This window comes from Carcharhinus amblyrhynchos, chromosome 17 (assembly GCF_965287045.1).
Source record: "Carcharhinus amblyrhynchos chromosome 17, sCarAmb.v2.hapA, whole genome shotgun sequence".
NCBI classification, from domain to species: Eukaryota; Metazoa; Chordata; class Chondrichthyes; order Carcharhiniformes; family Carcharhinidae; genus Carcharhinus; species Carcharhinus amblyrhynchos.
Genome location: NC_137340.1, coordinates 6,243,497 through 6,527,224, shown reverse-complemented (window position 1 = coordinate 6,527,224; position 283,728 = coordinate 6,243,497). Strand labels below are relative to the sequence as shown.

General features: G+C 45.3%; 2 protein-coding genes and 1 pseudogene across 5 annotated transcripts in view; all 3 read left to right on the top strand.

Moving 5' to 3' along the window:
• cabcoco1 (ciliary associated calcium binding coiled-coil 1) overlaps nt 1–63,225 on the top strand; it is a 66,223-nt gene extending 2,998 nt beyond the window's left edge. The window contains exons 2-9 of one of the 2 annotated variants that reach the window (XR_013888822.1): nt 7,890–7,996; nt 18,080–18,249; nt 20,759–20,903; nt 47,812–47,884; nt 52,894–53,013; nt 53,099–53,224; nt 61,567–61,740; nt 62,835–63,225. Coding sequence is in view for 1 of the 2 variants with exons in the window: in XM_080205244.1 (XP_080061370.1) it covers nt 7,890–7,996; nt 18,080–18,249; nt 20,759–20,903; nt 47,812–47,884; nt 52,894–53,013; nt 53,099–53,224; nt 61,567–61,638 (813 nt within the window). In the remaining variant the exon portion in view is untranslated. Of the gene's footprint in view, nt 1–7,889; nt 7,997–18,079; nt 18,250–20,758; nt 20,904–47,811; nt 47,885–52,893; nt 53,014–53,098; nt 53,225–61,566; nt 62,458–62,834 lie in introns of those variants that run through there. The other variant, XM_080205244.1, reaches the window with a different exon arrangement.
• A 45,270-nt stretch (nt 63,226–108,495) lies between these two features.
• On the top strand, nt 108,496–108,638 carry LOC145354597 (U2 spliceosomal RNA; annotated as a pseudogene).
• Nucleotides 108,639–113,329: 4,691 nt separating this feature from the next.
• Nucleotides 113,330–267,501, top strand: arid5b (AT-rich interaction domain 5B). Of its 3 annotated transcripts, XM_080205419.1 has the most exons (10): nt 113,330–113,429; nt 113,708–113,962; nt 123,427–123,661; nt 162,413–162,658; nt 213,671–213,789; nt 215,429–215,633; nt 224,930–224,982; nt 231,609–231,706; nt 248,483–248,681; nt 263,214–267,501. In XM_080205419.1, the coding sequence occupies exons 1-10, from the start codon at nt 113,409–113,411 to the stop codon at nt 265,359–265,361; spliced, it is 3,579 nt and encodes a 1,192-aa protein (XP_080061545.1). In that variant the 5' UTR covers nt 113,330–113,408; the 3' UTR covers nt 265,362–267,501. The 3 variants fall into 3 exon arrangements, with proteins under 3 accessions (XP_080061545.1, XP_080061546.1, XP_080061547.1); XM_080205420.1 differs by lacking the exons at nt 113,330–113,429; nt 113,708–113,962; nt 123,427–123,661 and adding an exon at nt 153,089–153,149; XM_080205421.1 differs by lacking the exons at nt 113,330–113,429; nt 113,708–113,962; nt 123,427–123,661; nt 162,413–162,658 and adding an exon at nt 187,249–187,318.
• Nucleotides 267,502–283,728: the final 16,227 nt, after the last annotated feature.

The window sequence follows — 283,728 nt, the reverse complement described above, 5'->3', positions numbered from 1 at the left end:
GGGTAGAGGGAGGGGGGGGGTGAGAGGGGGGTGAGGGGGGAGGGGAGAGGGAAGGGGGGGTGGGGGGGAGAGGTGGGGGGAGAGGGGAAGGGGGGGTGGGGGGAGAGGGAAGGGGACGCGGGGGGGGGAGGGGGCGGGGGCGGGGGAGGGGGCGGGGACGCGGAGGGAGGGAGGGGGGGGCAGGGATGCGGGGGACACGGGAGGGAGGGGGGCGGGGATGCGGGGCGCGGGAGGGGAGGGACGGAGGGTGCGGGGGACGGGGGAGGGGCAACGCTTAGAAGACATGGCCTTCATGCATAACCCCAGCCGGTATGGGAATTGACCCTGTGCTGTTGGCATTGCTGTGCATCAGTAACCAGCTGTCCAGCTAACAGAAACAGAAAATTTCAGCAGGTCTGATAGCATCTGTGGAGAGGGAATCGAGCCAATGTTTTAATTCTGGATGTATAAATATTACTTCAAAATAAGGAGCGATTAGAGGAATTGTATACCTCCAGGGACTTTATCCAGTTGGACTTCCTCATCAATCAGGCTGTTACTATCTATGTTGTTAAATCAACTTGGCGTGTGAACAATTGCCAACTGGTTCTTTTTCAGAAACTACAAAATAATTTAACAGCCTGACACATCCTCACACCACTCCACCCCCATATTCTTTTTATCTCGTTGCTGTATTCCTCTTGAAAGAATCTTGTACAAAATTTTCTGTCTCAGGAGTTGTGATTTTTCTAATGAGTGCAAAAGAAAACGTCAATGACCAGTTTATGTTTGCTCATTTACAGTTTTACACACAAATGCAGATCTGAATGAGTATTTTCTACGTAATACGTCAACAAGTGGGCAAAAGGGGAGGAAATTGAGGTTAGAGTATTGGGCTCTTGGAAACTGCACAAGTGACCTCTGACTACTTTTGAAATAGAATCTACAGTGAAAAAGGCCTTTTGGCTCATCCTAATCCTCCTGACATTAAGGGCGAATTTAGCATGGTAATCAACCTAACCTGCACATCTTTGGAGGAAACCAGAGCACCTGGAGGAAACCCGCACAGACACAGGGAGAGTGTGCAAGCTCCACACAGACAATGACCCGAGGCCGGAATTGAACCCGGGTCTCTGGCGTTGTGAGGCAGCAGTGCTAACCACTGTGATATTGTGCCGCTCTAATGTCTAATTATAGAAAACAGCTGATATCAGAGTCTGTTTTCTATCATTAGAAATTTAAAGTCAGTACAGGGACTACCTAAATGTTCCTTTTTAGCAAGAAATACTTTTACAAATTTGTCATTGCTATAGGAAACAACGCACCGGCAGTGCATACCAGAAATTTGGACTTGGTCACAATTTTATCAGTGAGTTTTAATTGACAGAAAATTATGGGCAATATACACCTGAATTGACAACATGAGCTGATGGGAGTGAGACACCAGAAAATTAGCTCTAAATGTAATTACTTTGAGTCATTATCTGATGCTAGTAGTTCATTCATTTCTGACATTCTTACCGCTGACGTCCAATCACAGACTTCTCATTATTGCAAATGATTGCCTCACTGTCGGGAAACTTAACAAATGGGAATTGTGATATCTGAGTGCTTTTAGTAATTGAAGACCAGAAATAGTTGTTGGCAATATCAGCAGCCAGCAGAATGAGTTCATACATTTATTTGTTTTTCTAATACCATCATTAGCAGAGCAGACCAAGAAATATTAAGCAAACATATTAATAAGTGCAATGACAAAACCTCTCCCTCGATATCAACAAAACAGAAGATTGGCATCAACTTCAGGAAGCATAGTGGAGAACATGCCCCTGTCTACATCACTGGGGATGAAGGAGAGAGGGTTGAGAGCTTCAAGTTTTTAGGTATCCAGATCACCAACAAAAAGAATGCTTTCTATGGTGCATCTGTAAAAGTTTGTGAGTGTTGTTGCGGACATGCCAAATTTCCTTAGTCTTCTGAGAAGGTAGAGGCGTTGGTGGCTTTCTTAACTATAGTGTTAGCATAGTGGAACCAGGACAGGTTGTATAGCGTATATCAGTATTATAACTTCAATGTCTGTATCTCAAGTTTTGTACTGGTGAAAAGCTTTGTGTAGCACGCAAGAAACAATATATTTCCCTGTATGCTAATACATGTGACAATAATAAATCAAATAAGTATTTATTCACTAACAGCAGTTCCTGTGCCAATACATTTTACAAACTGCATTGAAAGATTCGTCTGAGCCTGATAATGCACTTCCTTCTACCTTCTCAGACGACTAAAGGAAATAGGCACGCCAGCTACGATGCTCACAAACTTTTACAGATGTACCATAGAAAGCATTCTTTCTGGCTGTATCACTGCTTGGTATGGCTGCTGCTCTGTCCAAGACCACAAGAAACTGCAAAAGGTCATGAATGAAGCCCAGTTCATCACTCAAACCAGCATCCTATGTCTACGCTTCCTACTACTTTGGAAAAGCAACCAGTATAATCAAGGACCCCACGCGTCCTGGACATACTCTCTTCCACCATCTCCCGTCGGGAAAACAATACAAGTCTGAGGGCACTTCCAAACAACTTAAGAACAGCTTCTTCCCTGCTGCCATCGGACTTACCTTGTTTTATCATAAGAATGGACTTACCTTGCATTAAGTTGATCTTTCGCTACATCCTAGCTATGACTGTAAAACTACATTCTGCACTCTGTCCTTTCCTTCTCTGAGCGTTATGCTTTGTATAGCGCACGAGAAACGATATATTTCCCTGTATGCTAATACGTGTGACAGTAATAAATCAAATAAGTATTTATTCACTAACAGCAGTTCCTGTGCCAATACGTTTTACAAACTGCATTGAAAGATTTGTCTGAGCCTGATAATGCACTGGGCAAGTACTTTTCACCAGTACAAAACTCAAGATACAGACATTGAAGTTACAATACTGATGTGCGCTATTCTGACTGGTAAATAAAACTTTGGTTCAGTTTTTGTTTAATAAATTGAGGCAGAAATGTCTCTGGAACAAAAGTTTGTAACCGCTCTCTTCAGTAATTGGGTGTTTTAATAAGGGGACCAGCCCTTGCTGGACATATTTGGGAGATGTAATCACACAACTTTATACCTTCAGTTGCCTCTTCCTCAGACTCATGCCCAGTCACCCAACAAGTCAATCATCACAGAACCCCATCTTCTCCGAGCTTTTTGATGTGCCTCGGTTTTGATTTTGGAAAAGCTGGTCGCTGAATGGATGGAAGGCAGAAGAGATTGAAAGACAAAAGGATAGTGCCGGACAGAAACAGTCACTGATGAGACAAGTAAAGAACAAAAGATGAGCCCAGAAGAGTTGTAAATGGCAGCAGCAGAATTGTTTTGAACAGCTACTTGACAAAAACAAAAATTAAACACCACCAGATGAAAGCAAGGCAGAAGTTCTGATCTCAAATTGTTTTATACACTGTTGAGTCTGAGAAGTGCCGAATTATAAGATGCGATGCTGTTCCTCAAACTTGTGTTGAGCATTGAATAGTGTAGGTGTCTGAGGTCAGATCATAGTGGGGAGGAGGATTAAAATAATAGGCAACTGGAAGCTTAGGATCACTGTTCTAGATTGAAGAGATGTATTCTGCAAAGCTGGCACCCAATCTTCCTTGGTCTCCCCAGTGTACTGGAGAATGCATTCTAAGCAGCAAATACATTATTCTAACCTGAAGGAAATACAGGTAAATTGCTGTTTCACCTAGAAGAATTGTTTGGGGCCTTGGATAATGAAAAGTGAGAAAATAAAAGGGCAAGTAATGCATCTGCAATTGTATGAGAGAGTGCCTTGGAAAAAACAAGGAGTGTTGGATGTGCCAATTGTGGAGTGTACCAAGGTATCACAGAGAGAAGGAACAGTCCCTTCAGAATGCTGAAAAGGGAGGGAAGAGGAATATCTGTTCACTGGTGGCATCACAATGGAGTAGGGGAGATATGGTGGAGGATGGTCAAATGAATGAGTCGGCTACAGGGGTGCAAGATGAGGACAAAGAGAACCCAATTAAGGATAAGCAGAAATGTGGGAAATATAGCCATCAGTGTGAACCATGATTGGGGGGGAGAAGGGGGATCATTGGTTGAGGGAAAAAAGACGTATTGGAAGCACTGGTATGGAAATTGATATTGTCAGTGTGACAAAGCTCAAGAAACTGTGTTAATGGAATGGAGTCCTTATGAGAAGCAGGATGTGAAGAAGTTGTTGTGAATTTAATAGTGGGAATCAGTAGGCTTATAGTGATTATTAGATTGCAGCCTATCTTCAGAAATAGAGACAGAAAAGCCAAGTAAAGAAGAAAAGAGCTAGAGAAGTCCAGAGAAAGATGGAAATAGTTGATGAAATTTTCCAATTTGGGCATCAGTGTAGTCATTATTGTACTGGAAAAAGTGGTATGGAGGGGACCTGAGTAGAACTGGTAGAAGAAATGTTCTGCATATCCCACAAGAAGGCAAACGTGGGTAGGATGGTTTCCCATGGCAATATCTTTTATTTGGTAGAAGTGGAATAAAAGGAAACATTTGTTCAATGTGACAGCAAGCTCAGCAGAGGAGGGTGGTGGTGAATTGAGACTGTTTGGGCCTCTGTTTAAGGAAGAAGCGTAAACCTCTCAGACCATTCAAGCTAAAAGGAGCAGCCCAGTTTGTGGATCTTGGGAAGAAGATAGAAGTGCGCAGTCCATGGTTGAGGAATTATGAGATTGGAGTATATGGAAGATCTCCATAGGAAATGAGTCAGTGATATGCTTGGAAACAATGGCTTCATGTTTGATTGTGTTATATGCTTGGTTTTAGTTATTTATCACTGATTAGGCCCAGCTGAAGTATTGTGTGCCATTCTGGGTTTTATCCTTACCCAGACCTTGGAAAGGGTGTAGAGGAGGTTTCCTGGAATGGTAGCTAAGGAGAAACTATTTGCAGTGGTGATAGGATTGGTAATCAGAATGCACAAATTCATAGCGATTATCAACAGAACTTTTCACCAAAAGAGGAGACATTTTTATCCATTGTGCAATGATCTGGAAAGCATTGAATGAAAGGGTGGTGGATACAGGTCAAATAATAACTTCCAAAGTCAGCTGGATAAATTCATAAAGGGGACAAATTGACACGGATATGTGAAAGGAGAGGGAAGTGAGGCTAATTGGATTGCTCATTCAAAGAGCTGGCACAGGTATGACAGTCAAATGACTTCCTTCTGTGCTGTCATATACTCTGATTCATCCACTTGCAGCATTTCAGAGATGGAGCTGTAAGCTTATCAGCCAAACCTCTAGGAGTTATCCATGTAGTGACATAATAGTGCTCAAATCCAAATGCTCTGAAGTAGGCCAGAAGCCAATCAACAAACAACTGAAGGAAAAGAGTATTATAGATTAGTTTAAGTACCAGTAATTCAGGTAAAAAAAAACTCATGCTAGACTTTCCTCCCCTATCTTTTGTTCCTTTCCCTTATTCCACCTGCACATCCCCTTTCCTGCCTCCTCTTTCACACTCCTCTTCCCCCTTCCCTCCTCACAAGATCCCTGTTTCTCCCCTCTTTTTCTCCTCCCCTCCTCTTTCTTAACTTTCAGTATAACTTCCATAGAATCCCTACAATGCAAAAAGTGGCCATTTGACCCATTGAGTCTGCATTAACCAAGAAGAGCCCTTTTTTTTACATCCTTTACAAACAATCCTAATGACATTTCATCTCAATATATTTTACTTAATTTATTCCCTAAAGTGTTGTAATATTTATTGGAATAAGCAACCATTACTTTCATTTTTGTAAAGAGCCCCAGTGACTATGCAAATATGGAAATTATTCCAGTAATATTGTGAATTATTTTTATTGAGAAACTTTACTCCAACTGGCTAATTATCACGTGATTCTGTGTATGTGTCCTTGTGTCCTTGTCAGCCACTTTATTCCACCACACTGGAAAATAGTATTGAACTGAGCTGACCTTAATTTTCAATCACTGCAGTAAACTGGGTGCTCATTTTTATGTAACAGCTGTAGCATACTAGCTCAGTATACATTGAATTCAGAGCTGGAAATAATGATTTCAAAACTTATTTTTGTGACGTTAATAAAGTCAGGGCATACGCATAAAATAATTTACCATTCATTGTTACTAAATTCTTTTTTCCACTTGAATAATTCTGTTCTTCAAATATACCTTCCTAACCAGAAACTGCTTCTTCTCAGTTGTTCATGCAGCAAACAAGAATTTATCTTTGCATCTCCAATCTTGTGTACCCACTGCAGTGGAAATGTGATTGTTGCATTTTACAAATTTGCCAGTCATAACAGGAATTGTATGGACTCCACTATTTTGATAAGAACTAACAATATAATTTACATGTACTTTCACACGCAAGTGCAATAATTTATGGTTATTTTGCAGCAGTAGCAACGGGGAGACAACAGTGTAATGAATTACTTAGAAAATGACTAGAACATGGACAAGATGGGTTGAATGGCCTCCTGCTTGATAAACAGCTATGATTCGATCTAGATGTATCATCTAGGAAGTATTTGACTGAATCTTAGGCCTATGTTAGCTGGGCCGGTAGTAATGGTTCATAGAACCATAGAATCCCTACAGTGCAGGAGGAGGCCATTCAGCCCATCAAGTCTGCACTGACCACGACCTCACCTGGGCCCTATTCCTGTAACCCCCATATATTTATTCTGCTAATCCTCTGATACTAGGGTCAGTTTAGCATAGCCAATCAACCTAACCCACACATCTTTGGACTGTGGGAGGAAACCAAACACCCACAGGAAACCCATGCAGAGTAGGGGAGAATGTGCAAACATCACAGAATTGAACCCAGGTCCCTGTTAGCATTGCTGTGAGGCAGCAATGCTAACCACTGTGCCACCACGCCACCCACACAGTTGTGTTGGGATTCTATAATTAGCCTTCATAACTCTTAGCTAGGAGGGAAATCATACTGGCTGTGTTTGATTACTAGCTAGTGACCCTTGCCTGAAGGTGAAAACAGCACTAAACTCAACCACCATGGCCTAATGATCAAATAACTAGCTGTCATTCTCAGCATCAACTTACACTTAAAGAATTGCCAGTGGGATCTTGCACAGTACTGTTTTCATGCGAGGAAAGGTAAGGGAAAAGTTATAAAAATAAATAATGTGAAATAATGTATTTGACATGATTTGAGAATACTTTGTTTTTGGCACAGATAAATCATTGCCAGAATTTTATGTTGCTTGGGTGGCTGTGTGAAATTGTGGGAGAAGACTTTGGGACATCATGCAATATTTTGGTTGGCAGGCAGGTGTGAGGGTGGGAAGTATTCCTGTTAACAATCAAGCAATTTGATCCATTAAAGGGCCAATTGGATGCAATTTTACACAGCCTGTCTGTTTTTATGGTTGGTCTGCAGGCTGATTGGCCAGGCCACCTTTATGTTTTATCTGCAACCTTGATCCAGGGTGGGCTGAAATCAAATTTATGAATGTGTGTGGGCCTTGTGCATGATCGTGCTACCGAGACACTTGTTGCATAGATTTGACGTTGCTAACCGTAAAAGATTTTTTTTATGGGTCAGCAGCTACCTGAGTCAGCTCTGCAGTGGCTATCCTCCTGACAGACCACTTTAAAAACGCCAGCCCACACCCTCATTTTCTTGGCACCTGCACTCTTCCTGCCCATCCTGGTAGCGCTCAGCCTTTCACGCTGGATGGGCGTTAATTGACCAGCCCACATGAAATTGTGCTCTGGGGCCCACTGCAGCCAGGAAAGTGTTTTGCATCTGCTTCCAAACCCACTGAGTCCACGTACCTAATGGGTGAAAGATTCAGGTCCACGTTGTATTAGATGATTATGGGTGAATGCAAATTATACTGTTGTTTACTCTGCAGGTTGAAAAAGTCAATGTGAAAGAAAGAGAAAATCCACTGGCCTGGAAATTTATTTCCTTTTCTCAACTATCTGAACTCTTACAACTAACAGTGGATGAAGTTCAAAAGTAAGTACTAAATCCATTAAGGATTGACTTGGAAACTTTATCATGTTGAACTTTCATGCAAAACTACATCTAGTTGGAAAATACTATCCACAAATAAATTGCGTTTTGAGGATTTTGGATACTGTACCTTACAGAGTTACAGAATTCTTACAGTGCAGCCCATCGTGTCAGCACCAGCTCTCCAAATGAGCACAATGAATTAGTGCCATTCCCCTGCCTTTTCCCCACACCCTGCTACATTGTTTCTATACAAATAATCATCTAATGCCCTCTTGAATGTTTCGATTGAACTTGCCTCCACCACACTTCCAAGCAGTTATTCCAGACCACTCCTTGTGTGACAAGGTTTTTCTTGCATCACATTTGCTTCTTTTGCAAATTACTTTAAATCTGTGCCCTCTCATTCTTGAGCTTTTTACGAGCAGAAACTGTTGCTCCCTATCTACTTGATCCAAACCTCTCATGATTTTGAACATTTCTATTAAATGTTTTCTTCCTCTTCTCTCCAAGGAGCATAGTCCCAACCTCTCTAATCTATCCTCATAACTGAAGTTTCTCATTCCTGAAACCATTCTTGTAAACTCCTTCTGCACTCTTTTCAATGCATTCACATTCTTCCTATAGTGAAGTGCTCAAAACTGTGCACAATACTCCAGCTGAGCTCTAACTAGTGTATTGTATAAGTTTAGCAAAATCCTCTTGCTCTTGCACTCTCTGCCCCTATTTATGAAGGTCAGGATACAATATGCTTTATTAACTGCTCTCTCCACTCGTCCTGCCACCTTCAGTAATGTACTTATTTCCCCAGTATTGTCGTCCAGCTCTCCTTGGTTCCACAACCATATGATAACACAATTGAGCCTTTAGTCTGGTCCTTTTGCCTATAAGTATGGTGTTTGTAAAAATTTAACATAGTAACTTAAAGAATATCACAGCTACAGAGATTCAGAAATAGGTGCAGCCAAGTGGGCTTTCACAAAATTATAAACTCGGCTGTTTTGGTGATCAGTGTGGTAACAATCTTTCCACCAACACTTAAAGCATGAATAATATCCTAAATGTAAATGCTAGTCATATATTTATATTTATATAGTATATAGTTGTATATTTATCGCTGAATATATTTAAGTCACGGGTAGATAGGTTTCTGATAGACAAGGGAATTAAGGGTTATGGGGAGAAAGCAGGAAAGTGGAACTGATCCACTTCAGATCAGCCATGATCTTATTGAGTGGCGGGGCAGGCTCGAAGAGCTACATGGCCTACTCCTCCTTTTTCTTATGTTCTTTATGTAGTTAACTCAGACTGTGGTGCTTAAAAACTCGGATGGCGTGGGTTCAATCCCCATACCAACTAAGGTGGTTCTTAGGGTTTACCTCTTCTCCTTGCTCCATTGTGAAATCATGGCATCATTGATCCATGATCAACAACCCTCTGATCATGAGGCCACTACATGAAGAGACAGAATACCTTAAATCCTGAATTTGCAAACTGGACTTCATAAAATAATCCAAGGAGGGCTGTTATATATCAGCTGATTGCCTCTCTATCAACATATTTACATATTCATTATCTTACATTATTCCCATTGGTCTATATTATTTGGGGGGCAAAGTTTTTGCTACAAGTTTAGTACTATTTTCTATTTGGGACTAGAGATGCACTCACGGGAAATGGAAGGTTAAGGGAAGCGAGTAAGAGGTGTCAAGAATTATGAAAGGGTAATTAGTGAAAGATGTTTTCTTCTAATTAATAGATAGGAGACATCAAGTCCATAGTAAAATTGGAAGCATAAAATGAGCGGTTCAATTTTCTTTCATGCACAATATTATTAGAATATAAAATTTATGTGTTACCAGGAAGATCTTGAAGCCAATTCAGTCACAATATTTCATCAGAAATTAGATAAAGGGAAATTTGAATAAAAAATAAACAAGGTCAGGCAAACCTGGTCCATTGAGCCTAGTTTTTAAAAAATCTATTTGTTAGTGTCACAAGTAGCTTACATTAACACTGCAATGAAGTTACTGTGAGCCTATCATACTGTGACATGTGTACTATTAAATCCCATGATATTCTTTGGCACCATGTGGTTTCAAAATATCAGTTCCAGAAAGTTGTTCACTGGAGTACCAGTGAAACAGAGTTGAAAGTTTCTGAACAGTGGTTTTGTTTGCCAGCTGTTCATTTGCCAGTTTCATCTCAGATCATATTGGAATTGCTGTTCTTTTTTTCAGTTACTAAGCTAATTAAGTCCATAAAATTGCTATCTAAAATTATGATGAACGAATACATTTCAGATAGAGATAGCTTTGTAGGTAGAGAGGAGTGGGTGGGGAACCCAGAAATCCCAGGGCCCCATTGTTTCTGTGAATTTCACAGCAGAACCTTATTATCTTTATTTTATGCTGTTTACCACCCAACCACAGATCAGCGAAATGTGTTGAGGGTCATGTTTGACAATTTTAAATTTCTAATCCTTCCTCCAGTTCTCTCATCCATTATGGGGGGGGGCGGTGTGGGTTATAATTCACCTAGTCCCCTTCCTCAGCTAAATACTTACTAGTACAGAATACCCTGACAAGAGATGAGGAGCATGTGGGGGACCGATGTCTGAGGATTTCCCAAAAAGTGAAACTACCTTTTTTCATGTTTTGTTCATTTTTTTGCATTTCTTCACAACAACATATCCTAGGGTAAAGTAAAATTAAAATCACCTGCACAAAGGAAAAGCCCCTAGAATTGGAGAAACAATACGAGAGGAAACAGTACAGCGAGATTAAATTTTAACTCCATGTTGGGACCCCTCTCATTTTATATATAAGGTGTTTAGAGTGAAAAGTTTAACCATTGGCTTTAATGTGAAAAATTTAATCAAGAAATATTCTAAAATCATATTTTTTTAAAAAATTCTTTGGAATATAAATTACTTTCCAGATGATCTGTCCTTGTAGTTTCTAGAATAAGGAACTGTTCCAGGAAGCCAGCTGGAGCTTTGAATGATTTCACTTGTGGTTTTGTCATATGGCAGTGTTTATATTATTTTTTTCAATTTGAGTTGAGGTAATTATACTATTGGATACATTATAACAGCAGTTGTTCAGAATATACGCATATATCTATTCCAAAAAAGTAATTTGTACCATGCAAAAGTAAACTTCAATCATTTACTTCTTAATTATGAGCTACATTGAAATGTATTTGAGATTGTTCTTTGGTTTTTCTTTAACTTGATTTGATGTCAAAATCTCTATTGCAACTTTGTTGAAGTCTACAGAGCTATATCAAATGTCTGACCCTCAACATTTTGTGTAAAATATCGCGGTGTAAATTAAAAACTGAAATATAAAAGGGCAATAAGTATGTGCCATAAAAGTGAAATACCATGTCTGTAACATTACCATCCTGCCTCTGTCCTCTAAGTCAATCACTGTCCTGCTCACAGTTATTGTACTTCCAAGTTTTGCATCATTTGCAAATTTTGAATTTTTCTCTCCACACCAAAGTCTAATCATTAATGTATGTGAAGGAAAGCTGTGGCCATAGTACCAACCCTTGGGGAAATTCAAGTTATACTTTCCACTCATCTGCAAAGCAGCTCTTTACCAGTACACTCTGTTTTCTTACTCGGCAAAATTCATATCCATGCTGCTTTTAGTATGGGCTGTAACTTTTCTGACAAGCCTATGTGGCACTTCATCAAACAACTTTGGGAAGTCTGTATACACCAAGTCTCTTGAACGTCATCAAACAATCATGTTAGATAAATGTAATTTTCCTTTAATAAATCTGTGTTGGCTTTCCTTAATTAATCCACATTGTCCAACTGACTGTTAATTTTGTTTCTAAAAGCTTGCCCGCCAAAGTTAAACTAATTGCTGGATTTATCCTTGCACCCTTTTTTGAACAAGGAGATGACATTCACAATTCTTCAGTCCTCTGGAACCAATCATCTACCCAAGTAGAATTGGAAGATTATGGCCATTGCCACTTAAATTTTTGTCTTTGCTTCCCACAGTGCCCTGAGAGGCATCCCATCTGGTCTTGGTGATTTATCAACATAAGGTATAGACAATCTTTCTGATACTTCGTCATCATCAATTTTTAGGCACATCTAGCATCTCAGCTTTCAAAATGTCTTCCTTAGCATTCTCCTCCTTGGTAAAGACAGATGCAAAATATTCATTTAGTACCTCAATCATGCCCTCTGCTTCCGTTGTAGGTATCTTTTTTGGTCACTTAGCCCGACCCTTCCTCTTACCACCCGTTTACTACTTAAATGCCAATAGATGAATATTTTTTCCCTTTTATGTTAGCTGCATTCTGTTCTCATAATCTCTTTTTGCCCCTTTTATTTCCGTATTCATTTCCCCTCTGAATTTTCTGTATGTAGCTTAATTCTCAGTTTTATTAGCAACCATATCAACCAATCATACGCACCCTTTTTCTGTTTCATCTTACTGTCTATCTCTTATCATCCATAAGTTCTGACTTTGTGCAATGCACCTTTCCCTTTTGTACCCAAGCCACCACCTCTTTATAGCAGCCCATGATTCTATTAAAAAGATTACAAAGCACAAAGTGCTTTATCTCTTATGCTTTGTGGGTATTGGTAATGTCAATTCTTCTATATTCAAATCATTTTATATGTACTAGTGCTAGAATTTTCAATTACAATTTGACTAAATTTAGTTGTTGCTTATGGAAGTTGTTTTTATTTCTGGTTTCGTATGTCATTTTTCTTACCTCTGAATTAGAAAGTTATGAATTCAGAAACAAAAACAGAAAATGCTGGAAAATCTCAGTAAGTCTGACAACATTTGTGGGGAGAGAATAGAATCAATGTTTTCTAAGAACATAAGAAATAGGAGCAGGAGTAGGCCATCTAGTCCTTCGAGCCTGCCTTGCCATTCAATAAGATCATGGCTGATCTGAAAGTAGATCAGTTCCAGTTACCCGCCTGCTCCCCATAACCCTTAACTCCCTTATCGGTCAGAAACCTATCTACTTGTTACTTAAACATATTCAACGAGGTAGCTTCCACCGCTTCAACGGGCAGAGAATTCCAGAAATTCACTACCCTCTGAGAGAAGAAGTTCCTCCTCAACTCTGTTCTAAACTGACCACACCCCCCCCCCCCCCCCCCGCCCCCCACCACTTGTTTTGAGGCTGTGCCCTCTAGTTCTGGTTTCCTTTCTAAGTGGAAAGAATCTCTCTATCTCTACCCTGTCTAGCCCCTTCATTATCTTGTATGTCTCTATAAGATCACCCCTCAGCCTTCTGAACTCCAACGAGTACAGGCCCAATCTACTCAATCTCTCCTCATAAGCTAACCCCCTCATCGCCGGTATCAGCCTGGTGAACCTTCTCCGTACTCCTCCAAGGCCAATATATCCTTTTGCAAATAAGGGGACCAAAGTTGCACACAGTACTCTAGTTGCGGCCTCACCAGTACCCTGTACAGTTACAGCAAGATCTCCCTGCTTTTATACTCCATCCCCTTTGCGATAAAGTCCAACATTCCATTTGCCTTCTTGATCGCCTGCTGCACCTGCAGACTGAGTTCTTGCGATCCATGTACAAGGACCCCCAGGTCCCTCTGCACAGTAGCATGTTGTAATTTTTCACCGTTTAAATAATAGTCCAGTATTTTGCTTTTAGAATAGAATCATAGAAACCTTACAGTACAGAAAGAGGCCATTTGGCCCATCACGTCCACATCAACCACAATCCCACCCAGGCTCTACCCCCATATCCCTACACATTTACCTGCTAATCCCTCTAACCTACACATCTCAGAATACTAGGGGGCAATTTTAGCATGGCCAATCAACCCAATCCACACATCTTTAGACTGTGGGAGGAAACTGGAGCACCCAGAGGAAACCAACACAGACACAAGGAGAATGTGCAAACTCCACACAGACAGTGACCCAAGCCAGGAATCGAACCCAGGTCCCTGGAGCTGTGAAGCAGCAGTGCTAACCACTGTGCTACCGTGGCACCCAGTTTTATATCAGTTATGAATTCAGGCCTCAGTCTGAAGATTTAGATTCATACTGACCAAAGAGGTGGATGGGGGTAAGGCAGTGGACGTGGTGTATATGGATTTTAGTAAGGCGTTTGATAAGGTTCACCATGGTAGGCTTCTGCAGAAAATGCAGATGTATGGGATTGGGGGTGATCTAGGGAATTGGATCAGGAATTGGCTAGCAGATAGGAGACAGAGGGTGGTGGTTGATGGTAAATATTCATCATGGAGTTCGGTTTCGAGTGGTGTGCCTCAGGGATCTGTTTTGGGGCCACTGCTGTTTGTAATTTTTATTAATGATCTGGATGAGGGTATAGTTGGGTGGATTAGTAAGTTTGCTGATGACACCAAAGTCGGAGGTGTGGTAGATAGTGATGAAGGGTATCATAGTTTGCAGGAAGACTTAGACAGGTTGCAGAGCTGGGCCGAGAGGTGGTGGATGGAGTTTAATGCGGAGAAGTGTGAGGTAATTCACTTTGGTAGGAATAACAGATGTGTTGAGTATAGGGCTAACGGGAGGACTTTGAATAGTGTGGATGAGCAGAGGGATCTAGGTGTATGTGTACATAGATCCCTGAAAATTGGGAGTCAAGTAGATAAGGTTGTTAAGAAGGCATACGGTGTCTTGGCGTTTATTGGTAGGGGGATTGAATTTAGGAGTCGCAGCGTCATGTTGCAACTGTACACAACTCTGGTGCGGCCGCACTTGGAGTACTGTGTGCAGTTCTGGTCCCCACATTACAGGAAGGATGTGGAGGCTTTGGAGAGGGTGCAGAGGAGGTTTACCAGGATGTTGCCTGGTATGGAGGGGAGGTCCTATGAGGAGAGGCTGAGGGATTTGGGGTTGTTTTCGCTGGAAAGAAGGCGGCTAAGAGGGGATCTTATTGAAACATATAAGATGATTAGAGGTTTAGATAGGGTGGATAGTAATAGCCTTTTTCCTCTGATGGAGAAATCTAGCACGAGGGGCATGGCTTTAAATTAAGGGGTGGTAGTTATAGGACGGATGTCAGGGGTAGGTTCTTTACCCAGAGGGTGGTGAGGGAATGGAATGCCCTGCCTGCTGCAGTTGTAAATGCGCCTAGTTTGGGGGCGTTTAAGAGATCCGTGGATAGGTTTATGGACGAGAAGGGATTGGTTTAGGTTAGTGGGTCATTGTTTTGTAACTGGTCGGCACAACATCGTGGGCCGAAGGGCCTGTTCTGCGCTGTAATGTTCTATGTTCTATGTTCTACTCCTAAAAGAGTATCTGTTGTCCAAGGTACTGTTTTTCGGAAAAGGGGTTGGACCAACGCCTCATCTGCTCTCGAAATGTAAAGGTTCCATAACACGTTTTGAAGAAAAGCAAGGGAGTTCCCCCACAACAGGTTATAAAGGAAAACAGAAAATTCCTGGAATGCTTAGTAGGTCAGACAGCATCTGCGGAGAGAAACAGGATGTCACGATGACAATAAAGGTCACAGGGAACCATAAATAGATCTAACCATGGGCTTCATGGAGTACAAGCTGCCTTATTGAAAAACCAGAGTGAGCCAACGGGAAACAGCCTGTGGGGGTTTTTAAGCCTTTAACTTTATCCAGACCGGGTTGTAGATCCCGAGGTGAAGACTAGATGGCCTACTCCTGCTCCTATTTCTTATGTTCTTAGGCTCATCTAGACTCAAAACATTGATTCTATTCTCTCCCCACAAATGTTGTCAGACTTACTGAGATTTTCCAGCATTTTCTGTTTTTGTTTCTGAATTCATAACTTTCTAAGGTGAGCAGCCTTTTCATTTGGTGCACGATAATGGGAAACTGACATTTGGCTGAATTACTACTTCCTCTATCATTTACTCTGGACAACCTTTGAACATCAAGAATTTCTCCTGAAAGAGTGGTTGGGGTGTGGAATGGACTGCCTGTTGTGATAGCGGACTTTAGGAACTTTCAAGCAGTTATTGGATAGACACATGGAGCACACCAGAATGATAGAGAGTGGGATAGCTTGATCTTGGTTTCGGACAAAGCTCGGCATAACATCAAGGGCTGAAGGGCCTGTACTGTTCGATGTTTCTATGTTAAGAAAAAGCCATATTGCCTGTTCGGAAACGTGAGCCCTGTGACATCAGTGGGGAAGACTGGGCCCAATACACAGAATACATACTTTACTTTTTACATGCTAACAACATTGAAGGAGACAAAAAGTGAAAAGTGATATTGCTAACAAGATGCAGGGCATCAACTTTCATTGTGTTATGGTTCAGGTTAAAAATCCAAATGTTTTATGAAGCCTGTCTGAATCATAAGTTTTGCATCTTGAATTTGGCTAGAATAGGCATGAGATGTTTCACCTTGGGTATGATTCAAGTGACCCACTAGGGAGCTTTTATCAAACAAAGTTAATTTATGAATACAGCTAACATGTATAGTAAGAAAATTAGCAAGAACTTTTTATCAATTACAAAGAATCATGATAATGTATAACCCTAAACAAAGAATTCTACAATGTTCCAATCAAACCAATCGCATAGACAAAAGACCTTTTTTATAGGTTCAACACAGTATAAACTAAGGCTCACATGATACTGGGATCAAGGCTGTTAGTTGAATTCTGCATCATATGCTCTTGAGACTCAGAACAGACAAGACAATTTCCCAAAACACCAGAGGGCCTCTGATCCAGCCTCCAACAATAGCAGATTTTCACCCTTTAGGAAAACAAGATCTTGTTTTCAGCTAACTAACAGAATTTTCAAAACAACAGGGAGAGAGGGAAAACACTTCTTTTTGCTTGCTGTCCCTTCTAAAACTAAGAATTGAAACTGAAGATGAAATCCCTGTCACCTGACCTATCCACAAAGTTTTCTTTTCTTCTACCAACAATGACATCACCTGAGGCTGTGAGCATGAATTTAAAAAACTCTTAAAGGTACACTTAAAGGTACATGTGACATAATATGATGAGAAGTCTGACCGACTCTGATTCAAGTGAATTAGTAGACCTTGTAAAAAAAAACTGCTATGATCCAAAACTCTGTGATTCTATAACAAATTGCTTCAACATGACCGGAAGAACCCATGGGGAACTTGTCACTAAGTTCTTGGCTAGGTTGCAGAAATTAGCTGAATTCTGCAAATTTAGACAAGCTGCCTTACTAAGCCAGCAGAGGCTCGTCCAACGGGAAGTAACCAGCAGAGGCTTTTAAGCCTGTGACTTTACCAGGATTGGGGTTGTAAATCCCGAGGGTGAAGACTACCTGACTGTAAGCCACAGGAATGGCCTTTTCCTTTGGCTCACAATAAAGAGTGTTGGTAATGGGAAACTGACAATTACCGTGCAGGGTTAAAATTTTGGGGCAATGACCTTTCAGCAGCTCATCACCCTGAAATGTTAACTCTTTAGAGGTGCTGCTTGAACTGCTAAGTATATACTGCACTTCCTGCTTTTATTTCAGATTTACAACATCTGCAGTGATTTGCTTTAGCACAAAATAGATTACCTGCTCATTTACCTCATTGGGAGGTCCTTGCTGAACTTAAATTGGCTGCCTTGTTTTCCTACAATAGTGACTACATTTCAAAAGTACTTGACTAACTGTAAAATACTTTGGGATTATCTGAAGTTATGGAAGACACTAAATAAATGTACCTTCTTCAAAAACAGAAAATGCTGGAAAATCTCAGCAGAGTCCAACAAAGCTCTGATGAAGGGTCATCCAAACTCAAAACGTTGGCTCTATCCTCTCTCCACAGATGCTATCAGACCTGAGATTTTCTAGCATTTTCTGTTTTTTGTTTCAGATTCCAGCATCCGCTGTGTTTTTCTTTAACTTGCACCTTCTTTTTGCTTTTGTTCTTTACTTTTACCCAAATCAAAAACATAATAATGTCTTGTTTTTACCCAACAAAGGCCTTCATCTGAACAAATATATTACACCATTATTCAGTGTTATTCAATTGTGCTGAATTCCGATTAATTGTATTTTAAAATGTACGTTACTTGTGAAATTGTTTCCCGTCGAATGTTATTTCAACGTGTTGTAACTTCTCTATTTGTCTATTCGTTTAAGACCATTGGCAGAAATTCTACAGTTCAAATCCTACCAGAGTTGCCTGAAAGAAGGCATCGTCTTAGATTATTATGTTTCTGGATTTTGGTGGTCAAAAGAGCAGAATTTTACAATGCTGCAAAAATCTACCTTCATGACTCTATTAAAAATTATTTTGGAGAACATCAGTGGTAAGTGTGATTTAAATTGATGCATGATCAGTGAGGAGGGAGTAAAGCAATTCAGCAGAAACTTGTTCTCATCAAATTAGAACATGTGCCACTGTCAGCCTACCTTAGTTAATAGATACCATTATATTTCATTATGGTTAATTGTGTGTGAAATGCTTTGAATCATTTCTGAGAGATATAATAAGAAAACTGGTTAAATACAAGTCTTTCTTTCCATGAAAAAAGTAAATGTAAATCCCTGCCCTCCTGCAACAGCACTGAGTGTTGCACCTGGAACATTTATTTTTCCTTTTCTCAGCTTGATTTGCCAATAATGCCGAAATCCATGGATTTTCACAGAAAATGCATCTGGAAATAAATCTCCTCTATATTTAGTCCGATAAAATTTAAAGTTATTTAACAAAAGTTATTTTACAGAAGTGGTTCCATTTTGATTATGCTTTTTGCTGCAGTGAAGAGGAGGTTTTTTTTGTGGAATCCGTATGTTTAAGCAAAATTGCTCCATCTGTTGGTGATCAGTCAGATCTGAACATGCCCCGTCTTGAGGTTACTTCTTCACTTCCACAGTGACAGGAGGAAATAAATTGAGTTGAGGGACGAAAAACGGATTTGAGGTTGTAGCGTCGAAAGGGGTGGGCTGCTGTCTGGAAAAGAGTGGCTAAGGACAGGGCGAGGCCAGATCTGAGAGTTATTCATCTGCAGTATTTTGCTCTTGTCTCAGTTGTGTAGGTTAGGATTTGAGAATGTTGGAGACCAGGATTATTTAGTGGGATTATGGGCTGATGCTTGAAAGAACTTTTTGTGATAGCTAGGCTTTGGGTGAGGGGCTTAGATTCAGAAGTACTAGCAAAATGGAGCGAGGGAAAGAAATCTGATGCAAGCACTTGAGTTCACTAGGCTCTCTCGATCTGTCAGAGGGGCACAGAGTTACTCAGACATTCAGAACACTGAGGATAAAGCTTTGTTTGCAGTTCACTTAAATAACATTCTCGTCTCTGCGTACGTGTAATAGAAAATATTAAAATACAGTCATGCACCACCAAAAGCAATCAACCTCTCTCCTGTCTTCCATTTATCTCTCTTTCCATTTGTGGTTATCTCCGTCACCCTTCCTTCACTTCTGTGTCACTTTGCACTTCCTCTCTCTGCTCCTGATTGTCTCAATGTGTGCTCGCTCATTCTCAGCCACTTCTGTCATATTCTCACTCACCCCATCATTGTGTGTGTCATGGAATCACTTACACCTGAGAGGCAGACCTAGATTTTGTTCAACTCTGGAGTGAGACTTGAACCCACAGTCTTCTCATTCAGAGGCAAGGGAGCTACTCCTAGGCTGACACCTTCAAGGTTAGGAAGGAATTTGACAAAATTAGCTCTCATAAATTGTTTTCAATGTTGAAGGGCTCTTATACCAGGAATTAAGATAAAATAGGGAATTTAGGTGTAAGAAGCAAAATTAGGGACAGTTTCCTCCACCCAAAAGATAATGGAATTGTGGAACAAAGGTCATTGAAGTAGATGTGTAAATGGATTCAAATGGCAATTAGATGTGTTCTGGAGCTATTGAGTGTTATGCTGAGAAGATGAGTCAGTTTGGTGTTGTGGGCCACACAGTGTCTCTATTAGGAAACAACTGCAAGTGCAGTCAGGACCTTGGCATTATCTGAAAAATGCCAACTCCAACAGTGCAGTACTCCTTCAGTAGAACATTGATGTGTCAGCCTAGATATTGTTGAAGTCTTGAATGTTGTTTGAATCCATGACCTGCTGACTCCAAATGACAGCACCCGAGAATTGTTAAATAGTGACACTCGTTTCCTTTATCACCTGAATCTTCTTTCTGTTACTTTTTGCAAAGTCCTTGACTCATTGCTGGTGTAGCATTTCACAGTCATTTTGTGGCCTCTGGTACCTTACCCAAGTGGCCATTAAGAACCTCAACAATTGATGTCCAGTTGTTGGTCTGTGGACACTTTAGAGCCAAGTTCAAGTCTGACTTCATACACACACATGTGCATTCTAACAGGCTCATGGAATAGGGATTAGGAGCAGGGTCCCTGTCCAACCTCTCCCTTCTCTAAATGGTGTCGAAGCCCATTATAATACCCTTGCTAGTGACATGCCCAAGACCAATTGGGAATAAAACCTAGGAACATCTCATATGTGTGACTCAACTACTGATGTGATTCTCAACAGGGAGAGATGATGCCAATTCTTTTAAGTGGATTTCACCTTCTCAGATTTAACTGTAAGAAAATAACAATTCAAATAGAGTAGTTGGTTAAGACGAGTGGAAAGATAATGATCAAGCTAATCTTACTGTGTTATGATTCAATTAATACAAGTTTGATGCCACATTTATAAAAGGCAACATCTTTAATTTGATGGTTGATAAATCAGGCTTTTAAAAATTGTTTATTACAGTCAGCTTAATGTGTCGTCATTATGTATGAAATAGAATATCTTGTAAATCAATCGGTCGCTCACTCAATGCTGTGCTTTATTGCAGAGAAACACTTGCCGTTGCTGGATAATTTAAAAGAACTCAAGAAAATCATGGCTGATGTTGTTCAGACAAGTTTAGAAAAGAATGAAAGCGGAGAATTCTTCACTGTCGACCAAGCCAAGGCCATTATTAGTTACATGAAGATCAGGTACCAGTTCTCTATCTTCCTCAGTGTCAGTAGCGCCCTAGTTGTAACTGTTCAGCCACAGTGAGAGGCTTTTCTTCAAGATCAATGTCATTTACTCTTTCATACTCAGGGGTGTTTTGAATTTTCCTTAGTATAAATTGGAGTAAGACTGAAAAAGATGAACTCCTCCTTGACTTCCTCAACTTCCTTAGTCTTCTTGTGAACCAACTAAACTTGAAATACCTTGGCATGTCTTAAAGCAAATGTCATTTAGAGGGAATAGCTTTTGTAGTTACTATGGTCTTTTATGATGTCATCACAACAGATGTCATCACATTGTAACCTAGGTGAAATATGAAATCTTGAGAACCAGTCCAATCCTACAAGTAGGAAATAATAATGAAATATAAAATGCAGCATCATTCTTCCTCCATCCATGCTGCCAAGTCATTTGCTAGAATTTTACCACCTCGCCTGCCCGAGACTCGTAAGATCTCACCTGAGACCAATGGAGAATGCTGTTCTGCAAGCCTCACCTGCCCCGTTTCTGAGACGGATGAGGTGGTAAAATTCCAGCCGTTGTCTTCTGTTGAGTTTCTCTTGCCGTCTCTCTCTGTGGCACTCATTCTTTGTGTCACTGATTTCTTTCTCCATCCTCAATTCTCTCTTTCTTTTCCCTCCCTCATCTCTCATTCACTTAAATAATAACGATAATAGAAACATTATATATATATATAAATGCTTCGTGTACTCGCAATGATATTCAACTTAAGAAATTTACCTTTCACATTAATGCATATGAGTAATCAAAGCCACTGCAAAATTCCTTCAAATAATCAGAGACATCAACTTGTCATGAAACCTTGTTGATAACGGCGGGGCGAAAAGATCTGGTTGCCTGCAAGCTGTGCGCTGTCTCCTGCCATCACAAAACACACCATGGTGAGGGAGGGAAATCCCAAACATTGACTTTTGAGGAGATTTGAATTGAGATCTTCAAAATAATGAAGGGATTTGATTTGATCTAATAAGTATATTGTTTAAGATGGGGGGGTTGGTTAAAGATGACCAAGGGACCTGGTTTGCGTTACTTAAACACAGAACTAATTGGCGAGATCTTTTTTATCGCAGAGTTGTTGATTTTTTGGAACAAGTTGCCGGCATTAAAGTTGTTTGTTTATTAATGTCACAAGTAGGCCTACATTAACACTACAATGAAGTCATTGTGAAAATCCCCTAGGGTTAAGAAGGGTGCTGGATCTGTTCATTACCATGGCTGATGCACTTTGTGAAAATGGAGTATTGGTCAATGTGTCTCTGGGCCACTGTGACAACTTAGATCCCTCGGAGGATCAGGAAAAAATTTCATAATTTTGTTTCCCCTCCCTTAAGCTAGAATTTTTTATCAAATCTTTTCTTTTGCCTATTCACATGATTACTTGGGCTAATGGGAGTGAAATGAAGGCAGAGTGGAGGGAGAGGTGGAAGGTTATGGTGGACATGTTGTCAGGTTGCACCATGAATGTACAAGACAAGATCAATGGAAACATGGTCTCTTATCCTGTCCCTCATTTTCACATGTTCTGAGATATCTCTTGTATTCCCTTCATCATAATGTTTGACAGAAGTGCACAAGCTCTTATTTACTAACTTAGCAGGACTTATCTGGTATGTCACTGTAATATTTATTCAACGTTTAGGCAGGAAACTTGTGCTTGATATAGTACATAAAAGAATAAAGGGCTTGGAATCAGTTGGCGGAAGGTGCACTGTAAAGAGAATTTCCTTTATGGGTTCAAGAGAAGACGAGATTCATGAGCCTACACGAAAAGCTGGAGCACAGTCATTATCCAGCTATGAAATAGTTTTGCAAAACTGATTAAAATGTTGAGTGCAATAGTCTACACTTACAGAAGATATGTTTTAACAACTTTAGTGCCTAAGATGCCTGGTACTCTCAGAATGCCTGAAATAGGACAGTATTGGTAATTGACAAAAGAACCAGAGGCAAGATGAGATTTGTTTAGGCAATGAATTGTTCTGATTTGGAATGTAATATTTGAAAAGGAGGATGGAAGCAACTTCAGTCATAACTCTCAAAAGGAAATTGAGTATTGTTACAATCCTTGGCCAGACCCTGGGGGACATGGGCGAGATCCAGTTAAAGACCCATAAAGTTTCGTTTGAAGTAGATAAAGACTAGACACCTGTTTTTGGAAGTAAGTCACAGATTCTGTGAGTTCTGAATAAACAAAAATAAACTTTACTGTACAAGGTCAGAAAGATAAAACAATTTACAATATGTATCTTGCACCCTTAACATTCAGGATAAGTATGAGGCGCATGTGAGTTAACAGATGAACTGTGGTCAAATACACAGACTACAGAGTAAATGACAGATGCAACCAAGACAAAGTCCATGGATTTTTCAAGAATCTGTCTGTATGTCAATAAAAACCAAGTCAAACAATCTTGTTGAAAATCTGTCTTACAATGGATTCCTAGCTTCACCTTTGAAGATATCTCCTTGGAGCTCTGCACAAAGTTTTCTCCCACTAGAATGCCCTCAATGACTACTCACCTCCCAGGGTTTCAATCTCATCTCCCCTAGATTCCTGATTCGGCACTTCAAACCTTCTTACTGGTGTAATCCCAATTCTTTGCTATAGAACTGAGCTGGCATTGTCCCCAAGTTGCTCCAAAGTCCTGTCTCCTGGCTGTTTCCAACTATATATGACTTCCATCCTCTGAGTGAGCCTGCTCTGGTTGCCTGGGGCATGCCACGGAGCCTGCTATGGTTGTCTGGGCCGCGCCCTGCAGCCCGTCCCCTTTTGCCCGGGACACACCCCAATTTCCTGTTTTATTTTGGTTAAGCCACGTTTAGACTTTTCTGGAAGACGATGTCATACACTATCTAAATTTTCTAATCACTGTATTGGCAAATTTTGCAAATGGGGATTTGATTGGAGAAGCTTCTAACTCTGCTTCATTGTATCGAAATTCTTCTTTTCCTTTTTTCATAACCAAAAGTACAGTAGCTGGTTTGACCAGCTTCCCAGTCGTAGCAAGGCTTTAGCATATTTATATGGCATACACTTTGGCACATACTTCTAAACAGGGTACAAATCACATCATTTACTGCACTGAGTTTTCTTTTAACATAGTATCGGCCACTAAGTTTAGCCTTCAGTGGCTCACCCAACAAAGATAATACCAATACCTTATCCCAGGTGGAAAAGATCGAGCTTTTGCTCTGTTATCCACTTGGCCTTTCGTCTTTCATTGGAAAATCTTAAGATGCTATCAAGCTATAGCACATGCTTTTGACAGCTTCTCTCTAAAGTTGGACACAATCAAAAACCATGATTTGTTCTTTCCAGGCAGTGATTCTTTCTTTGATGAATTTAAGTGGGCCCCACACTTTGTGCCCAGAGACTAACTAGAAAGGACTAAATCCTGTGGATTTGTTGGATGCGCCTCTGATAGCGAGTAACAAAATGAAACTCCCTTATCCCAATCTTCAACATGTTGTATACAATAGACCCTGATCATGTTTTTAGGGTTTGATGGAATCTCTCCAAAGCCTATTGGGTCTGGGGGTTATAAGCAGGTGAATTAACCTGTTTAATTCCCAAACTATGCATTGCCTCCTTGAATATGTTCAACATAAAGTTTGATCCTTCAGATTGAATCTCTTGGGCAACCCATATCTGGTAGAGAAACAAATCAACCCGTCAATTACCAAAAAGAAATTGCTGGAAAATCTCAGCAGGTCTGGCAGCACCTGTAAGGGGAAGATGACCCTTTTTCAATGCTAAAAGGGAGATATTTATACTGCCGGGAATGAAAGATGAGCCATAGCCACAAAAACAAGGCGAAAGGCTGCTAATGGCAGTCCATAGAAAGAATAAAAGGTGTGAATGACCAAACGGCCAAGAAGCTGAAATCAGAGGGTAAGCTGTGACAGATGAAGGTGTGGGGGGGAGGTGGATGGATGGGAGAGAGGGAAAATTGAGAAAAGGGGGGAGGGGAAACAAAGGGGAATAAAATAGGGGGAAGAGAAGGGGGAAAAGAAATAAGAAAAGGCAATAAAGAAGTAAGAGGTGGAGAACGGTTACAAAATCAAATGAAATGAAAACAGAGGGGACGAGGTGGGGTAGAGTTAATCATCCGAAGCTGTTGAATTAGATGTTGAGATTGGAAGGCTGTAATGTGCTGGGAGATGAGGTGCTGTTCTTCCAGTTTGCATTGAGCTTCACTGGAACATTGCAGCAAGCCAAGGACAAACATGTGGGTGTGGGAGCAGGATCGTGTGTTAAAATGGCAAGCAACCGGAAGGTCAGGGTCCTGATTGTGCACAGACCTTCACAGTGATTTTCTTCAAGGTGATTGCCTCTGGGAATCTGGTGGATAAATCCATGATAATTGAAAGATATTGATGCCCAGTTTTAGTCTTGTGTAGAACCATACTAAATGGTTCATCAAAAGCAGATATTGGGATCAATGGCATAGGTCTAATTGGCAGCTAGGGCTTCCCAACTAGCTGACAGGTCTTACAGTATTCCACTACATCTCTATGCAGTCCTGGCCAATAAAAGTGTCTCATTATCTTAACCTGAGTTCTCTTTATTCCTGCTATTGTTGAGATTGGAAGGCTGTAATGTGCTGGGAGATGAGGTACTGTTCTTCCAATTTGCATTGAGCTTCACTGGAACATTGCAGCAAGCCAAGGACAAACATGTGGGTGTGGGAGCAGGATCGTGTGTTAAAATGGCAAGCAACCGGAAGGTCAGGGTCCTGATTGTGCACAGACCTTCACAGTGATTTTCTTCAAGGTGATTGCCTCTGGGAATCTGGTGGATAAATCCATGATAATTGAAAGATATTGATGCCCAGTTTTAGTCTTGTGTAGAACCATACTAAATGGTTCATCAAAAGCAGATATTGGGATCAATGGCATAGGTCTAATTGGCAGCTAGGGCTTCCCAACTAGCTGACAGGTCTTACAGTATTCCACTACATCTCTATGCAGTCCTGGCCAATAAAAGTGTCTCATTATCTTAACCTGAGTTCTCTTTATTCCTGCTATTGGGCAATTCTTAAAATATCTCTGTGATAATCAGGAGGCACCACAGTTTGATGGACTGCTGCCCACTCCTCATATGCAGGACTCTGAGAAAATCTCCGCTCCTTCATCAAAAGGCCATCTTTTAGCTGGTAACCCTGCTGAATTCATCCTCAGAGCAAGTTGATTGGCACAGCCCTGAAAACCAAGGTCTACTTGTTTGTGCCTTTACTGATGAATTTCAGCTAACTAATTTTGCCTCAATTTGTAAAAATTAGAATTTATGATGTATGATCAACATTTCAAAACAAATGAAATCAAGGACCTCCATATTTGGAACAAAATATTACATTGAGACATAGCCCTCCTATAGGACCTTGAAAACTTACTTTGTACATTCATTTCAACTTGTTCAACAAAGTGATGGGTGATTACCTGCATCAATCCTTTTAATTTGAAGGATTTTACGTCTCCAGCATTCGTTTCAAACCAGCAAGGTCAATCCATGACCATTTCTTTCATTTTTTGTAGAATTTGCATTATCCCACAGGCTTTGGTTATCGACATAACATTCAATTTGTGATACTATTTTCAGTACAGCCATTGTACAGAATCTCTCAGAATGTTTGATAAATAGAATCCCATGCCACTATCTCGATGAGAACCGCTGTTTCAAAAGCCAGAGTGCTTTGACAACTTTTTAAAATATTTTTAGTTCCCAAGCTAAAGGACATTCTTATTCTGAGTCATCAGAAATGTTAAAATAGCTGTACTAGTTTGAACTCTTTGTGAAGATTACCATCGATTAAAAATGACTACCTTCGTGTTCTTTGGGCCACCTAATGATGGAAACATAAGTGAACATTTCTCAAAATTTAATTATTTTAATGTATTTGCCCTTAAAGCATTCTCTATTTTAGAGTATTTCATCGCAGCAGTTAATTCCTACACATCAAAACTAGTATTTGGTTTAGTTTGACTAGCTTTACAAGCTTCACATTGTCTGTCTAACTTCCAGACCTGCTTTGCTTAGTGCCTAAACCAATATATAAGCCCATAAGCCTGACTCCCAATATTAAACTCAACTTCAATCTTATTAATAACACATTTCTCAAATCCTGCACTATCACCTCATAAAAAATCGACATGTATTATGCAGTTGCTTGCAGTTTTCCTTTATGCTGCCAGTAAAACATTGCAAGATCTATTTTTAGTTGAACCAAACCTATTTTCAATGAAACTAATCACACTTGAAAAATGCCACAACCTGGTGGTATCATTTAGGCCATAGAAGTATTTGTTTAATCTGAAAAGTTTTTCTTTGCATCTGCTGCCACTTTGACACTTACAAAAACACTTCTCTCTGAAAGTATACCCCTGTGGAAATGTAACTTTATGTTGACTTTATCTTGACTCACGATTATGTGGCTAAAAAAGCCAAAAAGATTAAGATTACTTTCCCAACTGTGAATTGCTCCACTCTAACACCTGTATCATCACTCTTCAAAACCACGAGGATCTAGCCTTGCTTCAGCCATACAAGTCCCATCTGCAAGGAATTTTTCAATACAAATCCTATGTGTGGTAGGGCTAGTTGACCCTTATACCTGATACTTCAGAATAAATTCCAAACACTTTTCAATATCTAACTCTTTGATTTACTTGTTTACATTTACTTCTATTATTCTGATTAACCTCAATAGTTTGATTGCCATGTTTGATAAATGATGTCTTACAATCAAGAACTACTATCTCACCAAGGCCTTCCATTCCCTACAGCCCTTTTTCATATTATACTAAATATTATTTAAATTCTGTCTCAGCTGGTCTTTTAGAAAACCTCACCGCTCTCCAAATTTTCTGCAAGGATCTCAGCCTAATGAAAGCCTGTCTGCTTGTTTACAAAACATTAAAACGTACAAAGAAAATTGAACCAATATTACCTTCTAGTGAAGGAGGGCTATCACAGAACGAAAGCAATGTTGAATTTTACACATGGACTAATTACTTAAGGACATAAAAAAATAGGAGCAGGAATAAATCGAAGCAAGAGTAGTCCTTCAAGCCAGCTTCGCCATTCAATACAATCAACTGACATTGGCTTCAACTCCATTTTTCCACACGCTCCCCATATCCCTCGATTCCCTGAGAAGACAAAAATATCTTAGAAAGTGGGATAACCTTTCATTCTTCTAACTGCCAGAGAATGTAACTGAGAGGATCCATTTTCTGAACCACCTGGAGTGAATTCTTTGCATGAATCACCTATAGCCTATGTTGTGAATTTGTGATTTTGGTTTATCAGCTAAAATTATGTGCAGCATTTCATTGATCATCGCACGATTCCTTTCACAGAGTCCATTGCTGAAAAATCTTTCAGCTGCGATATTCATGTTTGTGCTTTCATGTTTGTGTTCATCATTGGCAAATTCCCCTGCATTATTCATCATGAATTTAGCTGCTGTCCCAAGTCTAGTCCATATCCATTTCTCCATGATTTTCTCAGTAATAACTCTTTATCCTTTCTTTGTATTATTGAAGAGAGACTAAATCTACTCGGTAGGTTTATAAAATGTAGAATGAAAGCATCTTGGTCTTTGTCCTGCAAGATTTGATTTGTGACAACCGCCTTGGTAAATGCCCCCCCATGGCAATGGAAGTTACATAGAAATACAGAAGATAGGAGCAGGATGAGGCCATTTGGCCCTTTGAGCCTGCTCCTCCATTCATCACGATCATGGCTGATTGTCCAACTGAATAGCCTAGTCCTGCCTTTTCCCCATAATCTTTGATTCCATTCATCCCACGTGCTAGCCGCCTCTTGAACACATTCAATGTTTTGGCATCAATTACTTCCTGTGGTGATGAATTCCACAGGCTCACCACACTTTGGATGAAGAAATATCTCAGACCTAAAGATGTATCTGCCTTCAATCCCATCAATTTTCCCAGCACCATTTTTCTACTAATATTGACCTCCCTCAGTTCTTCCCCCTCACTAAATTTTGCATTCTCTAACATTTCTGGCATCTGATTTGTGTCATCTTTTGTGAAGACATAACCAAAGTATGTATTCAGTTGCTCAGCCATTTCTTTGTCTTTTATTCTACATCCCCCATTTCTGTTTGAAGGGACCGACATTTGTCTTCAGTAACCTTTTTCTCTTCATGTATCTATAGAAACTCTTAGAGTCAGTCTTTATGTTCTCTGCAAGCTTACTTTCGACTATATTTTCTCCTTCTTTATCAATCCCTTGGTCTTTCTTTGCTGAATTCTAATTGCTCCCAGTTCTCAACCTATTATTTTTCTTGGCCAATCTGTATGCTTCTTTCTTGGATCGGAAACTCTCTCTAATTTTCTTTGTAAGCCATAGATTGGCTCTCTTACTCATTTTGCTTTTGCGCCAGACAGGAGTAAACAGTTGCTGCAGTTCCCAGTGAATGTTTGCCATTGTCATCCCTTTAAATAACTCTTCTCAATTTATCAAGGCCAACGCACGCCTCATATCCTTATAGTTTCCTTTATTAAGATTCAGCACCCAAGTCTCCGAACCTTCTACCTCACTCTCCATCTTGATGAAAAAATTCTATCATGTTATGGTCGCTTATCCCCAAGGAGTCTCGTATAGCTAGATTGGCAATGGTTCCCTTCTCATTACATAGTACCCAGTCTAAGATGGCCTGCTTTCTAGTTGGATTTGCCACATATTGGTCAAGAAAACCACCCCGTATACACTCTCTGAATTTCTCCATTGTGGCTAATTTGATTTGCCCGAGCTAGTGCAGATTAAAATCACCCATGATCACCGATATTCCCTTATCACGTGCATCTCTAATTTCGTGTTTAATGTCATTCCCAACATCACTACTGCAGTTTGGGGGTCTGTATTTGACACCTACTAATGTTTTTTGCCCCTTGGTATTTCTCAACTCTACCCATACAGATTCTGCGTTGTCAGAGCTAATATCCTTTCTTACTATTGTGTTAGTTTCCTCCTTAACCAGCGGTACCATTCCACCACTTTTTCCTTTATGCATGTCCTTCCTAAATGTTGAGTACCCTGGGACATTCAGTTCCCTTCCATGGTCACCCTGCAGCCATGTCTCTGTAATCCCAATTATATCTTACCCATTTACATCTATCTGCACGATTAGTTCATTGACTTTATTGCAACAGCTTCGCGCATTAAGGCACAGACCTTTTAAGCTTGTCTTTTTAACATCGTCTGTCTCACTCACAACATTTTGCTCTATAGCCTTGTTTAAACTTTGTCCTTGGTTTCTCTGCCTATCACTTTTCTTATTCCCTTGTCTATCATTTGTTTTTGTCCTTGCTCCCTCCTTCTCTGACTCCTTACATAGGTTCCTATCCTCCTGGCATATTAATTTAAACTCTCCCATTCGCTCTAGCAAACAGTCTCCTGAGGACATCAGTCCCAGTCCTGCCTAGGTGTAACCCATCCAATGTGTACAGGTCCCACTTAGAACAGAGGCACAACAACATCCTTCAATACTTTGTAGATTTCATACATCTCATTATCCTCTTCTATTAGCTTGTGTATTCTTGACTAACTTTATCTGCGTGTTTTAGCAGGATTTTTAACCTTTGACAAATAGGGTGAGTAAATTATCCATGTAACTTTAAGACTTTGTTCTTTTTCCTTCCGAGTTTAGAAATAGAATCATTGAATAGTTATAGTACAGAAAGGGGCTGTTGAACTGTCATATCCTCGCTGATTCTCTGGAAGAAAAACTGCAAGTATTGCTTGCCTTTACCTGTAGCTGGGAATTATTTTCACCTCAATTGATCATCCAGTTCTCTTTTGAAAGACGTCAAACTCTCAGGCAATGCACTCCAGGTCCTAACCACATGCTGTGTAAAATGTTTTCTTTCATGCCACTTCATACCACTGTTGCTTTTACCAGTTACCTTTAATCAGTGTGCTCTAGTCTTCAAACTATCTCCCAGTGGGAAGTTTCTTCCTATCTATTCTGACTAGACCCCTCATGATTTTAAACACCTCTCTCATATCTCCTTTTAATCTTCTTTTCTCCAAGAAGAACAGCTCCAGTGTTGTGGGGTTTTTTCACACACTAAGTAATGCCAAAACTTCAGCTAATACAAAGATTAAAGTATCCTGATTAAAGACGTATCTTTATTTAACCAACGATTACTGGGAGAGATAGTATTGAGCAGTCCAACACTTCTCTGAGAGAAGGCCCTGAGCATCCCAATACCATTCTAAAGTTGCAATCCGTCATACAGGACAATTATACATTTTTGAGTTTGCTTTTCCCACCTTCCCGTTATTATGGACCAGTCATCATTAGTACAAATCAATTATTGTTGTCATATACCTTAACCAATTACATTCTACCCTCTGACATCATGGGATTTCATTGATCCGTAGAATCTGGATGCTTTCTCCCCTGTCGCTTAGCTATTGAGTTCTCACCAACTCTCGATTAAATCAGCAGTCAAGTCAAACATTTGGTATTCCCACACCTGACAAGCACTGTCTTATCGGTGCAAATTGAACAGCTCTATTCATACTATGGCTTTGGGAACCCATACTATTTGTAACTTATGCTGATAAGAATATACACATTCTGTGCTTTCATTGTTCCAAAGAATGTGGTTTGTATCACTTAGTTTTTATCCCATCATGCTGTTGGGCAGCCTGGTTTTGGCTAAAGTGCACAGATCACTTTTATAAATAAATCTGAAGTACATTTTAAAATCTGAAATAAATGTTTAAGTCAAAAATACAGGTTCAAATCTCTTACTCGTTTAAATCTCTTACTGTGATTATGTGTGTCTTTATGCAGGCAGTACCCCTGTTAGTCTAATTTTAAGTCATTTCACTTAGTGCTAGTTGTTTCGTTAGTGTCTTAAATCCCTGATTGTTTGAAATTTCTCTAACACCCAGATTTCCAACCTATCCCTGCAACTAATAGTCTTTCATACCTGAGTTTATTCTCATAAACTTTTTCTGCATTCTCTGTAAAGCCTTCTAATTATTTTAAAGTGCGATACCCAGAATTAGACACAATATTTCAGTTGAGGCTAAAACAGTGTTTAAAAAAGTTTATCGTAACTCCTCTGACCTTGTACCATAGCACTTGTACTGTATGCCTTTATTTATTTATAAAGGTTAAGCTGCTATTATCAACAAAACCAAGGAGATTGTCATCGACTTCAGGAAGCGTAAAGGAGAACATGCCCATGTCTACATCAACGGGGACAAAGTAGAAAGGGTCGAGCGTTTCAAGTTTTTAGGTGTCCAGATCACCAACAACCTGCCCTGTGCCGACACTATAGTTAAGAAAGCCCACCAACACCTCTACTTTCTCAGAAGACTAAGGAAATTTGGCATGTCAGCTACAATTCTCACCAACTCTTACAATGCACCTTAGAAAGCATTCTTTCTAGTTGTATCACAACTTGGTATGGGCTCCTGCTCTGCCCAAGACCACAAGGAACTACAAAAGGTCGTAAATGTAGTCCAATCCATCACGCAAACCTGCCTCCCAAACATTGACTCTGCCTACACTTCCCGCTGCCTTGGCAAAGCAGCCAGCATAATTAAGGACCCCACGCACCCCAGACATTTCTCGCCCACCTTCTTCTGACGGGAAAAAGTTACAAAAATCTGAGGTCACGGACCAACTGACTCAAGAACAGCTTTTTCCCTGCTGCTGTCACACTTTTGAATGGACTTACCTTGCATTAAATTGATCTTTCTCTACACCCTAGCTATGACTGTAACACTGCCTTCTCTATGAACGGTATGTTTTGGCTGTATAGTGCACAAGAAACAATACTTTTCACTGTATGTTAATACATGTGACAATAATGAATTAAATCAATTTACCCCTTTAACCCACTTTCTCAATCTGCCCTGACACATTCAAAAATTTGTATGCATGTACCCTCAATCTCTATGTTTCTGCAACTTATTTTAGAATTCTGTCCTTGCCTCTCCTTCTCCTTCCTACCAAAATCCATCAATTCACACTTCTTGGAGTAAATTTCATCTGCCATGTTTCTGCACATTCCACCAGCTTTTCTTAGTCCCCTTGACATCTATCACCATCTCCTTGTGGTTCACAATCTTTCAAAGTTTTGAAGTTGTGCCTTGTATATTTAACTCTAGGCTATTAATATATATCAGGTAAACCAGTGGTCCTTGTACTAATCTTGGAGCTCGCAATCTCACCATTTTGCTAATGTGCAACTTTCTTATTCTTCCTGTGAAAATGGGATGAATCACATTTGTCTACATTATACCCCACTTGCCAGATCTTTGCTCACTCACTTCACCTACCTATATCCTTTTGTACCTTCTTTATGTCATAGAATCCCCACAGTGTAGAAGGAGGCCATTCAGCCCATCAAGTCTGCACCAGCAGCAGTCTAACCCAGGTCCTATCTCCGTAATCCCACTATTTACCCGAGCTAATTCCCCTGACACTAAGGGGCAATTTAGAATGGTCGATCCACATAACCCGCACATCTTTGAACTGTGGAAGGAAACCCACACAGACACAGGGAGAACGTGCAAACTTCACACAGGCAGTAACCCGAGGCTGGAATTGAACCAGAGTCCTTAGAGCACTAACCACTGTGCTGCTGTGCTGTGTCCTCTTCACAACTTACTTTCTTATCTCTCCTTATGTCATCAACAAATTTGGCAATCAATCCCTTCATCAAAGTAATTTATATAAATTGTAAATGGTTGAGGTCACAATACTGATTCCTAAGGCAAAAGAAAAAGACCCAATTGTGCCTATTCTCTGCTTCCTGTTAGCCAGGGAATCTTCTATCCATGCCCGTATGTTACCCATGTAACATGAGCTTTTATTTTCCACAATATCCTTTGATGTAGCACTTTATCAAATGCATTGTGAAAATTTAAGTACAGTATACACCAGTTCCTTGGGTGTATATTCCAGGCAGATTAAGCATGGACTGCTGCCCCGCCTTTTCAAATGCTTGTTTGCTTTGGCTTGTTTTCCTTCTGCCTGTATGTTTTTAATTGATGAGTTGCAACCAGTGAGAAAATGATACCGTGCTATACTTAGGATTTTAAAGACTCGGAATAATTGAAGGAGCAGTTAACTGTTAATTAGGGCATTGGCAGACAGTTGCAATCCTAGGCTTAGCTATGAATTGATATTAACATATGTAACGTGTTTTATGTTAAAGAAAATGCTGGAAATACTCAGCAGGTCAGGCAGCGTCTCTGGGGAGAAAGAATTATCATTTCAGGCCAGCACAGCCTTTTATATGTTCTGATGAAAGGTCAGTGATCTGAAACTCTTTCTCTTCATCTATGTAGCCTGACCTGAGTGTTTCCAACTGTTCTTGTTTTTATTTCAGATTTCTACCATTTGCAGTATTTTGCCTTTGTAACATGTTTTTCTTTAAGCAGAGAAGATTTTGATCTCTCTTTCTCTCTCTCTCTCTTGCCCCCTCTCTGGAGAAGATTACTCGACGGCATCCTTTGTGTCATCTAGCAAGATTTTTTTCTAGCAATGAATGATGTCTTTCTAGTTCTATCCAATATGTGGAAAGTTGCCAAATGGAGAGCTTCTGCTGCCCAGTGTAGTGCCATGGTGTCATGCAGTGTATGGCACATGCTATGGCCCTATTGTGGCTGATCCCAGCCAGCCTGTTGTCCTTTCAGATTGTTTATTCTTGTCCAACCAGCCTTGTTCAGTGACAAAACATTGTGTGGACTTTGTGATAGACTGTCCCCGCTATTGTGATCCTGCCTGGTTGAGATAGTTGTGCTAACCTGGGAATCTCACTGATGTTTCATGTTGTGTTAGGTGTGTTTTGAGTTGTATCCATTCCCTTAATAGGGTAGGTCATACTGCATTCAAAGGCCAACCATGGCAGAGCAAGCTCTCAATGACATTTTTGTATTATTTATTACCTCATTTTAGAACAAAGAATTCTTTTCAGAATGTTTCTAACAGAGCACAGTGTACATTGTTGCTAGTGTAGTTGTAACTGCAAATCTTTATGAACTGAAGCAGTATTTTAAAAAATGATGCGTAATGGGTCGTCCTAATTTCCATCAATGTGCAAGTTTTTCAAAGTTGTTCCAGCCATAGATTGCTATGTTAGAAATAAGCTTAAAAGAAGTGGTGGAACTGCATGACCTACTGATGAATGACTCAGTTTACATTCTGGTTAATGAGTGGGAGGAATGTTCACTTCTGGAATAATTTCTAGAAAACCGCAATGACTGATGACATGTCTAGTCTTAGTCACCACTAGATGTGTATAGTTCTTCTTTGTTACTGACCGCTGTACAAAATATGCAGCAGTTGCCAATGATTGACTACAGACAAGCTCCTTTTTATTCATACAATAGCCAAATACTGTAAATCAGGAAATGCTGGAAGCATTGTGCAGGTGAGGCAGCATCTGTCGCAAGAGAAACAATTAATTTTTCAGGTCTGACTTTTCATCACTACTCGGTAAAGTAGAAATGTAATAAATTTTCAGCAAGTGAAAGGAGGAAAAAGAAGAGAAGTGAATTTTGTGATGGGTGGGAGGCGAGAGGTTAAATAACAAAAGGGGTCATTATCCATTAAGGCGTTAAAGAGTAAACCTTTTAGAGCTGAGGTGAGGAGAAATTTCTTCACTCAGAGGGTGGTGAATGTGTGGAATTTGTTTCCACAGCAAGTAGTTGAGGCCAAAACATTGTCTAATTTCATGAAGAAATTAGATATAACACTAAGGGCTAAAGGGATCAAGGGATATGGGGGGAAGGAGAAAACAGAATATTGAATTCGATGATCAGCCATGATCAAAATGAATAGCGGAGCAGGCTCGAAGGGCCGAATGGCCCACTCTTGCTTCTAGTTTCTATGTAATTGCATGTACAAAGCCAAAGAGAGTGGTAAGGAAATAGTAAAGGAACAAAAGATGTGTCTAGAGAAGATGTGAATAGCAGAATGATAAATGGCTGCCATCCCAAAGCAAAAACAGTGCCAGGGACCTGGATTCAATGCTGGCCTTGGGTTACTCTCTGTATGGCATTTGCACGTTCTCCTGGTGTCTATATGGTTTTCCTCCGGGTGCTCCGGTTTCCTCCCACAGTCCAAAAAATGTATGGGTTAGGTTGATTGGCTCTGTTAAATTAACCCTTAGTGTCAGGGAAATTAGCAAGGTAAATGTGTGAGATTATGAGGATAGGGCCTGGGTGGGATTGCTGTCAGTGCAGACTTGATTTGCCGAATGGCCTCTTCCTACACTTGTAGGGATTCTGCGGTTCTATGAAAAGCAAAAGAAAACCAAAAGCAAAGAAAAAAGTAACAAAATGCGGCAAAAAAAAGTCTGAAATTGTTGCAATCATATCCTTCCAGTAGTCTATAATGTGTGTAATTGAACGATTAGGTGCAGTTTCTTGAGCTTACGTTGAGCTTCATTGGAACATTGTAGAAGTCTAAGAACAAAAAGGTTATAGTATGAGAGCAAGGTGTAATATTAAAATGGCTGGTAACCAGAAGCTCGAGGTCACACCTGTGGCCTGAATGGAAGTGTTCATAAAGCTATTGTCCATTATGTATTTGATCTCCCAGTATTGAGCAGACAGCATTGTGGGCATAGTATACTGAATTAAAGAAGCAGATGTAAATTGCTGTCTCACCTAGAAGGAGCATTTGGAATCTTGGACAGAAAGGAGGCAAAAGGGCAAGTGTTACATTTCCTGTGCTTGAATGAAAAGGTGCCATGAGAAGAGGAAAGGATGTTAAGGTGATTGAGTAAATCAGAGTGTTGTGGAGAGATCCATCCTTCAGAATGCTGAAAGGGGAAGGGAGGGGAAGATGCATTTGGTGTGGTATCGTGCTGGAGACTTTGCCCAGGTTACACCTTTGGAGCAATCTGGTCAAAATTTGGCATTTTTTTAATAGAGTAGATGGAGAAAAACTATTTACACTGGCAGGTGGATCAATAACCAGAGAAGAAAGATTTTAAATCATTGGTAGAAGATCTAAATGTGAGATGAGAAGAAAGGTTTTACTCAGAGTTGTCAGAATCAGGCACACTTGACTTGGAAAAGTGGTAGATGTCGATTCGATAAATATTTTTAGGAAGGAGTTGGACCGGTGCTGGAGGATGAGAAACTTGCACAGTTATGGACAAAAAGCAGGAATATGGACTAAGAGCCAGTACGGCCATAGTGAGTTGTATAGCTTTCTTCTGTGCTGTAAGTTTCTCTGATTTTATTACAGCTTTTATCACCTTATCATTTCATTTTGTTTCATTATCATTCCTATGAAGCACCTTGGGGGTGCTTTACTATGTTAAAAGCAATATATAAATGCAAGTTGTTTATTGTTGATGATGCAAAAGATGAAGAATGTTGACAATCTGACAAATGCTATTCTCCTACTTAGTTTAACAATAATCCTGTCCATCTTGAAAAATTTATTGGGCCACAGTTTAACATCAAAATACTAGTGCAGCTCATGGCGCCTGTCAACATTTATGTTTAAATCACACAGTAACTTCAGTCAAGGACAGATATGTAGTTAAATGAGAAAATAAGAAGTTGCTACCTGAGATTGCTGTTCTACCATTGGCCTCTTGAAAATGATGTCTTGCTGCCTGACTCACGTTCAAATGCACCGACTACTTTAAGTATGGTCAATACAATTGCAAAATTTTATAAGATTATGTTTTGCAATAGTGCGATAAATTTAGTGTAAAATTAAGGCAGTCATGTGATCCATTCTGAATTCTGGCTGACAGCAGGCCTGGTGTTAGGGATTAAAGGGAGGCCCAAATTGTTTTGCTGGAAGGAAGGTATAGCTGTCACACTTTGAGACAATGGCAGCAGCAGCTGTGTTTACAGCAGTTAAACTGCTAGTTTCCAAAGTTGCAGGGAAAAGTTGAGAACGTCAGGTTGTAAACCATTATATTTTAAACTGTCCATTCACTTTCAAGATAAAGGCAGTTTGGGGTCTCAAGGATAGCGGCATTTCAACCTCGATACAAGGCCCATGTAATTTACAGTGCCATGGAGGTAGACATTAAGAACATGAGAACATAAGAAATAGGAGCAGGAGTAGGCCATCCAGCCCTTCGAGCCTGCCCCGCCATTCAATAAGATCATGGCTGATCTGTCGTGGCTCAGTTCCACTTTCCCGCCCTCTCCCCATAACCCTTAATCCCCTCTCTTATCAAAAACCCATCAATCCGCGTCTTAAAAATATTTAGCGAGGCAGCCTCCACCACTTCAACGGGCAGAGAATTCCAGAGATTCACCACCCTTTGAGTGAAGAAGTTCCTCCTCAACTCCGTTCTAAACCGCACCCCCTTTATCTTGAGGCTGTGCCCCCTAGTCCTACTGTCTTTTTTGAGCGGGAAGAGTCTCTCCACCTCTATCCTATCCATCCCATTCATCATCTTATACGTCTCAATGAGATCTCCCCTCATTCTTCTAAACTCTAACGAGTACAAGCCTAATTTATTCAGCCTCTCCTCATAGCTCAACCCCCTCAACTCCGGTATCAGCCTAGTAAACCTCCTCTGCACTCCCTCCAAGGCCAAAATATCTTTGCGCAGGTGCAGCGCCCAAAACTGCACACAGTACTCCAGCTGCGGCCTCACCAATGCCCTATACACCCGCAGCAAGACCTCCCTACTTTTATATTCAATCCCCCTCGCTATGAAGGCCAGCATCCCATTCGCCTTCCTGACCACCTGCTGCACCTGCAAGCTGGGTTTTTGCGACTCATGCACAAGGACCCCGAGGTCCCTCTGCACCGTCGCCTGCTGCAGCTTTTCACCACGTAAGTAATAGTCCTTCCTACCATTATTCCTACCAAAGTGGACCACCTCACACTTGCCAACATTAAATTCCATTTGCCATTTCCTGGCCCATTCGCCCAGCCTATCTAGATCCTTCTGCAGACTCTCCACACCCTCCGCACAATTTGCCGTACCCCAATCTTGGTGTCATCAGCAAATTTCGACACCCTACACTCGGTTCCCTCCTCCAGATCAACTATATAAATGGTAAAAAGCTGAGGCCCCAGCACCGACCCCTGGGGCACTCCACTAGTCACCATCCACCAATCCGAATAGCACCCGTTGACCCCCACTCTCTGCCTCCTATTTGACAACCAATCCTCTATCCACGCTAACACCCTACCCCCAACTCCATGTCCCTTGACCTTCTGCAATAACCTCTTGTGAGGTACTTTGTCAAACGCCTTCTGAAAATCCAGAAAGACCACATCTACCGGCTCTCCTCTATCCACTGCCCTAGACACATCCTCATAGAACTCCAGTAAATTTGTCAGACACGACTTCCCTTTAATGAAACCGTGCTGCGTCTGCTCTATCAAGCAATTCTCTTCAAGGTGCCTCGCAATTTCCTCCTTAATGACGGATTCTAACATTTTACCTACCACAGACGTTAAACTAACTGGCCTATAATTCCCCACCTTTTGCCTGGCACCCTTCTTAAACAACGGCGTAACATTAGCCGTTTTCCAATCTTCCGGCACTTCCCCGGAATCCAGCGACGTCTGGAAAATAACCACCAAGGCATCCACTATCACCTCCGCCATTTCTTTCAGAACCCTCGGATGCATTCCATCCGGTCCTGGGGACTTGTCCACAATCAGCCCCTCCAGTCTGTCGAGCACCGCCTCTCTCGTAACAGTAATGTCATTAAGACCCTCCAGTCCTACCACCTTTCCATCGCTAACACCCGGCAAATTATTCACGTCCTCCTCCGTGAAGACAGAAACAAAAAAGTTATTCAATACCTTAGCCATATCCCCATCCCCTACCACTAGGTCCCCTTTCTCATCCTCTAAAGGACCAACGTTCACCCTAGCCAGCCTCTTCCTTTTTATATATTTATAAAAACTCTTGCTATCCTTTTTTATATTAAGCGCTAGCCCAGCTTCATAGTTTCTCTTACCCTTCTTTATCAACTTCTTTGTCAATCTTTGTTGACATTTAAACCTCTCCCAATCCTCTTCTCGCTCACTACTCTTAGCTACTCTAAATTCCTCCGCTTTTAATTTAACACTTTCCTTCACCTCCTTCGTTATCCACGGCTTATTACCTCTCCTCCTACGGTCCTTTTTGACCATCGGAATAAATTTCCGCTGAGCACCAAGAAAGATCTCCTTAAAGATCCTCCACTGCTCCTCGGCAGACCCTCCCTCCAACGCGCTCCCCCAGTCAACATTCGCCAATTCTTCTCTCATCCTACCATACTCCCCTCTATTCAAACAAAGGACGTGTGTCCGGGAACCCACTTTCTCCTCCTCCATTTGCACCAGAAACTCCACCATACAGTGATCACTCTTTCCAAGAGGATCCTTCACCGCAAGGTCCCTAATTCTACCCGCCTCATTACATAGCACCAGATCCAAGATAGCTCGCTCCCTCGTCGGCTCCAACACACACTGTTCCAGGAAACTATCCCGGCAGCATTCCAAGAACTCCTCCTCGAGCCCACCGCGTCCAACATGGGTCGACCAATCAATATGCAGATTGAAATCCCCCATAACTACGGCCGTCCCATTCCTGCACACCGCACTTATTCGCGTATTAACAGCCCGCCCCACCTCCAGATCATTATTCGGGGGCCTATAGACGACACCCACCAGCGTCTTCCTCCCTTTGCTGTTCCTAATCTCCACCCACAACGATTCCATGTTCTGCTCCTTGGCTCCAATATCATCCCTTGCTACCACCTTGATGCTGTCCTTAATCAGCAGAGCTACGCCACCCCCTTTTCCCTCCTGCCTATCCTTCCTAAACACTTGATAGCCCTGTACGTTCAGCTCCCAGTCCCTGTCATTGAGAGGGGATAGATTTTAAAGATATCCTGGAAACTCTCAATCAGCCTGCCAGGATCCAGGAAATATAGAGCATCTAGAGAGAAATTTCACCACCCTTAACGCCGGTGGGATTTTCCTGTCCCGCCGCAGTGAATGGAAAATTGACTGGCCACCAAATTCTCAGTGGCAGTGTGATGGACGGGAAAAGGATTTGAAGCAAGACAGAAGGTTTGCTTTGCTTGCGCTAAAAGGAGATTCAGCAGAAAAAAATCCTTGCAGTGAAAGACCGCTCTCAGGCTCAAAGTTATCACAATGCAAAAGAAAAGGAACCAAAGTAAATCCTTGGGGACTATTAATCACTTGGATAAAACTGGGTCTGGGAAACTTGAAGAACTGTTTAACGGACTTAGTATACCTGTGAAATAACTTTTTGATTGTGTTAAAAGTAAAATGAGAATGTTTTGTTCTTAAAGTAAGTTGTGTACAACAATACTGTAATGTTTAATCAATTGTGCTTTTAGTCTGCACAGTAAAAGTTTTAGATATGAAATCATGTGTTGTCCTTTCGGCTAGCAATTGGAAGTTTGAATTTCTTTTTTTTAAGTTTGTCGGTCTCTGTGGGGATTTTAAAATATAATCTAAACTTGCCACAGAAAGTTAAGATTTGTCCATTTTAGCCTAGGTGTATTTTTAATATTATGCTAAGTGTGAATTACTGCACAACAACTTTTCTAATTCTGGAAATTAACTTTTATAAGTGTGAAGTATCATTCCTTCAGTTTTTAATTGCTGTTGGGATAGTTTTTTTTCTGTCTATAATCCCTTTTTTTTCCACTTTCTCCAATCAAATCTTCCTTGCTTCCTCAATTCTGTACCTGATTTGACATGGAATTTATTATTCTTACACTTTCTGTTTCAGACTCTGCAGCTTGTTATTAGTCCTTCATTTAAGGAGATGCACAGTTGCTTGCCCTATTCAGACAGGTCCCAGCTGGTCATGTAATGGGTGCTGTGCTCTTTTGATCCTCACAGCGTATGCAAAAACTCGTAGAACTTAAATGCCCGGAGCAAATCTTATTAATGACAGTGCTGTTCATTCCCCAGCTAAAGTCAATTCTGGATGTTGTTGGGTGACTTTCATATTTTGTTATATTCATGTTAGCCGTAAATTGTCAATTTGACCCATCTACATATTATCTGTTAAAGTGTATTGTTTGCTTGGCTTTGCCTTTAGGCCTTATTCTATTGCATATTCAAGTACCTTTTATTATGGGATCCTCAGTTCTAACGTTATCTGTTAAGTTTACTGATCCCTGGGTTTGACATTTTCTTGTTGTGGTATAAGGTATACTGCATAATGGGGTATTTGCTGTAACAAGCATCATTTAAAGAACATGATATGCCACAAGGCCACTGCAGCCCTTTGTGAGGCTATGTTCAGTCTATTTGCTTTGTTGTATTGATTTCTTTAATTTTATCATAAATATATTCCATATATATTTCACAATAACATGACATTTTGTACATTATGATCTCTTGCAAAGAATTAAAACAAAATATGTTATGCAAGTTTTACCCATTTTAATATCTTTTTGCTGATTCATGGAATTGCATAACATTTATGCATGCTGCACACAAGCCTCCTCCCGCTCCAGTAACATCATCGCAACACAAGAATCAACATATCCTTCGATATGTTAATCTCATTACTTTTGTGGCTTCCCTTTCAATGCATCTATGAGTTTGCACCAACCACTTCATTAGCACATTCCACATTTTAATCACACTCCTGAGTGCTGACGTTTCTCCTGAATTCCCTATTGATTTGATTTATTATTGTAACATGTATTAGTATAGAGTGAAAAGTATCATTTCTTGCACACGATTCAGACAAAGCACACTGTTCATAGAGAAGAAAAGAAGAGAATGGAAAATGTAGTGTTACAGTCATAGCTAGAATATAGAGAAAGATCAACTTAATGCGAGGTAGGTCCATTCAAAGGTCTGATGGCAGCAGGGAAGAAGCTGTTCTTGATGGGTTGGTACGTGTCCTCAGACCTTTGTATCTTTAATTGTAATAATCTGACATTTACAGCCCCAGGTTTTTGGAAGTAGATTTAGCTTCTCCACTTACTCAATTGAATTCCTTCAAAATTTTAAAGACCTCTGTTGGGTCAATCACTCCTCAGCCTTCTCAGAAAAGAGTTTCAGCCTGTTCAATCTTTCCTGAGGGTTCTATCCTCTCAGTTGTGATGTCACCTCGTAAATCTTCTTTGTGCTTTCTGTACTGCTTCCATGTCCTTTATATTTATCCTAATACGGTGATTATAATATCGTCCAAAATCATACTTTTTATTGAAAAATTTTGCTTTCTACATATTTGGAAACATTTTTTGGGAAAGAGCCCCAGGATTGCTGCTTTGTTTAATCACATGGAAATTACAAATTCGATACACATGCAGCTAAATCAGTCCATGTTGGTGTTTATCCTCCAAACAAACAACAATATTAATAAAGACTCAAAATTGAGGAACTGAAATGAACACTGATATGAGAAATGTTTCATACTTGAACTTTACTCCTGATGTAGATTTATTCAGAACCTACATCTGTTGTTGGCTAAATCAGTAAGAGATACTTTTATGATGTATGTGATAGAAAATGAAGCATTTGTGTCTTATTTCAATTCATTAGTCACCCCTTTAACTTAAATATTGTGCATCTTAGAAACACACTGCATTCAAAATCACATGGGGAGACAGAGAGAAGATATTTCAGTTTATAGCGTAATCCAAAATGCGAAGCGTACACAGTACACTGGGTTACATGATCCTTGCTGGTGGTGTCCTCCTCCGGAGAGGCCGTTAAGATAAGTGAGCCCTGGCAATTGTGTCCCGGCCTCACTAGTATCATTAAAATGAAGTAATGACTATTTAAGTCAGCCTTGGTGTGAGTCTGATTACCCGAGCAGAACGTGGTCAGTTAGAGACGGGAAACTGGGCGCAAAGCAAGTTTTTCGCCTCTTGCCCATCTTATTGGCCTGCCACACCAATCAGCCAACATGATAAGCCAGTATGATCTCTCACTGTAGATTTGTTGAGAGGCCACGTATAAGCAATAGAACATAGAACATTACAGCGCAGAACAGGCCCTTCGGCCCACGATGTTGCGCTGAACAGTTAAAAAACAATGACCCACTAACCTAAACCAATCCCTTTTCGTCCATAAACCTATCCACAGATCTCTTAAACGCCCCCAAACTAGGCGCATTTACAACCTCAGCAGGCAGGGCATTCCAATCCCTCACCACCCTCTGGGTAAAGAACCTACCCCTGACATCCGTCCTATAACTACCCCCCCTTAATTTAAAGCCATGCCCCCTCATGCTAGCTTTCTCCATCCGAGGAAAAAGGCTATCACTGTCCACCCTATCTAAACTCCTATCATCTTATATGTTTCAATAAGATCCCCTCTTAGCCGCCTTCTTTCCAGCGAAAACAACCCCAAATCCCTCAGTCTCTCCTCATAGGACCTCCCCTCCATACCAGGCAACATCCTGGTAAACCTCCTCTGCACCCTCTCCAAAGCCTCCACATCCTTCCTGTAATGTGGGGACCAGAACTGCACACAGTACTCCAAGTGCGGCCGCACCAGAGTTGTGTACAGTTGCAACATGACGCTGCGACTCCTAAATTCAATCCCCCTACCAATGAACGCCAAGACACCGTATGCCTTCTTAACAACCCTATCTACTTGATTCCCAACTTTCAGGGATCTATGTACACATACACCTAGATCCCTCTGTTCATCCATACTATTCAAAGTCCTCCCGTTAGCCCTATACTCAACACATCTGTTATTCCTACCAAAGTGAATTACCTCACACTTCTCCGCATTAAACTCCATCCGCCACCTCTCGGCCCAGCGCTGCAACCTGTCCAAGTCTTCCTGCAAACTATGACACCCTTCCTCACAATCTACCACACCTCCGACTTTGGTGTCATCAGCAAATTTACTAATCCACCCAACTATACCTTCATCCAGATCATTAATAAAAATTACAAACAGCAGTGGCCCCAAAACAGATCCCTGAGGCACACCACTCGTAACCGAACTCCATGACGAATATTTACCATCAACCACCACCCTCTGTCTCCTATCTGCTAGCCAATTCCTGATCCAATTTTCTAGATTACCCTCAATCCCATACATCTGCATTTTCTGCAGAAGCCTACCATGGTGAACCTTATCAAACGCCTTACTAAAATCCATATATACCACATCAACTGCCTTACCCCCATCCACCTCTTTGGTCACTTTCTCAAAAAACTCAATAAGGTTAGTAAGGCACGACCTACCCGCTACAAAACCATGCTGACTATCTCCAATCAATTCATTACTCTCCAAATAACTATAAAATATGCCTGGGGATCATGAATTATGCTTTAATTTTTAAAATTTGACAGTTACCAGTAGTTTATTTAAGTTTAGAAAGTCTCATTAAATGCTTAGATAATATTGATGCAGTCTTTTATATTGATATGTAATGAACAATAGAAAGTGTCAAAGTGCTTTGGATTTTTATTCAGTTTTTCCAGATCCTTTCCAGTTGAAGTTCTAAATGGTTTCTTGTATAGATATGAACAATTGCAGAAGCAAAGCTTCGTGATACGTGTGCAATTCATATAGTTTAGTTCTTGGCCATTAGTAGAAAACAGCTGTTAAGCTGTTAAGCTTTCAAAATTGTGCCTGGGCATGATTACCCCATGCCCATTGACTGCAACATAGGCAGCACGTTATTCATGCTGCTTGCAGTTTTAAATGATTTCAACATCCAGCCAGTGCTAACCACATTGTTGATTGGCTGCATGACCAAAGCAAAGGACCAACATTATGACTAGCTGGCATTAAAGCTTGCCCTTGCTGCTTTTAAAGGAAAGATGCAGGTGTTGGCAGTTCACTGGGAACATAATCTGACATGGGAAAGACTGAAAAATAGCTTGCCATGGGAGAGCACGAGCTTCAATATTTTTTGGCACTAGATTAAGGTGTTCGTGGTGGAGGTGAAGAGGACAAGTTATATCCAAAATCTGCAGGAGGCTCCAAACACTTACTAAGAAGGTAGCAGAAACAGATAGCCATGGAAGTCAGTGCCAGAAGCTGAGCCTTGAGTACTTGGATACAGTGCTGCAAGAAGTTCAATCACCTCCAATGAGTACTCGAGATGGATGAATAGTAATGAACCAGATAAAATGACTGTGTTGGTGATCTCCAGTCACTCACAAAAGTATTCATTCTTCATGCAGAACTTGTGACAGCAAATATTGGCAACCTGTTTAACTTCAGGGGCATTTCATTGATTCCCATCTCCTCCTCATCTAATGTCAGTGTCCACTTCTAGCAGGAATCATTGAACAGTGATCAGGAAGTGGGTCCATGCACAGCTTTGACCTCCCCAATCAAGAGAGGACCCAAATCCTAGACCTAGCTGAAGCAATTTAACTCAGGTTAGGCAATGAACCTGAAACCTTACTGGTCTTAATGTTCAGCTGCTTACTGCATTAACCATCAGATTGGTTACATGGTCAACAAATAAATTTGATTTATTATTGTCACATGTGTAAAATACAGTGAAAAGTATTGTTTCTTGAGCCTGATACAGAAAAAGCATATCGTGCATAGAGAAGGAAAGGAGAGAATCCAGAATGTAGTGTTACAGTCACAGTTAGGGTGTGTAGAGATCAACTTAATGGGAGGTGGGTCCTTTCAAAAGTTTGTTAGCAGCAGGGACGAAGCTGCTTTTGAGTGAGTTGAAATGCATCCTCAGACTTCTTATATTTTTCCGGATGGAAGAAAGTATGTCCTAAGTATGTCGGGTTTTTGATTATGCTGGCTGCTTTCCCAAGACAGCGGGAAGTGTAGACAGTGTCAGTGATGGGAGGCTGGTTTGAGTGATAGACTGGGCTTCGTTCACGACCCTTTGTAGCTTATTGCAGTCTTGGACACAGAGCAGGAGACATACCAAACTGTGATATAACTGGAAAGGATGCTTTCTATAATTCTTCTGTAGAAGTTGGCGAGAGTTGTAGTGGACATGCCAAATTTCCTTATCTCTTGAGGAAGTAGAGGCATATGTAGCCATCTATATAGCATCCGCGTGGAGGGACCAGAACAGGTTATTGGTGATCTGGACACCAAAAACTTGAAGCTCTGGACCATTTCTACTCCATCCCCATTGATGTAGACAGGGGTATGCCCTCCACTATGCTTCCTGAAGGCGATGATTATCTCCTTCATTTTTTTGACATTGAAAGAAGATTATTGTCATTGTACCAGTTCACCAGATTCTCTATCTCTTTACTGTACGGTGTCTCATCGCTGTTGGAGATCCAGCCCACAACAGTGGTGTCATCAGCAAACTTGAAAATTGAGTTGGAAGGGAATTTAGCCATACGTTCATGGGAGTATAAGGAGTATAGTAAGGGGCTGAGGACCCAGCCTTATGGAGCACCGGTGCTGAGGATGATCGTGGAGATGGTGTTGTTGCCTATTCTTACTAACTGTGGTCTGTGGGTTAGGAAATCTAGGATTCAGTCACAAAGGGAGGAGTTGAGCCCCAGACGATGAAGTTTGGAGATGAGTTTTGTAGGAGTAATGGTGTTGAAGGCTGAGCTGCAGTCTATGAATAGGAGTCTGACATAGGTGTCTTTGTTGTCTAGGTGTTCTAGAGTTAAGTGTAGGGCTAGGGTGATGGCATCTGCTGCGGACCTGTTGCGGCAGTAGGCGAACTGTAGTGTTTCCAGGCAGTCTGGGAGGCAGGAATTGATTTGTGCCATGACTAACCTTTCTAAAATCAATTGTCAATTATGAACATTTGCCTTTTTGTCATATTTGTTTGAAAATGTTTTAATTCTTGAGTATAACAGACATTTACTGTTTAGGGTATGTTTCTGTATATATTAAATGTAATTTCAATATTTAATTTTTTTTTAGAAAACTTGAGTTCAATTTATATTGACTGAATCTTTTTTCCTAGTTTATTTCAGCATTACAAACTGTATGAGTTCCTTTTCCATCAAACTCCAGATATAGACATTCTAGACGGAAAGGTCAGTAGTCAATAATTTCTTAAAAATGCGTCATCACTGTTCTCTCCTCCCTTGTCCTGGAACAAAGAGACTAAATATAACTCTTCAACAAGTCCAGGTGAAATTAGCCAGCCTGGAAATCTAATGTGGAACCACCTTGTCTGTTCATTGTCTACCCTTGTTTGGCCATTAAGTTGTTAACTTCATTTAACATTAACTAAGATAAAGTGCACATAAAATCTGAGCAAAAATATAATTGTAAAATTGTACGCATCAGAATTTTAGTAACAGTTTTTCATTTTATTTGTATAGTAAAAGGAGATTTTTTAATGCATTAGTTTGTATATCTTACAATAGCAGCACAACTCCAAAAATAGAAATAAAGGCTGAAATGGCTTTTCTTTGAACTGCAAGATGGAATGTTGTGTTTTGGGGAAAATCTACTCTCACTGCATAGTATAAAGTTTGATCTTTCTTGCTGTTGCTTTGCTGATACCAAAATTCCAAATGTCAGTATTCACAGCATTCTTATTTTAGAAACAGAGACTTGACCAATACTATAAGGGAGCAAAATATTATTACATGAAAGGTATGAAAGGAATTATTTTTATGAAAACAAAGATCTTTAGGGTTGAAAGTTTATTTTCTTCAGTATCCTTATTTTAAAATGTGTTGTAGAAAATTAAAAATAATTTTTATATTTCTTCAAATGTTTATCTACTTCATTTAATCCTATTTCAGGTATTATCCACCCTTATACCAACTGCTGCGACACAGTTGACAAAATGTTTGCATCTTTTGGGATATTTCCTGTAGTTTTAAAAAATGAAAAATCATCCGGAGCTAACCTCCTCAGAAAGAAAATAAATGAACACTTTAGTAGGTTTGATGAACAGCAGTTATTTGACCTCAATTAAGAAGAGTCTAGGTTATCCTGTGCATGTGGCAACTCGTGTTGTGTGCATTTTTTTTGGATTGCAGACAATTTATTTCACATTTTAAGAATTGGCCCACTCTACAGTTCAAGGAAGTAGTCTGATAATTAAAGGAAGGGCATTGAATTTGGATAAAGACCAGAGTGTTTCCTGCTTTTGTTTCAATATATCCTCTGAATGCTTAAACTTTAATCCTATATTCAAATTTCTTAACTGTTCTAAATACGTGTATTAAGAGGTTTGACAGAAATTCAACTGTTTGCTTTGTAAACAATTTGTCAAACATTCAAAAACATACAAGGTTTTGTTGCACATTTGTTAATGGCTTGGTTTTAATTACTTTGAAGATCAAAATAATTTGATAGTCACTTTGCTGTTCAACCAGAGATCATTTTGTTGAACTGAAGTAATAAATGAAGGAAGTTGTTATTTAAAAAACATTGGCTTACAAAATGATGAAGCAAGTTTTACAGTAATAGCTGGAATGAATGGGTGTTTGTTTCTGCTGATGCTAATAACCCCTATATATAGGTTGCTGTTTAATATTCTGGGTATTGCTGAACTAAATCTTGATTTCTTCAGAATAGAAATATTGCATTGAATACTTTTCACAATTTAAAGAATATATTATATTTATATAGGAATTGAATTTTATGGAACTGTGAAGCAAGGCTTGAAATAAACTTTACGGAAATGTCCTGAAGAAATTTCTCTTTGATTAAGCTTTTGTTCCCTCCTGAATCTCTTGCCTCTTGCTCATTTCAAGCTTGCTATACACTCCCTGTAAAGTGTTTTGAGATGTCTCTTTGTGCATAATCAGCACTTCTACTGCTCTTATGTTCTTAAATTACTTCACACAAGTTTGCCTTCTGTCTAGATTTACCCTTGTGTTTGAACAACTCCTGCCCATGAATTTTATGAAATCATACAATCATGAATCTGAAATTGAAGACAGGTTATTTAGGACATATTTGTCAAGGGTGATTTACTATATTGTCAGTCACATTTTAAATGGGATTAAATTTAATTAGTTTCATATTAATTATTTTATTTTCAAGGTTTTCAAAAAGGAAAATTTGATTGAAAGGAATGACTTCTGTTACCATGCCCTGGTGGTTTAGAAGGTCTCTAAGCACCATAGGATTTCATTACATTACTCATTAATTGTAGTTTCTTTTTAAAGAAACCCTTAAAACAAGCCGTTTTGCTTAAAGCGAGCTACAGTGATAGGCTATTGAACAATGATTGATCATTTATTTCCCTGAGTATAATGGCATGGAGTCAACTGTCACAGAAAACATGCTTGCTAAAGATTGAGATCCCAGACCATTAACTGACAGTGGGAGTGGTTCAGAAGTCTGAAGTTTTACTATTACTTAAAAATGCAACAAAATTAATTATATATCTAGTTGTCATAGGTACAAAGGGTTGTAAATTATAGGGTGAAAAATCGCCTGACTGAAGGACTGAAATTTGTGAAGGAAGTACTCGGCAGAGAACATTTACAGTGCAACGTTTAAATTGTACTCCAGAGAACACAGCGTAGAACAAAACAGGAAATGCCAATCAACATCGTTGCATGCTAATAACGCTACCAGTGTACACCTTGAAGTTGGCTATATAATGCTTTGGTTGTCTAAATCTTGCACAATTCACCCCATTAGAAAACAGCTTAGACAGCTGAAATTTCACGCTTCATACAGGAGGGAAGCACTCACATGAGGTGATAGGAATAGAGTGACATCATACAGTGAATTTTCCACTTTGCTCTCAGTGACACTGGATGCCCAGCATTCACCAGATGCCCAGAGTTATTAGACAATGAGAAGTGTTGCAGGAACATTAAGTGACCAAAGCAGGCACCATAATAGTGTGAAGGGCTTGTGCTCTGCTTCTTTTATTGGTGGAATTTGGAGTGATCCTAGGTTGCAAAGGCAGGGTGGCTGGGCAGCCTGACTGATGAGTGTTGTAGGTATCCTGAGTCTTGCCATTCTTGCTGAAACTTACTTGTACTTTCTGTTGGTCAGTAATGTGCTATCTTGTAAAAATCACAGGCGGTTTAAGCACGAGAGACTATTAATGTGCAAATTTCCCAGGACATTATATCTCTTCTTTGCTAAAAGTTGCTGGCTGATTGCATGTTAACAACACTATGCATCATTCTGAAGTTCCTGAGCTTTGAACATCTGGCCAAGTACTTAAATGAGACTGAGCCAAGGAGATTCAGCGAAGCCTCTACCAGACCAATCCCACCTTGTAACACTGCCAGAGAGGAAAATGCAGGCCAGCATTTTCAGATAAGTGAAATATAAATAATGTAAATGCCCAACATCTGAATAATAAAAAATAGAGACTTACATTTATTTAGCATCTCTTACAACTTAAAGAAATCCTAAAGCAATTTATAGCCAGTGCAGTACTGTGGAAGTGTAAAAAAGGAAAGTAGATCTATAAATATAAAATGATATAGGTATTTAATTTATAAATGAATAAATATGATAAATTGTTAATAGAGTCAGCATGTTGTGGTTTCAATCCTCAACTCCACGAACTTGAGCCCATAATCGAGGCTGATAGTCTCATGCTGTATTGAGTGAGTGTGACTCTGGTGGAGATGCTGTCTTTCAGATGAGATGTTAAATGGAGGTTCTGTGTGTCCTTTCAGCCAAATGTTAAGAATCCTATGGTACTATTCAAAGAAGAGTTGTTTCTCTGGTGTCTTGGCGAATATTTTTCTCTCAACTAACATCTCTAAAAGAGCTTTTTTGATTGTTATCAGGTTGGTGTTTGTGAGAGCTTACTATGCACAAATTTGTTGTTACATCTCTTGCATTGACTACATTTCGATAGTGCTGAATTGACAGTCCAGCGCATTAGAAGGTCCTGGGGCCGTGGAAGGCATTGTATAAACACAAGGTTCTTAGTTCTGGGTGGAGGCATGAAAACGGCATTGAGGAATGGCACTGAAGGAATAGTGGAAGAACGCACAAACGTTCATATTCAAAAAGTGTGTGGCAGGCTTAACGGGAGTGGGAATGGACTGAGTGCATCTTCTGAATAGGGGGACTGAGTTGGCAAGCAAAGAGAGTAACCAGTCCAAGATACTTACTGAAGACTGGCAAAGTATTAGTGATGAGAGTGATTCAAAAAATGTCAGAAGCCTATGTTGCAGCAGCCGTCAGCTGCTACAGGTAATGAGCGTGAACTTGGAAGTAAAATGCAGCCAGGTCAGATTTGACACAAATCTGGGAAATGGGAAGCATCAATATGGGTTTTGGATCACATTGATAATTCGGTCCTGGCTGTTCAAATACATTTCATGCAGGCCCAAGGCAGAATTTAATCTCATGAGTCTTCGACTCATATTCTGACTCACTACGCTATATTAGTGGGCCTGGCACATTGGGTAAAGACAGGAAGAAGTAGGATAGACATGGTGTGTGGATAATGGAGAAATCAGAACTTTAGTGCAGAGGCCACAACACAACAGTGACTGGAAGTTAATATGACAAAAATACATTTGTAGACAGGGAAGGGGGGAAAGCATGGCTAATGGTGGAAGATTATAGAAGCCTGGTCCTAAGAGCAGCCAGGAACCGACTTAAGGGAGAATCTCTGGAAAAAATGAGAAAAAGGAAACACACAGGCCTCAAAACAGAAGAAGGTGTTCATGGGACAGATGTTTGGAGTGTTTTGTTTTGGCAAAACCTTTTTAAGAAGTTTAAAGTTTATTAGTGTCACAAGTAGGCTTACATTAACACCACAATGAAGGTATTGTGAAAATCCTCTAGTCGCCACACTCCAGTGTCTGCTTGGATACACTGATCGAGAATTTAGCGTGGCCAATGCACCTAACCGGAACATCTTTCGGACTGTGGGAGGAAGCCAGAGCACCCAGAGGAAACCCACATAGACATAGGGAGAACATACAGACTCCGCACATTGATCTGGGAATTGAATCGTGTTCCTGGCACTGTGAAGCAGCAGTGCTAACCACTATGCTCCCTTTTTGTGTGTTTGTCATTGCCTAGGGAACAAGACACAAAAGTTGACCTTTAAAGCTCTGAAAGATGTGCTCTTTCTCCTTGTTTTAAGCTTGAAGTAGAAATCATCCAATCAGCAAGTCCATTCCCTTCACCACTAGAGGAGAGTTTAACCTGGGATATCTACTCATCTTACGTACTGATGCAACCACCAGAAGAATTAGAAGTGGAGGTATTGCCACATTTTATCAACTTACAAGATCTTGTTCGCAGATACATGTTGCTGTAAATCATACACTCTCTGACATTTTTTGCAGGTTGAGGAGAAGGCTGAAGAGAGTGAGGAAATTACTGCAGTTGTGGATGTTTTGGCGAATTACACCATTGATGATGTCAAATCAGTGCTGGATGAAGTAGCAGGAGAAGCCCTTCGGAATGTACAGGTTTGCAACTTGTCAATTTTTTTTTAAGTAATGAACATACAGCAACAACTTGCAGTTATATTGTGCTCCCCATCTGTAGGAAGCTGTGACAGTCCTTTGTGATAAGGAGGCAAACCCTTATAGGAGGCAAACATAAAGCATTGGGACTCCAATTCTCCAGGGACTTTCTGGTCCTCCAGTTCTGTCCTCTTGTGCATTATTGATATCCATGGCCCGGCCATTGGTGACAATGCCTTCAGTTGTTCAAACTCCAAGTTCCAGAATTCCCTCCCTAAGCCTCTCTGTCTTTCTATCTTTCTCTCTTCTCCTTCAGCTCACTTCTTAAAACCTACCTCTTTGATTAGGCTCTTAATCATCTGTTCTAATATCTCTTTATGTGTCGAAGGGGCCAAGAAACAAGAGCAGGGCTGTACCTCTGAGGCTACATAAGGTTCTGGTCAGCCCCCATTCGGACTACTGTGAGACGTTTTGGGCCCCATGTCTAAGGAAGGATGTGCTGGCCTTGGAAAGGGTCCAGAGGAGGCTCATAAGAATGATCCCTGGAATGAAGAGCTTGTCGTGTGAGGAATGGTTGAGGACTCTAGGCCTGTACTTGTTGGAATTTAGAAGGATGAGGGGGGATCTTATTGAAACTTACAGGATACTGCGAGGCCTGGATAGAGTGGATGTGGAGAGGATGTTTCCACTAGTAGGAAAAGGTAGAAACAGAGGGCTAACATCAGGCTAAAGGGACAATCTTTTAAAACAGATATGAGGAGGAATTTCTTCAGCCGGAGGATGGTGAATCTGTGGAATTCTTTATTGCAGGAGGCCAGATCATTGAGTGTCTTTAAGACAGAGATAAATAAGTTCTTGATTAATAAGGAGATCAGGGGTTATGGGGAAGAGGCAGGAGAATGAGGATGAGAAAAGTATCAGCCATGATTGAATGGTGGAGCAGACTCGATGGGTCAAATGGTCTAATTCTGCTCCTATGTCTTATGGCCTTATGTGGCTAGACATTTATTTTGATGCGCTAATGCTCCCGTGAAGCACCTTAGGACGTTTTATTACATTAATGGTGCTGTGTAAATAATTCAGATTATTGTTAGAATGGGGGAAAAATAAGATGAGGACGCAGAAAGGAGAGCAATTAGGACAAGGAATGTAGGGAAAGCAAAAGAGGAATGCAGATCAGAATCAGTAAATTGTTAAACAAGGAAGATTGTGTCATGTGTATACAAATTGACAAACTGCAGTTGTGCCCGGTTTTTTCTACTGGTGGAAACATCCTCTCCACATCCACACAATCCAGGCCTCGCAGTGTCCTGTAAGTTTCAATAAAATCCCCCCTCATCCTTCTAAATTCCAACAAGTACAGACCTAGAGTCCTCAACCATTCCTCACACGACAGGCTCTCCATTCCAGGGCTCATTCTTGTGAACCTCCTCTGGACCCTTTCCAAGGCCAGCACATCCTTCCTTAGACATGGGGCCCAAAAGTGCTCACAATACTCCAAACGGGGTCTGACCAGAGCCTTATATAGCCTCAGAGGTACATCCCTGCTCTTTTTTCCTGGCCCTTTCAACACATAAGGAGATATTCAAACAGATTATTAAGAGCCTGATCAAAGAGATAGGTTTGAAGTAGTGAGCTGAAGGAGAAGAAAGAAAGATAGAAAGAAAAATTACTGTGAATAAATTAGCGAGCTAGAGGAACAAAATGAAGGCGGTTTAATATAGCTTGAGCAAAGATGTAGTTTAGACTAGGTAAGTCTGAGAACTAAAGATCTTAAAATGAGACAATCTTCAGAAGAGGCAAGTGAAGGACAAAACAGAAAGCAGGAAGCACAGTTTTAATTAAAGATTTCATCACGAGATCTCACGATGGCAAGTTGAAAAATTGAATTAAATAAATCTGATGCTTTGCAGGCTGACTCAAAACAGAGATCTTGAAAGCAGTTGAATTGTAAAATTTTGTGCCCACTCAAGTTCTTCAGAGAACGGTGTGTTCTGCCCCTGCCCAGTCTGGTCTGGTCCAGTCCCACAGAATATTGTTCAGACTTAATGCCCTAAGGGCAGCTAGGGATGGAGAGTATTGGCTGCCAATAGTTTTTACTCAAAATCTAAGAATAGATTTTAAAAAGAGAAGAAATCATGTGGACAAATTCCGTAAACAGCAATGAGATGAATGTGGGGCAGTGGCAGTGGTTAGCACTGCTGCCTCAGTGCCAGGGACCCAGGTTCAATTCCAGCCTTGGGTGACTGTGTGGAGTCTGCACATTCTTCTGTGTCTGTGTGAGTTTCCTCTGGGTGTCCCGGTTTCCTCCCACACTCTAAAGATGTGCAGGTCGGGTAGATTGGCCATGCTAAATTTCCCTTTAGTGACCCAGGATGTGCAGGTTAGGGGATTAGTGGGGTAAATACGTGGGATCTTAGAACAGAGGATAGAGAAGGGAGATGGATCTGGGTCAGTACAGACCTTCTGCACTGCAGGGATTCTATGACTATGTTCTGTGCGTGTTGTTTGAGGGTAAAATGTTGACCAGGACACTGGGAATTATTCTTTAAATAGTACACAGTGGAAAATACACCATACATACTTCCACAAGAAGTGATACGTAAACACTAGGGTTCCTTGGATGTGGAGTGAAATGAAATACCACTTAAAAAGAGACATATAATGTGACAGAAAATCAGAGTGGACACAGAAAAGGCTAAGTGGTGTGGCAAAAGGCAGGTCAACAAGGAGAAAAAAATAATTTTTTTTTAATAAACAAATGGAAATTGAATAACTTCAGAAATAGGTAGGGCTGATAGAAGATAAGAAATTATACAAAGCGTGACAGTGATGGAGATACTGAATGAGTACTTTGCCATGGTATTCATAGAAGAGTGTGACTGGTGGAAATGAAAGAACACGAGCAGCAGAAACAATTCGACAGAATAATTATAGGAAAGGAAGTAAGCACTGAAAACATATTCATGAAAAGTCAGAAATAGGAAGGGCACCAGTACCTTGGAATGCATCCAAGAATGTTCAAAGAATGTTCAACAGGAAATAGCAGAGAGGCTTTGATCCAACCACAATTTTTAAAACATCTTTGGATACGGAGATTGTGTCAGAAAGCTGAAGGGTTGCCAAATCCTGTAACATGGGAATGTTGACTGAGAAAGTCATAATTGATGCTGACTGAGAAAAACATAGGGCAGAATTTCACACTGCTCGGACGGGCGTGCATCCAATCCAGAAGTGCTTGATATTGCAAGATTATTGAGAATACCTCAGGCATAGATCCCCACATCATTGCATTCCTGCGTAATATTTTGTTCAGTGGGCTCAAGTGCCAAACAGATGCCTGCCCACTGACAATTAAGAAGCCCATTTAAAGGATTAAAACTCTAATTGCCCTGGGTTTTATGTTGTCCATGAGATGTTTAGGTTGGCGCAAAGGCAACACAAGCAGGCAGCCTAAATTTTTTTGTCGCTTTGTATTCCAAGAGCTGGATAAAAAGGGGCAGGAGCTAAGCCATTCTGAGTTGATAGGAGTTGGTAAGCATTTGTCGGGGCTTAGACTAGAGTATTGCAAATGTTTTCACTGCCTTCTTTTCAGCTTTAGGCATATGGTTTGGACTTTCCAGGACATTTCAGTCTTGTAACATCCCTCTGAGATATCCAACTCCTTTGCAAGCTCAGTACATGCACGGGTCAGCCCCATTTGCAATTCTGTAGATGGGCTTTCTCTGTTCAGCAGGGGGAGCCTCCTCTGAGAGCAAAGACGGGCCAGAGAAGAGGTCAGATGATCCAGCACCATCTCAGAGGATAGGTTCAGGGCCAGCAGGGAGAGCAAGGAGGATCCAGCAAAAATGAAGCAACAGTGATCTATTTCCAAGTCAGGATGGTAAGCAACTTAAAGGGGAACCTATAGATGGTGGAGTACCAAGGTCTCAACTGCGTTTGTCCTTCTAGATGGTAGTGATTGTGGTTTTGGAAGGTGTATTTCACCAATCTTTTGTTAACAAAAGTTTAACAGTCTATTAAAATCCACGATATACTCCTCCATTGAATAATCATGCTTTCCAAAATCTACCAAATTCTGACCATGCCTGACAGGAATATAACTGATAATCTTTCCTGTAAAAGGAGCCAGATAGGAGAGTGGAGTTGAAGCCACAATCAGTGGAGTCATGGTCTTATTCAATGGCCAAAAGGCTTGAGGGGCAAAATGGCCTTTCATCTTGTAATTCTGATGTTGTAAATTTTATCTTAGAACTCTGATAATAGGTCCAAACTTTCATTATTATCCAACTTAGGGGTATCCATCTTGCAAAATAGCATACACCTGATTTTATTTCTTATAGTACAGGTACTGGACTCTATATCCAGGGAACTCAGAACTAGCCATGTGCTGGATTTGATTATTTTACAGATTCTGTGCCCTCAGCCTAGCATGTACGCAGCACTTATAATACATAAAATGAAGTAATAGAATTAAAAATAATCCCCCTTCTCCAAAGCTTAATAGCACCTAACTTTAAGTGGCTGCATACCTTGAAATTGTTCCAAACAGCATCCACCCTGCCTGTTAGTGGCAGCCTGCAGGCAAGCCCTAAGTAGCACAATTAGTGTGTTTAAGTGCAATTGATGAGCTAACTTGCAACATCCAACAAGGGCAATCCATTACTTGCAATATCCAACAAGGGCATCCAGTTACTGCAGTGGGCTTTTTCTACATTACTGAGTCAGGCATTAGTAGATATGCAATGTTTTCTAACTATCTACTTTTTTAAATGTTCCTTCCAAATCACAGCTGCAGAAAACAGTCAGTTGGAGAACTGCTGTCTTCCTTGGAAAGCTTATTCACTCTGAATCACGATCCAAAGAAGCAGAACATAACACCATTTTCAGTTTGTATGTTTTTGAATAACTCTTTGGCGTACTGCCTAGACGTTAGTAGATTCATCCAAAGATGACTTTAACTCAACCACAGTTTTTCCTTTAATTAAATCCTTTCCTAATATTGGGGCTCTTGTTCTGCCAAAGTCTCTTATTTAAAATTATTGTCCTTTTCTTTAAATCTCTCCAAGGCTTCACCCTTCCATATTCCTATAACCCCTTCCAGTTTTCAAACTCCCCCTTTCTTCTCTCTGTTCCAGTCTTCTATCTCTTGTGTATATCTTCTCTGTTTGCCACATGTTTACCAACCAGCTACCAATGACCTGTGCTTTGGAATTTTCTCTCTACCTCTGTTAGGTATGTTATGTAGATGCAGGTTATTGTTATGAAGGTCTGTTAGATAAAACACCGCTGTGGCAAACCAGACTTCACCATCACAGAGTTCCACTCAAGACACATACATATTAATTATTACCAAGTTTAAAGACTTGCTTTGAATGAACTTTGACATTATTCAGCAATGTGATCTCTGAAAAGGAACAAAAAAGAAACATTATTGGTTTTACTTGAAAATTTGGCAAAGGGTGAGATGTTTTGAATATGTGCTGTGCTGCCAAAGTAAATTGGAATGGGTTTTATTGGAAGCTGTTGCAAGCTACAAATTAAATAAGCTGTCAGTTGTTACTCTTCTCTTCATTATTAAATGCACTTGTATTATCTACCAAAGTATTTCCTAATCTGTTTAACCCATCCAATCTCCATCTTCATTTTATGAAGTGGTTTCATTTTTTTATTCATTATGAAGTAGAAAATGTTTCTGGTTTTAGATTTACTGAGTCTTCTGCTCTTAGTCTGGGACAACATTCAAAGCAGATGTAGGTTTGAGAATTGGCACTATAGTGTTGTAGGCCTAACTCCAATTTTTCCTACGAACATGATTTCCTGTTCCAATCAAGAATTAATGGATTGTTTGTGTATTCATGGTGTTATCACATGACTTGCATTTATATTGCTGAAAAGAGGGACCTTTTGTAAACATATTTTGTCTTGCACCCCTCGAGGCAAATACAAGATTGCCAAATTTCAAACAGCCACTACCCACAGTCTGAAAGATGTGCTGGTTAAAGTAACGTTTATTTATTGGTCACAAGTAAGGCTTACATTAACATTTCAATGAAGTTACTGTGAAATTCCCCTCAGTTGTCACTCTCTGGTGCCTGTTCAGGTCAGTGCACCTAACCAGCATGTTTTTCAGATTGTGGGAGGAAATTAGAGCACCTAGAGGAAAACCCACGCAGACACGTGGAGAATATACAAACTCCACTCAGACGGTGACCCAAGCTGGGAATCGAACCCAGGTCCTTGGCGCTGTGAGGCAGCTAACCACTGTGCCACCGTACCGTCCCACAGGTAGATTGGCCATGCTAAATTCTCCCTCAGTATATCCAAAGCTTACTTGTGACACTAATTAATAACTTCAAACTTCAAAAACTTTAGTATGCAGGAGAAAAGATTAGTTGGCAGTTGATTCTGTTTGGCCAAAGCATTGCCATGGAGAAAGCCATGGGAGTCTAAAGGTTTGCAGAGAACAGATCTCTGCATCTGATCATCTGTCATTCCAGCTAGTGTAAGTGAGCCACGTTAAAGCTCACCCACTTATCCTCAATTTGTTATTAGTGTAGCTGTTAGTGCACTCAGGATTGTTCAGCAGGTGCTACTCGATTGTGGAATCACATCTAACAGTGAAAGTTTTGTTTTAGGTTCTGCAAGCTGATTGGTACTGTCTGTATTCTGACTATTATGAACAACTGAAATAAAATATGTTGTTTGATTCAATTAGCCAATTATTGGGATGTACAACCTAAATGCCTGGCATTGCAATTCATATTTAATGTTCCTCAATAATGTGGGAAGCTAAACATTCTTAAGGACTGACAGCAGCATCCTGTTAGTGGAAAATGCCACACTATAATAACAGCATGAAATAGTTTGTTCAATTTTTGTTTAAGTACTTTGGGTGGTATCTTCCAGCTATGTTTGCCACAAGACTGGAAAATCCTGCCCGAGGTAAATGGACCTTTCCAAGCTCCATCTACCTACACACACACACACACACACACACACACACACACACACACACACACACACACACACGCAAAACAAAACGGTTCAACGGCACGTCTCTTTTTTTAGCATGCATTTATATTGTACATTTAGCATAGAAAAGCGACCCAAGACAATTCATAGGAGTGTAAGAGAAGAAAAAGATGGACAATAAAAACAGAACATGCTGGAAATACTCAGAAAATCTGGCAGCATCTGTGGAGAAATAGTTAACATTTCAAGTTGAATATGACTCTTCTTAAGAGTTGAAGGAAGGTAGGGCCTGGATGGGATGCTCTTTTGGAGAGTCAGTGCATACTCGAGCTGATCAGCCTCTTTCTTGTTGGGATTCTATGGTTCTAACAACACAAGGTTGTGAAATAGAAGCATTGCAGGCCATACAACTCTCCAGCCCACTCTACAATTATCCAGCTATAATATATAATTTCACCATATCTTGAAGTCTATAAGTCTGATCATACCAGGTAACAGATACAGAGCTAATTACATCAATTGGTACAATTTTCATTCAATTCAGGTTTCTCATGCTGCACCTAGGTTGGTGTGATTCAAATGTATGAATTTAGTTCTCATTTAAGAGTGGTTTTATCTTTTTGAGTTTGACTGTCCCCATCAAAATGAACAGTTCATGGTTTGACAATCCAAACAGTACAACCAGCGAATTCATTATTGCAGCTGTCGACTTACAAATGAGCAGCGATTTTGTGTCTTTGGGAAGTGTCAGAGTTTAAAAGCCAAGCGTAGTACAGTCCATGTTTATTCAAAGTGGTCTTTGAGTCTAAGAAATTAAATTATCCAATTGCTCAAATTAAGTGATTTGTATAAAACAAATGGAGTTTTTAGTTACATATTTTGACTCAAATTGACAGAGAATTTGAATGAAGCAATGTTGGATTATAGTGAGCAGGCTGTATGGCTGCTCAAGTATGTTTGTGCACTCAGAACATAGCAGTCACATTCTATTCTTTTCAAGCCTTAGACTGCTGGACAATTATTCTTTGCAGTGATTTGTTGCCTTTGAGTTGCCAAACCCTGCCTGAATATCAGTTAACGTATGTATATCTCTCCTTTAAAGTACACGAGTAACAGTTAATCTGAGCATTCACTTCCTTATACCTACTGCTCGCAATAGATACAATATACATTCAGGGTGTGTGAACTGTAAGATAAACAGTTATCACATGCATACAGACAGGGCCACCTCCTCCAAGGATGAAAAACAGGAAGGTGGGAGTTTGCCTGACTGTCAAAGCTGCTGGAAACCCTATGACTAAACCAAACCTCAGTGGGACAGTGCACTATATCATGGTATGTTTATTAACCCTTTCCTATTATTTTCACAGACGGAGGTAATTGAAAAGCTTCAGAAACAGGAAGAGGCCTACAGTACGAGAATCAGCAAACTGATAAAGTAATGACGCATGATAGGAGGAGATTTCAGCCTTTCTCTGCACACTGCAGACCAGCAGGATATACTGCATGTTCAGCTGATCATTTCAAAGGAGGTGACAGCAAGGGTAGATTTCAAAAGTCTTCATTTTGTTCAGTGTTGGTACTTTTCTTAGGAGAGGATGAGGAGCCGTGCTTCCTGTTTGTTCTGTTTGTGTTTTGTAATGTGTTCTTTTATTGTATATGGAAACAATCTATGGCTATTTTCCTGACGATTGTGTCCTATTAGAATGTTTCATTGTGCTAAAGGCATTATATAAATGCAAGATGTTATTTTGCTCGTTGTTCAGGTAAAAATGTTAAAGATCAATTACAAAGTTCAGCAGCACACCCTGTGGAGGGAGTTATTTTGTTCTTTCCCCACATGAGAGGACAAGGTGCAGCCCTGCTCTTTAGGAGCTGCTGTTTTTCTCGCTAGATAGTGCTCTTTACGTGGGGGACAGTCTCAGACTTATTTGTCACGAGGAGGAAAGGACTGAACACAAAGCACGTGGGAAGGGGTAGCTTGGAATGAGGGGACTTACAAGTTGAGGAAACTCGTATGGAAATCAATATTTAAAAATTTATTCTGGGGATGTGGGTGTCGCCGGCATTTATTGCCCATCCTGTTTGATCCAACTGAGTAGTTGGTTGACCAGAGGGCTGCACAGGATCAAGTTTGGAATTGATGTCACACATAGACCAGACTGTGTTAGGATGGCAGTTCTCCATCCCTAAAGAGCAGGGAACAAGCTCCTCAAACTCGCGGTTGATTTTATTCATAACAGGTGGGGTTTTTTTTTAAATTTAAATTCTAAACTTACCAGCTGAACTTCCACTACCTTGACGATTTGACCAGGTTGTGGCATCACTGGCCCTGTAAAATAACCACGATACGATTGCCATTCAACTGTTGGCCGCTTGGGTGCCTGAACTTTGTACATAATTGAAACACAAATTCGTTGAATTTTAACGAAACTATAGTGGACACTTTCCATCACTGCATGAGTGTGCAGCATGCTGGGAAATGACGTGACCCCAGACCACACTATTTTACCAGTTCATTTACCTGCAGGTAATAGAAGCTCGCTGCTTACACTGTAGCTAGAGACAAGAAGGTCACAGCGTTCCAGTTTTAAGTGATTTATAACAAAATATTTGTTTTCTTCTGCACGTTTTGCAGGTTTCAGTCGTTAATTGGATTTGATAAACACAAAATAGCTGACACTGAGGACTTACCAGCATTTAATCCTGGGTTTCAGCTGATGGAAGGTGAATTTTCGCACTACCAGCTCAGACCCTTGCCCAGCTGAATTACACATGGGGAAATCAGTGATTTTGTTGATTGTGGTGCCTATGGTTTGCTGATGTGCAATTCCTCTTTGGAATACTTGGGCAAACTATTCACCAATAATTCAAACTGGGGTTTCTTCACAGCTTTATAAATCACAACCTGCTCTGTGTTAAATCTACCAAGGTGCTCCATTATTGCACAAGTTTACTTTATTTAACATGAATTCTGTACAGTATTTCTTTAATTTGTGTAGCTAAAACTCAGCTTAATAAACTTCATACAAAACCAAATCTTCAGAAATTAAAATTCATCTTGTTAAAATTCCCAGACACACTATTCACTTTAATTCATCATAAGTGATGCTCAATAGATGCCTGAGTTAAATGGGAGATGCTTCATTTCTGATATCCTACTTTGCATATTAGCGCACTCACACAGTGGATGTCTTGTACTAACTACAATAAAATGGTTTTACAAATCGACAAAGCAACATACATCCCTTTAAAATGGCAAAACGTTCCAAGGTGCTGCACAGAAGTGTAATCAGACAGAATTTGAAACTGCATAAGAAATATTGGAACAGATGACAAAGCTTGGTCAAAGTCAGAGATTGTAAGAAGTATCTTAAAGGAGGAGAGTCATGTAGTGAGACAGAGAGAAGCTCAAGTAAATTGTAGTTTCACCTGGGAGGAACTTTTGAGAGTGGTAGAGAAGGAATTCTAGATCTTTAACACCCTGGCAGATAAAGCAGTCACCAACAGCAGTGCTGTACAAATCAGGAATCTGCAAAAGGTCAAAATTGGAGGGTACTTCAGAGGGTTATTTGTAAGGATGGAGGAGATTACAGAAAAGCATGCATGTTTTGTGGGGACACAGGGTGTGGTGGCAAGGCCATGGAAGGATTTGAACACGTACACGAAAACGTGAATCAAAAATCATCAAACGTAAGGTGACGAATGAGTGTGAGTTAGAATATGGGCAGCAGAATTTTATAAGTTTACAGAGGGTGGAAGAGGGAAGCAGTGTGATGAGTGCATCAGCATCACAGCATCTTGTTGCACAATGCCTCCACTTTGATACAATAATTGAAGAAAGAGGAGGAAAAAAGGAAATGTAAGCAGTATTGCTGGGGTGAAAGAAATGATGATGGAGTTGGTCCTGTGGTACAGCTTTTCCATCTGTTGTCTTGAATGGAACCAGAGAAACTGAGTCTAAGTCATAGAAATTTACAGCATGGAAACAGTATCTTTGGCCCAACTTGTCCATGCCACCCAGTTTTTACCGTTAAGCTAGTCCTAATTGTCTGTGTTTGGCCTATATCTCTCTATACCAATCTTACCCATGTAACTGCTTTTTTTTAAAGATAAAATTGTACCTGCCTCTGGCAACTTGTTCCAGACACGTACCACCCTCTGTGTGGAAAAAATTGCCTCTCTGGACCCTTTTGTATCTCTCTTCCCTCTCACCTCAAACTTATGCCATCTAGTTTTAGACTCCCCTATCTTTGGGAAAAGATATTGACTATGTAGCTGATCTACGCCCATCGTTATTTTATAGATCTCTATAAGATCACCCTTAAGCCACTTGCACTCCAGGGGAAAAAGGTTCCAGTCTATCTAGCCTCTCATAACTCAAACCATCAAGCCCCGGTAGCATCCAAGTAAATCTTTCCTGCACACTTTCTAGTTTAATAATATCCTTTCTATAATAGGGTGACCAGATCTGTACACAGTATTCCTAGGGTGACCTTACTAAGGTTTTGTACAACTTCAACAAGACATCCCAACTCCTGTATTCAATGTTCTAACCAATGAAACCAAGCATGCCAAGGAGTTTGTGTCAGATGCCTATTTGTTGACTACAACTCAGCCTTCAACACCATTATTCTGATGAAACTCCCTCCAAACTCCGTGGTCTGGGCTTTGGCTCCTTCCTCTGCGACTGGACCTTGAACTTCCTAACCCACAGAGCACAATCAGTAAGGATAGGCGGTAACAACACCTCCACGATCATTTTCAACACCGGTACCCCACAAGGCTGTGTTCTCAGCCCCATACTATACTCCTTATACACCTGTGACTGTGTGGCCAAATTCTCCTCCAACTTGATTTTCAAGTTTGCTGATGCAGGTCGGATCTCACACAACGACGAGACAGAATACAGGAATGAGATAGAGAATCTGGTGAACTGGTGCGACGCTGACAATTTCTTCTTCAATGTCAATAAAACGGAGGAAATTGTCATCGACTTCAGGAAGCATAAAGGAAAACATGGCCCTGTTTACACCAATGGAGACAAAGTAGAAAGTGTTGAGAGCTTCAAGTCTTTAGGTGTCTAGATCATCAATAACCTGTCCTGGTTCCCCTATGCTGACACTATTGTTAAGAAAGCCCACCAATGGCTCTACTTTCTCAGAAAACTAAGCAAATTTGGCATGTCAGCTACGACCCTCACCAACTTTTACAGATGCACCATAGAAAGCATTCTTTCTGGTTGTATCACAGCTTGGTATGGGCTCCTGCTCTGACCAAGAAACTGCAAGAAGTCGTGAGTGTAGCCCAATCCATCCCACAAACCAGTCTCCCTGACACTGGAGTGTAGATACTGTCTACACTTACCGCTGCCTCAGCAAAGCAGTCGGCATAATTAAGGACTTCACACACCCTGGACATTCTCTCTTCTGCCTTCTTTCGTTGGGAAAAAGATACAAAACCCTGAGGTCAAGAACAAATTCTTCCCTGCTGCTGTCAGACTTCTGAATGGATCTACCTCGCATTAAGCTGATCTTTCTCTTCACACTAGCTATGACTGTAACACCACATTCCGCACTTTCTCTTTTCCTTCTCTATGAATGGTATGCTTTGTCTGTATAGCACGTGAGAAACAATACTTTTTGCTGTATACTAATACATGTGACAATAATAAATCAATCAAATCAAATGCCAAATGTCTTCTTCACCACTCTGTCCACCTGTAACTCCACTTTCAAGGAACTATGAACCTGTAATTGTTTATGCGTTCCAAACTTGTATTGCAAATGACTTTACCTTTGCCTATGTCCTGAGCCCAAATAACTCTGAACTTTGTGCTTAACTCGCAGATTATCTATCATTGAACATTTGACTGCATTGGCCAGACGTGTGAGGATGCTGTAATGGTGCCATCTGCTGCTCACTTTGTTGATTGCAATGAAAAAAGATCAACTCAGCTAAATATTTGCGGCCCTAGCGCAAATTTAGAACTCCCTGAGACCTGCCAGGTATGTGCAGTCAAATTAGTATACTTAACCAATTCCATCACCTCATCAACCATTCCATATTATTTCTTCCACATCACCTCTTCCTTTCTGTGCCATCCACATTCTATGCCATTCCATCCTTCCCACTCTACCCCTCATGCCATTCTGGCTCCCATTGACCCTGGTAGCCTCCCGCACCCAACCCACCCACAAACACACTCCACAACTGACGTCATGTAACTAATATTGACTAGAATTGGCTATATCTGAAAAGTGCAACAGGATCTCAGCTTCACTCCGTAATGCAGGGGAAATGTGGGTGTAGGATTCTCAGTGTAGCTACGATGCTGACTGCAGTCATTGTGGGACTCCTGTTTGAGCTGGTGTCATTTCCAAGGCGATTCTAGCTTTTAATTGATTTACGGAATGTGGGCATTGCTGGCTAGGCCAGCATTTATTGCCCATCCCTAATTATCCTTGAGAAGGTGGTGCTGAACTCCCTCCTTGAACCATTAAAGTCCATGTGGCATAGGTACACTCACAGTGCTGTTAGGGAGAGGGTTCCAGGATTTTGACCCAGTGACAGTGAAGGAAAGCAATATATTTATTTCCAAGTCAGGATGGTGAGTGGCTTGCAGAGGAACCTCCAGGTGCGGGTGTTCCCAGATATCTGCTATTCTTGTCCTTCTAGATAGTAGTGGTCATGTGTTTGGAAGGTGCTGTCTAAGAAGCCTTGGTGAGTTCCTTGAATGCACCTTGTAGACGGTAGACATGACTGCTATTGTGGTGGAAGGAGTGATGGGGTGCCAGTCAAGCAGGCTGCTTTGTCCTGGATGGTGTTGAGCTTCTTGAGTGTTGTTGGAACTGCACCCAACGAGGCAAGTGGACAGTTTTCCATCACACTCCTGACTTGTGCCTTGTAGATGTCCTTTCAGAGAGTCGGTGCAGACCTGATAGGCTGAATGGCCTTCTTCTCTATAGAACACTATGGCAGTCGCTCTCAATCACCTCAGCTCTTTTGTTTGTGTTTGAACCAAGGCTGCAATGAAGTCAGGAGCTGAGTGGCCCTGGCAGAACCCAAACTGAGGTCAGGATTTTCCAGCCACGCTCACCCCAAAATCGGAAAATCCTGCCTAAGGTCAGCGGACCTCTGCATGGTCTGTCCCCCTGCCCTCACAGCTCCATCTTTGTACAGGGACAGTGACACACCAACAGTCGCAGCTGCATATATGTCCTCCAGCACCGTGTGCCTCTGCAGGCGCCACACTCTAACTACCAACCCAGTGTGGCCTCCATTTTACTCACAGCCTTTTACTCGCAGGTGAGGTGAGAATTAACTGCCTTTGACATCAAGGCCACGTTTGACCTAATTTGGCCTCAGCAAAACTGAAGTGAATGAAAAATAAACTGAAATATTTAATGTGTTTTTTAAAGGTATATTTGATTTGAATGTTGCACATCTTGATGAAGCCGATAATGTTTTAAATGATATGATACCGTAGCAGTCACGGTAGCACAGTGGTTAGCACTGCTGCTTCGCAGATCTAGGGACCTGGGTTCGATTCCTGGCTCGGGTCACTGTTTGTGTGGAGTTCACACATTCTCCTCGTGTCTGCATGGGTTTCCTCCGGGTTTCCCCCCACAGTCCAAAGATGTGCAGCTTAGGTTGATTGGCAATGCTACAAAATTGACCTTAGTGTCCTGAGATGTGTAGATTAGTGGGTAAATATGGAGGTTAGGGCCTGGGTGGGATTGTAGTCAGTGCAGACTCAGTGGGCTGAATGGCCTGTTTCTGTACTGAGGGCTTTCTATGATACAGTGACTGTAAGCATGGGGCAAGGAGAGTTTTATCCGTGACTTTTCTGTTATTATTTGTTCTATATTTCCCCCCACATCAGTTCTTTCCTCTGGTTGAAAGGCTCTGGTAGTTTGCGTTTGAAGTCTTTGTAGCCGGCACCCTTGCTGGTCCCTGGGCTAGCCACCAGGAGGCATGCTAGAGCGTGCAGGAGAAGAGATATTCCCCAGCCTCCCACAGACCAGACAGGCATATTGCCTCATCCTCTGGGCGATAAAAACTGAACGGGAAGCTGATCTAGACTGGGATTCAAGCACAGACCCTCTATGTTAATTATATTGTAGATGAGTAAAATATTGTATCGTGTAAAAAAGGTTCGTTTTTCTTATGCTGCACTGTATTTGGGCAGGCTTGGTGGCACAGTGGTTAGCACTGCTGCCTCACAGCACCAGGGACCTGGATTCAGTTCCATCCTTGAATCACTGTCTGTGTAGAGTCGCACATTCGCCCCGTTCTGCGTGCATTTCCTCCGGTTTCCTCCCACAGTCCACAGAGTGTGGGTTAGGTGGATTGGCCATGCTAAATTGCCCCTTGGTGTTCTAAGACGTACAGGTTAGTTGGATTGGCCACGCTAAATTGCTTAGTGTGAGGACAACTAGCAGGGTAAATATATTGATTTACGGGGATAGAGCCTGATTAGGGTTGTTGTCAGTGTAGGCTTGATGGGCCGAATGGCCTTCTTTTGCACTGTAGAGATTCTACGATTCAATGAAGATATAACGGAGGTGTATTTTCATTTTACACTTACCTGGCAAGATAGAATCCGGGATTATGACCAATTGACGCATGTGTAATATTCTCCTTGGTGCGATGGTAGGAGAACGAAAGTGTGAGAGGACAAATCGTCACCCAATCCTGGCACTCAGCCCATACTCAGCCGTGGGGCAGTGAGAACACTTTTGTCTCATCAGGTGGGGAATTCCAGTCCCACCCCAGAAATAATCAAGGTTGCCGGTTAGTTTAACGTCTGTGGTAGGTAAAATGTTAGAATCCATCATTAAGGAGGAAATTGCGAGGCATCTTGAAGGGAATTCTTGATAGAGCAGACGCAGCACGGTTTCATTAAAGGGAAGTCGTGTCTGACGAATTTACTGGAGTTCTATGAGGATGTGTCTAGGGCGGTGGATAGAGGAGAGCCGGTGGATGTGGTCTTTCCGGATTTTCAGAAGGCGTTTGACAAAGTACCTCACAAGAGGTTATTGCAGAAGGTCGAGGGACATGGAGTTGGGGGTAGGGTGTTAGCGTGGATAGAGGATTGGTTGTCAAATAGGAGGCAGAGAGTGGGGGTCAACAGGTGCTATTCGGATTGGCGGATGGTGACTAGTGGAGTGCCCCAGGGGTCGGTGCTGGGGCCTCAGCTTTTTACCATTTATATAGATGATCTGGAGGAGGGAACCGAGTGTAGGGTGTCGAAATTTGCTGATGACACCAAGATTGGGGGAACGGCAAATTGTGCGGAGGGTGTGGAGAGTCTGCAGAAGGATCTCGATAGGCTGGGCGAATGGGCCAGGAAATGGCAAATGGAATTTAATGTTGGCAAGTGTGAGGTGGTCCACTTTGGTAGGAATAATGGTAGGAAGGACTATTACTTACGTGGCGAAAAACTGCAGCAGGCGACGGTGCAGAGGGACCTCGGGGTCCTTGTGCATGAGTCGCAAAAACCCAGCTTGCAGGTGCAGCAGGTGGTCAGGAAGGCGAATGGGATGCTGGCCTTCATAGCGAGGGGGATTGAATATAAAAGTAGGGAGGTCTTGCTGCAGCTGTATAGGGCATTGGTGAGGCCGCAGCTGGAGTACTGTGTGCAGTTTTGGGCGCTGCACCTGCGCAAAGATATTTTGGCCTTGGAGGGAGTGCAGAGGAGGTTACTAGGCTGATACCGGAGTTGAGGGGGTTGAGCTATGAGAAGAGGCTGAATAAATTAGGCTTGTACTCGTTAGAGTTTAGAAGAATGAGGGGAGATCTCATTGAGACGTATAAGATGATGAATGGGATGGATAGGATAGAGGTGGAGAGACTCTTCCCACTCAAAAAAGACAGTAGGACTAGGGGGCACAGCCTCAAGATAAAGGGGGGGCGATTTAGAACGGAGTTGAGGAGGAACTTCTTCACTCAAAGGGTGGTGAATCTCTGGAATTCTCTGCCCGTTGAAGTGGTGGAGGCTGCCTCGCTAAATATTTTTAAGACACGGGTTGATGGGTTTTTGATAAGCGAGGGGATTAAGGGTTATGGGGAGAGGGTGGGAATGTGGAACTGAGCCACGACAGATCAGCCATGATCTTATTGAATGGCGGGGCAGGCTCGAAGGGCTAGATGGCCTACTCCTGCTCCTATTTCTTATGTTCTTATGTTTCTTATGTATCTTTTTGACCGAAAAGATCCCATGGCGCACTTCTGAGGGAGAGCTGGAGTGTTCCGCCCAGTCACCCGGCCAATGTTCACCACACACCAACAGCACTGAAACAGATTATTGGTCATTCTCATATTGCTGTTTGTGGGATCTTACTGTGTGCAAAGTGGCAGTCAGATTTCCTGCACTACCACAGTGATTGGACCTCAAAGAAAAAATACTTTGCTCAAAAATTCTTTAAGATGTTCAATGCTTGTGAATGGCACGATATAAATATAGGTCTTTATTCTTTTATAGGACACTCCAGTGTTCTGAGCACAATGTTAAAATGGCGGCGTGGGTTTGTTGGGCCGAAGGGCCTGTTTCCCGTGCCGTGTTGTTCTTTGTTCTTTGTTTTTTGTTTGTTCTCTATCTCCTGTCACGGATTAAAGGGCTCCTGGTCTCAACCTGCTAAAGCAGTTTGCATGGATTGAGGGAGCTTGGGTTGAGTATGCTAATTGTTAAGGCACTGGGGTAACACTTCATGCGTCCAAATCCCAGCGTGGCAAGTGGATTTCAACTTCCATACTCCTGCTTTCTATAAATCCGGTGCTTTGCGAACTGGCTCTGGATAACTGAACCACAAAAGCTGCTGGAATTCTATAAGAATCTGACCAGTTCACTTCACCGCAGGCAAGCCAGGTCAGCCCTTCCCTAACTCCAGTCTCGCCCTGTCTGGCTGACTCTGAAACCCCCTCAGGTTAACTCAGAGCTGGCAGTAATCAGCACCTGCCACTATGGCCTCATTCCCAAGAGCAAATAAAAATCTGTTTGGCAAATCTTTTCAGATCAAGCGATGAAAGACTGAAAGTCAGCTTGCCTGTTATGTAATGAATCATAAGTCCAACCACACCAAATAGCTTGGGGTTCCTCTCAATGTGGACTCTAACCGTTCCTGTGGTCGCTCGGAGGTTACTGACCACATTTGGCTTTCATTGTCAGAGAAACATTTCATTAACAGTTCTTGGCGTTTACCTAATGATCTTGTTTTTATTCATAACGATGGGGGCCGGAGGGGCGGGGGAGCAGATGAGATAAGGTGGTGTGGTAGTACAGTGATTAGCACTGCTACTTCACAGTGCCAGGAACCCGGGTTCAATTCCGGCCTCGGGTGGGGTCTGACCCCCGCATGGGGTCTGTGGGGTTTTTCCTCCGAGTGCTCCGGTTTCTTCCCACACACTAAAGGTGTGCAGGTTAGGTTGATTGGCCATAGAAAACTGCCCCTTAGTGTCTAGTAGTGTAGATATGTGGGATTACAGGAATAAGATCTGGTGGTTGGGATTGTGGTTGGTGCAGAATCGATGGGCCAAATGGCCTCCTTCTGTGCTATAGGGATTCTGTGGAGTTCTATGGAGTCCTCTGGGACTGAGGGAAGAGTTTCAACAACATGTTTAATGAAGAAATGTTGATTCCCTCGGTTAAAAGGGACACTTTAGAAAACATTCGAAAGGAAATAGCAATTTTCCTGTGATAAGGAGGAGTTTCGAAGTGTTTTGACCCAAGGCTCATTACAGGCTATCAGTTTAATTTGAAATGCAGAAGGATAATTAGAAATGTTCTACTGAGCTGTGCCAGGAACAGAATTAATGGTAAAAATGCATAGCTTGCGGTAACAAGCTTTCTTTAAAAAAAGAAATAACCATCTTCAGAAAACACCAGTCGTGAAATCCCTCAGTCCACATCACACTGGAATGAAAACAGTACATCCAGTGTGAGGAGGCAGGAAGGGAGATATGAGTGGAAGCGACCCAACACAGGGAACAGATCCCATCGGGAGGAAGAATTGAGGAGACGGTCACCTGGCCAATTCTTGTCTGTCTCCTCGTGGTGATCCTGGAGTGTCCTTGAAATCTCCTCAATATCATTTGTCTCAGTCCCACTTTTGCTGTCATTTACCCTCTTATCCCCGGCTTTGCCACAAGCTCACTCGATCAGTCCCTGCAGATTTTGCTCAGGTTTTGCACTTGACAACATAAAATGTCTCCAAACTTCCACTGAGTTAATTCAATTTTGAAATAAGTTTTGCATTTCTGTAAGCCCTGACAACCTCCATTTGCTAGTGGTCCCTGCAGCACCTTGATCAGCAGATTCCTCTCTCTGTAGCCTCCTCCCTCCTTATCAGCAGCTTATGGTCTCACAACGGGTGGTACAGTGGTTAGCACTGCTGCTTCACAGTGCCAAGGACCCGGGTTCCATTCCCAGCTTTGGTCACTGTCTGTGTGGAGTCTGCATATTCTCCCCGTGTCTGTGTGGGTTTCCTCCGGGTGCTCTGGTTTCCTCCCACAGTCTGAAAAATGTGCTGGTTAGGTGCGTTGGCCATGCTAAATTCTCCCTCAGTGTACCCTAACAGGCACCCAAGTGGGGCAACTGGGGGATTTTCACAGTGACTTCATTGCAGTGTAAATGTGAACCTACTTGAGACTAATAAATAAACTTAACAAAAAAACACCTACAGATCTTTGAACTTCCCAAAGTTAAGCTTAAGGTTCATCTATAGCTGAACGCGGGTGGGTAGTTTCGCAAGATGGAGACAGGTGAGGGATCAGATAAGGTAGAGCTGGTGATTCCTAAGCTGGGGAGCTGCCTCTGTGTTAGGGGATCAGCAGGTAGTAATGGACAATCCTCTGACCCATCCACCATCTAATTCACTTTGCAGAGTTGACAATTTATTGTCGCAGGGCAGCGAGCTCGCCAATGTCCGCTCCATCACCCTCTCCCTGAGAGACCCATCCCAGCCTATAACCGCTGCCATGTGCCATCATAGAGTAGCTTCACCCCCATTTCAGTGGGACATTAATCAGCAACAACCCCACTGCTCACACCACAGATCTGTATCACATCACGTCACTCAGCAATGTGCAACTCCCAACACACTGACTCACAATTCCCTTCCCTCTGGTAATATAGCCAGGCAGATTCTTCACTGAGAGCAATCCAGCCCACTGACCCTTCCCCCCCATGCCCCCTCCCCAACCCACACCCCCTCCCCAACCCACACCCCCCTCCCCAACCCACACCCCCTCCCCCAACCCACACCCCCTCCCCCAACCCACAACCCCTCCCCAACCCACACCCCCTCCCCCAACCCACAGCCCCTCCCCAACCCACAGCCCCTCCCCAACCCACAACCCCCTCCCCAACCCACATCCCCTCCCCAACCCACACCCCCTCCCCCAACCCACAACCCCCTCCCCCAACCCACACCCCCTCCCCCAACCCACAACCCCCTCCCCAACCCACACCCCCCTCCCCAACCCACACCCCCCTCCCCAACCCACACCCCCTCCCCAACCCACAACCCCTCCCCAACCCACAGCCCCTCCCCAACCCACACCCCTCCCCCAACCCACACCTCTCCCCCAACCCACACCCCCTCCCCAACCCACACCCCCTCCCCAACCCACAGCCCCTCCCCCAACCCACACCCCCTCCCCAACCCACACCCCCTCCCCAACCCACACCCCCTCCCCCAACCCACACCCCCTCCCCCAACCCACACCCCCTCCCCCAACCCACACCCCCCTCTCCCAACCCACACCCCCCTCTCCCAACCCACACCCCCCTCTCCCAACCCACACCCCCCTCTCCCAACCCACACCCCCCTCTCCCAACCCACACCCCCTCCCCCAACCCACACCCCCTCTCCCAACCCACACCCCCCTCTCCCAACCCACACCCCCCTCTCCCAACCCACACCCCCCTCTCCCAACCCACACCCCCCTCTCCCAACCCACACCCCCCTCTCCCAACCCACACCCCCCTCTCCCAACCCACACCCCCCCTCCACATCCACACGGCCTCCCACAAACCCCTCCCCAACCCACACACCCTCCCCCAACCCACCAACCCACCCCTGACCCAGACCTCCCCAACGCACACCCCCTTCCCCAACCCACCCCCCTCCCCGACCCACGTTTCCGCCCCAAACCCAGCCCCCTCCCCCAACACAAGCCCCCTCCCCCAACCCACACCCCCCTCCCCACCCAACCAATAAATCCCATCACAGCAGATGGTGGAATTTGAATTAAGTAAAAATATCTGGAACTAAGGAGCTACTGATGACCATGAAACCATTGTCAGAAAAACCCATCTGGTTCACTAATGTCCTTTAGGGAAGGAAATCTGCTGTTCTTATCCAGTCTGGCCTACATGTGACTCCAGACCCACAGCAACGTGTTTGACCATTCAATCTCCTCTGAAATGTACCCACTCAGTTCAAGGGCGATTAGAGATGGGCAATAAATGCCACAGAAATCACCTCCCAAGAATGAACTTTTGAAAATGTGACGTGACATTAAAGAGTAACAGAGTACCCTGTTAATCTATCCCAAACCAAATTTGAAATAAAATCCAAGGTGGAATAAAGTGATTCGGAAAGAACGTTCCTGATGGTGGGGGGAGTCCAGAACTAGGGGTCTTGGTTTGAGGATAAGGGGTAAACCTTTTGAAATGCGGTCAGGAGAAGTTTCTTCACCCAGAGGGTGGTGAATGTGTGGAATTTACTCCCACTGAATGTCAGTGAGGCCAAAACGCTGTCTGATTTCAAAAGAAATTCGATATAGCTCTTGGGGCTAAAGGGATATGGTGGGAGGGTGGATCAGGATATTGAATTTGATGATCAGGTATGATCATAATGAATAGCAGAGCAGACTCAAAGGGCTGAATGGCCTCTTCCTGCTTCTAGTTTCTATGTTTCTATGCAAAGCGTTTTTATTGCAATAAAATGTGTGAAAACTGGACTCTGCAACATACTAGATTGGACTGGGACCTCTCACCCATGGATTCAACTGATGTAATAAATAAAATTAAAACATATTAAAAATAAGTTTTTTATTCCTGCTCATATTGAATTAGAAAGCGGTCCACACCAGCTTCCCAGTTTTACATAAGATCATAAGAAATAGGAGCAGGAGTAGGCCATCTAGCCCTTCGAGCCTGCCCCACCATTCAATAAGATCATGGCTGATCTGAAGTGGATCAGTTCCACTTTCTCCCCATAACCCTTCATTCCCTTGTCTATCAGAAACCTATCTACCCGTGACTTAAATATATTCAGCGAGGTAGCCTCCACCACTTCAACGGACAGAGAATTCCAGAGATTCACCACCCTTTGAGTGAAGAAGTTCCTCCTTCAGTTCTGTTTTACTGGTGACAGATCTGGAGCAGTTGGTGGGTTAGATCATTCCAGCTGCCAAGCTGTGATTTGTCCAAGAATGTTCCTTGGGTACCTTTCCAAGGGCGACAATGTGCTTTTTCCACCAGTGTCTACTGCGTACCACTCTGCCAGGCCTTTCGCTCGAACCCTCGTTTGAAGTTGGGCCGTTTCTCAGTAGTTTCTCACTTGGCACTAATCCGAGTGTCCGCAAATAGCAAAAACTGTTGGTGTTTTAATAATCATTACCAGAGAAAATCAACCAGATTAAAACAACATTTTTCACAGTTTCCAGGTCATGTATAAAGGGAATTGTAGGCGAAACAAGCTGATTGTAAATGAATGAAAATGGGAAAATACTATTGAGGATAATATTAACTCGCTTCCTATTTTGTGTGGTACATTTACTTTGTTTAAGGCTTTTGTAATCAGTGTGTGGAGCTAATTGACAATTGAGTGATTGACCAACAAATCCTCTGGGACAAATAGTCGCGTGTCCAGGATTTCGGAGAAGGGACAACCTTTGTGTGTTGAAACTGATGTGGACCCAGCCACGTAAATACCGTGGCGACAACAGCAGGTCAGAGGTCAGCGAGTAACTCACCTCCTGACTCCCCAAATCCTATCCACCATCTACAAGTCAGGAGTGTGATGGAATAGTCCCCACTTACTTGGATGGGTGCAGCTCCAATAACACTCAGGAAGCTCAACACCATCCCAGCCTGCTCTATTCACACCCATTCCATGAACATTCATTTCCTCCATCACCAACGAGCAGTGGCAGTAGTGTGTACTATCTACAAGATGCATTGCAGGAAGTCACTGAGGCTCCTTCTAAATCCATGAGCTCTGCAATCTGGAAGAACAGGAGCAGGAGATACCTGGGATAGGCTTGGGTAAGATGGTCTGTCGAAGAGTTGGTGCGGACTCGATGGGCCAAATGACCTCCTTCTGCATTGTAGGGATTCTATGAAAGATTCCTTAGATAATTCCTTCTAAATCCATGACCACTGCCATCTAGAGGGACAAGGGCACCTGGGAACACCTCCACGTGGACTTCCCCTCACTCACCATCCTGAGTTGCAAATATATCGCTGTTCCTTCACCATCACTGGGTTAAAATCTTGGAATTCCCTCCCTAACAGCACTGTGGATGTACCTACAACACATGGACTGCAAAGGTAGCCCACCACCAACTCCTCAAGGGCAACTAGGGATGGGCAATAAACACTGGCCAAGCCAGCGACGCACACATCCCATGAATGAATTTTTAAAAATCACCGCTCAAACCCACAGAACTGGAAACAAGAAAACACGGTGAGGCTGATAACTCATCCCCGTTCAAGCCACACGCATGTATATACAGGCAAACTGAACCAAAAGTAATCCACTTTATTTGCATAATTTTATACCTTTCTGTCATGGGAAATGATTAAGAAACAGGAATAGATTACTGCGGATGCTGGAATCTGAAACTAAAAGAGAAAATGCTGGAAAACCTCAGCAGGTCAGGCAGCATCTGTAAGGAGAGAAAAGAGCTGACATTTCGAGTGTGGATGTCAAAGCTTTGACAAAGAGTCATCCGGACTCAGTGGGTCAGAGATACTGAGGCAGGAGAGGCAAAGAGCAGTGTGGTGGGATTTCCTGCCCTGCTCACCCCAAAACCGGAAAACCCCACCCGTGGTGGGCACGCTGGGAAAATTCCACCCTCGTGGTGCTTCAGTGAAAGTTCCAAGTGCTGCATTCTTGGGCCACAGCATCTCATTCACATGGAATTTACATGTCCTGTATTAAATGACTTTATCACAGAATCTGCAGCCAGCCCTGAAACAGGCCATTCAGCCCAACTTGGCCATGTGGATGGATCTCCACCTGAGCCTCCTCCCACCCCTCTTTATGTCATTGGATCAGCAATAGCCTCCCATCCCTTTCTCCTTCATGGGTTTGTCCAACTTTCCCCTTCATGTTATTGGCCTCAGCAATTCCCTGTTGGCCACATTCTGGCCACTCTCTGAGTGAAGAGGATTCTCCTGAATTCTTTATGGGATGTATCCGTAACTATCTCGTTGTATCCCAGGTATTATTTTCCTGTGGACTTCCTGTTTTTATTCATGTTTGAGGATAATCTTTACATGGACAGTGATCCCTCCTCGGAAGAAACTGCCGGGTGGAAACATTCCTGGAATCGTTTAAGAACACAACTGGGTGGTAGAGTGTGGGGATTGGGATTGGGCATTGTTAGAATCCCTGGATTGGGGTCAATCAAAGTTAACCCAAAAAGATTTTCTCTCCGTGATTAGTCACTGATGCCGTGAGTTCAAAAACTTTGTTTTCTGCAATTATTTCAACATTTACAGTTCAGATCTGTAACATTGATTAATGAAGTAGTAACCCATTCTCGCAGCCAAGCCTGACAACACTTAAGTGTTTCCCTGGAAACCGGATAGGATTAGCTTTGTAATTCATTTCCCCTTGTTGATAATGTCCTGTTATGAAAGTTGGGAATTGTAGTGTCTAATTCAGCAAAACAGGAGATTTTCCAGCAGTAATTATACTTGAACTATGGATGTGTTATTTTAATCTTCCATTTCTCTATAGTTCTGCACTAATCCCCCTCCAGTAACTAAGCACATGTCATTAGTTCAGTTTTGAACAGAGGTGCAGTGTAATTATTTAAAAAGGTCAATGCACTGTTCTGGGAACAGATTAACTGTCATGACCACAGGAAATGAGAAGACATATTTCTCTATTGTGAATCATTTTAAGTTTATTTATTAGTGTCACAAGTAGGTTTACATTAACACTGCCATGAAGTTACTGAGAAAATCCCCAAGTTGCCACACTCCAGCGCCTGGTCGGGTACACAGAGGGAGAATTTAGCATGGCCAGTGCGCCTAACCAGCATGTCTTTCAGACTGTGGGAGGAAACCGGAGGCATCAGGAGGAAACCCACGCAGACATGGGGAGAATGTGCAGACTCCGCACAGACCCAAGCCGGGAATCGAACCTGGGTCCCTAGCACTGTGAGGCAGCGGTGTTGACCACTGTGGCACCATTTGGCTGGAGTTTCTTCTCTTCACACCGCAGTTTGAATTTTTTTTTCAGTGTGTGCAGTAACCACCGAGCCAAGCAGTGGCTTCCTCAGTGACTAAATGGAGCCCTTGAGACCCCTGCTGTGTGTTGTTGGAGGCAGTCTTTAATGATGTGAGTCATTAAACAGTTGCAGTTGGAAGCAGAGGTGATGGCACACTGATACTGTCACTGGACTAGTAATCCAGCGACAGTAACACCTGAGGACCCAGGTTCAAATCCTGCCACAGCAGCTGGTGATATTTGAATTCAATATAAAAAAATCTGGAATTAGAAGTCTTTAGGTGACTGTGAAACTATTGTTGTAAAAAACCCATCTGGTTCACCAATGTCCTTTAGGGAAGGAAATCTGCTTTCCTTACCTGGTCTGGCCGATATGTGATTCCAGAGCCACAGCAGTTCAGTTGAACCTCAAACCCTCAGTTAGGGATGGGTAATAAGTGCTGACCAGTCACTGACACCCATGTCCCAGAAATGAATAAAATAAAGTCCCTGCAATGCCCCACTTGTGCCAGTTTGCTGCTCACATGGTTGAGGAGTTGGTGTGGCAGGTTGAAGCCGAGTGGGTGGCTGTGGGATCTGTGATGGGGAAATGGCTTTTAATGGTGGCGTGCTGGTTCCATTCCTGTGCCGCAGGGTCTATTCCTGGTCTTAACCATACAGGCTGGAGTGGCTTGGTTTGCGATATCCTGGATCCTGAGTTAAATCTGATTATTGGAGATGCCTCGCCAGGTTTTGCCACCGAGGGTGCAGTTTAACATTGGGGTGAGTTTATAAGTGGGTGAGAAGTTCGAGCAATGGGATTGTTAATGGAGAGGAGGCCAATTTGCCAGTATCTGGGCACTGATTCTAACTGGCGTCATCACAGGTGAGGCAGATATGTTTGCCATCGCTGGGTGGTCACACGCACCACACTCCCTCCAGTGATATTTTAACCAGAGTTGAAACTGAACGTGTTTCCAGAACTTCCCGAAACTCCCCACTGTAGCAAGGCCGGAATAGACAGTCACTCACAGGGATACAGACAATAAACTTCCAATGTTGACAGCTAGATTCCTCAGGAAAAGGCAACTGAATTAAAGTGACTGACCACCTCAAAACATTTTCAGCTCATCACAGAAAGCCAGCAGTGATTAGTAGCTGATGGAATTTTATGAAGAGGTGGTTCTTCAAGGTCAGCACGGCAGCCTCACACTAGTGAAAAGAGAGTGCCGATTGATTGGTCGGTGACCTCTAGTCTCTGGTTGGTAGACACATCGCCATGGAGAATGTACCAGTTAATCTGATTGGTGGTTAACTGCCAAGCATTGTTTGAAAATTTAAACCAGGCTGCTTAACCCTGATCATTGCAAAACTCTGAGCCCAACTGACAAATTACACTGACAAACAATTTAAGATTGACATTGTTTCCAGAGGAGAAGTTAGAGTGGAGACTCATTACAAAAATCTTGAAGGTAAAAGGGATTTTTAACCTTATTTTTTTTTGGAGGTTTTTTTTTCAAACTGGGAGTGTAAAACAGGAAGTAGGCCCCAGTGACCTCTGGGAAATTTTTTTTCCCTTTAAAAGGAGCTTGCCTTAGAGGGTTTGACCTCATTGTTTCCAGAGGAGAAGTTAGAGTGGAGACTCATTACAAAAGTCTTGAAGGTATAAGGGATTTTTAACCTTACTTTTTTTTTGGAGGTTTTTTTCAAACTGGGAGTGTAAAACAGGAAGTAGGCCCCAGTGACCCTGGGAAGGTTTATTCCCCAATAAATTTGAACAGAGAGGAAACCTGAGACTCTACACTTCTCAATAGTGAAAAAAGATTTCTAGAATTTCCCACCCCGCCTCTTCTAACCTTCTTTTAAAAAAAAAAGGCTTGGAGTGAGAGCAGGTAAGCTTAATTTTCTTTCTCTTGAGACTGTGCAGGTGACTGATATCAGCCAGTGGTCAGCAGAAGGTATAAAGATCAGGCAGCAGAGTGAAGGCTGAAGGGCTTCAGTGGGAACAAGCAGAAGCGAGAGTAGTTTTTTTTCTCCTTTTCGGAAAGTTTATTCTTGTTTTTTTTCCCCTAGAAAAAAATGCCAGGCAAGATATTTGCATGTTCTCTGTGTCTGTATGGGCTTCCTCCCACACTCCAAAGATGGGCAAGTTAGGTTGATTGGCTGTGCTAAATTAACCCTAGGGGGAATGAGCATGGTAAACATGAGGCCTGGGTGGGATTGTGATCAGTGCAGATGTGATGGGCCGAATGGCCTCCTTCTGCACTGTAGAGGTTCTATGATTCTGTGATCTATTGAGATACATGTGAAACCAGACCCAGAAGCAATATTGTAACTGGAGTACCAGGCAGAATGCTCCTTCCAGATCAGAGAGCCTCGATTTGCAGATTTTAGAGACCATGCCACCACCAATATCACAGCCGCTCTCTCCCCTGCGCTGGTCCCCGTTGTTTGCTGATCTCCCAGCCAGACAGGAGTCAGGGTGTGTGAAGAACCTGTGGTAATTGTAAATAGCTAATTCACGAGGGGCTGGAGCCAGTCCTCATGATGGGAAACCATGATTACTGGAGAACACTAATAAGAACATAAGAAATAGGAGCAGGAGTAGGCCATCTAGCCCTTCGAGCCTGCCCCACCATTCAATAAGATCATGGCTGATCTGAAGCGGATCAGTTCCACTTTCCTGCTTTCTCCCCATAACCCCTTAATTCCCTTGTCTATCAGAAACCTATCTACCCGTGACTTAAATATATTCAGCGAGGTAGCCTCCACCACTTCAACGGGCAGAGAATTCTAGAGGTTCACCACCCTTTGAGTGAAGAAGTTCCTCCTCAACTCCAATCTGAACTGCCCCCTTACCCCCCTCCTCCTTATTTTAAGAACATAAGAACATAAGAAATAGGAGCAGGAGTAGGCCATCTCGCCCTTCGAGCCTGCCCCGCCATTCAATAAGATCATGGCTGATCTGTCGTGGCTCAGTTCCACATTCCCGCCCTCTCCCCATAACCCTTAATCCCCTCTCTTATCAAAAACCCATCAACCCGCGCCTTAAAAATATTTAGCGAGGCAGCCTCCACCACTTCAACGGGCAGAGAATTCCAGAGATTCACCACCCTTTGAGTGAAGAAGTTCCTCCTCAACTCCATTCTAAACGCCCCCCCCTTTATCTTGAGGCTGTGCCCCCTAGTCCTACTATCCTTTCTGAGTGGGAAGAGTCTCTCCACCTCTATCCTATCCATCCCATTCATCATCTTATACGTCTCAATGAGATCTCCCCTCATTCTTCTAAACTCTAGTCTGCCTCCCTGGAGCAGGGGTACAGGATGTTTCAGAAAGGGTAGAGGGAATTTTGAAGGGTGGAGGGACTGAGTCTGATGTGATAGTGCACGTAGGAGAGAAGGATGTAGGAACAAAGTGCAGGGGGGACATACGTAGGCAGTTCAGGGAGTTGGGGGCTAGGCTGAAATGTAGGGCCTCCAGGGTGGCGTTCTCTGGGCTGTTGCCGGTGCCTGGGGCTAGCAGGGCGAGAAATAATGAGATACTCCAACTAAATGCGTGGTTGAAGGATTGGTGTAGGGCAGAGGGTTTTAGATTCGTAGACCACTGCGTGGGTTTCCTCCGGGTGCTCCGGTTTCCTCCCACATCCCAAAGATGCGCTTTTAGGCTGATTGATTGGGTAACAAATTGTCCCTATATTGGACCTCCCTGATCCTCGCACCTCGAGTCCTGTCATCTCATCATCTCAGGAAGGCAAGAAACTTGGACCTCTCTCCCGGTTTTACAGATTTAAACTAAAATAATAAATACTTGGATTAAAGAGAAATGGATTTTGAAGAAAAGGTTTCTCAGTTTGAATTTCAATTTGCAGTTAGCTCTTTTTTGGTATTGACGTAAACAAACAACCTTCATTATGGAAAAGAACATGCAATCATGTGTCCTGTAATAAAGGATGCTTTATATTCCATCCAAATAAAGGCAATGCAGTGTAAAAATGATATTCTATTGAGTACATTCACCGATCTCACGCTCCCAGCAAAGGAAACACAATCAAGGGGAGCTGGAGGAACAATGGCCTCTCATCAATTCTTCTGAGCCATTACCTTGGAAACGCGGGATCAGTGAAATTATGCTTTCGCTTTACTTTCTAGTTCCACAAGATTTGAGTTAACCAGCCCAGTAAACCAAATGATGAATTTGTAGAATGTTTGAGCACAGCAAGAGGCTATTCGGCCCATCGTGTCCATGCTGGCTCTGTCAATGAAGGGAGACAGTAGCGTAGTGGTCTGGGCTGGTAACCCAGGGACCCGGGTTCAATCCCATCACAAGCGATGGCAAAATTTGAATTCAATAAAAATTTGGACCTAAAAGTCTACTCATGACTGTGAAACCATTGCCAACTGTCATAAAAACCCATCTGGCCCTTTAGGGAAGGAAATCTGGTCTGGCCTACACGTGACTCTAGATCCACAGTAATGTGATTAACTCTGAAATGGCCAAACCAGCCATTCACAGAATCCTACAGTGCAGAAGGAGGCCATTTGGCCCACCAAGTCATCACCAACCACAGTCCTACCCAGGCCCTATCCCCATAACCCCATGCATTTTACCCTAACTAATCCCCTGACCTTAAGGGGCAATTTAGCACGGCCAGTCCACCTAACCTGCACATCTTTGGACTGTGGGAGGAAACCAGAGCACCCGAGGAAACCCACACAGATACAGGGAGAATGTGTAAACTCCACACAGACAGTGACCCAAGGCCAGAATTGAACCCAGGTCCCCGGCACCCTGAGGCGGCAGTGCTAACCAATGTGCTGCCCTTGCTGTTCAAGTGCAATTAGGGACGGGCAATAAATTCTGGCCCCATACGCGAGTGAATTTTTTAAAAAAATTTAATCACGAGTCTTTGCAATGCAGAAGGAGGCCATTTGGCCCATCCAGCCCAGGCACAATCACCAAAAGGCTTTCTTTCCTCTCGAGTATTTATTCGATTTTCTTTCACCAGTTACTACTGAATCTGACTCTACCACCTTTTCAGGCAGTGCATTCCTGACCACAGCAATGCAGTGCAGGAAACACCTTCTCCTTGCCTCCCATTCGCTGTTTTATTTTGGTTTTGGTGAGCGGGTCCTCCTGTTAATGGAAGGTTTGACACTATCCACTCGATCGGAACCCTGCGTGAGCTTGAACAAACCTACTGAGCCTCAAACCTTTCCTGCTCTAAGAACAGTGCCGGCTCCTCTCGGGTACCCCAGGTGACCGGGGACCCTCCCCCTGTTCATCGTTCTCGTAAATCTTCTCTGCAACCTCTCCAAGACTTTGATATCCTTCAAAGAGTGTGGTGCCGAGTATTGTACGCCACACTCCAGTCTAAGCAGTGATTTATAGGGTTTATCATTAAATTCCTTGAAAATCCCTATTTCAGTGCCTCATTCCCATTTCTGTCTTTTTTTATAATGGTCGGTCCTCAGTGGAAATGTATTTGTTCTTCGTGGAACATATGTTGCAGAACGACAATGTGAAACGCCATGTCATTGACTGGGGAGCCAGCTCCCAGATTAGATTGTCTGCTGCTTATTGAAGTAATTTTAGTTGAAATGTTTCAGTGTGTTAAAGTCACATTAATGTAAAATATGTTTGATCATCTTGACAGCAATTCTAATTTAAAATACATTGGAACTGTTTTAAATACAAAACAGACGATATCCTAATAACTATTGTCTTGCCTCTGGCTGGGGATGATTAAGCCGTCAGTTCTGAACCGTGCAGTCCCCTATGACATAGACCCGAATGCTTTCAAGGGATTTGATTTGAAAAATCTGATCTAATTGACTTAATCAAATTCCTGCTTCTTTTCCAATCTCCATGAAAGGAAGCGGGTCAGAGTGGAATTTCTAGCGCAACATCTAGACTTGTTCACCCATCTCTGGTTGGGCATCTTTTGTGGAGATTTAATCGCTGCTACCTCCAACTGATCCTTTCCCATCTCTAATGGATAATTAAAAAGTGATAAAACTCCCACTGCGATTCCTCCCCCAGTGTGTTGGAAATCCATCTTTAATTTTGGGATGATCCTGCGGGATTATCAACCCAATGTCCAGACAGCGCTCAGGGGTGACCTAGGCAGACAACGTAAATGATCCAGGGATTGAGCTGCTGCAAATTTACAGTCAGTCCCACCCAGTAATGTGGCCCATTTATACTGGCTTAAAGTGACGTACATTTATCACACAGGGACACATTCCCTGCAAACAAAAAGAATCTGTTCAAATTTGGTGGCTGCTTTTTTTGAATTACCCAGGAGCTTGGGGAGCCCAAAGTTCCCCTTGGCCAATCAGTGCTGACTTGCCAACCAATCAGCACTCCTTTTTGCTTTTGTATCAATTGTCATGGGCGTGTGAAATTTTGCATTCTTGCATTTGTCCTAATGCCACTCGCCTGATGAAGGAACAGTGCCGGGGGCAGAGCCAGGTTCTAAAGTTGGGGTGAGCGAGCGCATAAAAAGGCGCCACGACGCATACCAAATAATTTAAAATTCATCATACATTTTTATTTTGTATTTAAAATCAAAACATAATAAGAACACGTGTGCTATTTGATTATTTTACATTTTAAACATAAAATGAAAACAAAACGAAGCAATATGGAAAAGATATGAAACAACTACTACAGCCACTTTCGTCTAGGCTTCATTGTAGCAAAGTTATCTATTATTTTATTATAATCTATCTCAGGGGCCAACTGTCTTTCGATGGAGATCAAAGCGAACGCAGACAATCTATCCTCGCCCATTGTAGAACGAAGGTAGGACTTTGTGTGTGAGCTGGCTAAAGGATCGCTCTGCAACTGCGCTAGTTATTGGTAATGTCAGAATAATCTGGTACAATGTGGACATGTTAGAATGGAACCCATGTCACTGGCGGTCAGGAATTTTAGTACATTGTTGATGGTGGCGGTGGCTGTATATTTATGTCCTTCGCGGTCTCTGCAATTACCCTCATGATCGAATGCCCTCTCGGGAGGTTTGCGTGCCTTCCTCGCTGCCTGAAGTCCCCGCGTCCGTATCGCATCCCACGATTGCAGTACACGCATCGAGGACTTCAGATCTCGGGAAGGGATCTGAGGAGCCCCCGTGAGGAACACCCCATTGGAGAGGCGCTACTTTTGAAGAATGTGCTCAACAGTTGCTTCCCCTCTAGCCCCGCCACTGAGCGGTGCTCTGAGAGCTTGTGATTCTAAGTAAATCTGTTAGACTTTATCCTGGTGTTTTGAGATTTCTTACTCAGTGAGTCACCTGATGCAGGAGCAGCGCTCCGAAAGCTCGTGATTCCGACTAAACCCGTTGGACTTTAATCTGGTGTTGTGAGATGACTTGTATGAAAGTTTGACAATCCAAACCAGTCTGAGAAAGTGCTTCAAAGTTTTATTTTAAATCTTGCTGCCAACAAGGTTGAGATTTCCTACAGGAACTTGTGAGTTCTGTTTCGTTTCAAAGTTCTGAAATTAGCCAAGGGAATGGAATTCAGGAATCATGTCAGCGTCATCAGTCACCTCCTTGACACCATTTAAAGAAATACCAAAGAATTCCTGGGATTATTACAGAATTACCAAATATTCATATGGTTTTATTGCAACATGTTTCATTCCTGCCTCTTTTTATAATTGACTAAGGCCCCCTTGTTACGTGGATACATAAATTGTGATGTGCTCAGTTTCCTATGGTTTGCATGTGTTAATAATCACTCCACTTTTTGTGGCATAATTCTTCATTCATGATTTTTCGCATTTTACGCAGCGAACAATTGTCTGGTTGTAAAATCTGACCTTTTGATTGCACGTTCCCCCACACACATTAGCCCAGCTCTCCCTCGGTCTGCTGCTGCTGCTAATTAATATAACATACACTGGAGCAACCCTTCCCTGGACCTGGAAGATTACACTTGTACTGAAACCACAGCGAATTCGCTGCATTTGTCAATTAAAATGTTACATCTCGGAAGGACAATTCCCTGTTGTTCGCTGACAGTCACGTGAGCTGCTCAGACAGTCCTTTTACTGGCATTTATTTCGCCTCACTTTCACTTTAGGTGCCAAGAATCTGATCAATGCGAGGCCATTAGTCATCAGCTTTTCCTTTCTCAGCTCAGTATTTTCTTTTAAATGTTTTTATTCTTTGCAGCTTCTGGGAATCAGTGACTTGTCTTGTGAATAAAGCGTTTTGTTCAGTATGTGAAGCAATATTTATACATTACGAGCCTGGAAATAGATTGTTACTCAATTTTCCCAGAAAATTAGAAGTCAGATCAACAGAAAAAAAAAGCTAAGACATAAACAACAGTTCCTATAATACAAAACTTCTTACTGCCACACATGCAGCAACTTCTCAGCAGTGTGGTTAGAAAGCCTCATGTCCGATAGCCCCAGATAACTACGCTCCAGCTCTCGATGCCAGCAATATATTTGGGGAGCAGTTGAACATTAATATGATCTCTTCCTCTCCCCCAGGCTACAGAGAAATACTTAGTGTGTCGGTCAGGCTTTGATTTAGAGTCAGACTAGTTTCGACAATAGCAGGAGCACTGCGGGGTGGCAGCAATCTTTCTCATCTTCAAACTGTTGGTTGGTTATAGAGTCATCATCCCTGATTAATATAACATACAAAGTTCCCCTTGGCCAATCAGTGCTGGCTTGCCAACCAGTCAGCGCTCCTTTTTCCTTCTGTATCAATTGTCGTGGTCGTTTGAAATTTTGCATTCTTGCATTTGTCCTAATGACAGTCGCCTGATGAAGGAGCAGAGCTCCTCCTCCCTCCAATCATCCCCGTCCATTCAAACAGACTCACTCCCCACGGCTTCACACTGATAAGTGAACGTGGGCTGCACGGTGGCACAGTGGTTGGCACTGTTGCCTCACAGCGCCAGGGACCCAGGTTCAATTCCCAGCTTGCATCTATGTGCAGTTTGCACATTCTCCCCGTGTCTGCGTGGGTTTCCTCTGGATGCTCTGGTTTCCTCCCCTACTCCAAAGCTATGCAGATGGATTGGCCATGCTAAATTGCCCTGTAGTGTCCCAAGATATATAGGTTGGAGGATTAGTGGGATAAATACATGGGGTGACAGGGTAAGCTTGGATATGAGTCAGTACGATGGGCCAAATAGTCTCCTTCTGCATTGTAGGAGTTCTATGATTCTAAGGAAAGGAGAAGACAAATATATTTTGAGCTCCCCACATTCCAGCCTCTGGGCTGGTTTCAGTTGCTCCATCACTGTGCCTGTAGCTGTGGAATTTATTTTCCAACACTTCCCACCTCTCCGTCGCTCTCCCCTCCCTTCAAATACTCAACACTCACTTTTAATACTCAACTCTCTAACCAAAACTTTGGGCACGTGACCTAATGGGTGGAATTTTCCTGCCCCACCCAGGAATTGGAGCGAGCGGGGCAGACCTTGCAAAGGTCCGTTAACCTCTGTCAGGAATGTCCAGTCTCAAGGCGAGTGCAGCTGGAAAATCCAGGCTGGAATATCTCCTTATGTAGATTGGTGTCAAATTTTTGCCAGATATCAGTCCTATGAGACGTCTCAGGATGTTTTTCTATGCCGAAGGTGCTATATAAATGCAGTGTGTTAACCTTGGTTGCTCACAGCTGCATCCAGGCCATCAGTTTTTAGTTCCTGGCGATTCCCAGCTCAATCCCAGAGGATTAGCAACCCTAGCTCACGAGGATTCACTTTGCTTTTATTCTCTGTGGCCGATGCACTCTCATCGTTTCAACATTGTCCGCCCCGTGTTCTGTCCAGAGACAAACATCCCTTCCCAATTCGGCTCACCTCCGGGTGTGACACTCTCTGATTTATCGGCTTTTGGCAAAGGGACACCCAACACAAGAAAAATTCACGTCCAGTCGACACGGACTAAAATAAAATACTGCAGCATCGGGAAATGCTGGACAGGTACAACAGGTCAGGCAACATCTGTGGAGAGAGAGAATCAGAGGCTGGAGTTCTCCGACCTCTCCCACAGCTGGGATTTTCCAGTCCCGCTGCAGTGACCGGAGATTTGGCTGAACACCAGATTCTCCATTCTCGTTGGTCGTGTTAGAATATGAGATCGGAGAATTCCGGTCAGAGATTCAGATCAACAAATTATTGAATCAGCTTCCAACAGCACTTCAACACCAGGTTAAAGTCCAACAGGTTTATTTGGAATCACGAGCTTTCGGAGAGGAGAGTCACCTGATGAAGGAGCAGCACTCCGAAAGCTCGTGATTCTGAATAAACCTGTTGGACTTTACCCTGGTGTTGTGAGACTCCTGACTGTGCCCACCACTTCTGGTAGGATGTTCCAGATCTGGATAACTCTGAGTGAAAACATTTTTCTCTGCCTTCTAGATCTTTTTCCAGTTATAAAGATTGAAGGAAGAATAGTGGACCAAAGACTGGATGGATTGCCTAATCCTCCTGTCTTATTTCAAACTCGAGTTACGTGCAAATTTAAAACTTCATTACCAGATGTATAACATTTCTACAGAGTTAGACACTCTTGTTGTCCCAGTTACTCTTCAATAAAGAAAGAATTGGTTAGCACTGCTGCTTCACAGCTCCAGGGACCTGGGTTCAATTCCTGGCTCGGGTCACTGACTGTGTGGAGTTTGCACGTTCTCCTCATGTCTGCGTGGGTTTCCTCCCACAGTCCAAAGATGTGCAGGTTAGGTTGATTGGCCATGCTGAGAAATTGCCCCTTCGAGTCCAGGGATATGTAGGTTCGAGGGATTAGTGGGTATAATATGTAGGGATATGGGGGTAGGGCCTGGGTGGGATTGTGTTCGGTGCAGACTCGATGGGCCGAAGGTCCTCTTTCTGCACTGTAGGGTTCTATGATTCTATGATCTTTATTAGAATTCTACAACCAGCTTTCATCTGGAAGCTATTCTAAAATGGCTTCTCCACCTGGAAGCTGGCAGAGAGTTCAGACGTCACATCATTGACCAAGGAATCACCTGATTATCTGAATAATCTAACAAATGGCAATCACTGAATCCCCAGAGCACAGCAATGATTAACAGTTGGTTACAACTCCAATGGTCTTCCTCCTCCGCAATTCTTATAATTATTCCTACTGGAGAACTTTGCTTGTTTCCAGTTTCTAACAGATCCTCACTTTGATAAGTCATATTAGGATGAACACGGCGTGTGGAAGTGGGGGAGGGAGGGAAGGGTGTCAAAACCTGGCTGAGTACCAGGATGTTCCCACTGGTGACCTCCATCCCCCACCCTGCCAGACCCCATGGAGTCAGAATGAGGTCATCTCACTAAAGTATTGCTGGCAGCACCTACAGATGGAACGGGATGCAGATTGCGATGGTAAATTGTCACGGTGGGGGAGAGGGGTGAAGAGGTGCCCGAGGAAATGACCCCTTTTAAATTAATTTAAATAAATTTACATGTAGTTAAAGGACTTCCCTGGCATATGCTGCCCCCCAGATAAGGAACTCCCCCCACCCCCCATGGCAATAACAGGTATTAAAAAAAAGAGAGGCTGTTAAGAGGAATCCACCGGGGGTGCAAAGGTGATATGGCCCTGGGGGAGAAGATAGTGCCAAGACACTGCCCACCACACTTGGTACATCCACCCTGGTACAGCCCGATGCCAGTTGCAAAATGGCAGTGCCAGGGGTCTGTGCTAGGATTAGGGTTCCCCTTATTTGTGTTGTGGGGGAGATTTGACCCAGTGCTTGTGGGTGGGGGGTTGTCCCGCTGCTTGTGGGCGGGAGGTGAGCCTCACATCTGTGGTGGGTAAATTGTTGGAAGGTATTTTGAGAGACAGGATCTCCAGGCATTTAGAGATTCAAGGACTGATTAGGGACCTTGGTGAGTGCAAAATCATGTCTCACAAATTTAACTGATTGTTTCGAAGGGGTAACCAAGAAGGTAGATGAGGGCAGTGCAGTCGATGTTGTCTACATGGACTTTAGCAAGGCCTTTGACAAGGTACTGCATAGTAGGCTATTGCATAAGGTTAAATCTCACTGGATCCAGGGTGAGGTATCTAAATGGATACAAAATTGACTTCTTGACAGAAGCCAGAGGGTGGCTGTAGAGAGTTGTTTGTCAAACTGGAGGCTTGTGACCTGCAGAGTGCCTCAGGGATCGGTGCTGGGCCCACTGTTATTTGTCATTTCTATTAATGATTTGGATGAGAATATAGGAGGTTAGTAAGTTTGCAGATGACACCAAGATTGGTGGCATAGTGGACAGTGAAGAAAGTTTCCTCCAATTGCAACAGAATCTTGACCAATTGGGCCAGTGGGCTGACGAATGGCAGATGGAGTTTAATTTAGATAAATGCGAGGTGATACATTTTGGTAGATTGAACCAGGGCAGGACTTACTCAGTTAATAGTAGGACACTGGGGAGAGTTACAGAACAAAGAGATCTAGGGGTACATGTTCATAGCTCCTTGAAAGTGGAGTCACCGTGGACAGAGTGGTGAAGAAGGCATTCAGCATGCTTGATTTCATTGGTCAGAACATTGAATACAGGAGTTGGGACGTCTTGCTGAAGTTGTACAAAACATTAGTAAGGCCACACTTGGAATACTGTCTGCACTTCTGGTCACCCTATTAAAGAAAGGATATTATTAAACTAGAAAGAGTGCAGAAAAGATTTACGAGGATGCTGCCGGGACTTGATGGATTGAATTACTAGGAGAGACTAGATATACTGGGATTTTTTCCCCTGGAGTGTAGGAGGCTGAGAGATGACCTTATAGAGGTCTACAAAACAATGAGGGGCATAAACAAGGTAGATAGTCAATACTTTTTTCCCAAAGTTAGGGGAGTCTAAAACTAGAGGGCATAGGTTTAAGGTGAGAGGGAAGAGGTACAGAAGTGTCCAGAGAGGCAATGTTTTCACACAAAAGGTGATGAGTGTCTGGAACAAGCTGCCAGAGGCAGTAGTAGAGGCGGGTACAGTTTTACCTTTTAAAAAGCATTTAGATATTTACATAGGTACGATGGATGTGGAGGGATACAGGCCAAATGCAGGCAATTGGGATTAGCTTAGGGGTTTAAAAAAAGGCAGCATGGACAAGTTGGGCCGAAGGGCCTGTTTCCATGCCGTAATCCTCTGTGACTCTAATTCCCTCCCAACAACTTCCTGCCTCTCTACCTTCCTTTCTTCCTTCTAGATATACCTTAAAACCTACCTCCATGATCAAGCTTTTGGCTGCTTGACTCAATAGCGTCTAATGTGGGGTTCATATTGTGTTTTATAACAGTTTGGTGAAGTGTCTTGGGACAGTACATTAAAGGAGCTATATAAATATAAGTTGTTATTATTATGTATCTTTCCTGGAATGTGAAAAGCTCCACTCAATATTCCAACTACATCTAACTAGGAACTCAACAAGCTCAACTTTCATTCTTTGCTTTGAATTAGGTGCCTGTGGATGCAAAACTATTTCCCTTATTAATATGTTGTCTCTTTTAATAATCTGTACATCCACAAACCAAGAGTCTTCCTTTAAATTTGATATCTTTACATTTAAAGTACATGTTTTTCCAATTCTTACTTTTAAAATGTATTGTTCCTTATTTTCTTATATTGAATTTCTTCCAGCACATTAATTCCGATTCTTTCTTTGAGAAATAGCCTGGCTCTCATTAACTCATGTTTTCCCAAGTATTTAGTAACATTATTCCTTATGGGGAGGCAGTGGTAATGTTACTAATCCCCAAGCTAATCCTATATAGCAGTTGATAGAATTTAAATTCAATGAATTAATCTGGAATTATAAAACTACTCTCAGTAATGATGACCATGAAATTAACACCAGTTGTTATAAAAACCTCTTTCATTCACTCGTGTTCTTTAGGGAGGGAGATCTGCCATCTTTACCCAATCTGACCTACATGTGACTCCAGACCCGCAGCAATGAGGTTGACTCATAACTGCCCTCTGAAACAGCTTAGTGGGCCATTCAGTTCAAGGGCAGCTAGGGATGGGAAATAAATGCTGGCCTTGCCAACAATTCCCACATCCCAGGAAACAATAAAGAAAAGAAAAATGATAGGATTGAGTTGATTATTGGAGGCAGAAAATGTTTGAATGAAAGAATTTATTTAGTGGTTTTCACAACCTCATGTCCAAGTCCAAGTGTAAGGCAACAATCATCTTGCCCTCAGTGTCAACAAAATGAAGAATATTGTCATCAATTTCAGGTAGTGTAAAGGAGAACATACCCCTGTCTACATCAATGGGGATGAAGTAGAAAGAGTCGAGAGCTTCAAGTTTTTAGGTGTTCAGATCACCAACAACCTGTCCTGGTCCCCCCATACTGACACTATAGTTAAGAAAACCCACCAATGCCTCTACTTTCTCAGAAGGCTAAGGAAATTTGACACGTCAGCTGCGTCTCTCACCAACTTTTACAGATGTACCATGGAAAGCATTCTTTCTGGTTGTATCACAGCTTGGCATGGGCTCCTGCTCTGCCCAAGACCGCAAAGAACTACAAAAAGTAGCCCAATCCATCACGCAAATCAACCTCATATCCATTGACTCCATCTACACTTCCCGCTACCTCGGCAAAGAAGCCAGCATCATTAAAGACCCCACGCACCCCAGACATTCTCTCTTCCATTTTCTTCCTTCGGGAAAATGATTCAAAAGTCTGAGGCCTCGTATCAAATCAACTCAAGAACAGCTTCTTTCCTGCTGCCGTCAGACTTTTGAATGGACTTAACTTGCATTAAATTGATCTTTCTCTACACCCTAGCTATGACTGTAACACTACATTCTGCACTCTCTCATTTCCTTCTCTATGAATGGTATGCTTTGCCTGTACAGTGCACAAGAAACAATACTTTTCACTGTATGTTAATACATGTGACAATAATAAATCAAATCAAATCAAAATCCAATTCATCAGTATAATCTCCTCCATATTCCTGTCTCTTTTTTTAAATACGGGAGTTACATTTGCCATCTTCTGGTCCTCTGATCCAATGATCCTTTTTAAAGACTCAACTTGATGGAATGTGGAGTGTGATCAATGTGTCTTCATATTTTGGAATGTGTGTGATATGCAGAATCAATCAACATCACTGTCACGTCCATAGGCAGGAACACAGCTGCCTTTTTGTATAATGCTGCTTTCTATCCAGAGGTGACCATATTTTGGGTGGCACAGTGACGTAGTGGTTAGCACTGTTGCCTCACAGAACCAGGGTCCTGGGTTCAATTCCGGCCTCGGGTCACTGTCTGTGTGGAGTTTGCACATTCTCCCCATATCTGTGAGGGTTTCCTCTGGGCGCTCCAGTTTCCTCCCACAGTCCAAAATGTGCAGGTTAGGTGGATCAGCCATGCTAAATTGCCTCTTAGTGTCAGGGGGATTAACAGGGTAAATATTTGGAGTTACAGGGGTAGGGCCTGGATGGGATTGTTGTTGGTGCAGGCTTGATGGGCCAAATGGCCTCCTTCTACACTGGCGGCACAGTACCACAGTGGTTAGCACTGCTGCTTCACAGCTCCGGGGACCTGGGTTCGATTTCCAGCTCGGGTCACTGTCTGTGTGGAGTTTGCACATTCTCCTCGTGTCTGCATGGGTTTCCACCGGGTGCTCCGGTTTCCTCCCACAGTCCAAAGATGTGCAGGTTAGGTTGATTGGCCATGCTAAAAATCGCCCCTTGGTGTCCTGAGATGCTTTAGGTTAGAGGGATCAGCAGGTAAAATATGTAGGGATATGGGGGTAGGGCCTGGGTGGGATTGTGTTCGGTGCAGACTCGATGGGCCTCTTTCTGCGCTGTAGGGTTCTATGAGAAGAAGAAGACTCTGAGGGAGAAGTCATGTGTTGACAAGTCACCCAGGAAGCATGGTTAGTTCAGAGCTCAGATGCAAAAATCAGTTGAACATTGTGCTGAATGTGGGAGTGTCTAGGATAAGGTCAGAGCAAGCCCAGCAGTTTAATTTTTGTCATGTGGCCAGCTGTCACACCTCAGGAACTCAGAGTAGCTGACAGATGAAAGTGGGCATGGAGCAGAGCTGTGAGAGGGTCAGTGAGTAACACCAATGGTCACTGAAGGGAGACAGAATCATAGAACCTTGCAACACAGGAGCGAGGCCATTCGATGCATCATACCTGTGCTGTCCAATCATTTGCACTCCCCTTGTTCTTTCCCCGTTGCCCTGTAATTATCTCCCATTCAAGTATTTCCCTCACCCCTTTGTGAAAGTTACTTTTGAATCTGCTTCCATTTTTCCAACGCAGAGTGGGTTCCAGGTCGTAATAACTTGCCCTCATTCTCACCGGTTCTGCACCGCCTCTTTTTGCCAATTTTGTTCGCACTCCTCCTGCTGCTGGAAAAAGCTTCAGTTGAGCTTAGCAAAACCTTTTCAGGGGCGTAGCAAGGCGGAGAGGATTAGGGGAAATATTCCAGAGGCCCAAGCTCAGGTGACCGAAGGATGTCCAGTTTGGAGTGGAATGGTGAGAGAGAATTCGGAAGAGGTCAGAGTCGGAGAGTGCATGTTGGCGTAGGGGGCTGGAAAATGTTGCTGGGACAGGCAATGGAGGGGTTCAAAGACGGGGGTAAGGATTTTGAATGTTTTTATAATGGCCTCAACTTGAGACTTGTCTCTTGGAGTATGAGCTCCCTGATTGAGGTAATGATTGCCTGCCCAATCAGTGAGCCTTTCCTATGTAGGATTGTAGAATCTATACCATGGACACAGGCCCTTTGGCCCAAATTGGTTCATGCCGATCAAAGTGTCCATCTGAACTAACCCCATTTGCCTGTATTTGGCCCATATCCCTCTAATCCTTACTTATCCATGTATCTATCCAAATGCCTTTTAAATGTTGTCAATGTCCCTACCTCAACCACTTCCTTCAGCAGCTCATTCCACATACTTACACCATGTGTGTATATATATTGAGGAGTGTCAGGGTGACTGACACTCTGGATTCTGGTTTTGTACCTGAAGCACTCTTGTGAGTAGAATTGCGTTTGTAAATAAAGAGGATTTATTTCAGATTTATATTGGGGATCGAGGAAGGATGAGCCGAGATCAGCAAGGGACTAAGTGGATGAGTTGGACAGTGTAATGATGCACTTTCACTCACTTTGCTACAAAAGATTTATTCATAAGAAGAATTGTACTAGGCTGCATCTAGTCCCCTACACATCTCCTGCCGAGAGAGGGCTCCATGCCTGGGTGATCACCCACTCTGCATTCCCATTGGTTTCCCAAGCCAGGTGAGCCTTACTCTGCTATGTTGTCCTTAAAGGATCAATCACCACAGACAGGATACTGAGCTCAGCTATGGACATAGCTGGAGGAGAAGAGGATGGGAGAGAATTAAGTGGTCAGGTATGATGGTGATAAAAGGATGAAAAGAGGATGATGCAGGAATGGGAAGTCATTGTTACAGACACACTGGTTAGCTTTGGATAGGATTGTGACTGCAGCTGGCTTTAACCTCTACGAATAGTGAGCAGCTTTAAAAGGGACAGTCACAAACACAAAACGGGCTACAAAATTGGATTTTTATTTTGTCATGGGATCCTTTTTGGGAAACGTCACTGGTTCAAGCGAGTGGCTGTAAAGACTGAGGGTGGAAATATCCCATCCCGCCCGCCAGGTGAATGGTAGCGGGAGGGATATGGACCATGCAATGATCCGTTGACCTCTGGCAAGATTTTCCAGTCTTGGGGCAAGCACGGCTGGAAAGTCCCACCCTGAGACTCTAAGGCAGTAGACAAATACAGTGCTTCATTAAAAATAAATGAGCCACACAGACATCTCCCTAATGTCCACCGTGCACTCAAAATTCCAACATGGATATTGGCACGATTCCTCTTCATGCCATCTATATGAAGGTGCTCCACGTTTAGGAAAATGAAGCGATATCAATGAGATATATTCAGTGACACTAGAGGGAGCTACAAGTAACATCAATTTACGCTGATATTGCCTGGGTCTGGAACAGACCCGAGTCTCAATAAGGCAGAACATTGTGAATCTCAGTGTCCCCTCCTGCAAAAGTGGGAAATGAGAAAGCTCCCCGGTCAACTTGGAGGAAAAACAGGGGGGAAAGCCAATCTGGGAAATTCCTCTCTGACCTCTGACAAAGATTTTGATTTGATTTATTACTGTCACACATAGTTGTAAAATAACGACAGGTTCCCAGGAGGTGATGGGGATGTTGACACACACGCAGCTCCTGCTCAACCCAATATCAACCACTCCAAGATCCAATCCTGGGTAACGTTTGTCCATCCATTATAACCGGTTTATCTGACTATTATCACATTGCCGTCTCTGGATTCAGGCTGTACACGAGCTAGCTGTCCCATTCTCTTTGATTTGATTTATTATTGTCACAGGTATTAGTATACGGTGAAAAGTATTGTTTCTTGCGCGCTATACAGACAAAGCATACCATTCATAGAGTACAGAGGGAAGAAGGAAAGGCGAGGGTGCAGAATATAACGTTACAGTCATAGCTGGAATGGAGTTACGTTACACATAAACCTCGTAAATACTTCATTGGCTGCAAAAGGGGTTTTTTTTGGGACATCTTGAGGTCATTGAAAGACGCTATATAAATGCAAGCCTTTCTTGTTTTTGTTTGTTGGGTAAATTCTCTGCTCCTACACTCCCCAGTTGGATGGCAGCTCAGTCAGCGAATTGGTGCTGCCGTATTTACAGATCTATCGCAGTTCACCCTCCCTCGCAGTGTACCTGTGTGCCAACATTGCAGGAGGCATTGATCACACAGATTCTCAGCTCCGTACAGCATCCTTGCAGAATACGTTACCTCATTAAAAGCGATAAATTCCCCAATTGGCTTAGCGTCTTTCTATGAAGACTTTTTTTTTCCCTCAAACCTTCGACTGTGGTTTCTCATGACTGCAGAAATCATTTTGTAATCACATCTGGTAACAATACGGCTGATGCTCTGCAGACCTGGAACTTCAAGTAACTGAATTAAGTGACTAAGAGACTGAAATGAGTTGAAACCGATTGCTGAAATTTCCTATGAGTAACCTATTTGGGGTGAAATTACTCACATTCATTCTAAGAATTGCTAACAATTTAATCTCATACAGAGAATTGGCTGCTTTGGGATATGGTTAATAACCTACCTTATTTTCACATCAGTTAATATTTTGCATTGATATACGAATACATCTGTATTTTTTTATTAATGCCAATAGCAATCACTTGCATTTAAATCTGTGTGTTATTACCCCCAGATTTTTCTGGCTGCTCTCCTGAGCCCTATCTTCCACCTTCCGTAGCTTTGAGTTTATCCAAAATTCTACTGTATCCATCTCCAAATTCTCACCAAGCCTGGGTCACCCGCAACTCTCGATATTTGCTGAGCTTTATTTGTTCGTAGCTCATCAAGGCACAAATTTTAAAATTCATATCCTTATTATGGGTGGTACGGTGGCACAGTGGTTAGCGCTGCTGCCTCACAGCGCCAGGGACCCGGGTTCGATTTCCGGCTTGGGTGATTGCCTCTGTGGAGTCTGCACATTCTCCCCATGTCTGTATGGGTTTCCTCCCACAGTCCAAAAGACGCGCTGGTTAGGGTGCATTGGCCATGCTAAATTCTCCCTCACTGCACTCGAACAGGCGACTAGGGGATTTTCACAGTAACTTCATTGCAGTGTTAATGTAAGCCAACTTGTGACGTTAATAAATAAACTTTATTTCAAATCCCTCGATGCTATTGTCTCTTCCTATCTCTGTGATCTCCTCCAGCCAGCCTGACCATTCTCCAAACCTATTATTCTCTAACTCTGGCCTGTCCTCAGTGCCCACCTCATTCACTCCATCGCTGGCAACCATGTCTTCACGGCTCCTAAGCTCTAGGATTCTTCCTCCAAACCTCTCTGACCCTTTACCTCTTCTTCCTCTTGGCGCTTACAAATTACCTCTTTGGCTCAGTCTTTGGTCACTGGTCCTAATAGCTCCTTAGCTCGGTGTAAACTTTGGTCTGCTTGCATGTAGCAACTTGGGATATCTCATTAAGTCAAAAGTGCTATATAAATGCAGATTGTTGTTGTACCTTTAATACCGAGGAACATTCCAGGCCTTTTTTATCACCAAATTAAAGGAGACATTTGGACAGGTGACCAAAGGATTGGTCAAAGAGGTAGATTTTTACCAGTGTCTTAAGGTGAGGTGATAAAACAGAGAGAGGCTTATGGGAAGAATTCCAGAGCTTAGGGCTGAATATCTTTAGGTATGGCTGCCAATGACAAGTTGGGAGTGGAGGTTATGTGTAACGTTTGCACATATAAAAGGAGATTTCCACAGCATTTTCAGTGATGTTAGTGTAGCGGAACAGGATCTGTTTCCATAGAATGCTTACAGTGCAGATGGATGCCATTTGGCCCATCAAGTTAGCATCGACCCTCTGAAAGAGCATCCCACCCAGTTCCTCCTCCCTGCCCTATCCCTGTAATTCCAGGCAACGATCATGGCCAATCCACCTAACCTGCACATCTTTCAGACTGTGGGAGGAAACTGTGGGAGCACCTGGAGGGAACCCACGCAGACACGGGGAGAACATGCAGAATCCGCACACAGTGACCCAAGCTGGGAATTGAACCCAGGTCCCTAGCGCTGTGAGGCAGCAGTGCTAACCACTGTGCCAGCGTTTCAAGGGATTTCTGGGCTATGTATATTCTGCTGATGTTCTCTGTTGTTTATATATTCAAGTTCTTATCCAGAGCCACATCTGCTCAAGATTTACATAGATTTTGATTACATTAACAGTCTCTTATACGGAATGTTGTCAAAGGCTCCCTGAGCATCTAAATAAACTGCGGAATTTTACCATCTATTTTGTTGTGGTGTCTTCAAAGAGATCAAGTAGGTTTGTCTAATCCTTCTCAATTCAAACTATTTCTATTACAGAGTCCACAGATTAACTGGTATTTCTCCCACTTGTTTTTCTCCTCCTAACATTAAGCACGACAGCAAAGCTTTCGCCACATGAAGATCGCAACAGAAGTGCAAGTTACTGGTTAGGACTTTATTCCCTGGAGTGTAGGAGAATGAGGGGAGATTTGATAGAGGTGTATAAGATTTTGATGGGTATAGATAGAGTGAATGCAAGCACTGAGGCTAGGGGAGAAAAAAATCAGAGGGCATGGGTTAAGGGTGAAAAGAGAAGGGAATATTAGGGGGGGCTTCTTCACGCAGAGAGTGGTGGGAGTGTGGAATGAGCTGCCGGATAAATGCGGGGTCACTTTTAACATTTAAGAAAAACTTGGACAAGTTCATGGATGAGAGGGGTGTGGAGGGATATGGTCCAAGTGCAGGTCAGTGGGACTAGGCAAAAAAAATGGTCCGGCACAGACAAGAAGGGCCAAAAGGCCTGTTTCTGAGCTGTAATTTTCTATGGTTTCTATGGTTACTGGAGCAATTCTAAAACAGATGACCTGGTCTTTACCACACAGGCACTTGTGGAAGCTTGCTGTGTGCCAATTGGCTGTCGATGTTCCCATGATACAACAGTAAGCACATTCCAAAAAGCTCTTCATTGGCCATAGGGCACTTCTGGATGTGTTGAGAATGTGCGCTATATAAATGAAAAGCTTCCTTCTCTACTTAGTTAATTAGATTGGAGTTTTGGGAAGACAGTGCGGAAACTCACTACAGAATCGACTCCTGTTGGGCGAGGTATGGAGTTTCACGTTATGCAGCAGCCGAGTGATATTGCATTCGAACGTGTTAAATTCAGGTCAGAGGAACAGCCTAATTTTCGAGCTGTGACTTCCTTTGCTTACAGATGTAATATGAACTGTACTTTGGACATAACGGAAAGTACCCAGAGGGGATGACACAGCTCCGTCTATTTAACTTTCACATTTTCAATGTAGTTTTACTGTACTGAAATGATTGTTCCAAAGTGAAGAAGAAACCAGAGTTATTTCCAGCCTGGCTACAGATGTTTATCTCCAGTAATTATATGAAAATTATTGGTGGAGAAACAGCCCATTCGTTCACCATTATTGCCTTCTTGCTGTTGTGTGAGAAGCATACAATCTATTTTGTTTTCTTCTTGGTTTAATACTTGCAGAATGAAGCCACCCCAGCAGATTATTTTTCACATGTACAATGTACACTCTGTTAGCGATTCATTACAATATTGCTGCGACAGAACTCAATCTTGCAGTTTGATGAGGAATTTGGCGTTTTTTTTTAAGGCGCTGAGCAACCCCTCCCACCACTATTCCCCCCCCAAACCCCCACCATTCTCCACCCTCCACCCCCCCCCCCCCCCCACCAACTCCCACCGCCATACCCCTCCCCCCCAAACAGGTTCCGCGTTTGGACCAATTGAGAGAGGAAGAGGTGACTTTAACCCAATCAGTCTGACACAAAGCGGACAGATAGGAAGTTAAAATCGCCCAAGTTACAGCGTGCATTCACATTGAACGATCGTTTAGGTCTAATCCAGTGATTAAAGGCAGATGGCTCTCTCTCATTTTTATCCCTGTTAACTGTCTGTTAGACATTTATTTCTCAAAGAGCGTTGGGGCATGCCCCTTTAAGAGAAGTGACCTGGGACTCAATCTCCTTCCTGGGTGGGGATTCCCTGTGTCACGATGTGGAGATGCCGGCGTTGGACTGGGGTGAACACAGTCAGAAGTCTCACGACACCGGGTTAAAATCCGACCAATTGATTTGATAGTAACTATCAAATCAATTGGTTTACTATCAAATAAATTGGTTGGACTTGAACCTGGTCTGGAGATTCCCTGGTCAGCCTTGTGCTGACTGTGCGAGAGAGAACAGACGCACTAATAAACAGTTCCAGTTAGTTTACACTCACTGACCTCGTGGTCTTTTATTAATCTTTACGTCAGATCTCCAGACCAGCAGGAGCTGACAGGGCTCCTCTCTCCTTGAAAAAAGCAGCAAGCCGACCCACCTGAATCCAGCGGAGATCCTTTTGGAAGTCTGCGTGTCGTGTCCCTGATGATGCCATTGTGGGATCCAATTGCAATTTTAACTTAAAAGACAATTTGCTGCAGATTTTGGAATCTGAAGTTAAAAACACAAAAAAAATGCTGGAAAATCCCAGCAGGTCTGACAGCAGAGAATAAAGCCAATGTTTGGAATCTGGATGACCCTCCAAAGGGGAATTTGGCGCCAGGCCAAATCTCTGTTCAATGCAGCAGGATCGGAGAGTCCCACCACGTGAATGGCTAGAAAATTTCACCCAAGTTTTTTTAAACGACCCTCCTCAAAAAAAATGAAAAGAACGGAATTATTTTAATCTTCCTGTTTGTCCTCTGTTTGTTGCAAGGCCCTTTTGGTTTAATTACTAAATGCTGCACTCTACAGGATGAGGCTAACGGGTTGCCAACTCTCCAGAATGTGCCCTAAAAAGTAACATTTTCAAATGTTGATATTGTTTTCCTCACTGGGCTGGAGGAGCCGTGTTCCCGTGTCCTCATTGGGCTGGAGGAGCCGTGTTCCTGTGTCCTCACTGGGCTGGAGGAGCCGTGTTCCCGTGTCCCCATTGGGCTGGAGGAGCCGTGTTCCTGTGTCCTCACTGGGCTGGAGGAGCCGTGTTCCCGTGTCCCCATTGGGCTGGAGGAGCCGTGTTCCTGTGTCCTCACTGGGCTGGAGGGGCCGTGTTCCCGTGTCCTCATTGGGCTGGAGGAGCCGTGTTCCTGTGTCCTCATTGGGCTGGAGGGGCCATGTTCCCGTGTCCTCACTGGGCTGGAGGAGCCGTGTTCCCGTGTCCTCACTGGGCTGGAGGAGCTGTGTTCCCGTGTCCTCACTGGGCTGGAGGAGCCGTGTTCCCGTGTCCTCATTGGGCTGGAGGAGCCGTGTTCCCGTGTCCTCACTGGGCTGGAGGAGCTGTGTTCCCGTGTCCTCACTGGGCTGGAGGAGCCGTGTTCCCGTGTCCCCATTGGGCTGGAGGAGCCGTGTTCCCGTGTCCCCATTGGGCTGGAGGAGCTGTGTTCCCGTGTCCCCATTGGGCTGGAGGAGCCGTGTTCCTGTGTCCTCACTGGGCTGGAGGAGCCGTGTTCCTGTGTCCTCACTGGGCTGGAGGGGCCGTGTTCCCGTGTCCTCATTGGGCTGGAGGAGCCGTGTTCCCGTGTCCTCACTGGGCTGGAGGAGCCGTGTTCCCGTGTCCTCATTGGGCTGGAGGGGCCGTGTTCCTGTGTCCTCACTGGGCTGGAGGAGCCGTGTTCCTGTGTCCTCACTGGGCTGGAGGGGCCGTGTTCCCGTGTCCTCATTGGGCTGGAGGAGCCGTGTTCCCGTGTCCTCATTGGGCTGGAGGAGCCGTGTTCCCGTGTCCTCACTGGGCTGGAGGAGCCGTGTTCCTGTGTCCCCATTGGGCTGGAGGGGCCGTGTTCCTGTGTCCCCATTGGGCTGGAGGGGCCGTGTTCCTGTGTCCCCATTGGGCTGGAGGGGCCGTGTTCCCAAGTGTCCTCATTGGGCTGGAGGGGCCGTGTTCCTGTGTCCTCATTGGGCTGGAGGGGCCGTGTTCCCAAGTGTCCTCATTGGGCTGGAGGGGCCGTGTTCCCGTGTCCTCATTGGGCTGGAGGGGCCGTGTTCCCAAGTGTCCCATGAAGAAGTCTTAGACCTCTCCTGCCATGATCCATTCCCTCCTTTTACATTGCCAACCCTCTAGGATTGGCCTGGAGTCTCAAGCTCGATCTCTGTGTGCAATCCTGGAGAAAAATCATCAGCACGTTAAAAAATATGTTTTCTTTTGTCATTTTCTTTGAACATTTCTCTTTACCAGATATAAAATATTGAAACTGGGAGACCACAAAGGCTGTTTAGCTGATAGTTAAGTGTCACTGAATTGGTTAATGAGTTTGAGTAACTCTGCTTTCTGCCCCTACGGATACGGCCAGACCTGTTGAGTTTTCCCAGCATCCGCTGTTCTTGTTTCAGATTCCCGCGCCCGCATCATTTTGGGTAATGAGTCTTTTTTTGGGGTAATGAGTCCTTTTTTTTGCTTTCCAACTGGCGTAGGAAGGCAATGCGTCACAGGATGTGTTGACTGAATAATGGCTGTGGGCAAGTTATGTGATGGAGCCTCAGAAATATATTTAATCACAGTTGGCGACCCTATCGGCACCACCCCCCGCTGCCCCCCATGAACAATCACAGAACCCCCACCCCACTATCGGCACCGACCTTCCCCAGCCCCTGCCCCCCATGAATAATCACAGAACCCCTACCCCACTATCAGCACCGACCCCCACCCCGCCCCACATGAACAATCACAGAACCCCCACCCCACCAACGTTGACACAGCCACTGAAACTCTTCTTGGGTTCTGTTCGGTCCGCGATATTTTCTTCCTGTCAGAAAGGCATTAGTAAATGATCGTTTTAAAATTAATATTAACGACGGGTGTAAAATAAAGGGGATACGTTTTACGATTCACACCTCTTCTTTAAAAGATATCAGTGAAGTCACTATTCACAAAGGTAATGAATTCAACTTCTGAAATCTATTACCCATGATGTGGAGATGCCGGCGTTGGACTGGGGTAAACACAGTAAGAAGTTTGACAACACCAGGTTTAAGTCCAATCGATTTATTTGATAGTAAACTCACAAGCTTTCGAGGTTTCTCTCTTCGTCAGGTGAATGGAGAGTTCTGGCCTCAGACAGAGCATATAACAGCACAGACAGTTTACAGATTACTGATTAAGTAATTTACAGATTACAGTAATCTGTAAACTGTCTGTGCTGTTATATGCTCTGTCTGAGGCCAGAACTCTCCATTCACCTGACGAAGAGAGAAACCTCAAGCTTGTGAGTTTACTATCAAATAAATCGGTTGGACTTAAACCTGGTGTTGTCAAACTTCTTACTGCGTTTATCTGTTACCAACAGAGGAGAAAATACACCTGTGATTATTTGAATGCTGCCATTTTTGGTCCTGGCCTCTGCCAATACTATCACTCACTACGATGTAAGGGAGTAACAGACTAAGCTGTGCATGTCTGACATTGGCAGGGAATGCCAGCCTTGTTGGCGCACACTCCCTCTTAACTTTACCCATTATAAATTCCTACAGTGTCACCATGAGGTAGGAGAATGAATGACAAATTTGCATAGTTTTCATGTAAATGGGCACAAGAATTGAGAGGGGACAAATAGAAAGAATAAGGATAGATTTTAAAGTGGGGAATTGAAATATCTCCGTGGTCCAATCTTCTAATCCAGCCTTCCTGAACATTAGAATTTGTCTTGGTTTGTTAATGTTTAACAGCACAGAGCATTTATCTATATATCCAGTTACTGTCCTCAGTGTTGAGTTACATAAGAACATAAGAAATAGGAGCAGGAGTCGGCCATCTAGCCCTTTGAGCCTGCCCCGCCAATCAATAAGATCATGGCTGATCTGAAGTGGATCAGTTCCACTTACCCACTTTCTCCCCATAAACCCTTAAAAAGTTCATTTGGTCTTTGTCTTCTTGCCTTTCAATCACTGGAGTTGAACAAACACACACATTTATTAATAATTGTAGGCAGAGTAAGAGATCATAGAATCTTACAGCACGGAAGGACATTCAGCCCAACATGCTGTGCAGGCTCTTTGAAAACACTAGCCTATTGTCCCACTTAGCTGTTCATTCCCTCTCTCACCCTGCTACTCTTTTTCCACTTTGTATTCATCCAATTTCCCTTTGAATGTTAGTACTTTATTTGCTTCCACCACCTCTTACCTTCAGATCATAACCACTCCCTGCCCCACTCCCTGCGGGAATGTGGAACTGAGCCACGACAGATCAGCCATGATCTTATTGAATGGCAGGGCAGGCTCGAAGGGCTAGGTGGCCTATTCCTGCTCCTTGTTCTTATGTTCTAATTGTATTTTTTCCTTGTGTCTCCTTCACTTTTTTTTGCAATTTCCTTAAGTCTCTGGTCGGTGACTCCTCTTCCACAAGAAACGATTTTACCAATTGGGCGGCACGGTAGCACAGTGGGTTCACACTGCTGCTTCAGAGCTCCAGGGTCCTGGGTTCGATTCCCAGCTCGGGTCACTGTCTGTGTGGAGTTTGCACATTCTCCTCGTGTCTGCGTGGGTTTCCTGTGGGTACTCCAGTTTCCTCCCACAGTCCAAAGATGTGCGGGTTAGGTTGATTGGCCATGCTAAGAAATTGCCCCTTAGTGTCCAGGGATGTGTAGGTTAGAGGGATTAGTGGGTATAATATGTAGGGATATGGGGGTAGGGCCTGGGTGGGATTGTGTTCGGTGTGGACTCGATGGGCCGAAAGGCCTCTTTCTGCACTGTAGGGTTCTATGATTTGCATTTACTCTTATTAAAACCCTTTATCATTGTGAACACTTCTATACCTTAACTCTCTACTCTGAGGACAATCCAAAGATTTTCCATTCTGTCTACGCACCTGAAGTTCCTCATCCCTGGTACCATTCTAGTAAATCTCCTTTGCCTCACCTCAAAGATGGCACGGTGTCAGTAATAGACCACTCCAGCAGGGGCCTAACGAGTGGTTTACAAATGTTTAGGGTAACAATGAAGATTTAGCATCAGGAGGGGGACATTTCTCTTGTGAATAAAGATTGCCGTGAATGCTTGGTGGCTGGGTAAGGCTTTACATTTCCAAAGCAGGAACAGAACTTGCCTGTTTAACGTGTGTAGGAGGTGGTGCTTTATCCCTGTCATAAACTGTAAATGCAAATCTTGAGTGGTTCCTGAATGTCAGCAATGCTCAAGGGCTGAATTAAAGTCCTGATCTCGCTGCCAACTTTTTGTTTTTATTCATATTAATGCATTATTATCCTCTCCAACCACTTTTTTCCCAAATGACATTTATACTAGTCGACAGTGGAAAGGCTAAAGATAATGAAATGTTGCCTAAATGCAATTAATATGGTAATAATAAGAGAGCTGAGGTAATGGGCTATTATGTAATGTTGTACTTTCAGATCCACATGTGGTATTACTAGTTTTTCTTTCCTGGGTTTAGTTTCCCAGCAGCTGATTACAAGCAAGTTAACTTCATTGATGGACAGATTTCCTAGAGCAACACTGACGCTGACTCAGTTTTGTTATATTATCGGGCCTACTGATTTGTTGTGGCCTCTAAGCAAGTAAAGAAAACTTGCATTTATATAGCACCTTTCACGACCTGAGGCTGTCCCCACGGAGCTGACAGCCAAAGCAATACTTTTGCAGTGATGTCACTGGTGCAATTTAGGCAGGCAATTTGCAAGTTCCCAAAGGTTGTTTTGGAATGATTTATTTTTAATCTTGTAGCCGAGAGACCAATATTGGCAAGGATAAGGAAGAGGAGTTCCCCCAATGTCCTGCCCAATATTTATCCCTCAATCATTGTAAGACAAATGATCTTGCAGGATTTATTTCTGTTTGTAGGATTTTGCTGTCCACAAATTGACTGTTTCCGACACTACAAAAATGACTACATTTCAAAATGACTTTCCTGGCTGTAAAACACTTTGGGATGTCCTGAGGTCACGAAAGGTGCTATATAAATTCAGGGTCTTCTTTCCCTTCAGAAAATGGCAGTGGAGTTTCTTCTTTGAATCCCTGCGGTCCATGTGGTAAAACTGCTTCCAAAGTGCTGGAAGCTCGCGGGTTCCGGGAATTTGATCTGGCAACGGAGATTGAACAGATATAAATGCCCAAATCAGGATAGCGCGTGACTTGAAGGGAAACTTGGAGGAGTCCGTGCCTCTGCTGCCCTTGTCCTTCTGGGTGGTGGAGCTTGGGTGTTTGGCAGCTGCTGTTGAGGGAGGTTTGGCAAGGTTTTAAAACTGAATCATGGGGGTCACCCCAACATGGCTATCCTTACAAACAGAAATGACTCTCCAGGCACAGAACAGGGAGCCACATCTTCATAATTCAAAGTGTATTGCATGTTTCAAATAATCAAGTGTGAAGAAATTTTTCCGCAAATGCACCTTTGACCACATGGCGATCAAGCAGTGGTCAGCGTGTAATGTCCTTGGGGCTCTGAGAGAAAAGGAGACGGTGGATCCTGTCGGGTGGTTCCCTGAGCAGACTGTCAGTGTCATCTGGCAGAACGCCTCATCACCAGAACTCACAAACAAGCACCAAGATCTGGCTTGGCTGGTGGTGAGGAGGGCACTCCCTGTCAGATCCTTTATGCACACTCGAGGTCTCAACATCACCGCACGCTGCCCTCGAAGTGGCTGCGGGGGCGATGAGACAGTCGCACACTTCCTTGTGGAATGTGCCTTTGCAAAGAAGGTCTGGAGTGAGATGCAGTGGTATTTTCTGAGGTTCATCCCGAGCAGCTCGGTGACGCAGGGCTCTGCTCTACAGGCTGTTTCCGGGGACGCACACCGAGACAAATATCAACTGCTGCTGGAGGGTCACCAACTCGGTGAAGGACACACTTCGGTCCGCCCGAAACTTGCTGATCTTCCAGCTGAAAGAACTGTCCTCAACCAAGTGTTGCAGACTGGCACATTCCAAGGTCCGGGACTACGTGCTGAGGGACGGGCTGAAGCTTGGGGCAGCCGCCGCAAAGGCACAACGGGGAAAGGCCACACCGTAAGGCCTTTTAACGGAGGCAGACCGAGGGCCCGGGAACTGCAGAACACCCTCGGCCTGCGTGACTGTGTGCCAACCTGAGAAATAACGGCACACGGTAAAATCTGAGGCATGGATGTAGTTTTAAGTTTTGAAATGAAATGGCTGTAATTTTGCAAAGGACTGTAAAAATGTTTTTTTTCTGCACTGTTGGCAATTTTTAGACATGTAGGTTTGCAATGGTTTAATTGAGTTTTTTTATGAATAAAGTATATTTTTGAAATTAAAAAAAAGCTGAAATATCGCTTCTTGGCCTTTTGGCTAAGATCAAGTGTAGTATTGATGTGCTGTACTTAGTTGAAGTCATTAGGTTACATTTCAGCTTCATTTGAAGCAATTTTTAAAAGTTGCATCTCAGCCTTTTGGCTAAGATGCAAATGAGATCAAGCCTTGGAGGAGCAGCTACACCTACTCCAATCAGCTTGGATCATGCAGATCAAGCCCAAGATCGGAGGTGAGAGTCCTGCCTTGTCAGCTTGGATCGGGAATGTCCCAACTTGTTGGGACTCTGAATTGGATTTAATTTGATTTGATTGGATTGGAGTAAAGTTTAAAAAAACACTTTTGTTCTTCAAAATAACACAATTAAACCTCTATTATTATTGGACATAGGGACTTGATGGGCCAAATGGCCTCCTTCTGTACTGTAGGGATTCTATTTATAATGAAATATAAAAATAGAGAGTGAACTGACTGAATTACACCTGCATGACCTGGTTTATTATACCTTATCCTTACACACTGTTTCCCTCAAAGACTATGCATGGTCAAACTGATTTCTAGTGTGTCCTGTCACATCAGATAATGTACATAATATATTACACAACTCAACTTGTGGTGGTGTTGCTACATTTAATCTAATTTATGTGCCAGTATGGTAAAAATACACAGGGTGGTGTTGGGGGGGGGGGGATTAATTAATTAATTAAGCAATGTTGTTAGTCGCAGCAACTAAGCAGGCCCAGGGGAGTCTGAACATGAGAGCAGTGTTACGGTGCAATAAAATGGAGCAGGGTGGGACCTTGGCCACAACTGTAAATTCGATTGGGCTGTGAAAAAGGATAGCAGTAGACAATGAGAATGAGGTTGTGGCATGGCTGGAATCACAGAATAAGGCCCAAAGGGGGACCAGCCTGAAAGGACAGCACCAACAGCAGAGGCTGAGGTCCAACGGAGATTAAAGGGCAAAAACCTGTTGGGGAAAATTAAGTGAATTGGACAGGACTACGACCCGAGGGACAAATAAAATTCAGAACAAACGCAAACAAGAACTTAAAGCAGAAAAATTGATAAATCTTAATTAAAGTGTAAAATTAATGCCAAAATATTTACGTTCAAGTTTATTTACTAGTGTCACAGGTAGGCTTACATTAACACAGCAATGAAGTTACTACGAAAATCCCCCAGTCACCACATTCCGGCGCCAGTTCAAGTTACACTGAGGGAGAATTTAGCATGTCCAATGCACCTAACCAGCAGGTCTTTCGGAGTTAAGGGAGGAAACCCACGCAGGCAGTGGGAGAATGTGCAGACTCCGCACAGACAGTGACCCAAACCAGGAATCAAACTCGGGTCCCTGGCACTGAGAGGCAGCAGTGCCAACCATTGTGCCACCGGTTTGGATTTTGATGGGCTTCCAGAAGTCTAAGAAGGATACAGTGGCAGCTAGGAGGTGGAAACAGTGCCACTTACTGGGCAATGGTCTGGAACTACACTGTGACTGACCATTGTTGACATGAGAAATAGTCCACAATAAATGTTTAGACAGGTAAGTGTACTCAACGCTTGTGACAACAGAAAGGTTTATGGATGGGAAGTGGACCTTATAGGCAATATAAAAAGAATGAACTGGTAAATAAGTTTTTTTTATATATACAGACAAGGCAGCGAACAGATTTGAGACTTGAGAAACAGCTCCACAGTTCTCCCTGCTGGCTGAGGCTGCAATTCACTCTTCGCCATTCTAATTGTTTGCATAAGCAGTTTCAATGTGAAATGTTGACAAGGCAGGGATAAAATTAGAGACAACTGATTGTTAGGAAGTATAGACATGCATAAGATTTTAATAACATGTAATATAGTAAAAAGCGCGCACAATTACATATATCAAAAGTGAAATGTACAACAAAAGAGCCGGGCCAAAAGAAAATAGCTTAATGTTTGCTCCACCCACAGGACAAGTTTAAATCATTGTTAATTCTGCAATACACATCACTGGTCACGAGGACACTTGGTAATTTTTTGCACATGACTGCTTGTCTTTTGAAGTTTCGACAGCAGTTAAAAAATAAATTTAATTGTGGCTAAATTCTGCAGCCGATAAACGATCGGATTGGCACCGCTCGCTGCAGTCTGCGATCAAACACTCAGCTAAAAATAAAGCAGCAGCCAAAACATCTTGATATTTAATGAATCGCCAAGAGAGGCTGATGGAGATGTACATTGCCAAATCCCAGTAATCTGTTCCTAAACTGGATCTGCCTTGATGCAGCACAGCAGCAACAGTGATAACTATTTTTTTACTGTCACCCCCCCCTCCCGTAATTAACAAATTGGAGAGGGGGAAAAAATGCCCCCTTTTTTTTAAAAGATTGTAAATTTCAGTTCCTCAGTCCCACTTGCACCAAATCAAATTTGCATTTTGGCTGAGTTTATTCCACGTCCAATTTTTTTTGGCGTGTTTTTCGTAATGTTTGAAATTACAGACTTGTGATCTTTTTAAATAAACTTCTGATTATCCCCCCCCCCTCTCTCTCTTGCTGCCTGCATTCGCCCCAGGGCGGATCTCTGCACATTACTGTAAAAATAAAGTCCAATCCAAAACAGGACAAAAATTCCCTCCCACCAAAAACACGCACAAATGTGAAGGTCATCACTGCTTGTTGATATATGGAGCCGCAGTGAAATAACTCTCCAGTTTTTTTCTGCGTATAAAAGAAACATGAAATTAAACAAGGGGGGAGGGAAGGAGGTATATATGCTTGTGAAAGCTTTTCCGCTCGGCTTGTGTATATATATATATATATTAATATCGCTCTGCTTTCGTGGTACACAAATAGACTGCAACATACAGCCGCTATTTCTGATCCAAGCCGCTGAGTTGTATTTTGCTGCAGTTACAGTACAGGATTTTTACATCTCCCATTTAAAGGACCCGAGCCCGGCTCCTCCCTCCCTGTTCCATTGCTCTAGAGAAATTGCAATGAATTATTAACCGAATGCTACAGCGAGTCAAGGTTACCCAAATCTAACGCAAGGCATTTACACGTGTGGAATTAGGGATGTTAAAAAATAAAGGAGTTGGGGACTTGTGGGGGGGGGGGGGGAATGTTGCCCAGGGGTAAATGTGGATGGAAAGCTGAAGACACCCACCTTCCCCAGTATGCACCCCAACACTGGCAGCACCCGCAGCCATGCAATGTAATGCAGTGCAGCCGAGAGAGGCAGCAGCTGAGCAATGCAATGCAATGCAGCCGGGAGAGGCAGCAGCTGAGCAATGCAGTGCAATGCAGCCGGGACAGGCAGCAGCTGAGCAATGCAATGCAGCCGGGACAGGCAGCAGCTGAGCAATGCAATGCAGCCGGGACAGGCAGCAGCTGAGCAATGCAATGCAGCCGGGACAGGCAGCAGCTGAGCAATGCAATGCAGCCGGGACAGGCAGCAGCTGAGCAATGCAGTGCAGCCGGGAGAGGCAGCAGCTGAGCAATGCAATGCAGCCGGGAGAGGCAGCAGCTGAGCAATGCAATGCAGCCGGGAGATGCAGCAGCTGAGCAATGCAATGCAGCCGGGACAGGCAGCAGCTGAGCAATGCAATGCAGCCGGGACAGGCAGCAGCTGAGCAATGCAGTGCAGCCGGGAGATGCAGCAGCTGAGCAATGCAATGCAGCCGGGAGAGGCAGCAGCTGAGCAATGCAGTGCAGCCGGGAGATGCAGCAGCTGAGCAATGCAATGCAGCCGGTACAGGCAGCAGCTGAGCAATGCAGTGCAGTGCAGCCGGGAGATGCAGCAGCTGAGCAATGCAATGCAGCCGGGAGAGGCAGCAGCTGAGCAATGCAGTGCAGCCGGGACAGGCAGCAGCTGAGCAATGCAATGCAGCCGGGACAGGCAGCAGCTGAGCAATGCAGTGCAGTGGGGAGAGGCAGCAGCTGAGGAATGCAGCCGAGAGCGGAAGCGACAGAGCAATGCAGTCGGGAGAGGCAGCAGCTGAGCAATGCAGTCTGGAAAGGCAGCAGCTGAGCAATGCAATGCAGCCGGGACAGGCAGCAGCTGAGCAATGCAATGCAATCGGGACGGGCAGCAGCTGAGCAATGCAGTGCAATGCAGCCGGGAGAGGCGGCAGCTGAGCAATGCAGCCGGGAGAGACGGCAGCTGAGCAATGCAGTGCAGCCGGGAGAGGCAGCAGCTGAGCAATGCAATGCAGCCGGGACGGGCAGCAGAGGGAAAAGCAATGCACAGGAAGATCCCACGCAGCACTCCGGGAGCTGGGGACTCTGACCCTCCTGATAATTTCCCCATGGGTGCGCTCACTTTCCCTGTTTCTTGCAAACGGCTCTCTGAGAAGAGAGCGGACGAGTGCGCGCTCCCGTGCGTGCGCGCCCCCGGCGCCGCTGCGGGAACTTCCCCCCCGCACTCCGCGGGTACGCGCTGACGTCAGGCTGCAGGTCCTGGCAGGACGGTAGAGCCTTTGGAGAGACTGGGGCTGGTTAAACAGCTTCCCCCCCCCCCGCCTTTTCCCTTGCACCCTGACTGGGGTTGGGTGGGGGTCCTTACTCACTCAGTGACAGCCTGAGCTGGCTGCGTTGCAGACCACCCTCCCAATACCCGGCTTAAGCAGAGTGGCAACTCACTTTGCAAAAAACAAAATCAATAAAAAAAATTAAACAGGAGGACTTTCAAGGATTTTTTTGTTGCAGTTTAACAGAGAGGTGTTGGGGGGGAGGCAGGTTGGAAAGTAGAGGTGGGGGGGAGATTGCAGAGATGGGCTGCAGAGGGTGGGGGTTGTAGAGTTGTTGGGGGGGGGGGGGGTGGGGAGATGAGTTGAGATCTTGCAGCATCTCTGTGAGAGCTCCTTGCAGCTAGCTGCCAGGACCTGGCACATTCATTCAAGCCAAGTTTAGGAGCGGAATGTCCATTTCAATCAAATGAACAGGCGATATGGAGCCGGACTCTGTCAAGGTATTAAACTGCTTTCTGCTATTTCTGTACCACTGGCCTCCCAAAACAAAACCCCAACTCCAACTGCCTCCCTTCTCATCCACTTGTCAATAAGGTGTTAAAAGTTTTTTAAAAAATAATTGAAAAACTGACCCCAAACTTCAGAAATTGTTCCAAAAACATATTTTGGGTTGTTCAAGAGCAAATCTTTCTCCAGAGTCCATCTCTCTCTCTCTTTAAAAAAATTATTAATTGTGTTTTTTTTGTAATTTTTTTTCTCTCTCTCTCTTCCCCTGCAGTGGGTCGGTTCTCCGTGCGGTTTACACGGAGCCTACATTTTCTACAAAGCTTTCAAATTCCGTCTTGAAGGCAGATCAAGAATCCTCTCCCTCGGAGACTTTTTCTTTGTACGATGTAAGCCAGGGGCTCCGATTTGCATAGCAGAGCTCCAGCTGTTGTGGGAAGAGAGAAACAACAAGCAACTACTGTCTAGTTCCAAGCTGTACTTTCTCCCAGAAGATACCCCCGAAGGAAGGTCGGTCGGCCACGGAGAGGTGATGACCCATTGTCTCTGATTCACTTGTTAATAATATCTGTTACATCAAAATGTCTTTTTTATTATTATTAAAATAGGTGTTGCTTGTTTTGCGAAATAAGAGCTGTGTACTTTGATAGATCAGCGTTTACATGAAGCTCTGGGTAAATATTTACAGAAATGTTTGCAGACTGTAAAAACTAGGGGATTTATTAGCATGTCCCCCCCCTTGTTGTTGGGCTATGTTGGGGTGGGTGGGGGGGAGGAACAATGTGATTAAAAATATTTAGCTTGTACTACAGGGCGGAAATTACGAAACGAGGATTAGATCAAAGGCATTCTATGAAGGCGTGTAACTGGGTGAAAAGGGACAGGTAGAGAATAATACTCAAAAGCCCCAATGGATGTCTTTACACCAGCACTGCCGTACAGCAGAGGCAGATGGATTTGTTTTTCTTGGGGATTGTCAGCATGTTATTTTTTTACAGTAATGAAACCCCTTCTTTCCATGTAAACATCCAAACGAGAGAGCGAAAAAAAAGCTGTTAGCGTGCCAAGAAAACCAGCCTCTCTCAATTTTCCGTGCAATGACGCAAATCTTTAAATAACTTTTCATTATTTGAAAAAAAATCGAAATCGGATTCGGTTACCATATAAATACATTAAAAAGACCAGCGGGGAGAGTCTGGATTGGTCTGTGCTCTGTAATGAGTGTGCAAATCGATGATGGATAGTTATGCATTGAAAGTTCTGGGTTTTTTTTTAATGGGAGATGTAAACAGCCTTGCGTTTTTTTTCAAAATATTTTTTCAAAGATCTGCATTTTGCAGAATACCGAGACGGGATGAGAGCAATGCAATTCGGTGTATTGCATTGTAAACACTGGAGACACATCTGAAAACACCTCCTGTGTGTACGCTGCAGTCTAATTGTGCATTCTAAAAGGCTAGCCGTGTCAAATTACCCTTTTTAAAATATCTGCAACAGGTTTAGAAGCAGTTAAATCCTCATATCAGTCCTTTTGTTGCTTTTTTTTTGCTCCTATTAAGGGGAAAGACTTTGTAACTAAGCTCGATACTATTTAATTTCTGATTGTATCCAACCTCTTTTTTTTCGCGGTAGGTAATTATTAGATACTCGTGACTTTTCTCAAGTTCTGTAATCCCCCCCCCCCCCTAACTTTACATGTGCTTTTCTCTCTCTCATTATTTGTTTTTAGGAATTGATGAGTTGTTGCGGTTTAGTGATTTAGAAAACAGAATCAAATAACTATCACAGATCCCTCCAGCCCTCCTCCTCCTCCCCCCCCCCCCCGTGCTAAGCAGCTGAAAACTATTATGGTGCAGTCTGGAACATCTTTACCAATGCCGCAAGTTATTTTTTATATTTATTTGTCCCTCCCTCACTAAAGGCAGCGACCAAGAAGCTCTCAAAGTAGCTTTCTCAATGATAATTGCGTTTATTCACCTAAATAAACTCAAGGAAGTCGCTCTGTGACCTTCAATCGATTGGAAACATTGCCCAACTGTTGGATTTATATACAAGTGTGTATCCACAGTGTGTGTGTGATTCCATGGTGTGTGTGTGCGCGCGCGATTACTTGTGTTTGTGTTGTGTACATTGCGATGAAAATTGCAATTTCTGATACTTGAGTCAAGGAATGTAACTGTTTGTTAATGATTAGCTTCCAGTTAATATTGCCCGGAAACTCCTCAATTATCTGCTGGGGTTGTGCTGCGAGCTGCATTATGACTCCCACGGCCAGAACATTACATGTATGCAAATAGTTTGTGTACTTCACACAGCAAGGCTAGAAGCAGGTTGTAGTTTCCAGATGCTGTGTAACTTCACGCCAGCTGATGTCATTTCCCTTCTGGCCAGAGTTAGTCATTCATTAGCAAAGAGAACAGGAGCAGCAACAAGCTCACTCACTCACACACACACACACTCACTCACCCTGAAGCTGGCGCAGCGCCCAGAGAAACTCTCACCAACATCCACTCAGGCCGGGGACCAGAGAGACTCCCATTAATAAATACGCCGAGGAGCAGTTGTCACACATGGGTCGATGCACTGTCTACACATGGATTCTTGACAGGGGTTGCTAGCATTCGCCTGTTGTACCCTCCTTCCTATTGCACCAACCCTCTTGCCTAGGAACGGAAATTACAAGCTAATTGCCCAGTCATTGCAAGCCAATTTCGAAATTTATATAAAAAACCCCCCAAAGGAAATCAGTTGCAACTGTAAATACCAATTTCCAAAATGTGTTGCCAAATTTTCTGTTCACTTAATATCTTGAGTAAAAACATAGTTGCAGTCCCATTAAGACTAATGGATTGAAAATAATTTATTTTTTCAAAAGCAATTTCTCCATTATGCGCACAGGTGTTGTCACTGCATCTGCAGCATGGCGTGTCTGGATGTACAATTTTAATTCTAAATTTAGTATTCTGATTTGACTTGATTTATTATTGACACATGTATTGAGTGAAAAGTATTGTTTCTTGCGTGCTACACAAAGCATACCTTGCGTAGCGAAGGGGAGAGAGTGCAGAAAAAAGTTAGAGTAAAGTCTTAGAAGCATTGAACGAGAGTAAAAGATTGAATTAGAGGTTACGCTGGGCACAACTTGCAAGAAGTCACCACCCTCTGGTGCCACCTTGCATAGATCCTGGCATTTGGATTCCTTTAGGATCCCTTTTTGCAGATATGGTTTGAAGGTATGTGTAAATCAAACAGGAGGAAAAGACCATTGATGACATGGGTCTGATCTTAGTATCTTGCCAGATATTCCACATCATCCAGGGCAGCACGGTAGCACAGTGGTTAGCACTGCCGCCTGACAGCTCCAGGGTCCTGGGTTCGATTCCCAGCTCGGGTCACTGTCTGTGTGGAGTTTGCACATTCTCCTTGTGTCTGTGTGGGTTTCCTCCCACAGTCCAAAGATGTGTGGGTTAGGTTGATTGGCCATGCTAAGAAATTGCCCCTTAGTGTCCAGGGATGCGTAGGTTAGAGGGATTAGTGGGTGGGATATGGGGGTAGGGCCTGGGTGGGATTGTGTTCGGTGCAGACTCGATGGGCCAAACCCTGCACTGTAGGGTTCTATGATTCTATGATCCAAGGATCTATCACCTCTGAGACAAATCCTGCAAGATGTGATCTCCCACTGAAAGCTGAAAGGCTGTGGTGACATTGGTCAGATTTTTAGGAAGTGATGTACTCAGTAGGAAGAGTGGGTGGGGCGTGGGTGGTCGGGGAATACTTCCACATTTCAGGTGCACATCTGCAGAAACTGAATCAGTCGTAGCTTTCAAATGGAAATGGGGTATGTGTTTGGAAAATGGGGGAAAAAAATTGGAGATCTATCAGAGTGAGAGGAAGATCGCGAATACTGGTAAAGTTTCAGTCGCCTTGCTTAAAGAAGGACATACTTGTATTGGAAGCAATTCAGAGGAGATTTATGGTGCTAATTCGTGGGATGAGGACTTGATGCCTTAGTAGAAAAAGTTTGGCCTCATTGGAGTTTAGAAGAGTTGAAATGTAATCTTATTGAAAGGTGTAAGGTCCTGAAAGGGTCTGATGGGGTGGATGCTGAGAATCTCACAGGGGGAATCTGGAATTGGGGGGGGCCACAGTTTCAAAGTAAAGGGTCTCTTAATTAAGACGGCAGTGAGGGGGAATTTATTTTCTGAGGGTTGTTGCTGTTTGGAATTCTCTGCCACAGAAAAGGCTGGGTCATCGAATATATCCAAAGTAGAGATGGATTTTACAGCCAGAAATGTGGCCTTAAAGCAGCAGTCAGATTGGCCATGATCTTATAGAATGGCAGAGCAGGTTTGAGGCGCTGAATGGCCTACTGCCTCCCAATTCTTACGTTTTTATGAGTGATACTAAATGGGTCGATCTTTCAAAGAGCCAGCACGGGCATAGCAGGCTGAATGGACTTGGTGCTCTGCGGCAGCTAGATGCATATGCTTCTCTGTACTTGCTCACAGTTTCTTAATCAGGCTATTTTTCATTGAAAAATTGCCTAAACTCTAATCTACCTTTTTAATGCTGTGCTTTGAATCATGAGATGCTAATTGTGTCTGCATATTAAATCTGGTATAAATATTCAGTATTCATAAAGGAAAATTATTCCAGCAAAGCTGAATAAATTGTAGTTCATCTTCACTGTACAGTATATTAATGTCACACTCCCCAGAGGGGATCAAATCTAATGAATACAGTTATGCAAATCTGAAATACAGTATGGTATATTTTTGGCAGTATTTTTTCCAAGTTTTGCATTTCTTACAATCATAAGCACTGTTCTGATACTGAGAGCATTATTGTTTTTTTTTCATTTTATATACCAATTATTTGAATAATGTGAGCTGCTTTGAATACAGTAATAGGAAAACGGCAATATCCTTTACCCCCAAGAGTCACTTGTCTATTTCTGAATTCAAATTTAGCAGGCAGAGTTGCCTGCTTGATGAGGCTGTTAAAGTGGGTCACTGAAGGCAGTAACTGAAGATATGTTTTTAACAACGTTTAAATAAGATATAGTATCACCTGTAACATCATTTAAAATAAAGGGCCATATCGTGAGGTTTAATGTTTACAAACAGCCCTGTAGAAAGGACCAGGAAAATAAAAGCCGCAGAATGTAATTTAACATTTGTAAAAATGCACTTGTGTAATTTTAGAGGCTTTAAAAGTTGTTTTCCGCAAAAAAAATAATGATTGTTTGTTCAGGAAGATGGGGGAGAGGGAAAAATACCTTAACTTCAGTGCCAAGCGTCTGACTGTTTTAAGTTACCAAATACTCATAAAGCATTCCGCCCTCATAGCATTGTGAATTGACTAGCAGAGCTTTAATTAGTTTGTGCAGTTCTTTGCTAACTTTAACTGTGAAATGACTGGGTTGCAAAGGTTACACAGTGTTCTCTTAAGAGTGCAAGATTTTACAGAAGATCAGTTCAAGTTTCCTTTGGCACTGATCCAGGGTGTATTGAGTGCTCTGGCCTGTTTTCATGCTTTGTTTGTAAAGGTGCAAGGATTATATAGGTGGTCAGTGCAAGTTTTGATACCTTCCAGTTTTCAGTTCCTCTTAGCTGCACTGACCAGCGTTGGAATGCAGCACTGATGAGTTGCTAAGCTAATCAAAATAAGTTGTAAACAAGGATCCACATGACTTGAGTGCCAAGCATTAGCATGCATCTGTTGCAGAGCAGTCCAAGGGGATAACTAAAGACTGCCAGTGTAGGGGCTTTCCAAATCTCATGACCCACATTTGAGTCTTCTGCCCCAGAGCTCCTGCCCTCGAAGGCCAGATAACTCAGTGCTCGTCTGGCTGAAGTTTTTCTGGAGGTTTAGAAAGGACTGGTGGAAAAATCCTGGGTCGCAGACACCGAGTTCAGTTAGTGCCAGCAACTCGAGATAGACGCAGGTTAATGAGGGTAGGGATTTAAACATGACATTTGTGACCCTGAGGTCCCTTGGCATGTAGCTCAGAAAGGTTGGTGGTGCTCACTGTTCCCGAGCACTCGAGTTACAAGAAGTGGAGCCACTACGCTGGCTGACACATGGGTACCCGCATAATAAAGGGTACACAATGGGCTGAATGGCCTCTTGTGTTGTACAATACCATAGACTATGCAATCAAGTGGCACTGAAAATATGCCAAGATCTTCCAGTGATCGAGTGGATAAAGACACCCATCTCAAGTTGTTGTTTTTGATTTCTCCACCAACCCTTTGCAAACTCCAGAGTGCAGAATCACTGCTTCACTTTGTGCTAGCCCCCCAGCAAAGGACCACTGATGGTCTGGAGTTCTGGGCTTCGCCAGCAATTATCAGAGGCATGTGCCTGGATATTGAGTGAGAATAGGGGTGGGCTGAGTGCTGATGCCTGCTGCAGTTGAATAGTAGGCGGCTGCTCATTGTGATTACATAGCACCTTCCACAACCATTGTAAAAACAAAGGTTAAAGAGATTGCTTGATATGACGGATGGTTCAAAAGCAGAATCATGGTGTCCCTACAATGCAGAAAGAGGCCATTCAGCCCATCAAGTTTGCTCTGACAACAGTACCACCCAGGCCCTATCCCCTTAACCCCATGTAGTTACCTTTTACACTATAGGGCAATTTAGCATGGCCTAACCCGTACATCTTTGGACTGTGAGAGGAAACTGGAGCACCTGGAGGAAACCCATGCAGACACAGGGAGAATGTGCAAACTCTACACAGACAGTGACCCAAGGCTGGGAATTGAACCTGGGTCCCTGGCACTGTGAGACAGCAGTGCTACCCACTGTGCCAATCAAGCATTGCCAAAATACATTTTGCTTTATTTCGTGAAAGCATCTTAAAAGATAGAACAGCAGTTTACCACAAGTGTGTAATTTTCAGGTAATCAGATTCCAGGAAACTTTGCATGTCACTAAAATGCCAGTAAACTTTTATAATGTCACTTACAGTTAGCAGTAACATTGCATGCAGCCATCCATATTATAATGTTAGTGAATGTATGGCTTGGCCTGTTCAACTCTTTGATAAACCAGCTCGCAAAAAAAGAAAGAAAATCTTATACCTTTCACAACCTCCGAATTTCACAAACCGCTAGGCAACTAATTAACTACTTTTGAAGTGCAGTTACTGTTCCAAGATGGAAAATGATGAATGTAATTTGAATAAGAGGTACCATCTGGAGAGCATTGTGGACAAGAAAAGAAAAAGCGACTATAAATATATTTTAATACAGTTTGTTGCTGCCTTTTGCTAAAATTGCTACGGTTTCAGATGTAGCATTTCTTTAATGCTAGGGTGCAGTCTGGTGTTACGACTTATCAGCCAATTATGGTCCCATAATTGAAGCTAGTGCAATTCAGTTGGTGCTGACACATCGTATGATCACTCATAAAATGAGTTCAAAATGCATATGCCATTATATTATTTGCTGGGCTTCCTAATGTTAAAAAGTTTAACATTGATTTATAGCATTCCTTCGCTGTGCTTTCTTTACTAATTGATTTTAGAACAGGAATAACATTGCAAATCGAAGTTTATTTTTGAGAATATGAATTACTAGATAGCCTCTTTACATAAAGGCTTTACTCATTCCTGTAGGCATCATTTTTCATACTGCTGGGTCAGTAATTCAATAGACAGCGAAGCAGGTGTACTAATCTGTTTTGACCTGAGGAATTCTTTCTCTGACCTCATGAAGCAACAGACTGAAACATTCTCAGCATGACAGATTTTCTTTCTTTTGCGAGCTGCTTTATCAAAGGGTTGAACAGACCAAACCATACATTAACTAACATTATTATATGGATGGGTGCATACAATTTCACCGCTAACTGTAAGCGACATTCTATCGTAAAGTTTACTGGCATTTTTAGTGACATGCAAAAGTTTCCTGTAACATGATTACCTGAAAATTATACACTTGCGCTAAACTATTACTACTTTTCTATCTTTTAAGACTAGTCTTAGATGTTTTCACTAAATAAAGCAAAATGCATTTTGGCAATCTTTTGATTCTGCTTTTGTACAGTCTATTATATCAAGCGATCTCCTTAACCTTTGTTCTTGAGATTTACAGGCGCTAATAAATCTTTATGTGCTGCTACATTTGTTTCCTTTGTATCCGGGGACTTTTTTTTATATATAGTAAGATGTTTCAATCTAATATGTGGAAAAAAAAGTAACTTGGCTTCAGGCATAAAGTACGACACAGCTCGAATCTTTACTCAGTCTCTAAGCCCACTGTTAAAAATTGTATTTGGAAAAGCATCTGGAAACTCTGGCATGAAAGTTGATTTGATGAACTTGGGGAAGTGATTGTTTTCACATTCTCATATTACAAGCATTTCTGCCTACACAGCCAGCAGATGTGTTCATCAAGGCAGTAAAGTATGGAACAGAATTCAAACAAATCACCCAGCAACAGAAGGTTCAAAATGGATAACAAAACCTGAAAAAAATGCCTTTCATGTTTGACACGGTTTCCTGTACTCTGGCTTTATGTCGCAAATCTTATTTCTGCAAACTAATACAGGCAGCATGTTTCATCATCGATTAACGATTAGCTTTTTTTTAAAGAAAGAAATTTGCATTTGTGGTTTGAGGGTGGAGAATCAATTTACAACACGTTTAATTGGGAACTTCAACTTTTTTTTAGAACTTGGGTTATTTGGGGAGGGAAATGGGTGAGAATTTAAGCAACAGAATAATCTTGGTCAAATACTCCAATGAAAGGAAAGGGCACACTTTTCACTAGATCAACTTTATCATCATAGGCATGTTAGAAATATCAGACAAGCAGCAGTGTGTCATGAGACTAGAAGGAATCTGAGTTTAAACAAAAATAATAGTGAGTCTAAGATTCCGGACAATGATATAATATATGTTTGAAACTGCTCCTGTAGAATGTCTTTTAAACCTTGTCCATTGACCTTCTGAACACAATACACAAACTATCGCACTAACAGTTGATACTAAGATTACACAGATCTTGTTTACATTCATTATTTGAACCTGCCTTAACCAAATGTTTGCATTTGACTCTTATTTGGCCAGTAGAAATTTACCTTGCCAACTCTTTGCAAATGAGAACAAATTATAAGTTTGTGACCATTTTGCAATTGGCAACTCTTAAGGTTGCCGGTTGATTTTGCAGCACTCATTTTGATTCAGAAGTTAATGTGACTGGGGCAAGAGTGGTGCACTGTGATGATGCACGCACTCCGGAGGGATAGGGTCCTGACTATTTCTCTGACAAGCTGCGGTGAATTTCAACAGGGAATCGAGTAAGTACTTTGAAAGGGAAAACGTTCTGGACCAAGTGAGAAAGAGCAGTGGATTGGGACTAATTGCTTAAAACACAGTCATGACGGTCCACGTGACCTCCTGTGTTGTAGAATTCTATATCTCTAACTCAAGACGCAAAGGAGAAAATAAGATTGGGCAGGAATTTAAGAAATCTGTCATTCAAGCATCGACAGAATTCATTCTGAAGCCTTTGATGTGCTGCTTACACATTCACGGTTAAGTAAATATTAGAACTGTAGTGGGTTGAACATTTGGATTGTCTGAAATGTAAATTCCTTTAGAATGATAAAAGATTTTGTTAGAGTGGACACAGAGAGAATGTTTCTTCCTGGGGGGGGCGGGATGAGGGTAACTAGAGGCCATCGATATAAGATTGTCAGCAAGAAATCCAGTTGGGAATCCAGAAGAAAGTTCTTCATCCAGAGAGTGGTGAGAATGTGGAACTGGCCAGCACGATGAGTGGCTGAAGTGTGTGAGCGAGAAAGGAATTAAGGGTTACACCAGTAGATTTGGATGTGGAAAGGCAGGAGGCTTGAGTGGAACCTAAACACTGGCATAGACAGTTTGGGCTGAATGGCCTGTTCCTATAAAGTAAAGAATGCTGCTGTGTGCCACTCAAGGCCGTGTTACTATTTCTTTGTTTCTGGTATTGCTCCGCAGGATGAAGTTGTCGCTGTATCAGAGAAAGTTGTCGTGAAGCTGGATGATCTGATGAAATGGGCATGCTCAGATTTTGGCACATGGACACGGGGCCTTGGGGCTGTATCACTCAAACCCTCAAAGCGAAAAGAGCTGCGTATGAATGGACTGAAGGAAACCTTGCATCAATACAGGCAGTGCACCCTCAACAGTGGGCTCAATTTCAAGGATGTATTAAAAGAAAAGGCTGACCTTGGTAAGTATTTATTTACCTTCTCTTAGTTTGCGCTCAAGATTTTTAACTTGAAAGGTGTTTTTCTCCCCCCCATTATCTTTTGACTAAATTTTGGATCCAGTTAATGCTGAAAAGATGCAGATATTCTCACTGAAATGAATAGGCCTCTGGTGGAATTTAGCTGCTTGCAATTTGACTGTTTTCAGCAATTGTGACATTCGTGATGTTTGATATTTCTCTGCAGTGATTTTTAAATTTGCTGTTTATTTGACAGGGAAGCAAGGTTGGGATTTTCTTGTTTCACGTAAATCGTAGGCCACTATCAGGTATTGTTGTTGTTCACCTGAGACCTTTCCGATCTTTACCTCGGCAAAATCTTGCGTTGTCATTGGTCTCAATTTTTTTGGTCATGCTTTTGTCAACATTTATTATTCGGTTTTGTTATGTCAACTGTCACGATACATTACAAGCTCTGGTCACGAGGCGGCTGCAGAGATCATATTTCTGAAATCCTTTCCAACACTGTTGCCATCTTGTATTGGAAAAAGAAATCAAATAAGCAGTATGGTGGACAAATTCCGAGTCTATAACGTGTTCGAGCCTTTTCTACCAATTTTTACTTTGCTGAGTTCTATTCGCTCATGGGGTGTGGACGTCATTGGCAAGGCTAGTTTTTGATGCCTATCCTTCTCTTGCTCTTGAGCTGGCATCAAGCCACCTTCTTAAACTGTTGTAGTCCATGTGTTATAGGTACAGGCAGATTCCTGTCAGGCAGAGATTTTTACCTGGTGACAGTGAAGGAACAGCAATATACCTTCAAGTCAGGATGGGGTGTCGCTTGGAGAAGAACTTGCCGATGGTGGCAATCCCAAGCACCCATTTGCTGCCCTTGCACTTCGAGGTGGTAGAGGCTGCGGGTTTGGAAGGTGCTGTTGAAGGTACCTTGCAGTGCGCCGTGTAGATTGCACACACGGGCTGCCACTGTGTGTCAGAGGATGGAGTGAATGTTTAAGATAGCGGATGGGATACCAGTCAAGAAAGCTGCTTTGTCCTGGATGATGTTAAGCTGAGTGTTGTTGGCATTACGCTCATCCAGGCAAATTAAGAGAATTCCACCACACTCCAGATTTGTGGCCAGGCTTTGGGGAGTCGGGAGATTAGTCGCTTCCCAGGTAACAAGCAGCCTGCTGTTCTAGCCAAGATATCTTTCCCGCTGGTCCAGTTAGATTTCTGGTCAACGATAGCCACCAGGAGATTCAGTAATACTGATGTTACTGAATGTCTGGGGGAAATGTTTCAGTTTTGTTTTATTGGAGGGGCACGTTGTTTGGCATTTGTGTTGTGTGAATATTGCTCGCCACCTATCAGCCCAGGTGTTGTTAAAATGTTGTTGTTTATTTTAGTAAGGCGTTTGAAAAGGTTCCCCATGGTAGGCTCATGAAGAAAGTAAGGAGGTCTAGGGTAGAGGGAAATTTGGCCAATTGGATAAATAACTGGCTATCTCATTGAATAGTGGATTAGCTGTAAAGACTCGTATTCTGATCAGTATTCTGTAAACTGTGTGTGCCTTTAAATGCCCTGTTTGTGATCAGAACTCTCCATTGGCTTGACGAAGGAACAGCGTTCCGAAAGCTAGTGGCGTTTACTATCAAGTGAACCTGTTGGACTTTAACCTGGTGTTGTGAGACTTCTTACTATCTCATAGGAGACAGAGGGTGGTGGTGGAGGGATAATTTTCAGACTGGAGACCAGTTACCAGCGGTGTACCACAGGGATCAGTGCTGGGTCCCCTGCTATTTGTGATTTTTATCAATGACTTGGAGGAGGCGGCTGAAGGGTGGGTTAGTAAATTTGCTGACACCAAGATTGGTGGAGAAGTGGATGAGTGGAGGGTTCTTATAGGCTGCAAAGAGACATTGATAGGATGTAGAGCTGGGCCGAAAAATGGCAGATGGAGTTTAACCCTGATAAATGCGAGGTGATTCATTTTGGTAGGACAAACTTGAATGCGGATTACAGGGTTCTGAGGAATGTGGAAGAACAGAGAGATCTTGGGGTTCATATCCACAGATCTCTGAAGATTGCACCTCAAGTGGATAGAGCCACGAAGAAAGCCTACAGTGTGTTAGCGTTTATTAACAGGAGGTTTGAGTTTAAGAGCCGTGGGGTTATGCTGCAACTATACCGGACCTTGGTGAGACCACATTTGGAATATTGTGTTCAGTTCTGGTCACCTCACTATAAGAAGGATGTGGAAGCTTTGGAGAGAGTGCAGAAGAGATTTACCAGGATGCTGCCTGGTTTGGAGGGTAGGTCTTATGAGGAAAGGTTGAGGGAGCTGGGGCTTTTCTCTTTAGAGCGGAGGAGGATGAGAGGCGACTTAACAGAGGTTTATAAGATAATGAGGGGGATAGATAGAGTGGACGTGCAGAGACTATTTCCTCGGGTGGATGTAGCTGTTACTAGGGGGCATAAATATAAGGTTCATAGTGGGAGATATAGGAGGGATGTCTGAGGTAGGTTCTTCACTCAGAGTGGTTGGGGTGTGGAATAGACTGCCTGCTGTGATAGTGGAGTCGGAGACTTTAGGAACTTTCAAGCGGTTATTGGATAGGCACATGGAACACAGCAGAATGACAGGGAGTGGGATAGCTTGATCTTGGGTTTGGACAAAGCTCGGCACAACATTGAGGGCTGAAGGGCCTGTACTGTGCTGTACTGTTCTATGTTCTATACGTGAATGCAGACTCCTTCAGTGCCTGAGTTGCACATGGTATAAATACTGAAACCACCAACGGATATTCCCACTTTACCTTGCGATGAGGCAGCTGTAGTTGAGCCTAGGACGCTACCCTGAGGAACTCCTGCAGTGATGTCCTGGGACTGAGATGATTGACCTCCAACCAGCACCACCATCTTACTTTGCGCCATGTATCACTCCAACCAGCAGAGAGTTTCCTACTCAGTCAAATGCTGCCTTTGATGTCAAGGACAGTTGACCTCTCCTCACCTCTGGATTTCAATCTCTTGTCCTTGGTGGTCCAAGGCTGTCATAAGAGATCAGGAGCCAAGTGTTTCTGGCAGAACCCAGACTGAGCAATGGTGAGCAGGTTATTTTTGAGGACCTCTCGATAGCACTGTCAGAAACATCTTTCATTACTTTGCTGATGAATGAAGCAGAGAGATTATTTCCACTTAGGAAGGAAACAAGAACTAGGGGGCACAGCCTCAAAATAAGGGGGAGTCAATTTAGAACGGAGTTGAGGAGGAACTTCTTCTCCCAGAGGGTAGTGACTCTCTGGAATTCTCTGCCCATTGAAGCGGTGGAGGTTACCTCATTAAATGTGTTTAAGTCACAGATAGATTTTTGACCATTCAGGGTTATGGGGAGCAGGCGGATAAGTGGAACTGAACCACTATCAGATCAGCCATGATCTTATTGAATGGCGGGGCAGGCTCGAAGGGCTAGATGGCCGACTCCTGCTCCTATTTCTTATGAGAGTTGATGGATAGTGCAGTGGTTTGTTGGGTTCTGCATTTCTGTGGATAGAACATAACCTGGGCAATTTGTTGGGTAGATGCCAGAGTTGTGGCTGTGTTGAAATAGCTTGGTTAGCACTGAGTACAAGTCTTCAGTACTACAGCAGGAATGTTGTCAGGGATTATAGCTTTGCTGTATCCAGATTACCTTACAGTTTCTTGATAGCACGTGGTGTGAATTGGAAAGCTGTGGACGGTAAAGGCGGGGACCTCTGGAGAAGACTGAGATGGTTCATCCCCTCGGCACTTCTGCCTGAAGATTGTTGCGAATGTGTCAGCCTTATCTCTGCACTGATGTGCTGGGCTCCCCTGCCACTGAGGATGGGGATATTTCTGGACCTCTTGTCAGCTCTTTAATCGTCCACCATCACTCGTGGCTGGACTGCAGAGCTCAGATCTGACCCTGGGTTTTGGGGTGGCTTTGCTCTATGTGTAGCCTGGGTCCTGTGTTAGAGCTGCACCACATTAGTGCCTCATCCAAACACTCATTGCACCAGGGTTTGCTCACTGGCCTGATGTTAACGCTGGAGTGAGGGCTCTGCTGGACCAAGAGGTTACAGATTATGGTGGAAATGGCCTGCAGCATCTCGTGAATGCCCAATTTTGAGTTGTTAGGATCGTTCTGAATCTTTACTGCCTAGTGTAGTGGCAGGGCCCATTTCACAATAACTGGCCTACTTACAATAACGTCTTGCCAACATGGTTACAGTGTGCCACCGTCCCACTGCTTCCTCTGCCCCAACGCCACTGCAGTTTCAAAGAATATGGTAAAGTCATCAGGAATTGTAACAAATGTGGAATCCAAGAGCTAATGCATGTGGTGAATATAAATATGATTGATAGTGCTGTAAAGTGAGAAGGATTTTGCAGAGTACCCATTTTGTCAGCACAATATCAAAGGTAGTTTTTTTTTTTGCTGAACACAAATCTTCCGGTGTGTTTTATTGCAAGTTATGACGCGACTGCAGATTAATTCTGCAACAGTAAGCCATTCCCATCAGCCGCAGTAATGAAGAGGGATTTAAAAGTTTGCTTTGTGTGTACCAGGGTTCCACACGGCCAACTATCCTGAAGCAAGGGACCAACTGGACGCTAACTAGGACTTAAAGGTGGTGGCTTGATAGGCATGCCTGGGGCCCAGTGTGTTGATCCAGAATAGCTAACTTTCTGAGAACAAATGTTCCTCTCCTCTCCTTCCACGCTGTGCGTGTGACCATCTCGCGCTCCGCAATGGTTACTGTGGAACGTGTCTTGTCCAGCGTGATCTTTTCTGCTTTTCACTCTCCATCTCCCTCAGGTGGAGACCAGTAGTAACACAAGGCCCTGCCGAGGATGGGCAAAAACATACCCCAGGAATGCCACGAAGCTCAGAATGCTAATTGGGAGTGAGCTATCGATCTACTTTCCAGTTCTGCAGCTACTAATCAAATTACGTTAGGGGTTGGCACAGTGGGACGCTGATTAGCGCTGCTGCCTCACAGCACCAGGGTTCGATTCCAGCCTCAGGTCATTGTCTGGGTGGAGTTTGCATGTTCTCCCCATGTCTGCGCGGGATCCACTGGGTGCTACAGCTGCCTCCCACAGATGTGTAGGCTAGGTGGATTGGCCATGCTGAATTGCTCCCTAGTGTCCAAAGATGCACAGGTTAGGCAGATTGGCCATATTAAATTGCTTCTTAGTGTCAGGGGGATTAGTGGAGTAAATGCCATGGGGTTACAGTGCAAAGGCCTGGCTGGGACTGTTGTCGGTGCAGGCTCAATGGGCCAAACGGCCTTCTGCACTGCAGGGATTTTGTAATTTGGGGTCGACCTCTTAAATTAAGCTGCTAATTTGACAACTGCTTATGTCTGCTAAATATACAAATGAGTTGTTATCAGCTTGTTTTGCGTATGTGCCAATTAATTAATTACACTAACTAAAACAACATGTGATACAAACCAATTCTGGCCTGGAATACACAAACGGCTACCTGTTCAATTAAACAGCCGCTGAATAGGATTTGTATTGGAAGCTTCCATTATCAGCTGTTAAATGTCACTGTGGAGTTCACCTTTGAGTTGTTTCATTAGTTGGGAATCGTATTATTAGCGTAATGTTTTTATTCTTTCATGAGATGCGGACCTCAGTGGCTATGCCAACATGTATTACCCATCCCTATTTGTCCCCGAGAAGGTTGTGGTGAGCTGCCTTCTTGAGCTGCTGCAGTCCATGTGATGTTGGTACACCCACACTGCTGTCAGGGTGGGGGACCCCAGGGTTTTGGCCCAGTGACGGTGAAGGAGCAGTGATACAGTTCCAAGCCGGTTTGGTGATTGCCTTAGAGGGGAACCTCCAGGAGGTGGTGGTGTTCCCATGCGACTGTTGCCCTTGTCTTTCTAGGTGGTAAAGGTTATACGTTTAGAAGGTGCTGTTGAAGGAGCCTTGGCGAGTTACTGCAATGCATCTTGTGGCTGGTACATGGCTGCTGCTGTGCATTGGTGCAGGGACAGAATGCTACAGCATAGAAACAGGCAATTTGGCCCAACCAGTTGCTTGACTGGAGCCTCCATCCTCCTTTCCTCATTGAAATCTATCATCAGAACTTTCTCTCCCAATAGTGGACGGCCTGAGACTGGAGGCCACAGGCAGCTCATCTGGGATCTGAGTGTGGCCAATTAGACATTTTGTTAACTGTTGCCACAATCCACTGATACCCACCCACGTAGTTTCTTTCCTCCTGGTGTGACTGCAGTGATATCCTCGTAAAACAAGGGGAAGGGAAGTGAGGTGAATGTTGATTGCTCACAACATTGACTGTGAGAGCCGTGCTCTCCCTCTGTCCAAAATGTCAATATTTCTTTTGCTTTTACCATTTGAACTCGATGACAGTTCCACTAATGTATAAATGATGATACATTTTCTGTAACTCACTATGAAATATTCAGTGAATTAAGAGAAGTTACGCTAATTCAATGGTTATGGCTAGTGAACAAGCCTGATTTCAATCTTGCGGCCAACTGCGATTAAATCGAACCTCTCATGCGGCCCACTCACGAGTCTGGGTTACCCATCACTCCGTCCCCTCATATTTTGTTCTTATTCATCTTATGGCATGTCGCATTGCTGGCTGGGCCGACATTTATTGTTCACCCCATCCCTCCATTTCAGAGGACATCTGAGAGTCAACCACATTGCTGTGGCTCTGGAGTCACATGTAGGCCAGACCCGGGCAGATTTCCTTCCCCCGAAGACGCTCGCGAACCCAGGTGGGTTTTATGACAATGGTTTCATCAGGCTTTTAATTCCAGATGTTTCTAAACTAAATTCTAATTTCATCATCTACCATGGTGAGATTCAAACCCAAGTCTCCCGATCTTGCCCTGGGTCTCTGGATTGCTAACGTTGTGACAGTACCACTGCAGCTGTCTCCCGTATACTCACCCAGCTTCAGTTTAACACAAACCCCCTCAGCCGCTCATTGTGCTAGCCAAACCCACAGTCTCACTACTCTCTGGGTAAAGATCTTTCTCCTCAATTCCCGATTTCTTGGTGACTGTCTTACATTGATGGCTTTTAGTTATGCTCTTCCCCGTAAGAGGAAACATTCTCACTCTATCCACTCTAACCAAGCCTTTTATCACTCCAAAGGAATCTCTGGTTTACATTTCGGACAATCCAAATGTTCCACTCGCTACCAGTTTATATTTACTTAACTATGAACCTGGTAAGCAGCTTCAAAATGAATTCTGTTGCTGTTTGCATTACAGATTTCTTAAATTCCATTTCCCATCTTAATTTGTTTTCCCCTTTGAGTTAGAAATATAGAATTGTACAACACAGGAGGTCCCGTGGACCATAGTGACTGTGCTTTAAGCGAGCTCCCTGATTAGTCCCGACCCACTGCTTTTTCTCACTTGATCCAGAAAGTATTTCCCCTTCGTTGAAGGTGGTGGATAGGATGCTGGGTAAGCAGGGGCTGCTTTGTCCTGGATGGTGTTGGAGCTGCACCCTTCCAGGGAAATGGAGAGTTTTCCATCACACTCCTGACTTGTACCTTGTAGACACTGGGCAGGCTTTGGAGATTCTGGAGATGAGTTATTTGCCGCAGGATTCCTAGCTTCTGACCTTTTCTAAGCTGCAGTAAAGTTTATTTATTAGTGTTGCAAGTAGACTTATATTAACACTGCAATGAAGTTATTGGGAAAATCCTCTAGTCGCCACATTCTGGTGCCTGTTCAGGCACAGTGAGGGAGAATTTAGCATGGCCGATGCACCTGAGCAGTACATCTTTCGGACTGTGGGCGGGGGGAAACCTGGAGCACCTGGAGGAAACCCACGCAGACACGGGGAGATTGTGCAGACGTGGCAGAGACAGTGGGAATTGAACCCGGGACCCTGGCACTGTGAGGCAGCAGTGCTATGCGCTGTACCGTTGTGCTGTTGCACCTTAATATGTTCATTTTCTGGTCAATGATAAGCTCCAGGATGTTGGTGGTGTGGGATTCAGCAACAGCAATGCCAGTGAATGTCGAGGGGTAATGGTTAGAGTCTGTGCTGCTGGAGATGGTCATTTCTGGCACCCTGTGTAGGGTGAATGTTATAGCTGATACTAAATCTTTGAAACTACGTGTTAGCGTGCTCATACTGTCAGTCTCTATCTCAGTTTTGCATCTTGTCGCGTTTTGCCAATGAACTCGTAGCATTTATTTTTAAAACAAAGGTCAGAGGGCCAATCACTTCATGTTTGTGTTTTCGAACCTGGAGGCAGGGTTTTTTAGATGTCATCAACCAACCTGTCGCTTTGAAGGAGCAGATGTCACACTGTCATGCGTGTCAGTGAGTGTTACGTGTTAGGAAGTGTGTCGTGTCTTTAAAAACAGTACAAAGTAAAGGTCGTGAGCCAATTTTCTCTGACATACAGAAAAACTCTTCTCCAAGGGAAAATAATTTCTGCCCGACTTCCGCGTTCCACTTATTAAGGAAAATTTGGACGTCGGAACTCTAGAATCATAGAATCCCCACAGGCCAGGAGGTGGCCGTTTGGCCCATCGAGCCTGCACAGAATACAATCCCGCCCTATCCCCATAACCCCATGTAGTCACCCTGCTAATCCCACTAAGGGACAATTTAGAATGGCCAATCCACCTAACCTGCTCATCTTTGACCAAATGGAAGTGCGGATCTGTGAAGAGCAGTGGAGTCCCCGGCTGATGTGAGGAAAGTTTAACAAAGAACAACACAGCACGGGAAACAGGCCCTTCGGCCCAACGAACCCACGCCGCCATTTTAACATTGAGTGCCCTCCTCTACCCATGACCTTTGTCTACACCTATTGGGGAAGATTGAGGGAGGACTAATTTAGGGGCGATTTGTTAACACCAATCAGCCTGAGAGCACGTTTTTTGGGGTGTGGGAGGAAACCAGAGAAAACCCACACAAGCACGAGGAGAATGTGCAAACTCCCGCAGACACCGACCCAAATCCATGTATCTGCACAGCAAACGGTGATAGTCACTGAGCTGTTGTGTGGCCCGTCAGTTGGTCCAGTTTAAGTGTACACTAACGGCATGAAGCACTGGGTTACTCTCAACATCCAAGAGCAGCCTCGCACGACCCACCGCGTGTATGCCCCTCGTTGGACAACAAGGTGGACTGAATCTCCTGTGATTACCTTGTGCAGTTTTCGAGGAATGCTGAATAATACAACGACACACAAATATGATGCTCCTGCATGGTAGACACAGCATGTATAATTCCAAACACAATTTTAAACCACCCGCTGGTTGTTATTACTAGAAAACGTCCAGTAGTAATGCTTGTGGTGAGTCAGAGGATACAATACTTTGTAAAGTCAGCAACGTTACACCGCGTGAAAAGTAGGTGTGTCCCTTCAGGGCAACAAGGTTAATTGCTGTCAGGTATCACTGGGTTCGCGCTGAGGTTAATGTAGGGACGGAAGGCATCCTGCATCTGGTGTTTGAGTTTGTGAAGTGTTACCAGGTGAATGTGCCGTGATCCTTCAAGGTGACTAAGTTGCCTGGAGGAGCGGAAGTGTGGGACTGGCAGATCTCCTGTGTGGCCGCCCCTTATGGAAGTGCTGTTAAGTGTATTAGAAAGAAACCATAGAAACCCTACAGCGCAGAAAAAGGCCATTTAGCCCATCGAGTCTGCACCGACCACCGTCCCACCCAGGCCCTATCCCAATGTATTACCAACTCATCCCTCTAACCTACACAACCCAGGACACTATGGCCAATTAACCTAACCTGCACATCTTTGGACTGCGAGAGGAAACCGGAGCATTCGGAGGAAACCCATGCAGACACGAGGAGAATGTGCAAACTCCACACAGACAGTGACCCGAGCCGGGAATGGAATCCAGGACCCTGGAGCTGTGAAGCAGCAGTGCTAACCGCTGTGCTACCGTGCCGCCCATATTATACAATAGAATATGGGTAGCTTGGCAGGAAGCAAAAGAGATACGGTCAACACCAACCCTACCCTTTTATACCCCATCGAAAGCACCTTCTGCTTTACAATTGTAGAATCATACAGTGCAGAAGAAGCCCTTTGGCCCATCGAGCCTGTGATATATCTGACCTCCCACCTATTCCCATCTACCAGCACTCAGCCCAGAGCCTTGAATGTTACGGCGTGCCAAGTATTCATCCAGGTACGTTTTAAAGGATATGAGGCATCCTGCCTCTACCACCCTCCCAGGCAGCGCATTCCAGACCCTCATCGCCATCTGGGTAAAAACGTTGGTCCTCGCATTTCCCCCCCCCCCCCCCCGCCCCCCCCACCGCAAACCTCCTGCCCCTCTCCATGAACCTATGTCCCCTCGTGACTGACCCTTCAACTAAGGGGAACAGGCTGTTCCTTAGCCGTGCTGTTCCATAATCTTGAACACTTCACTCAGGTCACCCCCTCAGTCTCTGCCCCAACAAAAACCACCCAAGTCTACCCAACCTCTGTTCATAACTTAACTGTTCATTACACTCTTTGAAAACGTGCCTTGGGGGCGAGTCCGCAAAGGCTTAAATCATTGATTGGCAACCTGGGTTAGTGAGTGGGCTGCATGAGTGGCCCTCTGTTATCCCAATGGGCCACAAAATTGAAATCAGGCTAACCATGACCCCATGAATAAGATTTAATACATGCTGGATATTTCATAACGTGTTACAGAAAATGCTTCATCATTTGTACATCACTAGAACTGTCAGCAACTTTAAATGGTAAAAATAACGCTTGGGGTGAATGGGATTAAAGGCCGTTGGGTTAAAGCAGGATTAGGCTATTGAGTTGGGCAATCAGCCATGATCGTAATGAACAGCAGCGCAGGTTCAAGGGGCTGAATGGCCGCCTCTCACTCCTATCTGCTGTGTTTCCGTGATCCTATGTAAATGTTTACATTTTGGACAGGGCTCTCTCAGTCAATGTTGTGAGCAACTCACTTTACTTGTCCTTGCTTTACGAAGGTATCACTTCAGTCACACAGTTGGATGTAAATCGGTGGAGTGTGGCAACCCTGTGCGTGGGCCATAGTCGACGAAATGTCGCGTGGGGCCGCGCTCAGAACCCAGAAGGGCCGCACCTGGCCCCTGGTCCGCAGGTTCCCCGTGCTGGTTTATAGGGTGGGATTCCTGTGATGGGCTGGGCAGTCCCCCCAGAATGGACCCCCCCCCCCCCCACCCCCCACCAGTGATTGAGCAAGTCAGACAGAAGGTGGGCTCACAATTAAGTTAAAAAGCCTCGGAAAATGGGAAGGAGCACCGCCCCAAATTCCTGCTGCCAGCTTGCTCCCTGCAAACAGAATTCTGCGTCCCTCTAACGAGCTGCGAGGCAAAACAATCTCAATAAAATAAAGCAAGCCAGTCATTAACCCAGTGACTGAAATTTCCACTTTACTGACCTTTCGTTGACCTCAGCAGTTTTTTAACCAGCTACGCTTACCAGAACTTGCACAGGGAGGAATTGAGCCGTAATCACGCAGGCCTGATTAACAGCTAAACAGACCAACCATCACTCAGAGCCCAGACTACCTCTGAGCAATAGCACTGAGGGTCTGCTAGTTTAGGTGGTCGTGTTATCTGCTGTGTCTGTTGCTCTTCGAAGTCTTGCGTTTGCAGCTGATTTATCTCGAATGCATCTTGACACAACAGCCCTAGCTGAGGAATTTTGAACAAGCGCCCACCTCAGTTATGCATCAACTCGGTAACCGTTGCACTTTGCGTCAGGAACTGTGTCCAGACATACTATTAACTCTGCACTCCTAAAAGCGTACCCATTTACACAAGCAAATGTCTCTGTTTTGCTGCTCTATTCATTTATCTCTACCGTTTACATGTAGAGGCAGAATTTTTTTCACATGCCTGAGATAGCGTAACATTTTCTGGACAAGATACAATATGGATAGACGCCCAGCTCTCTATGCTTGCACTGGGAATGTGAACCTGGTAATCATGATCTCACGTGCCGCGTGTAATCCTTCTCTCAAATTAATCTCTGGTCACGTGCTACTTTAGGGGCAAATCGTGTTGCGATTCAGTGCTGAACGATAATGTGGGCTGTGATGAATGAAGGCGGAAATCCAAGCTTTCTTGCCCAAACCACCCCATTCTCGAACGTTTGCCTGTCTCCTTGGCCATTTTTGATTCCCCTTGCACAATACCTTTTCGCCTGGCCTTTGCAAGCCGTTAGCTGGCAAAATTCCTCATGAGTCGGTGAAACATTGTGTGGAGATTGGTGGAAACTTTGGGTAGACGAAGGTATCTGCTGAAGTTATGGTTGGCCGATTTTAGGGAGAAACTGGGTCTGCCTTGTTGCCCAACAAGGGGCATACTCGCGATGGGTCGTACGAGGGCTGCTCTTGGTTGTTTCGAGAAGAGCCTAGTACTTCACGTCATTAGTGTACGCTTAAACTGGACCAGATGCTGGGCAGCACAGCAGCTCAGTGACTATCACTGTTTGCTGTGCGGATACATGGATTTGGGTCAGTGTCTGTGGGGGTTTGCGCATTCTCCCCGTGCTTGCGTGGGTTTTCTCCGGGTGCTCCGGTTTCCTCCCACACCCCAAAGATGTGCTCTTAGGCTGATTGGTGTAACAAATTGTCCCTAAATTAGTCTCCCCTCAAAGTGGAATGCCGTAAGCGTAGACAAGGGTCATGGGTGGAGAGGGGACTCGATGTTAAAATAGCAACGCGGGCTTGTTGGACCGAAGGGCCTGTTTCCCAGGCTGTGTTGTTCTTTGTTCTTTGAACAAAGTGAGGCGATTCCCAGTGACTATTTCGAAAGCTGCCTGTGTTTATGTAGCGCCTTAGGATCGACACAGCAGAGCTTTGCATGAACTCTCGTTTCTAGGGTTGCAGCGGGGGACGTTCCATGATTCAGATTTAATAAACTGCTGGTCAGTCTTGCATGGGATTTCTCACAGGGGGCCAATTGTAGTCTTCAGCTGATGTAGGATAGAGAGATAATTTACACATTCGACCCTGGTTTGTTCATTTCTGCTCCAAAACCACCGGCAACAAGGTTTAATTGCAGTGTGACAAGTGTACACAGGCAATTTCCATCATACATTGGAATGTGAAAGGCAAAACTATTGAGGGTAAGCGGTGTCAGTGGAAGGGTAACAATACAAAGATTTAGAGCAAAACTGGCAAATGGGCTTCAATGTGGGCATTATTTCTTATTCGTTCATGGGATGTTGGTATCGCTGGCTGGCCAGCATTTATTGCCCATCCTTAATTGCCCCAGAACTGAGGGGATTTAAGCGTAAACCACATTGCTGTGTGAGTTACATATGGATCAGACCAGGTAAGGACGGCAGATTTCCTTCCCTAAAGGACGTTAGTGAACCGTACGGGTTTTTCCGACGATCGGCAGTGGTTTCATCAGTAGATTCTTAATTTCAGATTTGTGAGGTCATCTGCTTCAGAACAAGAAGGATGGAACAGGTCGCTTTCTAAATGCCGGGAAAGCTAAACTGTGCAAGTCCAGAGAAGTTGGGGAGAACTGATGTGCATAAATCATTAAAACTTCACAAGGTTACAGAAAATAATCCAAAGGACTGGTTTTTATGTCCAGAGAGTTGGAATACAAGGAGGCAGAAGTCATGCTATAGCCATTCACCAGGGGCAGCATTGTAACGCAGTGTTAGTGCTGCTGCCTCACAGCGCCAGGGAGCTGGTTCAGTTCCCATCTTGGGTCACTGTCTGTGCAGAGTCTGCACGTTCTCCCCGTGTCTGCGTGAGTTTCGTCCGGTGGCTCCGGTTTTCTCCCACTGTCCAGAAGACGTGCTGTTTAGGTGCATTGGCCGTGCTAAATTCTCCCTGAGAACAGGCGCCGGAGTGTGGCGACTAGGGGATTTTCACAGTGACTTCATTGCAGTGTTAATGTAAACCTACTTGTGACACCAATAAATAAGTTTTAAACTTTAAACTTTACTGTGAATAGTTCTGGAAATTACACCCGAGGAACGATAGATTAACCCTAAAAAGGGCCAATGTAGGGGAATGGTGGGTGGGTACAGAGTAGATTTGTGTGAATGAGACCGAGACTCCAAGGATGAAATTATATCAACTGGAATATGGAAGATTAAGCAGTGAGGCGACCAATGCTTTGAAAATATTAAGGGGAATAGATGGGGGGAACAGAGAGAAACTATTTCCACTGGTTGGCAGAGGCGAGGACCACAGGGCATAGTCAGAATGTTCAAGTTAATGCTTCAGACGTGAGATTGGAAAATGCTTCTACACACAGGGTGGAACTCTCTGCTGCAAACGACAATTCAACTGCCAGCTTTAAAACAGAGATTGGGGTTTTGTTAACCAGAACAATGAAGCAATATGGGGGCAAAGTCTATGGATTTGCAGCCATGATCTTACTAAATGGTGGAACAAGCCCGAGGGGCGGAATGGCCTACTCTTACACCTGTGAAATATGGGCCAATATCAGATTTTCAGCATGATAGATAATCAGCATTGACGTTGCACAATCGGTGTAACATCAGTGAGATGTTAAAGAGCAAATTTGAATAAAAATTTAATTAAATGTGATAGGGCACTTGCTCTGTCCGATGTAAATCATGTACAGTGCTGGTCTTGCTTTAGGAGCAGTCCAGATGTGAGTTTTCGCTGCCCTTTAACCACCTCAATTATGCCAACCGTAAGCAAACTATGGGTGTGTTCCAAGCTTTACGACTTCTGTGATGGTGTTTTGTTGATGTCATTTGACAAAAATCCATCCATCCACCGCAAAACTTGAATTGTTGAATTCTTGATTCAAATTATTTCATTCTAATTGCCTGTGGGAGAACACCTTGAAATTTATACAAAGGTAAAAATGTAGACGGAAGTCTGGTTTCCAGTATAACCTGTATTGTTTCCCAGAAGTTTGAGTTCTGTTTTAAAACCTTTGGTCGTTTCTCTGTGAGGCAAATAGTTTCTATTTGTGGAAGCAGTTTTTAGTTTCCGTAGCACCTGAGGATAATTGCCTTATTGTGTCTTATTAATGTCATTTTATTTTATTCCGCGTGCTTTGCCTTATCTTAAGAGTTTGAATAGAACCAGCGATGATGACTATGATTAATAGATTTCAGGCTAACTTGCTGAAAACAATTGTTCATCCACAGCTCTGATGCAGTGTGTCACAAGTGCGTCAAAACTATTTCTAACCATGGATTTTTGTTTTGAGGATTGGAACAGTAATTGCATTTGTAAGGAATGTATATGATCAATTATTGCATGAGCTCAGTCAAACAATAGACGTCCCCTAATTAGTAAACTGCCCTCCTACCTTTTTGGCTGCTTTCTTGCCTCAGGTTAAAATAAAATGTGTAAAGAACCGCTTCCGTCATTGTGTAAGAGAGAGGAGATATTGTAAAACGGGCCTGTTTGTCTGTGTGTAACACCATCCGTGTAATCGTTTCAACATAGGAACTTTCTCAGAACGACTGTAGGCCATTCAATCCCTCGAGCCCGTTCTGTCAAATTTTCTTTCCTAGATGATCGTAACTCCGTCTACCCAGCTCGGATCCATTCCCCTTAAACCCTCTTCCCAAACAAACGTCTGTCAGTCTCTTCTTTTTGAAGTTGGCAACTGACCCCCTGCCTTGACAGCTGGAAATTCCCACTCACCTTTTTGTTGGGTGAAGAAATACGATCTGAAATAACGCCTGAAAGATTAACGTCAAATTGAAGGTCCTTTATAATGGACCAACCCATCAGAGGAAATAGGGGTGCGCCCCTCCCTCTCGGGTGCCCCCCCCCGCTTCTCGGCCGTGCCTCCCCTCTCAGGCCCTCTCAGGCCCCTTTCCCGGGCGTGTGTGCACAGTCCCCCCTCCTTGTCAGGCACGCGCGCGCGGGGTCCCCCCTCCTTGTCAGGCACGCGCGCGCGGGGTCCCCCCCTCCTTATCGGGCATGCGCGTGCGCACAGGGTCCCCCCCCCCTCCCTTCCATCCTCTGGGCGGCGCACCCTCCCCACTCTCGCCTCCTCTCGCCCACGTGTCCCGTTCCCCCACCCCTCGCCCCTTGCCTATTTTTAATTATCTCGAACACCTCGATGTAATCACCTCTATACATCAAAGTGTAACTCAAAAAAATGTTGGAATGCTGCTGCCAAGATGTGCTGGCGAGCCTGGAAAGAATGCATGGATTCACTGATGAGAACAAGACAGCAACATAATAAATATTTAATGGTCCAGCTATTTTAGTTTGACATGTTTTGTGGGTGTGAGCGAGCGCTTTGGGAACATATTTCAGTCATTTCTGCTTCCTGTGTTCTTTTGAGCTTCTACTGTGGTCAAGGTGGAAACATCCCGCTGAAGGAGCAAGGTGCGATGGTGAGGCGGGTCAGAACGCTCTGTATAGAATCGCTGATGTATCAGGCTTCTGGACAGATATCCAGCTGGGGGGGGGCGCGAGTGCTCGGTGTAACCATCCTACCTACCCACAGCCTGTTCCTATTCGGATACCAGTGCATGTCCAGCCCTCTGTCCCTCAAAATTGCCTTGAGATCCAGTGTAGTGCTCCAATTTGTGTAGGTGAGAGTTACGGGTTTAGCTGACTCCCTGGCCTCTTCAATATCTCTGCAATAACTTGGCCCCGATGTGGGGATGCCGGATTTGGACTGGGGTAAACACAGTAAGAAGTCTCACAATACCAGGTCAAAGTCCAACAGGTTGTTTTTGGCAGCACTAGCTTTTGGAGCACTGCTCCTTCGGGTAAATCACCAACAACAATTCCACCCAGGCCCTAACCCACGTGTACGTAAATACCCCACGTATTTACCCCTGCTGATCCTCTTGACATCAATGATGAATTCAGCATGGTCAATCCTCGTAACCCGCACATCTTCAGACTGCGGAGGAAACCAGAGCACCTGGAGGAAACCCACACAGACACGGGGAGAATGTGCAAACTCCACACAGACACTGACCTGAGGCAGGAATTGAACCCGGGTTCAATTCCCGATGAAGGATCAGCGCTCCGAAAGCTTGTGCTGCCAGATAAACCTGTTGGACTTTGACCTGGTGTTGTGAGACTTCTTACAACAACTCTTGGCTCTGCCAGTTATTAACAACACAGGACATTTATTAACAGTAGCAACTACATACAGAGCAAAGGCAGATTCGATACTTAGAGAGGTGCGTCCAGGATCTGCCCAGTTGGAGCGAAGCCCCAACTCATTTGCTGATTGGTCAGCTCAGGTCATTTGACCCTTGCAGAAACTTGCCGCTTAGGCTGGTACGGTGGCACAGCGGTTAGCACTGCTGCCTCACAGGGACCCGGGTTCAATTCCTGCCTCGGGTCACTGTCTGTGTGCAGTTTGCACATTCTCCCCATGTCTGTGTGGGTTTCCTCCGGGAGCTCCAGTTTCCTCCGCAGTCTGAAGATGCGCAGATTACGAGGATTGACCATGCTGAATTCATCATTAATGTCAAGCGGATTAGCAGGGTAAATACGTGGGGTTACGGGGATAGGGCCTGGGTGGGATTGTCTCAGTAGAATCACTAGATTATCGTTCGACCGGACACCACAATCCCACTCTCCTTTCGTCCCATCATTGGCAGCTGTGCCTTCAGCCGCCTGGACCTCATTCCCTGGAATTCTTTCCCTGAACTTCCCCAGGTCATTATTAAAAACCTTCCTTCAAAGCCACCTCTGTGATCAGGGGTTTGTCAGCTTCCCTCTTCCTTGGGACCATGTCAGTTTTTAAAGCTGATTTTTATCCCTCTGTGAAGCACCCTGGTGCTACATTACAGATCATGTTTAAAATGCAAGTTGTCTTTCACCTCTGCCATTCTAAACAGAATATTTTAACCCAACTTCACAGTAGTGATGCTTCTACTTTGTCCACAGGCCCTCGCCTCGCCCCCTCCTCTCCCCCCAGCCCCTCCGGGTCTATCTGCTACATTACTACTAACCACTTTGATGAACTCTGTCTCCAATCTATTTCATTTTGCCTGACCAAAAAAGAGACTTTTGCCTCCATTGAGATGAAGAGGCAGCGAACATGACTCAGGATGTGAAGGAATGAAGCTGTTGCAATATCCCAGTTACCGTGTGACACTGGCACACACACACAGGGCGGGATTTCCCCAGAAAATCCCACCCGAGGCCAACAGGCCTCCCCATTGTCTGCCCCTCACCCACTTCAATTCCCGTGGCGGGCAGAATGGGACAATTCACCCAACTCTCTCTCTCTCTCTCTCTCTCTCTCTCTCACACTCTCACACACTCTCACTCTCTCTCACACTCTGACTCATTCATTCACTCTCTCACTCACTCGCTCGCGCTCACTCACTCACTCGCACTCTCTGTCTCTCACTCTCTCTCTCTCACTCACCCTCATTCATTCTCTCTCTCACTCACTCACTCTCTCGCACTCTCTCTCACCCTCACTCACCCTCATTCATTCGCACTCTCTCGCACTCTCTCGCACTCTCTCGCACTCTCTCGCACTCTCTCGCACTCTCTCGCACTCTCTCGCACTCTCTCGCACTCTCTCGCACTCTCTCGCACTCTCTCGCACTCTCTCGCACTCTCTCGCACTCTCTCTCTCTTCCCTCCGAGATAAGGTACGTTGCACAATGTTGTTTGCATTATCAGAAAAATCAGCCAGGATATGTCAGAGTGGATGCAAATCATTATGACATCAACTCTTTTCAAGTTGCAAGTATTCACACCATCGAATCTGCGGTAATTGTGGAGATTCTGCACAGATAATCTGAAATAAACACTGCTGTATCTTAATTGAATCACATTAAAGCGGGCTGGATGATGTTGTCATTTCTGGAACAGATTGTAAACTGGAGAATGCCAGGATTAATGATGCAGCATCGATAGTTTTACTCTGCAAGCTGAAACCGGAAATCACTAAATCTTCCAGGCTTCTGATTCAAAAGTCATTTGGAAATGAAACCTTTTCTTTTCTCTGTTCTGGTTTGAAGTTGCCATCTCTTACGAGGAAATAATAAGCGACTGGGCTGCATGCTTGTTTTGAGTTGGATGGTTACGATCCAGGAGCACAATCGATTTTTATGTCGGCTGAAAAGTTAATTCTGTGCAAGTGGACCTCACCTCAGTGACACCGGTCCAAATGTTTACCCTTTTATCCTCCCCTCTCCCTCACCTCAGTGATTGATGGTACTTGTAGTGGGTATCTTCTGTGTTTGGAGCATTATCTGTTGAGCAGCGAGGAAGGAATGAGCAGTGGTTTATCTGTTAAAACAGCACTTCTCCAGTTTTGCAAAGGCACTCTCGGACTTGTGAGTTTTAAGAAGATAAGAAACAGGAGCAGGAGTAGGCCATCTAACCCTTCGAGCCTGCCCCGCCATTCAGTAAGATCATGGTGATCTGAAGTGGATCAGTTCCACTTTCCCGCTTTCTCCCCATAATCCTTAATTCCCTTGTCTATCAGAAACCTATCTACCCGTGACTTAAATATATTTAGTGAGGTAGCCTCCACCACTTCAACAGGCAGAGAATTCCAGAGATTCACCACCCTTTGACTGAAGAAGTTCCTCCTCAACTCTGATCTAAACTGCACCCTCCCTTATCTTGGGGCTGTGTCCTCTAGTCCTGCTATCCTTTCAAAGCGGGAAGAATCTCTCTACCTCTACCCTATCCATCACCTTCATTATCTTCTACGTCTCTATAAGATCCCCCCTCGTCCTTCTAAACTCCAATGAGTACAGACCCAGTCTATTCAGTCTGTCTTAGTAGTACGTACATGAGGGCCAGAGTTTAAAATAAAACTTTCATTTGGAGCCAGGGAGAGAGAGAGCGAAAGAAGTAACATCGCTCGGAAGAAACAGTGGAAAGTTGTGATTATTTTTGGAGCTGCTTCCATTGCATCTGCGAACAGGCTTGTATTAAATTGTTTTGTGCGCCGTCTGTGTGCCATGATGGCTTTTTTTCTCCCCCCGCTGACATACTGACAATTTACATGTTCCTTTATCCATTATGAAACTCCGAAATCTGTTCGTGTGCATTTACTTCCCTCCTGAATGCCACTTGGCCCAGTGCCTGTGATCTGAGTCTGTCTGATGTGAATTGTGAGCTAGTGCATAAAAAATGCATTTGTAGTTGGGAAAAGTGTAAACAGATTGGAAAATTAAGTAAAACAAGCGGGTGATTAATTGTCCTCAGATTTCCCTGTGCAAATTGTTTTTTTTTCCCCCTTCTCTCTCTTTCTGGTCTCCCTAATGAACCCATCAGTATGTTTCATACAGCTTGCTGTAATATTTTATTGAATAACAGTTTCAGTGATAGGCCATGAAACAATATGTGCTTCTCCCAGGGTGACCTTTTCGGAAATGAATAGTTATATTGTCTGTCCTGTTTCTGTGACTGAAACAACACTGTGGTTTATTAATATGACTCATCATACAAATGAAATAGGCCTCTAAAGATTTTATTTGTTTTTATCTTTTCGAATCAGTTGTTTTGCAGTCGTGTCCCTGTTTTTCTGATAAGCTGCAGTATTTAAATTAATTATGCTGCTTACTTGCTATTTCTGAATGAGGTTTTTTTTCCCCCCTCCATACAGTATTCAATCAAAGAGGGAAGTCCGGCTTAGTTGGCACTGCCGGGCTGGGGTGTGGTCGCAAAGGATACCGTGTGTGTGTGTGTGTGTGTGTGTGTGTGTGTGTGTGTGTGTGCACCGTCCTGCTATCAGCAGCTGAACACCCGACAAAGTGACCAGAATCGGAGGAGCGGCCCCACACAGCAGTCGCAGCTGAACACCTCAGTGCTAGGATTTATTGGGGTATGTTTAGTTGAATGAGTGTGGATGGCCAGTCGCAGGTAAAACAGATCCTGAGGGGTTGTGGAGTGAGTTTTTTTTAACTTCAAAAGCGAGACGGAGAAGTGAAAATCTGCGCTCGCAATGTGGTGCTGATCAGCTGTGTGGTGTTCTCTGGTGTGAATGCAGGCTGGCTTTGATTTTTAATTGTGAGAGAGTCCTGCTCTGACCCCCGCGCGCTCGCGCTGACCCCCCGCGCGCACGGTGGCACAGTGGTTAGCACTGCTGCCTCACAGCGCCAGGGAAACGGGTTCAATTCCAGCCTTGGGTCACTGTCTGTGCGGATGCTGCACATTCTCCCCGTGTCTGCGTGGGTTTCCTCCGGGTGCTCCGGTTTCCTCCCAAATGTGAAAAACGTGCTGGTTACAGATCTGCCAAATTCTCCCTACGTGTCCCCGAACCCAAGTGTGGCGACCAGGGGATTTTCACACTATAACTTCATTGAAGTGTTAATGTAAGCCTACTTGTGACACTAATAAATAAATCAATCGCTCTTTTCTATTCTCTATCTCAAGTGGAGGTCAGTGATAGGGAGACAGGTTAGTCACAAGGGGATGTGCGAGGGTTTGATTGCGGAGCCTGTAGCGGGATTCGGAATCAGCTGATTGCAACTGCACCAGGTCGATTTGTTTGATGTAATCAGCTTCACGCTGGAAATCAGCACAAGGCTGATTATCATTTGGAAATTCACATTTCACTATCATTAACAAGCCCAAGACAGTATCATCCAGGCTCACTAATATAACCCCCCCGCTCTCCCTGCCAGGAGAGGTTCTCTCTGGAGGATTACAGCTGTTCTCCATCAATGGGGTCCAGGTGTAATCGCCCTGCTGGTGGGAACAGAGGCCACTGAGACTCCCCAGGGGTTTGGGGACAGGAGGTATCCCTTGGGCAGTGTCAGGCTGGCAGAGCTAGCCTGGCACTGCCCACTGCCAAGTGGGTGGGGCTGATCGGTGTTGGGCATGGGGAATCTGCTGAAAACTCTGCATTAGGAATCAGTGCGATTGTGAAGGAGGGGGCGATTGGGGTTGGACACGGGTGGGGAGGTCAGGCTGGACAAGGGGATTCGGGGTTGGGGGTGGGGGGTGATCACGGAGTGGGGTGGGGGGTGGACATTGGTCAGAGATCGGGAGGCCGGCAGTGGCATTGGGGGGATCAGTGTGCAGAATGTGCATATGCCGATCTCCTCATTGAACAGTGGCTCTCTCACCGTGATGTTGGACTCTCCAGCGGTTCAGGCCCTGCCCCAGGTGTGAATCGCACAGAGGCCAGATCTCTGTTTCACTCAGCTCACCCACAGAACAGCTGGGATAAACCTCCATACTGGGAGACCCGCCCCCATTATTGTTCATGCTGACTCTGAATTTCAAATTTTGCATCCATTCCGCTCTGACCTATAGAGTGGCACACTGGCACAGTGGGTTAGCACAGCTGCCTCACAGCACCAGGGACCCGGGTTCGATTCCCAGCTCGGGTCACTGTCTGTGTGGAATCTGCGTGTTCTCCCCGTGTCTGCATGGGTTTTCTCCAGGTGCTCCCCACACTCCAAAGATGCATGGGTTTGGTGGATTGGCTGTGCGAATTCACCCCTTAGTGTCAGGGAGATTAATGGAGTAAATGCCTGGGGTTATGGGGATAGAACCTGGTCGGGATTGTTGTTGGTACAGACTCAATGGGCCGAATGGTCTCCTTCTGCACTGTAGGGGCTCTAGGATACCCTCATCATACTGCACAGCAGTGTCAGCTCTGCCTCATTGGGTAGCAATCCTGCCTCAGGGAGGGGTGGGGTTGGGGAAGGGTTGTCAAAGCCTCCCCTTTGTTTCACTGGTTACATCAAAGTAGAGTAAACTTTCCTCTTCACCATCCCTTACTCTATAATGGAGGTGTGTGACTGTCCCATCACCCCCACAGCCACGTCGAGGGCAGCACGCGGTGATGTTGAGACTTCGAGTGTGCATAAAGGATCTGACGGAGAGTGCCCTCCTCACCACCAGCCAATCCAGGTCTTGGTGCTTGTTTGTGAGTTCTGGTGATGAGGCGTTCTGCCAGATGGCACTGACAGTCTGCTCAGGGAACCACCCGACAGGATCCGCCGTCTCCTTTTCTCTCAGGGCCTCAAGGTAGTGACATTTGCTGTCAGTGTACCGAGGATCTACACACAACTTGATGCAGCCACACACAAAGATGGCCATCCGAATGAGGGCGGCGTTGGGAATATTTTTCCCTCCGTTCTCTGGAGATTTGTGCATCGCCTCCCTCCGGACGCCATCCATCTTTGATCTCCAGTAAACTTGAAGATGGCCCGCGTCACTGCTGCAGCGCAGGATTTGGGGGTAGGCCACACCTGCGCCATGTACAACAACCCGGACAGCACCTCGCACCGGATCACCAGGTTTTTCCCTGTCGTGGAGAGGGAGCGTTGCTCCCACAAGCCCAGAATCGACCCACACGCTTATTGAACACTGGGTGGACAATTGAAGAGTAGAACTGGAACACTATAGATTTCCAGTCGTTACAGGTTTCTCTCTCGGAGGAAAAATCTAACAGTTATATCTGTTCTACTGAATGTCAACAAGAACTCAGTGTCGCACACAGCACTTGAATGGAACTTTAAACAGTGGACAAGAGGCAGACTGTATGAGTACGTTTGTCACCTAATGTGATCTGTCATAACCATTGTGTTGATACATTCTGATTATTTGCCCCATTATAACACTGCTGTGGCTCTCTGTCTCCGTTTCACCACACTGCCTAATGCTTTTTATCGTGCTACCTCCAGCTAGATGGTCTTGGCTGCAAGTTTCTCCATGTTTAGAGGTGTGTGCCACTCAATATCGAGTGCATGGGTGATTTGCTTGCCCAGGGCAAGGCTTGTCTTTGGTCTGAGGCAGCGAGTGCCCCAGCCCAGCAGCTTAGCCAAGTGCTCCCAGGTCCCGGAATCAGGCCACTGAAAGACCATCTAGAAGAAAACCCGAACTTGTGTCCCCTTGACGTAATGTCCAGTGGTCAACTGGTTAATATCCTTGCAGTCTTTTGTCGCTTTGGCCAACATGGTGAGCAGTGGCAGAATCTCAAATGTTCTGCATCTACAACACATAATTGTTTAATAGAGGGACAGTACATCAAATCTGGCTACAGAAAAGCCTGTTGGACTTTAACCTGGTGTTGTGAGACTTCTTACTGTGCTTACCCCAATGGTAACTCCATATCCTGGCTATGATGGCGAGTTTGGGTCAGAGAAGGTGGAGTCGTTCGCTTTGGAGCAATGGAAGTTGGGAGATTTGATGGAGATGTAGACGATTATGGCAGGCTTTAGACAACATAGACAGGACAATTGTTTCTATTGTGTGTGTTTGAAGCTTATTTACTAGTATCTCAAGTCGGCTTACGTTAACACTGCAATGAATTTACCATGAAAATCCCCTAGCCGCCACGCCCCGGCGCCTGTTCGGGTACACTGAGGGAGAATTTAGCGTGGCCATTGCACCTGTCTTTCAGACTGTGGGAGGAAACCCATGCAGACATGAGGAGAATGTGCAAACTCCACACAGACAGCGACCCAAGCCAGGAATTGAACCCAGGTCCCTGGGGCTGTGAGGCAGCAGTGCTAACCACTGTACCACCTGTGAGGGGGTGAGCAGAGGTTTGCCATTACCCATGAAGCCCGGTGTGAGTCCACGTGTTGCCATGCCGCCCGAAATAAAAACAGAAAGAGCAAAAGTAGAAGTTGTGCATTGCGAGCTATCACTCTGGGAGCAAATATACATAATTACTAAATAAATTAGCGCTTGTTATTTTATCAAGTCAGAGCGGAGTCCGTATGTAAATTGCAATAACAGGATTTATGGTTCAAAAAAGTCAAAAGTAAAACCTGTTCGCTGAAGCAGAAATATAATTGAAGAGATGAGGGATTAGTGAGTGAATGGACTGGATGAAATTGGATAGATTGAAAATATACACCGCTTATTACAAGTTACCATGGTGCAACTGTCATGGATAATCTGAATATGGATAAATCCTCAACAACACACAATTTTAACAAGTAATAGATCAGTTAATAGAAATAATGGGCCTGCTAATTCTTGCTCTGAATGCATTAAATTATTCATTTTACCATTGTCACATAGCTCCCATAGTGCTAACCACTGTGCCACCATACTGCCCCGTATAGTGCGCGTGCGGGCGCTGGAACCTGCTGCCTCAGGAGGGCAATGGAGGTGGCAACAAGTGGATAATTTTGAAAGGAAGTTGGATTGGTGTGTGGCAGGGGGTGGGGGAACAAAACTTGCACGGCTGTGAGCGTTGAGCAGGGGAGTGGGATTGACTGCATTGTCCCGCCGTGAGAGCTAGCATGAATACGATGGGCTGAATGGCCACCCCTCCCCAGTGCTGACGACAACTCCATAAGCCTCAAGAAAACCTTTGAAGCGCTAACCCCCAAATATCAATATGTCTTGTTGCCCATTTAACATGAAATGTAATTTAAGGCGTGAATGGGTATGGACAGCAGAAAATAAAACTTTAATTACATCTTGCATTATGAAAGGAACGTGAGCACCTTTTGAAGCTGTGTGTATACTTTAAAGCCTCCCAGTGTCTTGTTATGACTCTTCTGCTCGCTTTGACTTTTGTTTTTCCGAACCTATCAGTCTCGTTCTATTTGCTGCGATAGCTTCCGAAGCAGATTTTAATTAGAACATTAGTTGCTTTTGGTCCAGCTTCGAGAGAGAGATTGGAATATATTATCCAGCTGATTTATATTATTTTCAAATATTTTTGTAAAGTTCTGTGGCAATAGTTGCTTGAAACCAGAACAATTTTGTTTTCCACGTTCCTCCATCTGTCAGTTGTATGTAATTTAAAAAATATTTTGATGGATTAACATTAATAAGTGATTTCCCCCCATTGGCCTAGTTTTTTTTTGAAAGTATGCATGTCGGACTAATCCCTGCACTGAAAACACTCAATTGTCGCCTTAATAACCCAGAAATGATTTAGTAGCCTCTCGTCAAATTTAATAAGTTCATTTTCAAGCAATATGCTAGAAGCTATCCATCAATCTGACTTGTGGACTTGTTGCTTATTCTATGGGTTCACACTGACAGTCACTCCTGTAGCTGCTAAGTGGGACTAGTCTGGATCATACTCAGCAAGGGGGTGTATGCGCCTTGCCTGTTTCCCTGAGGTTATTGATGCGGCGTCTCAATTATTCGAGTTCCCTCGCCTCACCGGATCGGCTCACAAGTGTTTCAGCTTCATTCTTGAGAAAAAGGCCCCTGTAAATCCCCATTGGGATGGGACTGGGGCCTTTTCCCCCATTCATTTGTGGGACATTTATTGCCCCCATCCCTAGTTGTCCCAGGGCAATTGAGAGTCAACCACATGGCTCTGGAGTCATGTGTAGGCCAGACCGGGTAAGGATGGCAGATTTCCTTCCCTAAACATGAGAGAGCAGATATTTCCACCAATTGACAATGGTTTTCGTGGTCACCAGTAGATTCTTCATTCCAGATTTTTTTTTATCGGATTCAAATTTTGCAATCTTCCGTGGCGGGATTCGAATCCGGGTCCCCAGAGCATTAGCTGAGTGTCTGAATTTATAATAGTAACATGATAATATCACTAGGCCATCGCCTGCACTCCATCATTGACTCCAACCAATCTATCCTCTCTCTCTCTCTTCCTCCTCCTCCCCCTCACCCCACCCCCACCCCCACCTGCAAACCAGTTCTCTATGAAAGGGGTGAGCTGCTGGCAAGGGTGGTTCATAGAACCCCTACAGTGCAGAAGGAGGCCATTCAGCCCATCGGGTCTCCACTCTCTCTCCAACAGAGCACCTTACCCAGGCTCTATCCCGGCAACCCCACGTATTTACTCCACCAATCCGCTCCCCCCCCAACCACCCACCAAACTACACGTTTCGGGACACTAAAGGGCAAGTTAGCATGTTCAATCCCATCTAACTCGCACATCTTTGGACCGTGGGAGGAAACCCACGCAGACACGGGGAGAACATGCAGACTCCACGCAGACAGTGACCCCAGGCCAGAATCGAACCCGGGTCCCTGGCTCTGTGAGGCAGCGGTGCTCAGGTTTTGCTCCTGTCTCTTGATTTTTTTTTTTCCAGCATATTTCTGCTACAGAATCTAGTGGCAGTATACCCAAAGAGAGGTGGGATTTGTGAGGACCAGGCTTAAATCATTGATCCAGTTATCTGACGTTACGTTGACTGTGAAACTGGGTTCTACTGGACTGAACCCTTCCAAGCTTGCACCATTTCTGTGCTTGAAACCAGATTTGCTTCCCAGGAAACTGCGCTGGTTTAGCAACGCCTCCACCTGGAAATGTATAATCGACTCACTCTGCTCCTGTAACCCAATGGTCCTCCATACATCAGCCTACGAGTAAAGATGAGTGTGTGTATTTGTTGTTGGGATGTGGGCAGCATTGACAGAACAATGCTGCCACTCTCGATTTCCTCAGACAAGATGAGCCACAGCGATTTGTTTGCTGATTGTGCTGCTACGATCGTTTTGAGGAAGAAATCCAGCGACAAAGAGAAAACTGACAATGTACGACTGAAACAGATCGGTGTGTGAACTGGAGATGATGTTGTCTCTGTGAATGACGTTTCTCAGATGTTGACACCTATTTCATTTCCTCGCTGCATTTTGATTACATTGTGGACGAGCTCCCAGGATGTTGGTTTTTCTTTGAGAGCCGGGAAGTATTTTATCTGTTTTACCGATTGACTGAATACATTTTTTTACTTTTTTTTCAGGCTGAAGTCCAATTGTACTAAAAGATCAGGGAACGTAATCGGGACTTTTCACGTGCTTAGTTCAGTTTTGATGTGAAAGCTTTGATTTGAGAGCTCCCCGGTTAATTTTAAATACTCACTAAAATGACAAGGGGTTTTAAGAACATAAGAAATAGGAGCAGGAGTAGGCCATCTAGCCCTTCGAGCCTGCCCTGCCATTCAATAAGATCATGGCTGATCTGAAGTGGATCAGTTCCACTTTCCCACTTTCTCCCCATAACCCTTAATCCACTTGTCTATCAGAAATCTATCTACCCGTGACTTACATATATTCAGCAAGGTAGCCTCCACCACTTCAACGGGCAGAGAATTCCAGAGATTCACCACCCCTTTGAGTAAAGAAGTTCCTCCTCAACTCCGATCTAAACTGCACCCCCCCCCCCTTATCTTGAGGCTGTGCCCTCTAGTCCTGCTATCCTTTCTAAGCGGGAAGAATCTCTTTGAGAATTTCTTTGAGAAAGTAAATATGGAGAAACAGCGTCTACTTGCAAGAGGGTTGGTAATCACAGAGCACACATTGAAGGGAATCACTCTTCGTGGTTAAGGTTGAGAAAATTGAGTGTCGGCCTGGAGTGCACTGACTGAAAGGGTGGTGAAATCGGCTCCAAAATGCAACGAGATAAGCGGGAAGATTGCAGGGCCCCGGAGGAAGAAGCAGGGGACTGAATAGTTTGACTGGTTGGTATTTTGAATCAGTTGGAACAAGCATGATTGGCTGACGCTGGCCTCTGGTGTTGTTGGTTCTTTATGGAGATTGCTATATAATGCGTTGTAAATGCCAGCTTCTCCCCCCCTTGTCATTGTAGCGCATGCTACGTGTGAAGTTGGAACTCTGTTCTCAGATTGGGAAAAATGGAGACTTTTTTTTATCCATTTTTGGGATGTGGGTGTCCGTGGCGAGGCCAGCATTTATTGTCCATCTCTAATTGTCCTCAAGGAGGTGCTGGTGAGCTTCCTCCTTGAATCGCCGCAGTCCTTGAGGTAGGTACACCTACAGTGCTGTAAGGGAGGGAGTTCTAGGATTTTTACCCAGTGACAGCAAATGAATGGTGGCACGGTGGTTAGCACTGCTGCCTCACAGTGCCAGCGACCCGGGTTCGATTCCAGCTCGGGTCACTGTCTGTGCAGAGCTTGCATGTTCTCCCTGTGTCTGCATGGGTTTCCTCCCACAGTCCGAAAAACGTACTGGTTAGGTGCATTGGCCGTGCTAAATTCCCCCATCAGTGTACCTGAACCAGCACCAGAGTGTGATGACTAGGGGATTTTCACTAACTGTTAATGTAAGCCTACTTGTGACACTAACAAATAAACTTTTTATTTCCAAGTCAGGATGGTGAGTGGCTTGGAGGGCAACCTCCAGGTGATGTTGTCCCCAGGTATCTGCTACCCTTGTACCCCTGTAGTAGTGGTGGTGGGTTTGGAATTAAGTGAATTGCAATGTTCCAGATTGTCCGCAAGAAAATAATCAATGAGTGGCCAACATCCCGAGAGTACAAGGCATGTGAAGACTGCAGGGATGATAAAGGGGACACGCTTTGATCGTCTGGATGAGGTACACATTCCTGTTTCTGATGGCCATGTTCTACTTTTGGCCAAGACACACAAATGTAACAGGAAGCAATGGGAGTGATTATAAAAACAAATCTTATGAAATGGCAGCATGCGAGAACAGATCTTGGCTGCTTCATTATCACCTGTAGTTTGAGAGGAGATTATTACTCTGATACATCCTTGATTCTATTTATTGACCCCAACATGGCTGTTCACCAAGTTTAACACTGCACCTTTTAAAATGGGGAAAAATAAATGCACCGGCATTGAAACAGCGCCGAGGGGAAATTTCTGGGAGCACCTTGCTTGTACTGTCAGCATTCCTCTCTAACTCTATTGTAGAGCTGCTGGCGAGGTCAGGAGGATTGTGTTTTGGCAAGGGGTGTTCGGGAACATGTAGAATCCGCTGCAGTTCATGAAGTGGCCATCTGCCAGAAAATCAACTATTTATTTTAATCAAAATTTTTTTTCGCAAGAACACAAGGGATTGTGGTATTGTCTTTGTCAGAATTAACCCTTAAACAGGTAGTGAAGTGTGGAATTTTGAATGAAGTGGAATAACGGCTTAACTGGGTTCCCATTTGGCTGTTCAGTCGGGGTGTTATTGGTCACGGGTTTTATTTAACACATGACGGCGTGATGAAGATTCAACCACTTCTCTTAAACCCGCTTTGAGGCAGTGAAACAGACAGGCTGCAAAACCAGGTCACCACTCGCTGTTGCCCCGTTAACCTCTGCCTCGCCGACGTTTGCTGATTTTTGTGTCAAAAATAAATGACCAGGATGAGCCAAGTATTTCCCTGTTTTTCTTCGCTTTAGCCGTTTACCCGCTGCCAGTGTTAAAATGTCATTCAGAAATCAGGGCTGCTGGACGCTTCGCCTGACCTGCTCCTTAACCACAAAGATAAAAGGAAAAAACTGCGGATGCTGGAATCTGAAACAAAAATAGAAAATGCTGGAAAATGCCAGCAGGTCTGACAGTATCTGTGGGGAGAGAATAGAGGCAACACTTAAAGATCCCTAACAAAGGGTCACCTAGACTCGAAATGTTGGCTGTACTCTACTCTCCACAGATGCTGTCAGACCTGCCGAGATTTTCTGTAATCCTTAGTCACATCTGATTTAGGTAATAAAAGAGAACGTGTGTATTGATGAGGGGATGTATTAGATGCAGGAAGCAACATAATTGCTTATAAAAAAAAAATGCCAAGCATCATAGCTTGATCATGTATTAAGGATAGCCTTGAATTTGCAGTCCTGTCTAAGTCAGTATGGTGACATCTGATGATGTGACCAATGACGTGGAGATGCCGGCGTTGAACTGGGGTTAACGCAGTAATGAGTTTCACAACACCAGGTTGAAGTCCAACAGGTTTATTTGGTAGCAAAAGCCACTGGCTTTTGCTACCAAATAAACCTGTTGGACTTTAACCTGGTGTTGTGAGACTTTTTAACAATGTGACAAATGACAGTTCTTCCTTTTTTGAGTGTGCAGAGTCTGGGTTTTAGTTAACCCAGATGCAGATGTGCACATTTTTTCCACCAAATTCAAAGAGTGGGATCCAGAGAATCTTGAGTCACAAGGAACTGTGCACAGTTTTGGAGTCCTTATCTGAGGAAGGACGTCCTTGCTATAGAGGGTGTGCAGTGAAGGTTTACCAGGCTGGTTCCTGGGATGGCAGATGTGTCATATGAGGAGAGACCAAGTCAGTTTGGATTATATTCACTGGAGCTTAGAAGACTGAGAGGGGAATCTCATAGAAACTTATAAAAGTCTAACAGGGTTAGACAGGGTAGATTCTGAAAGAATGGTCCCAATGATGGGGGCATGGTGGCACAGTGGGTTAGCATTGTTGCTTCAGAGCTCCAGGGACCTGGGTTCGATTCCCAGCTCGGGTCACTGTCTGTGTGGAGTTTGCACATTCTCCTTGTGTCTGCGTGGGTTTCCTCCGGGTACTCCTCTTTCCTCCCACAGTCCACAGACGTGCGGGTTAGGTTGATTGGTCATGCTAAAAATTGCTCCTTAGTGTGTCGGTTAGGGGGATTAGCGGCTAAGTATGTCGGGATACGAGGGGAGGGCCTGAGTGGGATTGTGGTCGGTGCAGACTCGATGGGCCGAATGGCCTCTTTCTGCACTGTAGTTATGTTCTTTTCTATGTTTCTAAATAGGGGGTCATAGTTTGAGGATAAGGGGTAAACCTTTTAGAACTGAGGTGAGGAGAAATTTCTTCATCCAGAGGGTGGTGGAACTCACTACCACAGAATGTAGCCGGCGTCAAAACATTGTCTGATTCCAAGAAGAAATTAGATATAGCTCTTAGGGCTAAAGGGATTGAGGGATATGGGAAGGTGGGGGGGGGATCAGGATAGCGAATTTGATGATCAGCCATGAACAAAATGAATGGCAGAGCAGGTTTAAAGGGCCAAGGGTCCTAGTTTCCATATTTCTATGAAAAGTTCCTCAGGAGGTGCAGTTGCCTTTGCCACGTGGGTTTGATTTGAGCCTGGGTTCACGCGTCAGCGACACAAGGTGTCAGCTTTAGTTCCGAGTGAGTACAGAATCCCCACTGTCAGGGGATACTGTCTTTCAAGTAAGATGTTAAACTGAGATCTAATGTAAAAGATTGTGTTTGGTTTATTTTCACAAAGAGCAGAGGAGTTCCTCCTACTGTCTGAACATTATTTTTAAAAATCCTGAACCGATATTGCAGCTTATCCGATCGTTATCATGTTGCTGAGTGTGGGATCTCGCTTTATGCGGATTGCATTTCATACACTGCAACCGTGTTTACACTTCAGAAGTGCCTCGTTGGCTATAACGTGCTTTAGAATGTCCTGTGACCAAGAAGGGCGCTACAGCAACGCGGGTCTCTGGTCGTGTGCGAAACTCCCCGAGCCAGCGATTCTCACTGTAGCTCACCCCGGGTACACATTGGCCATCTCCCCTCAGCATTCACACTGAGTTTAACATCGACATGAGATGGAGACTACCTTGGTTAAAGTCTGCCTGCTGTTTTAACGGGCATTCATGGGATGCAAGTGGCAGTTGTGCCACCAGTGAAAAGACTGACCATTAATGCACCATCGGGGGAATTGCAATGTGATTTAATGCTGGCGAGTTTCCAGCTCCTTGGCACCCGGCAGATGTAGTGTACAAACCCGCGGCGGGGAGAATGCCACGCCTGGTTTTACAGCTGGCACCCTAACAATGTATTAGATCAATAATTAATTTATCGGATTTGAAACCATGATGTTATCTCAATATAAAGTTTAAGTTTTATATCCCTACCCATGGAGTTCTCTGTCAGAACTGTTCTCGAACCAACAAGATAGAATGATAGGAAGAAGGCATTCGGCCCATTGAGCTTGCACTGACAAAAATCCCACCCTATTCCCATAAAATTGGGTGGCACAGTGGTTAGCACTGCTGCTTCACAGCTCCAGGGTCCTGGGTTCGATTCCCGGCTCGGGTCACTGTCTGTGTGGGAGTTTGCACATTCTCCTCGTGTCTGCGTGGGTTTCCTCCAGGTGCTCCGGTTTCCTCCCACAGTCCAAAGATGTGCAGGTTAGGTTGATTGGCCATGTGAAGAAATTGCCCCTTAGTGTCCAGAGATGTGTAGGTTAGAGGGATTAGTGGGTATAATATGTAGGGATATGGGGGTAGGGCCTGGGTGGGATTTTGATCGGTGCAGACTCGATGGGCCGAAGGGCCTCTTTCTGCATTGTAGGGTTTCTATGATTCTAAACCCTCATATTTAACCTGCTAATCCACTCCCCCCCGCCCCCGAAACTAGCAACAATTTAGCATGGCCAACCCAGCTAAACTGTACATCTTTGGGGCTGTGGGAGGAAACTGGAGCACCCGGAGGAAACACGAGGAAAATGTGCAAACTCCACACAGACAGTGACCCAAACCGGGAATCGAACCTGTGTCCCTGGCGCTGTGAGGCAGCAGTGCTAACCACTGTGCTACCCATTGTCATCATGTCTTAAATGTCCTAATTGCATGGCTAATAAGGGGGGGGTGGTTTAGATCAGAGTTGAGGAGGAACTTTTTCACTCAAAGGGTGGTGAATCTCTGGAATTCTCTGCCCGTTGAAGTGGTGGAGGCTGCCTCGCTGAATATAGTTAAGTCACGGGTAGATAGGTTTCTGATAGACAAGGGAATTAAGGGTTATGGGGAGAAAGCGGGAAAGTGGAACTGATCCAATTCAGATCAGCCATGGCCTTATTGAATGGCGGGGCAGGCTCGAAGGGCTAGATGGCCTACTCCTGCTCCTATTTCTTATGTTCTTACAATTCTAACTTTTGGACAGCCGATGCCACAGTGGTAGATTTTACTTGTGAAAGGGGTTATCTGGAATTGGGTCTAATGATGACCAGGAAAGCATTGCCCATTCGCTGGTGTCCTTTAGGGGAGGAAATCTGCCGCCCTTAGCTGCCTACATGTGGCTCCAGAGCCACAGCGATGTGGTTGACTCCTAACTGCCCTCCAAAATGCTCTATCGAGCCACTCGGTTCAGGGGCAATTAGTGATGGGCGCCAAATGTTCTCCAGTCAGTAAAGCATAAAAGCGATGAATTTGACTGGTTGATGGAACGCTGCGTTTGACGCTGGTGGCTGGAATGGTTTTTGGGACTCCGGTTGTCCAGCCCAGTATTGCCTTGTTGGGAATGTTGCTGTTTAATCTGAACAGTTCCATTGTTACAAGTTGAGGAACTCTGAGTTCCCCGCTGCCTCTTGTGCTATGCTCTATACTGTATGAATGTGCCGATAAGATTGCTCCGTCCATTTGACTCAAAACGTTTAACTGTTAACGTGTTTTATTCAAGGTTATCAGCCCTACTCCACTTCCAAGGGAATGATACTAGGGGGTAATTGGATCGTCATTATCCAGCTGGGGCGATTCCAGCTTCTGTTCTTTCTGTCGTTTTAACCTCCAGAACACGTCTGTGGGAAAGCAGTGGGATGGGTTACCCAGCAGCTGGTAAACGGATGACAATCCTTTCCATTTCCCCCTGGTTTAAACTGCCTCCCCCCCCCCCCGTCATGTAACAGTGCCCATCACACATTTTGTGCCTCCTTGTTGCCTATTCAACCAAAGGAGCAAACAAAGGGCAAGTGTAGGCCATTCAGCCCCTCGAGCCTGACCTGCCATTTCACTACATCATGGCCGATCTGAACCATAAATCTGCAGCCCCCCTCCTCCGATAACCTTTCACCCCCTCGCTTACCCGGAATCGATCCACCTCTGCATTTAAAAATATTCAAACACTCTGCTTCGGGAAGGAGTGTTCCAAAGACCACTGCCTGAGAGAGAGAAATTCTCTGCATCTCTGTTCTAAATGGGGTGGCCCAATGGCACGGTCGTTAGCACTGCTGCCTCGCAGCGCCAGGGACCTGGGTTCAATTCTGGTCTCGGGTCACTGTCTGTGTGGAGTTTGCACATTCTCCTCATGTCTGTGTGGGTTTCCTCTCACAGTCCAAAGATGTGCGGGTTAGGTGGATTGGCCCTGCTCAATTGCCCATTGGTGTCCCAAGAGTTAGGAGGGTTAGCAGGGTACTATGTAGGGTTACGGGCATAGGGCCTAGGTGGGATTGTGGTTGGTGCAGACTCGATGGGCTGAATGGCCTCCTTCTACACTTCTATGATTCTAAGATCATCATTCCTTGACCGTAGAAATACTATGATGCGTTTTGGGTGAAACTATCTGTATTCCTGATTATAGGAAGGGGGGAGAGCCTTGAGACCAGTCCAGCATCGAAGAGATCATGGCTGATCATTTATCTGCTGTTACTTCATGACTCTCCATGCATTTCCCCAACAACTCCATTTTTGAACGTTTAGTTTACCCATCCCATGTAGGTTTTTCGACCAGAATGTTCCGGATTTCGATTAGCCTTTGGGTTGAACTTTCCTGGGAACAATTGGGCTGTGGCGGCAGAGAGATTGGCACCGGGATATTCCAGGAGGTGGCCCCGGAATTCCCTGTCCAATTCCAGATTGAGGTTGGGCTCCGGATGGGCACCTGCCCAGTCGAAAGCTCTGAAGCCTCAATATGGAGGGTGGCCTCGGAAAGGATAGTGTAAAAGAATAACCCGGAGAGCGCAATCCCAATTTTGGGTTTGCATGGAATTTTCCTCACTTTGCGGCGTTTGCACCGGATGCTGAGCGGCTGGAAAATTGTCCCTAACGTTAGATTGTGTGATTGAACAGCATTGACTGAACAATCACAAGTGCGCTGAGAACTTCGCTAACCGCCAACTTAAATTGTCAGTCAAGATTGCAATGTGGCTCACTGTTAGCAGCTAAATGTATTCATACGCAGTGACCTGGTCTCTGCAGGGAAAAGCTACATGTCCAGGCATTGCGCCCTGGGATTGGAGCCCCACTGGACAATTCATGGAGGATTGCTCTTGCTGCTGGCGGTCTCTACGTTGCGCCGAGGTGCCCCTGTTTCTGATAAACTCCCTGGGCCTGTCACCTGGAGGTTGCCTCCATTTGAGTTGGCAGCCACCCGCTGCAGTGCAAAGGCTCCAATAGTCACTGACTAGATGTGAGCAGCCCCTTTAAATCCCTCCCTAATTGGGGTCTCAACTATCTGAATGTAACCCACCCCCCCCTCCCCCTGCTAAGTAGGCAGCTAATCAGTCACCCTGCCTGCTCTTCACCCCCAGTGCAATGCCCCCCCCCCCCTTGCCCATCAGCTCTGGGTCTGTGAAGAGATACGTGGGTCAGGTGGATTTGCCATGCTAAGTTGCCCCTCAGTGTGAGGGGGGTCTGGTGTGGTAAATATGAGGGGATACAGGGATACGGCCTCAATGGGGTTGTTGTCGCTGGGGGTTCGATGGGCTGAATGGCACTGTAGGGAACCCATCCCTGAATGTCTTAGCTCTACTTTCACCATTGCTCTCCTCCCCCTCCCAACCCCTTGTTCTGCCCTCCCCTGCCACCACAGCGGTGACCTGTTTGATCGATCTGTGCTTATTTTGCAAGGAACCACTTTGCATTATTTCGGATATCTGTCATAATTTGCATCCAATTGTGAGAATTAATTCCTGAACTCTTTGGATGCAGAGCCAGTTCCGCTAGCCTTCCACCAGCACGCTGTGTGGGCCCAACGCGGGGGTGTTTACTCGGTATTGTACGAAAGCAGCAATTGTACGCTGAAAAGAAAACAGTGTTTATTTAAGAAGAAAGCCTTCAGAAGTACAAAGCTCTGCAAGCTTTGTAGCTGTCCGTTTAGAGAGAGCGATAAACCGGTTCAATTCAGGGTGGGGTTGACATTAAATCTTTCATGCAGGAACAGAATATTTGCCTTTGTTCTGGTAAACACAAGATGCATCAACCACGTGAGTTTTCAATTCAGCTGCGTATAACTGGTCACTCACTGTCCACTCGAAAGCTTGATGTTCCCTCTGATTGAGGGGAAAACCAGCCTCCCATCCACTGACTCTGTCTACACTTCCCTCTGCCTCGGAAAAGCAGCCAGCATAATTAAGGACCCCACGCACCCCGGACATTCTCTCTCCCACCTTTTTCCGTCGGGAAAAAGGTATAAAAGTCTGAGGATGCATACCAACCGACTCAAGAACAGCTTCTTCCCTGTTGCTATCAGACTTTTGAATGGACCTACCTCGCACTAAGTTGATCTTTCTCTACACCCTAGCTATGACTGTAACACTACATTCTGCCATCTCCTTTTCTATGAACGGTATGCTTTGTCTGTATAGTGCTCAAGAAACAATACTTTTCACTGTCTGCTAGTACATGTGACAATCATAAATCAAATCAAATAACAAAAAATTGGCAAAATCATGGAAGCCTGTCGAATCACAGAATAGTTGCAGAACAAAAGGAGGTCTTTTGGCCGGTTGTATCTGTGCCAGCCCTCTGCAAAGTCTTTCAGCTATTGCCACACTGCCACCTCCATCCCGTCATCACACAAAACTCTCTTATCAGATAACGATCGGATTCGCTTTTGAAGGGCGCAATTAAATCTGCCCCCGCCCCATTCTCAGGCAGTGCACTCCACACCCTCGCCACTCGTAGCATTAACAAAAAAAGATTCTCCTCAGGTCGCCCTTGCTCCTTTCTGCCAATCACCTCAAATCTCTGCTGTCTGCTCCTCAATCCTTCCGTCAATGGGAGTTTCTCCCTGTCAGCTCCTCATTATTTTGGACACCTCTATCAAACGTCCTGGAGTTTAGAAGAGTGAGAGAGGATCTCATAGAAACTTGTACAAATCTAACAGGGTTAGGCAGGATAGATTCGGAAAAAATGTTCCCAATGGTGGGGGAAGGCCAGAACTAGGGGTCATAGTTTGAGGATAACAGGTAAACATTTTAGGACTAAAGTGAGGAGTAATTTCTTCATCCAGGGGGTGGTAAAGGTGTGGCATTCACTACCCCAGAAAGTAGTTGAGGCCAAAGATTTCAAGAAGAAATTAGATACAGCTCTTGGGGCTAAAGGGATCAAGAGATAAGGGCCAGATGAGGATATTGAATTCGATGATCAGCTAGGATCAAAATGAATGGATTCATCGTGGGGGATGTGTACAATTTTTCTGCAAATCAGAACCTGAATCAGTGCTTTGGTCAATTTTGCCTCCCTGCATCTTGGCGACTTTGGACTGCAGTGTGCCGTGGCCAGGTTCATCAAACTGTGTGTGTGTGTGTGTGTGTGTGTCTGTGTGTGTGTGTGTGGACCAAAGCTTGACATTTTACCTCGTCTCCCTGCACAACTTCAAGATGTATTTCCCCGTTAAAGCATCAGGAAGTGGAGCCGCGCTCTAAATTACACCCTTGCATCCAAGTTGGAGCAGGATCTCAAACATTGGCCTGCGAGACTCTCTTAAATTCGTCTCCAGCAGTTTTTCCTCCCGTGTTGCTTCAGAAGTAATCACAGTCCGTCACGTTGTACAACAATATTGTATTAATCATTGCTCAGTTGGGTGCTTGCCTAGAATGTACCGACTGTACAAATCTCTATTTAGCCCATAATATTTTGTAGTGTAGATATTGTACATATGTCATTAGTCGAGGTGTGGTGTTTGTCAGCCTGGGTTAATGCAGGGTAATGAGTCCATTAGCCATTATTGTGCTATTTCCTGTTTAGATTGCCACAGGCCAGTATAAAGCAAAACACTTTTAAAATCTTGTTTCAAACACATGTTTGTTGTGCATTAATTGTACGTGTTCTTTCAAATAAATATTTAAACAGTCGAGTGAGCTTCCACTTTCCCCGAAGCCTCACGATGGGGTTTATTATTATATTCATGTGCAAATTTTTAGCGCATTGTGTTTCAATGATTCATATTAATGAACCTTCAAAGCTATTTCTTGCACCGTGCCATAAATGGAATGCGCTATTTCCCTCGCAACATTAGGGTGATAATGAGAACAAATATTTTAATGTTGCCGATATCCTGTTTCCCAGCGATTGGAAACAATTTCAGCTTTTTTTTGGTTAAAAAAAAGCGACGCGAGACCAAGGCGCGCACAGCCAGGTTTCCGTTCCGCTCCACGTAATCAACAGTCTGTGCCGACACGTGTAACACGAGTGTTTCTCCGCAGATGCCGAGGACGCCAGTGATGACGAGGATGACACCAAAATCATTGTCCTCAGTTACCCGCAGTACTGCCGCTACCGGACCATGCTGAAGAGAATCCAGAACCGATCGTCTTCCTGGCTGCTCGACCAGTTTGTGATGGCCTTGGGCGGCATTGCCGTACTGAACAAAAGCACCCGGATCCTGTACTGCCGGGACACATTTGACCATCCGACTCTGATCGAAAACGAGTGTGTCTGCGATCAGTTTGGTAAGCACTGTCTCTGAGCTTGTAGACCCGGTGTTCCCGTCCCGCCCTCTTGGGCGAGGGGACGGACCGTGCGAAGGTCCGTTTAACTTGGGCGGGGTTTTTCGGTTTTAAGTGCGACTGGAAACCCCTGTCGGTAATCCCAGTAGGGTGATTATTGGAGAGGGTGTGGAATGAGAAACTGCCCAACTCTTTATGTTGGAATCCAAGGGCTGTATCTAATTTTCACATTGCTGATCAGTGAAGGAATCTGCAGAAACATTGCTTCCTTGTTGTAGCTTCCACTAGATTGTCACGTTAAATTCTTCCGAAATGAAGTTTGGTGTAGAAGAGCAGTTTGCTTGTATTCATCAAGCTGTGCAGCTTGGGAAATAGCCTAAAATGGATTTATGTTATTTTTGAATCAAATTGTTCGCTGAAAAGTTTAAATTCTTTCCTGGCATAAAATGTTTTGTGTCTGAACTTTGAACAAAGAGCGACAAAAGCTGGTAGGATTGATTTCGCTGAGGGTCCATTGATGCTGCAACTGTGTTGTCAGTACGGTCAGGGTCTGCTTTGTACGGATGTTGGGAGTTAGACTGTGCATGCTTCCCCAATCCCACCCAACCTGACACTACGGCAAAGTGAAGTGAGACTTTTGCAGACTCAGTTTACACTGCACATGCTTAGAATTAGTGTGAAACCGAGAGCATTTCACACCTACAATAAACATATCCTGTAAATTCAGTATAAAGGGTATCAGAGTTGAAACCCCCTCTCTCTCTATGTATATACTATATTTAAAATTCTTCTAGTTCACAAAGTACAAAGAACAAAAACAGCCCGGGAAACAGGCCCTTCGGCCCAACGAGTCCGCGCCACCATTTTAACATTACCAGTCCCCCCTCCACCCATGACCCTTGTCTATGCTTATGGCATTCCACATTGAAGGAAAACTAATTTAGGGACAATTTATTACCTCCAATCAGCCTAATAGCACATCTTTGGGGTGTGGGAGGAAACCGGAGCACCTGGAGAAAACCCACACAAGCACAGGGAGAATGTGCAAACTCCCACAGACACCGACCCAAATCCATGTGTCTGCACAGCAAACAGTGATAGTCACTGAGCTGTCGTCTTGCCCAGCATCTGGCCCAGTTTAAGTGTACTCTAACAACATGAAGCACTAGGCTATTCTCGAACATTCAAGAGCAGCCCTAGTACGACCCATCGCCTGTATGCCCCTCGTGAGACAACAAGGCGGACCGACTTAAAACCTGTGAATTAAAAGCGAAAAACATTAGTATCATACCAGATCCTTTTATGTTACCAGGGACGTCCCAATGCTAATGAACCTTATTTAAAACAATCTCCTATATCCTCCCACCTCCAACCCACTCATGTGCCTGTCTAAGTTGCTCTTAAACAACTCCAGCGTGCCTGCCTCCACCACCTTACTTGGCAGAGCATTCCATACCCCCACTGCCCTCTGTGTGAAAAACCTCCCTCTGATATCCGCGTAATACCTCTCCCCCCTCACCCTAAGCCCGTGGCCCCTCGTACTGTGCATTTCTAACATAGGAACTAGCTTACCTCTGTTTACTCTATCTATCCCCTTCATAATCTTATATACCTCTATTAGATCCCCCCTCAGTCGCCATCTTTCAAGAGAAAACAGCCCCAATTTGATCAGTCTTTCCTCATAACCCAGTCCTTCCACACCAGGCAACATCCTGGTAAACCTCCTCTGCACTCTCTCCAGGGTCTCCACATCCTTCCAGTAGTAAGGCGACCAGAACTGGACGCAGTACTCCAAATGCGGCCTAACCAACCTTCTATACAACTGTAGTCACCAAACCAACCAGTGCTAGTTTACTATAAATCCCACTGACTGTGAGATGTAACTCTTTGCAGATAGTACAGCTCTGATCGGGTCACACATTAGGCACCTAAGACTCTTGCATTTCACAGAATCTACGGCAGGGTGACAGTCCTTCAGCCCAAACTGGTCCATGCCAACCAATGCTGAAATCGTTGGAAAAAATTGGATATATATGATAGAAAAAAAAGTGTATGGCAATTAATAAAAAATAAGGCCCAAACTTTTTTTTTCAGTGTCAAATGTGCTGAATATTTGTAACAATCGGGCTTTCAAAAATTTGGGCATGTACAACACTTTGGTAAGGTGTGACATCTGGTTATTCCACTAATGCACACACACACCTGCTTGCATTTATTTAGCATCCGTTAATGTTGTAAAACTTATCAATGGGCTCCTCAAGACTATAAGCAGACACACCTGGGCACCAAGCCAAAGAAGAAGTCATTGAATCAGATGATTAAAAGCTCAGTCAAGGAAGTAGGGTTTTAAGGAACACTTTCCCGAGTTGGAGAGAGCTTAGTCCAGAGCTTAGTTGGGGTCTAGGCAACTGAAGGCAAGGCCGCCAGCAGAGAGAGAGAGACACGAAGGAGGATAAGTTGGGAGGTTTGAGTTAGATGAATACTGCAAATGCGGATTGGCTCTGTCCCACTTTCCAAGCTGGACACCTGACACAACATAGCCAAAGCCTTGGGTTAACCCGAAGGATTCATCATTTGACGGGGAAACGGTCTCCTCACGTCAATATTACAGCAACGCTGTGCCGGTGAACCATTTTATTTCCAAGCTGGGGGAGATGGGAGGAGCTTTATTTAAATGGAGGAAGCTGGTCAGATCCAATTTGGAGATTACAGCATCCTACAGCCTTTATAGGACTAAAAGTAAACATGATAGCAGTCTTATGAGGGGCTGGGCTGTTGATGTAGAGCAGGTATTTTTGCTGAAAAGTCACATTCTGTTGGACTGTTGCCAGGAGTGAGTAAAACTGACAGCATACAGTTGGCAGTATAGGCTGTGTTTCCTTTATTTGGAAATATTAACCTTGAACTGTTGCGCTCTGGAATTCTCTCTCTGCAGCTGCCATTAGCTTATCAAATTACTTGGTCTTTTTTGTGCCGATTGTTATCAGTGTAAATCTAAATTCAAACTGGCTTTTCTTCCCACTTCAAGTTTTGTCCTATAGAAAAAGGAACGGCAAGTTTAAAAAAAATAAAGAAGCACCCGAGTAGCAACCCATTCTGGGCAGGCTGAGTGGAAAAATACACAATGGGCTGATTCATTTGTTCAGATAGTGTGTTTATGACTACATTATACAAATAGCCATTGTAGAATTATTAACATCAATTATTATGGTACATGATACAAAGTATCTCTTATTTTCAGTGGGTAATAAATAGGTTTAATATGCTACTCTTTTTAACTAGATGTGCGAGTCTCTCTCTCTATATATGTGTGTGTATATATATATATATATATATATATATGTATGTCCTTAATATAAAATTGAATTTTCTGAAACTCTGCTGGATTCCTTCTTAATGTAGTAATTGCATAACATAATGAGTGTTATTTTGCATTACATTGACATTGTAAAATATTGCAAATCCTGGCATGGTGACAAAAACACTTGAGTTTTGTAATGTAACATTGCACTCACAGTACACACTGCAGAAATAATAGATAAATTACAGGGCGCCAGTTGACGTCTGTAACCTGATCTCGGGCATAGTTGGCTAATTATTAATGTTCCAATCTTCATTCTTGTAGTTTATAATGTCACGTGGTTTCCACATTTATCTTACAGAATTATAAGGTGCATCCAAGTGCTCATTAATACCTATCTGTACATCTGTCTATTTTGGTATCCAGCTACATTTATCTATTCTCTCTGCTGAAGAGGGCATAATGCCGTGCCAGTGTCACATGCCAGATGTTGCACTCCATGTCACACTCTTGGCACCGCACTATTTACAGGTGGAAATTTACCTTTTTTAGAAATCTCAGTGCTTCTGACTACAAGTTAATTTGTTAGTGTCACAAGTAGGCTTATGTTAACACTGCAATCAGGTTACTGTGAAAATCCCCTAGTTACCACGCTCCACCGCCTGTTTGGGTACACAGAGGGAGAATTTAGCACGGCCGCTGCACCCTAACCAGCAGGTCTTTCGGACTGTGGGAGGAAATGGGAGCACCCGGAGGAAACCCACGCAGATACGGGGAGACCGTGCAGACTCTGCACAGACAGTGACCCAAGGCCGGGAATCGAACCCAGATCCCTGGCGCTGTGAGACAGCAGCGCAAACCACTGTGCCATGCGTGAGGGGGTGAACAGAGGTTTGCCGTTATCCTTGAAACCCAGTGTGAGTCCTTGCCGCCCAAAATGGACAAAAGGCGTGGCACGGTGACCAGCACTGTTGCCTCACAGCGCCGGGGACCCGGGTTCGATTCCCGGCTGAGGTCGCTGTCTGTGTGTATAATCTGCATGTTCTCCCCGTGACTGTGTGGGTTTTCCCCGGATGCTGCGATTTCCTCCCACAGTCTGAAAGACATGCTGGTCAGGTGCAATGGCCGTGCTAAATTCTGCCTCAGTGTACCCGAGCAGGTGCAGGAGTGTGGCGACAAGGGGATTTTCACAGTAACTTCATTGCAGTGTTAATGTATGCCCACTTGTGACACTAATGAATAAACTTTAACTTAAAAATAAAAATGGAAACAGCAAAAGTTGAAGTTGTGCATTTGCGAGCTATCACTCTGGGAGCAAATATATATAATTACTAAATAAAGTAGCACTTGTCATATTATCAAGTCAGAGCGGAGTCCGTATGTAAATTAGAATTTATGGTTTAAAAAGTGAAAAATATAACCAGATCTCTGAAGCAGAAATATAATTGAAGAGATGAGGGATTAGTGAGTGAATGGACTGGATGAAATTGGATAGATTGAAAATATACATCGCTTATTACAAGTTACCATAGTGCAACTGTCATGGATAATCTGAATATGGATAAATCCTCAACAACAAACAGTTTTAACAAGTAATAGATCAGTTAATAGAAATAATGGGCCTGCTGATTCTTGCACTAAATTATTTATTATAACTTTATCATGCCAATATTAACAGTGTCACATAGCCTCCAAACCCATTTCCAAAGGCACCAGTCAGGAGTGTGATGGAATATTCTCCACTTGCCTGGATGGGTGCAGCCCCCACAACACTCGAGAAGCTCGACACCATCCAGGACAAAGCTGTCCTTCCAGCACCTTCAGCATCCTCTCCTTCCTCCGGTGACGCACAGTAACAGCAGTGCGGACCATCTATAATAGAAATATTCACACCCCACTGTGTTTCCTACATTTTCCCTCTGCGTCGACTTTGTAACGACGATACAATTGTGACAGATTAACAGTGAAAATAGGAAGTGGATTAAATACCCGGGACACTCCCCAGAAACATTGAATTGCTTCAGGTGGAGGAGCACCTGAAGGAGAGAGTGGGATTCATAAGAACATAAGAAATAGGAGCAGGAGTAGGCCACCTAGCCCTTCGAGCCTGCCCCGCCATTCAATAAGATCATGGCTGATCTGAAGTGGCTCAGTTCCACTTTCCCGCTTTCTCCCCATCACCCTTAATTCCCTTGCCTACCAAAAACCTATCACCCGTGTCTTAAGTATATTTAGCGAGGCAGCCTCCACCACTTCAACGGGCAGAGAATTCCAGAGATTCACCACCCTTTGAGTGAAGAAGTTCCTCCTCAACTCCGTTCTAAACTTCCCCCCCTTTATCTTGAGGCTGTGTCCTCTAGTCCTGCTGTCCTTTCTGAGTGGGAAGAACCTCTCCACCTCTACCCTATCCATCCCCTTCATCACCTTATACGTCTCAATAAGATGCCCCCTCATCCTTCTAAACTCCAACGAGTACAAGTCCAGTCTATTCAGCCTCTCTTCACAGGCCAACCCCCTCATCTCCGGTATCAGCCTAGTGAACCTCCTCTGCACTCCCTCCAAGGCCAAAATATCCTTGCGCAAGTGCGGTGACCAAAACTGTACGCAGTACTCTAGCTGCGGTCTCACCAATGCCCTGTACAGTTGCAGCAAGACCTCCCTGCTTTTATATTCAATCCCCCTTGCTATGAAGGCCAGCATCCCATTCGCCTTCCTGATCACCTGCTACACCTGCAGACTGGGTTTTGCGACTCATGCACAAGGACCCCCAGGTCCCTCTGCACCCTTCGCCCTTTAAATAGTAATCCCTCCTACTGTTATTCCTGCCAAAGTGGATAACTTCACACTTGCTAACATTGTACTCCATCTGCCAGGTCCTCGCCCACTCGCTCAGCCTATCTAGATCCCTCTGCAGACTTTCCACACCCTCCGCACAATTTGCTTTTCCACTTGTCTTTGTGTCATAGCAAATTTCGACACCCTACACTCAACCCCCTCCTCCAGATCATCTATATAAATGGTAAATAGCTGAGGCTATTTACTAAATAGCTATTTATGCTGTTCCCCACCCCCCTCCCCGGTTTATGCTTACCATTCCTGAGGGAGAGTGCCATCAGGAGGTGGGTGAGATTATCCCTGAATTAGCCAATGTACCTCCCCCCTGCAGTGTTTACGCTGTTTCCCCCCCTTCCCAGTGTTTACGCTGTTCCCCCTCCTTCCCAGTGTTTACGCTGTTTCCCCCCCTTCCCAGTGTTTACGCTGTTTCCCCCCCTTCCCAGTGTTTACGCTGTTCCCCCCTGCAGTGTTTACGCTGTCCCCCCCCCCCTTCCCAGTGTTTACGCTGTTCCCCCCCTTCCCAGTGTTTACGCTGTTTCCCCCCTTCCCAGTGTTTACGCTGTTTCCCCCTCCTTCCCAGTGTTTACGCTGTTCCCCCCCTTCCCAGTGTTTACGCTGTTCCCCCCCCTTCCCAGTGTTTACGCTGTTCCCCCCCTTCCCAGTGTTTACGCTGTTTCCCCCCCCTTCCCAGTGTTTACGCTGTTTCCCCCCCTTCCCAGTGTTTACGCTGTTTCCCCCCCCCTTCCCAGTGTTTACGCTGTTTCCCCCCCCTTCCCAGTGTTTACGCTGTTTCCCCCCCCTTCCCAGTGTTTACGCTGTTTCCCCCCCCTTCCCAGTGTTTACGCTGTTTCCCCCCCCTTCCCAGTGTTTACGCTGTTTCCCCCCCCCTTCCCAGTGTTTACGCTGTTCCCCCCCTTCCCAGTGTTTACGCTGTTCCCCCCCCTTCCCAGTGTTTACGCTGTTTCCCCCCCTTCCCAGTGTTTACGCTGTTTCCCCCCTTCCCAGTGTTTACGCTGTTTCCCCCCCCTTCCCAGTGTTTACGCTGTTTCCCCCCCTTCCCAGTGTTTACGCTGTTTCCCCCCCCTTCCCAGTGTTTACGCTGTTTCCCCCCCCCTTCCCAGTGTTTACGCTGTTTCCCCCCCCTTCCCAGTGTTTACGCTGTTTCCCCCCCCTTCCCAGTGTTTACGCTGTTTCCCCCCCCTTCCCAGTGTTTACGCTGTTTCCCCCCTTCCCAGTGTTTACGCTGTTCCCCCCCCTTCCCAGTGTTTACGCTGTTTCCCCCCCCTTCCCAGTGTTTACGCTGTTTCCCCCCCCTTCCCAGTGTTTACGCTGTTCCCCCCCCTTCCCAGTGTTTACGCTGTTTCCCCCCCCTTCCCAGTGTTTACGCTGTTCCCCCCCTTCCCAGTGTTTACGCTGTTTCCCCCCCTTCCCAGTGTTTACGCTGTTCCCCACTTCCCAGTGTTTACGCTGTTTCCCCCCCCTTCCCAGTGTTTACGCTGTTTCCCCCTCCTTCCCAGTGTTTACGCTGTTTCCCCCCCCTTCCCAGTGTTTACGCTGTTCCCCCCCTGCAGTGTTTACGCTGTTCCCCCCCTTCCCAGTGTTTACGCTGTTTCCCCCCACTTCCCAGTGTTTACGCTGTTCCCCCCCTGCAGTGTTTACGCTGTTCCCCCCCTGCAGTGTTTACGCTGTTTCCCCCCCCTTCCCAGTGTTTACGCTGTTCCCCACTTCCCAGTGTTTACGCTGTTCCCCCCCCTTCCCAGTGTTTACGCTGTTTCCCCCCCTTCCCAGTGTTTACGCTGTTTCCCCCCCTTCCCAGTGTTTACGCTGTTCCCCACTTCCCAGTGTTTACGCTGTTCCCCCCCCTTCCCAGTGTTTACGCTGTTTCCCCCCCCTTCCCAGTGTTTACGCTGTTTCCCCCCCCTTCCCAGTGTTTACGCTGTTCCCCACTTCCCAGTGTTTACGCTGTTCCCCCCCCTTCCCAGTGTTTACGCTGTTTCCCCCCCTTCCCAGTGTTTACGCTGTTTCCCCCCCCTTCCCAGTGTTTACGCTGTTCCCCCCCCTTCCCAGTGTTTACGCTGTTTCCCCCCTTCCCAGTGTTTACGCTGTTTCCCCCCCTTCCCAGTGTTTACGCTGTTCCCCCCTTCCCAGTGTTTACGCTGTTTCCCCCCCCTTCCCAGTGTTTACGCTGTTCCCCCCTTCCCAGTGTTTACGCTGTTCCCCCCTTCCCAGTGTTTACGCTGTTTCCCCCCCTTCCCAGTGTTTACGCTGTTCCCCCCTTCCCAGTGTTTACGCTGTTTCCCCCCCTTCCCAGTGTTTACGCTGTTCCCCCCCCTTCCCAGTGTTTACGCTGTTTCCCCCCCCTTCCCAGTGTTTACGCTGTTTCCCCCCCCTTCCCAGTGTTTACGCTGTTTCCCCCCCCTTCCCAGTGTTTACGCTGTTTCCCCCCCCTTCCCAGTGTTTACGCTGTTTCCCCCCCTTCCCAGTGTTTACGCTGTTCCCCCCCCTTCCCAGTGTTTACGCTGTTTCCCCCCTTCCCAGTGTTTACGCTGTTCCCCCCCCTTCCCAGTGTTTACGCTGTTTCCCCCCCCTTCCCAGTGTTTACGCTGTTCCCCCCTTCCCAGTGTTTACGCTGTTTCCCCCCTTCCCAGTGTTTACGCTGTTTCCCCCCCTTCCCAGTGTTTACGCTGTTCCCCCCCCTTCCCAGTGTTTACGCTGTTTCCCCCCCCTTCCCAGTGTTTACGCTGTTCCCCCCTTCCCAGTGTTTACGCTGTTTCCCCCCCCTTCCCAGTGTTTACGCTGTTTCCCCCCCTTCCCAGTGTTTACGCTGTTTCCCCCCCCTTCCCAGTGTTTACACTGTTTCCCCCCCCTTCCCAGTGTTTACGCTGTTTCCCCCCCCTTCCCAGTGTTTACGCTGTTTCCCCCCCTTCCCAGTGTTTACGCTGTTCCCCCCTTCCCAGTGTTTACGCTGTTTCCCCCCCTTCCCAGTGTTTACGCTGTTTCCCCCCCCTTCCCAGTGTTTACGCTGTTTCCCCCCCCTTCCCAGTGTTTACGCTGTTTCCCCCCCTTCCCAGTGTTTACGCTGTTTCCCCCCCCTTCCCAGTGTTTACGCTGTTTTCCCCCCCCTTCCCAGTGTTTACGCTGTTTCCCCCCCCTTCCCAGTGTTTACGCTGTTTCCCCCCCTTCCCAGTGTTTACGCTGTTTCCCCCCCCTTCCCAGTGTTTACGCTGTTTCCCCCCCCTTCCCAGTGTTTACGCTGTTTCCCCCCCCTTCCCAGTGTTTACGCTGTTTCCCCCCCACTTCCCAGTGTTTACGCTGTTTCCCCCCCTTCCCAGTGTTTACGCTGTTCCCCACTTCCCAGTGTTTACGCTGTTCCCCCCCCTTCCCAGTGTTTACGCTGTTTCCCCCCCCTTCCCAGTGTTTACGCTGTTTCCCCCCCCTTCCCAGTGTTTACGCTGTTTCCCCCCCTTCCCAGTGTTTACGCTGTTTCCCCCCCCTTCCCAGTGTTTACGCTGTTTCCCCCCCACTTCCCAGTATTTACGCTGTTTCCCCCCCCTTCCCAGTGTTTACGCTGTTTCCCCCCCCTTCCCAGTGTTTACGCTGTTTCCCCCCCTTCCCAGTGTTTACGCTGTTCCCCCCTTCCCAGTGTTTACGCTGTTTCCCCCCCCTTCCCAGTGTTTACGCTGTTTCCCCCCCTTCCCAGTGTTTACGCTGTTTCCCCCCACTTCCCAGTGTTTACGCTGTTTCCCCCCCTTCCCAGTGTTTACGCTGTTTCCCCCCCTTCCCAGTGTTTACGCTGTTTCCCCCCTTCCCAGTGTTTACGCTGTTTCCCCCCCCTTCCCAGTGTTTACGCTGTTTCCCCCCCCTTCCCAGTGTTTACGCTGTTTCCCCCCCCTTCCCAGTGTTTACGCTGTTTTCCCCCCCCTTCCCAGTGTTTACGCTGTTTCCCCCCCCCTTCCCAGTGTTTACGCTGTTTTCCCCCCCCACTTCCCAGTGTTTACGCTGTTCCCCCCCCCCCGGTTAATGCTGTGGATTGACGTTGTGCCCCTCCCCCTCCCAGTGTTTACATTGTGTCCCCCTCCCCAGGGATTCCGCTGTGTATTTTGGGATGAAATATAATGTGATTTCTGTCACTGTTTCTCCAATAGTTTTGCTGTTGTTGAGCCTTTTGACATTATTGAGTAATTACAATTAGTTCAGGGCCAGGTATTAGATTGGCCAATGCTTAGGAAAGGTTTGGGCACTTTCTGTAGATGCCTACACAGATATATAAAGGAACGGATGGTGGGGGATGGGCCATCTGCATGTGGCAAAGATCCAAAGCGACATAAACTTGAAGTGCATTCCTGATCATCCATTATTTGAAATGAATTCTAGGGCTGGGACTTGTAAAATGGATATGACTTTTTATAGAGAGCTGAATCCCATTGTTGAGCTCCAGTTAAAATGTTCTCCCCCCTGCCTGAGAGTCGAGGCAGGGTCTGGAGTACTGGTGCCGTCGCTGTGTAAAAATACAAAGTGTCACTCTAATGAAGTTTTCAAAAAGTAGTTTTCTTTGTTTGAAATGGAGCTTCCTGTTATCCGACTTGACCTTTTGAGATTGGGTTTGCCTGAGATAGTCTTTGTTCTCTTGTGTATCTGTAAGTACCACTTTTCGCTAGCTGTCTCTGGTGAAAATGGACAGGGGGCGGGGGTGCAGGCGGATAGTCAAACCCTCTCCCAACGTTCCCTTAAACAATTTTAATTTGCTTTCAGTTATCAGAAAAGTATAACCGTTTCACTGGCCTGATGTCAGTATCTGTGATAAGACATTTGGCGTTATCGGAGCTATTTGGTGTTTATGAGCTAATTGTGCTGTTAATGATCGAGTGAAAATGTGAGCTGCAGCCAGTGTAACACTTGCACTCACCAGTAACTGGGCAGAGTTGGTGGTGGTTCGTGTTGATCTAAGAGGCCATATCGACAATGAAAGCTATCTTTTTGTTACGATCGTGACATCTTTTTCCTGCCTGCAATAATTCATGTCTCAGCCGTTTGTCATCCATGTTATTAGGCCGCCAATCTGAACTGATTACCCTGTTGATTATTTAATAGCTCGGCGCTTAGTTTCACTCTGCTTTACAGAGTCAGTTACCGCATCCATTTTTGTGTTCCTTCCTTCCTCCCACCACCCTCCCCAACTGAAGCCCAACCTCCTCCGCATGCCCCTTCACGGTAACTCGGCCTAAATATTCGCGTCAGGGTGAATCTCAACAGTCGGTTCGACTGCAGAGGCGTCACGACCTGGCTCCCTTCTCGCCTGGGCACCCGCGTGCTTGCGCATCCGGCACTGGAGGTGGATTTGGAGTGGCAGCCTCTTAATCCTGGCTTGGATCGGCCGTCCCAGTGCGCCGGGGGAACTGGCCTGGGACGGGCCGTGCCAGTCTGGGTAGTGGAGTTGATGGGTGGATTGGCCGTGCAAAATTCATGGCAGGGGGATTAGCAGGGTAAATACTTGGGGATACGGGGATGGGACCTGGCTGGGATTGTTGTCGGTGTAGGTTCAATGGGCTGAATGGTCTCCTTCTGCACTGTACGGACTCTATGATGGAGCTACTTAACTGGATACACTTACTGAAGCATCCGGGAATGTATATACAATGTATTCTTAACAGTGACTTTAAACCAAGGTCCCGTCTGCCTTGTTAAGTGAACGTTAAAAGACTCCCATGGCACTACTTTGAGGAAGAATTCTCCCAGTGTCCTGTCCAACATTTACCTTTTGACCAACTCCCATTAAAACAAATGATCTGGTCATTATCACTTTGCTGATTTGATTTATTATTGTCACGTATTAACATACAATGAAAAGTATTGTTTCTTGCACACTATACAGACAAAGCTTACCATTCATAGAGCAGGAAAGAAAAGAGTGCAGAATGTCGTGTCAGAGCTAGGGTGTAGAGAAAGATCAACTTAATGTGAGGTAGGTGCGTTCAAAAGTCTGACAGCTGTTCTTGAGTGGGTTGGTACGTGACCTCAGACTTTTGCATCTTTTCCTGATGGAAGAAGGCAGAAAAGAGAATGCCCTGGATGTGTGGGGTCCTTAATTATGCTGGCTGCTTTTCCAAGGCAGCAGGAAGTGTAGACAGAGGCAATGGATGGGAGGCTAAAGATGTAAATGATGCATAATACCAGAGCTTTAAAATTGTGTTAATCTGAAAAGAATATCAGACAACACTAAGGTTCGATTGGGTTATTACAGAATTGTTGAGTCAGCTTTGATCTGGACAGTGAATAACATTGCATGATAGATTGGGCTACATTCATGACCTTTTGTAGTTTCTTGAGTTCTTGGGCAGAGCAGGAGCCCATACCAAGCTGTGATACAACCAGAAAAAATGCTTTCTATGGTGCATCTGTAAAAGTTGATATGAGAGTTGTAGCTGACATGCCAAATTTCCTTAGTCTTCTGAGGAAGTAGAGGCGTTGATGGGCTTTCGTGTCAGCGTGGGGGGAACCAGGACAGGTTGTTGATGATCTGGACACCTGAAAACTCGAAGCTCTCAACCCTTTCTACTTTGTCCCCATTGATGTAGAGAGGGGCATGTTGATGCCTATCTCCCTCGATCTGTTGACATTGAGGGAGAGATTATAGCTCTTTGTGGGAGCTTGTGTACTCAAGTTGGTGGTCACGGTTCCTACATTACAACAACTTCCAAAAAGACTTCAGTGGCTGTAAAGCACTTAGTGACATTCTGAGGTCACAGGAGGCGCTGTACAATTGCATCTCTTTTGAATATTGCTGAATCCAGATGCAGGATATTTCTACATGAAAATCATTATTCTCCTGACATCTGCTCTCTTGGATTCTGAAGCAGCGGAGACCAGGCCAACTATGAATCAGGCACATTGTATTAAATTGAAACCTTACAAATCTTATTAAAAGCATTTGTAGCCTGTTATTCAATCGTGGGTTTGTTCTAATTCCTTGAGTTTCTCTCCTGGGCTTTGTGACATTATTCGAGCACCTCAGATGGATTTAGTGGCTTGTAATCGTTGCCAAGAGTCCGTTACTCTGTCAGGTTTATTCAATGACCCTGACTGTGCTCCCAGCATTGCACCCCTCAGCCAACAGGTCGGGGAGTCGCTAGTACCTGTGAGATACCTGATCACTTTGTCCGGAACCACAGGACACAATTTAAGCGACAGTGAATTTGAATCGAATCTGCGCGTGTAATATTTTTAGTGAGAGATGGGCTCCCCGAGGAGATGGCGGAAATAGTCAGGTTTGATTCATTCACATGCAGATTTCTTTTGGAAGCTATCGTTTTGGGATGCAGCCTGCAGAATAATTTGCGGTAAGTGTAGCAGGCTGGGAGGAACAGGTGAGCTTGAATCCATTTTCCCCAATATTCTCCACCATTGGAGCTTTCCTTCACCTCACACCCCGAGTCTGTTCCGGGCTCGCTGGTTGAGATTGATCGCTGCGATTAGTCTACAACACCATTAATCTTACATCACCCGAATGGTGAGATGGTGGAAGGTGAGCTCCGTGGATTCTGACTGATTTTTGCTGGTGTGGTTTGTATGTTTGTGTCCCTGCTGTTTAGCAGCTACATAACGGCAGTACAGAATTACTGAGACTTACTTCTAATATCTAAAGATAAAGCTTGAAATTAGTTTTACTGTCAGTGATGTTTCTATGTTGCTGCTAGACGCGCGTGCGCGCACACACATACACACGCCCCTCCCCGTACACACACACGCCCCTCCCCGTACACACACACACCCCCCCTCCACATACCCCTCCACATACACCCCTCCCCACAACACACACACACACACACACACACACACATACATATACACACACACACACACACACACACACGCCCCTCCCCGTACACACACACACCCCCCTCCACATACCCCTCCACATAGACCCCTCCCCACAACACACACACACCTCCCCACACACACACACACACACACACACACACACACACACACACACACGCCCCTCCCCGTACACACACACACCCCCCCTCCACATACCCCTCCACATACACCCCTCCCCACAACACACACACACCTCCACACACACCCACCCCTCCTGACTCTAATTGCCGATAAGGGCATCATGTACTCGAGATGCCCACAGGAACATGGGAACAGGAGTAGGCCACTCAGCCCATTGAGCCTAGTACACCCAGCTCTGCCATTGAGAAACTTTTTTTTGGGGCGGGACGGTGGCACAGTGGTTGGCATTGCTGTTTCACAGCGCCAGGGACTTGGGTTCGATTCCCGATGTGGGTCACTGTCTGTGTGGAGTTTGCACATTCTCCCCGTGCCTGTGTGGGTTTCCTCTGGGTGCTCCGGTTTCCCCCCAGTCTGAAAAACATGCTGCTTAGGAGCATTGGCCAAGCTAAATTCTCCCTCTGTGTACCCGAACCGGAGTGTGGCGACTAGGGGATTTTCACAGTAACTTCATCGCGGTGTTAATGTAAGCCTAATTGTGATACTATTCAAACTTTAACCCTTCGATATGACAACGGGTGATTGGCAGTTGTTGCACCCACTATCCCCTATAACCCTACCGTGCCAGCAGTTCACACTCGGGATGCCAGGTTAACCACCTTATCTCTAACAGGACGGGGCGATGGCGGGGGGGACTCGGCCAAATCCCAGCCACTGATTCTACTCCAGGTGCTGGGGAATTGAACCTGGAACGTCGCACATCTGCTTTGCTGCACCAACCTCCGGACCAACTGACTCAGCCATTGATGCAGGATCTGTGCATTAACAATATTACGTTCGTGTAATGAGTTCCACATCTCTCTCCTTGAGCCAGTTTGTTTAAAAAAAAGACTTGTCCTCTTTGCCAGATTGCAGCAATTGTTGATATATGGCTCATTGGCTCAAAGCTTTGCGAAATCTATCATAGCGTTTCGTATAAGTATGATGGAAGGTTAAATGACACACAGCCTTTTAGATGCATTGTGAAATATCAGACTGCTTTGTATTTTGTAAGCAGATTGTTTATACGGTGGGTTGTGCAATACCCCATGACAAGCACACAATGCCTGTCCTCTGACGCCACATCCATTACACTCCTGAAAAAAGGAAACAGTTGCTCCTGCATTGTTTATATTAAAAAAAAAGCACACATTTGTGTGGACTTTCTGTAGGCGCATTGTACCTGGGGAGAGAAAATGTTGCCTTGATGTTCCACAAATACCCATGAAGCACTGAGCGTCGCTCAGCGCAAAATGATTCATGCAAGTTTCAACAGTACATTGTGTGCTGAGCTGTTTGATAGTCAGCTGTGTGGGGCTGAATGGCCTCCTCTTATTCCCCTTGTCTTCTGCTGATAGTAAGTCAGTTGTGATTTTATTCTTAAGAAAGTGGGTAGCACAGTGGGTTAGTACTGCTGCTTCACAGCTCCAGGGTCCTGGGTTCGATTCCCGGCTCGGGGTCACTGTCTGTGTGGAGTTTGCACATTCCCCTCGTGTCTGCGTGGGTTCCTCCGGGTGCTCCGGTTTCCTCCCACAGTCCAAAGATGTGCGGGTTAGGTTGATTGGCCGTGCTAAGAAATTTCCCCTTAGTGCCTAGGAATGTGTAGATTAGTGGATATAATATGTAGGGACTGGGTGGGATTGTGTTCAGCGCAGACTCGATGGGCCGAAGGGCCTCTTTCTGCACTGTAGGGTTCTATGATTCTGTGAAAGAGAATAAAGTCTATGGGAGCCCAGTTCCTCCACTCTGCTGAGAAACAGTGGCACTGTGGTTAGTGCTGCTACCCCACAGCTACAGGGGCCTGGGTTCAATTCCCAGCTTGGGTCGCTGACTCGGAATTGAACCCAGGTTTGCCCATTCTCCCCGTGTCTGCGTGGGTTTCCTTCGGGTGCTCTGATTCCACCCACTCTCCAAAGATATGTAGTTAGATGCATTGGCCGTGCTAAATTGCTCCTTGGTTTCCCAAGATGTGTAAATTAGGGGGATTAGCGGGGCAAATGCCTTCCACTCTACAGCTCCCTCCATAAACCTCCCCATCCCTTTCGACCCCTGTGTCCCTTCCTGAATCTCTTTGCCTTGCCCTTGACGAGCAGACTTGTTCTGGGACATGAATCTCTCCGCGACTCCGAGATATTCCTTCAAAACTATCTTTGACCAAGCTTTTGATCACCTCTCTTGAACTCTTTTCTTTGGTAACACTTTGTGAACCACCTTGGGGACTTTTAACGATGTTAGACGGGTGTCCTGGGGGATTGGCGGGGAAAGGAAATTGAAGTTGGTCTGAGCCATGATCACTCATCAAATCCCTACAGGGCAGAAGGCCATTCGGCCCATTGAGTCTGCACCAACCACAATCCCACCCAGGCCCTATCCCCATAAACCCACATATTTACCCCACTAATCGCTCTAACCTGTGCATTTTGGGACACTAAGGGGCGAATGGCCTTCTGCTAATTCTTACATTCTAATAAAGGTACATTGGACAGTGGGGGATTATGGACTGGTTTTGGTCTCCTTGCCTCTGATAAGGCCAGATTTAACTTTCCGAGCCTTTCGCTCTGCCTGACTCGCTGCTGATCACTCTGTGAAGTTGCCACACCCTGACTTGATGTACTGTCCATCAACCTCCTGGGTATTCCAGCCCCCCTCCCCCTCCCCCCACACCCTGACTGCCCCAGCCTCATCCTCGCGCCCCCCCCCCCCCCCCTCACACAGCCCCCACACCTGCCCCCACACCCTGACCTGTCCCAGCCTCACCCTCCCCCTCCCCCCCCAGGCTATTCCAGCCTTCTCCCCCTCCCCCCACACCCTGACTGCCCCAGCCTCACCCTTCCCCCTGCACCCCCCCCACCCCCCCAGGCTTTTCCAGCTCCCCCCCCCCACACCCTCACTGTCCCAGCCTCGCCCCCACCCCCCGGGCTATTCCAGCCTCCCTGGGTTCCCTTTTGGCAGTGGGTCCCACCGGCCAGCACCGTATCCCACATTCCCCAAAGCGGCTAGCTCTTGGATCTGGCCAAGACTCCGGAGCAAAGGCAGGAGTTGAAAGTAACCACAGAATTCCAGTGATTCCAGCACTCCGGAAGCCAGCTCCTTGTATTAGCAATTAAAGCAGTTTGTGCTTTCAATTGATCATCCCTTCAAATTATGCATTAGCTTTAGAAAAAAGAAAAACATTTTAATATTTTCCATGTACTGTTTATCTTGCTCTGCATCACAGTTGCTCCCCGATGACTTTGATTTATTCAGGATGGTAATTAGTGCCTGTATAATTTATAGTGCAGAATAAATACACTGGTAATTTTGTGCAATAAATTTGCTTATTGTGCAATTAAGATTTGAATAAGGAATCAAACAAAAGCATGGTTCACTGTGATCCTTTGCAGTGTTACACACCTGGCTTATTATATATACATGGGTGAGTTTTCACTGTGAGCTATATTTTGCTCCATTATATTTTTGATACATTCAAGGAACTTGCTACCAGTCGTTCAAAATGACAACAACTTCCCCGCTGTGTTATAAGCCCCAAAGTCTTAACGATGAGGCAGAGCTGTGGGAGAGAAGGAAAAGAATGCCTTCCCAATCCCACTACCTTATGGGATGTCCTGCTCTATGTCCGCAAAGGTCAGCAGGTTGACAATTGTTTAGTTTGCTTATTCATGTCACAAGCAGGTTTAAACTGCGATGAAGTTCCTGTGAAAATCCCATAGTCGCCACACTCCAGCGCCTGTTCAGGTACACTGAGAATTTACACGGCCAGTGCACCAAAATAACATGTCTTTCGAACTGAGAGAGGAAAGCGAGGCACCCGGAGGAAACCCACGCAGACACGGGGAGAAGGTGCAGAATCCGCACAGACAGTGACCCATGGGCCTGTTCAGTCAGGTGGAGACCCACGGCAGAAACCCGTGACCCTGCGTAGAAGTCATCCTCGAATTGAGGGACATCCGACAGTAATCAGCCATGATCTTATTGAATGGCGGGGCAGGCTCGAAGGGCTAGATGGCCTACTCCTCCTATTTCTTATGTTCTTATGTAATGATTCTTGATGCACATTTCCTTCCCAGTCACTGACGTGAACTGGACACCGACCGGTCCCCTCTTGTACCAGAAGTGGCGGCGCATTCCGTCTTTGGAAGGAGTGTTGTCACTTCCTGCCACTTTGAGGCCTATCCTGAGGCTGCTTCTTCCTCTGAATGCACGATACATTTCTTACGCCCTAGGGAATATTAATGGCGATGATGCTTCATTGTGTGATATAGGGTTTGCCCCTTGGCAAAAATTCTCATCAGTTTGTGACAAAACGCTAACCAACCCTGAGATAGTTGAAATCATCTTCCTTTTGTCGACGTAAGACTTGAATGGGGCACTCACTGAGTGTTAAAATGGGCAGCACGGGCCTGTTTCCTGTGCTGTTCTTTGTCAAACTGGCAAGCGTTAACTGAAATGGAGGCTTTGTGCGTGGCGCCCCCTGCCTCTGAGCCAAGAAAAGCTCCTGGTTTAAATCCCACCCAGGGAGGTGTGCTCATATCCCAGGCGAATACTGAGTATCGGCTTGTAAATCCTTCCAATATCCGTCCGGCGGTAAGAGTGGGAGAGATTCCTGGTCAGTCACCTAATGGAAAGAAGGTTGGAGTTTGTGCCCTCGCTGCTTCACTAGCTCTGGACTGCAACATAAATGTAAGAGTGTGTGTGATGCCTTGGGTTGCTGTGGATCTGGTTGGTGCCGGTAACGTATTGCCCCAGGCATGGTGGAGGTTGTGGGGGCGCCGTGGGTCAGACCTGCCTACGGACAGAGGGCTGAAAATCTAAATTGCGCGGTACACAAACGTCTCCCTGTCACTTCCTGCGACTTTTCAATTTTCTGAATTTATTATTAGCAGATGTTTTATGCAGCGGGCATGATTAGAAAACCATTTAAATGCTAACATTTTCATTTGGGAGATTTGCAGCTGATGTGGGTCAATTGCCAGCACTGCCGACCAACTAGATGTCATCCATTAACTTGGATATCTTAGACCATATTGCACTGTATGAAGTTTACACGCAACGTGGGCCCTGGCACCTGGTTTCCACACTTGACTACAGAACATCGCCAGCCTCTGTCGCCACCTTGTCCAAAAGCTGATGAGAACTATCTGGCTTGGAGGCTGAAGCAGGCCTCTGCTTTCAGTCCAAAGAGGTGAGGTTTCCGGGCACTTGGGTTGTGGATCTCCTTGAAGAACATTCTAACGTGCAGTCAACTTTGTGCGTAGGTTTAATAATTTCAGCACAAAATAAGCGTTGCTGCTGTTAACCCAAGAGTGTGGCTTGTCCGGGTGCATCTTCAGGTGGTTGCAAGATCAAGATGGTGGCATGGGCATGTTGGGCTGAATGGCCTCATTCTGTGACTCAGTGTTCTCGGGGCGCGGTGTTGAGACCCAAGTTGGTTCTTCTTTTGAATTGACCCTTTTTTTCCCCTCTGTGGGATCTTTGTGTTCAGCTGATCAGTGTGGTTAAATTCTTTGAACCAATCAAGATAAGAGAGTACAGGGCAACCCACCACCACCCTCCCCGACAACAAATTTCATGTCACCCGCACGGTTAATTTGCTGTATAATTAGTTATATTTCTACACAGCACTAACAGATTAGAATAACGTTGTTTACAGTGCGAGCCATGCAAGCCTCATCATGACACAGCTCCCCTACATCTTGAGTACGTTTCACTGACAGTTTTAGAAATCCCATTTTTCTTAGTCGAGAAGTTAGAGGGGGAGAGAAAGGGAAATGGATTTAAATCAGACTATCAATTGCATTCCTTTCTGGCATTGCCGAGCTAATAAAAATTCCATTTGGGCAGCAGCAATTGGGTTACTTTATAAGGAAAAAGCTTGCTTTTGGCTACTTGCTTCTCTGAACGCACAACGCATTTCTCCCGCCCCAGGAAACATCAGTGACAATGACGGTGTGGAGTGCGATATTATTTGCTTAGACACACACTGATTCACGGTAGCATGCGTGTCCCTACTTGTTCTGAAAGGGGAGCGTTCTTTCTCTGGGTTCGTCCTGCAAAGAAAATAAATTATTTTTCGTCAGAATTCCTTTGTTCAGACTTGCTATCACGGTTGCAGGAAAGCTTGTGGGTGAATTTTTCTTCACCCCACATGCGTGCGCACGCAGTTTGCAATGGATAGCTTTCTTAAAATAAGTGGCGAGAAATAAAACCCCAGCTCTTGTCGTTTCTGATCTCGAGGAATGGGTGGCACAGTGGTTAGCACTGCTGTCTCACGGCGCCAGGAACCCGGGTTCAATTCCCAGCTTGTCTGTGTGGACTTTGCACATTCTCCCTGGGTCTACATGGGTTTCCTCCGGGATGCTCTGGTTTCCTCCCACACTCGAGTGGTGTGCGGGTTAGGTGGATCGGCCATGCTAAATTGCCCCTTAGTGTCAGGGGAGCTAGCTTGGGCAATTGCATGGGATTATGGGGATAGGGCCAGAGAGGTGAGGACTCGATGGGCTGAATTTAGCATTCTATGAATATCTCATGTGGAACCTGCTAGTTTTATATGCATCAGAAATTCCTTAAAAAGAAATCTTGCAGTGTTTGTGAAATGAGTAATGAGTTGATTGCGTATTAGTGGCTGGTTGATATAAATAAATATAGAATTTGCAGAACCAGACAGCACACGTGTACATGTTGTTCTGGCAATATGAGGGGCAGAACTGCTTTTTTTATGTTTAATAATTCATTAAGCTACCAAGAACATATTTCTTGTAACATTGTGATTGATATTGTTTGCAACACTTTATTGAACTGTGTAGTGACATTTTGTGAGTCATTTGATGCCAAGATATCTCTCTCAGTCACAGTGCGCAACCCAAGTCTGTCCTTGAGCTTTCCAAACTGGAATACATATTGATGCCACCTTCAAAATGGGTCAGGAAACAGTTACCATTGTTCAGTCGGAATTAGAGCAGCTTAATCAGAAGCCCAAAGCGAATGTGTTGCAATGCTCGCAAATGACTAATAAAGGCCGGAGTGGATGGGGAATTAGGGGGTTCCCAGGCGGACGAGCGTGCCCCTCTCCTTCCTTCCTACCCAGCTGGTCAGTTACACACCGAGGGGCAAGAGCTGCTTCCTGGAGTTTAATCTGCTTGACTTGCTCCATCAAACCTGTCCTTGTCAAAGAAAGAAACTATTTTCTGATCTTGGTGCACATTCTGACCTTGTTCTGCCAGAGGACTGGATTTAATGGTTCATTTTTACAATGGAACTCCAAGATATTGCTGTTGCAAATGCTTCCCCCCCCGCCTCCACCCCCCGATGAGTCGGAGGTATCAGCCTATCACTGAGTCCTTTGTGCACTCCCCTGTGAACCAGAGACTCCACCTCCCACCCCAGAGAGGTCAGCGCAAGATACAGGCCAATGCCACCCCGATCCCCCCCCCAAACGGGTCCAACACTGAGGGAGTGCCGAACTGGCGGCGGTGCTGTCTTCCAGCTGACATGTTTAACTGCGGCCTCTTCGGCTGCCCGAGAAAATATCCAAGACGCTATTGCAAAAAGGAGCAGGGCGTTCTGGTGTCCTGGCCAATATTTACCCCGCAATCGATCGGATTATCCAGCTGTTATCATAAGAACATAAGAAATAGGAGCAGGAGTAGGCCATCTAGCCCTTCGAGCCTGCCCCGTCATTCAATAAGATCATGGCTGATCTGAAGTGGATCAGTTCCACTTTTCCGCTCTCTCCCCATAACCCTTAATTCCCTTGTCTATCAGAAACCTATCTACCCATGACTTAAATATATTCAGCGAGGTAGCCTCCACCACTTCAACGGGCAGAGAATTCCAGAGATTCATCACCCTTTGAGTGAAGAAGTTTCTCCTCAACTCCGTTCTAAACTGCCCTCCCCTAATTTTGAGGCTGTGCCCTCTAGTTCTGTTTTCCTTTCTAAGCAGGAGGAATCTCCCTACCTCCACCCTATCTAGCCCCTTCATTATCTTATATGTCTCTATAAGATCCCCCCTCAGCCTTCTAAACTCCAACGAGTACAGACCCAGTCTATTTAGTCTCTCTTCATAGTCCAACCCCCTCATCTCCAGTATCAGTGAACCTCCTCTGCACTCCCTCCAAGGCCAAAATATCCTTGCGCAAGTGCGGCGACCAAAACTGCACACAGTACTCCAGCTGCGGCCTCACCAGTGCCCTGTACAGTTGCAGCAAGACCTCCCTGCTTTTATATTCTATCCCCCTCACTATAAAGGCCAGCATCCCATTCGCCTTCTTGATCATCTGCTGCACCTGCAGACTAGGTTTTTGCGATTCGTGCACAAGGACCCCCAGATCCCTCTGCACTGTAGCATGCTGCAGCTTTTCACCCTTTAAATAATAATCCCTCCTACTACTATTTCTACCAAAGTGGATAACCTCACATTTGCTAATGTTATATTCCATCTGCCAGGTCCTCGCCCACTCACTCAGCCTATCCAGATCTCTCTGCAGATTTTCCACGTCCACCATGCAATTTGCTTTTCCATTCATCTTTGTGTCGTCAGCAAATTTTGTTACCCTACGCTCAGCCCCCTCCTCCAGATCGTCTGTGTATAAAGTTGAGGTCCCAGCACCGATCCCTGCGGCACTCCACTAGTCACCAACTGCCAACCAGAATAGCACCCATTGATTCGAACTCTCTGCTTCCTGTTAGACATCCAATCCTCAATCCACGCTAACACCTTACCCCCAACTCCATGCCCCCTAACGTTCTGCAGCAGCCTTTTGTGAGGCACCTTATCGAACGCCTTCTAGAAATCTAAAAACGCCACATCCACCGGTTCCCCTCTGTCTACCGCACCAGTCATTTCCCATAGTCATAGTCCCATTCCCATTTGTGGGATCTTGCTGTGTGTGGGTGGGCTGCCGTGTCCCCTGCATGACATCAGCGACTGTGTATCAAGAGGCACTCTGGCTGGGAGGTGCTTGTGAACCCCCAGAGGTCATTTGAAAGGCACCAAGCAAGTAAAGGCAAGCGCTTCGATTCTTTCCAAGTGAGCGTAGACGGAGAATGAAATCGCAATCCATGTGTGAAAAATCCCCGTAGCTCCTATTTTTGAAGCATCGCCATTCTGGCAGATATGTCTGGGCACAGTTCAGCATAACCAATGACTCACCTTCAACTAAATTACATTAGGTTTATTTATTCATCTCACAAGTAGGCTTGCGTTAACGCAATGTGGAGATGCCAGCGTTGGACTGGGGAGGGCACAGTTAGAATCATAGAAACCCTACAGTGCAGAAAGAGGCCCTTCAGCCCATCGAGTCTGCACCGAACACAATCCCACCCAGGCCCTACCCCCATATCCCTACACATTATACCTCGTGATCCCTCTAACCTACCCATCCCTAGACACTAAAGGGCAATTTCTTAGCATGGCCAATCAACCTAACCTGCACATCTTTGGACTGTGGGAGGAAACCAGAGCACCCAGAGGAAACCCACGCAGACACGAGGAGAATGTGCAAACTCCACACAGACAGTGACCCGAGCCGGGAATCGAACCCAGGACCCTGGAGCTGTGAAGCAGCAGTGCTAACCACCGTGCTACCGTGCCGCCTCTCACAACACCTGGTTAAAGACCAACAGGGTTTAATTTTGGAATCACGAGCTTTCGGAGTGCTGCCCCTTCATCAGTTGAGTCATTAACATTGCAATGAAGTTACTGTGAAAATCCCCTAGTCGCCACGCTCTGGCACCTGTTTGGGTACGCTGAGGGAGAATTTAGCGTGGCCAGCATGTCTTTTGGACTCTGGGTGAAACTGGAGCACCTGGGGGAAACCCACGCAGACACGAGGAGAATGTGCAAACTCCACACAGACAGTGACCCAAGCTGGGAATCGATGCGGGTCCCTGGCGCTGTGAGGCAGCAGTGCTAACCCGCTGTGCCATTGTTTGGGGGAAAGGATTTGAACTCTCACTTGGGGCTTAGCTGCCACAAGGTTAGATGTTAAGTGCTGGGTGAGCGCATTACTTGGGCTATAACATAGGCTGTCACAGCCCATACTGTTGGAATTCTGGTACAAGTTGTGGTTTGGGGTGCTCACACTACAAAATCAATGAAAGAAAAATCATAAACAGTTGCTTTATTGCAGACTCTGACCAGATCTGATAGTTAAAACCGTCCACTTATCAGTACAAAGCAGTTCATTCTTTACGTATCTCAACTTGCGGGTTAGTTAGACTGCCACATTATGCGATCCCTCTTGCTACATCACTCAGACCTCATTATTGAGAGCGTTATTCATCGTGCACTGCCCGTGATTAAGTGCAGCGATGCCGAGTGACAGGCTGAAGCTCAGACTACAAACACGCTGCAGCTTTTTTAATGAAGGGTGGATGTATTTAGATAGAAGGTCAACCTGGCGTCTGCTCAACCCTTTCTTCTGGCACCGCTCTCCCGATCATGGGGCTGTCACATGCTCAGACACCAGTTCAAAGAAGCAAAAATGCAAACTTTTCCAGCGGTTCCAAGAATTTGTCTGCAAGTTAGCCCAGGTAAAAATAGAGCAATCTGCTCAAATCTATCATGAAGTCCGCCTGGTACAAACACTGGCATCCTGGAGGCTTTGCTGTTGGAGTCACTGATTATATTCATGATAGGATGGCATTTATAAATTTCACCTTTTAATCCATGGATTTCTTGGAAGGGTGGGGATGGGGTGGGTCGAATTCTGGTATTTAATAAGCGACAAAGAAAAAGATGTTTAGAAATCCAATTTGTGTACAAGTTAAAAGTACTCAGTGTCTTCATAGGCACAGAAGGAGGAATGTATTATTGTTATTATTTAGTGGAGTTTTAATCAAGAAAGTTTTTTTTATATGTTTTATGTTACATGTAGCAATAAAAGTGCCATATGTTGTAAATTTTCTTCGAATAGTTATTTGGCATTGGGCTATAGCAGCAGAGCACAAACATTGATTTAGGCTTTGATACAAAGCTATTCGGTTCCCAGAAAATAATACAAGGTCTTTTCTTTTGTGGTACAATGCAGAAATGCATTATAAAGAGATTACAGTGTTATTTATAGAAACGCAAAAGAAAACACAACATCACCCATTTATAACAATGTTTGTCCCAGTCCTCTTCAGAGTGGGGGGGTGGGGGGGAGGGAGAAAGCAATTTAGTTTGACAATAATGGTTACGAGTACTTAAAAAAAAATAAATTAGCGATACCGAATTAAACTTTTCGTAATGAATTTTGGCACATGTACAATTGGTTTAGTGTGTTTTACAGGATGGAAGTTGCTTTGCCAGATAGTTAAGCAAACTCTTGAAGCAGAGGGAGAGAGCTTTCTGAATCAGTCATCTTGAGATGTGAAATAAGGGTTAGAGAGGCTGGAGGGAGAGGTGTTCAGTTCAACACTTGTCACGTAAACGACTCTGGAAGTTCAGTTTTCCCCCTGACGAGATCAATCACAACTTGATTACACCCAGGCCCTTTGCTACAAAAAGCAGTCAAAATCTTTATTTTTGAAAGACGTCAGTGTAACATTTTTAGTCTTTGTTGTAACCAGGGAAGGTGTGTTTCTTCCTGCTGTACAAGGTGTTCAGTGTGTATAAAGTGTACTTTTGCAACCAGATCAAGAGAGAGAGGTTCTGGAAAACAGCTCACATAGAAGCATTTGTCTGGGTTCATTTGTAAGCTTTATTTCAGGATTAATAAGTGATTACTCTGTATTCCGCTTAATTCAGTTAAGTTGGTGATTTTATTTTCTCTCTGGTTGTGTTTGCTGTTAACACAAGTTAAAAGCTCCTTCATAATTGACTTGTGTTTGAGTTTTGAGTCACAGGATCGCTGCTCTTGTTGATTCAGTTTGTAACAATGGCATCCGAGCTGAAATAATAGACCATTGTTTGACATTCTGTGTCCCTGCTATCTTAATAGTCCTCCAGCTTGTGTTCTGCAATTAGTCCCTACGTCTTACTACACAGCCCTTAATAATCCTGACAAAGATTGTTGGCAGGGGTGGGGGGGGACAGAGAGAGAGGATCAACAGAATCAAACCTCGTTAAATTCTGCACCAAACCCAGAACTGAAAATAAATTTGCAAAGCTTTGCCTTTTCTTGAAGCACGGGCCCGGTCCACTGTAAACACGTTCTACACTTTGCAGAGCTTTAGATCAGTTGGTAGTGTTCTTGTGTCTGGAGTCAGAAGATTCGAGCCCGCATCCCACCAGTGCAGTGCTGCAGGAGTGCTGCATTGTCAGAGGTGCTACCTTTCAAATAAGTTAAAACTGAGGCTTCCTCTTGAATGTAATAAAAAAATCCCCTGGCGCTATTTCAGGGAGCAGGCGAAATTATCCCTGGTGTCCTGGTCAATATTTACCCTTCTGTTAACATTGTGCAAAAAAAAATTATCAGATCGTTGTTAGTGGGAGTCTGTGCTACCCAAATTGGCTGCTAAATTTCCTGCGTTGTTCTTCTTCCAGTGTACTGGCTGGAAGGGATATCAGACATCTGATAATAGGGAAAAATAACATTTTGTTTCACGCCTGGGAGTTTGTTAGGGTTTTGCATTATGTATCTGTCTTACTGTGTCTCTCCCCCCACTAGCCTGCCCACCTCCATTACACTGTTAGAACAAACCATGTAAAATTTGCACCATAGGAACAGGCCATTCAGCCCAACAAACGTGTTCCACCATCCAATTAGATCCTAGCTGACCTTTGCTTCATTTCATTCACCTGTATTTGCTGCTTAACTGACACAAACTCATTGGTCTCAAGTCGAGAAAGCTTCTGTTATCCTTCCCAGGACAATTACCCCCAGCGTACTATATCGGCCGTTTGGGGGAGAGATTTCCAGATTTACAGCACACTTTCTGGCTTTCAGATGTTCCTCATTTATGGTTTCTTCCATCAATTTGAGCACTGCAACCAAATTGCCTCGCAAACTTCTGAACTCATTGGTTTTCATGTTATCACTTACTATTCTAGAAGAGTGTGTGTGTGTGTGTATGTAGATGAGAGTCCCTGTGTGTACGTGTGCATCTCAGTGTGTGTGTGTATGTAGATGAGAGTCCCTGTGTGTACGTGTGCATCTCAGTGTGTGTGTATGTAGATGAGAGTCCCTGTGGGTCCATGTAAGTATGTGATTATTATGATATTGAACCTGATGTGAAAAAGTCAGTATGTTCATATATCCATTGATGCTGAAATAACTCTTTTGGTGACACAACTTGAATAGAGCTAAAAAAGGACATCTTGTTGAAGCTTTTCATCTTACACTCACCAGAGCAATCACAAGATTATCCATGTCAGTAAATCATAACTTTATACTGTAAGAGAAGTGTGTGATGATTGGTTTACAAGTGGACTGCGATTGGTAGAGGCATTACCTTGGAGAATGCACCAGTTGAAGATGACTGACAGTCAACTGTCAAGCATTGTTTGGAAAATTTAAACCAGGCAGCATGACCCTGATTTGGTCAAGGCATTGCCCTGAAGAATGAACCGGTGACTTATTTAGCTGAAACAGGCTCAATGTGTGCACCAGTTCTTCCTGTCAGTAAGGAACAGGGCCTTGCGTGTCAATATATGTAACTTCCAGGATATGCATATGCACCACACTGCAAAGCTGGCTGACAATCTTGAATTGCTTACCTGTGTAATTTTCAGCACACCAAGGATTATTTAGCAAACGCTGTCCAAATACGGGATCACGTCTAATGTTGGACACTGTTTTAAGTTTTGCAAGCACAGGCTCATTTGCCAGCAAGGTACAGCCTGTACTTTGCCCATTGCAAATAGCAGATGCTGCAATATTTAACAGTGGCAGTCTCATCTTCCCATTCAGAAGATTATTAGTTCAAGTTTTGCTCCAGTATTTGAGGGCACAATGCAGATTGATGTACAAATGCAGTATTGAGGGAGTGCTTGATTGTCAGAGATGCCACTCCTTGGGAAGAATGTTAAACTGAGGCCCTGTTTCTCTCTCCATGCGCAGAACAAAATCCCTAGGTGCTCTGCAGAGGTGCAATAAAGGATTTAGAAGGTGCGAGCCAAAACTTTGTTAAGATCCGGCAGGTTTTCATGGCGGAGAGGATGATAGAGAGTGTTTTGGGTGAATACCAGGGTATGGGCGAGGTTTGATGGTTGATTAAAAATTGTTTAATGCTTAGTCGAGAGCAGGAAATTTTCCTGGTGCTCAGCTCAGTAGCAGAAATGTTAACTGATCAATCCCCTGATCGCTGTTTTGGGGATCCTACTGTGCAGAGAATGGCAGCAACCATTTTGCTACCTGACTAACTACATTCATATATTTGTTAATGTGCAAAATGGCAATCAAAATTAGCCCAGCAGAGCCACCTAGTCATCAGAGCCTGCAATTACACCATGACTGTTTACATAGGAGTTTACAGTGTTAAAAACTCTCAATAATATGACCCAAAGAACGATGATAAAAGCAAGTAAAGTTTGGCTTCAGCTATGAGCTTACTGTTATACGAGCTTCTATTTGCAATGGGAAAGTTGTTGAAGTGTGACGACAATATTGATTTGATCTGACTGTATTATTGTCACATGTATTGGGATACAGTATTGTTTCTTGTGCACTATACAGGCAATACATACCGTTCGTCGAGTACTTGGGGAGGTGATGGCCGAGTGGTATTATTGCTAGGCTATTAATCCAGAAAGTCAGCTAATGTTCTGGGGACCTGGGTTCGAATCCCACCATGGCAGACGGTGGAATTTGAATTCAAGAAAAAACATCTGGAATTAAGAACCTACTGATGAAACTATTGTTGATTGTTGGAAAAACCCATCTGGTTCACTAATGTCCTTCAAGGAAGGAAATCTGCCATTCTTACCCTGTCTGGCCCACAGGTACCTCCAGAGCCACAGCAATATGGTTGACTCTCAACTGCCCTGTGGACAAGAGCAACTATGGATGGGCAATAAGTGTTGGCCAGCCAGTGATGCCTGTGTCCTGTGAGTGAGAAGGAAAGGAGAAGGTGCAGAATTAGTGTTACAGACATAGCTCGGGTCTGGAGAAAGACCAACTTAATGTAACCACGCAGGCGTTGATCCCAAACCTTGCCTGATGCGAGTGGAGGTCAGAGATAGGGGTACAGCATTGTAGCTCTGACCTGGCTGTCCCCATGCTGTGTGTATGCCCCAAAGCAGCGGAGCCTTGCAATCCACACACTGGAACCCTTTCAACGCTGCCAGGAACAACCCAGTTCAGTACAAGGAAGGACTTGGATTTTTGAAAGTTACAGGTCACCCCGAATGCTTTTCAACCAGTGACATACTTTGGAAGTGAAGTGACTCTTTTAAAGCAAGAAAAGCACTGGCCAGGGATTCGGGTTTGATTCCCGGCTCGGGTCACTGTCTGTGTGGAGTCTGCACGTTCTCCCCGTGTCTGCGTGGGTTTCCTCCGGGTGCTCCAGTTTCCTCCCGCAGTCCAAAAGACGTGCTGGTTAGGTGCATTGGCCATGCTAAATTCTCCCTCAGTGTACCAGAACAGGCGTCAGAGTGTGGTGACTAGGGGATTTTCACAGTAACTTCATTGCAGTGTTAATATAAGCCTACTTGTGACACTAATAAAAAAAAAGATAATCTGCTGTGGTGATGTTGTTCGAGTGATAAATGTGGGCCAGGACACCGGGGCCAACACCCACGCTCCTCCAAACCAGCGCCATGGATCCATTTAATCCACCTGAGACTGTTTAGCATTTTAACCGCAAGATGGCACCTTTGACAGTGCTGCATCCCTCAGTACTGCAGATGGAGTGATAGCCCAGATTGTGGGCGGGATTTTCCGGCCTGGCTCGACCCAATCATAAAATCCTGCCTGAGGTCAACATCTGTTGTCCGCCCCTCGCCCATTCCGATTGGCGAGTGGAGCGGTAAACATCCAGCCGCTGTGTCTCTCTGGCGTTTTGAAATGAACCCCCACAACTGGGCGGCACGGTAGCACAGTGGGTTAGCACTGCTGCTTCACAGCTCCAGGGTCCTGGGTTCGATTCCTGGCTCGGGTCACTGTCTGTGTGGAGTTTGTACATTCTCCTCGTGTCTGCGTGGGTTTCCTCCGGGTGCCCCGGTTTCCTCCCACAGTCCAAAGATGTGCGGGTTAGGTTGATTGGCCATGCTAAGAAATTGCCCCTTAGTGTCCAGGGATGTGTAGGTTAGAGGGATTAGTGGGTATAATATTGGGGGAGGGCCTGGGTGGGATTGTGTTTGGTGCAGACTCGATGGGCCGAAGGGCCTCTTTCTGCACTGTAGGGTTCTATGATTCTATATATATAACTTGCTGATAAGAGCGACCAGCTGAGCCATACACAGCTCACAGTGAGCTTCAGCAATACCTTCAAGGCTGTCGTAACATTGTACCGATGAAACCTTTTGCAATCTGGGATGTCTGCAGCAAAATACAATTGGTTAAAGTTATTCATTTGACGGGTGTGGGGTTTAGATTGTCAATTATTCTTAGAAAGGTTCACCTCCCGATATTCCCGTTAAGTGCAGGCAAAGTCAGCTGGACCATATTCCTGATAAACGGATGGGAGCTTGGAAAAGAAATCTCTTCCTTGTAGACGGTGCAAGTGCAGGCAAGAATTCAGTGGCCGGCTGAAATGTAACTTTTAATGGGAGATTGGAGCCAGTGTGGCTCGAGGGAACAAACGTCGCTTGCAATAAAAATTCTATTTAAACTTTTTTCTAAAAAAAAGCAAAAACTAAATGAAGTTGAGTCCAGCCTGTACAGGATCCCTCTCCTCCTTGTGTGATTAATGTGGTATCTGTAACCAGCAGGACCTTGACAGAAGGCAATATAAATGGAGACTACTGCTCGCTAACTGGAAGGGGATTATATCCCACTTTCTCCAAGCTTTGGGTCCTGGTTACGTGATGTGGTCGGCTAGGAATGCAGTAAAATATTTCATGCTGTGAATTAATTAAGAATGTTATTCGCGTTTTCTTTCTAGTAACCACGTTTATCACCATTGCTTCTGGTCTGCTTCTTAATATTGCCACTGTTATTACCCCTCCACCCACCCACCACATCGCCACTCCAAGGTCATTCCCTGGTATCTCTTACCACTTGATCATACCAGACTGAAATAACATCTGAATCATGTGTAACTTTGTGCCCTGCGTTCTGTGTTGTTGGGGGGGGAAAAAAACACAAATTTGAGGCAATGTGATTAGTGACATTTATTCAGTGTATCTGATGTGGGAGAAGGTCCAGGGTTTCCTGCTCAGATGGTGGAAGGCAAGTGATTTGTTCCAGATTGGGGGTGGGGAGGGCGAGATTCCGAGGCAACCAACTTCTGCAAAATAAAACATTTGTGACTTGTTTACTGACCCTGTGTGGTGTTACAGACTGTCAGCTTGACTCCTTTTTTCTTTAGCTAAACTCACCAGTCCTTTTTTAAACACGGCCACTCTGAAGGTCTTGACTATTTTGAGTCTAAACTGTGTTATTAAGGGCAATTTGAGTCAGCTCAGAGTGACTATTTTGTGACACTTTGAATGCCTCTCTCTCTCTCTTTCGATGATTTATTGAAGATTGTTCTCCAACCTGGAGAAACAGATACTGTAGCCAGGCCCAGTTCAAACTGAAACTAAATACTCCAGCCTTGACGGCTGCCTTTGTAAATTGTTTAATCGAGAAAACAAGAAGGGGATGGGAGGAGTTACTCAAACTGCGCTGCAATCTTTTTTTGCTATATAAGTAATCTTCGAATTGTATTTAATTATAGTCTCGCTACAAAGTTGTACAGACTTGAAGGAAAGCTTACACTCCAAAGATATTTAGCCTTCGCAGCATCAAGTTAAACTTGGGATTCCAGCCAAGCGAAATACATTACAAAGGATTCTGTGTGTTTTTGAAGTATTTCCATAATTACTTCGAAAATGAGTATTCTGCTTTTTCTAATTATACATCTAGTGGGGGTTTTTTCCCCCGTTTCTCTGTATATGATCTCATATTTCAGTTTTAACAGTGCTTACATTAACTGTACTCAGAATGCCAGCAGTACTAGCATTGTTGCATCACCTTTTAGCACAACATATGCTCCAAGATTAGAACAGCACAGCCAGACTTGGGTGAGTTAACACAAGGTCCGGTGGAGAGTTTGCATGTTACTTTAAACAAACCCTGTAAATGTGGCCTTGGGAATATTTTTTTTTCCCCTCCCTCCTCTCAGGCTCACTTACCTTTCCTTTGGTTGCGCCGTTTGTTTAGTACAAAATAACTGCATTAAAAAAGGTAATTTCTTGGGTCCCACACATTTGTCCTAGCCTGTTGGATCGCTCGGGGCACCTTTGAACAGGATGTCAGGTTGGTCTTGTCACCGCCCCGTGCTTTCTCTGGTTGCGGTGCGACGGGTTAGCGTGTTCCTGGCAGGAGCTAGGTTTCTGTGACCGGAGGTGGCCAGACCCCCTCTCCCCGTCTCCCCCCCTCCCCTCCCCCACCCCCTCCCCATCCACACCTCGCCCCTGGGGCCTGCTGGAAAGATGTGGGGTGGTGGCAGCGAGGGGGTAAGCAGAGCTTTACTGTTCTGCTTTAAGCCCAGTTGGAGTTGACGCTCCGAGTTCTCCGTTGAATGTTGATTACTGATGTTCCGGACTTTTCCACAGTCTTCGTGGGTTTGAGGTTAACACCCCAAACACTGCACTAAGCAGTCAGACTTTCTCCCAGTGACAATTGAAAAGTGAATCAGATTTACCTTACTTAATCCCGGACATTGTCTCTTCCACCTTCTTCCATTGGGAAAAAGATACAAAAGTCTGAGGTCACGTACCAACCGACTCGAGAACAGCTTCCTCCCTGGTGCCATCGAGCTTTTGAATGGACCTACCTTGCATTAAGTTGATCTTTCTCTACACCCTAGCTAAAACTGTAACACATTCTGCACACTCTCCTTTCCTTCTCTATGAACAGTATGATTTGTCGGTATAATGTGAGAGAAACAACACTTTTCGCCGTATCCCAATACCTGTGACGATAATAAATCAAATCAAACCAAATATCAGCTTCTGATCACAATCCGAGAGACTCCATCGTCCAGTTTGGTTCAGACAGCCTGTGCTTTTTGCCACTTCACACTGATGCTGTGAAGTAAATGAGTTTTTTTTACGGCTCTCGTTACAACGAGATCACAGCTCCCAACATACAGCGATGAGCAGGACGCTGTGAGCTTGGGAATGACTGACACAGCCTACACCCAACATTCAGATGGTGAGTCGGGATTAGCTATCCAGATGCTTGGATTGGGAGGCCGTTGGTGTTAAAGTGATCGTGAAACTGTCGCAAAAACCCGACTAGTTCACTAATACTGGATTTTAGGAAGGAAACGTCCGTCATCCTTGTGGGAATTGGCTTCAGTCCCCATTTAATGTGGTTGACTTTTGACTGTCATTAGCATTAGCCCCACAAGCCACCCAGTCACCCACCACCTTGAGTGGACAAAGACATCTCTGTGGAACGTCTCATTCGCTTGGGCCGTGCCACCGATCCCTCGTGGACAAGCCTATGCAGAGAAACACCTTTGACCACAAGCCGGTGGTCAGCGCCTGGCCTTTTCGTGGGAAAAGGAGATGACCGATCCTGTCAGATGGTTCCCTGAGTGGACTGGTTTTGCAGAATGCCTCATCGCCTGAACTTTCGCACCAGGATGTAGTTTGGTGACGAACAAAGCCCCTCTCCATCCGATCCATTCCGCATTTGTGGAATCTCACTCACTCTTGCCCTCGAGGGAACTGCAGGGGGAGGGGGAAGATTGGGGGGGTGGTGTTTGGGAAACCATCAACCACCCCCTTGTGAAATGGGCCTTCACAAAGAAGGCCCGGAAAGTGCGGCAATGGTTTTTGTTGCAGGTCTCCCTGAGGACGCAGGACTCTGAGCTCTACAGGCTGTTTCCAGGGATTCACGCAGAGATAAACGTCAACCGCGGCTGGAAGATCACCAACCCAGTAAAAGATGTTCTTTGGTCTGCCAGGAGCTGTTATTAGCCAGGCATTGCAGACTGGCCCAGGTTGCACTAAAGCTTGGGGCAGCGGAGGTGCAAATGGCGTCAGTCCAAGGCCTTTTAGCCTCAGTCTGCCAAGTGACTAGGAAGTGTTGAACCTCCCTTGCGCTGTAAGCCTGATGTGGAAATATCAAGAGTATTGAAACTATACTGTGACACCTTCAAGCTGGATTTTATTGCACTTTCTGTAATGTTCAATTTGAAATGTTTTGGAATGTAGAACATTACAGCTCAGTACAGGCCCTTCGACCCTCAATGTTGTGCCGACCATTGGAACCAACCTAATGACCCTCTAACCTAAATAGAACATAGAACATTTGTACTTTTGCAAATTTTATAAAGAATGCGTGCGTGCTTTTGCCGGTGATGTCCCACAGACCGAGAACGAACATATCCTCCTGTGAAATTAGTTGGCCCTCAGATATAGCTGTGTTTGATTCTTTGTTCTTCAGTACGGACTGGACTTTCCAGAGAAGGTGGCTGTGATTGGACCCAAACGCAACTTGATCAGGGGTAAAATTCTGTTTGTGATCACTCGTTTAAAGAAACGAATCCATGAGCTGAAAAATCAAACATGATAAGTTTAGCAACCTCGAACGCTGTACAGGGCCCTGTTGAGGTTTAAGAGTGGTGGAATTAAATAGAGCCCTGTGTTGCTGTTGCTAGTTCATCGCATCTGGCCCTCAGCTGCAAGGTTTAAAGTAGATTGCAATAAATTAGTTGTTGTGACCCTAATGTAGGGTCAGTGCAAAAATTCTCCTTTTCGCGTTTTTTTTTCCAAGATAGCTCAGCGGCTGAATTCCTGACGTGTAACCTGAAACCTATTTGAAAAGATATTAATCACGGCATCTGGTATTTTACTTTCTGTGAGTTAAAACCGAAGTTTTTGCAAGCAAATGTTAGCTCAAGTGTTAGATACTTAACTGAGTCAACAGTGTGATTGGTCTGCCCAATCCAATTGAACGGAGCCGAAAAAAAGGGCAAGGAACAGTAAGTGCTTGCGTTAATGTCATCGCACTGCTGCTTAAACAAGAACTCACAGGCATTCCCCTACTCTGTAACATCGCTTATCTGTGACGTGAGGGAGCTTGATAATCCTTCCTCCTTGTGAGATTCCAGTTGTGATATCACATCTGTCGAGTCCATTGCCGAAACAGAGGGGAAGTCTCTTGAAGCCCTGAGGTTTCTCGACTCGCGTTGTCGATGGGCTGCCTTGGTTCAATCGGGCGCCTATTACAATCAGCAGGCTGTAATCGTAATGGAGCTTTGACCCCGTTTGCCGTACGTGCTTGCTAGCGGGCGTTCAGCCCGTCTAATCCAGGTAATGCCAGCCGAAACATTGTAAGAAGCTGTTTGCAGATGCGAGTTTAAATAATGAATGTTATCTGGGGCTCCTCCGCTTGAGTAGAATTGATTTAAATCAAACTGGATGGCGCTTTGGCACAGCGGTTAGCGCTGCTGTCTCACAGCAGCCAGGACCCAGGTTCAATTCTGGACCTGGTTGATTGTGTGGAGTTTGCACATTCTCCCCATGTCTGCGTGGGTTTCCTCCGGGTGCTCCGGTTTCCTCCCACAGTCCACAGGTGTGCGGGTTAGGTTGACTGGCCATGCTAAAATTGCCCCTTAGTCAAGGGATTTGCAGGTAAATGTGTGGGTTCTGGGGATCGGGTGGGATTATCATCAGCACAGGCTCGATGGGCTGAATGGCCTCCTTCTGCACTGTAGGACTCTATGAACTCTGAACAGTTCACTTGCATCGGAAATCCCAGCCTTCTGTAAAAGATGAACACGTCTCCTTTGATTCTTTGAGGATGGGATGCTTTGACTTTTGAAGGAATACAGTTCGGAAAACACGGAGGCCGGGAATTCACTAGCCCGCCTGCCATGGGAATCGGAGCGGGTGAGGGACGGAGCATGGGAAGGTTGAGCTTGGGGTGGGCTTTTACAGTTTTGTGATGAGCGAGGCCATAAAAATCCTGCCTTGAGTTCCCCTGAATGTTGTGACGTAAAATCTTGACTCCTGCCACATTTGTGACGTGATGTTGGGAACTCTGCTCCGTTTCTGTGCGAGCCAAGTTAGAAAGTAGGCCGGTGTCCATTTGTTGATGCAGAAAGCAGCGGTTTACTGGAAAATACACCACTTGACTTACATCAGAGCAGATCACCCACAGAGTGCTGATGTCAGCAGATAGTTTATTTTCCAGTAAGCCAGTGTATATAAGTCATTTGTTGCTTTTTGTACCACACACTCGATAATCATTGCCAACGGTGGTTCTTCAAGTGGAATAATTTGGTGTAATATCACTTTCAAAAACTGCTGGGTTTTAGTTTTTTTTATATATATGTATGAAAAAGGTGTGGTGTATTTTGAATGCACTTTAAACTTCCCTTTGTCCTTGGTGTAAATTGCATTTACGAGCTCCAGTACGAGTTGCCAACCTGTTGGTGAAATTTCTCTGAGGTCAGTGTTTTGTGTCTTGCTGCGTAAAGTATTAGTGATGCATGAACTGCCTCCCCCACTGCAGCATCTATCTGTTGCGAGCTTTGAAGTTTGCAGTCTGTATTTTCGGGTGGAATTAGGAGTGTCTTCAAAAGGAGGGAGGATGGAGAGCGAGGTGGAAGTTCTTTCCTGATTTGGGGGAAGGAAAAGAAAAAGCAACGTGAGTCGTTTTGTTTGATTCTTTTTCGCTTTGTTGAAAAATGTGAGGATTAGCAAGAAATAGTAATTGTACTCTGGTTCAGCGAGCCAGCTCATTAATCTGGCCTCTCCCCAAAATGATTTTGGCATTTTCATTATTTCTGCCTATTTTGCTTCTGCTGATTTAGTTGGGGGTAAGGGTCAAGAGGTTTCCAGGGTCAATACAAGAGCTTTTGATACAGTAATTGAGGGAAAGGCCTTAGAACTGTAACTGAGTGAAGCCACAGGCGCAGTGTTTGTAAAAGCAAGTCGCTTTTTAACTATCCCAAGCTGGTTAAAGACTAGAATCATGTTTTTTTTAACTGGCCCTCTTTCCAAACCCAGAGTGACCTTTGTTCAAGCAATATCGCTTTGTCCTGTTAAAATTAATATGAATATTTGTTTATCGGTTACTAGGGAAATTATCCTTTTGTTTTGTTAATGATTACGAGTGGACTCTACAGACAGTTCTTTTCTCAATGTGTAAATACCTGAGGCAGGGACGGACAATTTAGATGACGTAACACTTGAATAAAGCTCCACTTATTTGTCTTTTGGGTACGTGAGGTGGAAGGCTGACACTAGAGGGCAACTGAGAGCTTTGCAGAACACAAGCTGCGATAATGTAGATCTTTCCCCTGGCCGTGGCGCCTCGCTCCCTTTGACCTGCCTTGGTGCTGTCCACTTTCAGTACTTGATCTCTTTTCTGAATGCTTCCTTTCTTTTATCCATCTTTCTTGTTCGTTATCATGACTGGGAGTAGCACTGCAGTCAGCGCTGCTGTCTCACCACGCCAGGGACCCGGGTTTGATTCCCTGCTTGGGTCACTGTGCGGAGTTTGTACATTCTCCCCGTGTCTGTGTGGGTTTCCTCTGGTTTCTGAAAGGCGCGCTGGTTAGGTGCATTGACCAGGCTAAATTCTCCCTCAGTGTACCTGAACAGGTGCCGGAGTGTGGCGACTAGGGCATTTTCACACTAACTTCATTACTATGTTAATGTAAGCCCCCTTGTAACACTGATAAATAAACTTTAATAAATGTTCGACTGTAAGATTCTGAAAGGCCGAAGCAAGGGAGGATCCTACGAGGCTGTTTCCCTGGCCCTGGAAGGTGACTCCACAATATGGAGTTGGCCATTTAGAACGGAGGTGAGAAATTTCTTTGCTTGAAAGTTTTGGATCTTTGGAATTCACTGCAATAGAGGGCTTTATACTCAGCCATTGAGTGGATTCAGAGCCGAGAACAGTAGATTTTTTGGAAGCCAGGAGGTTGAGGGATGTGGCAGGAAAGTGTGGTCGTGTTCAAGTTGAGCTGTGATCTGATTGAATGGGAGAGGAGGGTGGAGGGGCCGAATGGTCTTCTCTGGCTCCTATTTCTTGCGTTGTTCCAGTGCAGATGAACCAGTAACTGCACATGCACATACGTGCGAGTAGAGAAATGCAATGTTTAGAGTGAGGTGGTGGGTGGTGTGGAATGGGTGGTGTGGATGGCAAAGGAAAAAGTGGTAGAATGGGAATCTAATGTGGTTAATATTATAGGGGGGGGGTGAAAGGAATTGGGAGGGTTGCAGTAGCTTAAACAAACCACTAAGGCAATAAAGATACTTCACCACAGATTTTTTTTATTCGTTCACGGGCTGTGGGCATCGCTGGCTAGGCTGGCATTTATTGCCCATCCCTGAGGGTAGTTAAGAGTCAACCACATTGCTGTGGCTCTGGAGTCGCATGTAGGCCAGACCAGGTAAGGATGGCAGATTTCCTTCCCTAAAGGGCACCAGTGAACCAGATGGGTTTTTATGACAATCGACAACGGTTTCATGGTCATCAGTAGATTTTTGATTCCAGATTTTTTACTGAATTCAAATTCCACCATCTGCCGTGGCGGGATTCGAACCCAGGTCCCCACAGACCATGACTCTGGATCACCAGTCCAGCGACAATACCACTACACCACGGCCTTTGTGGACGTTGAGTGGTTGAACATTTTTTTTTGAAGAAGGATGTTCGTTCGTACGTCACATCTTTCGATACCTCAGGAAGTCCCAAAATACTTTACAACAGAGGAACAAATTTCAAAGAATGGTCACTGTTTTAAAGGAAGAAAGACAACATTTGGGCACAGCAAACTCGATCAAACAGCAGTGAGCTCAGTTACTGGGACATTTGTCTTGATGCTGATTAAATATTGGCCCGGACGCTGAGGAGAACTCTGATCGGATCATAGCACAGAAGGAGGCCATTCAGCCCATCCAGCCTGGATCAACAACAATCCTAACCCCGTAACCCCATGTATTTACCCTAGCTAGTCCCTCTGACACCAAGGGACAATTCATCATGGCAAATCCGCCTAACCTGTACGTCTTTGGACTGTCGGAGGAAACCTGAGCACCCAGACATGGGGACAGCATGCAAACTCCACATGGCCAGCCCCCTGAGGCTGGAATTGAACCCTGGTCCCTGGGGAGGTGAGGCAGCAGCGCTAACCACTGTGCCACTGTACAATTGGGGTTAACATGAAGGCACCTTTAACAATGCCTTTCCCGTGCTGGGTTGTTCTTTGTAATGCCTCACTCATAATTTCGTAAGAATTAGGCCATTTGGCCCATCGAATCTGCTCCACTGTTTGATCATGGCTGATAGGCTCCTCGTTCCTATTTTCCTGCCTTCTCCTCATAACCCATTACCAATTAAAAATCCTTCTTAAATTTACTGTCTGCCCCAGGATGCACCAAACGTTCGGCTAGTGAAAGTACAGGTGCTGGAAAGTCCGTCTGATTTAGTCTCTCAAAACTCTGGAAAACAAAACTGATTCCTTCACTCCCTCCCTCCCTGGGACCTTCTTATGGTTATAAGTGGATTTCAGTGAGAAATTAAACAATAAATGTTCCATGAAAACCACAAGACAGCAGCTGCAGCTCACTTAATCGTATTGCACGCTGAGGTATGCGGACTATTTGATATAAAATGAAGCTATTGACTCGAACACGGCAGCTTAGTCATAATACAGGCCTATCTTTTCATATTGGGGCCTCGTGTGGCCAATTATGAGCTAACGGATGGGAAATGGAGTCTCGGAAATCTTCTTCCAAAATTAACTCCAGATTTGTTGTACATGACAACATCTCTGCAGCCAATGTCATTACAATTTTGAGTTGAAGTCATGATTTGACGTTAGATTACATGCGTTAAGAATGAGTCACGACCTCTATGCGGAGGCCAGCGCTCAGCACGCGCTTTCTTTTTTCCAGAGTGTTGTCAACGCTTCAGGACTTGGATTGGACCTTCCCGGCAGTGAAGACTAATCTCTGGAGCATGGCTGGAAGCAACTCTGGAGAACAATCACGGCATTCGAAGCAATTACCTTCCCTATTTCCTTTGAATACTTTATTCGTTTGGAAGGACTCAGTTCTGAACCCGGCCCAATGTTGTGTAAAAAAAAATTTACGAGAACCTGCTTGGGTTTTGCACCCAGTTACAAATCCCAGGATCTGATCTGGTCATCTTTCTCAATCTGCCCTACCACCTTTAACAGCTTGCGTACAGGTAGCTCCAGGTCTCCTTCCTCCTGCAAATTGTATCTTCTCGACAATACAGCACAGGAACTGGCCGTTCGGCCCATCGAGTCTGCGCCAGCCCTTCTGAAGAGCAATCCAGTTAGCCCCTACTTTCCTCAAGTCATAGATCATAGAAACCCTACAGTGCACAAAGAGGCCCTTCGGCCCATCGAGTCTGCACCGAACACAATCCCACCCAGGCCCTACCCCCCCGTATCCCTCCATATTACACCCACTAATCCCTCTAACCTGGACACTAAGGGGCAATTTCTTAGCACGGCCGATCAACCTAACCCGCACGTCTTTGGACTGTGGGAGGAAACCCACGCTGACACGAGGAGAATGTGCAAACTCCACGCAGACAGTGGCCCGAGCCGGGAATCGAACCCAGGACCGTGGAGCTGTGAAGCAGCAGTGCTCACCACTGTGCTACCGTGCCGCCCCAAGTCCTTTCAATTTTATTCTCCTTGGACGATTTATCCAATTCCCTTTTTGAAACGATCAAATCTGCTGCAGCCAATCAGGCAGTGCAGCCTACTCATTGCGTGGAAGGGTTTTCCTCGTGTAGCCTCAGGCCTGTATTTTATGTTGACTCTCCTCGTTCTTCTAACCAAAATACATCCCTTCACACTTCCCTGCCTTGATTTCATTCTGCCCATTCCACCAGCCGCTCTGTGTCCTCTTGTATCACCTGTACACTCAGGTCTGGGCCATTAACATATCAGGGGCCCAGTACCAACCCCTGGAGAATCCACTGTTCCTTCTGTTGAATCCTTCCCCTCAGTATGAGAAAGAGCCAGCTGCCACAGCTCCTGTGGATATCCTCCAACTGTCCTTTCTGTTTCAGAGGCAGAAATTTAAGAACATAAGAAATAGGAGCAGGAGTAGGCCATCTAGCCCTTCGAGCCTGCCCCGCCATTCAACAAGATCATGGCTGGTCTGAAGTGGGTCAGTTCCACTTTCCCGCCCTCTCCCCATAACCCTTAATTCCCTTGTCTAAACTTGAGTTGGGAGAGTGAAAATTAGTGCTGTTTGATTGGGCATGAGGTGGAGTCTCATGTGATGAAACCAGCCATCCAATCCTCCCTTCCGATATCCAGGTTCAAATCCCACCAAGGCAGATGGTGAAATTTGAATTCAGTAAAAATCTAAGTCTAACAGTGATCATGAAACCATTGTTGTAAAAACCCATCTGGTTCACTCATGTCCTTTTAGGGGAGGAAATCTGCCATCCTTTCCCGGTCTGGCCTACATGTGACTCCAGACCCACAGCAATGTGATTGACTCCTACATGTCCGCAGGGATGGGTAATATTGGCCCAGTCACAACGCCTATGAACAAATTAAAAAATATCTAATTACGAGGCTGACTTCCCTGTTGCCAGTGGGGCAGCTACACCAGCTCAGCGCCAAGTCTTCGATCGACACTTCTCTTCCAGCGTTCCTTCCCTGCTCCAAGCCCAACATCGGTGAATTTGACTGCCCAACTTGTAAAAACTGGAGCTTGAGTAGCGACAGCTGTCAAAAGGGACCTCAGCACAGTCCCGTGCCAGCAAAAGGTGGCTGGATCCCTGAGCTATTAACTCTGATAGACCGAACAAAAGCTGCGACCTTTTGTGCACCTCTGAGACTGAAGGTCGTGGGTTCAGATCCCTCCCCCCCACCCTGCACCCCCACTCCGCACAGCGCCTTGATTGACACACAGTTGCGGTACTGGGCTATCCTTTCGGGGAAGTGTGAAAGATGCTATGGTGTTGTTTGAAGGAGGACTTCACCTCCTGAGCAGTGCTTCTCCCTTGTCCCATTCAGACTGAGTGTGTTCCTTGTGTGTGACACCTCGCCATGTGTGCTTGGCCGACTTAACTGCGATTCCAGATCCCGCTCGGTGGTAAAGCGCTCTGAGATAACCCGAGGGTGGATGAGACCACCTTCAATTCAGTTCAAAATGAATACAGTTTTCAGTTAACATTTGCTGAATCTGGTTGCCACTTGTTCAGACGGGGGAAGCCAGCTTATCCAGGGCCTTTTCCTAACCTCACAGTCCAAACCCCAGCTCAACCACCCAACCCTGTACTCACTGACCTACTTTAGCTCCAGTTTCTCCCTGATCTCTCCCCTTTCTACCTGCATTGCCCCTTCCAACCCTGAGTCCCTCCAGCTCTTCCCATCACTTGCCGTTGGTGGCTGTGTCTTCAGCGATGAAGACCCCAAGCTCTGGAATTGCCTCCATTTTCCTCCTCTCTTGCCCCCTTGTACCTTAGAATCTACTGCTTTTTGACTAAACTTTCAAACAATTTTTATAATATCTTCTTATGTGCTGATTTCCACGTTGGGATGTTTTAATGAATGGTGCTATGTAAATGCAGGTTGCTGATTTGGTACATCCTCACCTTTATTGTGTTTGTCCCCAGTTGCATTCTGTACTTGATGGGCCGAATGGCCTCCTTACAGTGACTTATGTTCTCTATTTGTAAATCGCCGCTTAAATCTCGCAGATCCAAGTGTTTAGTTTGTCCTTCCTAGATTTTCCTGAACTCCATTCCCTCCAGCTATTGGGTAAAATGCACAAATTTCCCACACTGAATGTTGGCTGGTTTCTTCAGCAAGGCTGGGTTTGCTGGGTTGAAAGAATTGGCTGTTGTAAGCACGCTTTTGTAAATGCAACCTTCTGAAATCTTTAGAGGTCTTTTTCTCAACACTGTTACTTGTAAGAACATAAGAACATAAGAAATAGGAGCAGGAGTAGGCCAACTAGCCCTTCGAGCCTGCCCTGCCATTCAATAAGATCATGGCTGATCTGTCGTGGCTCAGTTCCACATTCCTGCCCTCTCCCCATAACCCTTAATCCCCTCGCTTATCAAAAACCCATCAACCCGCATCTTAAAAATATTTAGCGAGGCAGCCTCCACCACTTCAGCGGGCAGAGAATTCCAGAGATTCACCACCCTCCTCAACTCCGTTCTAAACCGCCCCCCCCTTTATCTTGAGGCTGTGCCCCCTAGTCCTACTATCCTTTCTGAGCGGGAAGAGTCTCTCCACGTCTATCCTATCCATCCCATTCATCATCTTATATGTCTCAATGAGATCTCCCCTCATTCTTCTAAACTCTAACGAGTACAAGCCTAGTTTATTCAGCCTCTCCTCATAGCTCAACCCCCTCAACTCCGGCATCAGCCTAGTAAACTTCCTCTGCACTCCCTCCGCTGCCTCACAGCGCCAGGGACCCGGGTTCAATTCTGGCCTTGGGTGACTATCTGTGCGGAGTCTGCACGTTCTCCCCGTGTCTACGTGGGTTTCGTCTGGGTGCTCCAGTTTCCTCCCACTGTCCAAAGACGTGCAGGTTGGATGGATTGGCCGTGCTAAATTGCCCCTTGGCATCAGAGGGACTGGCAAGGTAAATACATTGGGGATAGGGTAGGGGTGGGATTGCTGTTGGGCGAAATGACCTCCTGCACTTTTGGGTTCTATAATTCTGGGTTCTTGGGTTGATTGCTGAACCCAGTCTGGTATCCCGTCATCAATTAAGTGATTTTAGATGAGGCCAAATCAATTAAAATTAAACAACAGCTAGTGTGAAAAGCCTGTGAACTTATTCTGAGTATGAGCATTGAGTTCTCTTATCGTGTGTTGCTACTTCAGTAGGTTAGACATGAGCCCCCCCACCCCCCTCACATAGCCTCCCGTCACTTTGCCTGTATTTGTGAGTACTGAGATTGACTAGTCCATTATGACAATTCAGAGACAAGAGTGTTTGCGTTTGTGCGATGCCATGGGACATCCAGCAAAGTACTTTTCACATGTGATTGCTGTTGTAACGTAGGGAAACCTAACAGCCAGTTAGCGCACAGCAAGCTCCCACAAACAGCAGTCCGGCGACAGCCTGTTTGAGGGTATGGGATGAGGAGTTTAAAGGGAAAAGGGTGCAGGACTGAGCTTAGAGCATTCACAGGCGGTTTGGGCATTGATTAAAACAGTGGCAGGGCTGAGGGAGTTCAGCCCTCAGAGAGACCGGGGACCCCCATGGTTATTCTGGGGCGAGGAAGGTCCAGGGAAAATTTAATGGAGGTGTTCGAAATCGTGCAGTAGAGTAAAGTGGCGGGGGAGGGGTCGGTAACCATAAGGGAGAGTTTGAAGATAATAGGTTGAAGCGTGAGGGAGGAGCGGGGAAATATTTTTTACAGCGTGGGGCAAATTTTCCCATCCGGCCTAGTACGGGAATCAGAGCGGGTCGGGGGCGGACCATGGAAAGGTCTGCTGACCTCGGGTGGGATTTCCTGGTGTTGGGGGACAAGCTTGGCTGGAAAATCCTGCCCAGTAGTTGTTGCGATCAAGATTGCGTCACCTGGTAAAAAACCTTCCGTGCCCGTTGGGCACCGCAGGGGCTGAGGTGCATTGTAGACCCCGACAATCACATTTTGATTTGACGTGTCTTAAGTTTCCTTTGTACTTTTTGTTTCTCTTCGGGCCGTTCCCCCTCCTCTTGCCCCCTTTTTCTTTGTCTGAATGTAATTTAAGGGGCTAGCATGGTTATGAAGGGCTGAATGGCCTCTATCTGCGCTGTATGATTCTACAATGAAGGCGTTCAACACTTGACACACACAATAGAGGGCAATCAGCCATCCACTTAGCCTAGGCTGATGGTAAATAGTTTCAGATTAAGAGAGGATATTCGCAAACAGCGCTAATAATAAAATGGTGCCTGTGAAATGTGGTGCTATTTCGGGACTGCCGAATCCCAGAATTATCGTGTGTTATTACTCTAACCACTGGCATAACGAGACAGGATGTCTGATCCCAGAAGGGAGGCTGGTTGCAAACTGGTCTGAGCTGTTTGTCCTTGGTATGTTTTGGGTCTGTGAGAAGGGTTCTGGAAGGAGTATAAGAACTGAAGGAATGGGTTCATGTTCCAGTGATGCTAAATTGGATTATTGTTTGCAGTAATGAAGAAGTTGTTTTGCTGGCATTCTGAAACCCAATAGTTAAAGAGTATATTTATGTCAGGCTCCAGATTGGCCCTTTGTTAAGCTTGCTGCAGTATTTGTTTTACACGTCCTGTTATTTAAGCAGGGTTTTATACACAGCAGTATCAATGAGGGGATATTGCGCATTAGCCCAGTAAATTTCTTGTGATTTAATTTTGCGGATTAAGACAGCAATTGAAAAGGGCGGCTTGTAATTCTTGCACCATCTCACCCTGACTTCTCCAAAAAAAAAGGCAGCGTAATTAGCAAAAGTGTTTGACATTCGTTCTGTCCCTGTAGTTGCTGGTGTCAGTGGTACACTAGGAGGAGAGTGCCTTGTTCATTCACAAACCTCAACCTGCTTCTGTACATTTCGCAATCGTCTGTTTTCCCATTCGGAGTTGCAGGTGTTTGTGTTTAGTTTTTTTTTCTCTCTCGTGCCTTGGGAGCGAGTTCTCCCCGAGTCAGCAATCCAGCAGGCTGGGTTACAAAGCAGAGGGACTACACTCTCCTCATAAAAACAGAGTGGGTGTGGGAGCGAGGGATGGAGGGAGGGAGGCAAAGTGAGTGTGGGATGGAGGGAGGGAGGCAGAGTGAGCGAGGGAGGGAGGCAAAGTGAGCGAGGGATGGAAGGAGGGAGGCAGAGTGTGTGACGGATGGAGGCAGAGTGAGCGAGGGATGGAGGGAGGGAGGCAAAGTGAGCGAGGGATGGAGGGAGGGAGGCAAAGTGAGTGTGGGATGGAGGGAGGGAGGCAGAGTGAGCGAGGGAGGGAGGCAAAGTGAGCGAGGGATGGAGGGAGGGAGGCAAAGTGAGTGAGGGATGGAGGCAGTGTGAGTGAGGGAGGGATGGAGGGAGGGAGGCAGAATGAGCGAGGGATGGAGGGACGGGGCAGAGTGAGTGGGAGATGGAGGGAGGGAGGCAGAGCGAGCGAGGGATGGCGGGAGGGAGGCAGAATGAGCGAGAGATGGAGGGACGGGGAAGAGTGAGCAAGGGATGGAGGGAGAGGGTAGAGTGAGCAAGGGATGGAGGGAGAGGGTAGAGTGAACAAGGGATGGAGGGAAGGGGCAGAGTGGATGTGGGAAAGAGGGAGGGAGAGAGGCAGGTGGAGTGGATGTGGGAGGGAGGGAGAGAGGGAGGCGGAGTGGATGTGGGAGGGAGGCGGAGTGGATGTGGGAGAGAGGCGGAGTGGATGTGGGAGGGAGAGAGGCGGAGTGGATGTGGGAGGGAGGGAGGCGGAGTGGATGTGGAGGGAGGGAGGCGGAGTGGATGTGGAGGGAGGGCTGGCGAGAGGGTGTCAGTTGTCTTGCTGGTGATTTTGGGGCAGTAATGGGCCTCCTGCCTCCTGCTCCCGTGTCCCTGTCCACAGGGGGCTCGCAGGCAGGTGCAATCCCGCAGTGTGTGTTGTCCCAGATACCCTGGGTGGGTGGGGATCGCGTGGGCGGCTACTTGTTTATTGTTAGTTTCACAAAGACCAATACATCTCAAAATATAAATACATATAAAATCAGCCAGGAGCCAGTGAGGAGGGCGAGAACCGCATTAATATCCAATTTCTGCAAAAAAGTGCGAGTCAGCAATTCCATGGAGTGCCACATTGTGTGTATATGTGTGTGTGTCTTTGTCTGTCTTTATGTATGTGTGTGTGTTTGTGTATATGTGTGTGTTTGTACATGTATGTGCGCTTGTGTATGAGAATCTGTATATGTGAGTGTGAATGTGTATATGAGTGTCTGTGCATGTGTATATGTATACATGTGTATGTGTCTCTGGTGTGTGCCTGTGTGTGTATGTGTCTCTGTGTGTGTCTGTCTCTGTGTCTGTGTGTGTGTGTATGCTTGTGTGTGTGTGTGTCTCTGTGTGTGTGTGTCTCTGTGTGTGTGTGTCTCTGTGTGTGTGTGTCTCTGTGTGTGTGTGTGTGTCTGTGTGTGTGTGTGTCTGTGTGTGTGTGTGTCTGTGTGTGTGTGTCTGTGTGTGTGTGTCTGTGTGTGTGTGTCTGTGTGTGTGTGTCTGTGTGTGTGTGTCTGTGTGTGTGTGTCTGTGTGTGTGTGTCTGTGTGTGTGTGTGTGTGTCTCTGTGTGTGTGTGTCTCTGTCTGTGTCTGTGTCTCTGTCTGTGTCTGTGTGTCTGTCTGTGTGTGTGTGTGTGTGCGTGTGTGTGTGTGTGTGTGTGTGGGGTGAGGGGGGTGGGGTGGGTTTTCTCCAGCAGCCGATTGCCTTTTCCGATTGCCAGCTCTCTGAGAGCAGTAACTCTGATCATTAGTTGCTGTGGACGGGGTGGGTTAGGCTGACAGCGAATAGCCCGTCAGCACTTACAGCTCTAACAGTGCTCAGTTTCCACGCTGGGCAGTCCCATCTCACCGGAGAGTGTGCCTTTACTGTGGTGTTTTTGTTTTGTGGGTGATCTGCTCTGATGGTCCCTTTCTGAGCAGAGGCAGGATCGAGAGGAGCTGGTGGCCGGGCAGCAGGCGAGTGGCAGTGTGCTAGAGTGTGTCGGGCATGAGGCTGGCAGAGAGGGTGCAGAGTGCCGAGTGCTGCTGCTGCTGCTGTGCTGATGTCTCAGGCTCTTAGACCCAGGGTGAAGCAAGCAGAATGGGTAACAATGTGCTTTCTCTCTCCGAACACCTTTATCCTGTGCTTTCTTTTTGTGTATATTTTCCATTGAAATAGTCACCCAGTCAGGACGATGTAAGGAATTCGTTGTGCGGCGAGAGTGTTACGTGACTCACGTAATCTTTATACTCAGGCAGTCAGCTGACCCAGTACATTCCACACTCGTTTCAAACAAACTAAATTAAGAAATACCAGTGCACAGTTCATGATGTAGTGAAATGGTCAGCATTTCATAGGCATGTCACATAGAACTGGTACCGTGTTTCTTCACTGCATTGTCAGCGCGCGCGTCCCTGTCGGTCGGGGGGGGGGGGGCGCGCGTCTCTGTCGGTCGGGGGGGCGCGTGTCTCTGTCGGTCGGGGGGGCGCGCGCGTCTCTGTCGGTCGGGGGGGCGCGCGCGTCTCTGTCGGTCGGGGGGGCGCGCGCGTCTCTGTCGGTCGGGGGGGGCGCGCGCGTCTCTGTCGGTCGGGGGGGCGCGCGCGTCTCTGTCGGTCGGGGGGGCGCGCGCGTCTCTGTCGGTCGGGGGGGGCGCGCGCGTCTCTGTCGGTCGGGGGGGGCGCGCGCGTCTCTGTCGGTCGGGGGGGGCGCGCGCGTCTCTGTCGGTCGGGGGGGCGCGCGCGTCTCTGTCGGTCGGGGGGGCGCGCGCGTCTCTGTCGGTCGGGGGGGGCGCGCGCGTCTCTGTCGGTCGGGGGGGCGCGCGCGTCTCTGTCGGTCGGGGGGGCGCGCGCGTCTCTGTCGGTCGGGGGGGCGCGCGCGTCTCTGTCGGTCGGGGGGGGCGCGCGTCCCTGTCGGTCGGGGGGGGGGCGCGCGCGTCCCTGTCGGTCGGGGGGGGGGGCGCGCGCGTCCCTGTCGGTCGGGGGGGGGGCGCGCGCGTCCCTGTCGGTCGGGGGGGGGGCGCGCGCGTCTCTGTCGGTCGGGGGGGCGCGCGCGTCTCTGCCGGCCGGTGGGGGGGGGGGGGCGCGCGTCTCTGTCGGTCGGGGGGGGGGGTGGGGCGCGCGCGTCCCTGTGGGTCAGTGCGTGCACACGCTGATCCTGGTCCTGGTGTGTCCGTGTGCGTGCTGAGTGGGGCAGTGACTTCACATGTGCTGTAGTTGGAACAGAATGTCATCACTCTTCAACAATGCTATAAAAAATATTCCAAATCCAAACCATTTTTGGACATTCTTAACTGAGCTGCAGTTTGTGTAATATTTCTGAATGAGCTCAAATTGAATCATTTCCTCTGTCAGTGCTATTTAAAGGTTACTTTTACATTTGTTATGAACGTTTTAAATAATCAGCAACATGAGGAGCCTTTGCTAATGAACAGGGTAATGTTTCGAAAGCAGCCTTTCACAACAAAGCCTAATTGATTAAAGACTAATATGTCACTAGTATGTTTTGGCTACAAACTCAAACCCAGTTAATAAACAGCATGTAAACTGTCCCAGGACACTCCCGCAGATGGTAAATACTCCAAAGGGCAGGATAAAGCTCACTTCACTGTTACATGTTTGTTTTATTCTCGATGGAAGTATAAATACAAGCTAAATGACACTTGTTTAAAAAAAAATTCCAACACCGCATTAAGGTTGATTTGGTTTATTTTGCTGCTACTTCAATGACTCTTTTGATTTGGAGACAGTTTCTCGAGTACCGTTGCTCCTGAGAGTTTGTGTCTGAACCCTGTCATTATATCAGTCGTCAGTTACTGAACGAGTGTACGGTAATTAAGTGGAAATTGTTACTTATGTTGTGTTGCTTTTGAAATCCCAGCTGCTTTTTATAACAGGATATGGAAGGCAGCGTGAATTTAGTTTTGGAGTTGTCGTGTATCTGCCTGTTGTTACACCCTCTTCCCCCTTTTCAAATCCATCGAAATCAGCAGATAATTGGTCTGATTTCACACTCAGTCAAAGTTAGCCGCCGAGATCTCTACTGTTCAGGCTGAGTTGCCACTGATCAGATGGAAACCCCACAATACCAGTTTAAAGTCCAAACAGGTTTATTTGTAGCAAAAGCTTGCAGCTTTTGCTACAAATAAACCTGTTTGGACTTTAAACTGGGATTTCTCTCTGCCTGCCCAACGCTGGCATCTCCACGTCGTGACTGCCCAAAGCGGTGATTTCAGTGGGCAGGAGGCCGTCCGATGTGGAGCTTTACACTTGCAGGCCGCTAGGTTTTAATGGCACGGTTATTAACCGCGGCTCGCTTAACGTGGCACCGACTCCGTGCACCGGGGCAGCTTTTCAACGCATCGCGTACCCGCGGCTCTCACAGTGATGAGGGCACGGCAGTTACCGCTGCACTTTTTTTGGCGGATCCGTTAGCTCAGGGTCCCGGGGTGGCTTGAACCCCCGAAATCTTGGGGTCAGGGCACAGGCCACAGAGTGAGCAAGGGTCCCAGACGGCAGAGGGATAAAACCGGCCGAAATCTCTTACTGTCGAGTGAGTCTAAAAGGTGGTGTTGCTGAGATTGAGTTTCTTCATCTAGGGAGTTTAATTCCAGGCGAAATGGCAGAACTATAAGAAGGAATTGGGTTATTACTGCGAGCGTAGCATTTTTTTTTGATGCATGTGAATTTTGAGAATTCAAGAGAAGTTTGGGGGGGGTGGTGGAAAGAAATCCTCTTTTGGAAGCCAAACAAAACGTCGATGATGTGCAAACTCTCCCTTTTGCGATGGCAGCTGGAGAAAATGTGCTTAGTGAAAGGTTTTGCAGTGAAGTTATTTATAGCGTTGAAATGTTGCAGCTGCACAGTGTGTACACACTCGCGACTTGCTGAGCTGTCGCTCGCGTTGCTCTTCCTGCGTTCTCCGAGGAATGTTGGAAGGATGGCGGAATCGCACCGGGAATGCGGGGAGGGGGGTGGGGGGGCGCCCGGCTGCTCATTTTGCGACGTGGCCAGTCGGGTGCCATCGTTGAGGAAGCTCGTTCCAAAGGCAGCTCTTCGGTGTGGGGTTGGTTGGATTGTCGTGACCGCTTCCCCCCCCCCAGCGCCCGACGGCACTCGCCATGAACTTCCGCTGGGTAATAGTCGCCCTTCCCTGGCGTTGCCGTGTTAAATCGTTCTCCGCTCTTCCGATTTCAGCTCCGAACCTCAAGGGACGGCCACGCAAGAAGAAACCCTCGGCCCAGAAGCGGGACACGCCAGCTGCCAATGGCTTGAGAGACTGCAACGAGGACTCGGATGGGAAAAGCAATGCCAAAGTAAGCCCGGTTCACTGGTTATCTCGGGCAGACTTTTTAATGTCTGGTTATTGAGTGTTGGGAGCAAGCAGCACGTTGCCAGCTTGGGGGCTGGTGGGCAGCCCCTGGGTCTCAATGGTTCATCAAATCCCATCGAGTCTGCACCGATCCCACCCGTAACCCCACATATTTACCCTGACCCTAAGGGGCAATTTATCACGGCCAATGAAATCGACCCACCCAGATTGGGACACGTTTGTGTGTTCGCGTTCCACTCTCGAGGACTGGAGCAGAGTGTCTGTGCCGATGCCCCAGCGCAGTGGGCGCTGTACCCAGAATGAAATGTTAAACCAAGGTGCTTCTGCCCGCTCTAGCGCCAGACATTACAGCGCGCCATCCAGGCTGACTCTGTCAGAGGTGCTGGCTGAGATTCTCCAGCCGTTCGCACCCCACTGCCAAATCTCCATTCTCTGCAGCGGGACTGGAGAATCCCAGCTGTGGGCGAGGCCGGAGAATTCTGTATTTTAAAGTAATTTTGCGCTCCGTTCTTGAAGTTATAGAACCAGTGCGCAGAGTGGAGCAGGTGGACCCCAGTCCATCTCCTCGCTTGCTCCAAAAACCAAATTCAACTTGAATCTAATTCCACAAGAGAAAGAAACGAAGTCCAGGCTGACAGGATAAGGCATTACACCCCATCTTGGGCTTGATCCGACATTCGATCTTAGCCAAAAGGCCAAGAAGCAGTAAGTTGCTGTATTTGGGTGACACATTAGAGCGAATCCCCTTCTCCCATCTCCAGTGGAAGGAACAGATACCATTACAACCCTTTGGGGAAGAGTGGGGAGTTACCTTCGTCCGAAATCAATATTCCCCAGATTATCAGACCATTGTCATGTGTGGGATCTTGCTGTTCACACATTATCCAAAGATATGCGGGTTTAGGTTGGTTGGCCATGGTAAAATTGCCCCCGAGTGTCCAAAAATGCTTAGGTTAGAGGGATTAGTGGGTATAATGTGTAGGGATAATGGGGGTAGGGCCTGGGTGGGATTGTGTTCGGTGCAGACTTGATGGGCCGAAGGGCCTCTTTCTACACTGTAGAGTTCTACGGTTCTATTAGTTGCTGCATTTCCTTAAAGTTTTAAAAGTTTAAAGTTTATTTATGACCGACACAAGCAGGCTTACATTAACACTGCAATGAAGTACTGTGAAAATTCCCTCGTCGCCACACCTCCGGCATCTGTTTGGGGACACTGAGGGAGAATTTAGCACGGCCAGTGCACCGAACCAACACGTCTTTCAGACTGTGGGAGGAAACCCACGCAGACACGGGGAGAATGTGCAGACTCGGCATAGACAGTGACCCGAGCTGGGAATTGAACCCGGGTCCCTGGCATTGCGAGGTCGCAGTGCTAACCACCGTGCCACCCTTCCTTGCAACAATGGCTATGCTTCCAAAGTACTTCATTGTCTGTGTGGTGCTTTGGAACACCCTGAGGTTATGGAAGGTTGGAAGGAGATGCAAAGCTTTCTTCTGAGCTGGTGTAGGAGCTGTTTATATCCATCTTTAGGGAATGTCAGTTTGGGACTCCGCGCACGCCTCGGGTTTTGTGTCGGTTGCAGCGCACTTTTGCAAATTCTGTGCTTGTTTTTCCATTTCAGGCAAAATGTGATCCCAAAACCACGATGGCAAAACCCAAGAGTAACAACAGCAACTGCAAAACCCTCCCGACTGACGAGAAATCGAAGGTGGCGGCTGGTGAAGAATGTGGGGCTGAAGAACAAACCTTCCTCGTCACTCTTTACAAATACATGAAAGAAAGGAATACTCCAATAGAAAGGATACCGTACCTCGGATTTAAACAAAGTAAGTGCAGCCTCGCTCCTTTCACAGCATTTAACCTGTTGAGAATTTCTCATCTTGCTGAAAAAGACTGTTTTGTTGAAGCTTTGCATCTTGCACTCATCAGGCGATTCGCAAGAATGCAACGTAAAGGGAAATCAACAAATTTATACTGTATGAGAAGAGAGCATTGATTGGTCAGCAAGTGGACTCTTGTAGAGACATTGCCATGGAGAATGCACTAGTTCATGGTAACTGACAGTTAACTGCCGAGCAGTGTTTAGAATTTAAATCAGGCCCCGAGGAATGAAACAGTGAGTTGTTGAGGGCACAGTAAGTCATCTCACAACTCCAGGTTAAAGTCCCTGATGAAGGGGCAAACCCCAAAAGCTTGTGGGTTTATTATCAAATAAAGCTGTTGGACTGTAACCTGGTGTTGTGAGACTTCTTACTGTGTTTACCCCAGTCCAGCGCCGGCATCTCCACATTGAGGGCAGACAGAGCTGTTGCCATCAGGGTTCCCTCCACAAGCCACGGACTACCCACAAGAGAGCCTCTCCTCCATCCCGCTGAACCGACTGGGAGGCCGCCTCACCGCATGGGGAAGATTCCCCGGTGGGGTGGCCACGTAAAACCCTTAATTGGGCACCTGAGAGGGGCTCTGAGCCTTTCCTACCACCGGCAAAGTGGCAGGGAGGTGGTGGGCACTCCAGCCCGTGGGCGCTCCTCGCCAACCTGCCAGGCTTCTGCCTCCTGGACTGTCCCCAGAGGGCTGGTACAATTCAGCCCAGGGTAACGGGGCGGATCAGCTCCGTAAGGAAAGCCTGTTGAGAGGCAGGAGCAGGCAGGCTGCAGTGAGTGTCGTGTGAGGCAAGTTCCTAGCTTTAGCTGTTGAACGATTTAGCCCAGAATCAGAACTGCGTCTGTCCCAGTGTACAACCATAAATGGTCACACATTTCATCCCTGGAGGCTGGGTTGTGAGGAAGTCCGGCTGTCCAGATGTTTCTCTATTCTCCCGCCAGTTAACGTTCTAAAGTGCGATACTTCTGCGAAATCACTGCTGGAGTAGAGATTGTCAAAGGGAGATTCTCTTGGCAAGAGGTTCAGGGGAAAAGACCGAAACCAGTCTGCTGGTAAGGAGTGAGTGCAGTGTAAAGCGCTGGCAGGATTTCTTCCTGCATTTTGCCCATTCCCATCCATTCAGTCAGAGAAGGAGCAATCCTTCTCCCAGGCCCGGGGGAACTGCTGGAGTGCCTCCACGGTGGAACGTGCTGAGTGGTGACCTGTTGAAGGGAGCCCATGGGAATAGAATCACAGATGCGTACAGTACAGAAAGAGGCCCTTCGGCCCGCACCGAACACAATCCCACCCAGACCCTACCCCACCCCATCTCCCTACACATTATACCCACTAACCTCCGCTACCCTGGACACTAAGGGGAAGTGCATGCAGGATTACACAGCTCGACACAAAGTGCTTCAGTTCAACAAGTGTGAAAGTAGTCACCGCCACAGGGACACACGAGATGGAAAGGTTCTGTGTCTCACTGTGGTTGATGCTCGCCCCTTTCGAAAGGACAGTAGGACTACGGGGCACAGCCTCAAGATAAAGGGGGGGCGGTTTAGAATGGAGTTGAGGAGGAACTTCTTCACTCAAAGGGTGGTGAATCTCTGGAATTCTCTGCCCGTTGAAGTGGTGGAGGCTGCCTCGCTGAATATATTTAAGTCACGGGTAGATAGGTTTTTGACAGACAAGGGAATTAAGGGTTATGGGGAGAGGGCGGGAAAGTGGAACTGATCCACTTCAGATCAGCCATGATCTTATTGAATGGCGGGGCAGGCTCGAGGGGCTAGATGGCCGACTCCTGCTCCTATTTCTTATGTTCTTCTTTAACTTGAGAAGGGAGGGGGTGGGTAGCTTGGGAGCACGATGGCCCGTTCACCCGGCAGTACAAACGCAGCAACAGAATCGACCCCAGGGCGTTTTGGGTGCAGTCTGTCATCAACTTGTAAGATACCATCTCCGTGCCCCCACACTAGACGGGCATCCGCACTGCCCCGCAGCTCTGAATGTTACTGATGCCGTCCACTTTTACACGGTGGTTACGATGGGAGGTCACAGGAGTTGGACAGTGGTCCTTTAAGCCAGTCTAGCCCCGTGGGGCCAAATGGTGGGGAACCATTTAAAGGGCCCATTCCTCCTCCTCCTCCTCCTCCCCCTTCCTGCCCCACCACCACCACCGAGGCTGAATCATGGCAGAGGGATGAGTCTGTCAGGAGCGGGGGTGGGGCAGCTTCCACTAAGAAGCTAAGAAACACGCAGCAACCAATTGGCCACCCCTGCACCCACCATCACTGCAGCCTCTTTGAGTTTGAAACCTTGTAAAAAGCCTCCAGCGGGGCATACCTCTTGTAGTCTTGAGGTGTCCATTCCCCTCCCATCTCAGAATCTCCCAGCAGACACTGGGACAGGTGGTCAGTGCTGGAGTGTCCCCTATTGGCCTCCAGCCTCAGGAGGGCCCTCGCCATCCTTAATTAGAAAGACCTTCCCTCAAGAAAGTTTCTATAGGGAGAGGGATAGCTTGATCTTGGGATTGGACATAGCTCGGCCCAACACTGAGGGCCAAAGGGCCTGTACTGTGCTGTAACGTTCTATGTTTCAAAGTAGTCAGCTGCCTGGTCCTGGTGTAGGCTCCCGGCCTGCGTTTGCACCCCAGGAATCAGGACAAACAAACGAAAAGCTAACCCCTCGGCCCTGGACTCCTAGCCTCGTTACATAACCGCTGCACATCTGTAGGAACGAAGAACAACACAGCACGGGAAACAGGCCCTTCGGCCCAACGAGCCCGCGCCGCCATTTTAACATTGTGAGCCCCCTCTCCACCCATGACCTTTGTCTACGCTTATGGCACTCCACATTGGAAACCAGATTGAGGGGAGACTAATTTCGGGACAACTTGTTACACCAATCAGCCTAAGAGCACATCTTTGGGGTGTGGGAGGAAACCGGAGCACCCGGAGAAAACCCACGCAAGCACGGGGAGAATGCGCAAACTCCCACAGACACCGGCCCAAATCCATGTATCTGCACAGCAAACAGCGATAGTCACTGAGCTGTCGTCTTGCCCGTCAGTTGGTCCAGTTTAAGCGTACACTAACGACGTGAAGCACTAGGCTACTCTCAAAACACCCAAGAGCAGCCCTTGTACGACCCACCGTGTGTATGCCCCTTGTTGGACAACAAGGTAACTTGATGTACACACTTTCCAATCCAGAGCTGAGTGTGTACAGTATAGATTATTCACTGGAGCTGGACTGTGGAAGGTACTTTACACAGTTGGGGTGTTTTTTCACATTGCCACTGAAGTGAGGATGTAAATTCCAATTTGTTTGATTTTTTTTCTCTGTGAAGCCTCTACGTGGAGTGAATAGAAGAGCTCGTACCCTTCAAACTCCCTGAGAGTTAGTTACCTGAGGGGCCTTGGCAATGTCAGAGTATTGATATTGTGCTGTACTCGGGCTGCTGTGCGGATGTTACGCTGTGAGAATCGAGTGGATCCCAAGATCAAAAAAAAAACAATTAGAAGTGTGACCAATGCCCTTAGAGCACTCTCTAAAATTACACAAACATCCTTTTTATTTTAGCAGCCAGTAATATAATCTCGACGCTCTGTAATGTACAGCAACTGCCTGAACTGTTTGAATAATTATCTGTTCATATTTGTATCTCTCAGCCTGAGGCCTTGTTGATTTTATTAAGAATTCATTCACCGTTTTCCTTCAGAAATTCCCATGAAATCTGGCCTCTTGTCAAAAAGCTAACACTCCCTCCCTCTGACTCCTGGCCTTGTTTAATCACTTTTTTCTCCTGATAGTCCTGACCACTCTCCAGCTCCATCCCTCCCCCCTCCTCGCTCCCTTCATGACACCTCCCCCCCCCCCCCCCCCAACCCCAGCTCGCTCCCCTCGCAAGCCCGAACTGAATCCTCAGTCAGTCGCCCAGAGCAATGAGGAGAAACCTCTCCACTCCGAGGGTGATGAACCTGTGGAATTCTCCTCCACAGAAAGCAGTTGAGGCCAAAGTGTTGTATGTTTTCGAGGAGGGGTTAAAGAGATCAGAGGGAGAAAGCAGGAGCAGGTTACTGGGCTTGTTGATCAACCATGATCAAGATGAATGATGGCGTGGGCTCAAAGGGCCAAATGGCCTCCTCCTGCTCCTGTTTTCCCTGTTTAAAGTCACCGGAAACACTCGTTTGGAACGTGAGAGCAAGATTCTGCACTTTACGGTGATAAAAGTTCCAAACTGTCCGCAACCTGCCCCAAACTTTCCCATCTGAACCTCCCCAGTATTTGTTGCCAGCATTGGTGTGACCACCAGAAGGATCCATTTATATCTTCACAAGACGTATCGCTGGCAACTTGACTGTGTGTTAATGAGCAGGTGGAGAGTGTAGATTATACCCAGTCGCGTGGAGTGAATTGAGCGAGAGCAAACGAGGGATCTTTACAATAAGGGTTCGGTGTCGTTGTGACAGTTAGATAATTCAGATACTTGATTTGGATGTTGACTTTGCAGTTGGTTTATCTTGGTTAATGTTCACCAAAGCTTGGCAACTTTCCCTGCTGCGGTTGACCATTTTTGGTTTGTGCCACTGAGAAATATTACATTCAGAAGTGTGTCATCGGCGATGCTTTTTAGTTTGGCCAACAGTAAGAGACTGTAAAACTGTGCAGGTGATGGTTATTCGTTGTCATGAATTAATTCAATGTTACGCCTTTCATCTGACAATCTTGTACTGATGATGTGGCACCTAGTACTGCGGGCATCAGGGTGCCTCTGTTGGGGGTACCAGCTGCCCCCCGGTCCATTGTAGTTGCATGCTGGGAGAACACAGAGACCAAAGGGGAAGATAGGAAATAGCAGTGGGCCATTCAGCCCCTCATTCCTGCTCCGCCGCTCAACAACATTACGGCTGATCTTCTACCCAGTGCCATTTTCCTGCACTATCCCCCTATCCCTCGATGCCTTCAATAACTAGAAATCTTGTCAGTCTCAAGTCTTGAATATACTCAATGATTCAGCCCTCAAATTCCAGAGATTTACCACCCACTTTCTCCTCAGCTCAGCCCTGAATGGCCTTGCCCACGTTCTGACACTGTCCCCTGGTTCTCAATCTCACCTCCGCCACCCCCTCCCCCAGGCCAGGAGAAACATCCTTCCTGCTTCTACCCTGTCCCACCCAGTAAGACTTCTGTATATTTCCGTGAGCTCTCACTTTTCTCAGCTCTAGAGAATACAGGCCCATTCTCCTCGATGTTTCCTCAGAGGACAATTTTGCCATCCCAGGGATCATTGCAATCCCTGCATGGCTGGTTTATCCTCCCTTAGATAAGGCGGCCAAAACTCTACACAATACACCAGGAGTGGCCTCGCCAAGGCTCTATTCAACTGCAGCAAGACTTCATCACTCCTGTACTCAAATCCTCTGGCAGTAAAGGCCAGCACACCATTTGCCTTCTGAATTTCTTGCTGCACTTGCATGTTGGCTTTCAATGATTTGTGAACAGGGACATCTGGGTCCCTTTGTACGCTACTCTTCTCAATTTCTCACCAGCTAAGAAATACTCTGCATTTCTGTTTTCCCTCCCACAGTGGATAATTTCACATTTTTCCACACTACATTGCATCTGCCATGTTCTTGCCCACTCACTCAGCCGGTCTAAATCCTCTTTGCATCTTCCTCACAACTCACATTCCCCCCCAAGGTTCATTCCGAACTTGGAAATATTACATTTGGTCCCCACTTCCGAATCATTGATCCAGACTGTGAACAGCTGGAGCCCAGATACTGATCCAGCCTGCCAAAATTAACATGACCTGTTTAACTGCTCTTTCTGTCTGTTAACTCATTTCCAATCTCTGCCAGTACATTACCCCCTATCCCACGTGCTCTAATTATGTTTATTAAGCTCCTGTGTGGGACCTTTATTGAAAGCCTTCCGAAAATCCACATCAACAACTCTGTCCTAAAGGGTGTGAGTGTCTCCTGGTGAAAGGATTCAGGTACCTTGCCCCCTCCCTGATGTGTCAGTGTCTGCAGCTCAGCCTCCGGCTCAGCGACTCTGAGCTGGTAGTTCCTCTAGATGCTTACTGCAGACCTGAGGGGAGGCACGGTGGCACAGTGGTTAGCACTGCTGCCTCACAGCGCGAAGGACCTGGGTTCGATTCCCGGCTTGGGTGACCGTGTGAGATCTGCACGTTCTCCCCGTGTCTGCGGTGCTCCGGTTTGCTCCCACAATACAAAGGTGTACACGTTAGGTGGATTGGCCATGCCAAATTGCCACTAAGTGTCAGGGGGAACTAGTAGGGTAAATACATGGGGTTATGGGGATGGGGTCAGGCAGGGATTGTTGTCGGTGTCGACTCAATGGGCCAAATGGCCTCCTCCTATTCTGTGATAGTGTTTGCCCTGGATTGCACTGGTGCCCATGAGCTCCCACATCTATAGCTGCTGCAACTGCCTGCCATCTTTACAGCGTTAATTATTTTGCTGATTGCATTTTAATGAATGCCTTGCCCCTGCCTGCGCTTATATTCTTATTTCAATAAGTGTTCTACTTACTGAAATCCCCTAATCGCGATACATAGGAAATACTCACCAACCAGTCGAATAAACTTTATTGCTATCAGTGAAGAGTTGTATTTTATGCACCAAGAACTTATCTAAGATCCATATTAACCTGACTTCTGATACCATGGGACACGCTTGAACCCTCTCGCCCTTGTAACCAGTTGTGGATAAGGATTGTCTTCACTCTGTCATTGGCGAAGGTGAAGCTTTCTCAAGTGTGAATTCGTGTCAACCGCAGCCCAGCTGACTTCATTCCTGCCCCTGGGTCAGATGGTTGCAGGTTTGAACCCCACTGCAGACACTGGAGCACACGTGCAGTGTTACAGTGCTGCACTGTTGGCAGACTTATATTCAGTTGACCATCTGGATGATCAGAAAAGGGTGGGGAAGCAATGGCCTAGTGGTATTATCCATCAATCCAGAACCTTGGTGAATGTTCTGGGGACCTGGATTCGAATCCCACCACAACAGCTGGTGGAATTTGTATTTAATAAAGAATATCTGGAATTAAGAATCTAATGATGACCATGAAACCATTGCCGATTGTCAAAAAAAACCCACCAATATCCTTTTAGGGAAGGATATATAATTCCCTAAAGGTGGCGACACAGGTAGATAGGGTCATAAAGAGTGCTTTTGGAATATTGGCCTTTATAAATCGGAGTATTGAGTATAAAAGTTGGAGTGTTATGGTGAGGTTGTATAAGGCATTGGTGAGACCGAATTTAGAATATTGTGTACAGTTTTGGTCACCTAATTACAGGAAGGATGTAAATAAGGTTGAAAGAGTGCAGAGAAGGTTCACAAGGATGTTGCCGGGACTTGAGAAACTGAGTTACAGAGAGAGATTGAGTAGGTTAGGACTTTATTCCCTGGAGCGTAGAAGAATGAGGGGAGATTTGATAGAGGTGTATAAGATTTTGATGGGTATAGATAGAGTGAATGCAAGCAGGCTTTTTCCACTGAGGCTAGGGGAGAAAAAAACCAGAGGGCATGGGTTAAGGGTGAAAGGGGAAAAGTTTAAAGGGAATATTAGGGGGGGCTTCTTCACGCAGAGAGTGGTGGGAGTGTGGAATGAGCTGCCGGATAAAGTGGTAAAAGCGAGGTCACTTTTAACATTTATGAAAAGCTTGGACAGGTACATGGATGAGAGGGGTGTGGAGGGGTATGGTTCAAGTGCAGGTCAGTGGGACTCGGCAAAAAATGGTTGGGCACAGACAAGAAGGGCCAAAAGGCCTGTTTCTGAGCTGTAATTTTCTATGGAAATCTGCCATCCTTACCCGGTCTGGCCTACATGTGACTCCAGAGCCACAGCAATGTGATTGACTCTCAGCTGCCCTCTGAAATGGTCTGGCAAGCCACTCGGTTCAAGAGCAACCAAGGATGGGCAATAAATGCTGACCAGCCAGAGATGCCCACGTCCCACGAATGAATAAAAAAAGACAACTCGTGGTTCTGTCTTTGAACATGCGCAGGGCGGTGTGCTCTCTCTTTCTCCCCACTCCTACTTTCCCCTGTCCCTGTTCCTCCTGCCACGTTAGAAATGTAGAAAAACTACAGCACAATACAGGCCCTTCAGCCCACAGAGTTGTGCCGAACATGTCCTTACCTTAGCGATTACTAAGAACATAAGAAATAGGAGCAGGAGTTGGCCATCTAGCCCTTCGAGCCTGCCCCGCCATTCAGTAAGATCATGGCTGATCTGAAGTGGATCAGTTCCACTTTCCTGCTTTCTCCCCATAACCCTTAATTCCCCATGCTTATCAAAAACCTATCAACCCTAGAATTACTAGGCTTACCTATAACCCTCTATCTTAAGTTCCATGTACTTATCTAAAAGTCTCTTGAAAGACCCTATCGAATCCGCCTCCACCACCGTTGCCAGCAGCCCATTCCACACACCCACCACTCTGAGTGAAAAACTTACCCCTGACATCTCCTCTGTACCTACTCCCCAGCACCTTAAACCTGTGTCCTCTCGTAGCGACCATTTCAGCCCTGGGAAACAGCCTCTGACTATCCACTCGATCAGTACCTCTCAACATCTTATACACCTCGATCAGGTCACCCCTCTGGCCAAATGTTTGTCCCATGTCCTGTGTCTAAATCATATCATCTGTTCACGATCTCACTGCTGTTTGTGGGACCTTGCTTATACACATTAGCTGCTGTGTTTCCTCCATTACCAAAGATGTGCGGGTTAGGTTGATAGGCCATGCTAAAATTGCCCCTTAGTGTCCTGGGATGTGTAGGCGAGAGGGTAAATGTGTAGGGATATGGGGATAGGGCCTGGGTGGGATTGTGGTCGGTGCAGACTCGATGGGCTGAAGGGCCTGTTTCTGCACTGTCGGGTTTCTATGTTCTATGTACCACGGGGATGACACTGTTGAGATTTGGCGCATGCTGAACTGGTAAAAGGGGGTCATATAAATGTGTGTCTTTTATTCATGGGGGCTCTGCCGTGTTGTTGTCCCTTGTGTGGGTAAAAGGCAAAATTCCTACACGTTATTAAAGCCCCAGAGTTAGCTGGTTAGCTAGCATGGCGCTTTGAAAGAATTGACGTGTGTTTTTTTACATACAAATAGGACAAACTGTTTACTCAATCCTTGAGCTATCTAAATGCACACAGTTACTTTCTTATTATTCCGCCACTAATGGTTATTTTTGCACTTATTGTCCTTTCAACAGTTAACCTTTGGACCATGTTTCAAGCCGCCCAGAGCCTCGGAGGATATGAAGCGGTAAGCCCAACAAGGACCTCGCTAACGATTACCGTTCTGTAACCTTAGCCCATTCAGTCTTTGTCATTCAGCACTCTGTATAAATAAACAGCAGCTCGGACAAATTCCTCGAATGGCTGTAACCATTCTGTACGTGTGTTTATAGAATCATTTTTTTTTTGCAACAGGGGCTAGAGATTAGATCCAGATTTAGAGCAGGGCAGATTTATTGTAAAACGCTATAAGTGGAAAACGCATTTAACAGCCCCTCTGTCAAGGAAAAAAAGTGAAGTCTGTAATTTTTTCCCATGTTGCCTCTCAAAGGGGACAATTATAAAACCAAGCCAAGATTGGAGAAAGGAATTTTTTTTTTTTAACTTGGCTGCTTATTTGGCATCTGTTCGTTTGTAATATGGGAAAGTATTAATGGCTGCAAAGTGAGTCAGTAATGGATGTTAAAGAATTGTAAAGACCATTTGTCAATGGTTCCTTTGACAAGCTAATGTGGAATATTAAAAACCATCAGTATAATGAGGAAGGAAGCCTACATCTTTTACATGTCTGCTCACTCAGTATTACACCAATATGATTGAGTTACAGTCTGTGTGTACCACAGCTTACATTATTTTGGACAAATTGTTCACCTTGTAACATAACAGTTATTTGTACGGGAAGAAAATGGGTCTTTTTTTTAAAAGAATAACTTCTCAATCATCTTGGTTGCTGAACTCGACTCTGAAGGCTGTTGGTTTGAGTCCCACTTCCAGAACTGTAAGCACAATCGGGCGGCACGGTAGCACAGTGGTTAGCACTGCTGCCTCTCAGCTCCAGGGTCCTGGGTTCGATTCCCGGCTCAGGTCACTGTCTGTGTGGAGTTTGCACATTCTCCTCATGTCTGCATGGATTTCCTCCGGGTGCTCCGGTTTCCTCCCACAGTCCAAAGATGTGCGGGTTAGGTTGATTGACTATGCTAAAATTGCCCCTTAGTGTCCTGAGATGCTTAGGTTGGAGGGATTAGCGGGTAAAATGTGTAGGGATATGGGGGTAGGGCCTGGGTGGGATTGTGTTCAGTGCAGACTCGATGGGCCGAAGGGCCTCTTTCTGCACTGTAGGGTTCTATGATTCCATGATTCTATGACTGTCGGTTTGAGCCCCACCTCCAGAACCACAAGCCCGAGATCCAGGTGCACACGCGAGTGAGGCGCTGAGGGAGGGCGGCACATTTGGACGTATCCTCCAGTAGTCTCCGACCTCACTCACAGCTGGGATTCTCCGGTGCCACTGGAAGTGAATGGAGTTTTGGCCGGAACGCCAAAATCTCCATTCTCGTTTCCAGAGGATGGTCATGGAACATGTTTGGAAAATCCCGCCTGCCATCTTCTGGATGAGGTATCAAACCCAGGCCCCCTCTGCCTTCTCCTGAGGAAATAAAAGCATGCAGAAGGTGAACGGGTGATCCGAGGGAGGTGTTTTAGATGAATAATGGATTCATACACAGAAACAGGCATAGAAATAGCAGGAAGAGGCCATTCGGCCCTTTGAGTCTGCTTGGTCATTCATTTTGATCATGTCTGAACATCAAACTCAATATCCTGATTCCCCCTTCCCCCCGATCCTTTGATCCCTTTAGCTATATCTAATTTCTTCTTGAAATCAGACAGCGTTTTGGACTCAATACACAGTGGTGGTGAATTCCACATATTCGCCAGTCTCTGGGTGATGAAGCTCCTCCTCCACCTCAGTTCGTAAAGGTTTACCCCTTATCCTCAAACTAGGATTCCTAGTTCTGGACTCGCCCCACCATCGGGAACATTCTTTCTGAATCTACCCTGTCTAACCCTGTTAGAATTTTATAAGTTTCTATCAGATCCCCTCTCACTCTTCTAAACTCCAGTGAATATAATCCTAACCGACTTAGCCTGTCCTCATATGACAGACCTGCCATCCCAGGAATCTGCCTGGTAAACCTTCACTGTGCTCCCTCTGTAGCAAGGACATTGTTCTTCAAATAAGGACACCAAAACTGCACACAATACTCCAGATGTGGCCTCACCAACGCCCTGTACAATTGCAGTAAAACATCCTTATCTCTATATTCAAATCCTCTCGCTATGAAGGCCAACATACCATTTGCCTTCTTTACTGCACACTTACTTTCAGTGACTGATGCATGAGGACTCCAAGGTCTTCCTGAGTATCCATTTCTACACCATTCAAGTAACTATCTGTCTTCCTGTTATTGCTACCAAAGTGGATAACCTCACATTTATCCACATTACATTGTACCTGCCGTGTATGTGCCCATTTATCCACATTATACTGTACCTGCCATGTACGTGCCCACACACTCAGCCTGTCCAAATCACTCTGAAGTATCTCTGCGTCCTCCTCACAGCTCACCCTCCCACCCAGCTTTGTATCATCTGCAAGTTTGGAGATAACACATTCAGTTCCCTCCTCCAAATCTTTAATATATAATGTGAATGGTTGGAGTCCGAGCGGATGAGTCACTGCCAGCCAGTTCAGTAGAGTGAAGCTGTTTTCTCTGTTGGAGGAGCCCAGAACAACGATTCATAACCTTCAAATCAAAGTTAGACCTTTCAGCTAACGCCAGGAAGCACCACTTCACAAACAGGCGCGTGGACGTGTCAAAGTCTGTCTCCCAAACAGCGCTGTAATCTGTGGGCGATAGCTGCTTGTTGGGTAAGTAGGAAGCGATACGAAAGATAAAAGGAGTTTGGAAGTAGACCAGGCAGGATCCAATTGAAGGCCATCTCCGGTTCCTCTGCTCGTTAAACAGCTAATGAGCTTCTCATCATCTTTCCTGTTTGCTGTGCTCCCATTGGCTGCCTTACCTTCCCAAATTCCTGAAGTCAGTGATTGAGCCTGGCGAACACTGGGATTTTCCCGGAAGTGCGATGAGATTCGATCTCGACGCAAGTTCTATTTTCATCGTAACCCCCTGCGGGTTTTGCTCATCTCTGTCTGAGCGAATCACTCCGGCTTTGATATTGTTGGTAGTTGTGTGGGGGGGGGGGAAAAGAGTATTTCTCCCGTTGGGACGGGAATATTTTGGTAACTGAAGCGCTTGCTTCATTTTCGGAGAAGTAAAATTCTTCCACATGTTGTGAGAGGGAGATTGTTGTAAAAGATCACAGGTCAAGTGTAATGGGAGCTGGTCACTGTTTACATCCTCAGATACAAGTGGAATTTTCGTCTGTATGTTGTTTGGAAGTTAGAATATCGTAACTTCCTGCCTCCTCTGTGTTACGCACTGGGGAATCCCTGTTGGAAGTTCCCGTGGGGGGGTGGGATTTACTTAACAATTGTCCGGAAGGGCTAGTTCCCCTGGACAATTGGCTGGGAACCATCCGACAAGGTAATTTAAATCACTAACTCTTGGTGCTTCTGCCAGTGTTACACTAACTCCGAAAGAGCGAAATATAACCCTTTCAGTGGAACTACCCAAACCGAGCTCCGCATCAACACTCCTGACCCTCCCCTATTCATCATCCTCCAGGATTTCCCAACCCCTAGCCCGAGGTGACACAACACCCTCCCCCCGACCCCGATCCCTCAACCTGACACCGCCCTGTCAATTTCACTGGACTTTTTAAACCCATCTGCTCTGGGGCAACCAGTGTGGTAAGTGAAAAGGGGGGGGGGGGTGATCTCCTGGAATTGGCTGCTCGGGACTGGGCTGGGGTCTGTAGGGGTCCAAGCAGCCCCCGCCAGCAGTTTTCAACACTTTTTCAGAGCCAGGTCAGCGTGTTAGAAATTTAAAGTTTATTTATTTAGTGTCACGAGTTATTGTGAAAATCCCCCCCCGTCGTCAACAGTCCAGCACATGTTAGAGTACAGCGAGGGAGAATTTAGCAGGGCCAATGCACCTAACCGGCACGTCTTTCAGACTAAGGGAGGAAACCAGAGCAAACCCACGGGGAGAACGTGCAACCTCCACACAGACAGTGACCCAAGCTGGGAATCGAACCTGGGTCCCTGGAGCTCTGAGGCAGCAGCGTTAACCACTGTGCCACCCAGCGAGACACCACTGTCCGACACTCTTTGGAAGTTGTGGCCCACTGATTTTTCTCACTTGTGTTTTCCCATCAAATTCCCTATCCCCACTGCTCCCCGTTATTCCCAGTTTCTCTCAGCCTTTCTCTCCCCCCGCTCCCTGTTATTCCCAGTTTCTCTCAGCCTTTCTCTCCCCCGCTCCCCGTTATTCCCAGTTTCTCTCAGCCTTTCTCTTCCCCTCACTAACTCCTTATTCTCTTTGTTTCTCCCTCTGCTCAGGTGCCCTTTCTCATCCCTCTGGTTTCCCCCCTCTCTCTTTATCCCCCTTCTCTCTCTCGCTTTCTCCGTTTTGCAGTGTGCTGCAGTGTCCTGATGGTCACTGGAATGTCACAATCTTAAGTAGTTCCTGAAACATCTTTAAAGATACAGTGTTGCACACCAGGGAATCTCTGTTTCTTTTATGCACAGCTGGGTAAGAATTTGTTGTTTGTGAATTCGTGCACCATTTATTCACAAAACCTACATTGTAGTTGTAAATATTACTTACAGGAAGTGAAAAGCATAATTGTAAATGAACAGATGCAAAAGGTAGCACTGTTGAAAACAATTCTTTCCTTTAATAAAGCAGTCTTTGTCTGGGTATTCTGTTCGATAATGAAATGCTATTGAAGGGTACACCATGCAAAAGCCCATTTTCTCAACATGATGCACTGTTTTCGTTCTAAGGCTTTTATGCAAATATGTCCGCAGCGGAACTGTGTTTTCCACTTGTGCGAAGCCTGTTTTTCTGAGTGTGTGACTGTGCTGCAGCCGTCTTTCAGAAATGCAGTCAGGACAAAAATACAAGAACCTTTTCCCCACAATTCCTTCGAGTCCACATTTTCTAAACTCTGTTTTATAAAAGTTCCACTCATTCCCCACTGACCTCCTGCTCGGTAGCACAGTGGTTAGCACTGCTGCTTCACAGCTCCAGGGTCCTGGGTTCGATTCCTGGCTCGGGTCACTGTCTGTGTGGAGTTTGCACATTCTCCTCGTGTCTGTGTGGGTTTCCGGTTTCCTCCCACAGTCCAAAGATGTGCGGGTTGGGTTGATTGGCCCTGCTAAGAAATTGTCCCTTAGAGTCCAGGGATGTGTAGGTTAGAGGGATTAGTGGGTATGATATGGGGGTAGAGCCTCGGTGGGATTGTGTTTGGTGCAGACTCGATGGGCTGAAGGGCCTCTTTCTGCACTGTAGGGGTCTATTAACTAGCAACAGTATATACTATAACTGCAAACCTAACAGAGAGTGGCAGTGTAAATCGAATGCCTTACAATATTCATTGTGTCGTTCACTCAATACCTTACCATGTGGAAGCTGGTGTATCATTCACGGGGTGTTCACACTGCAGGTTTACTATTGGTCCACAACAACTGTGACTTCACACCCAGGGGAAGCAGGGTGTGGCTTGAATCGGGTGTCACTGCCTGACTGGACTCTGAAATGACGCATATTAAATCCGCCTGTCTCAGCAGGGGCACAGCCTCTGGTCACTCGGCTCTGTGGTTAGCACTGCTGTCTCGCAGCGCCTGGGTCCCGAGTTCAGTTCCGGTCTTGGGTCACCGTCTGTGCGGAGTCTGCACGTTCTCCCCGTGTCTGCGTAGGTTTCCTCCGGTTTCCTCCCCCAGTCCAGAGATGTGCGGGTTAGGTGGATTGACCAGGATAAATTGTCCCTCGGTGACCCAAGATGCCTAGGTTAGGGGGATTAGCGAAGTAAATATGTGGAGTTATGGGGATTCGGCGCGGGGGGAAAGCTGGGTGGGATGCTCTTTTGGAGAGGTTAAAATTGATGGGCTGAGTGGCCTCCTTCTCTCTAACTGTCAGGATTCGTTGGGAGTAGTGCCACTTGACAATGACGTGGTTGCCATTTGCAACGTCTGACGTCCTTACTGAAGGAATGAAAGCGAGCTTTCCCTCAACAGGGAGATAGGGCAGGAGGTCAGTGCGGAATGAATGGAGCTTTTATAAAACAGAGTTTAGAAATTGTGGACTGAAAGGAACTGTGGGGAAAAGGTTCTTGTATTTTTGTTTTTTGTCTTATCCCTGTTTAGTCCTTTAATTTTGGGCGAGTTTGAATCTTTTAAAACAATTCTTTGATGAGACGTGGGTGTCACTGGCTGGGACAGCACTTATGCCCCTCGAGAGGGCAGTTGAGAGTCAACCACATTGCTGTGGCTCTGGAGACACGTGTAGGACAGACTGGTTAAGGATGGCAGATTTCCTTCCCTGAAGGGCATTAGTGAACCAGGTGGGTTTCATGGCCATCAGTGAATTCTTAATTCCAGATTTTTATTCCATTCAAATTTCACCATCTGCCGAGGTGGGATTCGAATTGGGGTCTGCAGAGCATTACCCTGCGGCTCTGAGTTACTAATCCACTGACTCCTGTGGGTGCAAGAGCAGGAGATGGAGTTACGGGGAGGGGAGTCTGGCTGGTTTTTGTAATACTCCCTAAGGGGATTATATGGACCCATAGATCTGAAAATTGGCAGAATGTCCACTGCAGGATTTCAGAAAAGACACTGGTCACTGACCAGGATTCGGAATGTAAATCCCAGGCTGCTAACTAACTCCTTCGCTATGTTTGTGACAGATAACCGCCCGTCGACAGTGGAAGCAGATTTATGATGAGTTGGGTGGAAACCCGGGTAGTACCAGTGCAGCGACATGCACTCGGAGGCATTACGAGAGGTAAGGTTGGTGAAAAAGCAATGCAGTCACGGGCTGTTGTGCAGGAGTCTTTCTGAACTAATAACTGTAGCACCTTCTAGCACCAAATCGGAAAAGCACTCGGAATGTTAGCTTTATGTAGTAATCATTAAACTATCGGGGGAGAGCCCGTAATCGCTAATGAGAATTAACAGACTCTAGAAACCACCCAAATCTAACTCGGGAGAGACAATAGACTGATTTCTAAAACAGGCGGTGATTGTTGACGCTTAATAAGCAAAGCATTCATTCATCCCAGGCAGCAGACCCCCAGCGCTGGTTAATCCCGGGTTTCTGATCCCCGGCGCCGGTTAATCCCGGGCTTCTGATCCCCGGCGCCGGTTAATCCCGGGCTTCTGATCCCCGGCGCCGGTTAATCCCGGGCTTCTGATCCCCGGCGCCGGTTAATCCCGGTCTTCTGATCCCCGGCGCCGGTTAATCCCGGGCTTCTGATCCCCGGCGCCGGTTAATCCCGGGCTTCTGATCCCCGGTGCCGGTTAATCCCGGGCTTCTGATCCCCGGCGCCGGTTAATCCCGGGCTTCTGATCCCCGGCGCCGGTTAATCCCGGGCTTCTGATCCCCGGCGCCGGTTAATCCCGGTCTTCTGATCCCCGGCGCCGGTTAATCCCGGGCTTCTGATCCCCGGCGCCGGTTAATCCCGGGCTTCTGATCCCCGGCGCCGGTTAATCCCGGGCTTCTGATCCCCGGCGCCGGTTAATCCCGGTCTTCTGATCCCCGGCGCCGGTTAATCCCGGGCTTCTGATCCCCGGCGCCGGTTAATCCCGGGCTTCTGATCCCCGGCGCCGGTTAATCCCGGGCTTCTGATCCCCGGCGCCGGTTAATCCCGGGCTTCTGATCCCCGGCGCCGGTTAATCCCGGGCTTCTGATCCCCGGCGCCGGTTAATCCCGGGCTTCTGATCCCCGGCGCCGGTTAATCCCGGGCTTCTGATCCCCGGCGCCGGTTAATCCCGGGCTTCTGATCCGCGGTTCTTGTTAACCTGCAAGCCTGAACTGGAACGCTGGTTAATCCAGAATGCCGGTTAGTTTGGAATACTGTTTAATCCTGGGTGCCAGAATGCAAGTTTTCTGTGAGAGTTTTGCATGACTCCAGTCGTTCTGAAGGCTTTTTCAGTGTGTGATCCAGCCCTGGTGATTCCACAACAGCTAGGATTGTTGTGGGTGTTTTTTTTAAAATCTGGCAAGCTGTCAAACGCAGAAATGATCTGCTGGCGCTGGAAACTGATAGACGGGCTTGATTCAGAGATCTGTTTCTCCCCCACCCGTCAGGCAAGAAATGGCTTAATCTGAGAAAGCTGCTGATCGGAGCTTGTGTTTTAATCTGCTGCAGTCGGGCGCTGGGCTCTCGGGCTGGATTGCCTTTGGTTTCTCAATGTGCACTCTGCTTTATTTTGGGGAGGTTTATTTTACATCCAGTGCAGAATGAATTCATTTGATTTTCTTCTGCTGTGATGTGGTTTTGATGTTGGATGGAAGCTTTTAGTTTAAGCAAAGCAGGAATAATTTAATGCTGATGATTTCGTTAATATCCCTGAGGCTTTAACCAGTCCAAGCCCTGCCTATAGTTTGTTTTAATTCAAATCAGCTCCTATACGCGAGAAACAAACCTCTTACTCAGCCTTAATTTGCTCAGAAATGATCCATCATTGTCAGAATTTATTACAAATTACCACTCACTTGGCTAAAGTTCTGCGCCGCTCCAAATTTAATTAGTTGGATTACTGATGATTAACTGTAAATCAGCATTGATGAGACACTCTCTCTCTCTCTCTCTCTCTCTCTGCGCTCCTGTTAGAAGTGTGTTTAAAGTTAATTTTATTCAGCCCTGTAATTAGGTTGGTAAACATAGATCTGTTTATGAGTTAATTTAAAAGACACAAACGGTGTCTGCAAACTATTGGAGGGATCTGTAGTCGCCGAGCAAAGTATAGCAGCATTCAAAAAAGATCTTGATTTAGAACATTAAGCAACCCTTAGCGTATGAGGATTGAATTCTGTGGACTGTCTAAATTGCACTTGGGATAATTCTCTCCGCATGTCTGGAAGTTGGGAGATTTATTGGGCAGCTTGTGTTCGCCAATCTATCGTCTTGTGTAACAATACAGTAGATGGGTTTTCAATGGGATTCCCAGGCCACAAACACGTAGTAACGTATCAGAGAATTTAACCCGGTTTGTGTAGTAACACAGAGCCCCGAGAACAGGACTGGAAGGAGTGCTTCCCACGTACAGGACTCATTCTAATAAAACACGTGTGAACCTTCCCAGGCATTGATGGTGCGTCGCTGCCAGTTAGTAACACACAACCCAAAATTCTGAAAGTACGTCAAAGTTACAACGCAGGAAGGCGCCGTATGGATGACCGATCCCTAGTAAAAGCAGGCCGGGTAGCAATTGTAAAGTGGCTCGAATATTTCACACAGCAACTGAATTCAATCAGTTTAATTAGTCCTCGTGGAAAATAATGAATCTGTTACATCTCCCCACATCAATGAGTTGTTTCACTTGATTGAATCAAGCTTTAACTTATAACTTTCTTCTCCAAACTCCTGATTCTGGGGGAATGTCTGACAGTCGCCGTGTGTTTCTGCCTCTCTTTTACATTCCTGGGTCCACAATCTGAGGAGAAATGCAGCGTCGTAGAACATTACAGCGCAGTCCAGGCCCTTCGGCCCTCGATGTTGCGCTGACCAGTGGAACCAATCTAATGACCCTCTAACCTAAACTATTCCAATATTATCCATATGCCTATCCACTGATCATTTGAACGCCCTTAAAGTTGGCGAGTCCACAACTGCTGCAGGCAGGGCATTCCACGCCCTTACTACCCTCTGAGTAAAGAACCTACCTCTGACGTCCGTCCTATAATTACCACCCCTGAATTTAAAGCTATGTCCCCTCTGTGTTAGCCATCACAGGGGTGTCGGAGAGCCCCTGCCACGAGTGGTGTTTTCTTCCACCGAATACACAGCGCACAAAACAGACTGTGGGGGTGATGGCCCAGTGCTAATATCATTAGACTATTAATCCAGAAACTCAGCTAATGTTCTGGGGACCCGGGTTCGAACCCCATCACAGCAGATGGTGGAATTTGAATTCAATAAAAAAAAACCTGGAATTAAGATTCTACTGATGATCGTGAAACCATTGTCGGAAAAACCCATCTGAATGTCCTTTAGGGAAGGAAATCTGCCACCCTTACCTGATCTGGCCTACAGCGATGTGCTTGACTCTCAATTACCCTCCAAGGGCGGCTAGGGACGGGCAATAAATGCTGGCCAGTCAGCAGCACCCATGTCCCACAATGGAATAAAAAAAAACTCATCCCAAAAAGTCCATGAAAGCATTCCATAAGAAATAGGAGCAGGAGTGGGCCGTTCAGCCTGTGGCTGCCGTTCCCTTGAGGAAATTCCTCTTGGCCTTAAATAGACGGCACGGCCACAGTCCTCTGAGGATTCGAAAGACTCACCACCCTTTCAAAGACATTTCTCCAGCCCTGAGTAAACCATGCTGGACCACGTCCCTGAGATTTATGTTATATGTTTTGGGGAGAGGGGGGGAAACCACTTCAGGGTACAACTCATTAGCATGTTGAACGTGTTAACTCGTTAGCACGTTGAACTGCTTTAGTCTCTATCTTATTAAAATGAAATCTGCGTGAATAAACATTGCTTGATATGGCAAATCCTGAAATCTAACTTTTCCTCCTCCACGTTGCTGTGGAAAAAGCGGTCAAAGAAACCCTAACCGCGATAGATGGATTGTTACACTTTAAAAATGATGTGAGCTGGTGTCAGTGAGTTCAAATCCCACAGTGAGAAGTCACAAAACTGAGGTGGATTAACTTTTGATTTACACAACTGGATCTGTCAGCGTCGCAAAACTGCTGTGGTCATCTGATTTGTACCTAGTTTATCAATGTGCAGCTAATTCCTAATGTCCTTATGAGGTGGCCTAACAATGAGCTCATTAGTGCGGAGACCTGGTGGCACGCTGGGTGGCACTCCTGCGGCAGGATCAGATGTTCTGGGTTCGACTCCCACACCAGGACCTGTTAGCCGTGGAAGGAGTATTCAAAAAGGTTCAATAATCAGTTCAGAAATCCTTCACCACTTCCCCCACTTTTCCCAACGGGTCAAAGCAAACAGAATGGGTGTGATGATACCTTAACAACAGTAACCTGTTTGTAAAACAATTGCCCTGGCCTTCATGAGGGCAACTAGGGAAGGACAGTCATAGAATCAAAGAATCCTAGAAGGAGGCCATTTGGCCCGTTGAGTCTGCACCAATGATAATCCCCCCCAGGCCCTATATCTCCATAACCCCACATATTTACCCTGCTACTTCCCCAACACTAAGGGGCAATATAGCATGGCCAATCACCCTAACCTCACGCATCTTTGGAGTGTGGGAGGAAACAAGGAGGAAATCCACGCAAGACCAGAATTGGACCCAGGTCCCTGACCAAATCCAAACTTGCCCACGTCCTGAGAACTTGTGTGTTTTTAAACAGAGTTTGCGTCAGTCAGTTTAAAAAGATCTGGAATTGTCTACTGCAGAATATTAACTGGATGAGGAGCGGAATCTGTTAATGCAATTCCTGGTTTAAGTGGAAAGTTTCTGAATTGTTCCCCGCCGCCTGTTGTCTTTACTGAGGGAGTATTGATTTTAAATACTGGCATTTGGGAGTGGTTAGTTTGAAAACACATCTTCCTGGTGCTTGAACTTTCTCCCCTCTGATCCTTCCCTGGATGTTCACAGCAGAAAAAGCACCTTGTTTCCAGGGTGGAATCTTTAGGTGGGTCCTGACCGAGCTGCTTTTAGATAACGCGAAGGATTTCCTCCTGAAAAGCCATCCGACCAGATTGTCAAAGACACGTTATTGTTCTTGGAAAGGATCCCAGGGCTGACTCAAGCAGGGGAAGAAAGTGAGTTAAATGTTAGTGAGATGACGATGTTGTCACTGCGCCGTGTTAAATAATCTGGTGATCTGTTTTTCAAATGGCATCTTTAGAGCAAAACCGTGAGCATTCAGATTCACGACAAGTCATTGAGGAAATTTAAAAAAAAATCATCAGTGTTAATTCACCTCTGTGATGTAGATTCAGATATACACACAAATGGCCATTGGATAAGGTGAGGGTGGGGTTACTAATGCTTAAAGCCAGGACAAAACCATAAAAACGTGACACATCCTGTGCCCCTTCTTGGCTGCGCGCCACCCCCTCCACCCCCCTTGGCCGTGTGCCCCCCACCTTGGCCGTGCCCCCCCCCCCCCCCCCCCCCACCTTGGCTGTGTGCCGTGCCCCGAACCCCCCACCCCAAATTCTTGGCCACACACCCCTCTTGGCAATGCCCCCCTAGTGTCCAGTTTAAAAAGTCCAATGCCCTCTGATTGTCCTTGAAGCATAGATTTATAAGTCTGCACCTGATTTGGATTCTCAAATTTCGCGACAGTGATCAAACGTAGATGTTGCGATTATTACACGATCTCGATTTGCCGGTACATTTCTGGTGAGGTTAGTTTCTGAACCGGGTAATAGACTCGTTCCAAAGGCGGGCGAGGGAGAGCTTGGCTTTCAACGTGTTTCCTTTGCTGGAAGCTTCATTGTAATCGCTCCACAGTGCCTGCAGCCTGGCTTGAAATACTTCACCAACTGTGTATTTCCAAAGGGTTTTGTTTTGGTGGGGGGGAGGGGAGGCCTGTTTGTGGTGTTTTATTTCCCAGCATTTTGCGTTTTTGATGTTTCTTCCTTAGACGGTTGCAGGTTTTGATGGGTCTCTGAATTATAGGAGATGTGTCATTCTTTGTACTCCTGTGAAGGGGATGTGACTGTGTGTCGTCTTCAAACGGTAGTTTGTCCTGTCTCAAAGTTTAAAAACGCAAAACTTCCAGTCAGTTGAAAGTTTAAAAAGATGGTATTTTCAAACGTAAAGGGGCACAGTCTGGAGACAAGTGAATGATCCAATTAGTTCCGTGTCTTGGAAGAGTCAGCAGTGAACTCCATTTTGGGGTGAATGCAAACAAGTGCATATTGGGCGCTGAAAGACGGAGGTTGGAGTGAGTTTGGTTTTGGATTTGAGGCGGTGTAAGTTTGTGTCAATTATCTCCGTGCTCAGGGTGATCTGTGTGGGGGGGGTAGGTGTGGTATTGTTGCAAGGAAGATGGAGAAGCAAGTTGGTGCAATGATGACACAGCCTTGTCCAGCCCCAGTTTTAGCAGAGCCGGACTTACATTGGTGAGGATCACGGCTCGCGACTGGCCATAGTGTAGGTGGGGGGTGGTGACTGGGGCAGGCAGGTCTGACGGAGGATGCTGCCTCGCCGTGGACAAAAGTCAAAGCCTTTTGTAAGGTTGATAAAAGAATGGCAGGGTCTCACTCATTAAACACACCAGCTACTGAAGAACCCTCCAAAATGGAATGGGATCAGACATCCTCCAATCTGAGAGATTGCCTAAGAGAGAAGACATAGATGGTAGTTAAGAGCTCCATCTTTGATACATTGAGCTTTGTCTCCATGATAACAAGTCTGCCTCTGAGTGAGAAGTTTGTGCGCTAAAAAAGTAAAAGTAAAAGTTTATTCATTAGTCACAATTAGGCTTCCATTAACACTGCAGTGAAGTTACTGTGAAAATCCCCTGGTCGCCACACTCCAGCGCCTGTTCGGGTACACTGGGGGAGAATTTAGCACGGCCAATTCACCTAGCCAGCACATCTCTCAGACTGTGGGAGGAAACTGGAGCACCCTGAGGAAACCCACGCAGACACGGGGAGAACATGCAAACCCCGCACAGACAGTGACCTGAGACGGGGATTGAACTCGGGTTCCTGGCGCTGTCAGGCAGCAGTGCTAACCAGTATGCCAAGTTCACAACCCACCCTAGAAATGTGATCTGTGCTGGCACTAGCATGGTACTGAGCGGGTGCTGCACTGTTGGCGGTGCCATCTTTTGAATTTGACATTTAAGTCCCCCCGCCCCACCCCTTGCGGTGGGCATTACAGATCTGAGGGATTATTCAGGGAACAGCTGGAGTGTTCTCTCCCCGCTCCCTTGGGCAATATTTGCCAGTGTCACTCTGAAAGCTGCTTGTTTCTGCACTGTTTGTGGGATCCTGCTGTGCACAGATCGCTGCATTGCAACAGCATTCGTCGGCTTGTGACGTGCTGTGGATAAAGTCCCGAAAGGCGCTACCTCAATGGAAGTTCTGTACTCTTCCTCATTCTCTTTTCCGAATTAGTTATTTATAAATCTGCTGTGCTGGAAAGTACATTTATGGAGGGTTACCGAGTAACAGGGAAGAAGCTACTCATTGTCATCTGTTTTTTTTCGGCACGCTAGATAGAGGTTGGCAGAATGCCAGGCTACATGTAGTATTGTGTTTTGCTGATCTTTGATCCAGTGCAGTGCCAAACAGCTCAACAAAACCTCATTTCAATTGCTGACTTCAACAATTCCGGTATTTTGCAGTGTCCAAATCCCAGAATGATGAACATGAGTTGCTTCAATAAACAATTCCTCTGACTAATTTAAAACAGAGCGTGGCACTCCATCCAGCTCGGGCTCACATTACTGTAACCTTACCCCAACAAGGAGTCAGCTCAAAGTGCACCTCGGGAACATATCTCTGAATTTCCTCATCACCAAAGTCATAACAGCCAGAATCACAAATCAGACAGACTACACTCGACATTTTGAGGCTTTTTTTTTGCAAGCTGCAGTTACTGAAGGGAGACTTGGGCTGGGTTTTCACTGAGACGCCGGGATTTTTACCCACTCGCCTGGATGAGCGCAGCTCCAAAGGCGCTCAAATCTCGATACCATCCCAGGGCAAACCTGTCCGCTTGACCAACACCTCATCCACTACCATTCACCATCCATTCCCTCCACCACAGACACACCGTAGTGCCCGTGCGTACCATGTACAAGATGCACTGCAGCCACTCACTGAAGCTACTTCCACATCACCTTCCAAACTTGTGACTTCCACCATCCAGAAGGACAACAACAGCAGGTAACTGGGAACACCTCCCCCTCCCAGTCCCGCACTATCCTGACTTGGAAATACATCACCGTTCTTTCACTGAATTCCCTCCCTAACAGCACTGTGGGTGTACCTACACCACACAGACTGTAGCAGGTTCAAGAAGGCGGTTCACCACCACCTCCTCAAAGGTATTTTGGAATACTGCTGAGCTTACCCACGTCCACAGCCTGTGAGTAAATAACTATAAAACTTATTTTGGTGGCTTCTCAAGGATGGTGTTTTGATTTCCCCAAGCTCTCATTAAGAGGATAGTGGATGGATATTTGTGTAATCCAGTAGCTGCAATTTTTTGAATTTATTTCTGGGATATGAACATCGCTGACTGGGCCAGCATTTATTGCCCATCCCTAGTTGCCCTTGAGAAGGTGATGGTGAGCTGCCTTCTGGGAACACTGTGGTCAACGTGGTGTAGGTACACCCACAATGCCGTGGGTTGACCCACAATGCCTTTAGGGTGGAAATTCCAATCAAGGAACCCTACAGAAAGAGGCCCTTTGGCCCATCGAGTCTGCAGGGTAGTGTCATCTTCCACTTTCCCGCAGAGCAGTGGGAGGGCTGAGCAATAGAGTCATACAGTGCAGGAGGAGGCCATTCAGCCCACTGCATCTACACTGACCACAATCCCACCCAGGCCCTATGCCCATGCATTTATCCTAGCCTGACCTGACACTAAGGAGCAATTTAGCATAGCCATATCAATCTAACTCGCGCATCTTTGGACTGTGGGAGGAAACTGGAGGAAACCCATGCAGACACGGAGAGAACGTGTCAACTCCACACAGACAGTGACCCAAACCAGGAATCGAACCTGGTTCCCTGGCGCTGTGAGGCGAACCACTGTGCCGCCAGCGATGTTCACATTGTAGAGTCCCCCTCCTCTTGCCTCCATTGTTTATTTTAACTCAGTTCTTGCCCCAGAGACCGGTTCCGTGCCTGGCACGTCTCCCTTTAAGTGTCACTGCATTGCGATTGAAGATGAAGCATTCTGGATTCTTTAAATCCAATCTGTGCTGTACTTAATGATATTTTTATATTGCAATGGGCAGTTCACAGTATATCGGGGGAGTTGCTTTTTATTGCACCTAGCCTAATTAAAGTATTGTTTTTAAAATATGGGTCAAGTATCAGAATACATTATAGATGGAAGCTATTGTGTATTTCCATGAAGCGGGGTAGGCAGTCATTAGATATCATTTCTGTGGATTAATCTCTGCTCAATCTCACCCTAGTAACTATGCTGCTTTTGTATCGGCTCAATGTTTACAGGGTTCTACAGGATTTGAAAACGGAAGGTGTTATACACATCAGTTCCTCCACCCCCATTTCAGTAATTCTAGCTGACTATACACAACCTCCAATGCTGTTTCTTCTCCAACTAAAATATTTTTGAAATGCGTGCAGTTTTCATGTTTTTATCCAGCTTTATTCATTTGTCTCTTCTGAAAAGGTGCCTTTGGTTTGGCAGAAGCTTTCAAACAATGTGATCTGAATGTCATTCCACCCACTGGCAGTTTTGACACTGGGCAGGTTGCACTGAGCCAGTTGCCAATGAGTGCAGAGTGCTGACTGTCCCTAGTACATTTCTAATACTCCCAATCGAACGTTTTAAATTCTCCCTTGCAAGATTTTCCTTTTGAAATATTTAGCCCATTCAGCCGATCACATCTGCCCCAACTCTCTGATAGCATCTTACCCAGGCCCACCCCCCTGCCTATCCTTGTAATCCCATGCCTTTAACCCACTTATACCCCTAACCTACACATTGTGGGACAATTTAATATGGCCAATCTTCCTGACCTCCATATCTTGGGGCACTAAGGGACAATTAGCATGGCCTAACCTGCACACCTTTGGACTGTGGGAGGAAACCCATACAGATACGGGGAGAAAGTGCAAGCTTCACATAGTCATCCAAAGGCTGAAATTGAACCTAGATTCCTGGCGCTGTGTGGCAGCATTGCTAACCACTGTACCACTGTGCTGCTCTGTCAAGGTATTGTGTGTGGTTTTTACTTGTTGATGGCACATTTCTGGCAACACTGACATTTATTGCCCATCTGTAGTTGCCCTTTGTTGCAGTTTAAACAATTGCAGCATGACATCACTCAAAAGGAAGTGTGTCACACAATCCAGTTTTAATTTCACGTTTGCTTTCAGCAGAGCGCGTACACAGCTCTGCAGTTGTAATGCCTTCAGGTTTTATACTCATGCGCATCTGTTCGCGTGCCTATTCTCAATAAATGAATGTGGCACAGCCTGGCAGCAAGAGTTCAGTACGGGTAAGACATAGTGAACAGTCTTAGTCATGCTACAGAGCATGAGGTTAGCCGTTAACACTTTGGTCAAACAGCAACAAAATCAAAGTGTTGGGAACAGAAGTGTGCTGATCGTACATCGTAGACGGAGCTCTCCGATTAAAAAGCTGGTAAGCAGAAGGATCCATTATGGTGAGATTGCAGTGCTAGCTAATCTCGGGTGAATGGGACAGCTGATCGAGGGAACCAGCACAGGGAAAGGTGAGGGACCTGAGCATGGGCTCGATCGATAGCGAGTAAGGGAGAGTCCAACATCCTCGAGAAGGTGGCAGTGAGCTGCTTTCTTCAGCTATTGCAGCCCTCATGATGAAGGGGCTCTGCAAAATGTTGTATGAGATTATACAAAATCACACACTCAGCACTGCTGCTTCACAGCTCTAGGGACAGGGGTTCGATTCCCAGCTGGGGTCACTGTCTGTGTGGAGTCTGCACGTTCTCCCTGTGTCTGCGTGGGTTTCCTCCCACAGTGCAGAGATGTGCGGTTTAGGTGGATTGGCTGTGCTAAAATTGTCCCTTAATGTCGGGGGATTAGCAAGGTAAATATATGGGATTACAGCAATAGGGTCTGGGTGGGATTGTGGCCAGTGCAGGCTCAATGGGCTGAGTGGCCTCCTGCACTGTAGGAATTCTGTGATTAAGTTGACCGTATGCTTTCCAGTGAACAGTAGGTGATCGAAGCCCTCACTCATGATTTGAAAGCTACATAGATCCCAAAAGAATCTGTTAGAGGCTCTGTTAGAAATTTCATATTTTTCTTTCCACCAGCAGAAAGCCTGTTTCCTGTACTTTGTGGTGTTGTCCCGATCCTGGGAGTTGTGTCGGAAAGAATGTTTGAGGAACGACAGGCTTGTTCCTGGGGAAGGAGACGTGATTGGATTTTGCTGCGTGAGGGTCAGTTACCTCAGCAGTTCCGGGGTTGGGAGTGAGTTACTAGGCTGTAATTCGCTCGGTGGAATCCGATTACAGAGGAGAGCCAAGCTCAATCTGCTTACAGCATCATTTTCTGAAGCCAGTCTATCCTTTGCCTGGGACTGTGTTCCAAAGCTCCACTTCTGAACGGCACCCTGTTTGACTGGCCTTTCTCGGAGCGCTCATCATTCGCTTCATCATCATGTTTCTGTGATCCCTGAATTTAATCACAGCCGCTTTTAACCACCCCATGTACGTTTTAAAAGCGCAGTGTAGCACATGACAGAAAGATGGTGTTTCTGTTAATTGCAGGGCTAATAATGGGATTAGATGACAGAGAAAAGGAGAGCTGTACTGATGACAGACTATTTTTGTTAAACCGGTGATATCACAGATTCAGAGAATCCCTACAATGCAGAGGGAGGCCATTTGGTCTATCGAGCCTACCACCCAGACCCTGTAGTATTTACCCTGTTAATTCCCCCTGACACTCGGGGACAGTTTGGCATGGCCAATCCACCTCACACACACATCTTTGGACTGTGGGAGGAAATCGGAGCACCCGGAGGAAACCCACGCAGACACGGGGAGAACGAGCAGACACCGCACAGTCACCCAAGGCCGGAATTGAACCCTGGTCCCTGATGCTGTGGGGCTGAGTCAGGTGATAAGTTGGCATTCTGCTGGAGGCTGGAGAGACCAAAGTGCTTTTCTCTGTTGCCCGGAGGGAGGGGGTTCAGCTGAAAAGATATTTGCACCCGCAGCCCAAAATTAGTAAAGTTTATTTATTTATTAGTCACAAATAAGGTTTACATTAACACTGCAATGAAGTTGCTGTGAAATTCGCCACAGTCCGGCACCTGTTCAGGTCAACACACCGAACCAGCACGTCTTTCGGACTGTGGAAGGAAACCGGAGCAACTGGAGAAAACCCATGCAGACACGGGGAGGATCCACCTAAGCCGGGAATCAAACCTGGGACCCTGGCGCTGTGCCACTGTGCCGCCCAGGGCCCATAAATAGAAGATGGACACTAATAAATCCAGCCAGGAGTTTAGAAGAAGCTTTGCTTCCAATGGTTTGAGTTTGGAACTCTTAGTGCTACAAGGAGCAGTTGAGTATCGATGCATTATTTAAGATGGGGAGATGCGGGGGTGGCTGGATAAACGTATGGGAGAAAGGAATGGGAGGACGTGTTGCTGAAGAAAGGTGAGAGGAGGCTAGTTTGCAGCTTGGGTCCACAGGCCTGTCTGTGCGTTGTAGAGTTTGACATAAAATCTAATCCCATTTTGTCCATTCTGCGCAACACCGCCCGTACCATTGCTAACTGGATTATGCCGCTTTGCGTCATTTTACTCTTTTTTTCCCCCTTAAATAATTGTTTCCCCATGTCCTGTAACAGAAAGCGAGGCCGTTGATTTTTTTTTCATCTGAAGAAAAGGATTGTGAAAACAATGATGGCTTGCTAAGAGCAACAGCCAAATCAATTTCAATCAATCCCTGTCTTTTTAGGAGCTGGGTTCTCTTTTTTTTTTGTCCAGGGCTTGAATTGATTGATTTCACAGCGAAGAATGATTTATTTCTATTCAATTTTATAGCTGTCGTAATATGTACTGAAACTGTTACTGTTTCTATTCATGGAATGTCAATGTGAAAAGAGAATTATAGTTCCATGTGACAAGGACACAGCAACAGCTGTGTAATAAGTTCAGGCAGCAACTAAATAACAGTTGCCAGGCCCGGCAGAACAGTAATTTTTAAGCAGCAAACGCAGAGCCCTGTTCCTGATATCCAACAGGAGGTTTAAAAAACAAAATAATGATATGATGTGTACTGTCAGCATTCTTAGTGTAATGGCTGGTACAGCGAAAGTTTACGACTGGAGAATTTAATGAGTGTTTGTGCTATTTCTTGGAGCAGTATATCATGTTTGTTCAGCTGCTGTCACAGTCAGCTCAACAACCGGAAAAATTGATGTTTTGTTTATTCCCTGACCACTCCCACCACCCCCCCTCCCCCCATTCCAAATTCCAACGCCACTCCGTGTATTCTTAAAATAAAACATCGTGCCTACACCAAGCAAGTATCAACCGTTGAAATTGACCCAGGCTCGGTGTGTTTACACCTCGAGATGGACGCTGCCTCTCGACTCCGTGCGGTTGGAATAAAAGACCATGGCAACACAAAGCCCTAGACCAGAGACACATGCATAAAACGAGCATAGGCCCTTTTTTAGAATCGGGTTGAGCTGTTGTTTCCATTGTAACCTTGCCAGTAAGTGTTTAGACTGTTTCCTCTTGTTCTGAGATAAAATGTTTAGCAGAAGGAAAAATAAATTATGTTCACATTCACTTCAAAATCTAAACAAAAACTTATCTCCCCGAAGCTGGGACGTTGGATATGTCTCAAGTTATAGGCTGGAATGTCCTTTGAACCTCGATTTCTCCCCTCTCTCCCCCACCCAGAACAGTACAGATATTGTTTACATTGTAGATGATATTTAAATTATATAGACATTATTTAAACAGCATTGACATTATAGACATTATTTAAACAGTATAAGCATATATTTAAACAGACATTATTTAAACAGTATAGACATTATAGCCTTTATTTAAACAGTATATGCATATATTTAAACAGACATTATTTAAACAGTATAGACATTATTTAAACCGTATAAACATTATTTAAACAGTACAGACATTATTTAAACAGTACAGACATTATTTAAACATTATAGACATTATTTAAACAGTACAGACAATATTTAAACAGTATAGACATTATAGGCTTTATTTAAACAGTATAGACATTATTTAAACAGTACAGACAATATTTAAACAGTATAGACATTGTTTAAACAGTATATGCATATATTTAAACAGACATTATTTAAACAGTATAGACATTATAGCCTTTATTTAAACAGTATATGCATATATTTAAACAGACATTATTTAAACAGTGTAAGCTTTATTTACACAGTATAGGCTTTATTTAAACAGTATATGCATATATTTAAACAGTATAGATATTACTTAAACAGTATAAGCCTTATTTAAGCAGTATAGGCTTTATTTAAACAGACATTATTTAAACAGTATAGGCTTTATTTAAACAGTATAAGCTTTATTTACACAGTATAGACATTACTTAAACAGTATAAGCTTTATTTAAGCAGTATAGGCTTTATTTAAACAGACATTATTTAAAGTGTATGCATTTATTTAAACAGTATGGACGTTATTTTCCAGAGAGAAACTGCCTTAGAGGTTGACTGGATTTATTAGTGCTGATATTTGGAGGAAATGAGCCATCCTTACCAATTCTAAGTATAGGGAGAGGGAGTTTATGAAATGGTCCATTTGCGTTGCTTTTTGACTAGATTCTGAGCTCTGTGCAGAAGAAATAGTGAGGATTAATTGTACATGGAAGTATGTACATTTAAAAGCCAGTGGTTCAGGGATGTTTTTTTTAAAAAAGCTTTAGTTAAATCCCAAGATCATTCAGCTGCTTGTACTTTCACCTGCTTTCTCTTGCTGGTGAATTTTATGATCCGATCTGTCTCGGGAACAGCAGCTGATTATCAAATATCAGAAACAAAAGCAGTATCTTAGAACCAGCAGATCTCGTGTTTTGATTCTGATTTTTTTTTTAACCTTAGTCATGACTCTACAGATACAAGGAACATTTAATTCTAGAGTTCCTGGCGTAAAGTCTCCAGCCCAGCTGTGTTCAATGTATTTTTACCCTTGTCTCGCTGCCAGTTTCTGAGCTCTGTGAAAAATAAAATAAAATTAAATGTTTCATGTCCCAGCTGAGCTGTTTGAGAGATTTAAAAGGGAAGTTTGAACCACGGGCACCCAATATTCTAACCAACGTGAAATAGCTGCCTTTCATTTTGAAGATGGCCCTGTATTTCAAAGGGAGAAGTGAGAGAGAGAGAGAGATGTTGAGAAATCTCCATAGATGGGAAAGAATGTGGAGTCACGCAGCTTGTCCAGTACGATCTCGCTGAATTTAACATTTCTAGTCCAGACTCCGCTCAGAGCAAGAATGTTCACACGATACAAGAATTTTTATGAAATGACCTCAAATTGACTAAATCGCAGGGGGTGGGGGGAGCTAGATCATCATTGTATATGAAAGATTGGGAATTGTGTGGTACAAAGGAGATAGAGAGAATCATTATCCGTGTTGTCAGCACAATCATGGTAAAAGTATCTTCCCGGCAGGAAACAGGTGAACAGTTTGCTCAGATCCAGTTTACAGTCTGTCTCCCAGATTGATTTCTGAGCTTTGATTGGCAGAGTTGTTCTAAGTTCTGCACTCATCCCCCCCCCCCCCCCCCCAGCACCCTTCCTCACCGTTTGTCTATCCATCCCTCCTCATTAGTCACTAGATTTTCCAAGTGTGTGAGGTAGCGTGGGTACAGGATGGAGAGGGAGCGAGAAATATTTTCCTCTCTTTGTTTTGTTTCTCTTCTTCCATCTCACATTGAGTGGAAGCTAATGTGAGCCAAATGATTATCCAATGCTATAATGTGTTATTCATTATGTAAATGTTACTATAACATTACTGCAAGGACCAAGAATTTAGCCAATGCTCATTATTTTGGTATCAGTGTGTGTTTCCAGCATACAGAGAGAACTGTTTTTTTTCCAGTTTTAACAGCTGTAACATATTTTAGCATTCCTTGTAATGGCATCTAATGATAAATATACCCTGTGGTCTTGAACTAAAGCACTGTTGCTGGCAAGTTGCCATTTTATTGGCAGTAAGAGCTTGTTCATGCCCCCTTTCTATGTAGGGAATGTCGATGATGATGATATCTGTGCTTTGAAAATAAAATATTTGCAGAATGCGATCGTTAGCTCTCACAGGCTCGTGGGATCAGTACTTAGCGGGGACGCGGTGCTGTTTTAATGTTTTATTTCATTGCTAGGCCAAACACTGCTTAATGTCAGAATAGATTTCTGACTGCATAGTTGGGACGCGAGCTAATATTTATAATTGCTGCAGTCAAACCTTAATCCCTGTTAAGACCCATTAATGATCACAATCCTGGGATAGTAAGCAGAAATTCTGCCCCCCCCCCCCACCCCCACTCCAGTTTCTCGACTGAGAAAGACCAAAAAAAAGTCTGTTCTTGTGGTCTCAACTGTTGATTCCCGCCATCACTCTGCCTGCCACTGACCAAAGGGAGAGAAAAAAAACCACAGAAAATGCAAAGTATTTTCCAGGGCCTGTGTGCTCGGTGCAGTCTGCTGCATTTGTCTGACAGACACAGCATCTTCTCCTCACCCGCGCCAACCTTGGCATTCCTTTTGTAAGGGTGTGGGAGGGGTGGGCAGGAGGGTGGGTGTGTGTGTGTTATAGTAACGGTGGGCTGGCTGGTGTCCGCTCGCCAAGCTTCTCTCTCTCTCTCTCTCTCTCTCACTGCGTGTCTTTCACAACTTGTTGCAGGCTGATCCTGCCCTACGAAAGGTACATTAAAGGCGAGGAAGACAAGCCGCTACCCCCCGTCAAGCCCCGGAAGCAGGAGGGCAGCCCTCAGGAGAGTGAGAGCAAGATGAGGGCAGCTGGAGCCAAGCGGAAGGCTGAGCAGAACAGAAAAGTGAAGAGGGAAAGAGACGCCAACCAGAAAGTGAAAGAGCTCTCGGAGGTTAGTGCTGTTCTCCTGCAGTCTGCTCCCTGGGGTTTACGTTTGTTAATAAGCGTAAGGTACCTTCCACCAGAAAGACAAGTGCTTCTTCTCGCTGAGCTTTTCCACACGGGGGGGTGGTGGGGGGGGGCAGTTAAAGGAAGCTTCCCGTTCATTTAATTTCTGCAGGGTGTGAGCAAACTGCACTTTCTAAAACACAACTAAACGACCAACTACCTCACGTCAGCATTTTCAAAAACATTTCCTCATGTCAAGTGCTGAACAAGAGTTTTAGTTTGATCATAGGAGCATTCAGCAGTGTAATCGCAGTGTGACATTTAGCTCTACTTCCTGTATTTATTTTTAGAATAATTATCAAGAAAGGTTTTGAGTTGTATTTCGATGTACGTCATTGTCGTGTGGCTACTGTATAATATTTCCATGTAACATGGGATGTGGTGTAGCATGTGGCACAATCCATTTTGTTGGCGTGTGGCGAGGCGCACGCTGGTGGCCTGTGGCTCTTGGCCCGCGGTGAGGTGCGCGCTAGTGGCCCGTGGCGAGGTGCACGTCGTTGGCGAGTGTGGCGAGGCGCGCATCGTTGGCGAGTGTGGCGAGGCGCGCGCTGGTGCATTGTTGTGCAGTTAAACATGGCCAGTTGTGCGGTTGGGTTTGTACCAGTTTGGTGTTTACCGTCACTGGCCAGGTGCACCGATTTGCTTTGTGCTTGGTTTAGTGTGTGTCTGGGCTCCTGATTCAGTGTGCCATTGCTGTGTATCCTGGTAGTGTGAGGTTGCAGGAATACTAACACAGCATTGTAACATTACCAGCAGTGCCAATGCCATGCTTGTTTCCTCGTTGTGGGTTGGAGGCCTGGACTGTTATGTAAGAGGATTGGTATCGGAATTAGCGTTGATGATCCACTCTCTCTTCACCCTGAGGGAGGTGAGACTGCTGTGCGCATTGCAGTTATCCCTGCCTGCTACTTCCTCTGATGGTGATAATGTTCTGTAACCGCAAAGAGAGATTGGGAGGGTGGAGTCCCATATTCCTGACTGGGAAAACTGCATTTATAACTTGTGTAAGATAGGGCAAATGAAATGTCTCTGAGCAATGGGATGCTCCCACTAGTGGCTCGGCTGAGGGCTGGCACCTCCACATCTTTGGACTTGGAACAGGAGCAGGCCATTCAGCCCTTCAAATCTGCTCCATCATCCAATAAGATGATGGCTGATCTGGTTGTGGTCTCTGCTTTTTCCTGCAGAACTCTCCCCTCTCCACAACCGTTGGCCTCAGAAACTTGTTTCACTCAGCTTGGAATAAATTCAATGAGCCACAGCCTCCGCGCGCTCTGGGAAAGAGAAGTCCAGATACTCGGAATCTAGGCCTCTGAATTGTAAATGTGAACCATCTTGTGTTTAGTCAAAGAGTTGTCCCCTTCACTCTTTCACTGCCCCTCCTGGCACACAGACATCCAAACCCCTTTCCAGGCTCCTTCCCCCCCACCCCTGGCATTCTACTGCTGAGGAACTCAGGTGTACCTCCGTCTTTGGATTTCAGAGATGGGATCTTTCCTCCTCCAGTTAGGTAGCCGAGGAACGTTCTGGAACACGGTAGCTCAATGTGCAGTGAAAGGTGTTGCCATCACTACCAGAGAACACGGACAATTTGGTATTTGTGGAGCTGCGAATGGAGTGCTGACCTCATTCACTAACTGACAGTTATTCAGTTACTGGGGAGGGGTTCGCAGGGGTTGTTTGGAGACTGTGTTCTGGGATGGGGAGCCCTTGAGTGGACTGGCTTTGTTGGAATTTATGTTCAGGGCTCTGGACTGCACTGCCCCGCAGGTCAATGCTCACAGTGACTTTGGCCATTGATTGGGAGGCCCGAACCCATTGTTTTAAGGTCCTCTGGTCAGGCTGCTGAAGCCCTGGCACGGCTGGGGCAAGGCTAGCACCACAAACTCTGCAATAAACCCCAGTCTTTCAACTGAGGTCCTACAATTGGAGCAAGTTGTCCCAACTCAGCCAACTCAATTCCCACATTGAAGCAGCCTTTGTTTCATAGAATTGAATCCCTACAGTGCAGGAGGAGGCCATTCGGCCCGTCAAGCCTGCATCGACAACAATCCCACACCTCGTAATGCCAAGTATTTACTCTGCTAATCCCCCTGACACTAAGGGACAATTTAGCATAGCCAATCCATCTAACCAGCACATGTCTGGAGTGTGGGAGGAAACCAGAGCATCTGAGGAAACCCACGCAGACACGGGGAGAATGCCACATTGACACTCACCCAAGCTGGCCATCGAACCTGGGTCCCTGGTGCTGTGAGGCAACAGGGCTAACTATCATGCCATGCCACTGCGAATATGTTTATATAAGAACATAAGAAATAGGAGCAGGAGAAGGCCATCTAGCCCTTCGAGCCTGCCCCGCCATTCAATAAGATCATGGCTGATCTGAAGTGGATCAGTTCCACTTTCCCGCTTTCTCCCCATAACCCTTAATTCCCTTGTCTATCAGAAACCTATCTACCCTTGACTTAAATATATTCAGCGAGGTAGCCTCCGCCACTTCAACGGGTAGAGAATTCCAGAGATTCACCACCCTTTGAGTGAAGAAGTTCTTCCTCAACTCTGTTCTAAAGTGCCCCCCCCCCGCCCAGTTATTTTGAGACTGTGCCCTCTAGTTCTGTTTTCCTTTCTAAGCAGGAAGAATCTCTCTACCTCTCCCCTATCCAGTCCCTTCATTATCTTATATGTCTCTATAAGATCCCCAATAATACAATATAATCAAGTTTGGATTCAGGTATTGGAAAGATCTGTAACGACCCCGGCCCATCCCACACCTATTTTTCAAGGGCAGACATTATTCTACCCATGCCAACCTGCTGGTAACGCTCCTTACCAAGCTTTAGGAAGGTGCCACTGATAGACTGTGTTGGCAAACCCCCACTCACTCTCTCCCTGGGCGAGCTGCTAGGAGTTGGATGCCAATGTTTCATCTTTCCGCTCCACATTGGTAAAATAAAATTGGACAAATGTTTTTAAGAAGCACAGCAACACTACAGTGGCTGCTCATGTGACCTAAACTGCCCCATCGATGATAGGGCAATTGGGATCCAACCATCCCGATTTTTTTTTTCAAAAGTATACTTTATTCATAAAAATCTCAAACCATTGCGAATCTACGTGTTTGAATTGCAAACAGTGCAGGATTAAAACTTTTTACAGTTCTATACAAATTACAGCCATAACGTTTCAAAACTTAAAACTATATACACGCCTCAAAAATTACTGTGTGCCGTTATTGCTCAGATTGGCACACAGTTACGCAGGTCGGGGCATCCCGATTTGGGTGGCTGGAAGGCATCAGTACCAGTTTAGCTACAAATGCCCACCATGTGAAAATGGCAAGACCCAATCTTGGAATCACCTAACATTTGCAGGTGCTTTGTTCCAGTGTTCGAAAGATGGAGATTAGTTCACAGCAGGAAACAAAATAGGACCGCAGCAATGCAAACAAAATCCTTTGTTATGCTACTTAGCACACAGAATGGTTCGGTCAATGTACAATACTGAGATTTAGCATGCCCAGCTTTGTGCGCGTACGTCGCTGACCAGCCTGGACTTCCTCACGTTAAACATTAGCTCCTGTTTAAACAGAGTTGAACGTTGTATCACTTTCAGTTAATTCATATCAGATCTGTGGAGGGTTGTTTTCCACTCAGAGACAGAGGTGACTGTTTAACATTGTGGAATATGCTCGTGCAGTTTGCTCATCTGTCTGGTATTTTTCATGCAATTCCATAGGCCCCAGAGAGATGGGATAATGTTCATTCGAAGAGCAGAGTAATCACAACTTGACCCCCTCCTCCCCCCCCCCCCAACCCCCCCCCCCCCCCCCCCCCCCCACCCCCATGCCATTTAAACTTGGCAGGAAAAGACCAGACCTAAAACCTGTGCAAGGTTGAAAGCTGTAATAATATTTGTAACATTACCAATGGCTTTTACTTTTCCCTACTTACAAAATAAAGTGCTTTAAATACATTAGGTTTCCTGCTTTCTGGAGGAATAGAAGTCCTCATTCCTTGCATGGGATTCCCACCTGTGATGTCGCCCAATTTTAATAAGAGCAAATAACAAAAAACAGCAGAAAATGCTGGGGATACTCAGCAGGCTGGGCAGCGTGCGTGCAGAACGAAACAAGAAGAAATGTCTCTTTCTTCAGAACATAAGATCCTCCTTCTGAAATGTTAACCCTTGGGGAGTGAGGGCTGAACCCTACAGTGCAGAAAGAGGCCCTTCGGCCCATCGAGTCTGCTCCGAACACAATTCCACCCAGGCCCTATCCCCATATCCCTACATGTTATACCCCCTAATCCCTCGAACCTACGCATCCCTGCACGCTAAGGGGCAATTTCTTAGCACAGCCAATCAACCCAACCCCACACATCTTTGGACTGTGGGAGGAAACCGGAGGAAACCCAAGCAGACATGAGGAGAATGTGCAAACTCCACACAGACAGTGACCTGAGCCACCTTCTTCCCCCTGTCCCTTCCCAACCAAGAAACTGTCATAACAGTGGGAGTGCCAGAGTGATCCGTATCAGTCTGCTAGGCATGGTGGGAACCACTCTCATCCCACACTTATTCCATTTGGGGAGGGTGGTGAGTTTTGCACCATTTCTGGCAATAGAGCTGCCATTGAGTAAAATTATCTGCATGTCCCCTGACCACATAATGTCAAACCAAAGTTTGTGTATTTGTTGTAGCATCTAAAATGACAGGTAGACTTGGGCCGTTGTCGTCGAGGAAACATGCAGGTGTTTGCGGCTGGCACAAGTGTTGGGCACATTTGAGGGCCATGCGGTGTGATTGGCTGCAAAGGAAGGATGGCCTGATTTCTGGGTGCACTCAGAGGCCACACCAACACCCCCCCATCCCACCATGGACATCGGGATCCCGCACCCCCCCAACCACTTCATCGGGGCGGCATATCTCCCCCAGCCCCTTCCCCCACACAGATTGGGACATTGGGGCCCTCTCAACAGGTCTCCCATCATGACCCATCTCCCATCATGAGTTAATGGGGGGAGTCTGTGGGAAGGAAAAGGGACACCTGGTATGTGGCACGTTTCCAAAAGTGTGTTGGCAAGGGTTCAGGGTAAACACATTCCTCTTACAGTGAAGGGCAAAGCTGGCCAAAGTTGGGAACCCTGGATGGCTCGAGATATTGAGGTCCTGGTCAAGAAGAAGAAAGAGGCATATGACATGCATAGGCAGCTGGGAATGTCTTGAAGAGTATAGGGGGTGTAGGAGTAGAGTTAAGAGAGAAATCAGGAGGGCAGAAAGGGGACATGAGATTGTTTTGGCAGATAAGGCAAAGGAGAATCCAAAGAGCTTCTACAATTACATAAAGGGCAAAGGAGTAACAATGGAGGGAGTAGGACCTCTTAAGGATCAACAAGGTAATCTAGAAGAGAGGGGCGAGATCCGAAATGAATATTTCTCATCAGTATTTACTGTTGAGAAAAGAACTTGGGGAATTAGATACTGATATAAATCTCATGGAATCCAGGGTGAGCTATCTAAATGGATACAAAGTTGGCTTCTTGACAGAAGCCAGAGGGTAGTTGTAAAGAGTTGTTTTTCAAACTGGAGGCCTGTGACCAGTGGTGTGCCTCAGGAATCAGTGCTGGGCTCACTGTTATTTGTCATTTATTCTCATCCAAATCATTAATATATAGGGGGCACGGTTAGTAAGTTGCAGATGACACCAAGATTGGTGGCATGATGGACAGTGAAGAAAGTGATCTCCAATTGCAACGGGATCTTGATCAATTGGGCCAGTGGGCTGACGAATGGCAGATGGAGTTTAATTTAGACAAATGTGAGGTGATGCATTTTGGTAGATTGAACCAGGGCAGGACTTACTCAGTTAATGGTAGGGGGTTGGGGAACGTTATAGAACAAAGAGATCAAGGGGTACATGTTCATAGCTCCTTGAAAGTGGAGTCATAGGTGGACAGAGTGATGAAGAAGGCATCCGGCATGCTTGGTTTCATCGGTCAGAACATCGAATACAGGAGTTGGGACGTCTTGTTGAAGCTGTACAAAAATATTGGTAAGGCCACACTTGGAATACTGTGTGCAATTCTAGTCACCCTATTAAAGAAAGGATATTATTAAACTAGAAAGAGTGCAGAAAAGATTTAATAGGGTGCTACCAGGACTTGATGGATTGAGTCATAAGGAGAGGCTGAATAGACTGGGACATTTTTTTCTGGAGCACAGGAGGCTGAGGGGTGATCTTATCAAGGTCTATAAAACAATGAGGGGCATAGATCAGCTAGATAGTCAATATCTTTTCCCAAAGATAGGGGAGTCTAAAACTAGAGGGCACAGGTTTAAGGTGAGAGGGGAGAGATACGAAAGTGTCCAGATGAACAATTTTTTCACACAGAGGGTGGTGAGTGTCTGGAACAAGCTGCCAGAGGCAGAGGTACAATTTCATCTTTTAAAAATCTTTTAGATAGTTACCTGGGTGTAGAGGATATGGGCCAAATGCGGGCAATTGGGATTAGCTTAGGGGTTTAAAAAAAAAATAAGGGCAGCATGGACAAGTTGGGCTGAAGGGCCTGTTTCCATGCTGTGAACATCTATGGCTCTATGACCCCTGACATTTTCCCGTCCATGCTCCCCCCTGCCGCCCCACCACACATGCTCACCAGAGAGATGGATGGAATGGAGTTCTGTCCAAATGCCTCCTCACTGCCCCTGCTCATTCTGTAACATCCTCCGTCCCTGTGAGAACTCTGTCTTCCAACAGTGCTGGTTTCTTGAGCAGTCCTGATTTCCTTCACCCTCCTGTGGGTTGGCCGTCAGCCCCCTTGGGGCCCTACACTTCCCTCCCTCTCTCCTCCCTTGACACCTCTTCGGCTAAGTCCTGTCTCAATATCCCCTTTTCCAGCTTAATGTGGGATTTTGTCCGTATACCTTCCTGAGACATCCCCGGGGTCTGTACAATTGCGCGCTGTCATCATCAGGGCTGGAGCATGAGAGCTTCTTGGGCAGCGAGCGAGGGGCGGTGAGGGGTTAATGGGAAAGCACAGCTTCATAGCTGGATGATAATCTGATCCAAGGGAGGTGAAAAAAAACAAGCTGTACACAAATCGAAGTTGTAGAAGAAAAAAAAAATCCAGAGGGTAAAATGAAGTTCAAATGTGTGTCAACAAACTATTAAACGTGTTTCTGGCTGAGCAGATTTATTGCAAAGAGGGCTGCCTTAACACGGTGCTTATCTTGACGGTTCCTCAGACAGTGCTGCTATTTAGAACACACAAAGGTGCATTGCAGCAGGGTGACAAGGAGCTGCAAAAGGCCTGTCAGTCAGCACTGGTACAGGTAGCACTGTGAGCTGGCCCCAGGAGTCAGAGCGCATTATCCTAACATAATGCTATAAATAGGGCAAATTAGACTTGCGAGTCACATTGCCGCAAATTAGAATCACAATCTACACAGTGACAGCATTGTGGCTAGTGCTGTGTACTTACACAGCCACACAGCTATCACTAATAATTCCACAGATCGAGCGCTGTGAGATATTAAACCAAACCTCATGTTAAAAAAAAAATATTTTGGAGCCGTTGTGTAATAAAACAGCCCCTCGAACCATGCATTTGTATCTTTGTAATAGTTCAGAGATCAGGTTTTTAAAGTTCAGGCCCAGGTTTGTGACACAGAGTGAGAATGGTTTGTTTATTTTGTTTCTTTGGTTATTCAGAAACTGGGATTTATCGGCTGCTTACCGCTGTAACTGGCATACATTCTGGCGTACGTACAATTCCCTAAATTTCCGCCCCCTTTATTGTGGAGTTCCACTGGAGGTGGACGGGAGCGTCAACGAGGGACTCGAGTGGGGCACTCACTGAGTGTGTTAAAATGGGCGGCACGGGCTTGTAGGGCCAAAGGGCCTGTTTCCTGTGCTGTGCTGTTCTTTGTTTGTTGTAATGAGCCACAGCGTGAACACTCCTTGCCTGCCGTAAGTGTCTCTGTACCAGCTAATCGGCTGGTTGGTCTAGTTTAAGTTTAAAGTTTATTTATTAGTGTCACAAGTAGGCATAAGTTAACACTGCAATGACGTCACTGTGAGAATCCCTGAGTCGCTGCACTCCAGAGCCTGTTTGGGTTACACAGAGGGAGAATTTAGCACCTAACCAGCACACCTTTCGAGCTGTGGGAGGAAAGCGGAGCACCCGGAGGAAACCCACGCAGACATGGGGAGAATGTGCAGACTCCACACAGACAGTAACTCCAGGCTGGAATTGTCCCTGTAATGGGTCTAATGGGACACCATCTCAGGAGGCTGTGGAGTGGGATTTAAATCCTAGCAATGGGAACACTGCCCTGATCACTGGGGGGTTAGTTGGCAGTAATGGGGGACGGGTTTTAATTACATGTTAAAGAGTTCGGCACGGTTAAAGTAGAACCTTTGGAGGCTGAGTTGCTAATGAGCACCTCACCCAGGGCATCGTCTGGAGCACAGTGAGACCACGCTGGCTATTGTGAGCTTTCCACCTCGGAAATTTGTATCTGTTGTCACCATCACCAACTGCTGCTGTGGTTTCACTGTCACCTGATCATATCAGGAAAGGATTTTATAAGAAAGGAAAATGTGCGGTTTGGTCATATGGCTGAAAGAAACAGCTTCATGAACCAAAAATAGCAGCGACTTTTACCTGGACCCTCACCATCAAGACCGAGTTACTGTAACAGGATGTTCAGTATCAGGAGAGGGGATTTTTCAACCCTCAGTTTGTAAATATGTTAATCTAAGTCCAGATGTAGAGATGCCGGTGTTGGACTGGGGTAAACACAGTAAAAAGTCTCACAACACCAGGTTAAAGTCCAACAGGTTTATTTGATAGTAAACCCACAAGCTTTTGGAAACACTGTTCCTTCGTCAAGTGAGTGGAAGATTCTGATCAGAGAAGGTTATATAGAGGCACACACAGTTTACAGAATATTGTACACAATAAACTGTGACTTTATAAGCCCTTCTCTGATCAGAATCTTCCACACACCTGACAAAGGAACAGCGTTTCCGAAAGCTTGTGGGTTTACTATCAAATAAACTGGTTGGACTTTAACCTGGTGTTGTGAGACTTCTTACTGAATCTAAGTCCATCCGTGGGTCCAGTTTGAATTTGATTTTGAACCATATTAGTAACTTGGTAACTTTGCCCTACAAACCTATTCTTTCCTTGTTTAGAATACAGTCGGAATCATATCCGTTCTATGTTTTTGGAACCATACTTCAAGCAATGAGGCAATGATAACTTTTAAACAAAAATATCTCAATTGGAACACTTTACTGTGACGGAGAGTTCAGCAGGTTTGAATAGTTGAGAAAGCTGGTTACTGAAGAGCTGGGAGTTGGGTCAGGATTCCTAACATCTTTGTGTGGGGTTTCACTTCTAGGATCAGCTACCGCTTTCCTGCATCTGTATCTCAGAACTGAGACCCTGTGAGTACCAGGGAAAAAAAAAACCCCAAGCGCTAAGGCTCTTCCCTCTTGAAAAGAGAAGGCCAAGAGATGACTCACTCAACCTTTTCCAAATTATAAAAAGGTTCGATGGATCAGACATCGAGAAATGTTTTTACTTGTGAACGTGACCAGCTAGGATTTTGGTCACACGCTAACCCAGCTAACTCCCCCCCCCGCCCCCATATAAATCCAATATTTGGAGTTCTTAGAATATGCAACTTTCCATCAGCCAGAATCATTAAGGATAAATTAATTGAAGGGGAATCTAGATGTACATATGAGATAGAAAGGATAAGTGGGGTGAGATGATAATCTTCAGCTGCTTCATCAATGATCTACCCTCCATCTCGATCAGAAGTGGGGATGTTCGCTGATGATTGTACAATGTTCAGCACCATTCGCAGCTCCTCAGATACTGAAGCAGTCCATACGCAAATGCAACGAGATCAGGACAATATCCAGGTTTGAGTTGACAAATGGCAAATAACGTTCGTTTCCACAGGCAGCACAGCGGTTAGCACTGCTGCTTCACAGCTCCAGGGTCCTGGGTTTGATTCCTGGCTCGGGTCACTGTCTGTGTGGAGTTTGCACATTCTCCTCGTGTCTGCGTGGGTTTCCTCCGGGTACTCCGGTTTCCTCCCACAGAGAGTGCAGGCTAGGTTGACTGGCCATGCTAAAATTGCCCCTTAGTGTCCAGGGATGCGTAGGTTAGAGGGAATTAGTGGGTATAATATGTAGAGATATTGGGGGTAGGGCCTGGGTGGGATTGTGTTTGGTGCAGACTCGTTGGGCCGAAGGGCCTCTTTCTGCACTGTAGGGTTCTATGATTCTAAGTGCCAGACAATGACCATCTCCAACAAGACAGAGTCTAACCATTGCCCCTTGACATTTAATGGCATTACTATTCCTGAATCATTTACTATCAACGTGCTGCAGCACAACACCACCCAGGACAAAGTGGCCCGCTAGATTGGCACCACATTCACAAACATTCAATCCCTCCCCCACTGATGCAATGACAACAGCATGTACCATCTACAAGATGCACTGCAGGGACTCACCAAGGCTAATCCCATGACCTCTGCCATCTAGAAGGACAGGGGCAGTAGTCGTGGGCACATTACCACCTGGATGTTCCCCACCACAATGACAATATATTTCCCTGTCGCCGGGTCAAAATCTTGGACCTCCTTCCCTAACAGGACTGTGGGTGTACCTACACATGTATTGCAGAGGTTCAGGAAGGCAGTCTACCTTCTCGAGGGTAATTAGGGATGGGCAATAAATGCAGGCCTAGCCAGTGATGGAATAATTTCTGAAAAAGACACTAAGATATGGCAAACGTTCAGACAGTCACAGTGGAGTTAGGCTGATCACGTGGCCAGAATGCCTGACACTCTCTCACCAAAGCGAACCTCTGAGAGTCTGGGTCATGATCTCATGGTGGTCAAAGGAAGCACCTCAAGGACACTCTGAAGGCTTCACCTTGGGAGTTCTGATACCAACTTTGAGCTGGATTGATTATTAATTTATTAAATTTATTATTAAATTGGCACAGTGCTAACGAGCATTTCATTGGCTGTAAAACACTGTGTGACATCCTGAGGTCAGGAAAGATGTTTTGTTTATATCTAACGCTTGTAACAGGAGAGTTGGTGAACAGTCCCTGCGGCTAACCTTTAACAGCGACTCCTACAGACGCAGTGTTGTGTTTATGTTGGGCGGGGGAGGTGTAAATGCGTTAGTGTGTGCAGGGGACAGAATTGCTGGGGGGAAGATCGTTGTGTGGGGGTGTATGTGGGGAGGGGCAGGGTTGTTGGGGGGCTGTGTGGGGGTTCAGTATGTGGGGGGGGAGGGGGCAGTGTTGTTGGGGAGGAGGGTTGGTATGTGTAAGGGGGGGGTGGGCAGTGTATGGGGGAGGGTCAACGTGTAGGGGGGTAGGCAGTGTGTGGGAAGGGGAGGGTCAATGTGTGGGGGGGGCAGTGTTGTGGGGGGAGGGTTAATGTGTGTAGGAGAGTGGGTCATTGTGTGGGGGAGGGGGAGTGGGTCAGTGTGTAGCGGGGTGGGCAGTGTGTGGGGGGGGTTGGGGCAGTGTGTGGGGGGGCGGTGTTGGGTCAGTGTGTGGGGGGGGGAGGGTCAATGTGTAGAGGGGGTGGGCAGTACAGTGGGGGGTTGTGTTGATGTGTGTAGTGGGGGTTGGGTTATTGTTAATGGCTGGTTGATTATTTTGTTACAGACACATGGTTAATAAGTATTGTGTGATTCAGGACTGAGGGCACAGACCGTTTGGGTAGTTAGGAAATGTTTGTAGTGCTGCGTCCTGTGAGTAAAGCTACTATGAAGGAAAGGCTCTGTGTCTTGTTCCATATTTCACCAGCTGGCTTGGGTCCATTTAACAGCTATTCGGCCATGAGTTTGCCTGTTGTAGTGACAGACCCAGTCAGTAGCAGCACGCTCCTCAGTGGGGCTGTTGGGTACTTCTACTGAGCAGATACTGTAACCATGGAAACGTTTGAGGGAAGGACCATCCACGATCTAATAGAATGGCAGGATCGAGTTGAGGGGCTGAATGGCCTCCTATTCCAATATTGATACGGAAATCCAACGACTCCCGATCTTACACTGAAATTCCAGTTGTTGTTTGGGAGCAGTTACTGTCCAGTGGACCCCTGCACCCCCCTGGTGGTGATGTACTGTCCAGTGGACACCCCCCCTGGTGATAATGTACTGTCCAGTGGACACCCCCCCCCCCACACCCCCCCTGGTGATAATGTACTGTCCAGTGGACCCCACACCCCCCTGGTGATAATGTACTGTCCAGTGGACACCCCCCCCCCTGGTGATAATGTACTGTCCAGTGGACCCCACGTTTCTCCCCCCCGCCCAGGTGATAATTAGTGTGATACTGAATGTCATGCTGAAGGCTATGGAATTATTGACTGAAAATTTTAGGAAGAAAGATTTCACAGTTGTTAAACAGGAAGCGAGATATCGAGTGCCTATCATGTTCCAGCAAGGGCTTTGTTATAAAATAATCAGACAAAATGCCAAAGAAAGTAGGTTATTGTTGTCATGGTAACCTTTTCTATTATAAATTCAGCAATTATTTACAATGCAATGCTCGATGTTCAAAATACAACTGGCGATAATGGATTATGGAGAAGACAGATGACTAGGAAATGAAGCATAGTAATAAAGTCTAAACATTAAAAGTTTTGATTTATGCTTGAATGTGATCCAATGTTATTGTGCAGAAATCATTGTTAATGTGGGCTTTGTTTTGTTCCCTGGTTTCCCCAGACCCCACACAACATGTAGGGTTGTGTCAGTACCATTGGGAAGTATTGCTGACAACTGGTGCATTTAGAAACCTCGTCCTTCTTCACTTCTTTTCTCTCCCACCTGCTTGAAATCCCCCCAAGGCTGCTGCCTGCCACCCAACCCCAAGCCTCTGCTCCCCACCTCCCCCCACCCAGCCCTCTGCACCCCTCTCCCCCCACCCAGGCCTCTGCTGCCCACTGCCCCAGATCTCTGCCACCTCCCCCCACCCAGACCTCTGTACCCCGCCCCACCTCTGCCTATCACTCACCCTCCCAGGCCTCTGCGCCTCCCCCCACCTCCCCCAGGCCTCTGCGCCCCTCTCTCACCCCAAGGCTTCTGCCTCCCACCACCGCACCCCCCCCCCCCCCCAATCCTCCCATGCCTCTGCACCGCCCCCCCCTTCCAGGCCTCTGTGTGCCACACCCCCTCCGCCCCCTGCTTCCAGGCCTCTGCATTCCCCCCCACCCCACCCCCCCAGGCCTCTGCCACCACCGCCCCCCCCACCTCGCCAGGCCTCTGCCTACCATCCACCCCCCTAGGCCTCTGTGCTCACCCCACCGGCCTCTGCTCCCCCAACAGCAGCACGACCGAGATAGGGAACTCATTGAAACATGTCTGACACGACACCCCTGCATTTTCAAGCCAGTTAGTTTGTGACGTTATTGTAGAAATTGCAATGATTCACTACACTTTATTGCAAGTATATCCTTTCTCAGGTGAGGAGGTCAAAACTGCACACAATACTCCAGGTCTGTCCTCACCAAGGCTTTACACAGCTGCAATAAGACATCTTTGCTTTGGTACTCAGGTCAGTAAAAGTCAGTGCACCATTTGCGGCACGGTTAGCACTGCTGCCTCACAGCGCCAGGGATCCGGGTTCGATTCCAGCCTCGGATCACACGATCTCCTCATGTCTGCCTGGGTTTCCTCTGGGTGCTCTGGTTTCCTCCAAAGATGTGCAGGTTAAGTGGATTGGCCATGTTAAATTACCCCTTAGATATGTAGGTTCGGGGGTTACTGGGGCACGGTGGGCCTTGGGGTGATGCTCTTTTGCACAGTCAGTGCAGACTCGAAGGGCTGAATGGCCTCCTGCACTGGGATTCTATGATTTAAAAATAATTGAACTTTTTGTTAAAATCTTACAATTTTAAATGGCTGCAGCAACTGAAGCCAAGAGAGAAATTCTGCCAGGTACAGTGTTTATCGGAGATGAATGCAGTTTGGAGTGGGAACCTCTATTATTTCAGTGTTGGTACAAGTGCAGAGTATTGTTAGGGTGCAGGGCTGTATCTGTGCTGTTTCTTGGTACGTTTTGTATCAATAACTACTTCTTCATTGATTTACCCAAGGACTGTTTTTCCAGGAGATGGTGTGGAGGGTGTTGGGGATGATGGATCGGGTGGGCAGGAGCTGGCACTGCAAATCTTCCAAACCTCCCTGTTCCCCTGACTCTGATGTTTTGTCTATTTCCCCATCATTGACCCCTCCACGGGCCAACACTTGTACGATTACGCTCCTATGCAGTGCCTTGGGGAATTTTATTACATTAGAGCCACTTTATAAATGCAACTTGTAGCTACAAGCCCTGACTGTGGAGTACTGCTTGGCTCAAGGTCTGTGTCTCTGCTGCTTTTGCTTGAGTTTTGCGTGAATAACTGTTGATTTGTTTTTCTTCATTAGGCAATTGCAGCCACGGAGGAGAGTCGCGAGATGCCCAAATGGAGTGCAGCCTTGGCCTCTTCAAGGGAAAGGGCGGTGACGCAGATTGAGAATGGAGAGAATGAACAGAATGGCTGTGATGTCTCCGAGAGCCCAGAAGCCAAAGGGGACCAAGCCAAGGACAGACTCAGCAATGCCAATGGTGAGCAGGCGAACGGAAAGGAGGCCGAGACTCTGCCTTTGCACCGAGGCCTTGCGGCCCATTCGAGAGACGAGGCGGCTCAAAGCCCAGCCGAAAGCAAGGCCAGCCCCGCGTCCAGCCAGAATCTCGAGGCACCACAACACCCGGCGGACAAGCTGGCCGACGGTCTCCAGGAGAAAGCTGCTGGTGAAGTGGGAGAGGGGGGAGACGCCCCTGATCGGGGGCCCAGCGCGACGCCACCGGACGCAGCCTCCGTTCCCGCTGACCAGACGCCGAAGGAGGAAGCTGACAACGGGCTGGGTGATTGTCGGCCGGAGAGCAGGCAGCGGCAGGCATCGGAGCAGGCGGCGAAGGCTAACCCCTCGCCAGAGCCCCTCAGAGAGAGGGAGGAGCTGGTGGTGACGAAAACTGAAGCTTGCCCCAGCTACCTGCCTCTGGTGTACTCCAGGGGTCACCCTGGCATCATGTCCCCGCTCGCTAAGAAGAAGTTCTTGTCACAGGTCAGCGGCACCTTGTCCAACAGCTATCCCATCGGAGCCCCACCCCCGATACACAGCAGTAAAAAGAGTGGCGAGAACTGTGAGGAAGTGGTTACGACTGAGAGTAACCTTCTACAGGGGTCCACGCCAGATCAGTTAGCCATTAACAGACCCTCGGTGATTCAGCATGCACATAGCTTCCAGAAGCGGAACGCCGATGAGCGAGGGGAGGCATTTAAACACGAGGGCTTGACTAAGTTATCCGATTCTGAGGCTGCTTATCTTGCTAAGCATCACCACCTCATTTGCTCGGACTCGTTCAAAAGCGGCGCTCCTTACCCTTTCACCTCTGACCTGACGGACAGTGAAAGTAAAGGTTACGAGAGGAAAGGTTGCCAGCCATCGCACGTGTCAAGTTTCCTCGCGGACTTTTACTCCTCTCCCCACCTGCACAGTCTTTACAGACACACAGAACATCATCTTAATAATGACCACGCCTCAAAGCACCTGAGCAGCACCATGAAGGATAAAAACTCTTCGTTTGCCCAGCATAAAAACCAGGATACGGTCTATCTAAGTCATCTTTCCACATTGCACCGGCAGGAAATGAAGTGTGCCGCGAAGCCTCCTGCAGAGGAGCAGCCCACCGACTTGAGTCTTCCGAAGTTAAAGAAAACGCTACCTAAGAGTTCGTCCAGTAGTAGCATCCACCTGCCGCCACAGCTGGACCTGAAGAGCACGCTAGCTGGTACGCAACTGGCCCACGCTGACTGCAACCCCAAAGCCTGCCGTGTCCCTCCGATGCCGGTCCCCAGCAGCATCAAGAGCAGTGAGGCCGTCCTGCCCCCCTCCGGCAAGCTGGAGGAAGCGGCCCACCCCGCCCTCGCCTCCAAAGGCGGCTCCCAGCTCGTCGGGAGCTCCAAGCCCATCAAGCGGAGCCGCGACGGTGCGCACAGCGGCCAGAGCCCGGAGAAGAAGCTCCGGGCCGTGTCCCCCCTGCCACCGCCTGCAAAGGACCCGGCGCTGAAAGAGAAGCCATCTGACTCGGAAGGGGAGTGCAGCAAAAACCTGCCTCCCGGGATCATCCTGGAGGGCCACAAATTCTCGCTGCCGACTCCCATATTCCCAGGTGTGTATCCTGGAGCCTTCGTATCTCAGGTTCAAGACATGTGTGACGGCCTGGCCTCAGGCTTTCCTGTTGACTACGCCCATCCCTTACAATACTTGAAGAATCAGGCTGTGCTGTCTCCACTTATGCAACCACTGGCCATCCATTCCTTCATGATACCGGCCATGCAGAGACAGATCCTTGCATCGACCGGCGCCTCCCCACAACTGTACAGACATCTATCAGCGGCTGCTGCCCCAGTCGCCGCCTCTTACGGGGAACTTTTGCACCATAGCCTTTATCCTCTGGCTTCCCTGAACCCGCAGGTTGCCTATTCCACATCTCCGATCTCTTCTCTACATCCCAGTGCGAAACTATAAACTTTTTATTTTGGCCGAAATTGAGAGATGTAGCGTAACAGCCTGATATTCCACGTTACATCGTAAGACTTTGTGATTGCAAGCTACCAGCAACTGGTTTATTATATTTCTTGCATTCACTTTAGGTGTCCTTATCATCTGCAGATTGTAAGATTTGTGTTTTTTTTTAAGTACGTTGAATGCGAAATAATTTTTTTTTGTACATAGAAATGTTTTTGGCTGCAATCTAACACTATCACAATGGCGATATCAACACGGAAATGGCTGTAAATATTCACTACAGACTTTCTACAACTTAATTAATTTATGCAACTGTAGTCCAGTTTTTGTTCCCCCCCCCCTCTGCTGCTTTGGTGTGCGTCTCTCGCAGTGTCAGTCAATGGATTTGTTGAATATCGTGTTCTTGTTCCAGAACAGGATAGAAATAATAACTACAGGAAGTTTGCTGCAGCTGTAAACGTCTGTTTTGATTCTTTCGAATCCTTTCTGTAGAACCCATATGCAGTGGTTGGTTTTTGGTACTCTGTAATCGTACACCACTGGGTTTTTTTTTCCACTGCTTGTTTTTTTGTGTGTGGATCTAATCACCATTCATTGCAGTTGTTAGGAAAGCTTAACTTTCACATTGATAAACGCAGAATGATTTACAATAACTATAACTTGAGAAACACTTGCCAAGTTCAAATATTGAATCAAATTAAATGTAAATATTCAAATTCAGTTTCCATACTTCCAGTGCCATCCTAGCTTTCAAGCCTACTGCTGTTAAACTGCTGCAAGCTGAAGATGTGTATGTAAGATATGCTGGCTGTAGTTTACAGTTGCTACAATGCGGGGTGGGGGGAAGGGGGATAAAAAGATGATAATTTTATATTTAGATCCTGCCTGCCTTGCATTTAAGGTCACAAAATTATAGCTGCGAGGGTTCTTTCCACGGTTCCGCATAATGTTTTGTCCATCAAATAAATGTTTGAACTATAAATCTTTCTAATGTAAACAGGGCAGATTGGGAAAAGAGGCAAAAAGCTGAATAATAAAAAGAAGAGAAACAGGATTCCAGTTTGGCAATGGGCAAGCGTTCTGCTGCTTTTATAATAAAGCCCCTTCAGTCTATTCCTGTTGTCTGTGCAGCTGTTGGTGAAGCTTTAATAAGATTTGTGTTGAAATGCAGTTCTGGCTCTTTGTTCAACTCCTGTGCTTGGCTGAATCATTGGCAGCCTTTCGGGGCTTGGAAAAGTTTCACTTTATATGTTGAAAAGTGCCCCTCACGCTCAGCAAATTAAACGTCGGCGAAATACTTTCAAAGAAAGTCTTTCTTAAAACTTATTAGAACATTTGCTTCTAGAGAACTTGACATTTGGTTACAATAATTTCCTTTCAGTCCCACACTAAACATGTTTAACTGATGCTTCAGTGTTGCATGTGGCCTTCTGGCAACTCCACTGCAACATCAAGAACTAACTGTGCCTTTTCATTTCAACAACACATTAAAACTTCAGTACTTAACCGCACATGTTTGTCAATTGTATACCGTGGTCACATCTGGTGCAGCTTTGCAAAGAGCATTATGATCGTAAGTATTGTGAAATCAGGATATATTATTTTTTGTTGGTTTCCACGCTCGTAATGATTATAATGGGCACTTACAAGATTGTTTGTCTGATTGTGGCTATATTAGTTACAGAGAATGTTATTCTCAAATGGTTGTTTTCTTTGCCAAGACACATTGCTTAAATATTTTCGATCTGTATCTTATCAGCAAGATGTTTATACTGACATGTTCTTATGATAAAACTTGTATTTTGTAAATAATGAACACATTTTCTTTTTGCATTTTAGTTTTGGTCTATAGCACATTTTCATGTACGGTGATTTGTACATAGTTGAAAGTGAAGGCTGGTAACATTCAGATTGGTCCTGATAGTTTAAGGTTATTGAGTAACCTTGCATTAGGTTCAAACTTTAAATCTAATGTTACTGAGGCAAATGTAAACACTAAAGTTTTGTTTTTGTATGTTCTCAGTGTACTTGGCAAAATGCTTTTGATACTTTGTTCCAATAGTTTATCAATCACATAGCTGGCAAGATATTTTGTACCTTCTGATCCACCGTTATATTTAATAAAAGTTTTACTACTTAAGACGGGTGGAATTGTTTTCTTTGATTTATTAGTCATTTTATTTCCGAGGTAATTCTTTCTCTAAACTTAAAATAGCGAACGTACCTCTTGAGAAAACTTAGCCCAGCCGCCTATTCCCGACAGAATTACTGCATAGGTGGAATATGAAGAGGTTCCAAGCTGAAATGATATAAAAAAAATCAATGCCTGCAGCCATTTAAAGTTCAGGCAAGTTACCTTAACGTAGACAATGTGACATTTTCGTTAGACTTTTTGAACACTCAGCTAATCTCGTGACTGTGACATTCTGAACCAGAATGTCAGCAGCCATTTGACATTGCTGAACCCCACACCACAACTAAGCTAGGGGGATTCATTTTAAAAATTACCCATGCTCACACCGTACGGTCCTCAGACAAATCACATTGGAAAGTCTGGCGTAATGGCAAACATGGGACTTTTTTTTTATAAACAAGCTTTTTAAAATGGCCACCATGAGTCATGTTTTTAGCTTAAAATCTTTTTTTCCGCTAACGTTAAAGCCTTTGGGTTTCCCCACAGTGCAGAAGGAGGCCATTCGGCCCATCGAACCTGCACTGGTGATAATCCCGCACAACCCCACGTATTTAGCCTGCTAATCCCCCTGACACTACAGTCAACTTGCAATGACCAATCCACCTAACCAGCACATCTTTGGAGCATGGGAAGAAACAGGAAACCCACGCAGACACGGGGAGAACATACAGCCTCTGCTCAGACAGTGACCCGAGGCCAGAACTGAACCTGGGTCCCTGGCACTGTGAGGCAGCAGTGTTAACGACTGCAGATTACTGGGGACCTGCAGTAATCTGCAGTTAGATTACTGCAGGTCCCCAGCTTGGCTGACTTTCCCAATGAAAAAAGTCCACTTTCAGTTTCGATAATTCAGTAAAAGTCTCTTAGTGAGAAGACTGGATGGACCCCTGAAATCAACACAAAAGGGTTTTACTCTTTCTTTCACACTGTGGATTCACACCCATTCCTGTACATCTAGAGTAGAATTGAAAGATCAGGATTTATAGAACACAGAACACTACAGCACAAACAGGCCCTTCGGCCCACAAGTTGCACCAATCATATCCATACCTACTAGGCCATAGAACTATCGGTAACTCCCAATCCCATTAAATCCCATGTAGTCAGCCAGAAGTCTTTTAAAAGACCCCAGCGAGTTTGCCTCTACCACCACCGATGGCAGCCGATTCCACTCGCTCACCACCCTCTGAGTGAAAAACTTACCCCTGACATCTCCTCTGTACCTGCTCCCCAGCACCTTAAACCTGTGTCCTCTCGAAGCAACCATTTCAGCCCTGGGAAACAGCCTCCGAGAATCCACCCTATCTATCGCTCGCAACATTTTATAAACCTCTATCAGGTCACCTCTCAACCTTCATCTCTCCAGGAAGATACCCAGCTCCCTCAACTTATCTTCATAAGGCGTGCCTCCCAATCCAGGGAGCAACCTTGTAAATCTCCTCTGCACCCTCTCAATAGCTTCCACATTCTTCCTGTAGTGAGGCGACCAGAACTACGCACAGTACTCCCAAGTGGGGTCTGACAAGCATCTTATAAAGTTGCAGCATTACCTCCCGACTCCTATATAGTGTCTTTTACATTTGCATGATGTGCCAAAATGCTTTACAGTCAATACATTTCCTTTAGGTATAGTCACTGTTCTGTAGGCAAAGAGGGCAGTCTTTTGGCACCCAACAACAGCAACACACTGGCTGGAATTTTACCCTCCACAGGAATCGGAGAGGAGCGGACCTTGGAAAGGTCCGTTGAAATAGGGCGGGATTTTAACGTTTCGGGACAAGTGAGGCTGTAATGATTGATTTACTGGCTAAGCTGTTCTTTGTAGCATTGTTTGAGAGATGAATGTTGGCAAAGCAGAGACAGTACAGATCAAACCACAATTAAACACAAATCATTGTTTTGCAGCAATAAGGATTACTGCTAATCAAAATAAAGGGGGATAAAATCATTGGATCATTTAAATTGGAATTAAATCTTAATGTTTTACTGTCCTGTTTCTTGAATTTGACCCTTTCTAACAATTAGTCAAGTGTTGCATTACTATTTGTGATTTGTATTCTTGTCACTGGAGAGAATTCAACAACAACATATTTTTACTGGATAAAATCCATAAGATCCAACCTTTAGATGGTTCTGGAGATGAAGCAGATTTAAATCAATCTTTCAGCTGGATGTACCCTGAGGGATAGTCACTTTTGTATCTTCAGACTCAAAACATTTCAATGAAATCTTGAATTAGACAGGAATTTACCCCTTCATTTCACCATCTGTGAATAGAAGATTATAAAATGTCACAAGTGCACATATTTATAAAATAAGTAATGGCTTATCATTGTGTGCTGTGTTATTCTTGCGTGTCTGCCAAGAGAAAAGCATGCTACATATTTTGTTTGTTTGGTATAAGTTAACTGTGCCATATCGTATGACTCTATGGCTGGAATTTTACCGCCTTGCCCACCCTGGAATCACGGCTCACAGAACAGAAATCCCCGTTGGCCTCGCGCGGGATTTTACCATCTCGCCCAAGTGAGGTCATAAAATCCTGCCCTACTTATAAAACGTTATGTGGTTTAAAATGCATTTTACATGGCATAATCCACTGCTACATATTCTAATGTAATATCATTTGTGTTTTATATATTCCAAGAAATGGTGTCTTGCATGTGGCTGTTACACAGATAAGGCTTAGAAATTGGTCCCTGCAGTACCTGTGGCACGGCTGTTACTTGGACTACTAAATACCCGAACGTTTCCAGTTGTAAGTGTGCCACTCACTACGTTGGGCAAGGACAAATAAGAGGCATCTCATTTCCAGTGCCTGAAGTAGGTAAGGCACAGAGCCAAGAAGAATCGGAGTGCTTGTTGCAACCACACATCAAAGAAAACACAATTACTCCAGACATCCACAATCGCCACTGTTCTCTTCTACCCACTGATATCCATCTGCAAACCTCTCCACCCAACCTTGTGCCTGGTCCCAGAAATAGCCATGGCCCAATTTTTAGGCTGTTGATCCATGGTGTCTCGCTCTCCCAGATTGCTAACTGTGATCTTCAATGTTCTGTGCATGGAGAAAAATATGAAGTACTTTGAACAACTCGACACAGCAATCAAATAGAACCAAGATTCTGACTTGCTGACCACAGATTAGTGTGTGACTTTAACGCTTTTCCAGGAATAATGAAAAGTCTTTATGTTCAGGATATAATCCTGTTCTATAAATAGCCGCCTTTGTACAAGTGCCAAGGTGCGATGTTCAATGGAATCGTCTGTGTTGTACTGTGGTATGTAGGATATTGATATGAAATACAGCACTGTTTCAGAAAGAACATTCAACAGGGACAATTATGTCAATAAATGCTTCAAACCTATGCCTCTTGATCAAAGGTTAATAAAAAAAACAGGAAAAACTGGGCACGCTTACATTATTCATTGGATTGATGGAAAACTTATCTGTTGTAAAAACTTCTTCAAATAACCCGTTGAGCATGCAATAAGTTTTACTTTAATACTGCTTTCAAATGCATCTCCTGGGAAAATGCCTGTTTTTTATATACTGGAAGCTGAACTGAAGCCATGTGTGTGTGTTTTTTTTTCTGGTGTTGTGTTTAAATTAGTCGTACAGGACTGTCCAGTTGTGCAGTAACTTGGAGGGCTGCTCATTAAAGCACTGATTTCCAAAGTAGGATGAGCCTATGCACAAGTACCGGATTGCACCAACTACATCTCTGGGATATTACCCGGAGGCACGGGGTGGAATCATAGAACCCTACAGTGCAGAAAGAGGCCCTTTGGCCCATCGAGTCTGCACCAAACACAATCCCACCCAGGCCCTACCCCCACATATTATACCCACTAATCCCTCTAACCTACACATCTCAGGACACTAAGGGGCAATTTCTTAGCATGGCCAATCAACCTAACCCACACATCTTTGGACTGTGGGAGGAAACCCACACAGACACAAGGAGAATGTGCAAACTCCACACAGACAGTGACCCAAGCCAGGAATCAAACCCAGGACCCTGGAGCTGTGGAGCAGCAGTGCTAACCGTGCCCCCAACGGGTGTCCAATACTTGGTTATAGTCTCACTTGTCAAGTCTCATTCCAGAGATTGAGCAGCACAATCCAGGCACTACCATCGGAGTGCTGCACAGTCAGAGACAGTTTAATAAACCGAGACCCTGCCTGCCCTCTCAGGTGGGGACAAAAGCTTCCACAACACTATTTTGAAAAAGAGCAAGGGAAAGCCCTCGGGTTGCTAACATTCTGAGAATGGCTGGGAGTTTACTGGACTCGCTATTAATCTCCTGACGGGCTTTTAAAAGCAACCTGGGAGATTTTAAAAGGCGTTGGGTTCACTTTCACCCCTCCTTGCACCTATTGTTAGTAGAAATTGATGACACAACCATAAATGTGAGTTGATAGATTCCTGATATTTCCTTGGGAAAGATACGTTTCTCAAATGATACAATTCACCTCACTAGGAGTACAAAGAGAACAGAGAACAGCACAGCACAGGAAACAGGCCCTTCAGCCCTACAAGCCCGTACCGCCCATTTTAACACTCAGTGAGTGCTTTATTCAAGTCTATCGTCGACATTTTTGTCTACCTCTAGTGGACTCCACAATAAAGGGGGTGGAAATTTAGGGAATTATACGTGTGCCAGATTAAGGGAGAACCAATTCAGGGACAATTTATTGACACCAATCAGCCTAAAAAGCACGTTTTTGGGGTGTGGGAGGAAACCGGAGCACCCGGAGAAAACCCACGCAAGCACAGGGAGAATGTGCAAACTCCCACAGACATTGACCCAAGTCGGAGATCCGACCCAGACCCCTGTAACCGCACAGCAGACAGTGATAGTCACTGAGCTGTCGTGTTGCCCGTCAATTGGTCCAGTTTAAGTGTACACTAACGGAGTATGGAAAATCTCATTGGTAAAGGTGACGAAGATTCGAAATGGTGCAGTGGCAGTGAGCGGATTCGCCAACATGGACAGACCCAGGCCAGGTCAATAGGCCGGAACCGTGACTCTGAGCCATTGTTGCACTGTGGACCCGTGCAGTGAATACTTCGGGGGTCTGTAAATGGTGTCACGGAGAAGGGTGCAGCACTGGCCATTCATGCCCTAAGTATGGGTGTGAAATCGAAACAGTTAAATTTCAAACTCATTTCAGTTTGAGTGGATCTAAGAGATAGAGCTTTCTACATCTATGCTGAAGTCTGCCTGCTAGCTAAAGGCGCTGCTTAAATTATTCATAGCATTGAATTGGTGGGGGGGGGACGGGGGACTGAGGACTTTTAGAAAGTTTAGCATTTCATCAATTGCAGTTGTTGCCACATTTTGATGCACTGTTAACTCGTTGTTTGATTGCTTTTCTTCCAAATTTGGGAAACCAAATCCAAGATTGGAAGCCAGGATTAAACATTTTAAAGCCCCCGAGGTGGTTCTTGCAAGGGAAGAGAAATACAGGCCAAAAGCCAACCTGGGGAAGTGACCGAGGGAAATGGGCTGAGAAGGCAGGTGGAGAAATTGGGGCAAAGAAGTAGTACAGCCGCTAGTGCCACACCACTGGCATTCCATGATACCACTGCCCCCCTCATTGTCTCTGAATGTGTTCAGCTCAAGTTGGCAACCCTGAGGACTCCTCCTGAGTACCCTGGCTTATTTTCATTTTTTTAAAAAAAATGTAGATTATCTGGTCATTATCACATTGTTGAAATTGGCTGCTGTGTTTCTGATGTTCCAACAGCTCCAAAATGTTTCAAAACACTTTTGGGATGCCCTGAGATTGTGAAGGGCGCTATAGAAATGCAAGTCTTTTTATGGAAAGATTCCCTTACACCTTCCAGTTACAAGTATTAGTATAATTAAGGCTTCCTCCTGTTAAGCTACTGCCACAGAAGGCTATAATGTTGCTATTAAGCACAGTGAGTCTTGCCAAGAATTGCTCCTTGTACATCCCAGGAGATTTGTATCTGAACAGAGTACACACTGCCAAGCCTGACCTAGATACGAGCTTGCCATTCTCCACACTTTAACTGCTCGCTGTAAATCCTCTTTAGATACACAGCCTCTCCAAATTGATGCTTTTCACTTTGTTTTATTTTGTCTTCATTGATTTTTTTTCTTCCCCAAACAAAATGACTTTGAAACTGGTTCTTGGGTTTACCCACTTACTTGTAATCAGTTAAAAGGATGATTGTTTTCCTAAACTTGGAAATTACAGGGCACGTCGGAACTGAGACCATTTACCAATTAACTCCTGGTTAGTAACAAACACTCTCCAATTGTCACAGCTCTCATTACACTGATCAACAATGCTGACTGCCTTGCCCCACCCTGCTCCAGGTTCACATTCAGAGTTATATGGATTGTGTGACAGTCCTGAGTGAATTGGGGAGAATGGGTGACAGTCGATACAGCCAGTCACCCTTTCACAGCTTACAGTAACAGCAATAATTATGTGAAGCAGATATTGCTGAATTAAATCGTTACTTTAAACATGCAAGCTCATTAAGTGCCCTTGTTTTATTATTTATCCATTTGCGGTACATTTTATTTCTAAAGCTTAACCAACCGAGTGTTTTAAAGTGCTGTGCATTTTAAATAGCTTAAAAGTTCACCAATTACTTAAAAATTAAAGGTTGATCAACTCAGACCAAAAGATAGAAAATAGGAGCAGGAAGAGGCCATTCAGCCCTTCGAACCTGCTCTGTCATTCATTATGATCATAGCTGATCATCCAACTCAATAGCCTGATTCTGTTTATCCCCATATTCTTTGATTCCCTTCGCCCCCAAGTGCTTGAAGACAAAAATGTTTTGGCTTCAACTGCTTTCTGTGGTAGTGAATTCCACAGGCTGACTGACCGCTCTCTGGGTGAAGAAATTTCTCCTCATCTCAGTCCTAAAAGTTTTACTCTGTATTCTCTGACTGTGACCCCTGGTCTGGGCACCCTACCACTGGGAACATCCTTCCTGCATTTACTCTGTCTAGTCCTGTTAGAATTTTCTATGAGATCCCCCTCCCCCCTCATTCCTCTGAACTCCAGCTAATATAATCCTAGTCGCCTGAATCTCTCCTCATATGTCATTCCTGCCATCCCAGGAATGAGTCTGGTAAACCTTTGCTGCACTCCCTCTATAACAACAGCATCCTTCCTCACATGAGACTAAAATTGCCACAATGTTCCAGCTGTGGCCATGACAAGAATTCGCACTCGTAAGGGGAGCTAGGACCTAATCCCACCCAAGGGGCCAGCATCCGTGCACTGAGTAGCCAACTACACATGCGCTAGTCTACCAGTGGGCAAATTGGCACTTGCGCAATGTTCCCCTCCATTGCTGGCCTCCTGCTTCCCCGGCACCCCCTCCCAATCACCAGCTCCCACCTTGTTCCCTCTGCTAATCACTGGCCTCCGTGACCCCCACCCCTCTCGCCAGCCCCAACCCTCTCCCATCCCCCAGGTCAGCCCCAATCACCCTTGTCCCTCTCTCTCCCACCGAACCCTAATGCCGAGTGTGGAGTGAGATCCCCCCCCACCCCACCACATCAGCCCTGCCCCCACAATCCCTGCTCAGTGGGCAGTGTCAGGCAGGCACTGTCCAAGGGGCACCCTCCCCTGTCCATGACCTCCCTGGGGGAACCTCAAATGGCACAGTGGTTAGCACTGCTGCCTCACAGCGCCAAGGACCTGGGTTCAACTATAGCCCTGTGTCACTGTTTGTGCTGAGTCTACACATTCGCCCCGTGTCTGCGTGGGTTTCCTCCGGGTGCTCTGGTTTGAAAGATGTGCTGGTTAGGTGCATTAGCTATGCTAAATTCTCCCTCAGTGTACCCAAACAGGCACCTGAGTGTGACGACTAGGGGATTTTCACAGTAACTTAACTGCAGTGTTAAATGTAAGCTTCCTTGCGACACTTAATAAACTTCTGGTCTCTGTCCCCAGTGATCACACCTGGTTCCTGTTGATAGTCCCAGCCCTGACACCTCCCAACCCCCCAGCTCCCAATCCCACTGATGGGAATCTTTCTGGGGGCTGGGGTGGTGGAAACATTAGCAAGTTTGGACAATAATATGAAAATATTAATTTCCATATGGTAATCATCCCCGCTAATACTTCCTGGCCTGAGGGTAGGAAAACCACATCCATATGCTCAATAATGGTGACTATGAAATCATTGATTGTTGTAAAAACTCCATCTGTTTTACTCCTGTTCTTTGGGAAGGGAATTTGCCGTCTTTACTCTGTCTGGACTTGATGTGACTCTGGACCCAGAGCAATGTGCAGCTCTGAACTCACTGCTTGGGGGGGATAATTATCAGCACCCAGAAGCTGGTGTCACAGCCTGGACTGAGCATTTTCAACGGCAAACTTCCTGGTAATCAATCCTCAAAAATCCATGAATCCACATTAGATATTCCTTCAACAAACTAACCAGGCAGCATAGGAATTAAATAGGAGTTGGAATAGACCACGTGGCCCATCGAGCCTGCTATAACAATCTATTCTGTCATGGCTGATCTTCATCTTAACTCCATTTTCCTGTCCAGTTGCCCTATCCCACGATTTCTGAACAGATAAAAAATCTGTCTGTCACAGCCTGAAATGTATTCAGCGATGGAGCATCCGCAAGCCTCTGGGGCAGAGAGTTCCAGAGCTTCACATCCCTTTGGGTGAAGAGTTTTCTGCTCAGCTCAGTCCCGAGTAATTTGGCCTCTTATCCTGAGAGTGTGCCCCGTGGTTTGGATTCCCCGACCAAAGGAAATAATCTCTCTGTGTCCATCCTATCAAATCCCTTCAGCATTTTATGTTTCAATGATGTCATCTCTCATTTCTTTGAAACTCCAGAGAATATAAGCTCCATTTGCTCAGCCTCTCATCATAGGACAACTCTTCATCCCAGGGATCAATTTAATGAACCTTCACTGTATCCTTTCCATCTAGTTGATCCTTTTTAAATGTGGAGGCCAAAACTGTGCACACTATTCCAGATGTGGTCTCACTAAAACCCTGTACAACTGGAGCCAGACTTGTTTATTTTTGTACTTCGATCCCCTTGCAATAAAGGCCAACATGCTCTTTACCTTCCTAATTGCCTGCTGCACCTGCATTCTAACTTCCTGCATTCCTCGTATTAACACACCCAAACCTCTTTGAACATCAACTCTTCCAAGTTTCTCATGTTGTAAACAAAAAAACATTTTTATTCTCATGACAAAACGTGAATAACTACACACTTCCCTGTATTATTCTCCATCTGCCACCTTGTTATCCATTCATATAACCTGTCGATAGTCACTTTCCGGCCTCTCTGTCTCTCCTCTGCTGCTTAACTCGGCACCATCAGAAAACTTAAATGCAATACTCTTTGCCTCTTCATCCGAGTCACAAATATAACTTGTAAAAGCTGAGGCCACAGCACTGATCCGTGCCACACTCTATTCATTCCTACCAACTAGGAAAGGTACCTTTTATCTGTTACCCTAATCTCTATCTACGTTGATATATTACCCCTAACTCCTGATCTGCTAACTTTTTGTGCATCACTTTATTGAATCTGAATGAACTAAAATTATCAGTTCCCCTCTATCTCCACCCAACTAGTTACATCCTCAAGAAACCTCTAATAAAATTTGTCAAACAGGATTTCCTCTCAGTAAAACCACAATGGCTAGTTCTAACCATACAGTGCTTTTCTAAGTTTACCGTTAAGACTTGCTTAATATTTCCCATCCAAGGTCAATGGACCTTTCAATGGTCTGTTCCGTCTGCAATGATTCCCACAGCAGGCAGGACCTGAAGATGCACTCCATTATCTTGACTGCTTTTAGACTTCTCTTTTAGAAACCTACAGAGTTGACCATCAGGTCCAGGGGATTTTTTTTTTTACAGTTTAGTTCCTTTAGTTTCTCCAATACATTATCTCTGTTGATATTAATTTCCCAATTTTCTTAGTTTTTAGCCCCTAGTTATTTCTAATATGGAACTTACGTTCTACACTGCCATTTCCTTATTCCCCATGATAATTTCTCCTGCCTCTGCTGCTAAGGGACCAATGTTTATTTTAGCTGCTCTCTTCCTTTTATAACTTACCAAAGTGCTTACAATCTGCTTTTTTTTTGGTTAGGTTAATCTGTTCATTTTCTCCCCCCAGCTTTTTGACAGCCCTCTGCTGGTTTCTAAAGCAGTCCAAATCCTCATATTTACTACTGTATTTTGCATCGTTGTAGTCTTTTCTTTCAATTTAATACTATCCTTAGTTTCCTGAGTGAGCCACGGATGGGTCCGTCTTGCTGAGATTTTGTTGTTTAGTGGAAAGTACTTCTGCTGAACATTTTGAACTGTTTCATGAAATGTTTCCCACTGTTGATTTACACCATAATTGGATAAATAAATTAAACATTTATTTTATTTATCCAATTAACCTCAGCCAGTTCTCTCCTCATGTAATTGGCTTTAAGATTTTTGTTTGCAATTGGATACGTTACTTTCAAACTTGACAGTTGAATGGCGTTATGGTCACTATTTCCCCATGAATCTTTTGCTATGATTTTACTAATTATCTCTGCTTCATTACCTAATACAAGATCAAAGATAGATTTATCCTTACTTCCAATATGTATTGCTCCAAGAAACTCTCACAATAACATTCTACAAACTCGTCTAGGGCAGTAGTGCTCAACCACCTGTCAAAGGAACAGCCAGTTCCGAAAGCTAGTGGTGTTTGCTACAAATAAACCTGTTGGACTTTAACCTGGTGTTGTGAGAGTTCTTATTGTGTTTACTCCAGTACAACGCCAGCATCTCCACATCTCAACCAGTGTGCCATGAAGACCGCCCAAGTGTGCCACAGAAAATTCAGAATCCAAGCAATTAAAATTAAAACTAACCTTCACCTTCAGTTCTGTGGTTGGCATCTCCAGGACCCGATGAACTTTAGGCTTCCTGCACATGAGCTTGTTGGAATTAAGCCACATAAACGCAGTTTCAATGTTTTACTGTTAGTCAGGCCCGTGCGCATAGCCAACAGGACGTGGAGCTGAAGATAAAGACTCCAGGCACCTGCACAAAAAAAAACTCCAAAAGGGCACAAAAGCCCTGGGAGAACAGGGAGAAGTAAAAAAAAACAGGTGAAAGGTCAGGGAGAGATTAAACGAAGAGAAGATGACAGAGAAAATAAGAGGTGTGTGTTAACTTTTCTTTATATATTGTACAAAGGTGTGGTGTGACATGGTCGAGATCAGTGAATCCCAACCTTTCATGCCAATTTGATTTCTTAGTCTAGACGAAGATTAAATTCCCCCTCAATTATTACATTTCCTTTGCTCCAGGCTCCAATAATCTCTGGTTTCATGTTCTGTCCAACAGCATAACCGCTGTTAGGGGCCTAGAAACTACTCCCACCAGCTGCTCAGGCCCCAAGCTCTGCTGTGCTCTCCCTAGGCCTCTCCACCTGACTTTCCTCCTTTAAGGCGCTGTTTAAGTCTCTTCAGCCATGGCTTTGGTCATCCAAGTGACTTGCCATTGTGTTAAAGGTGCTTTATAAACATAAACTACAACTGTTGTAGTTTTTGAATGACATAGCATTTATGGCACAGAGAGGGGACATTAGGCTCGACAGGTTTGTGCCAGTGTTTGAACGATTCTCCTCCTGTTCTATCTAACCCTGTTTTTATTTGTTCATGGGATCTGGGTGTCACTGGCTGGACTGCCATTTATTGCCAATCCTGAATTGCCCTTCATCTAACTGAATGGCTTCCTAGGCCATTGCTGTGGATCTGGAGTCACGTGTGGGCCAGACCAGGTAAAGATAGCACATTTCCTTCTCTAAAAGGAGTATTAGTGAATCAGGTGGGGTTTTATGACAATCAACAACGGTTACATCATTAGACTTTATTTTTTATTTAATTCAAATTTCACCATCGGCCTTGGTGGGATTCGAACCCGAGAGCATTACCCTGCGTCTCTGGTTTACTAGTCTAGTGACAACACTACTAAGCCACCGCCTCCCCATTCCGTTACCTTGTTTTTATCTCACTTTGTCTTAAACCCGTCTGTGTACTTGCCTCAACCACTCCAAACATGAAGCTCAGGTTTTAAATGCATCTCCAAATTCAACAGCACATAGCAGCCTTAGGAGAAAAAAAAGATAAAGTTTTATGGCATAAATCAATCCTCCAAAAGTCTACAAAGTTCCATCCAGTTTAAACATTGGGCTAAAGCAGCAGGCTCCACAATTTAGGATACTTTTGGAAGAATACTTTGCTGAGATTAATACTCTTGTTCTTGGAGGCCAAGGTAGTTAAATAGCAACGACTGACTCTAAGAATATTGTTTCATTGAAGGTTCACAACCTTCACCAAGGGTTACTGGAGCTGACACGCTAATGGTTGCAAATCGAGTTTGGGGGAAAAGGTGCACTGGAATATAAAAGAGAAGACAGTCCTGGACTCAGTTATTATTAATACCCAGTGCCTGGAGGGGGAGGAAGTATCTTAATTATTTTCATCTGCGTCCAAATATGATACATTGAGAAATCTTCAGCAGATTTCAACTAGATTTCATACCCAAGTTCACGGGGTTGCTGACCAGGGCAAGAATTTGTGTTGTCCTTAACAGTACAGCATGTTTTTCAAAATAAAACTGATGTTACTACAAGAGGAAATCACACTCTCTTCCTAGCATAACATTCCACAGTGTGTTAAACAAGGGCACACTAGTGGTGTAATGGGACTAAGGAATCCATTGATCTATGAATGGTATATTCTGTTTATACCGATAAGCTAATTTTCAAATTATTTTGCAACTTAATTTGTGAATATTAGCTTATCTGCATAATCAATGTGAGAATAGCAAGGTGGCAAAGTGATTAGCACTGCTGTCTCACAGCGCCTGGGTTTGATTCCCAGCTTGGGTTACTGTCTGTGCAGAGTCTGCACGTTCTCCCCGTGTCTGCTTGGGTTTCCTCCCACAGCCGAAAGACGTGATGATTCAGTACATTGGCCATGCTAAATTCTCGCTCAGTGTACCCGAACAGGCATCAAAGTGTGGCGGCTAGGGGATTTTCACAGTAACTTCATTGCAGTGTTAATGTAAGCCTACTTATGACACTAATAAATAAACTTAGTAGTCACCACACTCATGACTCTCCCTCATACAATTTCTTGCCTGATTTTTTCCAAAATGTAGGCATGTTCTACCCATCAAAGTCTTGCTCATTAAGGAGTGATGTGCCCTCACTTTGAAAACATTTAAACCTGTGCTGAATTGTAGTACAAGGCTACCCTTTCTCTGAAACTAGGCTAAGGCTTGAATCACTTTAGAGAAGTTTATATACACAGTAAAGCAACTTTTCTCCCCCTACCCCCTTTAAATTTTTTTTGTGTGGTTGTTAAGGTAAGGAATGTTTATGCTGGGAAAAGGAAAAAAAAACAATCTTTTCCCAACTGACATCCCGAGTGTTTTTTTAAAATTCCAATTGCCCGTGAACTGAGTGGTTTGCTGGGTAATTTCAGAGAGCAATTAAATGTCAACCACGTTGCTGCAGGACTGGAGTCACACGTGGGCCAGACCAAGTAAGGATGGCAGATTTCCTTCCCTAAAGGACATCAGTGTACCAGATGGGTCTTTACAACAATTGATGATAGTTTCAAGGTCCCCATTACTGAGACTAGCTTTCAATTCCAGATTTCATTAATTGAATTTAAATTCAGCAGTGGGATTTGAACCCATGTCCTCACAGCATTAGCCTGGCCCCGCTGGAATACTAATCCAATGACACTAGAGCTACACTACTGTCGCAGCATCAAGCACTCCCAGGATTAGTACAGCTCTATACAGACTCCCTCCACTCCGGTCCAAATCAATTGTTGGTTCAAACAAACACTCCTTACTGCAGGCAGCCCACATCTTCCAGCACTCATCACTTACCTTCGAGTGACATCGCCAGTTGGTGTTGGGTTAGGGATACGTACGCGATGCGAGACTGAAACTCCACTATGGTGTGAACGGACGAGGGAAGGAACAAAGAAACATCTACAAAATGAATCACCACATTGATGAAAATTTATTTCTGAAGGCCAAGAGAAGACAAGTCAGTAACATTGGGAAGGGAATGGGCTTAATTCACCATAGCAAACATTCCTGAAAGTATAAAAAAACTCATACACCAAAAACTTTGGAACCATTTTACCCTTCATCCCAGCTTTCCTGACCACAACATTTCCTGCTATTTGTTTAACATGTACAATTGCAGTTCATCACGTCCTTCCCAATACCACAGTTTGCTGTCAAAGGAACAGTGGGGTTAATGATGCTTGCCGGTTTTTTTTTAAGTGCAAATGCAGCTTCACAGTGAGGGGTCAGCGCGTGGCTAAACTCAAACATCCACATCTGCCCAAGTCACTCTCTGTCTGTCATCAGCTTCACGTTGGTCAGCACGCATCTCGCTGTCAGGCCCAACATTAAGCACCAAACGACATGAGGTTTCTGCGCTTGCGCGGTGGACAAAATGTTTCATTACGCCGGGTTTTCAATTTTTCAGTGGGATTTTAGAAAAGGCCAATTCTTAGAAGTTAAAATTTTTTTTCTTGCCTGTGTCTGTTTGGGGGATCGTTGTTGGTGCAAGCTTAATGGGCCGAATGGCCCTCTTCTGCACGGTAATGATTCTATGACGCTCTCCACTTCTCTTTCTGTACTTGGTTTAGCATTGAGTTCATCCACTCTTAATTCTGCCATCCTCCAGCTCTGCCCTTTAACTGTTTATACCTCAATCCTTAAACTTCAGTAGTTAACGGCAGACACACCCTGTTGGTTTCTCTGTTCACCCAGGGCCCAAACAGCCTCACTGCACTTAATCATCAATTTTGTGGACAAATAAATTTTTTGAGCTGAATGGGCAACTCCAAGGAATGGCAGACACACTCCCGCCAGATGCCTAAATATAGCAAATTCTGGCCCAGTAATTATTTCTTAAACAGCATGTCTCACTCCCGCGACCTCTGCCATCTAGAAGGACTAGGGCTACAAATACATAAGAACATAAGAAATAGGAGCAGGAGTAGGCCATCTCGCCCTTCGAGCCTGTCCCGCCATTCAATAAGATCATGGCTGATCTGTCGTGGCTCAGTTCCACATTCCCGCCCTCTCCCCATAACCCTTAATCCCCTCGCTTATCAAAGACCCATCAACCCGCGTCTTAAAAATATTTAGCGAGGCAGCCTCCACCACTTCAACGGGCAGAGAATTCCAGAGATTCACCACCCTTTGAGTGAAGAAGTTCCTCCTCAACTCCGTTCTAAACCGCCCCCCCCCTTTATCTTGAGGCTGTGCCCCCTAGTCCTACTGTCCTTTCTGAGCGGGAAGAATCTCTCCACCTCTATCCTATCCATCCCATTCATCATCTTATATGTCTCAATGAGATCTCCCCTCATTTTTCTAAACTCTAGCGAGTACAAGCCTAGTTTATTCAGCCTCTCCTCATAGCTCAACCCCCTCAACTCCGGCATCAGCCTAGTAAACCTCCTCTGCACTCCCTCCAAGGCCAAAATATCCTTGCGTAAGTACGGCGCCCAAAACTGCACACAGTACTCCAGCTGCGGCCTCACCAGTGCCCTATACAGCCGCAGCAAGACCTCCCTGCTTTTATATTCAATCCCCCTCGCTAGAAGGCCAGCATCCCATTCGCCTTCCTGACCACCTGCTGCACCTGCAGGCTGGGTTTTTGCGACTCATGCACAAGGACCCCGAGGTCCCCCTGCACCGTCGCCTGCTGCAGTTTTTCTCCACGAAAGTAATAGTCTTTCCTACCATTATTCCTACCAAAGTGGACCACCTCGCACTTGCCAACATTAAATTCCATTTGCCAGTTCCTGGCCCATTCGCCCAGCCTATCTCGATCCTTCAGCAGACTCTCCACACCCTCCGCGCAATTTGCCGTTCCACCAATCTTGGTGTCATCAGCAAATTTCGACACCATACACTCGGTTCCCTCCTCCAGATCATCTATATAAATGGTAAATAGCTGAGGCCCCAGCACCGACCCCTGGGGCACTCCACTAGTCACCAACCGCCAATCCGAATAGCACCCATTAACCCCAACTCTCTGCCTCCTATTTGACAACCAATCCTCTATCCACGCTAACACCCTACCCCCAACTCCA

Excerpts from the sequence above, each read along its gene's own strand:
- arid5b (XM_080205419.1), top strand. The coding sequence starts at position 113,409 with ATGGAGCCGGACTCTGTCAAG. Across the intron at positions 123,662-162,412 it reads AAAAGAAAAGGCTGACCTTG|ATGCCGAGGACGCCAGTGAT; the intron begins GTAAGTATTTAT and ends GTTTCTCCGCAG. Across the intron at positions 248,682-263,213 it reads AAGTGAAAGAGCTCTCGGAG|GCAATTGCAGCCACGGAGGA; the intron begins GTTAGTGCTGTT and ends TTTCTTCATTAG.